The 231,432-nt window shown below is 38.9% G+C and overlaps 2 protein-coding genes and 1 long non-coding RNA gene across 3 annotated transcripts; 1 reads left to right on the top strand and 2 right to left on the bottom strand.

The window, feature by feature from the left end:
- Nucleotides 1-626: 626 nt before the first annotated feature.
- Nucleotides 627-24,829, bottom strand: LOC139742337 (rab GDP dissociation inhibitor beta-like). Its single transcript, XM_071652914.1, has 9 exons — nucleotides 24,661-24,829; nucleotides 19,845-19,952; nucleotides 15,314-15,416; nucleotides 13,217-13,354; nucleotides 11,148-11,346; nucleotides 9,405-9,536; nucleotides 7,788-8,062; nucleotides 3,776-3,975; nucleotides 627-2,534 (listed from the first exon to the last, which is right to left on the bottom strand). The coding sequence occupies exons 1-9, from the start codon at nucleotides 24,703-24,705 to the stop codon at nucleotides 2,388-2,390; spliced, it is 1,347 nt and encodes a 448-aa protein (XP_071509015.1). The 5' UTR covers nucleotides 24,706-24,829; the 3' UTR covers nucleotides 627-2,387.
- A 4,198-nt stretch (nucleotides 24,830-29,027) lies between these two features.
- LOC139742338 (uncharacterized) lies at nucleotides 29,028-172,299 on the top strand. The gene is made up of 22 exons (XM_071652915.1): nucleotides 29,028-29,261; nucleotides 30,827-31,090; nucleotides 58,065-58,172; nucleotides 85,472-85,723; nucleotides 87,675-87,782; nucleotides 101,231-102,704; nucleotides 146,192-146,377; nucleotides 147,860-147,959; nucleotides 148,659-148,809; nucleotides 149,790-150,011; nucleotides 157,093-157,210; nucleotides 160,221-160,414; nucleotides 161,439-161,553; nucleotides 163,114-163,283; nucleotides 163,679-163,765; nucleotides 164,618-164,717; nucleotides 165,122-165,353; nucleotides 166,432-166,725; nucleotides 167,969-168,144; nucleotides 169,056-169,229; nucleotides 169,719-169,815; nucleotides 170,220-172,299. Exons 2-22 carry the CDS (start codon nucleotides 30,959-30,961, stop codon nucleotides 170,599-170,601), a joined length of 4,872 nt encoding a protein of 1,623 aa, XP_071509016.1. The 5' UTR covers nucleotides 29,028-29,261; nucleotides 30,827-30,958; the 3' UTR covers nucleotides 170,602-172,299.
- Nucleotides 172,300-183,873: 11,574 nt separating this feature from the next.
- Nucleotides 183,874-217,253, bottom strand: LOC139742395 (uncharacterized). The gene is made up of 3 exons (XR_011711674.1): nucleotides 216,942-217,253; nucleotides 187,269-187,437; nucleotides 183,874-184,034 (listed from the first exon to the last, which is right to left on the bottom strand). It is a non-coding gene; the product is annotated as an uncharacterized lncRNA (long non-coding RNA).
- Nucleotides 217,254-231,432: the final 14,179 nt, after the last annotated feature.

The following is a 231,432-nucleotide window of genomic DNA, read 5'->3' on the forward strand; positions in this document are numbered from 1 at the left end:
GTCCAAAGAAAACATACATTCAAGCATTCTGCTGTCCTAGCTTCTAAACTTTGAAGCGCTAAATGACTGCCAGATGAACTCGAGTTACACGCTATCAGTCGATTCACTAACAAGCCGATCCATCCAGTGTGATACTTCTACCCATTAGTACGGGGACACCATGGAGTTGGAATGATGGCTAGTGTGGATATATCTAAAAATCCCTGTAACAAATTGGGGACAGCTTTATCACTGATCTCTAGGTAAGCACTCACACAGGTGAACAATTTGGATTGGAGTCCACCGTTACCGATAAGCTTACACTTCGATGACTATATTTGCAGACACATGGCTGACAAATGCTATCTGTGGTTTTTGAATGCCCCCAGTGGGCAACAAATTCAATCAGACCACCAATGATTCCCCAGGCTACCAGGGCATTAAAATCATTGGTGTGAGACTGTGGACAGACTCATACATTCTTTCAATCTGCAAAGGCTGTACTGGTCATCGCTTGCTGTCCACTTCCCAACTACCACCATTTAGTTAGAGCAGGCTCTATGCAGAGTCCACTTTCTAACAAGGATGATTCACCCAAGGATTTCATCTACAGAATGGCTGACACTGTGATATGTGACAAAACTCTGAAGACCAATGAACAGTACGTGATATGGCAAACATTAAGTGGCAAAAACGCACTAGATTTCCAAGGTTTTATCTGAACTTCTTCTCTTTAAGTTTTCAATTACTACCTTCCCAAGACTACTCAGAAACACCACCACAAATCTACTTTGTGTTGAAACCATAACCAACAGGGAAATACACAATATGTGATCTCGTAGTCTCAGATCAAGATATTTCAACTTTGCTTCTTGACCAAATTGCAAAAGGTAAACACTCCACATGACATGTACCTGCAGAATTTGGTTGAGAATTCTTCACCCAAACTCTATATATAATCCCACACTTTTCTTTCTTCTTGCCAAAGTCACTGAGCACTCTTCGGTTTAAAAAGAGAATATATCTGAAGTGTAATGTTTCTTCCTTTCCGTGACTATCAGGGCATTCACACATACCAAGATTGCTTAACTTGAAACATGATTGTAATTAAGCAAACCAGAATCATGTTTCAAAAATTATGCAAACTTGTGGTGTGACTGCAAACTAGAATCGCGGAGGGTGATTGAAACTTAATTACGATCGTGTTTCAAATGACAGTAAAGAGGCGTTTTTCATTCACGTTTCGCCAGAATTAAGCAACGACACAAGCGTGTGAACAAAACTTAACTCCAATCGGTTTTGGGAGGCGGAGATTATGATGACTTTCCAATCACTCCTGCAGAAAGATGGCTCAAGAGTGACTGATTGGAACTTGGCAAGAAGCCAAACCTCCCCTCCTTGCTCTGACATTGAAAACCACAGAATCCATGAAGCCTTCCTCTCGTCATGTGAATGGACGACGATTTAAATCTTAATTGCAATCGTGTTTGTAATTGTGTTTCAAATTAAGCAAACTCGGCATGTGTAAAAATGTCATGAAACAAAGGAAATAATGATTCCTCCCCTCACATTGCATCTTCTGTGTACACTGTGGTCTTATGAAAAAAATAAAAAAATGATTGTCTACAAAGGATTCTGCAAAGGATACAAAAGAGATGAAATCTTTCAAGATTACGATACTTGCAGTATGCCACTCTCTTGGAAATCTTGAGTTCTTGAGTGGCAGGAATTGCATTACACTTGCCACAAGTGATCTCATTTGCACTTCAAATATGATGCAAGACTTGTTTTGTCGCATGATAAGGTCAGAAAATGAACATGATCAGAATGTAACAAACAGAGCTAAATATACTTTACTAATTGCAGTACCAGGGTGATCTTAAAGCCTCACATTACCTTATTAGTAGAAATATGACTATGCTACATTCTAATAGGACAAAGATAGAGTACATGTTACATAGAAATGAAATTAAGAGACATGTAAGCATTACATAAGGACCAGAGAGAATGTAGTTGCAAAATGTTAAGATATTCTTCAATTCTACTGTCTACAGACTTGCAAAAGAAGATTCAGTTGATCTTTCACTACACAGATCCAAAAGTTAAGGTTAAAAAAAAAGTCACACTTTTGGGGAGGTACAGTCTAGAAGCAGGCGGCGGTGTTATCGGTCCATTAGGATCTGTATCGGATTAGGAGGAACCCTAATAGTCATGACTAAATATACTATAACAAAGATTATATACACTTCACATTTGATACATGTAAACCTGAAGATGACCACAAGGGTCCTGAAGCTATGAATTTAACAGGGGTCCAGGGAGATGGATTGGATTTGGGAGGGGGAGACTATGGGATAGGGATAAGGGTGGAAAGCAGAGAAAGAGGGGGTGGGGAGGGGGGGGCAAGCTTATTGCTCCTGCTGGGCAGCCGCCAAGTCCTGCTGCACCTGACTGAAGTCAAACTCTTCTCCAGTCGCCCGCTTGTAGAGCTCCAGGATATCGTCGCACGTCGTCTCAAAGTGGGTCGTGGGATCATAAGATTTGGTGATGAAAACCTGCCAGAGGGATAAAACAAGCAAAAATAACAAAACGAAACCATTTTTAGAAATGGGCACGCCTTAGAACTTTGTGCATCCTTGCACCGATGTTCAACATTCGGCAAGTCCACAATGACAGAATAATTTGGCAGGCACCAACGATAATACGGTTTCCTCAACGCAGTCTTTCTCAAACCTAAAACCTTTGCAGAGCATGTAAGGGTACCCACTTCAAACCTTACAATACTTGCTCCACATTCACACGATATACCGGCTCCTAGATTAAACACAAAAGTGAGGAACTGCCTTCATTTTTAGTTTGCACAAGGAGAGTGGGGGCAGTTCCAGTAATATGAGCAAACTTCAGGCAAAAACTACATTCATATTTTTGAAATTCAAAAGTATTATTTCCTGACTACTCCAACATATTCAAAATCTTTGTTTGCAAGCTAACTTCCCTGTCTCTACCATACCTCTCACGACAAAGCAAGCACTGCTACTAATGACTCATTAATTCAACAATAGTAAGTTGCAACCCTTACATATTCCGTACACTACAGACAGGTTGAATGCCAGTCGTGCGAACAAAGTTATACAAATGCTATGATAGGACCAAAGCACTACACCAGGGTCCCATTTGATAAAAGATCTCAGAATGGCAATTCTTGCTAGATTAGCAGCTTCCCATAGCAACAGCCAATCAGCAAGCTGGATTTTTGTCATTACCAAGACACTTGCCATTCCAGCAAGAGTTGCTATCATAGCAACACTTCAAGAAATGGGGCCCTGGTGTCAGTGCTGCTGAATCTCTGATAGAAATATGTGAACCCACAACATTCCTTCTCCCATGAGCTATGTCTGTTACACTAGTGAGGTCTGCTCCATAGGGCTGGACACTGTGTGAATGCAGTACTGTAAAAGCTGTTATTTTTGCGAGGGTTTAATTTTTGTGAATTTTGTGAATCACTTTTGGGCCGCGAATTGACAACACCCAAAAATACCGCCACATCCTATGGTATGTGCTGTTATCTTTGTGCATTCAGTCGTATAGTAAGTGCATTTAGGGCCTACTGTAAAGTAGCGGAGCGAACAAACAGGCATTAAAAATGGTGCACTTACAATAGCCTTGGCGTCAAATCGCAAAAGTAATATCTCACGAAAATGTCTGTAACCTCCCCATTTGTGAAAATATCTACATGCAAATATAACAGCTTTTACAGTATTGGAAAGAAACTTGTACAAAAGCTGATTCAGGCTACCTTGCTAGTGCTCCCGTCATCTGTGGGTACCATGATATCAGAAACCTCCACAAATTTCTTGTGGATGGGACCAAGGAGTTCCAGGCCGGGCTTGAGCTCCTCCTCAGGGTTACTTGTCTCAACCGTGGTGGCAACGAGGGCGATGTACCAGTCCTTGGCAGCAACATTGTGGGTGTATGACACACAGAGGACATAGATGTCTGCAAAGGAATGCAGAATGTGTGGACAACATATAGGTTAAAGTGTTGGGACTACACCGCAACATCATTTCTCTCTACGTTTGCTTTTGTGTGTGTGTGTGTACTAGCTCTATTGGATAAAGAATCAAGTGGCAGCATTTGGATATTAAGTGTGCAATACAAACTGAAGGTCGTTGAACTCCCGTGCAGATCTTTGTCAAGCACAGAACTTCAAGATCACCTCAGGAGAAACTTCTTTTAACTCTTTATGTGCCACGTTCGCGAGGCCGACTCAATCGACGGCGCGTCAACTTTGCATATTCTGCTTTAACGCTCAAACCCGATCGATAAATCGCCCAATGCCATAGTACAATGAAAGCGTTTCTCGCGATTCCGAACTTCTCACATACCACTGAACTTTAAGTTGTGATTGACTAGAAAGCGGTGTTCCCTACTGGATTCGCGAGTAAATTTTAAGTTTCTATCACCGATTTGTGTGCAAAAGTCATGCCTTTACAGTAATGTAGCTACTGGGCATTTGAAAGAAAAATAATCATATATAGATTTGTCATACAATTTACATCAAAGCAAAGCTTGGCATTTCCTCTACGACTTTGCTCACTGCATGTCTAATTCAACAGAAATTTATAAAAGTTACACAGATTTGAAAAACAGAATTTTTTCTCAAAGCATGATTACGTTGGTGTCTCAGAATGATGTGGCACACAGGGGGTTTCCACCATGGCACATAAAGAGTTAGTAGAGAATGCATGCACTTGTGAAACGGAAAATTTCAATTAGCACTCAGGGTGGACATATGTCCAGTCTAAAACCAAATTAGAACTAATGAATGAACAACTACTGTATACTCCATATATTTAGCGAGTCTAATTTTTCACGAATCGGACTTCATGACAATTTCGCGACTGGTTAAATTTGCGATTGTGGAGTCCAGTACTGAACAGAGAAATGTATGCCTGCACGTCATATTCATGTCGGGAAAATAAAAACCTTGCGAAATATTTGGTGTATGCAGTACATATCTCAGAGTATACTGATACTTCCCTTCCTTTCTCTTTATTGCCACTCAGTGAGTGGTGACTTGTATATTATATTCTTACAATGTCGTATTGTTTAGACAATCATTTCTGAGGCCCTTGTCCTTGTCAAGCGTTTGGTTATGATGATGGTCTCCTGAATTTCTGTACATCAAGAGTTGCCTAATTTGTCTTTGAACAATAGATATACTGCAACTTATGTTTGTATAAATGTATGCATAAAATTATTTGTGTATTTTCATTTTGTATTGTGTCAGAAAAATAAGGTTGGATATTTGAATTAATCATTTATTTGTTTTAACTGTCAGACTCAAATCATACAGTGCTCAATTAGTTTGTTCAATTGACCTTGTATTTCATTTATGTATGAAAAAGAAATTCAGAAATAAAATCAATCAATCAATCAATCAATCAATCGACCGATCGATCGATCGATCGATCGATCGATCGATCGATCGATCGATCAATCAATCAATCAATCAATCAATCAATCAATCAATCAATCAATCAATCAATCAATCAATCAATCAATCAATCAATCAATCAATCAATCAATCAATCAATCAATCAATCAATCAATCAATCAATCAAAATTCTTTTGTCATGATGCATATCATTCTAAAATATAGAAGTCAAAAGATAATTTGTCTGAATGGGTCTAGGGCAATTACCCCCTGGGCAATTTCCCTGGACCTTTCCCCTGGCCCTAATCCTAATCCTGAACCTAATCTGAACCCTAACCCAAACTCCTAACCCTAAACCTAACCCTAACCCTAATCTTTACTCTAATATTACCACTAACCAGTATTTAGCCGGGGGGTAATTGGCCTCTTGGGATAATTGCCCGGATACGGTCTGAATGAGAATGCTGTAGTTTTACAGGTATTATGTTCAACATATTTCTGAAATATGAGGATCAGAAGAATAAATTGTCTCGCACGAGTATTCAGTAAATGTTCGCGCAATATCTAATGGGTTGTTCTAATACCAGTCAGCATCTGGATAAACATGATCAAATTGCAGTAGAGAAATTGCAATAGACAAATTGGAACGGTGGATTTTCAGTACCTTGCGTTCTAAAAGTGATATATTTTTTGACATTATAAGAAAGAGCATCTTCCGCAGAAGACAATGATACCAAAATCATTAAATTTGGTGCAGAACTTTTTATTCCACAGCCAATTCTGTAAATGCAGTCATTTTCAAATTTCGAATTCAAATGAGCGAAGGATTTGGGTGCGACACGCGTTCCATACGGTGTATTGTGTAAGCCCGTTGATCCGTGTCAACAACAGATACAGCTTTCACATTGGGCACGCACACACACACACACACACACACTGTTTTTTCCTGGCCCGCGCCCAATGTGAAAGCTGTATCTTTTGTTGACATGGACCAACGGGCTTACACAATACACCGTATATGGAACGCGTGTCGTACCCAAATCCTTCGCTCATACGTCGCAAAAATCCAGCGAAATTTGAAAATGACTGCATTTACAGAATTTGGCGTAGAATAAACAGCTCTGAACCAAATTTAATGATTTTGGTACCATTGTCTTCTGCGGAAGATGCTCTGTCTAATGATGTTATAAAACATATCACTTTTAGAACGCAAGGTACTGAAAATCCACCGTTCCGCTTTTTTTGGGACACCCGGTATAATGTGGGTTGGTCACATAACAGGTACGGACTAGATAAACATGATTACATGAAAGAACATGATTTGAAAGGGTTTCCCAAGGCCAGTACATGCTGGGATGTTCTTCCATGGGGTAACATTTCCATGTAAACAAATAGCAAAAGATAAATGATCATAGAATGATCTCTTGGGCAATCAATGGAGTCTGTTTGTGCATACCATACAGTGCTCAAAAACTGAGCAGCTGCTACTTTGCAGCAGTTATAGAAATGTGATTATGGAAAGCAGTGCTTAAAGAATTGGGTGGGCAATGCATGCACAATGCACAAAAAGATGTGCTGTGCATGCTGTAGGCTTGGTAGTGATGATGCAAAAATGGCTACCACAGAAAATTCAAATTGAAGATCTACATTCTCAAAGAACTTTGACTACGGTAACACATATATGTATAATATAACAGGTGACTTTTTGTTGTTGGGAATATACAAACTGTTGTCATCTCGGGGACTGGAATGCACTATTCTTTCTTTTTTTCTTTCTAAACTATTCATTCTCTTTTTCTTTCTTTTTTCATTTTTCTTTCTAAACTATTTAATTCTAAACTATGTATGTGAGCTCACAGGGAAGTTTGTTTGTTTCGAATGAGTACTCTGTAAACTCAAAAGTGTCATGTCAGACATTACGTACCAAATACAAAGCATCCAAAGAGAATTTGTCTCAGAAGAGCTTACTGTGGATTCATGTGCATCACACCCTGGCTCAAACACCAGGGGCCCGTTGCATAAAAGTTACAATTATGGTAACTTTGCCATCCAATGGTAACTACCATGGCAACAATACTCAACAGCCAATCACGATTAAGAATTCCATGGAAGTTACCATTGGATGGCAAAGTTACCATAATAGTAACTTTTATTCAACGGGCCCCTGCGGGGCTCCATTGCATAAAACTATGGTATCTTTTCAATCTATGGTAACTCTACACTGCATGGAGATCATTAGTGATTTTTCTTGGCTTTAATTGGCTGCGGAACAGTGTTGCCATGGTGGCTACCATTGATTGCAGAGTTACCATTCCTTGTAGAGTTACTATAGTTTTTATGCAACGGGGCTCTGATGTGACTGCCCCCTCACCTGACTTGCGTCCAATCTGGTTCTGGGGGATGATGATCTGGCAGGAGGTGGCGTTGTTCACATTGGGGATGGGCTGCTTCAGGAGGCAGATGGCCCGCACCACCTGACCATCCTTCCTCACCTTGTCGGGGAAGTAGGAGGGGTCGGCAATCACCATCTTGCAGCGGGCCGTCTCCCCTTGCGACGTGACGCCGCACACAGCACCATTCTCGTCGTACTCGATCTTCTCGATGGGCTTGTCCAGCATGTAGGTGCCGCCGTATATAGCCGACAACCTGTTATGAAGTATTTGATATTGTATATTAATATGTTTCAGTATCAGATGCACTTTGTAATATGTCTTTGGGTGTACTAGTAATGTACTCTTTGTATATTTGTTGTAACATCCAATGCACGCAGAATTTTCTTTGCAGATAATGAAGTAATCAATCAAAACATCGGCACATTAGAGAGCTGTGTAATACCCAGGGAGGAATGGAGAAAATGAAGCTTGCAGAGGAAAGGTGAAAACATAGCAGAGCACTTGACTGAGATCATTTTAAGCGTCATGAGAGAAACAGCAGTTTACAGGTCTGTGCTGAATCCCACTGTGGCAGTGTTTACCACACTCTAGCAGGGGAAGAAATATGATCAGGGCCCCGTTTCATAAAACTTGTTATCATGACAAGTTGTCATAGTTGTGACAAGCTACTGAAATCCTTGCATCTGATTGGCTGAGAGCAAATTTGTCATAGATATGTGGCAGTTGTCACTGATAACAAGTTTTATGAAATGGGGCCCAGGCTGAGGTGAGGGAGAACTAGTGACAGAAAAATCCAATTGATTGGCTTTGATGCCTGTCTTCATAACTGAAGAGACAGATGGTCATGTTGAAGGCAGACAGTTGAATATAATCAGATTGAAATTAAGAGAGACAGGAGGAGCGGTCAGACTGGCAAAAGATCGAGAAGTTAAAGATCGCGAGGTCTTCTCGATCTTTTGTCGTGCGGTCAAACTGGCAGCCAAACTTCTCCATCTCTGGATCGAGAAGTTTGGGTCATCAGTGCACATGTGCAAAAAAAAAGAAGAAGAAAGAGCACGACTTCCGATGGCTAGTGATTGTGACGTAACAATGCACACCTGTACATGACAATGGCCTCATGCTTCAGAGACACTGCCCGCAAGCAGGTGGTTGACTGCTCACGTGAAATTGCGAAGTTTGAGTTTCTCGCGGTCACACTGGCAAAAGATCAAGAGTTTGGAGGGGGTGGGGGAAGAATCCCTAGTTGATGTAGGAAGTTTTTTGAGCTTGGCAGGATGCTAAAAATGAAGTTTGTGTGCTTTTATTTCCGCAGAATGAAGACAGTAATCAGTGGAACATATGACAAGCAAAATTATTTGCTTGCTTCTATTTAGACGTTAGTTTCTGGTCACACAAAAATTTTCACACTGCAAAAATTTCCACTTTTTACAGTAATCTAATTACTGCAGTCAATGGAATTGTATTGCACTTTAAAAGGTTGTTTTTGAATTTGATGTTGTCATTTTTGTTTTGTTTGATTTGTCTTTTTTTTTTTGGGGGGGGGGGGGGGGAGGGAGAGAGTATTTTTGTAACCAACCCAGGCAAGGGAGACTCACCTGGCAAATCCCTGGGGGAGTTCTCCGAGACCGTAGAGTGGGTACAGGTAGGGAGAAGTTCCATAGGTGCTCAGGGATTCGAAGTAGAGACGGCACCGCTTGATGAAGTCCAAGCATGGTTGCTTCAAGTATCTGACAAGTGAGCAAGAAAAAAAGTGTAGTAGAACACCACCATTGCAACGTCCACATAATGAATAATTTTGTCATGAATATGCATATTTCCAAGACAGTAACGTAAACCGACAAACTGAAAATCAAATATAGCATGATCATAAATATGAAGGGTACAGCATTTAAAATGTAAATATTACATCTAATACTATACAAAGTGGGAACCTTTACTATCAACTTTCTGGTCATCTCTGCGAGTCAAGGAATGCATTACATAAAACAGATGAAAGTAGTAGAATAAAACCAAATGAGGGATTCTAACCCTTTGATCGGGGGGGGGGGGGGGGGGGTCGACAACTGCTATTATTAAGCAAAACTACACAGTAGCGATCATAGAAGGACTGATGACAAGAGGATACGTGTATGCGACATCTGTACCTTTTTTTTTTCTTTTTTCTTTTTTTCTTTTTTAGGAAAGTTGATGTTGAGTTATCAACTAACTTTTGCAGGAAGCAAATTTGTTCGACTTTGCCTAAATAACTATTTCATTGGTGAGTCTACACTTTTGATGGAGAAAGCAGGAATGTTGACCTTTTGAATGACATTGTAGTATTCTGAGGGCTAAAAAAAAGCATATCTCTATAAGAAAAATAGTATTTTTACCTTTCATGTGATGGACATGTGTGGTAATACAATTTGGGGAAAACAATAGTTTCCATGAAATCTGCAGTATTTCTGGTGAAAAAAAAAATTACAGTTGGCATTTCTATGTCACATTGTGGTGTGTTTACTTTATTTGCTTCTGTATAGAGCTTGTTCCAAATGAGTTTGAATTTGAAAAATGGTTCATTTGCAGGGCAACTGCAGAAGAAATGAAATGATGGTAAGCATGCACCCACAAAACTACAGGTATTTCCTCTGAGGAACTTCCCAATAAGGATTATATGCACTGACTGAAGTAAAGACACTACCACTGCTGCCTATGGGTTCAAATCAGGCACCCCAGGATTGTGTCTACAACCCCAAAGTTGAGCCAAATCTGCTCCTCTGAACCATTTTGTACTTAACTAAACATTTTTGTACGTTAAATAATTGTGCCGCCAGCACACTGATGATTGCTGATATGCCAGTACACCTCAACCCACAAGACGAAGTGCGCGATAACATGTTTACCAGTGTGAGGCAACGTGCGGCCAATAAAAATCAACACACAGCTCTCGACCAATGAGCTCGCAGGATTTTCGCTACCCATTCTATAATCATCGATAGCATGTGTAAAATGCAATTAATATCGGCCTGAGGGTCAACATGTGTATAAATATGTCCACTGCATGCATGCAGTACAACACTGCATGATCGTCAAACATGCAACCAAATGACAAACAACAAACAACAGAGCTAGAGGAATATTCATGTAGGTAAAAACATCTTGTAATTATTTCCAAAAGATGTGTTCGAGGATATAAAACAATCATATCATGCACTATATCGAGCCTCTGGTAAAATTATGGATTTATTATTGCACTATATTCTTCAGGGCTGCGCCCCTCAGAAAATAGTGCTATTCCTGTCACCTCGGAATCCACAACTTTAACTAGGGGCTCTCAGTGCATGGCAAATTAGGCTGCTTACTCGTCATCCCTATAGAGTGCTATTGCGTGGCCAGCGAAGTCTTGTGTGTTACTATCCAGATTATACTTGGCAAAGACCTCCGTCATGGTAGTCTTGTTGGGATCTATGCCACTCCAGGTCTTTGGGTTCCCTTCCTCAAAGTTATTCATGAAGCTGAGGAAGCTTTTGAAGCGTCTCTTTTCAAATATGCCCATGAGTGCTGCAGTTGAGAAAGTCAGAGAGATTGATGAACAGTTTTGCTAAAAAGCAAAAAAAAGCAAAACAAAACAAAACAAAACAAAACAAAAACGTGAAGTATTGGGCCAGATGCATAAACGCTAGCAATTGCTTGTGCTAGCCTTTTACTCGAATCCGTATGCATAAAAACAAGCAATTGCTTGCGAGCAGAAGCTTTTGCTAGCAAGCACAAGCAATTGCTTGCTGCTCACACAAAACTAATTTTTAACACAAAGGAATGCCACTTTTCACTTCTGAAAGAAAGCCGTAAAATGCTGAATTTAGATGAAACTACAAATAATGATATGAACATTGAACCAACACAGTTTGACATCAATGCTGGATAACAGAGAGCTTTGTGGTCACAGGTAAAGTGTTGAGAATCCAAAATTGTCAGGAGTTCCTGAGATATATAACATCCCAGGTTTTGCTACATATTGAAGTCACACAAGAGCTACTGTATAAGTGGAAATTTTTGCGGTGTTGAAATTTTCACGCATTTCATGCAACCAGAAACTAGTGCGAAAATAAAAGCATGGGAATATTTTTGCTTGCCATAGGTTCCTGTACTTTACTGTCTTGCTTCCGCGGAATTAAAAATACATGAAACTCTCATTGGGTCGAGCGCAAAAAATAAGTCATGCGAAAATATCCACTTTTAGAGTATCATCTGGATACCAGCCATTCACTTTTTCTTTCCCAGTTGTACTTGATGTGTAATGGTATTGTATGTTAAAAACTACATGTGTGCATGAAGAAGTACTTGTGATATTTCTAGCAAGAAATTTAGACACTCAATGTTAACCTGTTAATTAACAGACATTTCAAGATTGGTTGAATTTTATGAAAATCAACATTATCTATCGCAATGAGAAATTAACGGTACATTCAAACTTTGGTCTTCCTCTTCAACAAAACAAAAATAAATCCTTCAATTGGGGCATATCTGCTCAGTCATACACATCATGAGATTCAGTGAGACATGTGGAGGCATTCAAGATATGGATCAGACAGTAAGGGTCATCGTAAGTGACCTTTGGACTCTCTCTCCTCTCTATCTACATTGGTCATAAAATCACATCAGTAACATGTCATGCACACAATTATGATGAAAATTGAGTTGGGGACTCCTAAAGTTGCTATGATTACCAGGTAGGTGGACAATTGGACAGTGGGACAACCCATAAACTAATTGCTTAATCTAACCTACAGACCCAAAACAGAAAAAAAAACCTTTCTGAAACTATATTGCACAGGAAGTGTAGAGACTAGAGTGAACTATAATTTTTCTCCTTTTTTTCCCCGACTGAACTCCTGTATACCTACTTTTGAGTGAATTTACACAATGTCTTTAAATTTTGAATTCAGACTAACACAAACTAATAATAAATGTTGGTGCAATGTGTCCTCCAGTATTTCTGTAAAACTTGAGTTCTGAAGTGCTGTGGCATCTTCACTGCGTAACACTGTCAACAGAGTGACCATAAGAGGATTAGCAACAACAACAACAACAACAAAACTCAGGACAATCTGGAGACTATCACTGACAGCATTGATGGTTCTCACAGACAAACTTGTGACTCAATGCTCACATGGCTTGGATAATTGATGACCACTTATTAGGGAGCTTTAGATTTTAGATGCGCGGACGTTCAAAGGGAAAAAACATGCTCTGAGCTTGCGCAGTAGCGCACGTCAAGCTACAGCGCACGCTCAGACCATGTTTTTTTCCCTTTGAACGTCCGCACGTCTAAAATCTAAAGCTCCCTATTATCAAAATCAGTCTACTACAAGGACAGTGAGAGAGAAAACGCATTACTCAAAATGGAGATGTATGGAAACAGTATACTCACAAGTGGCGAGGGCCTCCTTCTCCGAAGCGGGCACCTTGTGTATCTTCCCTCCCTTCTTGTACACATAGCTGCCAGCCACGGACTTGAATTCCAGGTAGCGGGTGACCCCAGAATGAATCAGGAGTTTGACCAGTTGACCTGAGGGATGAAAAGTGACATAGCAGCAAAATAAAACTTGTCCGCATAGGCATCCATGAATCAAACATTATAATTCCCCCAAAAGGAAAGCATGTGCTCAAGACCTTACACATGGTAGCTACCTACATATAAAGGTATGTATAATTTCATCTCACTGACAGTACTGTATGCACCACATACATCTATTTTGTAAGTATAGTATTTTGCCATATAGGATTAGTAAGAATATTTTGCGAGTCCTTGAATTCAAAATCGAGAACCACAGCTACTGCAATAAGAAATATGCACCATCCTTTGTATGAAGTAAAATTTAGTGATTTCTCACCTTGGAGAAAGCATACAGTATACATAAGTGTTACATCTCGCTGAATTTGTTTTTTGTATTCTTTTTTGGGGGGGAGGGGTAGTAGGTTATTGTAGTTTCGCAAATATCAGTAAACTCACAAAATTTGTGAAAAGAAAAGAATTATGAAATATATTGCATATACAGTACTTCACTGTGTGAAGCAGCCAAAGGCTGTCAACTTAACTCTAAAGTAGTTGGCATGTTTCTGCGAGAGTTTTGGTCAACATAAACCTTCTCTCTTTCATAGGATACACATTGCCCTTGAAAGTGCACTTCGCAGTTTTGTTGGTACATTGTTATATTCTACACTACACTGCTTTATACTCTGCGTCCTAATAAAGTTTGTGCAAAGTACAGATCTGTACATACTTCTCCACTACATGTACAAGTATACCACAGTAGAACTGAATGAGACATACAGTATCTATAGTCCTTCACTTCACTATAGATCCATATCCAAAGCACTTGATTCACACTTGATTAAAGAGGCTGTAATTGCGGACCACTCATTGTTGCAGATACATGTAACATGAGAAGGCTGCTGTATTAAAAATGAGGGATGCGTATCACAGAATCAATCTTAGATGCATAATGTGCAACTTTGTGCAGCTTTTGTACAGGTGTGTGAGAATGCCCCTGCACGATGGATTCTGTAGCTACACCACATTTTTGCTTTGCTATCACTTGTGTGACTTTCCTCACCTCTGGAATTGTCATTTTGCAATTACGGCACACATTACACATACTCGCGCTTCTACAGTGTGGCAAAGAAAGTGATCCCGAGATGGCTGAGACATTTCACACATGAACTACCTGTGGCAAACTTTCCACTTAAGTCTCAGCACTTGCATGTATTTGCAGTCAGACTGCCCCAAACAGGCATCAGTACAGAGATCTATTAACGGCTTATTAGCACTGACACAAGAATGCAAGGCATACCTGATCTTCATACGTCATTTACACACTTTGCCTGAATGTCAACATCTCACAGTTTCACTTTTGATGTCATTCATCTTGAGAGCAGTGGCAGGTATATAGGGCATTTCAAAATAACAGAACTTCAGGTAATTACAGTTTGGCGAGTGTAGTGCATTACCACTAGTTTACAATATCCTAAATCAGATACAATGTATAGTATGAGCTTCCATATTGATTGCAGATATGAATTGTGATGGATGACAGTGAGATCATGCTTCTGCAGGGCCTATTAAATATGAGTAGGCTCAATTCTTTAATTCGATTCCAACTATTCCACTTATGTCAACAAACAATTTATCTATGTGATACACTCTCCAAACTAAAAAACTACAAAGAGTTGCTACAAAACAGCATGAAAATTGATTACAAAATGTTATAATCTTCCCATAAAGGGGGGGGGGGGGGCGATGGTTACGACTGTGAATACCTACATGTAGTCTCACATATTTTTTTCTAATGGTTTGCTTGTTTTCAACGCCTGCCTCTACAGTTTGTTTTCCCACTTTATCTTTTCGTGGCACACGGAATTGTTGTAAATTTATAGTGTATCTGCTTCATGGCACGTTTTGTTGAGAAGCTTTTTCAAATTAGTCAGCATGAAGAGGTACAGAAGACACCTGGTAGACAATAATTACCTGAGGCCATCAGAAACTTGGGGCACAGATCCACATTCCAGTCCCGACCCCTGCCGTAGATTTTTTCGTCTGCTTCCCCACCGTCCTTGAACTTTGAAAACAACTGCAAACGCAACATGCACAGACCACAATTTCAAGCTCAAAATGTGTGGAACCCTTGCATAGCTCTGGAAGTCCACCAGAAGACACAGGAAGGCTACAAAGCATAATGCGCACTCATTTGACAATAAAATGAATAAATAGGCACGTTTTGTTTTCTTTTTTCAAAAACGAACTATTAGACACATACATACAGTGTACACAAGACCAACAACGGATTATGATACTGTATCCTGATATTACCATTTGACAGATTAAGCGGGGTTCCCACTATCACGATTGGCGCCACGATTGAAATCGTGGTCTTAATCGTGCAGCAAGCGTGATGGTCTTATCAGATTGTATCAGATCTTAAGGTCAATCGTGGCAATCGCGTTAATCGTAGAAAAATTTTGGACGGTTCAAAAATTTTCTACGATTAACACGATTAGTTTTTGATCGTGATCATCGCATCAGATCGTCTAGGATCGTATCCAAACGCAGCAAATCTCTTCTAATCGTGCTTCTTGATCGTGTTGATCGGGATCAACTTTTTCACTTCACTTCCGCTTATTATTATTATTATTTTTTGCCCATTTGCCCTTATTTTACTCATATATTGATGTATTTTGTATTTTGATAGGTGGTAGCCTGCATCTTTAGATTATTATTTGCAAACGGTAAATAGTATGACGGTGTGGGGTTTAATTGTCGTAATTTTTAAGGTACATTATCAAAATCATTTTTTTTTAATGATTTCATAAAATGAAAATTGTAGATTTTTAGATGTTTTCAAACATTATGTTAATGATGTTTTCATTAATGAGTTGCTATTACCATTATACAGACACACAAAACAGGATATGGGATAACTTTTTTAACGAAAACAAAAAATGAGCAAAAATAAAATGGCAATTGTATGTCTGCACGTATTGACTAACGTCAGTACAAAGGTGAGAATAATTTGATGAATCGTGCTTGAATGGGTACATATCAAAGGCAAATGGTTAATTTTTAAAAGTATATTACAGAGTATTTTTTTTTGGGGGGGGGGGGGTGCAGTATCCTGCTGTTTGTGTATTGTACATAGTAATTAGGAGTTGTTTCATCAGCCATCGTTTGACCCCATTACATCTATTTTGACACTTTTCAGTGTCTTTTTTTGCATGTTTGGTAGAGCATGATTTTAGAGGAAAATGGTTATTTTCAAATCTCGTTATTACTGCAAATGTAAAAGTGACCATTGTCGTGGATGTGAGATCACCCGTATGATTATGACAATGAAGATCACTCTTATTATTTTTCACAGTTAGTTATTCAATAAGTGTAGCAATATACCCCTGCGAAATAATTTTGCGTAAAACCTCCTTTTTTGTTAAAAAGTGACATCATTTTGATTAGGGAGTCACTTTTCTGTTATGTGTGTGTATCAGTTATGTTAAACATTGTTAAGTAAAACACTAAATCAAGCCGAATAAACCAAACTTTTAATAACCCATGAGATAACGACATTTTGAAATAAAAAGGCATATGATACATACACTCTGCGAATATGAAATCGAACACATGAGCAATACTATCCATTCGGCCAACTTTCGTATATCGAGCGTATATAACACATAATACTATGTTACATAACATTCAAAATGATCAAATCCTCTTTCTTAGCTTCCATTTCATCATATAATTATTTCCTTCATGTATTGGAGAGAAAGATCATTTTGTATTGCTGGTTTTTTTTTTTCTGGGGAAGAGGGGCAATCATCTGATCTTATGTATTTGGGTTCGTTATTTCATTTTTTTTTTTGTGAGGGGGGAGGGTGAGCATGTCGATTTAATAATCTATTAATTTCTTTACGTTTAATATTAGACGAGGGAATATCTGAGGTTATGTCTGGCCTGGGTGCTGATTTCTCTCTGATAACATAATCGTCATTAGCAATACTGCAAAGGTTACGTTGTCATCATCGTCAACCTGTCAAGCCTTGCCATCATCAATGGTTGTGGATAAAATTAATAGGCCTAATCACTCTGCATAATTTAAGGGAAACAATGAAATCCATCGTCAGCCGGACTATAATATTCCCATTCGGGTCCAATCGCGCCTCAAATGGGGGTCGCTTCTGATCCCGATCGTAAAAAATATCGTATCATATCTCAGCAGCCCGTAGTGGTTCGCGGTATTCGTATTGGAACGTATCAGTACGTTGCTGCACGTACCAGATCGGGGATCCTGATCGTAATGGTCATGTTAGATCGGTACCAATCGTGAACTCAATCAGGACAATCCTGTCGGATCGTATTTGAACGGCAGACCAGATCGTGACAGATCGTATCGCTTGAAATAGACCAATCGTGACCATATCGCGTCCAAGCGTACCAACACGTATTGACTCGCATAACCTCGTATCCAAAAGTGAAATTTCAGACGAGTTCAACAAATTTTCCACGATTAGTTACGAATGTCCAATCGTGGCGTTCGCAATGGATCGCACGATAGTGGGAACCCCGCTTTAACTAACTAACCCCACTATCCATTCATACACTCGTACATTTTTGCTGAAATATTTGTAGCACTTTTTTCATATTTGCTCCATCTATACTATCCAACATTCAAAGATTAGTGCAATCTGGAAGGAAGCACAAAATTTCTCTAAAGATTGTTTCCTTCAAATTGTGTTTCATCAGCAAAGCATTCATTGTGTTGAAAGAGAGGGGAACAATATTTACTCGAAATTGACAAGAAATGTTAAAGGTCATGCAGGACCCCACTGTTACATGTGACCTGCAGCCAAAGTACGGAAATGAATCTGATCAAATCGAAGACTACAACTGAAGGATCTGACAGAAGTCTGTGACAAATATCATATAATCAAACAATCATCCAATTATCAGTCTCATTTTGCTAAAGGAAGCTTCATTATTTGTGCATTCATGTACAAATAGTTACACTTGGTTTTTTCACATACATTGTAACAGAACATTTGCTAATTGTTGCAGCTAAAGATCAGATGTAAAGATACTGACCATAAGCAATGATCTATTCAAGCAACTATATCACTGCTTTGGGCCTTTGTAAATTATTTTCAAAATCCAATGAGCACTGTGGAACAAAATTATGTCTAACAATATTCTTTGATACACACCCAAAAGACATTCAAAGAGTTGAAAAACATTACTATGTAACAATAAGGATTTCTGTGAGATAGCCCGTTAACAGGCATGGTACTGTAAAACGAGAAATGTTCGCGTGCATTGAAATTAAAATGCATGCGAAAAGTACTTGTCTACACTCTATGCATTGAATGCCTGTGGCAGTTTGTGAAAATTAAATGCCACGAAAAAAGCTGTCAGCTCCAATTCGCGAAAATTCCATGCCGCAAATATATCATGTTTTACAGTACTACATAAAGACATATACTCCCTCTCTAACTAGTGACAAGAATGAAAAACTGTGCTGTTCATCGGAAAGTTGTAAATCACCTGACTTACTAGGGTGTGCAAGGTGCTTGTCTTGACATTACATGTATTGTTCATACAATGCTTCTTGTGTACATGATTTACAGTGGCCATGAATGGATTGATGGCAAAAGGGTGCTCCGTCTAACACAATAGGCCATCTAACTTGGGTGTTGATCTACATGTACGATCTGGTAATAACCTTTAGGTAATCCAAAAATAGAACTACAACAATTTAGATTAAAAAGACATTCCTAAAAGACAGCTCTAGCATCAGCTGTCTTGACATTGCTGGCTTTCAATTCACATTAGAGATCTGTGCATGCAATACGTCCAAAATATGATCTGTTTTTCATAGACTGACAAAATGTCAAACAATTTTCTCTGCTCTGGAAGATGAATAGCGATCAAATGCAATACCGGTACTACACAACACTGCAGCAGAGTTATGAAAAATTGGAGTCCTTCACCAGAAACAGGAAATTTTCAGCCATTTGCATAAAATAGATGATTATGACATCACAGACTTCAAAGTCATGTGACCCTCATAAAGATGTCACATGCCAAAACCTTTCGATATCTACTACATTTCCCTCAACTTTCCACTTCTCTCTTGCTTCAAATTAACCCTCCATTAATTTCTCAGGGTGCAAATATACATTTAACTCTCTTATGGCCATCAGCAAACTGCTTGTGTGCATAGCAAATGGTATTCTGAGGTGGCGGGGCTGAAAGGGTTAAAACATCTTGACATACAACCCATGTACTGTAAAGCAAGATATATTCGCGGCATGAAAATTGTTATGAATTGGAGCTGATGGCCTTTTTTGGTGCATGAAAATTTTGCGAATTGCCACTGCCATTCAATGCATTTAGTGTAGACAAGAACTTCTGCCTGCATTTCGCTTTTGCTAATCTTGGCTCTCACGAAATTTGCGAAATTAAAATGCACACAAACACTTCTGGTTTTACAGTACCTGGAAAGGATACTCACTTCTGATAGGGGAGTCATTGAAGCGCTGGCACCTCCGTAGTACTTCTCTCGATCCATGTGCAACACCTTCCTCTTGGACACCGAGAGAACGCCGCTCAGGACGCATTCCTAAATAGAAGTAACCAACAAAATATGTGACCCGCGACAACGGTTTCAGACAAAAGTCGCAAGAGCAAATTCCCTCCTAGGCGAGGTACAAAGATTTTGACCATTATTTTTGTGGATTTAGGTTTTTTGCAGAAATCGAATCTTTGATATGTTTTCTACATCCACACTAAATTTCATAGCATAATACTAAGTTTTTCCTATCGAAAATGGAATTTTAAGCAACCTATGTTGGATCGCACTCGTCAGTTTCAAGCTTCTTTCGAACGCCGCGCCAATATCCACAGTGTTGCTACGGCGCAGGGTCTCGCATGTGATTGGCTGGTGCGTTGCATACATTTACATAATTCAGCTTTCGGAGACACCAGTTACAGCGTTTGGGGAATGCTTTGTCCACGCGTGCACGACTACATGCTCCATTGTTCTTGCTATAGTGGTTTACATACGCTCGCTCTGGAGTGCGTGCTCTTCGTTTGGCTTTCTATCCAAACTATTCTACCGCAATGTTCGACAACGGAAGTGAAACAAAAATCATGTAGCATGACATTATCGTGTGAAAAGAAAACTAGATATTCTCAAATTTGTCTACTTGTACAAGTAGTAAAAATTATGTTGGCAGACTGACTCAATGGAAGGTAGATGGGAGGAAAGGAGCGGTCACATGTGACTAATTATATTCAAATACTACACGTCAAGATCACACCAAACTAACAAGTCATGTTTGTTTGTTTATTTGTTTTAATTTAATTAGCACCACCGAATAAAGCAACATATGCATGTCTTGTAAAAGCAAAACAAACAGGAAGCGTGACCCTTGCCCAGCACTAGCAATTTTCTGCCTTCAAAAGGGTCGCCAATGATAAAGACAAATCAACCACCATGAAAATGCGATTTGTAAATGTGTGGATTCGCCACCGCTCCTGTTACATGTATACTGTCATGGTGCGTGGATGCCATTACGTAATGCGTGCACCATACACACGTACATGTCCACCATACGTGCAATTATCGTATTCGCCATCTTGAAAAACGTACTGTAAAACAAACCCGAGCGAAACACATTGTTTTTCGGCTCCATACGCTGAGCTCCGAGGAAGGTGCCCGGGAAATTTGACTCTCTCAGTGAGCCAATCAGAAGGCGATGTGGTTGCTAGAGGCGGAGCTTAACATCGATTGGCACCATCGTACGGAAGGGTGATTCTCCCCTCGCATCGCCGCTCGGACATTGTCTTTGAGAAAGAGGTAAATCTTCAAAGCCTGTTTTCTCTCAATTTTGTCAGGCTAACAACTTAAAAAGTGCATTTCATTTCTCTTTCTATGCCCACTTATGGTGCCGAAGAATACAAGTGTTTTATAACAATGCAAAGCTTATGAAATGGGCAATGTGATTCAGTGAAAAAATGAATTTTCAAAATTCCTGACTTTTGCCTGAAACCGTTGTCGACGGTCACATACATAATAACAATAAAACTCATTACAATGATAAGTATATGAATGACGACTTTGATGAGGACAGTGATGATGATGAAAATCATAGTAGCGATAAAAGTAAAAAAAGAATATGAAACACATTGCTCTTTATGGGAATATCAAATAAATCAGACCTGTTTCATTATCATCATTATTATTACTATTATTACTACTACTACGATGACGACAGCAACAACTACAGAAAAGTTGTCAGCTTTTTTCAAGGGGACGCATTTTGACTCTGATGCAACGTGCAAGGGAGCGAAGTGACCGAACGAGTGAGCAGATAGGGTCTGGGAGGGGGTTGTTCCCCCTCCGAGACTATGGAGATTTTTTTTGTTTTGGGATGTGAAATTGTGCGATCTGGTGCATACTTGATAGAGTATTTTAACATTACCCTAAGAAGACATTAGTTTGTATTTAATTTAGTATTGGGTACTAATTGTAACAGGAAGTTTACATGTGCTTAATGTATGGTACTGAAAATTAGCCATGGTTTAATTAAACACACACAGCAACAAAAACTTCTGCAGCTCATCTTGCTCTGCGTCTTGCAAGACTGCTGAAAGACTTTCTCTGCAGCATCCATTGCCATTCAGTAGCCAAGTGAAACATGGCATACAAAATACCAGTATGCAGCGGCATCGATCTGTTTTCATGATTGGGGGTTCGCCAAAATTTGGAGTTGGAATATCTGTGCGAGGGAGTGGAGCGACTAAGCGGGGAGAGGGTGTGAGAGGGGGTATCCCCCATCCGTTATACCCCCCTCAGACACCAGGGAGATTTTGCAGTTTCAGACCTGAAATTCAGCGTTCTGGTGCAAACTTTGGGGCAAAATTTTTGTCTTTTTTTCCTATCAAAAAAAGTAGGAAAAAGAGATATTAACAGATTTATACTAATTGACTAACTCGCAGCATCTCAGCTCTTGTTCCGCATGTGCGACATCACTGTGTTGGCCTATAGAGATACATGGAAGTTGACAGGGGAGGGTGTGGGAATGGGTAGCCCCCCCCCCCCCCCCCACACACACACACGGAGCTTTTACATTTTCAAGAATTTAAATAGAACGATCCGATGCCCACTTGTGTGAGATATTCAGAAAATCTGTCAGTTCCCAAATGTGCCAAATCTAATTCTGTGGATAGGAACCGAGCGGGAGAAAGGTAAATCAGAGTACATGTATGAGGGAACTTTTGAATATATCTGAATTGAAGTGACATATTTCATGCAAACTTTTTGATGAAATATTCTGAAATTTGTCAATCCCCCAGTGTGCTAAGTGTATGGAAGGGGGCTTAACAGGGGAGGGTGTATCACCCTCCCACATGACAGAGATTTTGCATTTTCAGAATTGAAATTCAACAATACGTTGCACAATGGGTAAAACATTTGGAGTTTTCTATCAACAAGGCAAGAAAGTTGTTCCTATTTGGGGAATTATTGGGGAACAAAATCACGTTTGCCCCATTGTCCTCCAGGATTGATGCCCCTGCATACGAGGGAGCTTTAAATAGCATTTTAAGAATTCAAATGAAAATATCTCGTAAACACATTTTTTATGGAATTTGTGAAGCTGTCAATCCCCCAAGACTTTTAAGCCCGAATTCACAAAGATGGTACCATTAAAACCATGGTTTAAACCATGGACAATTTGCATGGAGCACCAAGTGTCACATGGCTTATTTTGTTACGAAATCAGTCATTTCGTCGACAAAAACGAAATGAACATTTCGCCAACAAAATGACTGATTTCATAACGAAACAGGCCATGCGACACTTGGCGCTCCATACAAATTGTCCATGGTTTAAACCATGGTTTCAATTGCACCACGACACCTTCGTGAATTCAGGCCTTAGTGTACTAATAGTATCAAGGGAAACCAAGCAGGGAAAGGGTTAACTGAAAGGAGATGATTATCCCCCCTCCCGTACATCCAACGGAACTTTTGCTTTTTTTTTTTTTTTGAAGTGAAGTGACATATCTGGTACACACTTTAACTATGATGGGGATTGAAACATTTATAAATCTGCCAATCTTAAAGTGTCTCAAGTCTATGGAAAAAGAATCAAATGGCAGAAGGTGTGGGAGGGGGTATTCCCTTCTCATGGTAGAGAGATTTTGCATTTTTAGAATTGAAATTCATCAATCTGGTGGACACTTTGGGTGAAATATTAGTAGTTTTCTATCAAAAAAGCAAAAAAATCTTCTCATATCAAGAATTATGGGGGGGGGCAAAATGTTTGCCCCCCCCCCCTATATTTTCATGGGGGAGGGGGAAACTGCCCCCCTTCTGCGGATCAAGCCGCAGAAAAAAGCACCGAAAATTTCGAGTCGGATCAGGCGGACAGGTGTGGCAGCTGTGCATTGAACGAACCCGCTAGCATCCGTGATTCAGTGGGTCAGTGCACATCAGTTGATTAAAACTTGAATTTCGTCAAAACAAATTGATTTTTTCTTCTTCTCATCTTGGAGAGTGGACATGTGTGTGTCACAAAAAATCACAGTACAAACTTGCGACCATATCAGATGTGAGATGGATAAGAAGTGAAGAGGAGGCCTCATGAGCTGAGCACTGCAGGGAGGGGGCCCCTGGAGGACCCAAGAGGTGCTCATGAGGGGGAAGGTGCCTCATGAGAATGCCTCAAGAGCGGATTTACAAAGATACACAATACATCTAACATTAGGATCTAATTTCCTGAGCTCCATGGATCTCGGGACTACTACCCGACTTAAGTAGAAGCGTAAAAAAGCCGAAAAAGTCAAGTTAGAGGTCTAATTTAAATCCCTAAGATGGTCTCTCTTGGCATTTACTTAAAAGAATTGAAGGTTGTCTTTTTATTCATTCACAATGCAGAGCAGTGACAATGTAAATTTAACTTTGTTCTTTTTCTATTTCATTTTGCTTATGAACTGAAATACCACTCTCTGAACTCCAACCAGAAGAGTCTGGATACATTTCATTATATTTTCGCACAAGAGCAGTAAGTATCTGACCAGTGATTCCGCTCAGAAATAACACCAAACATACGTAAAACACACAGCTGCAACGTTACATGTTGCCGTTGGCACAATACTAATTATAAAGTAAAACACTACAGTACTTGCAGAAGCGCATTCATTCATTAGGCAGATAGTCACATTGCATCGACACGGCCATTTGGATCAGCATTGAATATCCGCCCATCTCAGGTAGTTGTCACGTTACAACCTGTTAAAATTAGATCGTTAGGGTAAAAGTACCTTCAGACCGGTTCCTAAAATGATAACATCGTATTCTTCATCCATAGTGGCGATGAAACGTAGATAAGCACGATGAAATCAGAACAAATTCAAGCGATATTTGACTCTTCTCTGGCTCTGTTCGGTGTGCCGTATTGTTTCGACAGGTCTCGAGATTTCGGAGAGATGGTAGCAGTGCGACAAACGGGGTACGTTTGTGTACGCAGTTATGTACTGTAGCGTACACACAGTGCAGATACGGACGTAGACATGGTGAATGGATCGTGAAAATCCTATTCATTCTACGATACTACACTAACCTTTGACCATTGTGATGCCGCCACCTCTCGACTCAAATTATACATGGTCTTTTTATCGCGACATAAAAAACACATATCAAATTTCACAATTATTATCATTATTTTATTTTCACTTTAGCGTTTCATCCTGTTATCATTACCAGCACAATCCACGGATATTTTGAAGACAATTTCTGCATTACATTTTATGGAATAAACTGTACAAAAGTTTCGTCATATTTATTTCATGTGTAGAGTCAGTTTCTTACAAGAAACTTAAACTTGGGGAAATGATTTTTGTCACGGTACACCAGCAACACCATTAACAATCTAGACCTTGAGCCTTATCTATCAACGTACAATAATTACAAAGTACAATGCAAATTGTCAGCTGGTGAAAACCGGAAAATGACAGACAAAAATGACAGAATCTGCACATGGTACCTTTCTCAAGCTTTTTCGTCAATACATCTCAGTCACCCTTAGGCAAAGATGGGCAGCATACCTGACCTAACATTTTGGATGTTTCACGAACGACAATGATATCAATTTTGATCAGACATGATGTCAGAGGAATTCTCTAAATTATTCCTTCTTCTACTAGATAGTGTATTGAATGTGTCGACATCATACACTTACTATAAAGATGTGAATAACTTACAGATACATTTTGCTCTCCTTCAATCATACAGTATGCCCCCCCCCCCAAAAAAAAACAAACAAACAAACAAATAAACAAACAATACAATAGGATTTCCGCTTGATAACTTTAAAGATGATTAAACAATCTGAAAGCTATCTAATGGAATGAAAGTATAACTTCTTACCTACATTTGCAGAAAGCCCCATTCAATTTGGTTCAGTGGTCACAGAAAATGTGGATCATTGTAAAAGAATGTCAGGTCCGTTTCTTCCAAGTTCAGCACTTAGATGCTCTTGGAACTGTGAACACAATGAACTAAACTTTTATGGGGGGGGGGGAAGGGATGACAGGCTCTACACAGATCCTCATTTCTCTTTGACCATATTGCACTGAAGCAAATCGGATGGGGTTTTCTGTAAGATGTATAGGTAATAAGTTACAGTTTAATACTTTGAAATTGCATTTGGATTCCACTTTTTTTAAAGTTATTATTGCGGAAAGTCTGGTTGTATTTTTAGGACATACGGTAATGTTGATGATCTCATTATTTTAGAACTTATTCCATTCGGTATGACTGTCTCCTTATTTTAAACGAGAACTATCGCCATAGTTCTCTGTGGAGATGTTCCCTCTCTTTCCGTCTCTCTCCCTCCCTCTCAGGACATCTGTCTTTTCTCATAAATGCATTTTTTCCATTTATTTCCCATTTTCAAGAAAGAGTGTCAGTGTACACAATACATACATCGAAATATAATATTTTTAATAATTTAATAATAATTTTTACTCCGCTTAAGATCTCATGAATTACAATTTAATATAGACAAAGAAAAGAAAAGGTTGAAAGAAAATAAAATCATATACCTATATAAAAACTACACATATAACAAATGATAATTGTATATGCCATGTGCATATGCACACAGACACACCCGGAAGGGAATGTTAAGAATGCTCAAACAATAACAAAGCAAAAGCCTGAGAAAAAAAAAAACAATCATGCTATAAACATATTATAGATAACTATAATACACACATATCTTACAGACACTCCCGGAGGGGAAAAATCAAACACATTATATCCGAAAGAAAGAAAGAAAGAAAGAAAGAAAGAAAGAAAGAATAGAGCAGATCGATCGAGGAAAGGGAAGAGAGAGGGAGAAGGAGAGAGGAAAGAATGGGAGAACTAATCATACAAGGGGTATACAGACAGTCTAGTTGGAGGCACGGTCGCTGCGCAGCGGTCTGTTGAGCACTGAATTATCACTTGGCTGTATATGAATGACCATCAAAAATCGTCAGATAATTCAGCCATATAATGGCGTCATGTTCAGCTGCTGCAACCTCCGATATAATAAAAATAAGTTTTGCTTTGTTTACATTTTGATAAAGTTCCGTTATCATCCTTGTAACTGAATCATTTCAACAGATTTATCAAGAAATTATAAATCATTTTAAGCATATTAAGGGGCGAAAAACTCGAAATGCAGATCTTAAGTTGAACCGCCAAGATGTATATATTTCCATATGTGTCAATTTGATTTTCGTCCAGCTATAATATATTATATATATATATATATGAAGGGTTTGTTTGCAAAAACCGATAAGTCCATTTTTGAAGATTTTGAAGTATACGATCTCTGTCATAAAGTACAAAATAATACCTTTTAAAATGATATATTGGGCACTACATATAAAGGTATATTTTTAAAGTTATGGTCGAAAGAAGCATAAAAATTTTATTATTCTTTTTATTTTTCTTGACCTTTATTCGCAATTATCTCCATTTGACAAATATGGACTTATCGGTTTTTGCAAACAAACTCTTCATATACATATATATAGTTTGTTTGCTAGAGTACATGGAACTGAGTACCCTTCTGGAACCCTGCACGGTTGCGGGATGGATTATCTGTATATCATATACTAACACGGAGTTTATAGCTCATATACGCGCATGCCTATAGAAGTCTCTATGATTATTTGACAAATCAATGTTTGCACCAAATCAATATGAAATCAATTCTTTAATCATCAAGACACTATTTTGAAGTGAGGTGGTTATGAGATATATTAGTTTGGTAATGATAGATTTTATTAGGTCGGCACTTATACGACATATTAATAGTCACAATTGAATACGAAGAGACGAAACAGATTTAGATTAAATATAATATAGTTGTAATATAGTAGTACATATACATCAAGATAAAAAGATGAAATTAATTTACTCTTTCTTTTTTTTAATAATTCATGGAGCCAAAATTTCAAATGTAAGATATTAGATTAGTGTGGGACTCTCAATGAATATAATTATGACAAAAAGCAGTTGGCCAAATAGAGCAAGAGTGTGGAACACCATATAAAATTGTTTTTGTTTAGTAATGCACAAGATTTGTTGTCAATTATGCAGGTATCTGTTACGCCATTTTAAAGCAGTTCATTTGATTTTATGATTTGAAAGTTCATACGAAAGGATTTCATGATTAATGGCTCCAAACACGAACACAATCTAATAACATTTTATTTGTAGGCCCTACTGTTGTATTTTCTCTAATTTTATTTTGTTGTTTTGTTGGAAAAAGAAAAATGAAAATAAGAATGAATTGAATTGAATTGAACTGAATGCTCCGAGTGTTCAGTTGCACAGACTAAAGAATAGTTTATCAAACAAATATGATTGCATGCGTACGTAATAATCACCTAAGTAGATCTTCCTCTCTATAAAGATTTTTGCTATTGATCCGTGGAACTCTGCTACTTACACGTTGACAACCCCAATAATAATTTTCTTCAAACAGATGTGCCCATTACTTTTTTTTTGCTTCTAAGATTCCTAACTATATCACATATCTTTGCTCCAATGAAAACAAAGAAATCGATTTTCGATTGTTTAGTAAATCATGATTCTGTATTTCAACAGAGCATAGAGCTGGGAACGTTTTCAGCTACAGTAAATTCTGTCCAGTATTGACAAAATAATCCCCAATTTTGTCTGATATCGCTGATCATAATCCATCGGACATTATGCTAAAGGTCTGTGTCGTAATAATCTTAATGATAATGCTTCGTTGATTTTAGCATGCTTGTGAAATCCTTTTGGAGGATAACTTTTTGTATTACTAGTACAATAACAGATCTTCCAGGGTGTACTATAATGTCACGAGTTAGCTCGGCTGGAAAGCAGTTTTTATTTTGTGTACAGCGTCTCTTGTGAACAGCGCCAGCTTCTGATCATGTATGTGGAGGCTGTAGCTACTCGAGCACTAGTGGCATAACAATGCATTGATTGCTTGCTTGATGTCCACCTGCGACTTCTTACTGCATCTTATGCTGGCACTGGACCTTGATCATGTCGTGTGCTGTGTATGAAGTACCTCTCAGCGAAACTGCGTGCAAGTAACACCACACGTTCATTGATGAATGGTGTCTGTAGGGCCCCTACTGGATCCTCTTCTTCGTCCGTGCTGCTGCCGCTAGGAGCTGTCTGCCGCGATATATAAGTCTGTGTCTCTTCTCACGATTGAATGAGTGATATTTATGCTTGCTTATGATTCACGCAAAAACCACCAAAACAATATCGCAAGAACTTTGAAGTGTCCTGTCAGAACGGATGTAGGCCTAGATCTATACCCATGGCCGTGGAGTTTCAGAGAAAAGAACTGGGCGATAGTTGATGAAGGGTATGTAGTAGCGTCATGTATCTTTCGTGAGATCTGTTGTGATATGCGCTGATTGTGTTGGTGCCCACCATTTATCAGCGAAGTGTAACACATATTACTAATTAGAACCTCAAACATGTTAATTAAGTGTCTTAAACACGTTAGTAGTAGTTAGCATTGCTAGGCAACTAGTGAAACAGTTTTAGAAGTTCAAAATGCACTTGCAGTACCTTGATATTGAAGTTGAATCTTGAACCTTGTCCTTGAACTGCAACTTTTAATGTTTGAAAGTTTCAGCATGTTCAGTCACTTAAAAAGTGATTGATGTAAGCAACTTTACTAGCTAACGTCAAGGCATTAAATCGCCATTAATCAAACATTAAAGGTAAAACTGATAGGTCATCCTTCAAACGTCCTTTGATGATCTCGTCATATGAAAATCAAAATTCTCACCTTTCTCTTCTGTGCTGTTTGTGATGAAAACAACTCATAAATTTATGGGGAAAAATTAACATACGTTTTTGGTATTTTCCATCTGGCGACCCGACAAGAGTACTACGGTACTGAGTGAAGAGTCGCTAATGTGCAGCTTGTTAATGCACCTGCATCAGACCCAAAATATAACGGCCGTGCGCAATTTTTAATAAAGATTATCGAACATATAAACAGGTAAAACCGGTATGTCATCCTTTGATTTAATCTCATCATGTGAAAAGTAAAATTCTCACCTTTCTTTTCTATGCAGTTTGTAATGAAAACAACTCATATAAATTTATGGGGAAAAACACATGTTTTTGGTATTTTCCATCTGGCGACCCGACGAGATTAGACCATCTACTATAGCGATGAGTCGCCAGCATGCAGCTTGCATGTGTTACAGGACAGTGCACTCTGTATCAGATCAGACCTTCATGAACGACCGTGCTTGCGTGCCCTCTACTCAGGTTCTCAATCCAGCAACCATGAACACACAACACATGCAGTATGCAATTCGCCATTTGCCAGTAGTGTTGTCTACTCTCATGGGCTCGCCATCGTGCCCGACTTGTCACATTGGCATATATTCCTGTACAAGTAGTTTGTGTGTGTCAAACGTTGTACCGAATTCAAACACACATGTATATTCATAAAATTCTTGCTGGCCACGCAGAGATTTTTCACTTTGATGGAATGACATTTTTTTACTTTTCACTCGATGTAAAAATGAGTCATATAGGCCTACATGAAATAAAGTATGATAAGGACAAGCAGTGACAGGTGCATGAATGAGTGGCGTCTTCATGGTAATGGCGACTCAATGGTAGGGGGTTCTTACCTTAGCGTGAAAGTATTGTAAAATTGATTGAAGAATGAGAACGAAGAGAACATTTAGAAACATACATTATATCTCCTATGCAGAATATAGGCCTATTTGTAATTAATTTGTTATATGTAAAGTCCCAAGATAGCATTAAATGGGAAATTGCAAATGAGAAATACATACTGTTTTTGCAGAAATGAATGATATTTTACACATAGAAGACTTTTGTAGAGTATTTATCATATTGTATTCATATTTCACTCCTCACTGGTTCTTATGTTTACAGATGCATGGATGCATATCACTGATCCTTGGCTGTGCCTGCTGCTCTTAGCCAAAGTGCTCTGCTTCACATAGCATTCCGCTCGTAAAAGGTCTCTTCTGCTGATGATCATCTTTGGGATTGGACCATTTCACCATGCTGGATTCACCCAATGCTAGCAGTCCTATTCCACAAGCCAAGAATATGAGTGGATTCAGCAGCAAGTCCAAGAATTATGCAGCGGAATCCCCCGCTAGTATCCTCAAGGCAAATCGCTCTCTTGCTCAGGTGAGTCTTTGGAGATTTAGAGCTACAAATTGTATTATTATGATCCTCAGCTCTGCCCCTAGCTATGTTGACAGTATATAAAAATCTTTGAATAAGGCAGAAGTACTTGTTCTGAAATTATTATCATGGTGCCAAAACAATGATACCAGAAGTATTTGCATACATAATGGTTGCCTGTTTTGTGTTTTTATAATGATAACAAAGATTAATATTTTAGGTTCAATTAACTGTTAATCAAAAGACCAGCAATGTTTTAAAGTTGGATGCAGGTCCTACAGTTGAAAAATTAGAATATTGATAAGGTATCCCCCCCCCAAAAAAAACCAACAAAAAACAAAAAACAAAACCCAAAACAACAACAACAACAACAACAACAACAACAACAACAACAACAACAACAACAACAACAACAACAACAACAACAACAACAACAACAACACACCAATTAAAAATGACAACAACCAAACAACAAAGTTTGATTTCATTCTGTTGTTTTGACTCATCAATACAAATGTAGTCTCTTTGGATCGCATATATTGCCGTGGTAATAAATACCACGGTAATTCACGTGGTACCATTCTCATTCGCAAAATACTATGATATTTTTTGTAAGCATGGCACATGCCCATATCCCCAAAAAGAAAAGACACAAAGAGTTCCGGTTAATGTGACAATCATGCTGCTGTATGATCAGTGGTATTTTGTGACATGCTTTAAAGGGGATGGCTAGTAACCGATCAGTGGGAATCAGTGGGAATGCTGGGGGATGATTGTTCCAATCCTTGTGGGATTCATTTAAGAGTACATTATATATCTACTGATGTGTGAAAATTATTTGCTTCAGAACGGTCTCATATTCAAGTAATGTGCAGATTGATGCCCCGTCACTGACCAGGGACGCTAACCTGGAAACATTAAACTGCACATTACTTGAATGTGGGACCATTCTGAAGCAAATAATTTTCACACAACAATAGATATATATTGTACTCTTAAATGAATCCCACAAGGATTAGAACAATCATCCTCTAGCATTCCCACTGATTCCCACTGATCAGTTACTAGCCATCCCCTTTAAACTCAGATCTTGCATGCTTATTTCATGCAAACTTTGAATTAACTAGTCTACCCTAAATACCACGGTATCTCACAATGTACATGTAGTTTGCCGTGTCTTTTGCATTCACATTGCGAATTGCTGCCTGAAATATCGTGGTATTTCACCATCAATGTGAATACACCCATTGTCAGTCTGTATCAGAGAACATTGCCCCCCTGGAAAGTCAGATGGGGTACAATGATATAAGGGGAGTTAGGGAGAGAAACGGTGTTATCAGATCTTCAGTCTAGCAGGAGGGATCAAGGCGGAAGGAAGTGAGAGTATCAAGTGTTTCACCTTCGTTACTTGCTTCTGACCCTCCCCTCCTTGGACTGGCCCACTAGGCGTGTCTTCATCAGCCCGAAGTTCAAACTAGCGGGACATTTTGCGGTCTTAGAAAATAGCCCGATACAGCGAATATGCGTCTTCATCAGCTCGAACAGCCTGCTTCGGGAAATTAGTCCGAAAATTGACGCATGCGCACTTTGCAATATTACTCTGCCTGGCTCGCGGTTCGAAAGTGGATTTCCCCGCTCAAAATCTCCTGTATCACCGTATGTACGATTCTACAACCAGGGAGGTGAGCAGTACAGCAAATTCTCTCCAAAGGGATATATTAATAACGCTGCTCTTTCTTCCGTCCAGTGAGGCATCTTATATGAAATTAACGAATTGCAATGTTTAAACAAATCCAAAATGCACACAATCTGCGAGAATCTTCAGCTAAGGTAGAGTGGACCAGAAGAAGAAGTTTACAAAAGAATAGCTAGCATGCACGGCACTGAGTTTTAATAGGGAGGTGAGAGAAATCACCTCCCTGGTTTTAAAGATGACAACAACAGTAGGCCTATAGTACACACATGTGATCCTTGAATACACCGTGCGTGTAATGTACTAGCTGCTTGTACATGCGCTTTCCATTGCCAGCTGGCTAACCAGAAGCGTGGAGGGATAAAGAAAATTTCGGGCTGATGGAGACGCACCCAAGATAGCGCGCTATTTCACGAATTAGCGCTCTAGTTGACGAACTAGACCAAGATTTTGGGGGAAATTTTCCCGATCAAATAGCGCGCTATCTGCGTCTTCACTACACAGATAGCGCGCTATTTTGACATCGGACTAGTTTGGTAACCGCAAGATAGCGCGCTATTTTGAAACTTCGGGCTGATGAAGACACGCCTACTGTAATGTAGGGCTGCTGGGATGGTCTTGCTTCTGCTGTAGACTGACAGTTGATTTCTACCCAGATTAATATTATTTGAGTACAGGTACATGTATAGTTCATATCAAGTCGGATAGTCAGTGAGTTGTTTGTACAGAGTATAGCCATTTGTGTATTATGATGTAGTAGGCTGCAACTTCCCTACTAGAGAGAAAAATCCAATTGGAGGGAACTGCAGTTGTGTGTTTTAGCGATTATTTTGAGGTGGAAAACGAATGGTAGGCCCTATGCAACAAACTTTTGATATTAGAGACGGCAATAGAGCACAACTGAGTGTTTTTTTTTTCTTTCCGAAAAATGAAATTGTTATTTAAAAGTAAAAGAATGTGATATAAGAAGTCTGAGAAATGAATATTTGAATGGGCAAAACTTTCACTCTATTCCGATTGATGTTACACCTTGCAGATTGTGATGTGTTTTACATTGTAGTCTTACCATTACCATATGGTGTGGGAAAACCCCTTGCCTTCTAAATTGCCCACCCCATTGTTGTAACTTGGCTATTTGTTACTGTGTGTGTTAATGCTTTCTACAGAATTCAGATGAATACCTTGAAGAGATGATACATGGCACAGTGGGTGTTGTGAACCAAATTTAGCATAATAGAAAGGCTTGTGTTGATAGAAGGTTGCTTGTGTGTTTGCAGAATAGCCTTCTCCTATTTTGAAGGGTGAGGAAGTGTGCATATTGATCCCCTGGATTAGGTGTCATAGGTCAGTGGGCATAAACACCCAAGCCTACAGTGAGGAGAGCAGATTAGTACTAAATCTCTTTCGTCAATGAGGCATGTTTCCACTGTCATTGTCATTTCAACAATGCACTAATCCAGGAGTGCTAACTTGTACAATGTACACTAGGGCAGTGATGCAGGACCAAACATGTGGCAGGGTATGAACATCTCCCTGTTATCCTGGAAAGAGGAAGAAAGTTGAGAGAAACAATAGTAGTCAATTAGAAAAGAGAACAGAACAGCAGAATATAAAAAAAAGGACATGAGAAAGTATAAAATCTCAGGAAAACTCGTATAATATGATCCAAATAAATCTGATGATATATGAACTCTCATTGGCAGCTAGAAAAGAAAAAAATACCTCATTTTGATCATACCTTAGATGTACTGTAAATGTCCTTCTTATACAATAGGATGATGATATGTATAGTGTTATCACTGCCACTTGTAAGTATGTACTGCTATTTACTGCAATAACACAACCAAGATGCATACAAAAATGTAATGCCAGTCCTATGCCTACTACAAGACAGTGCCTTGAAAATTAAAGTCAGTATGGGATAATAAGGCCACTAATGACGTCAAGGAACCTACAGTGGAAGTACCGGTACACAGTGTACTTTGCTAGATCATCTTTTTTTTTTTTTCAGTTGATATCAATGATCCCTGTGAATAGAAGATGTTTACATAATTACTCTTCACCTGCTCATCAGACCATACACTGTATACAGCGCTGTGATAAAGCAAAATCACTCCACTGAATAATCCTTTACGTGTGCAGTCAGATTTTAATGGCTACCACCTACAGTATGAAGAAAAAGAGATATACATCTGTACTCCTGTTTTTCTACCTTGATATTGCATGATTTTGTGAGTGTGTGTATGACAGTAAATAGTGTAGTTGTACAGTACACTGTAAGCTCTGTTAAGAAGAAAATTATTCAAACATTTCCTCAAACCATCTTCTGAGACCACATGCAAGACATCTTGAAAATGTTGATTTCCCTGTTTGATAGTGAATCTTGGCTTTCTATCCAGCACTGGTATCAGGCAAGCGTCATCCTGTCTGCAATGATCACCCAGTAGCTCATTGTGATTATTGGTAAATCTCGGGATAAGGCACTTACACTCTAGGTTTATTTAGCACCTGACATTGAACTCATGCCAATTTCAATGTTGATGTCTGTTCCTTATTGACCTACAGTGTGTGATTTGGCGCAGGTCATATTCCAAAATGTCGCATATCATTGATTTGCCCATGGGGCTGTGGATTGTGTGGGTGTGGGAATTGTGCTTGGTACATATCATGGATTGCTGTGCATTTATTTGCCACAGTGACAAAAGCAGCGAAAGACACTGCCTGAATTTTGTGCAATTGCACAGCGGTTTTACGTGCAATGTACTATGCTTGGCATAGTGTTGCCTTGTAAATTTATACAATCAGCAACATGCAAATGTACCAAGCATTTGCCTTTTTAATCTGGACAGTATTGGTAAACACATGCTGCTCTTTCCATATGGACACCTTCTTGGCAAGCAGATTTTGCAAAAATAAAATGACTGTTTCTGCCTTTTATTTCTCCTGCTCAGCAGAAATAACACAAATTGTACCTTCAGTGTATGTGATTGCTTAGGGTGCCTGCATTAATTTGGCATCATGTTACTGCTTGAGTATACAAAGGAAAGAAGTATTGAAGGAAGCTGCAGACTTAATGTGCAACTGGGTACCAACTGGCAGGAGTACTCCCCCACTGTGCTTGTACTAGTACTATGCAACATTCCATGCTGTGTCTCCTTTTAAACCCACAATGTATATTTCTGTCTGTTTTTTTTTTTTTTTAACATATGTTTGTCTCTCTTTCAGTCTGCATAAAATGCATGGATTTCATGGGTGTGTGTACTTGGGGGAAAGAAAGGAGAGAAATAAGGGGAAAGTGGGAGGAAGAGGCAGAGTAAATCTTGAGATTTCATGAATTAGGCCTACACTTTTCTTGTTCAGATGACAATACACTACCTCAACATACTCTACATGATTTTTGGTCAATCTCAAACAATACATTTAATTTCATTAAAAATTTCAGTTTTCTACCCATTAAAGTGGGATTAATTCATTTGTTGTTGTTCAAATCATCCCTGGTTTTAAACGGTGTACCATTAAGGAATTGTCACATGAAGTTGTACATCTGTATGCATTATTAAATCAACAAATACCATACCGTTATATTTGCAATGTGATGTTCATTCATTTGTGAAGGTTGTAATTTTTAATTCCGTTCCAGGGTACCATTTCAAACATGCAGTGTAGGCCTACACGGTAATACTGTGCAATATTATACTACATGTAGGCCTACTTGACTGACACAATGTGTACATGTGTACAGATGTCAAGGATTCTCAGCATTAGGACATGCTTTATTACTCATGCATGTTATTATTGTCGGAGCGAGCATGTCAGAGAAAAATAGGTAATAAACAAGAGCTACAGTATCAGACCTTTGTCTTAGTCTTCTTTATGTACATATTATGTACGTGGTCCCTCCAGTCACTGATTTTACTGTATTTTCACTCAGTGTGTTTAAGATAAAACATCTTTAGAAACTTACAAAATCTTCAGCATGTGCAGTGTTAACATTGGCAATGTCTGTTCATCACATGTCTGATTAGGCTGAAGGTTTCTAGAGGCTTGACAGGAGATTGTTTCGTTCAAACCCTGCAGAGATGGAAACTGTTTACCAGGGTACTGTATATTATGTTGAAAGCTCATGGCAGGGTGGGAGTGCATCAACCATGACCCCTGAAAGGACCAGAAAGGTCAATTGCTGAGGAGTGGAGTGCACATGTTTGAGCACTCTCTCATCATAAACAGTCTCACATTTCCTCATTATCAGTGGGAGTGCCCCAATCCCCCAAACTGAAGTCATCTCCTTATAGCACCTAATGAGGTATTATGATATATGATGTTTGAAAGAAAAAGACCCCTCCCTGTGTTGTGCAGTCTGTTTCCACTGATCACTCTGTCATCAAGGAAGTCGCTTTACACATCTGGTGCAGCATCTGGGACGAATTTTCTGTTTGGATGGTAGAAACTTTTCTTTTTTCATTTTATGTCCAAAAACCCCCAGAGAACATATTATTCTCAAGAGAATAAAAGAGCAGTATCATACCAATAGCAGAATCATGAAGAGGGTAGAAAAGCTTGTTGAAATCCTCCAATCCTGTGATGATCAATATGGTATGAAAGCGATACAGAAGCATGTAATTGATTGTTCAGCTTTGTTTGCAGGAAGGTACCGGTAGTCAAAAAAGGGGAGAAGATGCTAAAAGTTTTACTAGGTCTTGTAATACTGCATAGTCGTCATAGTATTGCATGATGGCAATGTTGATTATACAGTCTACACGTGTACAATGTATTATCAAAGTACATATTGTAGAAAAGCACTCTGAGAGCGCAGACCTCTGCCAAGCATGCAAATCATTTTCACCACTGATCTTGTTCTTCCGTAGAGATATCAGTGATTTCCACCCATACGTACTTATATAGCATTGTGTGCTGAAAGTTGCCAGATTTCCCAATATAGAAGAAGCCTTTGTTACGTAATAAACACTCAGCTGCATGGCGCGCCTCACCCCAGCAGAAACTAGAGCACGCATTTTAGTGCGCGTAGGCAAACCTCAAATACGCGCAGCCTGAACTCTCATGTTTATTGACCATACCTGCCAAAATGTCAAAAATCCTTCATAAATTCCCCCAAAATTCTCGGATCACTACCAAAAGTTAATCGTTTGGTACATGTACTTGTGTCATTCTCAACCTTTCCTGCAATATTCATCCCAATCCGTTAACTACTTTATGAGTTATTTTGCACACGGACAAACTAACTAACGAACTAACGAACAAACCAATGGTAACGAAAACGTAACCTCCTCCCTTGGCGGAGGTAATTATACCCCGCCAAACGAAGTTTGAAGGGGGTATATAGGAATCAGCGGACGGTCGGTCGGGCGGTCGGTCGGGCGGTCGGTCGGTCGGGCGGTCGGGCGGTCGGTCGGTCGGGCGGTCGGTCCGTTGCAAATCTTGCGTCGCAAACTACTTCCTCAGTTTTCAACCGATTCCCATAAAACTTGGCACAGATGTGTGCCTTGGGTTGTAGATGTGCAAGACGTATTTTTTGACAGTACCCAAAAGTACGTTGCCATGTTAACGGCATATTATGGGCAAAAATGGGTACAAATCTTGCGTCGCGAACTCCTCCCACAGTTTTTGATCAATTTTTATGAAATTAGGTACAGATGTTCATCTGAATATGTTAATGTGCAAGACACATATTTCCGCAGTGGCAAAAAGTGCGTTGCCATGGTAACGGCATGTTATTGGTAAAATATAGGGCAAAATGCTTCATGGCAAAACTACTTCATCAGTGTTCTTCCAATTCTCATGGAATTCATATTGAATGTTTGTCTTAGGATATAGGTCAGCATGACACATTTCTTGACAGTGATAAAAAGTATGTTGCCATGGTAACATCCCACATATTATGAGCCAAAATGATGGAAAATTTTGTGTTGCAAACTACTTCCTCAGTTTTTGCCCAATTTCCATGAAACTTGGTACAGATGTGTGCCTTTGGTTGTAGATGTGCAAGACGCATTTTTCGACAGTACCCGAAAGTATGTTGCCATGGTAACGGCATATTAATGGCAGAAGATCAAGGAAAGATCTTGCGGATTTAACTACTTCCTCAGTTTTTTGACCAAAGCTTATGAAATGTTGTTTTGACCAAAGCTTATGAAATGTTGTTTGGCGGGGGTATAACCAGTCGCTGTAGCGACATTTCTAGTTAGTTCTGCATACTGCTGAGTTCCAAGATTTGTGCATTTAGTGTACAGTGTGTTATAGGCCTATCACAATCAAAAGTTTATTCATACGGTACATCTGTTTTGTATGACTGATCTCAATATCTAATTCAGCAGCTAGTTTTGTTATTGTTACTGTAGAAGTGCAACATTTAATGATATATATTACTACTGTAAAGCATTGTCAAATGCTGCGAATGTGTCTCATCAATCAAGTTTTGTACATTTTCATGATACATCTACCAAAGGATGCCAACAGCATTACTACAGTATTGTTTTCTCTAAGAAAGAAAATGCACACAACATGCGTATTAGAAACTCAATTGTTTGTTTGTTTGTTTGTTTGTTTGTTTTTTTCAAATTGAGTGCACTTTCTGCATTATGATCATTTACAATTTTCATTAATCAATTGTGATTTTGATACTGGTAGAGAATGCGTGCACTTGGTATTTTAATAAAGTTAAGTTTATTGTATTAGTGTGGCATTGAAGCATAAATAATCCTAATCCTGGGATCATATTTCTTTTTCCCTGATTTGTGATACACATACATGCCATATCGTGTTTGTTCATTGGTTTTGTTTTTCCCATCTGTATCTAATGTAGCTGCAATTTAATGGCTCTTGTTATTACATGTATGCTGATGCAAATCTTCTCTAGAGGAAATTTTGAAAGCACCATAGACAGGAGTACAGCATGCTTTGATCCTAAAGTGATGTAAAATGTTAGACTAAAAGCTGACAGTGTGCATTTCAGGTCACAGACGATGTGTCTGAACTGTAGTGTTCGTACATTCTATCCCCAGTTATTTGAAAGAAATATTCACTCAATTCTCTCAGTACTGATCAAATGTCAGTCTGGTCGCTTTCCTGTAGATTGGATTTTGGGCATACTCTGTGTGTTAGGCAGACTTTGGAGTTGATATTCCATGTTTTGTTTGAAAGTTTTATTTTTTATGCATAAATGTAAAAAAAAAAAAATGGGCATGTGTTGACAAAGCCAAGCCCAGCATTACCAAGACTCACTATTGAATAGTACAAACAAACTCACCTTCCACTATATTACTCTAACTACTGGATTGATCTTTCAGCAGCCTTAACGGACGTGCAATGACTTCCCTTTTACAGTACCTGATCATTGCTGTAATTGTTCCCTTTAAATTTTTGGCACAGACCCATTGTGCTTCCAGGGCTTCAGAAATGCCAAGGTATAATCCACTTCCCCCCCCCCCCAACCAATGGTGATCAGTTCATTGACATGAAGAGGTTTTAAGATGACAAAGGAGAACTGTGTAGAGAGCCATGGATAAATGGACAGATACATGACAGTCTGGAAGTACAGTGTATTTGAATGCATACAGTGTAAACTGTACAGATGTGGCAAAATGGATACTGTAAAACACAATATTTTCACGGCATGAAATTTTCACGAATTAGAGCCGACGGCCTTTTTTGCGGCATGAAATTTTCGCGAGTTGCTTTAAAGGGACTGTACAGTACTGGTTGAGGTGAGGATTCAGCTTGTAACGTTTTGCGAGATATTTAGAAACCACTCTATGAAATGTTAAAGAGCATACAATTCTGAGGGGAATCAAAAGTTTATTGATGAAAATCGGTTTTGAAATGACCGAGATATCTAAAAACAAGGTAAAACAAAAAGATCCTAATAAAAGTCATGGACTGTCAATTATATTAGGATCGCTTTTTTGGATCTCGGCCATTTCAAGGCCAATTTTCAGCAAATATTGATAAATGTTGAATCCTTTTTGAAATTACATGCTCTTTCATATTTCATTAGACTGAGATTTCTTATCATCTCACGAAAAAATGTTACAATCCTGAATCCTCACCTCAACCAGTACTGTACAGTCCCTTTAATATCCAATGCATATATATAGTGTAGACAAGAACTTTCGCATGCATTTTAATTTCGCGAATCTTGGCTCTCACGAAATTTGCGAAATTAAAATGCACACGAACATTCCTTGTTTTACAGTAGATAGTAAAATGACTTGACTGATGGATAGATGTGTGGATGAACTGAAGGATTGGTCAAGATAGACATACAGAGGTGGAGACATAAGATGTTATCTTTGATTCAGGCATTTAAAGGGGAATGAAACGCAAATATAACATGTGGATTGAGTGAATTCAGCAATATTAGTAGAATACATACGTGAAAATTTGAGGAGAGTCGTAATTCATTGAAAAGTTATGAATTTGTAAGGTTTCAGTGCAGCCATTGCTGGATGAACAGACTACAGTTTGTGATGTCTCATAGGGAAAATAATATAAAGAAAATATATGTATAGGCCTGGAAAGTTCCATAAAATTTCATTTTGCATGAAAAGTACACATTACCTCAACTTGTTACTGACATGTAAAAGCAGCACTGATGATTTTCTCTGGTAGCTTGTTCATGGTATTAAAATCTTTGAATTTGACATTTTGGTTGCCCGAAAAAGAAATGCATTGACCTGAAATATAAAGGAAATTTACAATTTCATTCTGAATTTTCGCTGCCCGTTTAGACCATCAAAAGATTTGTAACCGTTTTGGAATTTTGGTGGCCAGACTTCAATTTTAAGTGGCCCAGGCCACCAGGCCACTGCTTAAATGTTGAGCCGTGGTTGTGGGTAATATTATTTCCCTAGCTTTCTGAAAGAGATAAGTCAGATGCTCTTTCATTATGCTAGAAAAGTGAAAATATGTAGAATTTCCTTTATAGTTTTATATGTATTATTTTCCATATGACGTCACAAAGTGTTGTTGTCTTCTCATCCAGCGGTGGCTGCACCAAAACTTTAATAAAAAAAATTCATAACTATTTAAAAAAAAACAAACAGATTGTCTGCCCTCCTCTTGACCCATGGAAGTGAAATGAAAATATCATCTCAGAGACCAAATATTTGCTTTCTGCTTGATGATGTTGTTGCAATTAAAGAGATATTGAAAATAATGATAAAAAAAGAGTGATAACTTTATACTCCTCCCACGCACAGATAAAATTGCTGAGATATCAACCTGGTGCAAGTTGAACATCAATCTTGGTTTTCCTTACAGAAATGCAAATGCAAAATGAATGAAATAAACTGCAAATTGCAACCAACATGCAGGGAAGTCTTTTGCTTCTTGCATAAATTTATGCAATACTCACTGTGTGCATACAATACTGTATTAGTCCATAGTACAATATATGTGTAGGTATTCTCTTCAGTATTAATGCATGTCATGTGTGTACACATATTTACTCTCATTTTTTTTTCTTGTTGAAAAATCATGTTTATAGCATTTTTATTCAACCCGAATATGTACAGCAAAAGAATATTAATCATTTTGTATCTGTCTTCTTAATAGTTTGCTATATTCATACAACTGTAAATGTTCTTTAACAATATCATCATTTTTATACATCTTTATTTTTTCGCTCTCTTCTTTTTTAAACACTGATAAGCACACTGTATTGCCACATTGTAGTGTCACTGTATAATTTTCAAGTTCTCTCAAAAATGAATTTAAAAATATAGCTCTATGTCGTTAAGTGTACTGCCAGTGATACAAAATAAAGTTAAACATCTTATGAAATCTGCAGAAAGGCTGTGTAGTACCAGGGCAGTGAGTATTTTTGTTAGTGTAGAATGTCTAGGTGAGCTCTTTGAACGCATCCATCCCGTTGTTCCACGAAAGACAAAAGTGAGAGTAATGCCATGAATTCAAGACCACATCGCGATGAGTCAAGCAGTTCGAGGCAAATCCAGGCATGGCCAAGTCTCACACCCACATTGTGATCGTCATGGCAACTAATCGCCTGCCCATTTATTGTGAACCGGTGCAGTGGGGATGTAGGGGTTGATGATTAAATGGCAACAATAGTTTGACTCCGTGGTGTCACCTTTGTCGCAATTAATTTTAGGTGTGAGACGTGACAGTGACAGTATTTCAGGCAGCATTAATTGCACTAGGGCAGAGATGATGGTTGTTACACAGCATCCAATATTTGATTGCTACTGTGAGTTAGAAAGATATCATTGGAATCAAAGAAAAACAAAAAAAAAATCAAAAATAAGGGGGGGGGGGAGAAGGGGTATTTTTTGACAAGTGCTTCCTTCACCATTATGGATACACCATGCAACAGTGATATTATTGTATCTTGGGAGAAAAGGCATTGTAAATGCACAAAACATGTATGTTTTCTCAAGTCTAAGTCTAAGTCTCAATGGAAAACTGAGGTGATGACATTATCAGATCACTCATTTGCATATTCATATCACCTGTACTAGATAGAACTGTTCTGCAGACAAATTAGCGAAAAACTTCACAATTTCAAAACTTCCCTAATTTTCATCCAATTTTGATCAAATTTTAACTGTTGTACTCATAAGATTTCATACTTTCTTCTCAGACTAACTTAAAATTGAACAACTGGACTGGAATTCCTCTTTAATTTGGAGGTTGAACTGCAGAGATATTGCATTTGAAGTTTAGCAATAATGTAGATAGTAAAACAAATTCAATTTGTCTTAGAACTGGTGCTTTGAGTGAATTGAATGAGCAGTTTTCATCACAGGTTGAAAAGAAAGACAGGATAAAATGTAGAAAAGCTACAGTTGTCAAGCTGCTGAAGCCATCCATGTTTGGCCCCTGTAGGGGCAATTGACATGCACAACAAGGTGGCCAAATTTGTAAGATGCTGGTCAGACATCTGGATCACTGTGTCCGGTCGGCTCTCTGTCGGGTCAGGCTTGACCAGTCATGCCCATCCAATTAGGAGTCCACGTTATGCCACAGCAAGCACAACGCAAAGGTGGTGATTCATACTCGTTGATCAGTTGTCACAAGAGCCACGCTATCAAGTACTAGTAGTATGTGCCTGAAATATTTGTTACTTTACATACAAGAAGAGACTCCATTCAAGAAAATACTTTTTATTTTCATTGATTGGCCTAAGTGTATAGGTAATTGTTTCAGTTATTGTGTCAGTTATCACTGAGACAGATAATAGCAACATTCTATTGTCCATACCATGTTGTGATTTTCATATTGCTATTTTTTTACAGTTTTTTTTTTTTTTTTGCTGTGGAAAACAAGTAATACATGTAACTCACTCAAGAATTGGTGAAAATATCTTGGGAATTGATGTCATGAGTTTGGCATTCCCGATAGATTACATCATAGTGAGATACACTGTATGGTGGGAAAACAAAGAAATATCAGAGTTAACATTTGTTCTTTTTTATTTTGGGTGGTTTTAAGGCAAGTTTTATACAACTGAAATATAAGATTTTTGTCATTTGTGTGTGTACAAAGTGTATGAAATGAATAAGAAATTGTGAGAGCATGACATCATCAACTTGATGATTTGAAGTCAAGAAGTGTTTTCCGAAAAAAAAAAAAAATTTCAAAATGTTATAACTTCCTTATTTTTTATCTGATTTTGATCATTTTTGCTCTATTCTGCAGGGATTTTTTTTTTCTTTTTCTTACGAAATTGATAAAATTTGGGAGTGGATTTCTTCATTAATAGCAATGAGACCAAATGAATGTGACAAGTCTAAGAGCATGAATCCCAACATTTGCTACTGTACCTCTGTCCTGGCACAAATCCAGTGCATGCCTGGTCAGAGGCCAGTATGTGTAAATTCATAATTGTTGTTTCAATAGTGATTCAATACAACAAAACAAAACAAAACAAAATAAAACAAACAAAAAACAAACAAAACAGTCAAATTAATGAATAAAGAAATGAATAATAATGAATAATAAAATACAGTGTACCAACTAAATAAAATAAAAATTGCCTTGTCTGAAAGAGGAATAAAGTGAGAACGATAAAGTTGTCATAATAGTGTGATTTTTTTAAAGGAAATTATTCTGTGAGATTTTAAACAAGATTTGTGTGTTGAATTTTGGAAGTGTGAAGATTTATTGGACACTCTATGGATACTGTAATACCAGAAATATTGGTTTATATGCATTTTGATTTCGGGAATTTCGCGAGAGCCAAGAGTTGTGAAAGTACGCAAGAGTTCTTGTCTACACTGTATGCATCGAATGCCAATGGCAGTTCATGAAAATTTCATGCACTGTGAAAAAGGCTGTCAGCTCTAAATCGCAAAAATTACATGTAATACAAAAATATCTTTCTTTACAATATGGATGCTGGGAAGCAGAATTCTCTTTCCATTCACAAGTGCTCTAGATACTGTATTTCTTATGATTTGAAATGTAAGAGATATGACTCTTCATTATTCAACTGATACCATTTCATCATGGTGAACCATCTTACAATCATTCAAATTGGTTTTTGAGAGTAACTAATTCAAGAAAAACAAAGATGGTAATGTCGCTCAAGCAACTTGAATAGTAAATTGTACTACTGGCGTCCTATTCTATCACAGAGAAACTTTCAATTTCATACAGTGTATATTTGTTGAGTGTCAGAATGCATACAGGGAAGCTGTAGATAATACACATGGAAATTTGTGAAATGCATATCATGATGATGTGATGTGCAGTGTATCCGTTACTCAGTTTTGACACATTCTGTGAAATCAAAAACAATTGTCACCGTCAGATTATCAAGACAGACCTGGGCCCCATTTTATCAAAAGATAAAATCGATTTTAAATTTCCTTACCACACAGTCTGCCATAGACTTACAGTTGAAATCAACTTTATAATCAATTTCAACTCTTTATAAAACAGGGTCCTGTTAGCATCCGTGCCTATATGTGATGGCTCTGTAAGTGTGAGTGGATCTTTGGTTTTGGTTTCAGGCAGCATCTTGAAGGACTGCTGCTTTGGCACCACCTGCACCTTTTCATTTGCAGTACAAACATTTGCCGAACAGTTTCATATTCATCGTGGGCGGATAATCGCTGTCAAGGGAGTTGCAGATCAAAGGGAATGAGAGAAAAGAATGTTAGTCTATGGTTTCAGACATTAATCTTCCTGCAGTGTAGCACTGTGATAATTTGTTCGGAGAGGGTGTGCTGCCAAACTTTAATTTGACAAAATGATTGACTCTGAATCAATAGTTATTATCTTAGTTTCTTACCTTTCAAAAGGAAAACAAGTCTTTTTTTCGAGACCCATGTTTCATGTCAAATTTGTCCTTTTATCACTTCAGTCAGTTACACAGTGCAGTATTTTGCTCTGCATAATAATAGTGCTGGTACGATTTTGTACTTGTTGTAATAAGAATGAATTAGCCCAGGATGATGAAATTGAGTGCAGGGGTGTGTACAAAGTATGTGTGTTCCTTGATCATCAGATTAATCCTCTGGCTGTGTGAACTATCTTTTGGGATGAGTACCTGGTAAAACAAATATGAACCCAGATCCTGATCACGTCAATCGTTGGCAGAGATTCCGGCGATCCGTAACTTCCTTGGCTACTGGCTGTCGTCTCGAGTGGCAGGGATTGACGGTTTGCCCTTTCGGGAAGGGCATACAGTATGTGCATTTGGCCTGGGGAGGTTGTGAAAGGTAGGTATGCTTCAACCAGCTCTCCTGCTGTAGTCACACAGTGCTGGAGATTGCAGTGAGGGGGCCGACTGGCCAGCCCTGTGCAGGGAGTACTGTGCAGTTTTCAGGCTCAGAAGTCATGCCATCTTGACTTGCCTGTGTAGTCAGAGGGAGGGCTGGATTGACACAGTGAACTGCATATATGCGAGTGGTGGTGCATTTGCCGTGAGATAGCCCTGCATGTGATGTCTGCCCTTATGGTCAGTTGGATTAGCATCGTCACATATCGAGATGGACATGTGGTGTGATTGATAAAATGCCGCTGTTATAAGACTCTGGTGGACTGTCCATCCAGAGGTCAGTGTGGAATTTAGGTAGCGATCTTATGGCAGTAAATTGCCTCCATCTTTCATGCATGTGCCACAACATGAAAAGTAAACACAGGGAAAGTTGTTGTCCAGATCGTGCTGCACTGAATGGGCTTCATCCCGATGGAGATGCCTCTTTCTTTAGGCTGGTGATAGTCTGATGGCATGGAAGCGAGTAAAAAATAACAACATGACAATTGGAAAGTGATGTGTGATTGTGATCCAGGGATAATTTAGCCAAGTGTGACTGACTTTGACATTGGCCACCATGAGTCTGTCTTCTGGAAGCAGGAGTCGGAAGAATTACGGCAGCTACAGCAAGTATGGGGCGAGTCGAGGGGCATCGTGGTTGCCACGGGAAACCTCGTCCCTGCCGTCTCCATCGGTGAGTGTGGAGTGCCGTAACTCTACTGTTACCTCTGGCAACTATGCTGTGTGAGATGTCATGACATCTCACATGGGTGGTCCTGAAAGTCTTGAAGCCATTTGGGAGCAGTGATTAAAAAATGTTTGAGATGCGACGGTGGAAGCATATATATACGTATACTTCAGTTGCATCTCAAAACATCCTACCATATCACAATAAAGCCACAAATATCAGGAGATATCACTAATTTTCTTGATAAGCCATAACTGTAGCCAGTTTTTCTTCAAATGATTTCAGTAAAACTATTGCTCACATTTTTTATCTTCAAAAATATATAACATTGATTATACTGATTAACATTCTAACATTGGTTGTTTCTATCCGTAACTCACATTGTAGAACTATTTGGAAGAACTAAAGCTGTTTTGTCTTTCATCTGCAAATGATAAATAGTGGCTTTAACCTTCTCTTTTAGATGGCTGTGAGTACACAGAATCTTTCTATAATGTCAAGCAATACCTGTAATGGTACTCTCAATGGATGTGTTCACCTGTGCATATCTGTAGAGATGAGTTACGTATTGGGATAGTAGCCCGTTTGTCTCCTTCGGAAGTAATAGTAGACGTGAAATACGTCAATGATTGTAGAGAGTCTCATACCTTTTTTCACTATGGTGAATACAAAAATAATGGTCAATGTATCGAGAAATAATGGAAGAACAGTGTTTGTGAATTTGTGAAACTATAACTGTCTGCTCTGCACAAAGTGCACAGAAAAAATGCAATGTAATATTTAAAAAAAATACATGTAATGTATTCTTATTCCTTTTTGCACCGTTCTTTTGATTGAGTGTGAAGTTATCTTGCATTTCATAAGGCCGAATCAAATAGAAAGATTCTTTTTTCAGCCATCAAGGGTAGAGCTGAGATATCAAGGTACAAATATAGCATGTCTGCAAGGACGTGTTGATCTGAGGATGTAGAAAGGGTGTATACCATGACAACTGACTTTTTTTTAATAGTTTGTCATCCATGGAGCCAGAAATAGCAGTGAAGGCTGAACCTCGGACATCCAAGTTCTTTCCCTTACTTGACTTTCCCCTTCCTTCATCAAAAAAAAAGAAAAAGAAAAAAAGAAAGACACCGCATATGAATGTGGTCTTAGACCCTGACTTGGTAGGTGACATAATGAAGAGATACATTAGGACCTGATTTATATATTTTATCATCTTCCTCTGAAAGTGAGGTAGTAAAATTCATTTTATTGTGCTTTATTGATAGTCAACAAGTGCTCAGAACTGTTAAAAGTCACTGTTAAATAGTGACTGCTGGTGAATCTATTTTCATATTTTAATGACAATTTGTGAGTTTCCCTGATGGGAGGGTTTGCACAATGGCTTTTGTCAACTAAATGATGTGTGAATACAGTTGAGTCCAAGTTATTCAAGGTGAAAGAAATGTCCAGAGGTTATTAAACTGTAGTCCAGACTTTGCATCGAGCATTGCTCCTCTTGAGCTTGATAGCAAGTATCCATAGTGCAACATTCTATGTGATTTCCTGTTAGGGGTGACAAGTTATCATGATCATGTCATACTGTTGCTCATGATCATGTCAGGATCGCTCATTGGTACGTAGAATGAACACATTTCCATGAGCTAATCCCGCTCACAGGGAAGCTCGAGGGTTTCTCTCAGACAACAGGCATTCTCCAAGCTTGGTCGAAAGTGGGAGGAGGGAGCGCAGCTGTGGAGACGCTTGCTCTCGAAGCAGACCATGTGACTGGTATGAGCATCAGGCTGTCGTGTGACTCATCATTAGCTGCCAACCTCTTTCTCCATGTTTAGCTATTAGTCCAGGGCTCGTGATTACATAACCAGCCCCCCTATGAATCACTAATCTACCCTCGCCCTCCCTACAGTGCACAGTGTACCCCAACAGTGTGATGACATTCATGGAACGTGGAAGTACGGTAAAGTTTTGAAAGAAATCACCCTAATGATTAGTCAGCACTGTATGCCATCCAATGCATATGAACTTGATGGACAAAAATCTCCAGAATATTGTAATGCCTTCTCTGCAGATGGGTAGATGATTATCTAAATACAGCACACTATATTGGTATTCAAGCATGGACACATGGACTTTGCTATGTGTGATATGTACAGTGTACTTTGTTTGCAAAAAGGAATGCAGTAATAATTTCTTCATTAGCATACCTCAGGGCAGAATAATTTTGAATGTTTGTAAACACTGAATTAGACACTGTATAGGCCTACTGATTTGTTTTCATTCTTTTGTTATGCTGATTCAAAATCTGAACCCTTTCTATTGTGCTGAAGATAATGGAGTGTGTTCTGAATATAATCATTAAAAGATTATTTTTTTCTTTTGCATTGTGTATCATAGTTGTCTTATTACATTTTTATGTCAATGTGGACATTGTGTGCTGTATTCAATAGTGCAGGAATTACAACCTGAAATGGGTAAACCCTCTTTTTTTGTTTTAGACAACATACGTGTTTTCAAGTAATGAATATGTGTATTTTGTTTTCATCTCATAGTGCCCTGTCTCACCAAGAAACTTAAACTACTTGAAAGTGGTACCAACTGCAACTACTGCTGCAACAACTAAAATGCTTACAGTCATTTCCTTGATGTTGCTGTTTTATTGTAGTTTTATGACTTGCAAGTTGATGGAAGCAAATTTTTCCAAGCAAGAGCGAGCTCTTCCAAAGCAGTCCTTTCCATATTCTCTGGTGAACATCATCACAGTGGACGAAGGATTTATTTCTGGATCAGTGCCGACTCATTCACAGAATTTCTTTCCTTTTGCAACTTGTCGTGACGTCAGCCCTTCCCCCAGAATCGCAAGCGTTAATGGGGGCTCATCAGCGCATCGATAAGCTATATTCATACAGCCTTGTTGTATCGCAGACTTGCATCTTGAACGTGTTTGGGGGGGGGGGGGGTGATTGGAGGGCATGTTTGGAGGAGCTGCAGAACAGTGAGTCTCAGTTTTCTTGTTGTCTCAGCGGCTGAACCGTGCAGGGAGTGTGTGATTTCAAATATCATGCTGAACGGGAATAGCTGTCATCTGGCGCGATCGGTTATTTAAAGCTCCAAGAACGAGGGGACAGAGTCCAACAGAGGGATCTAATGTCAAGTACGGATTTGAGAAGGATCGGGATAACATCAATTGCAGATGATACTTGAAGACAAGGCAAAGACTTGATGTGTCATAGATGCCAACTTGAAAATGCGGGAGCACACACACACACACCCACACACCCACACACATGCATGAAATATTACAGGATGTACAATACATGGATATCAGTATTATAAGCAACTGAGTTGAGCTAACACAAATTTGTAAAAACAATGATACAGCAGCATGGAGCATTTGGAGGTTTCAACATGAAAAGATGCACAACTTTTAAATAATCATGCCTTTTAAAGGAAACCAAAACCCAAAGAGCAATGTGGATTGGGTGAAAACAGCAACATTAGTAGAACACATCGGCGAAAATTTGAGGAAAAATCGAACAATCGATTCAAAAGTTATTAATTTTTACAGTTTTAGTGTTATAATGACTGGATAAGAAGACTACTAGAATTCATGATGTCATGTGTGGACAACAATATAAAGAAAATATAAAGAGAATTCCACAAAAATTCATTTTTCATGAAAATTGCACATCCCGTCAACTTGATATTGACACATGTATAAGGGTAGAAATCATTCCCCCTGCTTTCTAAAAGTGGTTAGTCAAGTGATCTTTCGTTACGCTAGAAAAGTGAAAGCGTGTTGAATTTTCTTTATTATTTTCTTTATATTACTGTCCACGCATGATGTCATAAACTCAAGTAGTCTCGTTATCCAGTGGTTCCAACACCAAAAGTTTTAAAAATTCATAACTTTTGCATTGATTGTCGGATTTTCTTCAAACTTTCACTGACAACAGATGTGTTCTACTAATGTTGCTGCTTTCACTCAATCCACATTTCTCTTTGGGGTCTGGTTTCCTTTTGAGATCCGGTAGCATGGAAATTCATGGGTGGCCTGTTTGTATCGATCTTCAATCGCTGCCCAACGGGGTACATTCGGAAAGTATGGGTAGCACCCATCAGATTTTTTGGCTGTGTGTATACTTTAACAGATAGCAGTAATAATTCAACCTTACAACACAATTCTTCACAGTGATTCTCAAATATACTCAAACTTGGACAGCCTTCCTGCCCCATAGTGTCCCCATACTACCGTGTTTTTAAGATGGTTTTAACGGTAAGAGGGTTGTTTAGAAAGAGAAGTCCACAAATTCATACCTTATGTTTTTGTGTTTCATGCATAGTCATGAGATAAAGCCTGTATGTTCATGTAGGCAATGAGTACATGAGAGTATACTATTGTAATATCAGCTTGAAGTGTGCTCAAACCATCATGTACCACATACCACTGTTGAAGGCAGCTAAATGTGTCTGTATATTTTCAGTAGATATATATGTGTACCTTTTCTTGGGGCACAGGCTACAATTGTCACATCAGTGAATGAAATGCTTGTACAACATCCTCAGAGCTCTACCTGCACTGGTGCTGATGGTGGGGATGGGGTGTGGGGGAAGAAAATTGCAAGAATTTTAGGAATGCTTGCCTGTAGCTGCACAGCTTGGCATTTGCACAGAGGGTCTGCAGCAGATCAGACCCTGTGTATATCACAAAACACTCTCCTACCTCATACTTGGCAAATATTGAAAGCATATTTCAAGTTATGTTTACATTGGGACAGGGTAATATACCGAAAGTGCTCTTAATATGTGTGGAAATTCATATGAATTATTTGTTTGACATTAAGAGACAATTCCAGTGCCTGTTGGTATCAAGTTATGATGTATAGAGGTGAATCTTTGCACAGTTAGCTTTTCTCTGGCCCTTTTAGTAATATTGTGTTCACATCCACAGAGAAGAGTAGCTATTAAAGAGAGTTCGTAAGTTCATGTAATCGCACACAGTGTATACAATTTTGAATTCAGAGTGGGTAGCATCATAGAATCTTGTGTAGAATTGCGTTTTACTTATTTTATTGTTATGTTATATTATGTTAAAGCATGGTGGTATTGCGTACTGAGAGCTGAGAATCTGTTGTGGAAGAGACTAGAGATTTACACTTTGTATACTATTTGGTAGTGAAAGCTGTGTTCATGACAACTTGCAGAAATCTTGAATGAATGTTTACTGTTACCAAGCTACAGTGTAGGAAATTCTTTGAACTTGCTTGTTTAATTAAGGTTTATGCAACAGGACGTAAATAATCATTGATGCAAATGAATTTTCTACAGTAATAATGGAAATTATGATATCATCGCATATAGAGTCAAACTTGTGTTCTTCACATGTCAGACAAAATTTGTTATTTGTGCATACAAAAGTTGGCCCTGCCTTGAGACTTCATACAAACAGCAACTCAAAATGTCAACAGAAGTAGTTCCTCACTTTTAGGAAGAGAAGTACAGTATGATATAGTTTCAATTTTAGTTGAAGAAAATAAATCAAACTGATTGCTTTGAATTTTCCTATTGTACGTTTTCTGAACAAAGCATGCAAGCAGCGCTAGAACGGTGATTTGCCCACCATCATCAATCAAGCACCTGACCCACACAACCCCCCCCCCCCTTCCAGCCAGAACACAATAGAAAAATTTATACTTTCAGAACTGGTTGAGGCCATGTTTCATTCATGCTGGTGTTCCACCCACTCCGTTTCCCCAGCTCCCTGCAAGTGGGGAATGGAGAAATCCCCATCCATGTTATTTTGGAATTATTTAAGGAGAAGGCAAATTTACATGCTCCTGTGACTCATTCAGAGAATGCCAAGGAGCTCCGCGGGGCAGTGTTTATCCGCAGTGTATTGTGTCAAGGAGCGCAGACTGCAATATGGGCTGCAAGTTGCCATAAATGGAGAGGACTCTATTCAGGGTGCCCCCCTGGAGGATAATACACAACTGAGAGATGAAAACAACAACAACAGCCCCCCAAAAGTCTTGGAGTCCAATTTGTATTATTCAGTGGGAGCAGCCAGACTGCGCATTCTCTCCTATTTTATTTTGTTTCAATGTTTTATTAGGTTTGGCGACGGGGCAGAATTTGGGGGATTCTATTTTAGTGTGTAGAGGGGAAGGCATGACGGGATGTGAATGTGTGCTGAATATCAGATATTTTCATTGTATCTATGCATGTTGCACCTGTGGAACTGCAAAGAGTCATTCTTCCTCTGTGTGATGACATGCCATAGCCATCTTAGCTGGAAGAAGTGAAGAGAGGCTGATCCGTTGCACACTTGGCACACACACAGACTCAGACACACATACCAATATAGACATGCACATATTATGTCAGAGAGTATGTACAATGCTGCCAATCAATATGTAAACCTTATTTTGTTGCTGAAATATCAAAACCATACAAAGTACATGTACGGCATGAGAAATTACATAACTGATCGATAATCAGGGCTGGAAAATAATTTTTATCTTATCAGTTTTTGTTTTCATGAATGCCCAACTCCACATTTTTAGAAGCTACTCTGAAGGTTGTCAAATACCAAACAAATAAAAGAAATGAGGAAGGTTTTACACTTTGAAATCGGCATCAAACAAATGTACACAAGATAAAGAAATAATACAAGTAACTGCTTCACGAGGTTTATATTTTTTTTTTCAGTTTTACTGTTAGTCAATACATTTACAATGTATTTATTAATACATCAAATATCAAGCTACACATCATTACAAGGGCATTTCCTCCTAACCACAATGCACGTGTTAGCCTTGCCCAACATAGCAAGAAGAAATGTTTGCTGGATTCCAAGTATAGGCCTATGATGTATGCATGTAAGTACTCAGTGGGAACAGATTTGATTGACTGCTACTCATTACTAGGCTCTGGGAGGGGGCGATACCCAAGACTCTGAATGTTTTTAGTAAACTACCTCTTTTTGCTTCTTGTTCTGGTTGCGTGCATAGAGCAATCTGTTTCATTTCTAGAGAAGGCCTAGGCCAAGGCCAAGAAACCCTCTTCTCAGTGTGCTCAATCAGGTTCATTAATTAGCCCAGATGTGTCGAGCGACCCGCCCGATCGATGTGCTTAAGGGTCTAATTCTGGAACTCATACCGGCAAAGTATTTCTCTCAGCTCCCAATCTCTCCTGCTTTACCTTATATGGCTCTTTCCCTACATCTGTTCAGCTCCTGAATGGCTCTTCTGGAAGAAGGCCCAGGAATGATCTTGATGCATATTTTTTTATGATGCAAGATTATGACATTGAGCAATTCTTCTTTAGAGAAAAGAGAAGATTGTAAACCCTTTAAACTTGCTCTAATGAACAGCTTTTGTTTAATGATAGTCATTATTCTAAAGTATTAGAAACTACAATTTCGTTACTCTGCATGAAAAAAAAATACAACAAACAAACACCCAAAGAGCTATCAACTTGGATAAAGATACCTACCAAAGCCCTGCCATTCATATTGCATCCTTAACTTAATGTCATAGTTGCACTTGACATACAATGGATACATACAATATGTTTTCGTCATACATTATTGGAAGAAGTATTTTTCTCGTGCATCTTTTCTACTGATTGGAAAGTAAGCAGTAAGAGCTATGTTTGCTTTTCTCCCCCTCTCCGTCTCTGTCTCTCCCCATCCCATACACTCATCTTTAGCAAAGAAGATTATCTGCAAGGGATTAAGAACAGGAATCATGTAGGCACCAGGCAACATCTTAGAACCGAGCTGGCATACATTAAAAAATGTTATGTAACCCCATAGTTTGTGATGTAATGGGCATCACCATGACAATGAGAAGGAAAAATGATGTTTGCAGAGTCAAGTGAGTCATGGCCTGATTCTCTTGTCCTGGATCAGAGTTAATTAATGGGGGAAGATGGTCCACATGAAAGAGCCTGATATACAATGAGGCATTAAGACAACCGGTCTATTGACGGGGGAAATGCGCACGTGCCAATTTCATCACCAGAAAGGTGGGAAGAATGCCCCATCGTTTTACCACTGTGTATCAAGATACCGACGGAGCAGGTGGATGGGGTGTTGAGCGTTGCAGTATAATCCAGTTGGTCATGCAGTGTTCTCCCTTCTGGTATGTGATGTGATAGTAAGGTGTGCCCATTCATAAAATTTGCCTCATTGTCTTTCACCCATGCCAGTATCTCGCCCCCCCCCCCCCCCCCCCCCGAAATGGAATTTCTCTTGGCAGTATCTTAATGCAACATGCCCAGATAAGTCGGCTGTGATTTTATCCCATTTAATCACAATCGTTAGGTGCACTGCCCATCCAATGTAGGAGATACAGTTATCATACAGAAAGCTGTTCAGCATAAAGTTTTTGAAGAAATGTCTGCAATGTGAACAAGACTCATCTTGGTTTGCCCAATAGCAAAGCACAGGTTATTAACAGTTGTTGAATAGCAGTGATGCAGCAATGGTAATGGGATTTAACCAATTTGGTTGGATTCTCGGCAGTCGTTGCCCCACATTTCTCTGCGTGGCATCATCTGTTTCCACGGCGAGAGGAGGAAGACCGGTTGATTTGGGATGCAGCTCACTTCCCGTGACCAATGATGCTCATCGCCTCGGCCATCCATCCTCCTAGAAGCTGGGAGCCACGCTTCATCAGTGTTCTCTGATGAGATTTATAAGGGCATCTGGTCTTCGGCTGCTGCTCCCCAGCGATGGTGGTGGGGGGTGTTTCGAGATGGAGAGAATGACTCACTTTGGCGTCGCTCTTTTGGGAGAAAGATGACTAAAGCATAGCTATGCCCCATGCCCCTTAATGCCTGCTCCCTTGGCCACATGAATCAGCCTTGTGCGGGCATCTCTTCAGTTTCCTGATTTGAAAATTCATATGAAATGTTGGTAAATCACTGCCAAAAGGCTGGAGACTCTCTTCTGCAGTCACTTAATAAGCTCATGTGAGAAATGTTTGGATACCAGTAAGGGCATGTTAAACTGTAGGTCATGTATCAAAGTGAACCGACACAGCAGAGAAAGTATGACAATATTTTTTTTTCTAAGTGTATTTCAGAAGAAAATCTTGACAAGTGAAGATTGAAAATAAATCATATGAGATTGCTTGGATCCCTAAATATCATGGCTGCAGTCAAGTGGTTTGTCTTTGACTGTGCGGTATAGCAAGTAAGTATCGGTCAAAGGAAAGGGGGAGATACTGAACTGAATGGCCGTAGGATAATCCCCCTTTTCAGACGCATGCCATTTTATACCAAAACTCGATAACGAAACGACGTTTAAAGAATCATCATATAGCGGACAGACCGTTCAGACACTGATTTGACCGTTCTGGTAAACCTCGTATAGATGTGCAGTTTCTCACTGCGTATGCTGTTATAGTCATGAGTGACAGCTGTGGGGTCTCCTATCACACGCGGTCCCATTAAGCCCCGCCCAGTTATACCGTTCTATGGTCGCCGTACGTTCAGACGCACAGGGAATGCTGATTCGTTATCTAGTTCTAGTTCGAAACGATGCTCTGACCGTCGTTTCGCTATACGTCGTTTCGTTATACGTCATTTTGTTAGTCAGCGTTCAGACGTATAAATTCATCGTATAGCTATACCGTGTTGGTATAGCTATACCGTTCTAGTATAAATTTTTTGCGTCTGAATGCCCTGATAGATCCAAGTTTGACCAATGAAACCCCTGCCACAGCTGGTGCTTACTTGACTCACTGATTGTATATTCGGTCACTCACAGAAAAAAAAAAAATAGAAGCCAAAACAAAACAGCCATCCATCCTTGATGGTTGTTTACACCATCTATAAGCACTGGCTTCTTACAGTCTATTTGGGTTGTTTACAGTTGGAACATTGGAAACTGTGATGCATTCTAAGTACAGGATACATACATTTGTTGACAAATTCTTGATTGATCCCATGGAATGGGATGAGCTGTTATTCATTAATACTTCGCTCTCTTCAGCCAACCAAATCGGAGCAGATCCATTATGGATGAGTCACTTTCTGTACTAGTATTAATGGGAGGAGAGTTAGGAGATACAATAAGATTGGCAAAGGAGATGTCACATCGTGTTTCTTCCTATTACTGTATAGGTCCTACGCCAAATATTTCGAGAGGTTTTTATTTTCATGAATTTCGCAAGTCGGGTGCTATTTGCGAAATTAAAGATACACGAAAATATTGACTCTGATTCCGATGTGGATGTGACGTACGCATGTACATTTCTCCATTCAGTACTGGACTCCACAATCGCCAATTTAACCACTCATGAAATCGTTTGGAATTCCCAATTCCCGAAAATTTAGACTCTTGAAATATATGGCGTATACAGTAATCATAGCTTCGGTAATGATTTTTGTTTGAGCCTCACCATTGCCTGCACCCTCGTTGTCAATTGTCAAGTCGAGAAGCACTGCATATAAAATGGTATGGTATGATGTGATCTACACTCCATCAAAGCCAAGGTGATTCTGTATCATATCATGGCATTTGTTGTAATTGCTTTTAACATGTGTGCTACAGTGTTCCGGTAATGCTGAAGCAATGCATTGGTCATAGAACATTCACATTATACATAACATACACAGTGCTTTTTGTTCATTCGTTAATTTTTTGTGAATGCCCAAGGGACTTTAATTAGTATAAAAAAATAAAAAAATAAAAAAACAACTAGTTATCTAATTTGTTAATTATAAGACTTTTGTGTGTTCTATGGTGGTGAATAATATACATGTGCATGCATTTCTTGTGGAATTGTTATTGGAACCTGCTTTTACCAATGATGGGGTTTCCTCTTGTCCACACACTTTTCAATATATACAGAAGCAAGGCAAGGGATTGATGGAATTCTCCAAGTCGGATCTGATGCGATTTCTTGGACTCCTAGAGGCGGAGCTCCAGGCAAGAGATCTGGTCATCAACAGCCTCAAGGTAAGCTAACATCTTTGTGCAAGGCAACTATCCACTCATGTTAAGTATCTATCTCACTCAGCAAGAAATGCAGTGTGTGGGACTGGGCAGGGCTGGCATGCTATGTATTCTAATGAATCTGGTACAAGAGTCCATTCTATCCTTGCCCACAAACGCTCTGATGTGAAGTTGGCACAATATTGCTAAAGTTTTGTATTGAATTACTGAGGTAGTGAGTGAAAGGCCTTTTAATTCTCTGTAATTTCATGTTGTTGTTGTTGTTGTGGGGAATCGTGTATGTTTGTTATTGTGAATCAGGTGGTCCTACCATACATGGTCATGAATAACTCTAATATATTGCATCACAATCCAGAGAGAAGTGCAGAGTGTATGAATGGTGCTGTTAAGTAACTTGTTAAGCGTGCAGAATATATCCCACACTTAGCAGAATTTTGTTTGTGATGAATATCGCAAGATGATGAAGGATAAATGAAAACAACCTACGAAAAACATCGGAGAGCAAAGTTTGCAGATGGGTGCCTTTGAAATACGGCTTTGATATTTCTGGCCTCGCAGCTATTCATACATGCTGTCATGGGACGGCAAGGCCCAAGCAAGCGTAACAGCATTCTGAAGGATTCACGACCCCGGAGGATTAATGCCAAGTGTCAATTGCAATAAGAACCCAGCAGCTGTGTTTGGGAAACCCGAAACTCTTTTCCTCCGCAGTTGTGTCGTTGGCACCTTGATCGCAAAACAAATACAAGTATGCCATTCCCCGCTTGCCCCGTGTAGACCGCGCCATGTGTCCAGCATGTTCCCGTAGAATTGTGCTGTGCTAATTAGGCAAGTGATTGTTTACGGGTAATCATCGTGCATGTGCGGCTGCTTTGCTGGACTTGATGTGGGTGCGAAACTGAAGGTGCTAGAGCAGATTATGTGGCTTCCTGATCAACAACCAATTAGGCAACCTTTCCATGGAGTCATATAAAAATGGTTTTGCTGCAGGCTACTACAAATGAAAAGTTCCAAGATATTTCTAGTAGACAGATGCTAAGACAGTCGGCTAAGACTTACTTTTCATGCCATCACCGATAGACCTTCTCTGTTTTATTTTTCCATTCCTTTGCCAAGGCTTAACACTCCTAACTTTTTCCTCTAGTGGCCCATTCAAGCCACTCGAGTCTTGAAATCTGAAATTTTGGTGGTCTATTAAAGATATGTGGTGGCCCGAAACAAAAAAAGAAAAAAGATATAATGATCCATTTTGAATCTTGGCTTGACATCAATTTATGGTGGCCCTGGGCCACCACTGATGTTGAGCCATGCCTTTGCAGTGTTAAAAGTAGTAGCAACAATAGAGACCCCGCCCCCAGAACACCTTCAGGATTCAAAACTGGCCAAATTGATGAGGTCCTGTTTCTTCAAACATGTTCATGTACAGGCCCAATTGATAAAAATTGTGAGCAGCTGTAAACTGGCTAGAGAGGAAGCGGTACAAATTTACATTTGACAAAACGTGGTATTAAGCCCATGGAAAGGGCGTAGATATTCTTGTCCATGTGGCCTTGGACCTTCAGGAATTTCATTTTGACTAGAGGGAAAGATGAAATTGATTCCACAATCCTTGGAAATGGAAGCAAAGCCTTGTAAAGTGACCCCTTTTGACTGATGTGGTTAATAGCTAATACGTTAATCAGTGCCCACTTGCATGGCCTCACCACTTAGCTGAAGTCTCAATTGCAAGTGTGATTTACCCTTATGAAGTGTGAGCTCTCCTTAATATCAAGTCAGTTCATATCCATTTTTGAAGTTAAAAAAAAAAACACAATTTTTTTTTTTTTCTGGAGAGCTTGTCTCCCTTTCCTGATTAACACCATTTTACGATTAATCATTCGATTAGAACTCCCCTAAATATTTTAATACTCTTGTAGGGGTATATTTTGGCCAATTTGCTTTTCTGAATGATTTTCAAATCGTTTTGTCAATGACATACGCAGTGCAGTCATACTCAGCTGGAGAATATTTGTTATTTGTACATTTTTAGAATGCCAAATCATGAAACACCTTCGTTCTTTGCTGTACTCCTTATCTGGATACTCTAATTTCAACAGTGCTGTACACAGCAGGGTACTTTGCCCAAATTTGTATGTCACTCTCATCAAGTACTCACTGCTAAAATATTTTTTTAAATTTTTTTAATATATTACTTACAATCTAATAATCATTCGAATAACATTGTAACCATACTTGTTGTAGTTGTATAGTACCTTGCTGTAGTGATAAAAAATCAATACCTGTAGGCTTTCTGAATGGACGGAAATCATGTATAAATGTGTTTAAAACTACTTAGAAAGTTATAAATCTAAATGAGATTTTGATTTTTTAAATACATTTTGAAGCAAAAATAGATGTTTCATTTATCATGTTTAGCACATGATATCTTTGATAGTCCAGTGTTTTTCTTTCTTTTTTTTTTTTGCTAATCAACTTTCATTTGTTTCTGTTTGTGTGCTTGTTGTCTTTATGGCTTTACATCTAAAAGAAATTTTAGCTAACCTTAAATAATATTCACATGGACAAGCTATGTTCTTTTCACTTGATACGTATACACAGTGCATGCATGCATTTAAGATACATACACATATTTTAGCATGCATTTGTATTAAAAATTCTGCAAGTTTTGCTGCAAAGCCCATCATAGAATTCATGGCATGTTATTTTATTGAATATCAGTTTTGTGTTTCTGTTTGTGCAGACACATTTCGCAGCATCTCGTATGCTTGTAACTCAAAATCAGATTATGAAAGTGTGATCACTCATGAGATTACTTTGCTGTGTGAAAGCGTCCAAGTGCCAAGTATGACACTGTGTGAAAGTCGTGTTGTGCGAAAGGAGCCACTGTAGTCTGTGGAGAGTAATTACTTCCATGTCATTCACCTGCCTTATGGATCCCCCTTGTCCCCCTCACGCTCTGTAACCATGCCAAATGCTATTGAATAGATCTAATTAGCAAGAAACGTGCGCTTGGCCGGCTAATTAGTGGACCAGCTAATTATGCCGCGTGAATGGCTCCTGTGTTTGCCTTCTACGAATATTGGGCAAATATGAGTTACGTTGTCGTGCCTTTCAGGTTCTTTTTTTTAATTTTTTTTTTTCTTGACCAGGATGTCTGCCAGTGCATTTACAAATTTGTGGACTGGGGAGAAATAAATGACAGAGATTAATTCATGGATTGAGTGCTGAGTTCGATGGGTTTATTTAGGAATACAAATTAAGCTGAATCTTGTAGAGGGTTGGAGCTTTAACATGGTATGCATAATGCAGTGTTTACATTAGCAGAGCCATGATCTGATTGAGTGCTAATTAGAAAATAGTCTATACCATGTTATTTCATCGTAATAGCTTACATTTCATGATATGGATAAGAATATGGAAACTTATTGGAAGAATCAGGAAAAAAAAACACAAAGTGCATTGAAGCCAACAAACAGGGTAGCCTATATCTACCAAGTGCTCGTGTATTACAATAAGAAAGTCTTCAGAGGTTTGTTTGTAATGAAGATATGTTTCAGAACTTGTCTACCAGAAAATTAATTTGAATCATGAAATTAAATTTAATTGAATTGATTTTTTGATTTTTTTCTTTTCGCGTAGCTTCTATGAAAGCACGGAATGCTTGTGAGAGAGCAACCACTAGACGGACAACTTTTTAAGTCTTTTCTGAAAGACTATTTATGATTATACATCATTTTCTTTTGCCTCTATATCGATGGCACTTATGGAAGAAACAATGAATTTTGTGAATGTTGTGACATGTCTAGTTTGAGTAAATGTCAATAGGAAATTAGAGCTCTCTGCTGTAAAAGTTTGCCCGCGCAGATAACAAATTTGAGCAGATCCGTGATGCGCAGGAGGCAAAAACCGAGGCAGCTGGCTACTCATTCAGCGACACAGCTGTTTCGGAGATTCAGGGGTCGCGACGCTGCGCCAACAACCCTGCTGCATCTCCCCCGAAAGCGTGGACTCGACAGCTGACGAGGATGGCAGTTAAAGGAAAAAGAACTCCCGAGACCTTGCGCTCTAGAAAAAAAAAAGTGACAGTAATGCCCGAAGAAGGAAATTGAGCGACGAGAGATATATCCGTCAGTGAAATTGAATAGAGACCTTTAAATCGCACCCAATGAAGAGTCCTCATTGGTCTTTTTTAATGATTCTCGCTAGTCCTCCTTCTGAGTCTACCTCCCAACTAAAAAATGAATAAAATTTCACCTAATTTAATACGTTGCCATAGCGAGGACTTTTCATGCTACCTCTTGATATAGGTGCAGATTTCAGTGCCGTTACCAATGGGTTTGATATTGTTTAGTTAATAGTAATTGCTTTCTCAGTGCAAGATACATTGTGAACAAAGGTTATACATTGAAATTGATCAGGGCCCTGTTTTATGAAGAGTTAAAATTGATTATATAGTTGATTTCAACTGTAAGCCTATGGCAGCCTGTGTAGTAAGGAAATTTAAAATCGATTTTATCTTTTGATAAAACGGGGCCCAGGTATAGATGTCTTATATCATCAGTTACCATGGGGAAACACCAGAAAGTGTTTCTGTTGATCCTATGTTGAGGTGTATGTTTGTTCATGTCTTTTGTGTGGCTGTCATGTCATGATGCAAGGGAATCGTGTGAGTCATGTATGATAATCTGACTTTACTTGCCAGCGAGGGCAGTATCTTTGAATCTCTGATTCACAGTTCAAGGGTGTGAGCAAAAATTGAGTTCAAAAAAAGTATCTTTGAACATTTGGAAAACCTGTAAACTCTTCATGTAGTTGTATGTAACCAGAAATGCATCTGGCCTACTAGTATATCGGAAAAAAAAAAAATTATAAGCATGTATGCGTGTGTGTTGGCACATATGTGTGTGTGTGTGTGTGTGTGTGTGTGAACATTCAGAAACCCTGCCAGGGAATATTCAGAAAGTCAATGTAAACAAGTACAAGACCATTTTGAATTCATTTTGCACAACTGCAATGTATACATAGTAGATTTTTAAACTGCTTTTGGCAGTTGGACCGTGTATGATAATCTATAAACTATCCTTTTAGAATGAACTGTGTGAGTCTCAAAAGCTCACTTGTGTCCTGATCCTAATCTTTAGTGTTATTGTCCTACGAGACCATTGAGCTAACATTTTCAAACATTATGCATCTATATCTTTTGTTATTGAGGTTATTATTTCTGGCAACCTGAAAGCTTCCTCTAGGCTCACATGACAAAGCAAGATAAACAACTATATGTGCAAAGCGGATTCCAGATATTGAAATATGCAAAAAGAACAGGTGAAATAGATATCTAGCCAACAGGTCCTCGGGGAAATACATGTATCTATCCATGAATCTATAAGTATAATACACACCTGGAGGAACAATCTTGTTTACTGTAAAACGAGGAATGTTTGCGTGCATTTTAATTTCGCGAATTTCGCGAGAGCCAAGATTTGTGAAATTAAAATGCATATGAAATTTCTTGTCTACACTATACGCATTGAATGCCTGTGGCAACCCGCGAAAATTTCATGCCGCGAAGAAGGCTGTCAGCTCCAATTCGTGAAAATATTGTGTTATACAGTAAACAGTAAAAAGGAAATACCTTAAAATATCAGGAGACACGTTTTGGCATGTGAACAGTCAACCAAGAATAGCACTTAGCTCCAGCAGTATAAAAATGCATCATATTCACACTTGTACACTGACTGTGAAGTGCATACGTCCCCTATACACAAAGATACAGCACATTTTAATATTGAATATGGTCTTTGTGCAGTGTTTGCGACAAGGGAAAACTTAAACTAGTCAAAGAATGATCTTTAATATGTGTCTTGTTCTTCAGCAATGACTTATTGAGCACAATGTCTAGCCTCATGAAATGTATTAAGTGTATCTAATTACTTTTAAATCATTTATTCCTTTATTGCTGTAATTAAGATCAAATAATGGTATAAACAAATTTATATGGTGTTAAAGGGAACCATCTGTGAAGATCTACGTAGGATAACTCTGGAATGCACTGGAGGACAAAGTTACAAATTAACGTAATGAATACAATCCCTCTTGTCCCACATGGGGGGAAATTCAGGCCACGATTGCCAATTTTAAGAAGTTCCTGTTTTGGGCAGGGTCAGCAGTTGGCCACGAGCGCAATTTCTTCTCGCTGAGAACTTTTAATTAGCACACATGATACTTTTGATGTGATCTACAATTGTAGCACAATAGTGTCTTATGAGTGAATCTTGATGCACTGAGTCTTTCGTCACTAGCACGTTATAATTTAGAATTAATCACACGACTTTGCTTTTGCTGTAAACTGCTTTATAAATATGTATCCTGGGACAAATAACATTACGCATGTTGTTTACGTTTCAGAGACATAGAGTGGGAAGGAAAGATAACTTCATTATTCATCAGGGGAAGGAAAGAAGCTTGTAACTAAATCTGTGATCGCTTCTGGTGTGTTCTTGGAAGGTCATGTGTTGTGTAGTGCTGATAGCCAATCACAGGCAGGTTGTTGCCCCCTTGTTGTGATGAAATTAGAGGATATGTGGTAGAGAATTAGGTCTTCTCCTATGTAAGTTACAACATTATGGATAAAATAAACCAAAACAAACATTGAAACTTTTTGGATACAAGTAGACAATTTCTGAGGAAAGGACTTGTTTTCATGACCACATCTTTGAACAACTAGGTCTTTCCCCGAAATGCTCAGTGCTGGTGGCTTTCCAATTTAACAAAACTTGCTGTAACTCAAGCGGTGCAGGCGTGGTTACGTGAGACGAATGGCAAAGAGATGGACAAGGAAAACTGATGAAAAACATGCAAGAGGAAGATTTTTCTACAATTTGTTGTTTTACTTCCAAGGGAGAGGTGATAGTGCTTCATAGAAGCCACTATATTATATATAGCTGTCGTTTATGTTGTGTTCTCTTTTCAGGAGGCCCATTCACACACAAGTTATTGGTTTTGCATAGCGAGGCAAAAATTCATTTTGTGTGCCACCATAATCATGTGGCAAAGAAAAAAAAAAGAAAAGAAAAGGAGCTTTCAGCTGCAAGTGAAGCACTTTAAATCTCTAAATCTCTCAACTACTCGCAGGGTTTTTTTTTTTTTTTAATTTATTACATGTATGATTAAAAATGTACTGTAGATTTGAAAACCATTAAATTTTTGGTGTGTGTGAACAGGCTAGGGTACAGTACAACCTTGAGCATGGAAGGTGACCTCCTCAGAATTTTCCACAGGTGCATCAAATCATTTGTATGCACCTGCTAGTTTGATTTACCCTGTTGAGATATGAAGCCATTTCCTATTAAAGCTGTTCCTGTGTGATAAAGCAAAGATTGACAGCAATCTTGAAATGGAGGACTGGGATTAATTCTTGTATGATGTTAAGAGCAGCCAAGAAATTTGATATGTAGTAAAAAGATACTCTGCTTTCTTTGTCCATTGAAGTTACCATTAGATGGAAGCTGTTTCTGATGAAAGTCATTACTAGTACTACCAAGAATTGTGGAAATTAACCCCGCGTTCACATTGGTCCCCGCGACGCGGGGAAAGTCCCGAGCTGTGGGACTTTCTCCTCCAAAACTATAATGTGAACGCTCACTGGGACTTGTCCCCCCCCCCCCCCCCCCCCCCCCTGTCCCCGCCAAGCAAGTCGGTACGGGGACAAGTTTTGGAGGGGAGAGTGACCTTGGGGCGAAATTGATAGCGTCCAGCTGTGGTCATCAAATGTGCGCATGCGCTATGCCTGGCAGAGCTCGCCCCAAGCCCCAATTGCCCCCACAGCTCGGGGACAGATGAGATACCAATGTGAACGGTCAGTCGTAAAAAAGATAAGATCTCTTATGGCTGTCCCCGCGTCGCGGGGACCAATGTGACCGCGGGGTTGATTACACATGTAACTCAGACAATGAATTAAGGTCAGACTTGTTGAATATATTACGCTGCTAAATGAATACTTATTCAAAGAATGAGCAGACACATAATTCTTCAGTTTGCTGCTATCAGTACAATTAGTTATCAGAATGCTGACATTAATTTCCATTATTACATTGTCATGATTTTAACCATTATTTTTGATATTGTCGTTGTTGTTTCAATCTTTGATACCATCACCATTCCCATTGTGTCTAGTTTCCCATTTTCATGTATGTTGGGATCATGAATGTTGTACGAATGTACTTGATACTTTCTTGGTCATTACTTGCACTTTTTAATTCATGGCCCATCCAAGTAAAGCAAGCAGATGGATCTATAGAAGAATTCGTGTGACAGGCAGTCATGTAGCAGTTATGGCATGCATCCCAAGATTGATAATCACACCTTTAACCCTGAACTTTTCAAGGTGCTGTCACAGGCATAACACCTGCTGGGTTGGGGGAGGTACAGAGAAGTTAAAGGAAGGAGAAGAAAAAACATAAAGAAAGTGTAAATGCCAGCGATATGTTTCATGAGTTAAAATTCCTCGCCAGGAAATTGTTGAAGGAGTTCCCATCACCACCCAAGGGCCTGTGAGTTAGATAGAGCTGCCCGGGCTAAACATCGATAATTGAGACATGCAAGGGGACTGGTAACGTGGATCTTGTAAACCACTGTAATTAGATTGGAGTACAATATCCTTTTTCCCCCGCACTCTGTTTGAAATATTGTTATGAAGAAGCCATTACAGAAAAAATTACGAGAAATTTTGAAAGAAAGAAGTGGCACATGAACAAGCTTGCAGTGAACGCTAATGCAATTAAACAAATTAAATTGTTGTGCAACACTGGTGAAATCCCAATTCAGTGTCCCACGGATACGTCTTCATAACCTCTATAAGTGGTCACGTGAACGATGTTGCTGGCAATGTACATTTTTTTTTTTTTGCATTGTGATTGAGATGTCAAATTACCATCATAATTTTATTGCAAAATTGGTAGGAAACAGACAATTAGCAATAGAGAGAAATTCAACGTACACATGGCAAAAGTTGCAGCGTTGTACATAAAACAAAGGGAGATACAAGAGAATGGTGAAAAATGTTGTAAGCATTTGGGCCAGGACTCACAAGAGGGAGTATACTGCCCTCTGCACTTTGCTCAATGTGATTTGTATTATATCTTGAACATTGTGATCTGACACATCTTTGGGGATGGATGAAGTCAGCATTTTTATGCAAATTGAAGAACACTGGTGATAGGCTTACAACCTTGGTAATGTTGTTTTGAAAGAAAATTATGAAATCACTAATCCAACACAATGGGTTTCACTTGCCCATGGTACTTAGATGTGATGATGGGAATATGTTCATCGTCATTTGACTGTCTATTAGATATATTGCTTTTTTAGACTTTAAAAAATAATGCAACAAAACAATTAACCAGATATGATGTCCCCATGCTGCAGTTGGTTATATAGACATAATTTGTGATTACTTTTGTTTTTCGTATTCAAATACTTTTATGGATATGTTTATACATATGTAACAGGACACAAGCGGGGGGGGGGGGGGGGGGGGTTCCATGTATATGAACAAACAAGATTCTTAGTCAGAATCAAGGGTGATTAATGATTTTATCTTTGGGTTCATATGCATATGAGATCATAATTTATAGGAAACATAGCAGCACTAGGTTTGTTTTGAGCATGTATCTGGATGATGTTCCTTGAGTCGAGATCTGTCAGGATTACTTGTCTTGGCCTAGACCAGTTGTTCTGAATACACAGTTGCATATATTCCAGTGCTCTCGTATGTGAAGATCATAACCCTGTTTGTCAGGTCATGCAAAAGGTCACTCGACAATACCACTAGAAGTCCGTGAAGACGGGATGTGGCTGCAGTGAAGGGACAAAAATCAATAGCCCCTCCATTCTCTTAATACGTCGTTAGCAGAGCTGATCAAACGGAACGGCCGCCGCACAGTAGCATCTCTGGAGAAACAAACAAGCGGCGGGTGAGGCTACCGCGTGTCAATTATTGATATGTGATGACTACTGTGCGCTCCCTACCCGCGCTTAATGTTATTTTCAGGTACACACATGTTCGTTGGTGGGCAGGGCAATTGTTGGGTATGTGTTATAAAGGCCACGCAGGTCAGGCATCTCTGGTATGTGCCTTTACATCATGTAGGTTACAGACCTCTTGACACCCAGTGTAGACCTTTCCTTTCATCTCTGTACTTGACTGAAATTATTTAGTCATTGATTTTATTGATCAATCTTCAGATACTCATGAATATAATAATTCAAATTAGTTTTTTATAGCCAGTAATGGGCAATGATGTGTTTTCCACAGCCAAACTTACATACACACGTACCTACTTCTTTTGGAAACTAGTATGGATGATATTTTTAAAAATAATATATTTGGCAAAATATGATTTCAAGAGAAAGTTGCATAGGTTTGGCAGAAATGGAGCACTTGACAAATCACATTTATATTCCTGAGTTTTTGTCATCACAGAATTTACAATTTTATAAAATCATGTAGACTTTGATCCAATGAAAGAAATATTAGTTTTGTATTACTAGATTTTTTTGTTTTGTTTTGTTTTTGGCTATTGTGAAATGCAGTTGAAGAAGAAAACACCAAGCTGAAGTCTGAGGGCTCAGGCTACAACAGAGCAAAGAACAGAGATAGAGAAAGAAAGATATATAGAGAAGAAAGAGAGAGAAAGGTTAATACTAGCATTGGTAATGAGTAACCTGCAAGGGTTTGGTTTTCAAAGCAGATTCCACAATGATGGATTTTTTTGAAGAAGATTAGTCGTACAATGATTTACAAGCATCTTCCTGAAATCAAATCAATTTTAAAATATAGTGCGCGCATCACAAAGTCCTCATTGCCCTGAAAGGGGAAAGCTTAAAGGACAAGTTCACCTTCATATACATGTCGATTGAGTGAAGGCAACAACAGTAGAACACATCAGTGAAAGTTTGGGGAAAATCCGACAATCTGTTCAAAAGTTATGAATTTTTAAAATATCTGTGCAATCACTGCTGGAGGAGAAGACTACTACAGTGTATGATGTCACATGCGTACAACGATATAAGGAAAATAAAAAGAGAATTTCACAAAACTTGACTTTTTGAATAAAGTGCACATTTCTTCGACTTGTTACTGACTTATGCTAGGGGTAATATTATTCCCCCTGACTTCTGAAAGAGAGAAGTCAAGTGTTCTTTTATTATGTGAGAAAAGTGAGAATATCTTGAATTTTCTTTATACTTTCTTTATATTGTTGTACTTATATGACATCACAAGCTATAGTAGTCTTCTCATCCAGCCGTGACTGGGCAGAAACTTCAAAAATTCATAACTTTTGAACGGATTGTCCGATTTTCCTCAAACTCTCAATGATGTGTTCTACTAATATTGCTGCATTCACTCAACCCGCATGTCTATGAAGGTGAACTTGTCCTTTAATACTGATTCTACTGATTCTCTTTGTGTAAACCTTGATTTGCACATGACCCAGAAACTCTTATTAATCCGAACACATTCAGCTCAAAAGATGTTAAGTTTGTATATGATTGTGCCCAGGTGCAGCTTTCTCATTGCTATGTGAGGTGTGCATCATGCTGTTTCAACATTGTCAGTAATGCGGAAAGTCAATATTTTATGTGCGAGCAGAGTGCACAATGTAGTGCACGGGGTGTATCGGCAAACTTCACTAATCTTTATCGTCATTATGGGGATCATGGAGATACATCTACAAAGTTTGACTTCTGAGATATCTTATGATTTCTGAACATCAACTTATCATCTCATATTTTTGTCTTTTTTTTCCCAGTAGACTTATATATCAAAGTCTAGATGCTAACAAGTGATTGATTCCTATCCTGTAAATTTTCTGATATATTTTAAGTATTTTGGTCATTGAAAAGATCTCACAGCATGTTTCTAGCATAAATTTAGTTGCATGAGAAGTCTTCAACATGGCCATCTGCAAAGCAAGTTTTTGATTCTTTTACTGTAGGCCCTATTTTATTAGGTGATCCGAGTATCCTCTCGGATCACCTTCTGTATCTGTACGGATTCTTTGTTGGGTGTTCTTCTTCTTCTTTCTTTATTTCTGGACAAAATTTGTGTATCGATTAGCTCAGAAATCGTTCATCCTATCAATTTCAAACTTATACCATATATGTATCATGTCCCAAAGACGACGGGTCTAATAAAATCATAGTGATCAGTCGACCGTGACGTCACTATGACGTCATTATATGAAAACACATTCTCAAACATATCTCATTAATAGAATAGAATTCTTCAATGAAATTTACGTCACATATATTTTAAGTCAAGCGGATTCTACTCATATTTTCAAAATTCATATTTATCGTAGAACGCGCGCGTACGCGCGCGTTGAAATATTTGTATGCTCAAATCGAGCTCAAATTTTTTTTGCATACGTTTTAGACCATTTGGAGCATTTTTTGAAAAATTAAAAAAAATGGACGGACGCGTACGCGCGCGCACATATACGCACGCACAGCTCATATGCAATAGAAATTTCCCGTTTTTTTACACTTATCGGATGCCTGAAATGTCAACGAATATTTCTACCAAGTTTCAAGTCAATCCGACTCAATATGACGTCATACGGGCCCGTCAAAGTTGAAATTCCGCGCGCGCGTCAATGGCGAAATACAGTGCAACAATGCCAAAAAACCGCCAATTTTAAATCCGATATTACTCGTCAGGATGGACGGTGACCCTCCATTTTCTTTTTATATTCTGAAAGCTGATGAGTTGTACATATCATTTCATGGGTTGGCGATGCTGAAAAAATGATGAAAAGATATCAAATTTCTTAATAAAGTAAAAAAAGTAAATTTTCAAAATGACGTCATCAAATTTCAAGTTCATTCGAGCGTATGTCACTAGTCCTTTGTCAATTTTCACCCAGATTTCAGTATGATGTAGCTTATTTAATGTTCTTTCAAACATAAAATTACAATATTTTGATTGGATAACGGTATCACCTCGTAAAAATGGATTAAAAGTAATCTTGTCAAATTTGACCAGTTTACGTGTTATCTCTATGGGAGTGCAGTTTTTCTGGAAATGAAAATTGACATGACTATCTTTATCGAGCACTAGCTCACTTAAGCTTCGGTAAATTTCTCCCAGATTTTAATATGTTGTAGCTGAGACTTTACGCTACCGTAAGTGTGCCCTTTGTTTTTTCATACGATGTCGGAATCACGTCAAAAAATTGGGTTGAAATTCAGGCTTATCTTCGATGTATTGAGATATTTCTTTCTTTCTGCAACTTTCTTTGCAATAACTCAAGAAAAACGGCCTCTATCACTTCCATATTTTGCACAGGTTTAGTTCATGTCACGTACATTATTTCATAAAATAACAACTACTTGATCGGACACCATCTTGGGTATGTAAAGTAGGGTCAAAGGTCATAAGTGTTTCACCCTGTATCTTAGTGAATACATGTCCTTTCTTTCCCATATTTTGCACACGCAAAGACCATGTTACAAGAATTATTTCACAAAATAACCACTTTTTACTCAGATGCCATCTTGTCGTTGCAAATTGAGGTCAAAGGTCATATGTACTTCTTTTTGTATCTTCGTTATGACGTGTTATCTCTATGGGAGGGAATTTTCTTTAATGTGAAAATTGACATGATTGTCTTTATCGAGCACTAGCTCACTTACCCTTCGGTGAATTTCTCCCAGATTTTAATATGTTGTAGCTGAGACTTTGCGCTATCGTTTTATTTCATTTGTTTTTTCATACGATGTCGGGATTACGATAAAAAATTGGTTGAAATTAAAGCTTATCTTCTATGTATTGAGATATTTCTTTCTTTCTGCAACTCTCTTTGCAATAACTCAAGAAAAACACGCCCTATCACCCCCATATTTTGCACATGTTTAGTTCATGTCTCGTACATTATTTCATAAAATAACAACTACTAGATCAGACAACATCTTGGGTATGTAAATTAGGGTCAAAGGTCATAAATGTTTCATCTTGTATCTTAGTGAATACCTGTCCTATCTTTCCCATATTTTCCACACGTATAGACGATGTCGCGAGAATCATTTCACAAAATAACCACTATTTCATCAGATGCAATCTTGCGAGTGTAAAGGTGGGTCAAAGGTCATATGTATTTGTTGTATCTTCGTTACCTAGTGTATACGGAATTTGGTACCAAAGATGGCAGATATGACTCCCTTTTCTAAACGAGAATTCAAACATCACACGGCCAACGTTTTTAACAACAGACGAAACCTGTATGGTCATGCCTATTGCGATCAGGACTGGAATCATTGATGAAAAAAAAAAATCGGATCACCTTAATTTGTCAGTAATGACAAATTACAATCTCTAGTGTTAAACTTCCCGTTGTCACAAAAAAAAGTTCTTTCTCCTCAAATGTTGTGTAGAGGTTAGCTCAGAAAGTCCTCATCTTATCAATCTCAAAATTACACCATATATGTATCATGTCCCAAAGACGACATATCTAATAAAATCATAGTGATCAGTCGAAAGTGACGTCCCTATGACGTCATTATATGAAAACACATTGTCATTCATATCTCATTAATGGAATGGAATTTTTCTATGAAATTTACCTCACATATAGTTCGAATCAAGTTGATTCTACTCATGTTCTCAAAATTCATCTGTATTCTTTAAACGTGCGCGTACGTGCGCGTTGAAATATTTGTATGCTCCAATCGAGCTCAAAATTTTTTTGCACACGTTTCAGACCATTTGGAGCATTTTTTGAAAAATTGAAAAAATTGGACGGACGCGTACGCGCGCGCACATATACGCACGCACAGCTAATATGAAATAGAAATTTTCAATTTTTTCACACGGATCGGATGTCCGAAATTTCAAGGAATATTTCTACCAAGTTTCAAGTCGATCCGACTCAATATGACGTCATACGGGCCCGTCAAATTCAAAATTCCGCGCGTGCGTCAATGGGGATACACAGTGCAACTATGCCAAAAAACTGCCAATTTTAAATCGGATTTTACTCGTCAGGATGGACGGTGACCCCCCATTTTCTTTACATATTCTGAAAGGTGATGAGTTGTACATGTCATTTCATGGGCTGGCTATGCTGATAACATGATTAAAAGATATCAAATTTCTTAATAAAGTAAAAAAAAGTAAATTTTCAAAATGACGTCATCAAATTTCAAGTTTACTCGAGCGTATCTCACTAATCCTTTGCCAATTTTCACCCAAATTTCAATATGTTGTAGCTTATGAAATGCTCTTTCATAAATGTAATAAAACAATTTTGATTTGATGACGACATTACCTCAAAAAAATGGATTGAAGGTAACCTTGTCAAATTTGATCAGTTTACGTGTAATCTCTATGGGAGTGCAATTTTTATGGAAATGAAAATTGACATGACTATCTTTATCGAGCACTAGCTCACTTATGCTTCAGTGAATTTCTCTAAGATTTTAATATGTTGTAGCTGAGATGTAGGGCTATCGTGAATGTGCCCTTCGTTTTTTCATACGTTGTCGGGATCACGTGAATAAACTTGGTTGAAATTAAAGTTTATCTTCGATGTATTGAAATATTTCTTTCTTTTTGCAACTTTCTTTGCAATAACTCAAGAAAAACAGCCCCTATCACCTTAATATTTTGCACATGTTTAGTTCATGTCACGAAAATTATTTCATAAAATCACAACTACTTGATCAGACGCCATCTTGGGTATGTAAATTAGGGTCAAAGGTCATAGATGTTTCATCCTGTATCTTAGTGAATACATGTCCTATCTTTCCCATATTTTGCACACGTAAAGACCATGTTACAGGAATCATTTCATAAAATAACCACTTTTTGCTCAGATGCCATCTTGTCTGTGCAAAGTGGGGTCAAAGGTCATATGTACTTCTTTTTCTATCTTTGCTATGACGTGTTATCTCTATGGGAGGGAATTTTTTAGATGTGAAAATTGACATGACTCTCTATCGAGCACTATCTTACTTATGCTTCGGTGAATTTCTCTCAGATTTTAATATGTTGTAGCTGAGACTTTGCAGTATCAGGACTCGAATCATTGATTTAAAAAAAAAGATCGGATCACCTTAATTTGTCAGTGATGACAAATTACAATCTCTAGTTCTTTGTTCCCATTGTAAATATGTCCTGATGGGCCAAAGCCATAGCGGTGGTTCATTCTCTGCATCAGTTAAAGAAAGAAAGAAAAAAATCTTTCTGTCTACATTGCCATTTCAAACATTTCTGTGAAGATTAAGAAAGAAATAATCGATTGAATAGTTGGAAAAATGAACAAATTTTGCGATTTAATTTCTAAAAGTAATGTGAGGGTATGTTGTGTAGCACATCTGCTACTTCTGAGGCTGTGATGAAATTAGAAATTGCTAAGACTTTGTTTGTTAAAAGCACTTCAATAGGCATTCCACACATTACTTGAAGCCCTGTTAATACAGCCAGGTGGCACAGTGTCCAAGGTTAATGGTTATAATGACCATCATGGTATGTAACACCCTGTTTATTATCAGATATTATCATCTCTGCATATATAGTTAGTTTTGACATTGTGTTCAGCAGGTCTGTTGGCTAGGGGACCTTGCACTTAAGAGGACTTTCACACTCGAAAAGAATCCCCCTTTGTAAATACAGGGAGGTGGTCTCACCTCCCTGGCAAACACTAGTCTAAGCATGTTTCATGTTTCTTTTTTTGTTTTGATTGTGATCGTTCTTCGTCCGTCGTCCGTAAACTTTTTACATTTTCATCTTCTTCTTGAAAACCCCATGACCGATTTTCACCAAACTTGGCAGGAAGCATCCCTAGAGGGTTAGGATTTCAATTTGTTAAAATGGGCACCATGCCCCACCCAAGGGGCAAAAATAAGGAATCTTTACAAATCTTCTTCTCTAGAACCAGAAGTGATAGAGCTAAGTTAATACTATGAATTGCTACATTAATAATTGTAGCTCCAGGTTTGTTCATGCCAGATCCAGGGGTGTCCCCCTTGGGGTCCAAATAGGGTCCAAATTTCATCTTCTTCTTGAAATCCACATGATGGATGTTTACAAAACTTGACAGATAGCATCCCTAGGGGATTATAGGATCTCAATTTGTTAAAATGGGCACCATGCTCCACCCAGGGGGCCCCAGCCCCCCCCCCCCCTATCCCCCTAAATTAAGGATTCTGAAAGAAAAAGTGTTCTTCTCTAGAACCAGAAGTGATAGAACAAAAATTGATACTATGATTGGGGGGGGGGGGGGGGGGTCCGAATTTGGACCCTAATTGTACATTTTCATCTTCTACTTGAGAATGCCTGTTCAAATTTTGGTAGAGCTGTGTGTAATTTAGATTAGTGACTGCGTGAAAGGTGAACTTGCGATACTCGGGTGAGCGCTAGACCCGCGGGTCTCTTGTTTTTTTAAGTCTGAAGACTCTCAAATCATATTCAGCCAGTGTTGGTGTAGGTGATTGAGCTTTGCTCTGTTCTGGGTGTACATACATGTAGGCCTACAACTGCATGTGATTTGAAGAATTTGTACTTACACATACATATACCAGAATAGTTAGGGCATCAATAATTCTGTTCCAGTGTTTGAGACACAGGTCCTGTAAAACCCAGAACATTTGAGGCATGGAATTTTTGTGAGTGGAGCAGACGGCCTCTTTTCACTGCACAAAACTTTCCGAATTGCCTCTGGCATTCAATGCATTGTGTAGACAATTTTTTTTTTTTTTTTTTTTGCATACCAAGTACTTTCGCAAATCTTGGCTCAAAAAATTCATGAAAATTGTATCCATGCAAAAATTTGTGGTTTTACAGTATATCATAAAAGTATAATACTGTAGTGTAATTTGTTATTGGCAGTTTTTGAGGAATGTTACTTGTATTTGTTTGAAAACTCTTTACTGTGCCACTGCTAAACACTGCAAAACCCATTATAGAATAGAAATGTGCCCTCTTACTGTTTTCACCATAATGTTTACTCTTGGCTGTGTTTCCTTTCAATAGTTGGGTTGTTCTCTAGGAGCTGTTCTTTGTAACATCTGACACAAACAAAATGTGGGTAGTAGTAATGGATAGACACAGGCAGAGTTGTACTTTAATCAGGTGTACATGTGGTACCTAAATCAGCCAAAAGCAGTCACTGAGATCATTGGATTGGGGACAATATTGAACCCCAAATAATTCCTTTTCTCTTGATATTGACTAAATTTGTGAGTCAAGTCTAGGGTGAGATGTGAATTTCAAGAGCCTTATGTGTTAGCTTCCCAACAAGTCTACTTGTGTTCATTGAGAATGAATAAGGTCATCATCAACAGAGCATGTACCACTACCAGAGGTCAATGAAAGAGGAAGCAACGGCCTGCTATTCTCTGTGACAGAGAAGACAAGAATTTATCCTTACCTTTTGCTATGCTAGCTCTTCCAAGATGCTGCTGATACTGGTTGTCGGGTAGGACAAAATAGATCACACACTTTTTCAGTCAAAATTCTCTTATGCTGGCAGGTGAAATTACAAATATGACATGATGATCAAAAAAAGGAACACAGAGATAGAAACAAAAGCAAAATAACAATTGTTCTAAAGTTGGTATATGACAGCTCGTATTGCACACATTTTGTATGTCATATACATTTGTACATAATTTTACAGCAGTACATCTATATCCATTCATCCATCTCACTAATTCTATCAACAATGTATATACATCTTCCTGTCTGCCTACCTACTTTATCTATCCATCCATCTATCCATTCATCTATCTATCTATCTGTCTATCTATCTATCTATCTATCTATCTATCTATCTATCTATCTATCTATCTATCCATTACTGTCTGTCTGCCTATAGTTGTAGGGCCTACATCTTTTCCAAAATGAATATCAATACTTAACATGTGTACACGTGCTGTTGTGTGTGAATTCATTTTTTCTTTCTAGACCAAAGTTGCATTGTTTTCGATGATACCTGGGTGTCTGCCTCTGGTGATGGACAATGATGCAGATATGGTCACCAAGTAAAACAAGTAAAGGAATGTCTGGCTGCTTTCTTCCAGTCTTGGTCTGTTGAGTCTGGGTGACTCACACCGTGGCCCTGTATGACTAATGCCGTGTACATGGCCAGCATCTTGTCTCCGGCTGGAATAAATATTTTCTCTAATTTCACTTGCACAAGGGCTTTTCCATCGGAGAGTGATTCAGGGGGATGGTACCGGCGGACCATTGTTCGTCCGATCAGTGGCGTGATGTGCATCTTTCTCATGCTTAATAGTTCATAATCCGACCGAATTGGTTTGATCGAGTGAATCACCTCGGAGCGCACATCCTACCATTGTCATTCTCGATCACATCTTTACCCATTGAGATGGTGACCACCCATAAGCTTTCGTGATTAAACTATAGGCGAGTGACTTGATGGTATAATTAACCATTTGCTGGGATGGGGGGGGGGGGAGGGAGGGGGGATAGGGAGGAGGAGATGAAATTACTCAATGAAAGAATCTATAAAGGACTATTTAGATACCCATCCCACGAGGCATGCAAGGGCAATTCAATCGTTCATAGATGATTTTTTGATAGTGAAGTGTACAATGCTTGCCGTGATTCGGACACGTTGGACAGAGCAACTCAAAGAATGAACAGGTATGCACCAGTCTGTCTGAGGTTAATGTGTCTTTTTTTTTTGGGGGGGGGGGGGAGTTGTAGACTCTTGTTTGTTTTAATTTATAATGGTCTGTTGGTATGTCAATATATACATTGTATATACAAGAAGGTAATGATCTGGAGTGTAAGCCATAAACTAAGTAAAGTATTTAAGGATATTATATGTGTACATACTGACCTTTGTCTCCCTGTAACTTTTTTTTTTGAAGGGGGGGGGGGGTGTAATGGAAGGGAGCAGGAAACACAGTCACTACCTGACACAATCGTCTAATTGAATTTTCCAGTTGACTGGTCTGCCGATGACAGAAATCAAGATATGATTTGAGGACTGGAATCATAGAAATTCTAGAATGTCTGTCACCAATGGTGCTGCTGAGAGTGTGCTGTTCCAGTTGTAGAGTTTGAAGTACTGTGGATGTTTGTCTGCAGGTCCAACAATGCACAGTTATGTGGTGATGAAATATGTGAAACAAGTTGTGAGGGCAGTCGGCGCAGTGTTTCTTTGGTTTTTTGGCACGGAACATTTCTCAAGTGGTGCTTCTTGACCCCATAACCTTTTCTGCATTATTGATATCTTCCTCTTTCAGACCCAATTTTTCTCCCTCTTTTTCTCCCCCTCTCTCTCATGTAATCCTATCTCTGTTTGAATCATGACTAACTTTTTTTCTCGTCTTATAGCATTTACAAGACACTTTAATCGTGGTTGTTTATGGATTGATTGCTGTGTGTATCTTTTTGAAGGAAAAGTGTATCAGAAGAGAAAGCCATTATGGATGAATGCGCCAAATCACAAGCAACAGATCATTAGAGATTTGAATGAATCCAGGTGTTTTTTTTTCTTTAATGAAACATAATTATGATAACCAATGGATTGCTTTAAAATCTTTTGATATTTTTTTCTTATGGCAATCCCACGAGGTATCTTCTATCACTGGCCTTGGCTACAAGCAACATGTGCAAGACATTAAATTTGATGCTCATTTTCAGCTCTGCAGATGTAACATGCCACATTGTTTTTAACATGGAATAATGCCACGTTTCATGAACCATCAATGGGTTTAAAAATTCCAGACATGCAGATATGCAGGCATCCCTATTTTATGAACCTGTGTCATTCATTAGGATATTGTAGAATCTTCGATGTGTAGATGAGTAGGCTCTCTCTCTGGAAAAGTAAACAGGAAGCTCATAAAATTTTCCACAGGTACCTTAAAGTTATGCTTTCAAATTTGATGTGAAACTGAACTTTTGGAATGTGAATGTTAATGTACACTCCCCAAATAATCAAAATTGATAGGTTGTATTTTTGTTGGATTAAGTAAGTTCTTGGATTAAAGTATTTGTATGTACTGTGAAATACAAGTGAATTAATATGCTTCCCATAGGAAAGTTTGCACAGCAATAGCAATTTAAACATGATGATTAAAATGATATTGAGATAAAATAGCTTTTTTTTTGTATGCAAAAAGACGATACACTGTAGATTTTCCCAGAAAGAAAGATATATTATGTAGAGGAGCTCTGACAGAAGAAAAATTAAGGCCCATTACTTTTTCTCCCCATATTGTGCACCTAATCAGTGTGCAGGATGCATATTTATGATGATTACTTTCTGGGTCCATCAATCTTAGTCACCCAACAGATATAATTTGATGTCACTGTCATTATGGGAGCAAGGAGGACAAAGTGGTAGCTGGATACTCTTGATTCGGGCAGGCTCTCATTTTCTTTTTTTCATATCATGATTCATTTTTTGTTATATTTCTGTGTTTATTCATATTTATTTTGAAATCAATTATTTATTAATTCATTTATTTTTGTCAAGCTCTTTATTCTTATTCTATCTTTTTATGTTTTGATTTGTTGTTGGTATTCATACATGTACATATTCAATTTCATGTTTAGCTATTCATTTATTTGTCAAAGAGGGATTATCAACTTATAATTTTTTCAATGGTAATCAATATATCTTTAGACCGATAATATTTTCCCTTTCGTACACATTATCAGCTTTTTTGTGAGCACATGTATCCATTTGTTTTCCTTTCAATGATGTTGGTCTCAAACCTGTTTGTACTATATTTGTATCCATATGTCAGGTCTGTATTTTCCTCTTTTTTTTGCTTTAAATGTCAAGTCCCAATAACGCACGTAGCCCCTGAGTTTGGAGTATGTGGGTATGGTTTTGAATGAGAGAAGGTGGCTAGTATTTCTTTACCTAATGTTGTTATTTTTTTAGGGGGGGGGCAAAAGAAAAAAAGGGCTAGGTGAGATTTCTCCGTCAATAGGACCCAATCTCCTCTAGTCGGGAGGCAAGATATTTCACAGGAAGTGGTCAAGAAAGCGTGTTCTCTAGGCACACTTCCTGGTAATTTAACTCCAGATCTCGCATGGCTGCTTCCCATCACGCATGGCAGAGGTGTGTCCCCCGTACACCCATCACAATATTTGAGCTCTGTAAACATGAGTTCTGCCTCCAGTGCCGACATGTATGATCTGAAAGAAAAACACTGACAATGTCATTCAACAGTAGCTGCTTTTCTAATACAGGTTATTGGTAGTTGATTAGATATGTGAACAGATTGCTAAGCAAATCAGCTCCATGTTTAATTGATTTCTAACAGGCATTTCACTTTGGCTTTTTCTTTTGTATACAGTTTTATCTATTGATTTACTGAGCAATGATATTGGTAAATGTATTTCATCTGGATCTTTTGAAGGAGGAAAAAAGGGAGTGGTGTTAGTGGCATCATGATAAAATCTACAGTGAGATAATTATGCTGGCAATTATTACCAAGCTTGCCATGCAACATGTAGATGGATTGTACAAGGTGAATGTATTGTATCTTGTACTAACTTCCACAAGTTTTAACTGTAGTGGGTATTTTTGAAAGAAAAATCTCACGTTATGTGATGTGATGTGTGTAAGGCCGTCTCTTTCGTCATTAGTAATGCGGACAAAGACAGGTTGAGTGGGTGTTCGAAGCCTTCTCTTTGTTTGACAAACACAAATGACTGAAACCTTGTACTTTGTTCATTGGGTATTCATTTTTATATAATATCTGACTTGACTTGAGTGACAGCTGGTGTTGTGTAAAGTCTGGCCATCAGGTTGTCAATAAAAAAGAAAAGAAAAAAAAAAGAAACTTTTCTCAGTCAAAGCTTCTGCATAGTTAGTCTTTACTTCTGAGCTCTCCAGATCAGTGTGGTTGGATCTTACAAAATGAATCGTGACAGTATATCGTCGCTGGGGTGATTTAGACCTTGTATCTGCAATTTTGGTGAAAATGAGTTTTTTGGATTAATGGTCAAATAATGGGTTAAGTGATGTCCTGTCCAAATCCCAATTGTCTTATTCCAAAAATGAAGCCACCACGGCATGTCAAAGGAAAGGCTATCCCATTCGCCACAGTGCTTTGGCCGCCATGTTTTTTGGCTCTCCTGAACATTTGACATTTTGTAGATACGACGTCTTATCGCCCCAGCGACAATATAGGCTTGTGAGCATGCTGGTGGGCCAGACTGGTGCCAGATTTTGGTTTGAAACCATTGCCAAGACTTTGTGTAAGACTAATGATGTTTTTTAACCCTTTCTGTGCCGGATACTTTGGACAGTGTGTAATAACTAGGTGGTTTTCTGTGCCAGTCAGTACTCAAAGCACACAGAGGAGTAGCACTGATTGTGGGGACATTCGGCCAGTACTATTTTTATAGGCAACCGTGTTGCACACATTCATCAGTTTTTGTGGGGTTTTTTTTATTACCAGAGATAATTTGTTGGATTTTTCAGCGTGCATTTTTGTGCATTTGAATGTAGAACAGCATACATGTATAAATGTCTTCAGTTGTGTGATATTACCCTGAAATTGAAGTAATGAAAAAAGTGAAATTCACTTTTGAAATTACAGTCTTGTGATGTGAATGAACTACACGTGTAGCAGATGAAAGGTTGTGGTTTTGAATCAATACATACATAGTTTGTGTTAGCCTTTAAAAAAAAAAACTTCTTCATTTCCATCATGTATTTCTTTCCAGGTAACATTGTTTTTGGTTAAGGAATGATAGGTTCATTGTTTGTGCGTGAGCACAGGATATCTACATATCTAGAATGGTCTATTTAGAATATGATAGAAGAGTTACTTAGAAAAAATTCAGGTTGAGAGAATTATTTGGAGTATGAACAACAAGATGTCAGTCAACCTGGCTTGAGGCAGTCAAACAAATACAACAGTTTATGATCTGCAAATTTTCACAAGACAGCAGATCTGGCATAAAAGTGAAATCTGTAGAGTGTGATTTTTTGAAAAGACTGTCAGAGAATCTCGTATTGAAGAGCATGCCATCAATTCGTCAAACTTCATCTGAAGTTTAGAGTGGAAATAAACCCTCCGCTGGATACTGTAGTTGGCATCATCGTGAATTCTTCCCTGGTCTGGTACCTCCCAGGGGTGCTCTTCCAGGTACAATGATTCCTTGATGTGAAAAACGTGACCACCGCGGTCACATCTTCATCAGACTGAAGTGCGAAGTAGCACACTTTTCCCATCCCCCTCCTCTCCCCCCCCCCCCCCCATCGGCAGATTGGCTCGTTCATGAAATAGCCTACTATTGGCCAACTTCTCTGCGTGATTACACTGCCATCCTCTGCTGATCGTCCTTTTCTGTCCCCCCCCCCCCTCCCCCGAATAAGAAAGAGAAGACACTGAACATAAAAATGAAGGAAGCTCCAGACAGATCAAGATTAATCGCAAGATTAGTAGAGCTTCCTGTGTACTGCCATTTTTTTTTTCCTTTTTGATATGTAATAATAATAATACTACATTTATAAAGCGCGTAATAAGCACATGTTTCTCTATGCGCTGTACAATTCAGATACAACATACAAACAAATGACTAACAAATGTAACACTCAACATAATAAATACAATAATTAACAAAAAAATGTGTAGAGATCACCAGAATCATTCAGGGTGAAAAACATGGGTCATGATGCAAGCGATGTCTCATTTCGGTGATTTTTAAAAAATTTTTAATCTGGCATTTTATATAGAAGTAGATTTGCTAAATGTTGATCATCAAAACACATAGACTCTGCCATCGGTGTTAAATAGCAACTTGATACCATTTGACTTTTGCGTCTTAAAGGACAAGTCCACCTTCATAGACATTGAGTGAATGCAGCAATATTGAATTGAATTGAACTGAATTGAATTGAATTGAATTGAAAAACTGAATATCAATAGAATGCAGCAGTGAGATTTTGAGGAAAATCAGACAATCTATTCAAAAGTTATTAATTTTTAAAGTTTCTGCTCAGTCACTGCTGGATGAGAAGACTACTGCAGCTTGTGATGTCACATGTGTACAACAATATAAAGAAAACAAAGAAAATTCAACATATTCTCACTTTTCATGCATAATAAAAGAAGGCTTGACTTGCCTCTTTCAGAAGGCAGGGGGAATAATATTACCCTTAACATACATCAGTGACAAGTCGAGGAAATGTGCACTTTTTTCAAAAAATGAAAATACAGCTTCTGTACGTGAAATTCTCTTTTTCCTTTGTTGTACGCATGTGACATCATACACTGTAGTAGTCTTCTCATCCAGCAGAGACTGTGCAGACACTTTAGAAATTCATAACTTGTGAACGGATTGTCTGATTTTCCCCAAACTTTTACTGGTGTGTTCTACCAATATTGCTGCATTCACTCAATCCACATGTATATGAAGATGAACTTGTCCTTTAAATTTATCATTTATTTTTAGAGCCCAATTTTGATCCTCTTTAATCACTTTAATCCAGTTGGGACGGACTGACTTTGCTAAAACACGCATTTCCCATAGACACCTGCCCGAGTATACTTGGGACTCGTCTTTAATGGGTTAAAAATGCATTTCATTTATCTAGTGTCTTTCTGGCATTGAATTTGCCAGGCATGTGAATGTGTACTCTGAACTCAATCATTGAATAAGGGCTTAAATAAGTGTGCATGCTATACATGTGTAGTTGTATATATGTCCATTATGATATTTTACCCCTTGAGAATGAACCTGCTGCATTTCCAAGATGATAGCATGGTGAATCTGTCACAATTCTGAGTGTTTTATTTCCTCCAGTGTCTTCTCTTTCTGTTTTTTTTTTCTTGATTTTTTTTTTAAGGCAGCAATACAAAACTGTTAGTCCAGAAGGTTTGACAGTGCCATGATATCACTAGCATTTTCTTTGTGAAATTGACAATCTGGATCACTTCAGAGCCTCAATCAAGACTCAAATTTTTCACCGACATTCAATTGCTAACTCTCTTGGAGGAGTCTGCACCTTTGAATATTTCTATGACAGATATATGGCGCTATACAAATGCTGTGGTGGATCATCATCATCATCATCATCATCATCATCATCATCATCATCATCATCATCATCATCATCATCATCTTCCTGTATGAATAGCAAAGATCCGAAGTCTTAATTATACCGCTGCTGTCTACATTTAGATTGTCTTGTGATTTGAAACTGATATGTGCCGATGATGAAATATTTTTTTCCCATGCAATTCAACTTCATAGTAGTTGCAATATTATCCTTCCTGTCTCTGTCACATTTTGTTTGTAAGCCTGTTTATGAAGGATAATATTCTGCATACTCATTCTACCAGTATCATTACCCTGTTATGAAGTCCCATGAGCTCTTTTCAGCATTCTTTACATTCTTATAATCATGTAAAGAGTGTTCAAAGGATGTCTGACATTTCAATGCCCAGGAGCGGTAGGTTGTTGGCAAGAAACAGAAGATGCAGCATACCTTTATGAGCTACTTGTGTAGAGTGGAGAACATGAAAATCCTTTAATCATGGCAGGTTCAATATCTGATTGCAAGAAGTGGTGCAACTGGAGGCAACTACTCTTGCCCACGTTAATGCAAACCTCCCCCGCAAGCAAGTGCTGTGAGTTGGACGGCATTGACATGGGCCAAACTGCCACAGACTCGTAATATGCCATTTGTTGCAAAGCGAGTCAGAATGCCGCCATCATTTTTCGTCCAAGGCATCTTCCAGATGTCCAAGGGGGCAAAGAAGGGGGTTAACTGCTGATAAACTTGTGACAAGTAATGGCTGCTTGAAGCGGTTGACTGTGAACTGTAGATGTGATTGATTGTCTTCCTACATAGCTTCTGTGTGAGGCTGCCTGTGACATAATACTGCATAAGAGATTATGAACAGTAGTGATTGATGATAGCAAAGAAGTATGTGTGCTTTTCCTGTTACAGTAAGTAATGGTAACACTTAAAGGCACATCGCAAATATCACCAAATAAGAATGAGAAATTATTTGTCTCTATATGTAACAGTTGCTGGTGGGTGTTTCTATTCTGTAATAGTAGAAAACACCAAGCAACAAAAAGAAGAGTAGTTTCCTGTTTATATGATTTAAGAGCATATGATTATGATTTTAACGACTGCCAGCATCATTTCAATATTTCGTGCATATTTCATGCATAATGATACCTATAGAAAGTGCAAATATCATTAAAAAGATAACAGATCTAATAAGACCATATTTTAATAGTGTGATTGAACATTCCTGTTTTGTTTATATGCTTTTTCTGCGTGTAGAATGAGCGAGCCAAAATACTCAGGCCCTCCAAGAACCAGCACCGGCAGTACACCCTGACCAGCCCCTTCTCCGCCCTGCAGCGGGACAGCGAGAAGGCGGGAGGGGGGCGGGGCGAGTCTGAGGAGGAGAAGAAGAAGGGGATGGACACCAAGGATGTGGTGGCGTCGCTCCACGCCGTCATCGAGCAGCATCGGAAGGCAGAGGAGAGGATGAAGGCCCAGCTGGAGGCCCTCAAGGCCAGCCACACCAAGGTGAGGAAGGGGGCATCCTCTATCCCATTCACCATCATCACTGGTAGACAGTGGGTGTGGTCATTCTTGATCACCATGGTAGACGGCGGGTGGGGTCGGGGCTTGTTTGAGCAACATCCACCGGCAGGGTTTGTACAGCATTGACCCGTGCTTATTGTTACTGTTTCATGTTACTGAGATATGTTTCTTTTAGTGTTCCTGATGTTGAGCATTGAAAAATTCAACACCCCACCCCCCCCCCCAAAAAAAAAAGAAAAAGAAAAGAAAAGCGAAAGCAAAAACAAAAACAAATGCACAAAAACAGAATGTCAGAAAAATATGTGTTTCTGTATGGAGGAGTCATCTCCTTACAGGCATTGGATAGATTTTACAAAGCATCATAGAACATGTCCATTTAAGAAATTGTGGAATTAGTGACATAATGGATAAAATTACAGGGTACATCAACCACAAACATGCTTTCAGTCCATGCAGAAAGCATTACCTCAATTACATGGATTGATCTGTGTATTCAGGGGCGGAGGGGTGAGGCGGCATGTTGGATGACTCCATTCATTGAGGTGGCTACAACTTCTTCATCGTCATATTTTGCTGAAATTCTTAATTGATCCGTTGCTGTTTATCGTTACTTTCATCTAAAGTAAATTTGCCCATGGCACACAATATCTCTGTGGTCTGTTTTTTCTTTCCTCTCCTGTGGGTAGCAATCTTTCTAGGGTAATGTCTCTCCAGGGTATGTTATCTTCCAAATAACATTCTCCTTGAAAGAAAGGCCCCATGAGCATTGATGGAATCTGTCGTGCACAGTTTTTGCTGCCTTTAGATTGCCGCGATTGGCGTAAGGCGTCTCCTTTTATCTGGGACTAAGTGAGCATTTTAGATTTGCTTCTTGCAAGTGGTACTTGTGTTAGAACATACTCAAGACACTGTAAATAGAGCATGACATTGCACCCTTAATGTCAAATTCGCATTTGTGTATGTGTGTGTGACATGCATATACTGCTCATGTCACTTATTGCATCTAAGCCTTCTGGAGGATAGCCTCTCTCTTCAGGAGTCATTCCCAAAACCTGCTGAAAATTTACGAGAAGATGATTCTATGTTTTGAACCTGAGCAACGAGCGTCAAAGTTTGCCTCAAGGTTGCCAGCTATGATAAATGAAAGGAAACCTTGAAATTCATTTCTCATTTTTTTTTCAAGAACACACAGTATCTTTCAGCTGCTGTGTCTTAAAGAGAATATCCATTGACATGTGATGACATCTGATTCATTGTCTGCAGATATGAAATGGAGACCACTGATTTACTATACATCGTTCTTATGTCACAGTATATGAAAGAGGCCACATGTGACCACTCATAAACCAGTTTACAGTAACAGTTTGAGCATGTCCAGATAAAGGTTAATGCAGACCTTCTCTTGAACTTGAATTGTTGCCAAGGTACCGAGTTTGAAACTCTGGATAGATCTTGATGAAAACTTTGTTATAGATGTTGATTTGTAAACTAGCTGCATACAGCCAGTGGGAATGTTCAGGTGAATACTGTGAAGCAAGGAATTTTTTATGACAGTTTTGCAAATTGTTGCTGGCATTCAATGATATAGTGTAGACAAAAAAAAAATTGCATGCGTCTTAGTTTTGCAAATCTGGGCTCTCACAAAATTTGTGAAATTAAAATGCACATGAACATTTCTGGTTTTACAGTCTGTTTTTTTAAAACCAAATCAACAAAAGGCATTCATGCAGCACTTCCACATTAATTGCCATTTTCTACTTGGCTTTTTTCAACTGTTCATCAAATGAAAAACGTGATCCATGTCTTCGAAAGTCTGTGATGCAGAGGTCAGTGTAGACCATTGCCATGATTGTGAACTGGCTTATGCAGAAGAGACATTACGTATACCATGGGGACATGTTTAACGTGAAGTGTATTCTCCTCCCTGTAACAGGCCGTGACCGAACTGGAGGACGAGAAGAGGAAACACGCCCAGGACACGGCCCAGGGCGACGACGTGACGTACATGCTGGAGAAGGAGCGGGAACGACTGATGCAGCAGGTAAGGATTGCAGAGACCGAACTCTCTGCCGTGGAGATGGTGAACTAGAGGGATCGTATAGTTTCGGTTGAGACTTAACTTCAGGTTTCTAACATTTTTTGGTGAGGTAATGAGAAACCTCTCATGAAATATGAAAGAGCATGTAAATCAGAGAGGAATTCAACATTTATTTGATGAAAATTGGTTTTGAAATGACTGAAATATCCAAAAAGAGAGCGATCCCAATAAAATGTGGGACCCACCTTTTATTAGGATTGCTTTGTTTTTACCTTGTTTTTGGATGTCTCAGCCGTTCCAAAACCCATTTTCATCTAATATTCATCTTAGGATGGTATGCACTGTATTATTTCATAAGTGGTTCCTTGGTATCTCGCGAAAAGTTAAAAGCCCAATCTTCATCTACACCAATACTGTACTGTCCCTTTAAGAAAAAGCAGTGATTGCAATGTACACCAAGTAGTCGTAGCCACCTTTTGAAAGCCATAGGTACAATGTATTTCAGAAAATCCAGGATGGCAGAGGGCGTTAAGGTAGCATGATGGATTTTCCGATGTGGACAAGCCTTTCATCATAATCATTGTGTAATACTGTATGCGCCATATATTCAGCGAGTGTAATTTTACGCGAATCGGGACTTACTGACAGTTTTGTGAGTTGTTAAATTTGCCTTCGGGTAGTACAGTAATGAACGGAGAAATATATGCATTCATTTGCATTCATGTTGTAATCAGAGTTGATATTTTGCATGTTGTTAAATTTGTGAATAGCACACAAAATTTGTGAAACTAAAACCCTTGCAAAATATATGGTTTATGGTGTACTAATTTTTTTAAAACCCAGTATCACATGACCCTTATATCAGCAATGGAATATATCTATGTGTTAGCATTGGTGTTTTTCCGCATTTGTGGATGTATATGTGTGTATGTGCGAGTATGTGTGCAACACATGATCTGCAAAATCCAGATGAATTCCACACACTATCTTATGAATTGTATGGTGAGAATGTTCTTCTTCATGCCAAGAAACTGTTGGTTCATGTGAGACAGAGGACACCCCTCCCAGAGTCTGTTGATAAGCATCAAAGCATCTGATGTGTGAAAGAAAATCTTGAATTTCAATCTCCCATATAGACAGCAGGGATGCTCCTTGGTTTGCTGACAGATGTGCAGTTGAATTAGAAAAGACAGTACGGCTGGTGATGGAGAAGGGGGCCCCGGGTTTTGAAAAAGACAACAAAAAGAAAAGGCTTTGAGAGAAATGCATGTTATGTCATGCCATGCAAATTTTTGCTGTGCATCTTAAGGTGCAATGCGATATTGCGTACACATTGAGTGTTGTGTCTGATGGTGTTGGCGAAAAATGAGAAGAGAATGGGGTGGGGGGGGGGGAAGAACAGGCAAGCGTAAGAAGGAGAGAATGGATTGACAGGCTCACTTTGAGAATGGAAATAATCCATCAAAGAAAGAGGGGATTATTGAGGGGTTTTCAGAGGGGTAATGGATTTGTTTGAAGTGGGTTTTCTTACATGGAAGTTTCACAGGCAGGGAAGAAAAGAATGAAAAGATTTGTAGGATTGTGTCTTGCAACTTATCAGCTTTGAGGAAACAAAATAAGGAGCAGTGAAGCATTGTGAAGGTGTGAAGGATAAATGATTTCTTCATTCATTCGTTTGATTCCGTTGAAAAACACAGGTTAGTCGTACTTATGAACAAGAAAGTCATGCAGTGCAGAAGAGAGACAGATGCTGTTGCTCAATCATGCGACGTTGCATCATATGGGGCCCCTCTCAGGAACTGTTTTGTCACCAATTTTTGCACTCTCTCAAGAAAACATGTCCCAGTGATTCTGTGCAAGAAAACTCAAGAACATCACATGACATTGCAACTGATTACAAATTGCCCTACATTGATGCATTAAAATAAGCAAGTGTTTCAGTAGTAGCAGTGATAAAAAAAAAATCATGCACATACTGTACACACTCCGGCTGGATTTGAACCAATGACCTCCTGATCACCGGACAGGCATCTTATCCCCTTGACCACAGAGCTTCTGCCCGACAACCAGGGCTGGTTCTAATCCTTATTGATAAATCCGACTTCAGAGCACTGTAACTTTTGGCGACCATAACTGGGGTGCTTCCAAAGAAAATAAAAAACACTTTCAATGGGTTATGAAATGAGCCAGGTGCATTGCTACAAACGTCAGTGCATATATTATCATTTGTTAGGCATACTTGAAGCCCCCCCCCCCCCCCCCCCCCCCCCGTTAGAAATTACCATAAAACCAGTACCCAAACCAAATTTGTCTTTAGCATGCAGCGGATACTCCATATCTATTCAAATTAATTGCAGTTAAATGCATTTAATTGCATCACTTGACATTCCTGCATATTCTCAACAGCGAAGGAAAACAAACTGTATGGAGTATTTCATTATTCATTTTAAAATAGCCCATGGGATGTCATGGTAGATGATTGCCATTTAAATGAGTCTATCCCCTTTTGCGGAAATTTGTGTGGTTTCACTCAGTATTTAACTGACCTATAGCTTTGTTTCTCACTATTTTTTTTTCTCCACAAAACAGCTTTATCCTTGGACACAATTCATGAATATGATTTAGTCCCTTTAAGCAGGGATGTTCTCCCTCATTTATAAGTGAGTGGATTTGATGGGGGGGGGGGGGGGGGCAAGGAAATGACTGGATGGGACGATTTCAAGTATTGACTTGTGAGAGCGTACAGGTTGAGGAGGATGTACGGAGTCCATAGGGCAGAATCCTGAGAGTGCTTCTGTGTACAATGAATGATGAATGCAGGCACCGAAATTTGTGTGGTTGCTTGGAGGAGGGAGGTTCATGAGGTTCAGCTCCTTTGTGGATCTGAACTCTGGGTCCATAGGACTGGGAGGTCAGAGGTCGGCGGTGTATAAAGGATGAAATTATTGCTCTTGCTTGGGGCATCTTTTTTTGCCTCGTTTCAAGGAACCCTGCTACTGACTCACTGTTCTGTGGATATGAAGAAAGTTGAGGTTGAAAAGTGCAGCTAACTTCGGCAGCCTTAGGCTTTGTTGTCGGAGGGCAGTGAATGGTTTGTGTCTGTGATTTCACCATTGGATGTGGTCTAATAGGTTGCGTTTGTAAGCAATAAAATTGTAGAATTGGGTACATTGTTCAACCGCAATGGCTGCGGACCCAATCGCATGAATGGGGTGAAAAGATTTTTCCTGCTCAAAAGATGGCAAATTCTTACCCATACATTGTGTTTTCCCTGTCCAGGATTAAGGTTCTCTGAGCCTTGTCAACAGCCTATGGGCAGCCTTCCAAGTGGAACAGCCATCTAATTTTTGTCAAATTTTGTACATTCATCATGATCACTTTTTTTCTTTTTCTATTTTTTTTGGTGGTATTTTGTCAGTTTCTGGCAAGTGCCTGTATCATATTGACATGTTTTCTCAAAATTGTAATACTGCTTACATGTACACTTCACAGTTGACCTTGACATTACAGGTTGAGAACATGAGTCATATATGATGTTAGATTGTTCTTTTGTGTTCATTAACTAGGGAAGAAACCTCAATGTCTGAAATTTGAATGTGCCGCGGTCATCGAATCACCATCATTGCATTCTACATCAATCCACATTACACAGTAATTTGTCTTGATGTAAATCCCTTGAGAAGTTGCTTACAGACACAACAGCTGAATTGAATGGTTGATGTAGGAAAAGGTACACACTAGATTTGATTTGAATCCAGTTCAATGAGATCAGATTGGATAGACATGGGCAAATAATTGTGTGACACAGGCAGTGTTTGATCGTGCAAGAGATGCACGCTTTCACCCTAGATTGATGGAGGAGGTTCACTTAGAATCGAATCAAGTAGAATTCGAAACCTTCAGAAGAAGGCCAGTGACTCGAGCCATTCAATCTGAGCTGCAAATATTCACGCAGGTCCACCAGCACATTACCATAAGCACGTAGGAAGGTGAGGGTTATTGGCATGAGGCGTGGGCGTCATAACAAGGAATCGGTGCTCTGGGACTAAAGCCAATGGGGGGGGGGGGGAACAGGGAGAAGAGGTTGGGAGGAGGTTGGGATGGGCTGCTATCAGTACCTGCCCACAGGCCATTATTTGTCGCCGTCCAGCTCTCCCTGTGACTGGGACCAATTCGGGGCTTGATTAAATCAGACAGAGAGAATCTCCTAGACAGTCGTGCTCAAACATCCCGTACCGTCAGCATATGGATTTTCTTCTACCTGTTTTTTTTTTTTTCTTAGTCCGTTTGTGCGTTCAGCCTCTTGGCGTGCTGATGGGCTGCCTCGTTGGAGAGGGCAGCTGAATGAGTCTTGGCAGAATTGGTTCACTTATGCTGGAGAAATCATCTTGGAATTACTCTGCATCCTTCATGTCTGTAGTCGCCTTCACACTGGTGGTGGTGAAATACCATGATATTTCACATGGTATACTTTATACGCCGAACATTTCGCGAGGTTTTTCTTTTTTCACGAATTTCGCGAGTCAGGTGCTGTTCACGAATTTAAACACACGCAAAAATATTAACTCTGCTCCCAACATGAACAGGGCTCGTACGCGTCATGGAATTTCTGGAAAGTCAGGGAATTTCAAAATACTTTTTCCAGAAGCAAAAAGTCAGGGAAAGTCAGGGAATCCATCTATTTCTTCTGGAAAGTCAGGGAAAATCATTTTTTCAAGATATTTGTTAAAATGATATTTGATTTCTCGTATCAACAAAGGAAGAATAGTTTGTCAAATTTGTGGTTTCTCGTATTGAGACCGTTTTCGTAACAAACTCCACGCACATTGGTGTCTAATTGCGTCTTTCATGGGCATGTGCACGTGTACTTGTGTGTATGACTATCGACTGGCAGTGATGTAAGGTGCCGTGGTGCCTTTGTGTACACATATGTACATACGTGACATGAGCGCTGCTGATGATGCGATTGGCATTATTTTAAATTGCGTGCATGATCGAAGCGTCAGTCATCTAATACAGGGCTCGACACTAGGGTGGGATTTCACGGAGCACGCGAACGATTTGCGAAGGACGCAAAATGGCAAAATCCAGCATTCGCATTTTGGTCTGCAAAAGATCGCCAAACGAACGTGAGGGTTCGGAAGCGTCGTCAATTGTTCGCGAATGTCGTTTTTACTTCGGCGAGAATTTCAAAAAAGTTTGAAATTTTCTGCGAACCTTTTCCGCACACTTGGTCGTGATTTGCTCGTGAATTGTTCTCGAAAGTGTCTTTAAAGCCTCGTCATATGCGCAAGACCTTCGCAAGACATGCGCGATGTTCGCAAAATGTTCGTGAAACCCCAAACAGACTCCGAAACTTTGGAGAATGTCTCGCGTATGTTACGCGAAGTTTTTCCGATCATTTTACGACGTAATCGCAAACTGTTCGCGTACCTTTTGAGACATTCTCGCGAACGTTTAGCGCACGTTTGGGGGATGTATGACCTCTACGTTTTCTACAAATAAAAATCGTAGCATATAATACACCTAAACATCAAACAATTATTAACAACTATAGTAACAAAAGAAATTAAAGACTAGCAAAGAGAAAGAAATGTTTGATATACACAAAAAATCGCAGAATACAGTTAAAATTAATCTAAAGTATGTAAAATTTCATTTGAAGTATAAAGATTATGTGTTGGAGGAACTGCAAAAAAAAAAAAAAAAGATCATATGCTTTACTAGTGGAGATAAGTCCTAGGGGAAAAAAATGTAGGCAAGCACACAATAGAAAAATGAGAGAAAAAGAAAGGAGAAATAGAGGAAAGAAAAAAAAATTCAACTCAAGACAGCTTCCACCTTTCCTTGGGTACATTTTCTCCCATGATTATTTAAAATTTTTCGTTGTTCGCATTTCCGTCGCGTGTTCTTCGTGTACGTAATATGCTGTACTTTAGCAATGATACACACGACATTCGCACATACGTCGCGGAAACTTCGCACAAATTGCGCAAGAATAGTTTTCGGCTTCATTGTCGGAAAACATTCGGAGAAAAACTTTTCCGAATGTTGGATTTTGTCATTCGCGTCCTTCGCAAATCGTTCGCGTGCTCCGTGAAATCCCACCCTAAGAGTGGGATTTCACGGAGCACGCGAACGATTTGCGAAGGACGCGAATGGCAAAATCCAGCATTCGTATTTTAGTCTGCAAAAGATCGCCAAACGAACGTGAGGGTTCGGAAGCGTCGTCAATTGTTCGCGAATGTCGTTTTTACTTCGGCGAGAATTTCAAAAAAGTTTGACATTTTTGGCGAACCTTTTCCACACACTTGGTCGTGATTTGCTCGTGAATTGTTCTCGAAAGTGTCTTTAAAGCCTCGTCATATGCGCAAGATCTTCGCAAGACACGCGCGATGTTCGCAAAATGTTCGTGAAACCCCAAACAGACTCCGAAACTTTGGAGAATGTCTCGCGTATGTTACGCGAAATCTGCGAAGTTTTTCCGATCATTTTACGACGTAATCGCAAACTGTTCGCATACCTTTTGAGATATTCTCGCGAACGTTTAGCGCACGTTTGGGGGATGTATTACCTATACGTTTTCTACAAATAAAAGTCGTAGCATACATCTAAACATCAAACAATTATTAACAACTACAGTAACAAAAGAAATTAAAGACTAGCAAAGAGAAAGAAATGTTTGATATACAAAAAAAAAATCGCAGAATACACTTAATATTAATCTAAAGTATGCAAAATTTCCTTTAAACTATAGAGATTATGTGTTGGAGGAATTGCTAAAAAAAAATCAAATGCTTTACTACTTGTAGTGGAGATAGGTCCTAGGGGAAAAAAAAAATGTAGGCAAGCACAGGATAGAAAAATGAGAGAAAAAGAAAGGAGAAATAGAGGAAAGAAATCAACTCAAGACAGCTTCCACCTCTCCTTGGGTACATTTCCTCCCATGATTATTGAAAAATTTTCGTTGTTCGCATTGCCGTCGCGTGTTCTTCGTGAACGTAACATGCTGTACTTAAGCAATGATACACACGACATTCGCACAAACGTCGTGGAAACTTCGCACAAATTGCGCAAGAATAGTTTTCGGCTTCATTGTCGGAACGCATTCGGAGAAAAACTTTTCCGAATGTTGGATTTTGTCATTCGCGTCGTTCGCAAATCGTTCGCGTGCTCCGTGAAATCCCACCCTAACGGTGGCCCGGTAGCCCGTGGCCACAAAAAAAAAAAAAGTTGGAGGATTGCCTTTACTTTTGGAAATGGACAGCGGTAACAATCGGCTCCGTAAGATGCTAAAATAAATGTCAGATGTTTGCTTTTAATTTTGGAAATGAATAACGGTAACATTCGACTCGGTATGATACTTAAATAAACGTCAGATGTCTGCTTATACTTTTGGAAATGAATAACGGAAATATTCAGCTCCGTAGGGAGCTAAAATTAATGTCAGATATTTGATTTTGCGTTCGGAAATGAATACGGATAACATTCGGCTCCGGAAGATGCTGAAATAAATGTCGAATGTTTGCTTTGACGTTCGGAAATGAATACTAATAATATTCAACTCCGTACGATGATAGAATAAATGCCGGATGTTTGCTTTTACGTTCGAAAGTAAATAGCAATAACATTCAGCTCCGGAAGATGCTAAAGTAAATGTCGAATGATCCCTTTGACGTTCGGAAATGAATAACAATAATATTCAACTCCGTACGATGATTAAATAAATGTTGGATGTTTGCTTTTACTTTCAAAAGTAAATAGCAATAACATTCGGCTCCGGAAGATGCTAAAATAACTGTCAGATGATTGTTTTTACGTTCGGAAGTGAATAGCAGTAATATTCTGCTTCATACGATGATTAAATAAATGTCGGATATTTGCTATTATATTTCGAAATTAATAACAGTAATATTCAGCTGCGTTTGATGGTAAAGTAAATGTCTGATGTCTGCCTTGACGTTCAAAAATGAAAAACAGTAACATTCGGCTCCGTACGATGCTGAAATTATTGTCAGATGATTCATTTCACTTTCGGAAGTGGACAGCAATAACATTCGGCTCCGTACGATAATAAAATAAATGTCAGATGTTTGCTTTCAAATTTGGAAATGAATAACGGTAATATTCTGCTCCGTACGATGCTAAAATAAATAATAGATTGTTGCTTTTACATTTGGAAATGATTAACGGTATCAATCGGCTCAGTTAGATGCTAGAATGAATAGCGGATGCTTGCTTTCACGTTCGGAAATGAATAAGGATAACATTCAGCTCCGTAAGCTGCTAAAATGAATGTCAGTTGTTTGCTTTTAATTTTGGAAATTAATAACGGTAATATTCGACTCCGTATGATACTTAAATAAACGTCGGATGTCTGCTTATACTTTTGGAAATGAATAACGGTAATATTCAGCTCCGTATGGGGAGCTAAAATTAATGTCAGATATTTGATTTTGCGTTCGGAAATGGATAAGGATAACATTCGGCTCCGGAAGATGCTGAAATAAATGTCGAATGTTTGCTTTGACGTTCGGAAATGAATACTAATAATATTCAACTCCGTACGATGATAAAATAAATGCCGGATGTTTGCTTTTGCGTTCGAAAGTAAATAGCACTGAAATTCAGCTCCGGAAGATGCTAAAGTAATTGTCGAATGATCCCTTTGACGTTCGGAAACGAATAACAATAATATTCAACTCCGTACAATGATTATGTCTGATGTTTGCTTTTATAATGTTCGAATGTAAATAGCAATAACATTCAGCTCCGGAAGATGCTGAAATAAATGTCGGATATTTGCTTTGACGTTCGGAAATGAATTAAAATAATATTCAACTCCGTACGATGGTAAATAAATGCCGGATGTTCGCTTTCATGTTCGAAAGTAAATAGCAATAACATTCAGTTCCGGAAGATGCTAAAATAAATGTCGAATGATCCCTTTGACATTCGGAAATGAATAACGATAATATTCAACTCCGTACGATGATTAAATAAATGTCGGATGTTTGCTTTTACGTTCGAAAGTAAATAGCAATAGAATTCAGCTCCGGAAGATGCTAAAGTAAATGTCGAATGATCCCTTTGACGTTCGGAAATGAATAACAATAATATTCAACTCCCTACGATGATTAAATAAATGTCGGATGTTTGCTTTTACTTTCAAAAGTAAATAGCAATAACATTCGGCTCCGGAAGATGCTAAAATAACTGTCAGATGATTGCTTTTACGTTCGGAAGTGAATAGCAGTAATATTCTGCTTCATACGATGCTAAAATAAATGTCGGATATTTGCTATTATATTTCGAAATTGATAACAGTAACTTTCATCTGCGTTTGATGGTAAAGTAAATGTCTGATGTCTGCCTTGACGTTCAAAAATGAAAAACAGTAACATTCGGCTCCGTACGATGCTAAAATAATTGTCAGATGATTCATTTCACTTTCGGAAGTGGGCAGCAATAACATTCGGCTCCGTGCGATAATAAAATAAATGTCGGATGTTTGCTTTTAAATTTGGAAATGAATAACGGTAATATCCTGCTCCGTACGATGCTAAAATAAATAACAGATTGTTGCTTTTACATTTGGAAATGATTAACGGTATCAATCGGCTCAGTTAGATGCTAGAATAGATAGCGGATGCTTGCTTTTACTTTTGAAAATGAATAAGGATAACATTCAGCTCCGTAAGATGCTAAAATACTAGTAAATGTTGAATGATTGCTTTCACAATCAGAAATGAATAACGGTAACTTTCGGCTCTTTACAATGCCAAAACAAATGTCGGATGTTTACAAATGTCTGTAAATGCTCCCACTTTATCATTTCAAACGTAAGTTTTGACCACCTACATGTAAATAGGCATCAACTTTTATGATAACTCTATTCATTTATTTTAGACATGGGTACCTATATCACGTCAGTAATACTTAATATTTATTTTTCTATGTTTAGTAGGACCGATTTAGTTTTTCTTGTGTTTTTCTTGTTTTTTTTGGGGGGGCCACCAGATTTTACTTTCGGGCCACCAAAAAATAGAAATCAATGATTTCGGTGGCCGGATCGGGCCACCAAAAATAGAAGTTAGTGTGGCGCCCTGTCTAGTAACACGAATGTATGATTACTTTTGGATTAAGATAGTGCTTTGATTTTGATATAGAATTTGAATTAAAGCATTTTACCACAGAATATTGACAACACAATCATTTCAATGTAAATAATAATCATCTTCCCTCTCCTTTATACTTGAGGATGTTAAGGCTTAGATAATTGTGCGTACATTTATTATTGAACTTGATCAACTGCATTATCGATATCCAAGAAAAAAACTAGAATTGTGAAATTCTATGTACAAATTCAAAGGAGAGTTGTCCTCTTGTGATATCACATATTCTGGCATAGTTCTGTCCAAAGAGGGCAACATACACACTTTTGCATAATTCTTGTTAACAGGTTATCCAAATTTGCTCAACATTTTACTGTTGGGTTTCTAAAATTGTTTTCTACTCACCTAATCCACGTTGTTGTTTGGGGAAAATTCCCCTTTAAGGTGCTTCCTTCAGAACAAAGCATAAGTGTGTATAACCGAATATACACACTTGTTTTGTGTTTTGCTTCCTAGTATTATGATGATGTATTTTTACACACTTTAGAATAAGATGTGTACATCGTGTAAAATAGTCATGGAAATTTACATTTTCTGCTCTGGAAAGTCATGGAAAGTCAGGGAATTTTGAAAATGTGGAAGCGTATGAACCCTGATGAATGTAATGTGCATGCATACATTTCTCTGTTCGGTATTGTGCTCCACAGTTGTGAATGTAACCACTCGCGAAATTGTCGGGAAGTCCCAATTCGCAAAAAATTAGACTCTAAAAATATGTGGTGTATGCAAAATGCAACGCAATGCGCCACGAAATACAGTTTGTCCATGGGGGAATATTGTGGTATTTAGGGTGGTAATTCAAAACTTTGCATGAAATACATATAGGAGATTTGAGTGTGACTCCTGTGACAAAATATACCATTGATCATACAGTGGTGTATTTTGCGTGTGACTTGACACATGTCCCGTCTTTTCCGTGTAGTGAATTAAAGATTCTTGGAGAAATCAACAAAGAAAATAGATCACATCAAATCACAGTATTATTTTGTGCACTGCAGCATGCAATGTACTTATATTGTATTCCTTTAATGATAGTTTCCAGAAGTACATGTATTCTGTGTGTATGGAGCAGCCTGGTGTTCCCATTTCATATCCGTCAAATGCTATTGCATTTTTGGTAGAATTCCCATGATTGAGGAAGCTATAGAGAGAGGTAATAAAGGGGGTATCTCACTGGGCAGTAAACATTTGCGAATGTTTTTCTTGTTGAATTCAAAATTTCTTTGCAACAAGAAAAACTGTAAGCGATAATGAAAACTGCTTGCGAATTTGATTGCAACTTTTAACAGACTTGATTGTATGTTCAAAGTTTCTTTGCGACAAGAAAAACTGTTTGCGACAATTAAACTGCAAATTTGATCGCAACTGCTTATGAACCCTGATGAAACCTAGAATTTGCTATGTTCGCAAACATTTGCCATTGAGTTACAGTGTATATATACCCCTAAGAAAGGGAGAGAGAGAGAGAGAGAAAGTGGGAGAGAAAAAAAAATGAGCCCTACAAGATTTTCTTGTGAGTGTGAGCAGTGCTGGAAAGCATTTGAAGAGTAAGTTGAATTAAATGGGACTAGACAATACAAAATTGCTTGTTGTGTACAATGCTAGTGAAATCTAACATTTGGTTTTATTGGGATATCTCAAGGCCACCTTGGTCGTATCATCTTTCGTGTATGCCACTGTGGTTACTTGGATACAGAATGACCACAGATGTAGATGTGTCTTTTAGACGTATGGGACTTCAAGTGACTCCTATTGCTTTAGGGAACGTGTAAGAACATGAGGTGATAAAATCTGGATCAGTTTCATGGAGAACATTGCCAACCAAAAATATATACTTAATGACATAGAAATATTCTCTTTCAAAAATAAGGAATTCACTGGCCATTTGTTTCAGACTAAAGTAACAGAAGTAATTGTATTTAGATGGCTGTCGGATACCATTGCTAGATGCCTTTTTGATGTTCACATGCACAAAATGTAAGTCTCTGCAACCCTGTTAACTTTCATTTGAAAAAAAAATGAATAGAGAGTTGCAGCTCGCTGTAATCTTTATCTTTAAATCCCAGATGAATTTTTGGCCATGATTATGTTCTCCTTTAAATTTTGCTATCAGTCCTGCCACCATGGCTGAGGTGGCAGGGGCTGAGTGACTCATGCTAGAAGATTCAGGCTTGGACAGCCCATGCCAGCTGGATGGCTGGCTGGCTGACAACAAGCTGGCTGCTGTAGGGCAACAAATTATGATAATTACAGATTAGTTTCCTCCTATTTGCATATAGGTGAGAAAAAAAAAGAATAGGAGGGGGGAGGAGGAGGAGGAGGATGGTGGTGTTACAAATGTAAAAGAGAGAGAGGAAGATGAATGGTTAGCAAAGGAAGGGATAGGGTTGGATGAGGGTGGCTGCAGCATTTGTATTTAAGAATTAATGAGATGCATTGCAAACAGGCAGGGTCGGAGGATTGAATCATTTGCCACCCCCTCCCCCCCCCTCAGAAAAAGAGAAAAATATATGTGATGTTGATATGCGTGATGCCCAAGTTATGCTGTGTGTATACATGGGAAATTTTGGAACAGCTTTTAAATTTTTTATCAACTGGAGAGGCATTTTTTTTTAATATTACAAACATTGATGAAATTTATTAAACTAAATCAAGATTTACAAAAACAGAATAGAGCTATTAAAACAAAGAAGACAAAACAAAAAAGAAAAGTAGCCAAACAGCTTCCAGGAGCCAAGCTCACTGGAGAGGTGTGAGGTGATAGCATCACAACCCTAGTACTAATATCTGATCCATCCTAAGTGACTGTGACCAGTTAAGTGTCACTGTCCCCAATATCACTGTTTTATGGAAGCAGGTGAAGTGACGAGATTCTATGTTTTTATGATTTTGATGAAACTTGCACTGCTCTACTTGCTCAAAACAAACTTGAACTTGTGTTCCTCTAAACTGTTTAAATCATTGAGCAACATTAGCACTCAAGTTGGATCAGTACCCATACTTCGCATTTTAGCAGAACAGTGACACACAAATAGAGATCTGTAGTGAGAGATAACAGCAGCGGTATAACGAAGAATATGAATCAGTTTTTGCTACACTTTTGTAGTGGAAGATAGAACTGTCATCATATTTTCAGTGGTGTTCCTTCAAGACATCATCATCCTCATGCATTGATACAAGCATGTAGTACAACAATACAGCCTTTCATGTCATTTTTGTGCAGTTCTTGATTATTGCCCTATGACCAACAATTTGTTTCTGTTTTGTATATTGCAGGTTGATTTTGAGAAGGCCCAACAGCGCAAGTTGGAGAGGGAGTGCAAGCGTGCCCAGGGACGGATGATTCAGGAGCGCAAGAAGCATGCGGAGATCTTCAAGCTGATATTGGACAAGCAAGTCCAGCAGCTGACTGAAGCCCAGCAGCAGGCTGTGGAGTGGGAGACCCAGGCCCAGGCAATGCGGGCTGAGACCCTCAACGCCTCAAAGCTGGCTCTAGAGGAGCGGAACAAGAGCGTCAAGATGGAGGCTGAGATGGAGAAAAAGTTGTCGGAGTTTGACATCGAGCGGGAGCAGTTGTTGGGACGGTTGCACAGAGAGGAAATGAGGACTAGAGAGCTCAAGGAAGAGCTAGAAGTGCTGAAAAAAGCGATGCAAAAGTCCCCTGACTTGGTGAATGGACAGATTGAGGCTGGGAGTGAGCTTAATAGCAATGCCAAAGGCAGTTCAACAAAAGGAGTGTCCAGTAACCTTGACAGTAAAGTAGCGAGAAGTAAAGATCCGCCCGGATCTGCACGTAAACCAGCTGTGTCCAAGCCAAAAGCGTCCGCAAAGATTTATGGTGCCAAAGGATATAAATCTCCCCAGCGATCAGACAAGTCTGAAGGCTCGTCATCATCATCCTCAGAGGACCTCAATGCAGCAGTACCTGCCAGCAGGATCAGGTCTGTAAGTCCTGCTGTTCCAAACCCCAAGACCAGTGTGCCTGATGGCAAGAAACCCACTGTGACCTCAAAACCAAAGCCGAGCACTGCAAGTTTTACGAAGGGTGCTGGCAGGGAACACCGGCCTCTCAGTCCTGCCTCCAGCCTGGATAAACTTTCAGGGAAAGGAGCTTCCAGCTCGCCATCTTCCTCTCTAGCTTCCCAGAAGGGGACCAAGATTCCCAGCAGTAGCGCCATGTTTGCCAACTCCTCGCAGCTTAGGAAGAGCTCGCCAACAGTAGCTGTTGTTGCACCACAGCCCAGCAAGTTCTCAAGTGTGCTCCCAGACACTGCAAAGCAGCAGCAGGCTGCCAAGAAAGCTGTAGACATCACAGACTCACCAAAACCTGATAAAGCAGAGCCAGCTGCTAGAGGCAATCAGGTGTCCAGACCCACTGCCTTAACATCTGGAGAAGGTGCATCAAAGTTCAGGGAAGCAGTAGGAAAGGCTGCCCAGTTACGTAACGCTCTGACCTCGCCCAAGGAGCATGAACCAAGGGACAAGTCACCATCGCGAGGTTTCGGTGGTGTCAATGTTCGGGCAGCGGCGGCACAACTTACTAGCCCCGTTGGAAAGAAACTTTTCAACCCTCCAGGGAACACCCCAAACAAACTTAATTCTTCCACGCACTCAGAGCCCAGTGGTACCAGCCAAACCAAAGAGGCACCCACTGGTGGTGGCAACACCACCACAGCCACTGACAAAGCCAAGCCCGCAGTGACCTCCCCTTCGTCCATGGCGCCGGGCAAGCGCAATGTGTCACCAAGAGGTACTCCCCCTCCTATTCCACCTAATAAACCCACTCTTATACCTCACAAATCACAATCTTCTACTTCATCTACTCCTTCTTCTTCTTCTTCTTCTACTACCACCTCATCTTCGTGCTCAGTTGCCTCTCCAACCAATGCTTTGCCCCATTCAACAGCAACACCATCACCACCGTCATCGACTGGCTCCAAGGTGGAGCCCTCCGGTCCCAAGAGTTTCCCCACTTCCAGCCCCTTGCCCACTTCCAGGAAATCTGACTCGCTGGTCGAGGCCCGCAAGCAGCTTTTCGCCAATAAGCTTGGCAGTGGTGTGGGTATCAGCGCCACTAACCTGCGTCCGCCCTTTGAAAGCAACAACCCCATGCTCATGGTCAATAACTCCAACTCCAATAGCCTGGAGTCCCTTACAGAAAAGGCCTCGTCGCCCCTAGCAGCTGGAGGGGCCATGCAGGGCAAGGCTGCCGCCCAGGTGGGTCATGTGACTAGCAAAGTGAGCATGCCCAGACCGGTCCCATTGGTAGTCAGTGCACTGCCGTGACTTGTTTTTCTCATGCAGGTAACGCTAACCCCCCTGCCCTCTTCCCTTCAGATGCTTCTTGCCTTTGCTCTTTTTTTTTCTCCCTTGGTTGATGTTGGTAACATCTTTTGCGCTTTTCTGTTTTTGTCGTTGTTATGGTTTGTGTTGTTGTTTTTTTCAACAAATATCCTTTGAAGAACCCAAACTAATCCAAAACTAAAAAGCACTCCATTGGCGCTGGCTTGCATTGCACCTTGATGAATTCCATCTCATGAGTACAGATGTTAGCTGTAGCTATTTAGGTCTCCTACTAACATGACAAAAGTGCGACTGAGACACAAGCTCTCTCCAGTGGAGTGATTGAAAAACTACATCAAGACACGTTGTGCCCTCAAGGATGGTGCCAGTGGTAGGTAAGTGCATCACGAGTCCATGGCGATGTGCTGTTTCCTTCGCCTTACTGAGAGAAACTCCTCAGCTGTTGCCCTTGCTGTTCTTCAGGACCTGTTTCCTGACCTTGAGACAAGTAACCAGAAGCTAGGTCATTGGTAATGGTAATGGTCACCTCAAGAGTTTTGATAAGTTCTCCTGTACTCTACTTGCCCTATGGCTTGTAGCAAGTTGTGACATTGATCCAATGTCATGGCCTTACAAAGACAATAAAATGCCAAAGACAACCGGCCCAAATCATGAAGCACTTGGTGTTTGAAAATGTTAAACCAAAGCAAAATTTCAGCCAATAAGTCAGGGAACCTCATCGTCCCCCCCCCCCCAAAAAAAGGAGAAAATCCTATGTTATTCCTTATCTTCTGATAAAAACAACAAACAAACAAAATGTTGAAGACATGATACATTTCCAGCCAGACGATCAGAGCTGTTTTTGAAGACATATGTTTACCCATGAACTTCCTCTTAAGGCCATTTTATTTGTGTAGATCTTGATAGGGTTCATTCACCAAAAGGAACATACATTGGAACGTATTGTAGATCCCTGCAGCAATTTGAATGCTAGGAAGGTTATGTTTCTTATTGATCCAATGTCATGGCCTTACAAAGACAATAAAATGCCTAAGGCAGCTGGTAAAGCATTTTGGAAATGCTGCTTCCTCCTGAGCGCTAGTGAATCAAATAAAGATGGCCATCAGAAAACAATGTCATTAGGTCTAACATTCCATCATCGCAATGTTCCCCTTTGACACAGATGTTATACATTGCAGTATCTTTCTTTTTATGATTTGTGTCCTATTTTTTCTTCAATATATTGGCATTTTGTTGGTAACACGTCTGTAGTGGCAATATTTCAGTGGTGGTCAGTGTTGCCTTTACTCTGTTGGAAATCCCTCCTTTCCTGTCTAGGGCAGTGGAGAAATTAGTGAAGGTCAGTGGTTGACCAACTGTTCTTGACCGCTGAATTTTTCGCATAATTATTGATGCTGGCACAGACTGCAATGTGGCCGTTTTTTCTCTTTCTTCTTCAGAGATGCCTTTAGGTAGGAAACCATGTTTATCTGGAGAAAATACAAAGTTTTTGAATTATTCATTGTGAAGGAAAGTGCTTAGAAAGAAAACATGAGAGATGCACCAAACAAGGAAACAACCTGAATTTAGCCCCCTGTGATGAATATCATATCACCAAAAATTTTCATCTATAACTTGATGCCTGTAGTGTTCCTTTTTAGAAATGATAAAATATTACAATAATAGAAATAAGACATACACCACAATTACTGTAATGAAACACTTTACTGTTTTTCTTTTGATTAAATGCCTTTAATATTTTGATGGCTGCATCTCATGGGATGAAAGGATTATGTTACTACCCTGGAGAATAAACACATGTTGCTTAGCTGATTTCCAGACATGTGTTTAGAAATGTAACATCCAACCACAGGAGCTTGTTTAGAAGAGCACACAAATCGTCACAGTCCAAATTCCGATGAGCATTATGATTTTGCCAGGTGGTGTTTTTGAGCAGTGTGAGATGAAGCGATTTACACTTGTTTCAAGAAAAGAAATCACATCAGAATTGCTGTCACATGATCACATTTATGTAGTTTTTCTCTATTTCCATCCAACAAAACATGATAAATAATACAAAGCACACATTTGACGAATTATGTTGTTTTAACAATACATATGAAGTGCAAAGTCATAAAGTATAATACAAATTGTATGTAGAAATGTATGTATAATGAGTGAAACCATGCATATTTTGCAAGGATGTCATTTATAGCCATTGAAAAGTCACAAGAGGCACATCATTTTTAAACTCAACAGTAGTCCAGGACTCATTGAAGTTTGCCCTCTCTCTTTAAAAGAAAAAAGAAAAAAAAAAGAAAAAAAAGAAAAAGAAAAGAAATGATCAAGAAGAAAGAATACACAGCAATTTACAAACCGAACAGATACATTCCGCAGCAACAGAGTGGTAAATTGCCAAAATATGAGACCCTTGAAAAAAAAACATGACCTGGAGATGACGGCTTTCTTATCCCTTTGATTTTTTTTTCTTTTTAATTCTTGTTATTTTGCCACTCAAAATGTTAGAGAGGATAACATGAAGATATTTTGATGCCTTCTGAAGTTTCTTGACTCTCCTACCCTCCTTATCACTCGACGCACAAATCATTCCCTGATCCCATCTCATCGACGTTGCTCCCTCGTAAAATTCCTTCTGAAATATCTCGGCTCAAAACGGCCGTTTTTTCAGCACGCTGTCATCGCCACATCTGAAGTTCGTGCCCACTGACTGTCAAAAGCAATGAAGATGTAAATGTAAAGCTGAGCATGATATGATGAGCATAAAAGGAAAATGTGTTGGCAGCAAAGCCAGAAAAAGAAGCGGGGGAAAAAAAAAACTGAGACCAGTCAAAGATCAAAAGTCACATAACTTTCTCCTGGCATATTTCACAGGCAGTTTTGCAAAATAACAGGACATAGTGATACTTACAGATGTAGCAAAATGTAGCAGAGTTTTTTGTCTGTTTTACAAATATGATTGCCCCTCCCCCCCCCCCCCCCATTGGAGTCCTGCCTGTACCAGCCAAGAGAAGCACCCCAGCACTGATTGAAACTTTGCCATTTGTCCTACAAAGCAAGATTTGAGCAAGTTAGCTAACTAGGACCAAAGTTACTTTGATTTCATTATAGATGACACATAATAATTGCCTCTCTCTTTGTTTACTACGATGACATCCTCTTGGTGCATTTGCTAATGATATGTCCAATTGGAAGTGCTCACTACAGAATATTTATTGAAAATTCTCGGAGGAAATAACAACATTTAAATCCAAGTGAGTGATAGAATTTAATTTCTGATTGATCAAGGATATACATTTGAAATCACAGGCAGATAACATTGACAGTTATGATCAAGATAAATGAAAACTTCAAAGAAATAATGATATGACAACCTATAAGAGAAATTACTCACCACCTATGAGATTTGAGAGGAAATTTCAGCTTTATCTAAATCCCAAGCGAAGGATAAAAGAAACAACAAATAAATGATCGAATTGATTAAGGATATTTATTTAGAAATACACTAGGTCAAACTGCATTGACAATAATGAATACTTATTATCATTTTGTCATTCTGGATTCTCTACTGTGAATTCAGCCACTTGCGATTTTGTCTTGCAATACAAGTCTTGACTGGCAAAGTGCATGTTGCCCTCACAAAGTGAACGGGGCATAGGCCTACAGTATTTCCCAGATTCTTCTTAGTAGGTATACTCTGTGGATATCACAGGTGACACATACTCTCCTTAGAACTGTCGGCCATATTTTCTCGACCTACCACATTTTTCTGCATTATCACATAAGCATGTACCACATTTTTCTGCATAATCACATAAACATACGGCTGAGCCAAGCTTCAGTTTTATGTGTGCATAGAACACAAGCGCTGTCTGCAGATGCTTTTCATAGTATACAGATTTACCCCCTGTACACACAAAGCAGCCTGATACCTAGTACCGCACACTCTCTTTCTATTTCCCCGTCATGTTTGGCAGATTCAACAATTTGAAGAACCTTAATGCATGTGGTGGAAAACTCAACCAGTCTAATTGACTTGAAATAAAAACCTGTCTGGGGGAAAAAAAACAGCAACAAAAAGTCAGGTACCAGTAGCACCTGCCTTGCACACAAAGTTTACAGATAAAACAGTACAAAACAATGCAACACGTCAAGCAACTCTTCGTTACTGGATTAAACCTCCCATCTCCACCTCAAAATCCCTCGGATGTCCTGCTGCACCTGAACTTAATGCAAAGTAGACACATTATTGCTGTACTTTGTTTTATTTTAAGTTTCTCTCTATTATTTCTTATGATTTCTTTTTTTGTTGTTCCAACTACAGCAACGTTTATTTCATGTGCGCAAAATGGAAAAATAAAAAAACCACTTCTGCTTGTTTCTGTTGGAAATGTGCAATGGAGAACTTCTTCACAGATTTCTGTTCTTATGAGTTTCAAATAACGTTTGCACCCTCTGATCCATATTGTGAATTCTTGCTTGAAATGACTGCATGCAGTTTTTTTCCACAGCCTGAGCAGAGAGTTTTAGTCACTCCTCATTTGTCATTGTTGTTGGAATGTCATTGCATGAGCAGAATGTTGCATATGATTTCTTTTGGTATGAAGCATGAGGTCACTCTTTGTCATCAAGCACATTGGTCATCGTTCTGAATTTGAAAAGCAAATGGTGTCGAAGTACGGATGCTTCTCTACCCAGATTTGGAATGATATGAAATATCCAGAATTACTCCTTTTTAGAACACATATTTCAAGACATGGCTGGTTTTGTTGGACCACCAGAACAAATATGGGAATAGATAACTTGAAATAACCCTAAACATATTCAGATAATGTGTTTTTCATGTGAAAATATCATTCTAGTTTGGAACTCAAATTGGAGCATTCGTAGTTCAGACACATGCTGCCTGCTGTTCATTGGCTGTATATTATCCAATGGGTCGGTCTATGTGCGAGAATTTCGTGTTGTATTGTTGGATTATTTTGAGTATCTCTCTCTCTTCTTTTTTAAGCTCTGTCTTGTCAATGTTAAGATTAAGATGATGCAATGCCACATAATGTCAGTAACTGTCACAGTACTTTTGTCTTTTCCACTTTTACTGTATTTCTAGTGTTGTTTCAGCTTTTGTTAGTTATCGTTGAATGTGGGCTTTGTGTATTTGCGTATACACTGCAATACATTCAGCTGCTTTTTTTTTTTTATTTACTAGCAGGCATACTGATGTAGATAGGCGTGTAGTTGATTAAATTTGGCCAAGATTTTGCACATTCTGCAAAATCAGTTATTATTTTCTTACTTTGTAGGCATGTGCAATTTATTTAGAGCTCAGCACGATTAAACAATCAAATTTTAATTCATGAAATGACTGATGGTTTTACTAAAGTTTGACAGACACACAGGCCATAGAAAAGCAATATCCACTTTCAGTTTGTTTTAAACTACACTGTAAGTATGGCAATTATGGCAGGGAAGCTAAATGCTTCTAAATCATTAGTCGCATTCACACTGACAAAATAGCGTGATAACGATGGCGATCTAGATCTCGAGATTTTTCGTGCCAGTACAGATGGACAGAAGTATCCCTTGAATTGCCGATCGCAATAATTTGTTGACAAAACTGCGCAAGCCCAAAATCTACTGAAACTTACTGGTGACCCTTGCCCTTGCATTTGTGCTCTGTTCAATCACACATGTTTTGAATGACGAGACAAAAGATCTCAAGATTTTTGCTCTGGCATTCACACGTATGCTGCGGTGGAAATTATTGTGATAATTCCAAAATAATCTAAAGATTTCTTGGGATATGGATCGCCATGCTTATCGTGCTATTTATTGGGATTTTTATGTCCACACTGGTAAAAATCTTGAGATTTGAATTGTGATGCAAATCTCAGGCCCACTATTGATATTGATGTACACTACCTTGAATCACTTCAAGTGATGGTTGGATAGACCAGATAATTTTGATCACACCTTAACCCCCCTCCATTAAGACCTATAATTTAAACATGCTGGATAGTGATGGGACTTTCTTAAGTTCATAGTTTATATTGAACAAATGAAATCACATACCAGCAATTCATTGTGTCAGGCTCATGGATGATCAAGGGAAGAATTAGAGAGATGAGAGTGTTATTGATTCATCCAAAAGGCGATTGGGTGTACTATCAAGGTAACAGTCATTAGGCAGTTCATTCAACCTGCTTTACGTAATGGCCTAATCTCTGAGACGGCTTGACCTCTGTCACCTTTTTGTGTTTCTAGTGCTCACGTTAATCTGTGTGTAATCTTGACGCATCACTTAGCATCATCCAGTCTTTTTATATCTCGATTCCCCCCCTCCCCCCAACACCTTGTCTAAGGCTTTGACATGCCAGTGTATGAATGGCACATACAGATTACTGTGGAGCTCTACTAGGTATAAGCAGGGAGGTGGAAGACTCCACCTCCCTGGTATAAGTTTGTGCATTGCATACTAGTGAATGTTCAAATCAATTCAATTCAATTCAATTCAATTCAATTCAAAGTTTATTTCATTTTTCGACAAAACATATATGTGTTTTTTTTTTCGACAAAACATATATGTGCTAGTTTTAGAGGTTTTACCCACCCCAGGTCATAGAACAGCTCTTTATTTTGTTCCATTTGTAGACTGAAGAAAACTCACAAACTGTTTTTTTTTCATCGAAAACAAATATTCTTTTGAAGAACAAGAACTTCTGCATTGCGATACTAGTATATATTATGGTATCAGAGCCTCTGATGAAAGGGAAGAGGTTGTGTTTGGAAGTGTATTAATGTAACCTATGTCTACTTTAAAAATGTGGGTCATCTTTCCTCAATCCTAGAATACCTTGCCTCCACCCCCTCAGTTTCCTTCTGCTGCTTACGGAAAGTACGATAATATGTATATTAGATTGTCCTGTGATGTGTTCCCTGGTAACATTATCCGTAGTGATACGAACAATTCGTTTTGCTATGTCCTGTGCTGTAAGATTTGGAGATTAGATGATACGAATGCACAGTAATGCCCCATGCTTTAGTTCATTCCTTCTTCATCGTCTTCGGATTGAAAAGATGAAATGTTTTCAAGTGGGAGAAGGGTTTCCAGTGAGTTGTGTGTTCATCTGTTGCAAGATGAAGTTGTGGGAATGAGTTCATATAAATGCACAGTAAGTGTCTGTCTCCCCCTCCCCTCCTACTGTTCTGTATTGATTATAGCCAACATTTCCCCAACATAGAATAGTTGGTTACTTTTTGTTACCATTAATGGTAAGATTTGGGAGTGGATGAGTATAATGCACCTTGTTCTACCCTTTTCTTTTCCCTCATCTGTTGATGATTGATATAGCAAATGTGTGAAACTATACTTGGAAATGTGTTTCCTCCAGTAGATGAGTAGATTTGTTTCATCAAAAGATAAAGATTTGAGAATGAGAACATTTATACAGAGTGTGCACAGTGCTATGCACCCCTTCCTTTTTTATAGGATGAACGCAACAAGTATTTTCCAATTGTTATTTCTTACTCCTTTGCACTTGCTACTCCTATTCCTGACTCCATTACTTTTGTAATCATTAAATGTGCCATAGCATGTAATTCGTAGGAACTGAATTTGTTTGATGTCATTTGTTCAGGAAATACACTCACACACTCACACACATAAGATTACCTCAATATGCCTCAATTTCTTAAAAATCTGGGGCTGGTTTGGTTGGTCATTTTGATTAACTTAGGTGTCTGGTTGATAATGTTGATAACTTAGGTGTCTGGTATGGTGAAATGAGATATTAATGCATTATATATGATAGACATAAAGTGAATATTAGTTGTCTGCTTAGATTTTTTCAACCCCATTCAGAGATGAAAAGTACTCCACAGGAATGTGCAACTTTACATTGAAATACACCAAATATGAAGACCACTAATAGTTACAATCCCTTAAAGACCAATTTATATAAGTCATTCATCTCTCCTGTTGTTTCATTTTATATCCTTTACTGACAAAACACCAAGGTTTCTCTATGGCAGTTCCAAGAAGGCAATGACACTACCAATCACAAAAAGTGGAAAAACAACAACAACAACAACAAAACGAATCCAGTCATATAGCTTTATATGGCACAAACGGCACAATGCAATTCAATTAACGTTAGCCCCTGGGATTTGGTCCAATGGTAACATTATTGACGTCTGTGAAGCTGTGGAGTAGTCGGAGGATTGTTGGCGACAAATAACAAGTTGGCTTGATTGATTTTTAGCTCGTTTGGCCATCTGCTGAAATATCAGTGATTATGTGTAATTCATGCCGCTCACATGCAGATGTGAGGGGAAATTGTTTTTAATAAATGTTGAATTAGAAATACCATAACCATACGCAGATGCTAGGTGTATTTTTTTTTTATCGTGGTATCATTAGCATGAAAGCTAGCATTTTGTTTTAATCCTATGTTGTTGTTGTTTTAAAGAACGAAAGAAGAGAGAGAGAGAAAATGGGGCCCTATACAATTAATTTGCCCCATTAATCCTATTTTTGTGTTTTTTGTTCTTGGGCTATCATCTGCTGGAAATATCATAGTATTATGCTTGGCCCAGTGTACTGTAGAGTGACAATTAGTCGTCATTGTGGCTCAATGTCCAGCACGCCATTGAGTTTCAAATTGATCTTGCAGTTGACTTCAACTTTTGACACAGGTGGCCCTGATGTGAACCCATTGCAGCACTTTGAATGCAGGGGATGAGGTGTGTCATGCGCAAAATGGTGATGTCAATGAACAGCTGATCATTGCGATGATTTTCCTTCAAGTTAAATCCAAACATCGCAAATTGAATTGTGCCCATCAGCAAATATGTACGTTGAAGCCTATGCTAAGTGGTAATGGTCAACTCCAGATGAGATTCTATGGGTGTATTTGTAAGCTTTCATAGCGATAAGTAATAAAGCTGTACATGATTTGCAACAAGGATTCTCAAATAGGCCTATATCCAAGCTGGGCCAGCCTACCCACTTCATGGTATCCCCATGCTAGTGGGTATGAATCCGATTGGTATTTTGGGATATGATTGTTCATAATGTCAAAAAATGATGCATCTGGTTTGCTTTGTTTGTTTGTTTATTAATAGGTGGCTACTTATTACTTTTAATGTTGTCTTTTTATTTCGATATGGGAGAATGTTGAGAGATTTTGCAGGAGAGGGGCATTTTCTTTTTAAATATGAACATCAGCATTACTCATCTTAAGGTATGCCAACAGGAGCTGAAACACAGCAAGTAAAAGATTTCTTTTCACTTTGCCAAGTCGTAGTTGAACAAGACACTTTCCTCACCTCTGCCAACTGGAGAGAGGTCGTTGATAATCCTCCTGTCTCCCTGGCATAACATAACAGGTGTTCTCCAGACGAAGGGGGGGGGGGGGGATGAAGGACCTCAAACAATAACTGCTGGTGGTATTCCAAAAGCCATTCACATTGACATTTCAAGGATACATTGGGTGATGAGACAGAGGCTAAGAGAGTTGGCTGACTCTGATCATGAACTAGCAATTTTCAGATGAGTTTCTTTTCTTTTTTATTAGTGGCTAAATCCCCCCCCCTTTAAAGTTAAAGGTACAGTAACTTTGTTGGGTTTTTTTCTCCAGTTACAAAGTCCCGCTGTGAAAGGTACAGCAATTTTTCCCTCATATTAAAGTCGCTAGTGAAGGCCTTGAAATTATTTCAAGTGACCCAGCAGATATGGAAATATGGACCCATGTGGTGATGAAACCCATTAAAAGGACTGATGTTTTTTAAATTGTAGGTATACAAGTTAGTGAGACTTGAGGAGATTGGAATGTTCATGAAAAGGTTCCTTTCCAATGCTAATCCATGTAGTGGCTGTGAAAACTTTTTCAATTATGTCATCATATAACTTCATGGTTTTCACCTTTGCTTAAACCATGTTGCAAGTTGTCATCTCTTGCCACAGTAAACCACCTTTCACTATGACCCACCCCCACAATATATATATGAGAAGTGATGGCTACCAGCTTTTTACAGGTTCAAGTGTTCAAGGTAGCATCAATGTGACAAGGCCAGAAGAGGTGTGCCTAGGAGCCTCAGGTGGGGCTGTTTGGGAGGGATGAAGGGGCCGCTGGAGGCCCTGATCAAAGCCAACATATGGAGCTTAGCTTGTTTGATTATTTATGCCATAAATCTGTGTACACCTAGCAGGGAACCACATTCATGGCACTGAAGATAGATTTGTGGAAGGATAAAATTTTACTCTTTTTTTTGGGGGGGGGGGGAACACACCTAGCCTGTGCTATTCTGCCTTTCATTGGTTAAAGTTATTAGATATTTAAGCTTTCAATGAAATATGTATTGATGCTTATTTTGTCATCAGTTTTTAATATTTTGTGTCTTTTACTGTGTTTGTTTTTCACTCAGAAAAGAGACTTATTGCACACATCTTAAGGGAGGAAAGTTTAAAATTTTTGCTGAATTGTGATTAAGTCATCAACAATTTTGAAAATTTCTAGGGTATCAAATCATCTACTCATCGGAGTGACTATGGATAGAAGGATGTTGTGAGGAATCGTTCTAAAGCTCTTGCATTTGAGGTACATTGGATAAGCTGTTCTTTCAAATGTGAAATGTGATGGAGTGTACATGAGACGTTGGGAGACTGTTGTGATTGTAGCGTTACTCTGAAGATCTTGAAGAGCACTGATTTGATCAACATCTTTCCTGTACCGAGGTTGACTGTTTATTTACAGTATTTGAATGGCCTGTTTTGGTGTTTACATGACACAGTGAGAACCCTACCAGTGAACTTTATAAATATTTATCATTTAGATGGAGACATAATGTATTTCCTCTAGGTCACCCAAACTAGGAACACCAAGTCGCCCAGAAATAAAGTCTTACACGATGTACAGTAGGAATTTGAATTTAGCAGGATGATGAATTTCAGTCACATTATTTATGGAGATGTTGTTCTGCTGATATGCTGCATATTAGTGAAATACCTTTGCATTTTGTTTTGAAGGTTCTGAGACTCGTATCATGAAGCACGTATTACCTTTATGGATTGCAGAGATGGTAGCAGCAGCTACATCTGTGAACAGCCAGTTTTGATGATTTGAGCTGTTGCTGTCCTAACTGCAGTTATTGTCACTTTCAGTAATTGTAACTTGAAAACTAGCTTTGCTATTTCTCAGTTGAATAGAGCCTTGGAGTTTATTTCTTATTTATTTTTTGTAACATCACGCGTCATTAGTTAGCATCCGAATGTTTGTCGTCTGCTTGTGCTCTGCTTTGTTTATTTTTTTTAATTTTTTTTTGTTCAAGCAGGAAATCGAGTGCAGTTGTCAGAATTTCTGCTGCATTCACCAAAGCATGTTTTTTGCATTGCAGTAGGGAACACCATGTTCGCAGGCGGAAACTTCAAAGCGGAGCCGCACCATATGGTACCATTCACTTGACATCATTGCTCCTATGTGTTTTGTGACTTCTCGGAAGAGACAGGTTGGTGTCCTGAGGGGGGAACGGACGAAACCCTCCTGATGTTTGTGCCCTCGTCTGTCAGAAAGGATACTTTCCATACTGCCTTCTTTTGTAGGACACTTTGACTGTGTTTTAGGAAAGGGATGAAGAGACAGGGAGAGGTAACATATATTATATGAAGGTAGATAGATAGATAGGAAGATAGATAGATAGATAGATGGATAGATAGGAAGATAGAAAGAGAGAGGAGAGAGTAGAGAGTGGGGAGAAGGAGAAAAATTACTAGTTTCCAATGTTCCTGTAACTCGATGACTGCTGAGATGTGGTACAGAAATTGGTCAGTGTTTTGACACAAATTCGTTCTTGCTAAAGTGCTACTGTATCTCCGTGGCCGTAACCTGTGAGCACCCTGTTAAAGGGAGAACATTGTGTTGGTGACACTGGTAATATAACACATAATATTGCCAGCTTCCCTTGAAGGTGGTTTAATAGCTTGCGATGAGGTTTAATAGCATCTTGACCGTGGCAATGATAAACACACATAATGCTGGACAAATGGTAATTTCTTCTTCACATTTCCACTGTTTCTATTTCAAAATATTCATACTACAAAGAAATGCTTGTACCATTAACGTATTTGCAGTCAACTTTGTACATTGATAGGTATATTTATCTTTTTGCAGAATGCATAAAGAATTTATCATATTAAATGTAGAATGGATATTGCTTTAGAGGTAGGAACACTTTGGCACATTGTTATATCTTCTGATTAAAAAAAAAAAAATCCTCTGTTTATCGCGAAAAGAGGATTGTACCTTTAAGATATGTGCTCTTGGCAAAAATATTACTGCTATTTGCAGGACACCATGAATAGGGCCCTATATGTTAAAAGAAATACACATGAAATGCAGTCTGGGTAGTGCTCTAAATGAACCAATACTTTGGCACCTCCCTTGATTTTGTTATTTATTATAATGTCATTTTCTCTCTAAGAATTACGACAAAGAAACGTACTGTACATGTAGCAGGTGTGTATTTTGAAGCTCAGAACAGATGGTTCTTTTGATTCGTCACTTTGATTATGTGTAATGATAGATTTTCCAACTCCCCCTTTGCCATATGCTGAAGGAAATAAAATCATTTAAAATCAATTTTGCAGAATGTTGCAAATGATCATTTAAAATCAATTTTGTAGAATGTTGCAAATGCTCATAGTGACAATGTTGACACACATGTACATATTCCAGTGAACAATGATATTATTGTTTTTTTTTTTTTTGGGGGGGGGGTTTCCTCTAGACATTCGTTTTATCATTTTGATACTTCAGTGATTGTATAATAAGTATACTGCCTTGTCCCCCTGTATTGAGAGAATGGTGAAAATGAACAAATGGTAGGAGGCCTGCAATATCAAACTTCATATATCTCTGACCTTTGATTGATGGGTCTGGTCTCCAGAGGTACTGTAAAAAATAATATATTCGCGGCACAAAATTTTCGCGAATTGGAGCCGACGGCCTTTTCCGTGGCAAGAAATTTTCACGAATTGCCACTTGCGTTCAATGCATATAGTGTAGATAAGAAATTTCGCGTGCATTTTAATTTCGCGAATCTTGGCGCTCGCGAAATTCGCGAAATTAGAATGCACGCGAACATTCCTCGTTTCACAGTACTTTAATGTATGCTGGTCTTCTATGACTCCAAAGATCGCTCGTTGCGCTCTCATCAGTGGTTTGCAACAAATGTTTCTTTAATACCAATTGGTTTATCATCAACTGTATGAATGAGTCTGTCTTCACACACTGCAAAACCATAAGCATTCATGGCATAAAACATGCGTGAATTGCTACTGGCATTCACTGTGTTGTGTAGACAAGAACTTCCATGAATCGTGGCTCCTCATGCATTTCGCGGAAGTTTGCATGCGAACATTTCTTGTTATACAGTAGATCTGCAGATTATTGTTCTGTAAAGAGTTTGTAACAAAAGACCTAAAGGGCATGATGTTATGACTTGTGATACATGAAAGAAATAGAGTAATATTAAAGTCTTGGGTGAAGACTAGAACCATCCAGACTCCGTGGACCCCTAATGACAACTGTGTCCTGGAGCCCCCCCCCCCCCCCCCCATCCTCTTCCCTATCAGGGCATCCAGTCTGTCTCACACCAAGGGGGGTGTCGGCAGAAACAGATCAAACGTGTAGGAGGGGATTTGATGCACCATTGGAGTTGAGACAGGGTGAAGGTCCAAGACCCTACTTACCCCCCTAATAAAGAAGGTTTTAATGAACAGGATCTGGCTACCATAAAGGTCTGACTATATGTAGTACAAGAGCTGGTCTCCTAGGGGGTATTATGGAGAGTGTTCTAGCTCATGGAGTTATTGTATTTTCTTCTTTGATAATATACGTTTGACAGCCGAAACTCATAGCAGCATGTAGAGTCAAAGGTGACCTTTTTCAGAGGCCCCCTTTGTGTTAGCTCTGACAGACAGGGTGCAGTAAGTTGTAACAAGTGCATCAACGCGCAAGGTTTTTTTTTAGATGTGTGAATGTAATTACTATGAATTTATATATGGGAAAAAGCTTAACCCACCCCAATTCCCACTGAATAATGCAGTCACTAAATAATGCAGGTAGTCACTCTGACAATGAACTTGTTTGATTTGCCCATAGACTATCATTGTGCACAAACTTCTTCAAATAGAGCTTTGTTGTTTGGGTATGATTTTTACTTCTGAAGGCTGGTAGCAAATTTTTGTAATTCACAATAGTTCAAGAACTGTTTTGTAAAAATTACAAAAAAAAACTTCACAATTTTATAACTTCCGTTTTAAATTTGTATCAGATTTTGATCAAATTTTCTCTATTACACTTGTAAAATGTTACTCTCTCTTGTCAGACTAACTTTAAACTGTTCACGAATTCCCTTGTAATAGAACAAGTTACAGCTTTGTATTTAACTTGATAGATATTCTGCTGATGATAAATGTTGTTTGATTGAATCAACATGATGGGAAAGTTAATCTGATTTTGTACTGTGGCTCTTTTCAATTCACTTATGTTATGATCTAGGGCCTACATCTAGCCATCCCACCCTGCCCCCCTCCCCCCCCCCCCCCAAAAAAAAAAAGAAGAATGCAGAAATATGACAATTTAACTGTCATTATCTTTTGTGAAAAAGTGGCTTTTTTGAGTTGACATTAGTACCAATAATGATGTTTCAGTCAATATTGAGATAGGAAGAGAGTGTGTGTGAGTGTGTGTGTTTTAAGTGAGTTAAGAATGGAGGCAGAGACGCACATGTAGAATACAGTTGCTAGGATGTTAAGTGACAGTGTCCATGGTGCAGATGGAACGGTCATTCCTCGTGCTGGTTCATGAGTGAGTCTCCATGGCAACCAATGACCCTTCAAGTGATGAGTTTATGTCAGCATTGTATCATCCCCTCAATTGTGTCTTGGTGACGAGGATCTCTGGTGAAGTCAATCATTGATGGAGTGCCAGGGATGCGTGCCTCTGTTTCATGGTCGCAGGATGACAGTCCCTCTGGCAGGGAAAGAAAGGAACCAAATAGTGGCATTCACACTGACAGTAATCAGCAGGATCCCAATCTCAAGATTTGCATTGCGATCCATGTCTTAAGATTTTTGCCAGTGTGGACATAAAATTCTCTTTTGAATGTAGTGCGATCAGCATATATAGTTATCCAAATCTCAAGAAATTGTGTATTCATTTGAGAATTATTGTTGTTATTTGAGAAATAGCACCATAATTTGCACATTGCGATCGTCTTTATAAACACTGGAGCACATAATCTAAAAAATGTTTATCGCATCTCTAAAAACACACATCACAATATTACACAAACACAAGGGCAAGGGTCACCTTGTTGGTAGATCTCAGGCATATGCAGTTAGGTCGACAAATTATCTTGAACCGCATTTAGAAAGAAATTTCAGTCTATTTGCATGGGCACACAATAAAAAAAAGAAGAATGAAGAATCTTGATATTTGGATCAGCAATGATATCACTACCAACACTATTCGCGATGCTTTGACAGTGAAAATGCCGTCCTTTACTTGTGGTTTCGTTGTGATTTAGTCGTGCAAAAGTCGTGCTTTTGCACTTACATATTGTCCCCGTGGTTTTGCCGTGATTGCGTTGTGATTAGGTGGTGAACGAGTTGTGAAAATGTGCTGGAATCGATGTGATATTACCGTGGATTAGTAGTTGTTACGTCGTGAAAAAGTCGTGCTTTTCGGGCAGAACAATCACCGACATCCTGCCTCGCCCCCTCGCCGGCTAGAGTGACTCTTTTGTTATGCAGCGTGAAAATCGAACAAAAGACACATGCTATTCATGGTGATAATCCGCCGATTGTTACATCGGCTTTTGTCCGCAGCTCTTGGGCTCCAAAACCACGACTTTTTCACTACTAGTTCACGGCCGAAGAACGATCAAATCATGCTGTTTCAGTGCTTCTGGAGCGTTGCAAAGTTTGATAATCCGCTGATAATCTTGGTTCCAGCACCTTGTTTATCCATTTCGATACAACAAACGAAGCTCCACTTGCATTGTTCATGTCGTTTGTAACAGTATAGTATGGTTTCGTCGATCGACGCAAGCACCTAGAATAGCATGAAAAGACATGCAACGAAGCATGTGTATTCGTCTTCGTAAATCCCTGTGTTCGTCTTCGTAAATCCCTGCGTTCGCCACCACATTAATTACGACAAATCGCATGCGTGTTTATGTACGTTACCATGCAGGTTCTTCAATGCGTTATATCGCGGCAGGCGCGTACCACGTGTCGTGTTTACCAAGACCATAAATTAAAGAAGTGCAAGATGCCTGAGCGGGACGTGAGACATGTCATTTAATATTCATTCAGCTTCTAATTTATCGTATCGTCCTTATTTCTACATCGGTATTGAAAGCCTAAAACAAACAAAATTGTATTAAAAGCAATCATCCAATTTTACTATTATTTAAGCACCTTACGGAGCCGAATGTTGCCGTTAATCATTTTCAAATGTAAAAGCAAAGAACCGACATTCATTTTAGCATCTTACGGAGCTGAATATTATCCTTAGGCCCTATTCATTTCCGAATGTGAAAGTAAACATCCGCTATTTATGTTAGCACCTAACTGAGCCGATAGATACCGTTAATCATTTCCAAATGTAAAAACAACAATGTGTTATTTATTTTAGCATCGTACGGAGCAGAATATTACCATTATTCATTTCAACATCCAACATTTATTTCATTATCGCATGGAGCCGAATGCTATTGCTGTCCACTTCCGAAAGTGAAATGAATAATCTGACAATTGTTTAGCATCGTATATACGGAGTCGAATGTTACTGTTTTCATTTTTGAACGTCAAAGCAGACATCAGACATTATTTTCCCATGCAACGCAACTGAATGTTATTGTTATTCATTTCGAAATGCTATAGCAAAATACTGACATTTATTTTAGCATCGTATGTTGCAGAATGTTACTGCTATTCACTTCCAAACGAATGTAGGCCTAAAAGCAATCATCTGATATTTATTTTGGCATCTTCCGGAGCGAAGTTATTGCTCTTTACTTTCGAAAGTAAAAGCAAACACCCGACATTTGTTTAATCATTGTACGGAGTTGAATATTATTGGTATGCATTTCCGAACGTTAAAGGGATCTTTCGATATCTATTCTAGCATCTTCCGGAGCTGAATGTTATTGCTATTTACTTTCGAACGTAGAAGCAAGCATCCGGCATTTATTTTATCATCATACGGAGTTTAATATTATTGTTATTCATTTCCGAACGTCAAAGGGATCATTCGACATTTACTTTAGCTTCTTCCGGAGCTGAATGTTATTGCTATATTTACTTTCGAACGTATAAAAGCAAACATCCGGCATCTATTTCATCATCGTATCCGGAGTTGAATATCATTCTTATTTATTTCCGAACGGCAACGCAAACATTCGACATTTATTTCAGCATCTTCCGAAGCCGAATGTTAAGAATCCTTTTCATTTCCGAACGCAAAATCAAATATCTGACATTAATGTTAGCACCGTATGGGGCCGAATCTTACCGTTATTCATTTCAAAAAGTATAAGCAAACATCCAACATTTGTTTTAGTATCATACGGAGTCGAATATTCCCGTTATTCATTTCCAAAGTTAAAAGCAAACATCTGACATTTTTTTTTTAGCATCTTACGGAGCTGATTGTTACCGCTGTTCATTTTCAAAAGTATAGGCAAACATCCGACTTTTTTTAGTGGCCCGATCGGGCCACCAAAATCTTAATTTCTGAAATTTTAGGGGCCCGACGTGTTTTTTTGGTGGCCCCGGGCCACCGTTAGTGTCGAGCCCTATGACGTTGAAAATTTTTTTTAATGCTTTTGATGATGATAATGATGGATCGAGGGCGCTTGTGATAATGATGAAGACGAGGTGTTACGATAATGACAGTGATATATTCGGCCCCTGACAGCGTGCAAATGCGGACGAAACTTCCACGCAGAGCAGTGGCAAACTGAAAGTCTCTTGCAGTTTCTCTTTCAGATATAGAACCTTGTTGATAACACAGCCTACAGACAGAACAATTTCCGTAGTTTAAATCATGAAGCTTAAAACGCTGATATGGATATTCTCTTAAAGAAAATTATATATCTGCTCAAGAATCAGAAGTGCTAAGAAGTTGCCGCTCATTTCATCCAATCATTTTATCGAGCGGGATATCGTGAACTATGTCATAATTATGTACAGTATAATACGCAGGGCGAGTGATTGTGTCTTGGCCCGTTCAAAATATGACGGAGTATTGTTACAAACAACATATACGACATATACTGCACGCGGAAATAACTAAGCGGCACTCGTTATTCTGATTATAGCAACATTCCGTATCATTAACAGCAATATTACGATTCAGTGCAAGGTAAATTATCGTAATTACGGCATCATGAATTCCGTTATCAACAATAATGCAATTCTGTCCTTAACAAAATTTGATAGAATTAATACGGGATAATCTTCACGTATATTCTTTGTGGATAGATCAGATTTTAAGTGCTCATGCATGTCCAGTCAAGTAATTTTCATTTGTATTCACGAATTCACAGTTTACGTCGATATAAAACAAATTTTCAATCGGTTGTAATGAAAACAATACGAGGCAAGAATTTCATTTATTGATATTTTCGAGTAATATAAACAACATGATCATGACAATGCAAAACCCATACGATCTCACGTTTTACCGAATTGCATGTAATAAACTGCTTACGAGATTAAAGGGAGTTAAATTTTGAACTGTGAAATTACTCTGAATACTACTTCGAGGATTTGGTGATCAACAGTAAATAACTGTTAGTCGTTTTCTGACGACGAAGTGCACTATAATGTCCATGTTACCTTCTACATCGAACCAGGGAGGTGGAAAAGATCCATCTCCAAACCGACCCATTATATCGGCACAGCTCGGTCATCGTTTGTCATGCATGCGCAGCTCAGCGACTCAATGCCGTTCCACCTTTTGATATCATCATCAAGCACAAAAGCTTCCAGCCGCAAGGAGTTAATGAATATCCGGGTCATTGTTAAACAACCTACGATGGGGCAGGGAGCACCTTGGCTTTTATGTCAAGAAACAATTTGTATATACGTTTGTAAGATTAAATGCAAACAAAATAGAAAAAAACAACATCAGGCTTTACAAATCGGGGTTGGCCCCTATATGATTATCTATGAACAGTTCTTTTTATTAGTGACCCGACTGATGTGACCTCTATGGTAAGAGCTTAATTTAAGAGAGTACCTATGGTAATTGTTACTTATCTACGCGGTTTTTTATTCATATAGCGTAAGCAACATCTGGCGGAAACTCCATGTAACGATTGCATTTTTTTTTTTTTTTTTGGGGGGGGGGGAGGGGTTAATCATACCCTCGTATGGAACAGTGTCCAAAGATACATGTAACAGGTATAGGCACTATATCCATATTTACGTGTGCGGGAGGGGAAGAGCATGTAATCAAGGGAGAGCTGGAGCATAATAGAGAGCACAGAGCTTGTGACAGACCATCGCGGGTGCATTTGTATTTTTAGATATGATATTCAACACCATTTTTATGGAATTCATCATGTGTACATTTTTTTTAAAGAAAATGTAAGAAATTTAATACTCTGGGACAGTGGGCATGGCTATAAAATCGTGATTTTTCTGTCACCTCGTGAGTCCCGTGCGCGTCTGTCACTGTGTAAGAACTTTATAAATGATGATTAAAGGTGCGAGGAAAGTTTGTATCGAGATCTGAATTTCAACGATCTAATTCACACTTTGTTACAATATTTTTATTCTTTTTCAACAAAAAAAAACAAGAAAAAGAAAATGTGTACTGATCGATCGGGGAACAATGAGAATGGCTACAACCATCTTCTGATGGACGTGTGCGTCTTTCACTGTAACCAACTTTATATGAGTGAAGAGAAGTCTATACTAGTAATGTGTGGAGAAGGGGGTGTCCCCCTCTCACACGGGGGAGCTTTTGCATTTTTAGAACTGAAATACAACAATCTGGTATAGACACTTGGTGGAATATTTGAAATATTTTCTAACGATGTTTAATATCCTGAAGAGGTTGGCAGGAAGCCTACAATGTCTTCTTATACACGCATACAAATTAGCAGGTTACAAAACTCGGGAGATTTGTAATCCGCTAGCAAACTTTTTCGCACGTAAGAAAGACACAAGACACAAATATTGGCGCGAACAGCATGCTAAACTTGTGAACGGTCGACCAAACTGCGTTCTTGTTTTTTATTCCATCATTAAAAAGAACGTTTCAACGGCATACGCTCCACACCACTGTGAGCACAAGAACGATAGTTTTAACTTTATCGATTTATCGATAAGCAATTAGCAGGTTACATTTGTTCTTATTAATGGTTTTAAAAAAGAAATATTACTCAGTTACCTTGGAAATTCCCGAAATTATTGTCTGAGTATAGAGCAAGTTCGAAGGTTCACGACGAACGAACGCTCTCAGGCATGCATGCATCATGATTAACATGTGAAGCACATGAAATAAACCTACTCGACGGTTATTACATTTCAGACTTCGAAGAAAGAAATGGCAGAAGAATACACGCCCTGTCTAGTAGTATGCGCGCATTCCTTACGTGCCAAACATGATAAACAAGACACACCGCAAGTTCATGAACTTTAGTTTCTGAGGGCCGTGGGAAAGGCAATGAATTAATATTCGAAAAATTATAGCTTCAAGTTAAGAATGTACTAAACTATAATGTACATGTATTAAACTAACGCTAACAGTATTCTGATTGTTTGTTTCCCACCCCCTCTCTCTCCCTCTTTCTCTTTGTGCCTGACAAGAGAAACGAATACATGTAAGTTTGTACCAGTATTCCATCGACTCATGAGAGAAAGTATACTTCGGAAATATATAGGCCTACAGACCCCATACTGGAAGTGAATAAAAAGGCTGTGCTGAAATTCTTATCCATGCAGGCATAATCAGTGTGAATACTAGTCATCTTTTAATTGATTTGTGATCGACACTTGTACCCGTCGCGTCGATCTTGTCCGGTCTTCTCATCCATGTGGAAGGAGTTTAAGGTTCACGCCAGTGCCGTATATAAAGAGAGTCTGGCCAACTGCTAATTTTTGGACGCCATGTCGTTACCGCGCGTATTACACGTAACAGGGTTAGCGTGTACGCTCAGACGTAACAAAATAACCAAGCCAAAGGGGTCGTAAACACAGAGTTCTGTGGTCGTAAACAGTGGGCACTGCATTATGAGCGCACTTTAGTAACGACATGGCGCCTGTAGATCATGGGACCAGCTTTTGACCAATCACAGGCTTCAAAACACATAAGCCAAAAAGCGAGATGGCCACTCTCTTTATACGGCCCTGCATGGTTCACGCCAGAGTATCAGGTGCACGTATCACTTTGTACAAGTGCTCTGCGCACCTGCACTGACCGCTCACTGGTAGTGCGGACGCACGTGGATGCATGGCAACGCATTACTCTCATGGACTCGTGTTAGCTACAATGTATGTAGTGTGGCGTGGTAATAAGGTACATTGATAGAGGTTTACTCGAATGTAGTTTGTGACAGTCATTCGGATTCCGCCACACGGCATGGGAGAAATGAGATGTTTATCTGAATTTTAAATACCCTCATGACAAAATACGAACGATCACGCTTCCTACATAATCTAAATGTTGATAACTCTCGCTGTACATCAACATTTATCAAGTGGCATAACTATACACAGCCCAGTCGTAGTAAAAATCACATTCGTGCGCTTCTATACTCTTTAAAAAAAACACGGCGTCCGATCGGGCTAACATGCCAATGACCTTGATCAGGGCTCCACACTAACTTTCTGGTGGCCCGAAAAAAAAATCAAGAAAAACTTAAGAAAAACTACATCGGTCCTACTACAAAGGAAAACAAATATCAAATATTACTGAAGTGCGTCATGTTGAAAATAAATGAATAGAACATTCAATCATCTTACTGTTATTCTGAGTTCTAAGATTTAGCAAATAGGCTTATAGATTATTATGAATGTTATTGCAATTTACTTTCGAACATAAAAGCAAACATCAGACATTTAGTTTATGGGTGCTGTTCGTTATTCCGATGGTTTGCTATTCCGAAGGTTCGTTAATCCAAAACACACAAAGTCTCCCTAGGATGATACCTAGAGGTTCGTTAATCCAAAAATGAAAACGGGTTCTTTAATCTGGACATTAATTGTGGCGTTATTCCGAAGGTTCGTTATTCCGAAGAATAGTCAATCAGAAAATGAAATTCGGAACAACGCCGGGAACCTTGGGAATAACGAATCTTCATACCGAAGAGCCTTCAACGAACCTTCGGGATAACGAGCTGTAATCTATTTAATCATCGTACGGAGTTGAATATTGTTGTTATTCATTTCCAAACGTCAAAGGGATCATTCGACATTTCTTTTAGCATCTTCCGGAGCTGAATGTTATTGCTATTTAATTTCGAACGGGAAAGCAAACATCCGGCATATATTTCATCATCGTACGGAGTTGAATACTATATTGTTATTCATTCCGTACGTCAAAGCAATTAAACATGAAACATTAATATTACCATCGAATGCATCTAAATGTTACTGTTATTCATTTCGAAATTTAAAAGCAAACATCCGAAAGTTATCTTAGCTTCGTACGGAGCAGAATATTACTGCTATTCACTTTCCAACGTAAAAGCAATCATCATGACATTATTTCTATTTTAACATCTTCCGGAGCCGAATGCTATTGCTATCTACTTTCGAAAGTAAAAGCAAGCATCCGACATTTTAATCATCGTACGGAGTTGAATATTATTGTTTTTCATCTCCGAACGGGAAAGTAATCATTCGACATTTACTTTAGCATCATCAGGAGCTGAATGTTATTGTTATTTACTTTCGAACGTAAAGGTAAATATTATATCCGACATTTATTTTATCATCGTACGGAGTTGAAAGTTATCATTATCCCTTACCGAAAGTCAAAGCAACCATTCGACATTATTTTATTTCAGCATCTTCCGGAGCCGAATGTTATCCTTATTCATTTCCGAACGCAAAATCAAATACTAGTATCTGACATTAATTTCAGCACCGTACGGAGCTGAATCTTACCGTTATTCATTTTCAAAAGTATGAGCAAAGATCCTACATTCATTTTTGTATCATACGGAGTCGAATATTACCGTTATTCATTGCCAAAATTGAAAGCAAACATCTGACATTTATTTCAGCATCTTCCGGAGCTGAATGTTATTGTTATTGACTTTCGAACGTAAAAGCAAATATCCGGCATTTATTTTGTCATCGTACGGAGTTGAAAATTATTGTTATTTATTTCCGAAAGTCAAAGCAAATATTCGACATTATTTTATTTCAGCATCTTCCGGAGCCGAATGTTATCTTTATTCATTTCCGAACGCAAAATCAAATACTAGTATCTGACGTTAATTTCAGCACCGTACGGAGCTGAATCTTACCGTTATTCATTTCCAAAAGTACAATGTATGAGCAAAGATCCGACATTCATTATTGTATCATACGGAGTCGAATATTACCGTTAATCATTGCCAAAAATAAAGCAAACATCTGACATTAATTTTAGCATCTTACGGAGCCGATTGTTACCGCTGTTCATTTCCAAAAGTAAAGGCAAACATCCGACCTTTTTTGGTGGCCCGATCGGGCCATCAAAATCTTCATTTCTGAAATTTTGGACCACCGGGCCACCGTTAGTGTCGAGCCCTGCCTTTGATACATCGGAATATTCGGAAAGTCATTTTCAGTACCATTGATGTTCTAGACATTTTCGTTACGGCGACAGGAACGGATTACAAACTCCATCGAAGTGAAATTTGGAGTGGAAATCGATGCAGATTAAGGGAGGGTATACAGATGTTTTGAGTGAGGCAGGGTGTTTACTGTTTCTCCGATTTTACTGAGTTCACGCTTTACGTTGACATTACGTTCACGGAGGTCTTATAAAACGTTTTTACGTAAAATACAAATGATTTTGTTGCACATTTTACCATGTAATTTGCGACGGAAAATAAGCGATCGATTAGATGCATGTTTTCAGAATATACCTAGAGTCTGATCATGCACTTTCGCTAAAGTTTATATCTTTTTTTTTTCCGTCCTCACTGTGTGCACTTCGCAGTCGAAGCGATTATCGTGTGCCCGGGCGGCAAAGCGCGATGAACTGAGGGAATTCAAACAATGTAGTAATCTAACGGTAAGCCATGGTAGTAATCTAATCCACGCGACTATAGAAATTTGCGGACGGCTTGCTGCGCTATAACAAAAGCTTTCGAGAGTCCGATCAAGACACCCTCGCCAGAACTGTGCTTTTGTTCCGATTGTTACATTTTCTAAAGAGGGCGAACAAAGATCTATTAACATCACAAAGGGGCTACCTCATTATCTACCTCATCGATTTCACAGCGATATCACAATAAAACCACGACTTTTTCACGACGAAAGCACAACCATAGGACGACTAAATCACGGTGTAAGGACGGCGTTTTCACTGTCAAAGCATCGCGAATAGTGTTGGTAGTGTATCCCCACTATTTTGTCTGTGTGATGGTGAAAGTAGTGCCCCACCCCTTCCCCACCTGTTCCAGTGGTAGCTTCTGGAGGGGTAGGGATGCCAAGAGACACCACACGCTTGCATAGGGGGAGGGGGGGGGGGGAGGAGGCTGGATGGCCAGGAGTGACCTTCTTGTGTTCCCCTTCTTCCTCCTACCCTTTAGGGCAGGTGTGCTTCTCTTGAGTCTCCCTTGTTTTGAAGGGTGTGTTTTTGATTGACACCTGCCACTTCAGAGGAAATACTTACTGCTCCTAGTCTCTCTTCAAGGCTGAAAGTTTTTTTTTTCCTCCTGCCTCATACCTTTAAAGGTATGGTTTCATGACATTGCAGTGTGATAAAGATTTTATCAGTTGATCTTTGAAAAATAAGAAATGATGAAATTCTTGGCTGTTTGCTAAAATACAGCAGTGGATGCCAATATTGTACATTGTAAATAGGTCTCTAAAATATTCTTGCCCACCATTAATAACTTTACATAACATGGATTTCTTTAGGATTGGAATTGAAATGGATATGTGACCACCACTTGACGTTATTTTCCTTGCATATAGAACGAATATTTCGAGCTGGTGCTGTCTTTACCTTGCTGGCATAGCTACATGTACGTAACAATGCTTCAAGACTTCGATGAAGCATTCATAACCCATCTTCACTTTCACCTGTGTCAGACAACCTTTATCCTTTCTTTTTTTGAGGGTTGCACATGTTTTGCGGTCCTCTTTCAGCCATGGTCTGCTGACTTGCTGATGTTGTTATGACGATGGCTGCCTGGCGAAGCGATCATCTCGCGAGGCCCCCGTTTGGCTGGCAAACTGCCCCAAATTCAGGTTGTAACGTGCCAAATGGCAGCGTTTTTGGCCGTGTAATGAAGATGACGTCTGTCGCAACAGCGATCCACGAGCGTGTGGTTGCATGGATGACGTCTGTCGTCAAGGGTTTTCGATGGGCTGGATATGTCATTTTGATGGTTTAGTTTGGCGTGACTGGTAGAGGAAAAATGATTCAAAATGTGGGCTTTATCCTCTCAGCTCTTTCATATTTGATACCCACGAGCATCAACAAGATAGGTTGCTGACATTTATTTTTGGGTAGAAGATCTTCCTCAAAGTGGCTTTTGTGGTGACTTGAGTGTCACATATTCATTGCAGAGTGTCTATCAAACTTTACTCCTCCTGTGCCATAGCAATGATGCTGCTGTATCTGCGCATCATGCCATAATTTGTTTGTTTTTATCTTCCATGAAACATGCTTCTATGCCTAGCAAATACAGAACATTCTTTGATGCCAGATGCATGTCCTACAACTGAAATGCAGAATGTAGGTGATGTCATAACCAATAACCTTCATAATCTATAAGGAGGTAGATTCATATGCTGTTGAGAATAATTCCTATGGATTTTGTTACCCAATATGCAAAAATTATGAAGTTTGACAGACTTTCCTCAAAACTGGTTCAAAAAACTGTCACGATGCCAGAATGTAAGAGCAAGTATCATTTCAGATGACTCTGCAGCATTTAGACATATTATGAACTCACTTCTGGAATGGAATAATGACCAGTATTTCTTCAGAAGTGAGGAACTGTATTATTTGGAATAACACTTTTCAGGAAAGAAATGTAACAGAAAACATGCTGTATTGTTTGTCATGCTTATCACTTTATATGTACCAGGCCTTCCTTTCAATGGTAGAATCAGAATAGAAGCAGTGTTCTCATTATGACACCAAATGCATCTCCTTTCTTACTTTATCTCTTTTTCAGGTAGCTAAAGAATCCAAAGAGTTGCTTAGGCATTGTAAGAGTAATATTTCAAAACTTTGCAAAGCAATATGACAGTTTTCCAGTCATCAGAACAATGGGCTGGGGTCTATAAAATTTCAGAGTGGAAATCACATGTGATCTGACTTTTTTCCCCCTGTTTTTTGTGTGATATTTTGTCTTTTTTGCTGTCAGAAGGACATAAAAGTCAAGTTCTGTAGGGTTTTTATGATGTGAAGGGTCCTTAGGAAGAAGACAATATCACCATAAAATGTGCATAGAGACAGTAAATGTTTGAGATAGGAAACCTGCACGTAGGAATGGCTTCAAGTGCAGATACAAACCTGCATACATTAGGCCCATTCAGAAACACACTTGAAGATAGCAGATTTAATCATGCGTTTTTGAAATGTGATGCAAAAATATTTAATTCTTGTATGATGGACTCCCCCCCCCCAAAAAAAAAAATAAATAAAAAAATATATAGATATAAAGAAAATGAATGTAGATATCAAGATTTGCAGCATGATGCAAAAAAAAAAAAAAAAAAATCAGTCCAATTTGATTTTATTTCCCATAAAACCTTGATGATTTGCTTTGCACCGCAGTCCAAAGATGGGTAATTCTCTTGTGTGTATGAGCCTATTGTATGTAGAGAGTAGAAGTGTCATGGCTAGTTGGTGTTAGGAAGTATCATTCAGGAATCTATTTGTTTGTTTTGTTATTGTTTTCTTTTTGGTGATCTGAACATAGGAAGTTGAAACTACTTCCTGTAGCGTACTGATTAGGAGAACATCTCTAGTCTAAGCAGTCCGATCATGACCTTGCCAGTACCAGATGTTCATGCTTGATGGAGCTGCTAGTGTTATGACTGTTCAAAATCATCACCTTGCGCTGCAGCTGATTTCTGCCTGTGTTTTAGCATGAGAGATCAGATGCTCTGACATAAGTTGTTCTGTCATCACACTGTTTTGGGTGTTCTAATCATGATGGCTTAAATGTGCGTGTAAGTGCATGGTTTGAATTTGAAAGGGATTTGGGCTGAAAAAGCAAGTTTGTGGCTGATGTCAGAAGTTAATTATGGTATGTTGTGAGTCTGACATAGGATGTAGACACAGCACTCTGTACATACTATAATTGTGGCATTCGCCATGATAAATGTTGAGTTTTATTGCATTTGATGGCATGGACTTTAATCATGCTCTCTCTCGTGCTTTTAATTTTAGACTCAGCCACCCAAGATGTGGGAAAATGTTTGTGATTTAAATCATGTAGAACACCCAGACGTTAGTAGATGGGATCAGTTTGACTAGGAAATTTGATCGAGGATGAGTTCACACTCTGTGAAAGCTTGTTGGGGGTGGACGATATTGTGGTGTAGTCCTGCAATATGGATGTGGATGATGCTGTACGTCAACATGTGGCGGTGTAGGCAGACATCTCCAGACATGCATAGAGCTGTTCATTTGCAAGTCTGAAGTGTCAGTTGGGGCGAAAAATCCGGCATTAAAGTCACTCGAGCCTGTGCAAATCTGGCGCATCTCTTTGCGTGGGCACGTGTTTTCGAAAACACCCAAGAGATGGGGAGTTGTGGGGAGCGAAGTGTGAGTGTGTGTGAATGTCAGAAGTGTGTGAGACTTCCCCGTGCCATTATTGGGTGTATCGTCGAGATTCTCAATCTAATGTGGTTGCTAAATGCGGCTCGTATGACGGCGTATTACACCTGACTAGCTGGTTTCACACGTTTAGCATTCAGCGATTGGGATCTTGTGGGACTGTGAAGAGAAAGGAAGAATACTGGCATGGATGCAGCAGGACAAGTATGGAATTAGTTATCACAGAAAGACACAGATGTGTTATCAGATAGATAGAGATAGGTTGGGGGGGGGATACCAAGAGATGGCATTGTAGACAGACAGACTTCCAGACTTCCAGACACAGACAGACAGAAGTAAAGAGGTGACAAGAAATTTAAGTTTTGAATAGCTGATTGAATGTTATCAGAAGAGAGAAACATGTGAAGAATGGTACAGAAACTATTTTAAGATTAAAGTCACAAGAAATTTCAAAGAAAGTTGTGTACTGTACATGACTAACATAAAGTATTCAAAGAAAGTATATGAAACAAGGTTATGGAAAAGAAGTAATTCATGTTTCCAACATTTTCCAACATTAGAATGGAAGAATCATTAGGGTGATGTAGCGAACTGTCCTTTATCCGCGATGAATACAGTTTAAAAATTGATGATATAATTTTATACTTTATTAATAAACACTGTTAGAATTTGACATTTTACAGGTTAAATGCCCTTATGACTTCCTGAATAGTTGTTACAAATGGTTGGATAAAGTAATGCACTGATGAATGCATCCACCTATTAAATGTGTAAACAAATAATAGGAGAATGAAAGCAATGGGAGAGAAAGAGAATAGCAAAGGGAAAATGTCGGTAAATCAGAAGTGCTGCAGGCGCGGTGATGCAAAAGAGACCGAACTCCTGTTTTGATTTGAAAAGGTCACAGGGTAAAGCATGGCTGGGACTAGGGAGGAGGAGGATAGATGCATTGTAGCTGAAAACAATCATGGGGGAGGGTTGGGATTGGGATTGATTTGCAGGGCTGTATTTTCCTTTGGAAAGGTTACACGCTTGTCTACATGATAAAGAGATAGGATGAGAGATGGGCGGGGGAGAGGCGAGAGATGCTGAGGCCAGCGATTAGGTATGAGCAATGACGTAAATTTTAGGAAAGAGAGAGATATAGATGGAGAGATGAGAGAGAGGGGGGGGGGAGATAGAGAGTGGATGGAGGGAAGAGAGATTATACCTGCAGATCAAATGTAAAGGGATGATGACATTTGTCACAGAGATGAGCAAAGACTTCTGTATCATGGTTACACATCAGTGTGTTCATGAACTTCCTATTCGACACAATGCCATATTTCATCGGCTTGAAGAATTTTTGTAAACACCCTTAAAAAAGCAACAACAACAAAACAACCCTAAGCTTAGCTTTGATTCAAATTCAAATTCAAATTTTTTCAGAGTCTCTGCATTAAACATCTCGCAAATGAAATACAGTCATTTTTTTCCCCATTTTTTTCAGTAACAATAAGATGTAAATTGGTACTTTAAAATAGAATTATAACTTCATGGGAAAATGTCTTCAAACAGAATGGAAAGATATGTTGATTTTGAACTATTGAAGATGAAGGAATAAACAATGATCTGACTGAATTATGGTAGAATGCATTGAGAGGATGAGAATGCTGTCGTTAAATGATTTAGGTAGATGTGTTCCCTTTGCCTTACTAGTGAATGTATGCCAATAGTCACAACAGTTTCTTATGTCAGAGCATCCCTATTTAAGCACTGTCTAACCATAACGATTTTCATGTTTGAAAGTTTCATTGCCTTGGCAAACGGTCTGTAACATTCTTTCAAGTATGTTAAAGGCATTACTTACCATTTGCAGATGAAACAAAAACCCAGTTTTAATGCTTCAAAATAGTTCATAACTGTGAGTTAGGAATATTGAACAACCAATGTAAAAATGTTAATCAGTATAATCAATGTTGTAAAATGTGAACAATAGTGATAATAAGATTGTTTCTAGAATAAACTGTCTACAGTTATGTTTTATTGAGAAAAATAGTGTTATCTTCTTATGTTTTAGGCTTTATTGCAAAATTTTTATATGGTAGGATGTTTTGTGATGCAACTGACCTACACATTCGGATCAGATGTGATAAGTCCAGCATTTTTTCAAATCACTGCTACTAATGGTAAACAGTACCTTTAAGAGTTTTTGAAGAAGTTGTGCTCACCAAAGGATATTAATGCCCTTCAGTGAATGTTGTGGTTGTGAGAATGTATGGTTTAGGTTCATCGTGTGCCATGATTTAAAAAAAAAAAATAGAAGTTTAAACCTTAGAGCATTTGGAAGTGATCAGCCACATATAATAGGTAACACTCAAAGACAAACCACACTCAATATGATGTGGAGAAACATTCAAACTGAAAGTTACCCAAGAATATTGAGAACCTTGACTTCTATATGGAATTGATAATGTCTGCTCAATACTAAATGTGTCTACTAGAACTGGTACAGCAAGTTTAATGAAACTTCGAATGTTCAGTCCAAGCTTGAGTTTGGCTGGGACCGGAGAAGGAGGACACATTCTCCTTGACTGTTTGATATTTGACATGTTTTTTTTTGCCAAAGGTTGGTCCCCTCTCAGTTTGAGCAAACAGTGACAAGTATCATATAGGCATGTAGGGGGATATGTGCCCTTCTTGCACAAACAATTAATTGGCTGCTGGTACATAATAGCTTTTTTCCAGTCACACTGAAATATATGTACATGTTTGTATGTGTGATAAATGTGTAATGATTTTCTGCGCCAACTTGTCTGACAGGTGCATTTGTAGCTGAAAATGGTGGCATGAGTTCAACTGGGAAAATGAGCTGGCTTATCGATGTTTTTCTCAGAAATTTCTTGTACCCAGCTGCAGACATCGCAAAACTTTGTTAAGAGTAATTAATAAATGAAGTTTCCCTTCTGTACAGTCATTTGGCCTCAGGGGGGAACCAAATGAAGTTTGGGAGTCAAAGCTTGTTTCCAACATTTACTTACCTCCCTTTTCAATCGTCCTCCCTTTTCAATCTTCAAAGCCAGGGATGTTTGAGTCCCTCCCTCCCTTCGAGGCTACTTCCTAAAGAGATATTTGATTTGTTGTTCCTTTGGAAATTGAATTGATCTAATCTTGAGGTTTGGGGGACCGGTAGGGATGCTGACTTGGAAGTGAATGAATTTTGTTCCGAGGCCCAGATAGAAAGCTCCTTGCATTCTTGTTTTTATGTTTGTTTATGTTTTTGTTTTTCAAAATGCGGAAACGAGTTACTGTCCAAAGTTGCTTGATTGTGGTGAGTAGTTTGTGTTTTAGTGATGTTTCTTTGTGTGAGGAGGGTGAAATGATGAAGATGAAAAAGGGAAATGGCCAAGGACAAAATAGGAGGAGAAGGAAGAAAGAAAGAAGAAGTGGATGAAAGGTAGAGTGAGAAACAAGTAAACAAGGAAATAAAATCAATAGAATTAGCGAGAAAAATCAAGTCTTTCTGTCGGTTTGCTACTTTAAAGAATGCCCCTGCAGAGTGATGCATGTGCTCATCATCTTGATCGAAATATATCATTATCAAGCTCCTGACCAGACTGTCCTTTCCTACTCATGAAGAGGAAAGGGGAATGGGGTGGGGGGGGGGGGGGTAGGGCTTCCTCAGGCCACCTGCCTGCCTGGCTTCCTTCTCTGGTTTCTCCCCTCCGGTCAGTTCCTAATCTGCCGTCCTTTCCTTCTCATGATCCTTCTCCCTTTCACCTGTTTACTCTATCTCCTCTACCTCACATTCCTTCACTCCCTCCTTCTCCTCTTCCCCCTCTCTCTCCTTCAATTTTGCCTTGTTTCTCTCTCTCTCATTTTCTTTGTTTTATCCATATTTTCCTCTGTTTTGCTTTGTCTCTTTGTAAAGAGGCCATAGAATTATGTGGTAATAAACATGGAACAAGATTACAGTGGGATATTAATGTGATGAAATCAAAACATCCTGATTAGTTTAACAGAAGTAGGTCTGGAAATGACTGTCATGCTTGTGTTGTCTTCGAAAGATTTTTGTGGAAAAAAAAATTACTTTCTGCTGCAGCAAATAATGCAGTGTTTATGAATGTTTGGAGCAAAGCTTTTTGAAAAGATTAAATAATCTGATTCTTTTGTTGCAGTTTATTTATAATATTTGAAATACAATATGGAACTCGTACTTCGTCATCTGATATACATTATATGCTAGATCACTGTGTACTTTGTAGTGATGGATAAAACCCCTCCCTTAAAATAAAGTAATGGAGCACCTACTTGTGGTTTTTGTTTTGTTCCTTGTTTTGTGCTTATTTGTGCTCTATATTCAAAGTGTCAGGCAACATGTTTGTTTTTCTGTTGATTTTATTATAACTGTAGCTTGCATATATACAGTTATTTTGTTGTCAATTATTATTATTTTTTGGCGGGTGGGGTGGGGGAGATGGGAAGAGCAGGGGATGGGAAGGCATAGGGTCAGGTTGAAAGAAGTTAAACCATTGATGAGGAGCAACCCTGATTGAAAGTAAATGTCCTCCATGGGCAAAGGGATGCCTGTTTACATTTGAAGTCTAATTACCTCTGTAACTGGTACTTACATCTGTAAGGACATCCATCTGTAAGGAACTTATGAGGGGGAGGGGGAGCAGCAAATGGCTGACTATTCGGTGGAGGGTCTGATTGAAATGATGTCTTGATTCAGATCCATGCCATCCTTTGCAATGGATAGTGTCATCCACTACAAATCTCCTGCACTCCCCCTTGCCTGACTTGCCTGGGGAAACTAAAACACACTTTCTGACAAGTAAAATCAATGTCCTGTTACTTATCAAAAGCATTGGACCTTTGCCCTAATGCATTTGAATTGAATTAAATAATGCTCATTCAAATTAACAGTTTGATTTTGCTAAGTGCAAGTGATATCTTTTCTAATGTCCTGTCTTTATGGGTGGAATTTGGCCATATACCTGTATCCTAGGATTTGTGGGAAAAATAGAAAGATAGTTAAGAAAATCCAAATCATTTTGTTTTTAACCCCTCAAGCAGTACAAACACATGAATAGTATATCTTCCTATGAGAAGATTATTACTTGGTTGCTCACACAAGATCTGTGTGCAAGTGAAGATGCTGCTATGAGCTTGGCTGAGTTGAACGTGTTCTGTGCAGTGCATTAATCCAAGTGTAAATCTAACAGCTGCTTCACTGATGGGCCGCGTCGCCACCGATGGACAAGGCAATACAGCAAGGACATGATAGAGAGTCATCCGTGAAATTTAAGTCTGGCGTGAGGCAGCTGACATTTGAAAAATAACTTACCTCAAGTCATTTGACTCTCTTTCTCTGTCAATCTTTGTTTTGTTTTTTTCAACTTGTCTCTCTCTAGCTCTCGCTTTCTCTCTTTCCATCTTTCTTCTCTCTATCTCTATCTCCCCTTTTCTTTGCCCTTTTCCGGGCCTCGTACCTCTTCTTTGTAGTGTTTGTCAGCCTATATATAAAGTCTGTCTGCAATTTACTGCTAATTTTCCCTTTAATCTCTTCCCAATATGTTACAAGGTATATCTTAATCCTTATTTTTGCTCCTCTGCCCTTGTTTACTGTAGGTTCTACTAATTATCACATCATTCACACCATTTATTAATATTGTTTTGTTAAAGATAGCGTACTGTAAAAGCTGTTATTTTCAAGAGGATTTAATTTTTGCGAATTTCGCAAATCACTGTTGGGCCACAAACTTAACAACATGCAAAAATATCACCACTTGCTTGGGTACAAATGTGTACGTACAGCATCTTTGTGCACTTTACGATGCGCTAGGTGTCAATCGCAATGACAACATCTTGCAAAAATACCTTTGATGTCCTTATGAGTGAAAATATTTGTAGGCGAATATAACAGCTTTTAAAGTAACTTGATTTGTTTGAATGGCAGACTGTGTGCATGAGAAAGTTTGCCAGTGTTCTTGGTTCTTGTGAATCCAAACTTGTCCCATTTCTGATAGATCCCTTGTAATCTCGACTTCCTGTCCCTGATGCATGTGAAGTGGTGACTTCAGTCTCAGTCAATCCTCTTCTGTGTATGATGCCTTTCCGATCTGCTCTTGATTGTGCTTTTGTAGTCAGAGATCGGTGGTGGGAACGGTCAGTCTGTCGATGGTCAGTCCACTTGAGTTGCATAAATGACCATCAGAATTGTGAGACATGTCTGTCCATGATGAGATTGCTCGAAAGTTTGTATTATGTGACCTGACTAATGTTTACTTTTAGTTAACAAGTGGCCATGTCTTCAGGCCAAGCCCAACGCTGTTTTGAATGTGTAGGACTACACTGTGCGCCATTTTACATTAAAGGACAAGTTCACCTTCACAGACATGTGAGTTGAGTGAATGCAGCAATATTAGTAGAACACATAAGTGAGAGTTTGAGGAAAATCGGACAATCCGTTCTAAAGTTATGCATTTTTGAAGCTTCTTCTCAGTCAAGGCTGGATGAAAAGACTACTATAGCTTGTGATGTCACATGTGTACAACGATATAAAGAAAGAATAAAGAAAATTCAACATATTTCAATGTTACTCGCATAACAAAAAAAAAATTGACTTCTCTCTTTCAGAAGTCAGGGGGAATAATATTACCCTTAATATACATCAGTAACAAGTCGAATAAATGTGCACTTTATTCAAAGAGTAAAGTTTTGTGAAATTCTCTTTTTATTTTCCTTATATCGTTCTACGCATGTGACATCATACACCGTAGTAGTCTTCTCATCCAGCAGTGACTGCACAGATACTTTAAAAATTCATAACTTTTGAACAGATTGTCTGATTTTCCTCAAACTTTCACTGATGTGTTCTGCTAATATTGCTGCATTCTCTCAATCCTTATGTATATGAAGGTAGACTTGTCCTTTAACAGCAGCATGCAAAAGATGTAAAAGTCTAGATGACAGGTTGATATGGGAGATATCCATTATGATAAAGAAATACAGTTCTGGAGGATGCGTCCATAGTGGTATCCATAAGGTTATCCATTGTATAGTAATTTCAAAGTCTATTATACTACTTATATAGCCAGGGCCCCATTTTATCAAAAGATATAATCATTTTTAAATTTCCTTACCACAAAGGCTACAAAAGTCTTACCATAGAAATCAACTTTATAACCAATTTTAAATCTTCATAAAACAGGGCCCGGGACAGACATTTTGTTAGCCTCTCAGTCAGTCATAGATTTGAAACCCTTTCACCTCCATGTGCTAATTTCTTTTGTTTCTCATATCATTTTTCTCTCTTTCTCATTTTCTTTGCTTTGCCTGTCATTATCATGGCAGCGAATCTATCATTAGGAGATACCTCAGTGAAAGTTGGGTCATCTCTAAAATCAAAGTATGAGAATGAAACAACTCCATGAGCTCTCTGATATAATATGAGGATGAGTAAGTGTAGCAAACATTTGCAATCCGCATCACCCATCTTCCTCACATTAGTCCTTTTCATTTCCGTTTCTTCTTTTCATAAAGTCCCCTGCCAAATGTCCCTGTTCATCATTCATCTCAATTTCTACATCATCACCCATCTCCTTGATCTGCATTTGTGTGTCCCCCCCCCCCCTTTCAAATTTTTGCAGTAGAAAAGATTCCCCAGTCAGGTGTCCACAGGGGGTTTCACACAGAAAATTAAGTTGTTTATAATCATGGTTTAGAACAGGGTTCAAGGTAACTACAAAGTCAACCTATAGGTACCACCTAAGCTGTGTTTTGCAGGTCAAAATATTTCCATTACAAATAAAAAACCCACTGTTGAGCAAAACTGAATTGAAAGATACATGCAGACCAGAGTTGGTCTGGAGGCTTTGAAAACATGTCCTTTAGAAATGTGATTCAAATTTGCATTCAGACTTTGTTCGAATATGAAAAGAAGAAAAAATGAGAAATATCGAATAGCAAGAACTGTGTTTCTGAACAAGTTTAGAGACAGGTCTGAAAGCCCTAGAAATCTGCAATCATGAGTAAAGCTTCTGGAAGCACCCCAGAGGGCCAAGGCAAATACTGTAGTGAGCCATCAGCTTCATGTCGTTTATTGGAGGCACAGCTCTGGACTTCAGTTGAGCCATGCATATTTCACTTCATTTTTGAGGGAGCAGTATGCAGCGATTGTCGTTTGACCAACCAGATGAGGTTTATTAGTAGGCTGAGTATCTCAAATTGCACTTGAGAAGTGAAGACCCAAATTTTGGTGGATGTCTCGCTGCCTGTGATGATTTGGGTCGTGCAGCTGGTCAGTATGATATAGGGATGAGGGAACGCTATTCCCTCGTATGGTCACTTATTGTCATCAGACCATATTTACCCAGAGTAATTGATATGGCACGGCATATTGAATTCTTAGCCCCGGTCTGGACGTCATTGATTTTACGGGTCAATCCCAATGAAAGAGAAGACAGAGGGTACTATAACTGAGTGAATTAAATCAAATGGACTTAAGTGAATATATGGAGATGTGATATGCTTACAGAAAAACAACAAGCCAACTTGTTCATATTTGAAGTGGGATAAACTGTACCTTTTGCTTATCTGCAGTTGATGAAGGCGTCATTTGGGATGTAAAAATTGTTTGTCAGGATGTTTGTATGGCTTTACGATATGCATAATTTGTTATTTCACTAAGTCATCATATTTCAGTGATTGCCATCTTCATTAATCAGTTGTATTGTAACTATTTCAGGCTTCAGACCACTCCCAAGACAATATGTCTTGCTCAATTGTGTTGCCTTCACTTCCTCTTGGCTTGCTTTGCTTCCAGTTACTTCAATAGTCATTCTTTGTGAAAATCTGTGCGTTTGTGTGTGTGTTTTCAGTCACCTTTTCAAATGAGCCCCTGAATCTATGCAGAGCATGTTTTTATTAGAAGTACAGTGTAAAGGTGAAGGAGTCACATTGCTGTCATTGATCTGACAATTAATGCTAGAGTCTGCAACAGCAGTGTGTTTTTGAAGACTCGTGAGTGCATGACAGTGCAAGTGATGTGCTTGTCTGATAGAAATCATGTATTAAAGCCAGCTGTGTATCCCGACCTGCAGCACACACCTAGAGGATCCTTCTCTGCTTCACTGGGAGGAAACTGTTGCCATGGAAACATTCACCTCCACAGCCAGCAGGAAGAGGTGGAAATCTGTGGTATCTCTCAGCCAGCTATGATGAGGGGAAAGGACCGGAATGTGGGATCAGTTCCTTGCACTCAGGCGGACACAACTTCATCCTGGGGGGAAAATTGTAAAGAAAAAGAAGAATTGCATGGAATTTTTTTTTCTGTGGAGCCGAAATAATTCATAAGCACAACTTTGGCTGAGCCTGATCTTGCTGAAATGGAAGCCCTTTACGCCTTTGTAGCTGGATTATTACGATTGAAGATGCTGGACTTTGTGTTGAAGGAAGTGTGAGGTTATTTTGAAATGAGTGTAAACCTTCAGGGTTTGTCTGCAACACTAGAGCTTTCCTGCTGAGGTTATCCAAGTCCTCAATTTTAATTGAATACTTGTCATGAGATTTGTTGTTTCAAAGAGAGAGAGAGAGAGCAAGCAAAAATAGCATATGAATAAATCCATCTTGAATTTGTTAGTCAAGATGGAATTTACGTTCCAGATGACTTCCAGAGAGCTCATTAGTTTTCAGTAAATCCTACCTCCTCGAAAATTTCCTTGACATTTTTTTTTCTTCAAGAGGTTGAAGAGCCTCTCTCCTCGTTTCTTGTGGCCTACCTCCTGTAGACATCTTGGCAGACAATGAAAACTGAGACTACAGCTAAGATAAGTGAGGGGGAAGTAGTGACGTATGACCCGATTTGTTTAGGTAATATTTAGCAAATTAATCACAACAGTGAAGACAGAAATACGGCAGCCATATCTCGCGGCGAGAAGAAAACGTGTTGCTCCTCCGTTGATTGCTCTTGTTCCATGTACCTTTGGAGCTCCGGATGTCAGACTCGAGAGAAATCGTGGGCAAGGATCACGCTTGAAGACTATCAATCTCACGGCAAGTTGATTGTGACGTCAGAGTCTCCATCGCTGCATGAAACAATGGTAGCTTTTCACATCTCTGATATTCTCTCTCTCTCTACAGTCTGTATCTCAAAGAACCGACGACCAATTAAATCCCCCGCTGATGCTTATCGTAGAAATCCCTGAATATCGGGTCATGCGTTGATCGTGACATTTCCAGAACAATAGGAGTTCATGTCACAGGGAAATGTGCCAAGTTGAAATCCAGCACCCCCTCCTCTCCACAAACCTGTCTGTAAGATTTTTGTATTCAGAGCTGATATTATGAATCACAATAGTGTGACTTATTGCCCTTTGGCAGAAAATCAGATCAGCATACAGGTAACATGAATACAACATACCGAGAAATAGTCTCCCAAAGAGCAATAGCAACACTGAGTGATACAGAGATTTTGTATTGTATGAAAACAAATTTACCTTCACTTAGAAGCATTACAACCAGAGTAACACTTTAATGAATTTGTATAGAAAGATAGAGTGGAAGAACCATGGAGAAAGCTATGCTTGTGACTTCATGAATTTTAAGGATAAGTAAATTATGTACCATTTTGAATACTGTCAAAGGAACTTTTAGGAATTTTATATCTGGCAGTAAAGATGGATCTGTCTTCTTTCAATCCGTGAATTCCTGCTTCAAAACTTAATGTTACAAGTATCAAATAGTTGATCTTTTCAAAAACATTTAAAACCACTGCATGGTAATTATTGCCACATTCAGGATTCCTTCATATTTCAAGTCAGCCACATGTGGCTCATCTGCCTGCTCAGAAATAATTTCTACGAATTTGCTCTGTGTCAAAAATATTGATTTGCACTTAAGCCCTCATCCAGTGGTTGCAGCCCTATCCCACCAGTATCTAGTAATGCCATCACTGACAACTTCAGCACTATTGATCGGTTTGCGGAGAAAAATGATCATGACTACTGCCTGCAATTATCATCACGCGAGTCGGCAACCTTTGGCATGCTTTGATTTCCTTGCTGTGTTTGCTTTTGTTTGTTTTTTCTGTTTATTGTTGTTAGACATAGAACTCCATCTTATTTGAGGCACTTTTTTAGGGAGTATGTAGAGGGGCCTTCTTGGCTTGGGATGGTGCTCATTCTTCGGAGTCTCCCTCATTCAGACAAATTGATGTTCTCTCTTGATTTCTTTCATTTGTCTCATCCACAAAGCTTTGATGAAAGTCTGAACATCATTTCTGGAGATATTGGGTAAGGGGGGGGGGGGGCAGGGTGTGTTATGGAAGGCAATTTCATCTCTGAAGTAGACGCCAGCGTGCTTACCCCATCTCGCAGATTGGCATAACGGTCAATTTAGTTCCCCCAGATATGGTCGCATCGTCCGTTTATCAGCGATGCATGTGCGTGATGAATGTGGAAGCAGTCTGTATACATTTGGAAACTTTCACGTGGCGTGTGCATGGTGCAGCTCCATGTGATGCAATAACCCAAGGCAATGGAGGGGATAGACAAGGTTAGTTGGAGTCCTTTGGATGAATTACCTCCATACACCCTCAGATAGGACTTGTGTCAAGATGTCACAGACTGATGATTCGAAGCCCCCCCCCCCCACCGTCAGTCTATCTCCCTTGCTCTCTCATCTTCCTCCCCCCCTTTCCTAAGGAGGTTTGCATTTGCAGACTAGCCACAAACTGCACTGAATTGATTTGTTGATTCTATCTGGAGTAGATGAGGGGCTGTATATCGGGAGGTAAATTCGGTTGATGAATATATTCGTGTCCTCTCGTGGAGTGGAGAGTAATCTCCATATACGTTGTACTGTCCATTACCCAGCAATACAGAAACTGCTCCGCCTGCTCCATCTTCCATTGGAGTAAATATGACTGTAAGATAGATTACAAGAAGCTAAAAGGGCAAATTGAACACTAAATAGAAGCTTTGTCTTTGTGTTGTCACTCCTTCAAATCATTTAAAGTTGGTAGGTGAAAGTGAAAGTCTATGTTTTATTCAATGTTTCCTCAGCATTACATCAGGGGGGCGTTTCATGAACGAGTTCGTTGGAGGTTTTCACCGACAAATTTGCTATCAGCCAATCAGACGCAAGGATTTCAGTAGCTTTTAACAGTTGTCAGTGTAAATCACTGACAAAAAGTTTCATGAAACGGTCCCCAGGTTTTAACTAATAAAAGCAATCATTCAAATTACTTTCAAATGGACTTTAAATGTATCCTGGCCACATATATGGACTCCTATCTGAGGAGGATTAATATTATTATTATTTTTTTAGGTTTTTCTTATTAAACCACAATGAAAATAATGACCTGCTTTTATGTCTTCCTTACACTAACCTGCATACTGGAGGACTGGAATATGAGGCACAGTGTTGTCATCACCACATAATAAGGAGGCATAGCTCTATATCTGTGAAGTAAAAATATACAGACATACACACACATGCTCACATTTCCTTATGCCAAAATATTCTCTTCCTGCCAACTATCAGCAGTCAAAATAAGCACAAAAAAAAAGGGACTGGTTGGTGTTATGGGATGTGAATCACCTCATCATCCCACCCTGCCATGTTCTTCCTCCATCTGGTTTTCTACCTTACCGTTGTGCGTGTTGTGTGTTCTCTCAAACGGCTTCAATCGGGGATATTGCACCGTCTCACTCTAGGCAACCGGGGATACATTTCACACCGGGTATATGCCCGTTTGCTCAGAGTACTGTATATGCCATATATTTGGCGAGTCTAAATTTTCACGAATTGGGACTCCCCAACGATTTCGCAAGTGGTTAAAGATTTGTGATCGTGGAGTACAGTCAGAATGGAGAAATATATACGTGCTTGTCACATTCATATTGGGATCAGAGTCAATAATTTTGTGTGTCTTTAAATTAGCGAATAACACCTGACTCGCGAAATTTGCGAAAATAATAACCTCACATAATATTCGGCGTAAACAGTATTTAAAACCAATGAAAAGGCACCCTCTCAAAACCCTAGGGGTACCTTAGGGCTATATAATGCAACTGCCCGATGTGCATACATGTGTATTTATTACCTGTAAGTAGGGGAATAGTTTTCACAGTTTTCAGATAGGGGAATTTGAGAATTTTTACATGTATCCTCAATTGTTGTGTATGCACCTACATGTAATGTATACTCTACATGAAGCCTGATTTTATATTTTCCAAGCTTAATTTTTAAATATTTTATTTTTGTTTTCAATTTGAATTAGTCAATTTATTGGAAACAAGAAAAATACTTTCCTTTTTTTCAGAAAAAGAGAAAAAAAAGTGGAATATGCCCAGTCACTTTTAGCAAACTATCATATCCCCGGTTGAAGCATCTTACAAGCATGTGTGTGTGTGTGTGTATGTATGTGTGTGTGTTATTCCATTTCACTTGGTCTTCCTGCTCTCCCTGTTTCACAAGATGTTTCATGCAATTTTGAAGATGAATTAGACAACTTATCAGTGAGTCATCTTTTCTGGGTAACTTTAAGGGGTTCATTACGTGGCAGATACAATGTACATGTACATGAGAAATCATAGGTGTCTGTCATATTATACCCCAGTGATTACTCCATTCAAACATGATATAAGCTGTTTTTTTTTCATGCACAAATATTTTTGCAAATGAGGGGGTCACAGACATATTTGCAAGATGATTTTTTTTTTTTTGTGAATTGACTCCGAGGCTGTCATAAGTTCAATATTACCCCAGTGCATGACGACGTTTTCATGTGTTGTTAAATTGCAGACCAACAGTAATTTTCGAAATTCAAGAAAAATAAACCCTCATGAAAATAACAGCTTATATAGTACTCAGGAGACAAAAAAAAAATAAATGAATAAAGAAGAGAGGAAATAGCATAAGTACTTGGATGTGTCATTACCAAGCTAATGATGGACATCAACAGATGCCGTCTTTATTTTCAGACTTCGAATGAACTTGATGATTCTGCAGGATCTGTAGTTTGATCGTTGGAAAACAAAGGGATCTTCTTCTTACCAAGTGTAGCCAGAAACTGTTGCATTGCAAATACCATGAAGTTGCAGAACTGGATGTACTTCTATTCAGTTGTTACTGGAGGTGATGGTTTCTGTGCAGTTTGTAGAGTGTGTGCCTACATGTATTATTTTCCGTCAGTGAGATGTGTGGTAAACCAAATCCAGGCCAGCTGCAGCTGATATGACCACATGAGCCCTGCATGGATTTTGATTTGAAAAGAGCGCATCAGCGATGTGACCTCCCTCTTATTTTCACATCTCGGCAGTTGGGTATCGACGTCTTGTCTGTGGACCGATGGTGTAGACAACATTGATTGAGCAGATTATATGCAAAGGACACAGTGAAAGCGCCTCAGCCTACACTGAATCCCACTTCTATCCTTTAGTCTCTTTCTCTATAGTATTCTTTGATGTTATATTATCAGTATTTTTTTTTCTTGTTGCTCTGTGGAGTTTTGCTCATACCTCTCTTGAAAGTTCTGTAGGACTTAAAGTTGCAATAATGAATGTATAAGTTATTTCAAAGATGAGAAAATGTGGAAATTGTGGGAAAACTTGTTGATTTAAGGACTTATTAATGCATCTCAAAGATGTATTATTAAAGACTGTTGACAGCCTTTTCTGTGTTTGTTGTTCATTTCCTATTTTTTGTATATATGTGTGTGTGTGTGTGTTAGTATACCTTGCATATCTGTACATTCATGGTATAAAGAGAAAGCAAATTAAAGGAGTCTTGTACACAACAGCAGAATAGAAAAGTTACACTTAGATAAATGTTCTTTGCTAGTTATGATTTTTATTTTCTAATCATTCTATTCCCCTCCCGTTCCCCCCTTATCTCTCCCCCCATGCAGGCAGTCCCCCTGCTCTGACGCGCCCCACCCTCTGCACCTCGGCCTGGGAATCCCCTCTCCACCAGGCCGCCCGCAAGGGGGACACGGCCACCCTCTGCCGACTCATAGAGGAGCAGCACGACCGGACCTCACCAGAGAAAGATGGCTCCACTCTCATCCACGCCGCCGCCTATGGCGGACATGTAGGTCAGTGTCACCATCTCTTCCTCGGTTTTCTGAGATGAAAACATAGTGGGAGGGAATTGTCACAGAAATCTAAGATATTGTGGTACACTATTACTTCCTGAAAACAAGTTTTTGAGTGTTACCCTGCGTAAATCCTGCAACAACAACCTGTGTGACGCACTGTATGTGACCTTTATAGATCGTCATTTGCCAGTGCCCACGATGAAAAGTGTTGCTGCTTTGATTGAATTAGATATTTTAGTCTCTTCTTTTTCCATCAAATTCATGAGCAAGACATCAGTGGACATTGACCTATAAAATTTGTCAGCTACCATATGTGAGAGGTTCTGACGGTAATCCTTGAACATGGCACCTACATGGTAGGAAATTAATTGGACTGCTCCTGCGACAGACCAGAATTTGTTGGAAGTACGGTGATTCACCCTATGCGGATCTTTGATAAGTAGTACAACTATTAAAGCCGACTGACTCCCTAGTCACTGTCTGAGGTGTCAGTAGGGCAGTGACCGATGCAACAGCCAGGGAGAGATCATTAGCGGAGAGTGAGGCGAGCGCAGTACGGTGGGCTATCTTGACGAAATCAGCGGTTCCTTATCGCTTCATCTCTTCATGGTTACTCATGTTCCTCCCTCCCCTGCAGGCAGCCACATTCCTGACACTCTCGGTGCTGAATATCACATGTGTGTCGGGGAAAAAACAAATACTGCAGAATGACATGACCAAGAACATGGAGACACACACTTTCAGACACAGACACAGACAGACACAAACACATACTGTACATTGTTTCAGACACACGCTCACAGACAGACATAATGTTAGGCACACACACACACACACATACATACATACATCTAGACATTTCAAATGCACCCATATTGTACAAACACAAAGGGCCACAGACATAATTTCACACACAGACACATGCACACACACACATGCAGACACAAACAAACACAGACAGAAATAGCAGTAACACACACATACAATGTGTATTCAGGCACATAGTCACCAACGTACTCTCAAACAAAGGCATAAGGAAGAGATGCCACTCTCTGTTCTTTGAAAGTGACTTGAGTCAGGCACAGTATGAGTTAGTCATCTTAGTCTTTGATAATCCACTGCCAAACACTTGTAATGAATTGCCAAACTTTTGTAATTAACTCATTCAACAGATGTCAGTCCTGGAAATTTTCCAGTGGGATTATGTCAACAAACTTAATTTCATTGATATGTGTCATCACACGTCGCTGAAAAATATGACTGGCATGAACTCAACAAACCCACGGACTGTATTTTCTGTGGGTTTGAATCTTCAGATAAATCTGGTATTAAGAATATCAACCTTTTGTTTCCAGTATTGATAAATCATGATTTTCCTACTTGATATATTTTGTGTACATGCATTTGTGTATAATGATTGAGAGATTTTTACAACTGTATAATTGATGATCATCTTCCTGTGCTCTTGTATCTTCACAGATAGTTTAGATTTATTAGTTACCCTAGGAGAAGACCCCAACACAGCTCAAGCAGAAGGGCTCACCCCCCTCCATGTAGCAGCCGGAGAGGGGCATGAAGGGTAAGTTGCCCCACCCCACCCTTACCTCATCAGCCCTCCTATTGTCTGATACCCATACCCCTCTTTGTATGCAGAATGAATCTTTGTCAGCAAAAGTCACAGATTCACAGGGGAAAAAAAGATATCTGACATGCTCCAAATGTCAACAGATGCTGTTCCATCCTTCCTCTCCCCCTTATTAAAAGATAAAGAGCTTTCAAACTCCACTCACAGTATTAGCATCAGGTACCCAGATACTTTATCAATGTACACGTGTATGTCACTCATTAGATTATAGATGAGATACCTATTGGCAGTGTGCATGTGATGCATAGCTGGCAAGTTTTCCCAACAAAATCAAAAAATCTTTTTGCATTGTGACAAAAAGAAAGGTATTAAGAGCCTCCCCGAATTGACGACTTTTGACCACCCATTGAGATGCTAGTAACACACAAGTAATTCCTGAGATTTTTGAAAACCTGTGTGATTTTGATATGTGTATTTTGGAAGCCCTGGCAATGGAAATTGTGAATTCTTCAGGTGATTCCATTTGAATTTAAATGAACTGAAATTATTTCTTGTATTTCAAATAGCAGCAAAGTACAATACATATCACTGGACAGAGCAATATCAAAATCATTAAAATATCATAATATCATTGAAATCAATGTTGATGTTAATCTCATCCTTTTGGTCTCTCTTGCATTTATTGACCTCCAGGTGCGTGAGGTTTCTGCTTGAGCATGGTTCCACCCCCCTGTGCAGCGACTCACAGGGGTGGCAGCCCATCCACTGGGCAGCGGCCAGTGGCCACACCTCCTGTGTCAGAACCCTACTGGACAACGGTGCCACTCGAGACTGCATCACAAACGTAAGACACCAGGAGAGCAAACCAAGATCTCACCTGAACAACACTGGCCTTTATATAGTGACTGTCCTGAGCAAAAAACAAAACAAAACAAAAACAAAAACAAACAAACAAACAGACAAAAACAAGAAAAATAAAATTTTACTGTCTTGGGTTGCAGCTCACTTAAAACACACAATTGATGATTATCACCATGTCTGCGCTGTTATGCATTTTGCATAAAGAGAGAGCAGTGCCTATGACTTATAATCTTTGTAGGGTAGATTCAGTAAATGACATTAGAGTGGTTTGTTAGAAATGCGAACAGATTTATCCCAAAAGAGAGCATTCCCTGTCACTGTCAAGATAGTGTAATATTTAGGGTAAGCATAGTATGCCATGTCTTGATTATGCGCTAATTTTTAGTCCCCACTTTCATGTCATTTGTCAGAATTTTGTAATATCTTTCTAAATCTGTAGCTGTCACATTTGAGTTTCTGTTCAGAGCAACTTTTACTTTGGTCAAATTTTAAAATCAAGGTTTTATTGTACACACCTCGCACTAGCTCTCTTTCTCAGCGATTTCGCATACTTTCAGGATTTTGCGACTGTTAGACTTAAAATTCATGCTTTCTGTAATTGTCAGTCAATGTTTCATTTAGTAGCAATGGAGACAGTTTTTTTTTTATACTGTAAGTTATCTACCTGTTAGCTGAAGATGATTGATTAATTGTTGTGTTTTCTTCCAATTCCATCTAAAAGGAAAAGCTGCACAGAGTTGGGTAGGTGTTGTTAATGCAATTGCACGTTTGTAGTAGGTCAGGTCTTAAATCAAGACAGAATGCGAATGCAACAATTGTGTCTTGCGTGTTGTTAGAAAATAATGGATGGCCTCAAAACCAAAAGAAGAATGAAAAAAAAAGAGAGAGAGAGAGAAGAAAGAGTGGGAATTGAAGCTGTATAGACTGACAGCAATCTTGACTGTATTTCCTCTGCCTGTGCAGATTGGCTGGACGCCGTTCCACGCGGCGGCCCGCTACGGCCAGATGAGCTGTCTGCACACGCTGCTGATCCACCTGCCGAGCAGCGAGCAGACAGACATCCAGATGCTATCCCAGATCAACCAGGAGACGACCCACCAGCCTCCCGTCTCCTCAGACCTCCTCAATGCCATGGATCACGACGGGTGGACCCTGGCTCACATCCTGGCATCCACCGGACAGAAGGTGGGGCACCCCTTCCCCCTTGGGGTGGAACTCGTTGATCTTTGTGTATCCTAGTTTGGCAACATCTAAAAGTCACATGCCATAGTCATCTATGAAGGAAATTTTTATGCAGCGGAGAAGTAGCAAGGAGGATAAGAAACTTACTGAAACTGGAAAAAAAAAAAAACTTGTTGTGAAACTCGCAAAATGTGCAGGTGGATGTATAAGGGAATATGGTATTTTTGCTGCTTTTGATACAAAGGGATCTCCAGACCCAGAGCTGCCAACTCATGTGTTTTTATGATTTACCCTGTACTGTATATACAGTATGGTGGATTTTTTTTTTTCTACATCAGAAATAAAGATATGTGGGTTTGAGATAAACACAAGATTTTTTCAGACATTTGATTTAGCATGCTAAATAAGTTACCCGTTTTTCGATCCTCAGATTGATTATTGCCTTCTGAATATGTTTTGAAGTGTACATCAGTATGTATCTGATTTGCAGTGGTTTGACGTCCTGTAAATATTGCTCTTACACCAGATGCTCCTTCGTAGCATTGACGCATGAAAGCAAGTTTTTTAGCATGCATTTCAATTCATGGCAGCTTAATTAAAAGCTGAATAAAAGTCTTGTTTACAACATAATTCCCCCAAATTTACAATGCAAGTGAGAAGTAAAACAGTGTCCTATCTGTTTGTTTGTCACAGTGACAAGGAAGAAATCCAAAGTAAATACCACACTTGTGCAAGCTATTGTAATCCAAGAGTACATATGTGCAAGAACAGGGGTAGGTCATAACCCCTCCAATCATTTGTGGGATTTACAATGTTTAAGGCTACCTCCAAAGAATCAATCCTTGGTCTCTGTTCCAAGTCGTGCTTCTCCAAGACTCTGGGAATTTGCTTGAGTCGAGCAGTTTCTCCTCTGTGCCAAATGGAGGATGCGTGTTTGATGCGTATGAGAAGTACTTGAGCCGAAAGCATTTATGGTGTTATATTTAGCAAGTCTTAGCCGGGCTCCGGTGCGCGAGCATCTCCAATGACAGGCATGATTTTCTATCAATTAGGACTCTTCCTGCCCCCGAATCTGGCTCTTCCTGCTATGAAGCTGTCTCCCCGTGGTTCCTGGATGCTCGGAATATCCAGCTGGCTTCTCGTTGTCTTGTCAACGGCTTGGCCACTGAAACCCCCCACCCCCTTTTCATCCTTCACTGCTATCCAGCCTTCCACAGTCTAAGTAGTTAGCATTAATCAGATCTTGCTGTCTCACTGCACAATCCCAGTTTTCTTGAATCGACTATCTCAGTCGTAAAATGCTCCTGCAATATCTTTGAACTCCAAGACATGTAGTCAAATCTTGGGCAGATGGCTGTAAAAGCTGCAGGAATTTACCCCCAATACTCTAGATGTTCAAGAGTTGACTATGCTCCGTTTATTCCACCTTCGAAACAGAACAACGTCTTGTCAACAGAACGATGCCTCACATATTTGCCCCATTGATATCCATCCCCTCCAAATCAAATTGTCAATCTTCAAATTTGTCTCCCAAATATTTGCTCCCCCTCCTCTTCTTTTTTTTCTCCGCTCCACCCCCGTAATTTCATTGCCAAATTTGTCTCCAAATTCTCCCCCTCAACCCTGATCCATGACCTGCAGTAGCTCGCTACAGAGGACCCTCAGGGATGGATTTGAGGGTTGATGCAGCCCGAAAGGTATAAACAACATGTCATCAACTTCAATCCAACATCCATTAACTCGGCCCCAATGCCTACTGTGTGTGCTTGGTTTCATTCCAGAAAGGATAGTTTGATACTGACACTTGGCATAGGGCTGAGACAGAGTCCGTTAGTTCAGTGGGAGGAGGAAAAGATACCACGTGACAAGTTCTGTGCAGGCAGATAAAGTGAACATGACAGCTAGCTATGCAAGCAAGGGGAAATGAAGCCGTACGAGACCTAATTTGAAAATTCCTGCCAGTTTTTGATTTATACGTAGAGATTTTTGCACTCAATTCCATATCATAAATGATGGTGAATTCTTGCTGATGCTACATGTTAGCAAGTGCTGTGATACATTGCCATCATTAAATTGTCAGTTTGTAATGGATGCAGCATATTTTTTCTTGTCAGTGGAAAAAAGGTATCAAAAGTTGTCATCACTGTTATGATTGCAGTAATAAACTGTATATAGATCCCTTTATTGTGAAAGTGGTAGTTCATGTATTTAGGAATTTCTGTTTCATTGATTCAGCAAGTTTCATTCATGTCATTCTAGATTGACCGGAGAAGTACCATTAACACTTCTGCTGTGTCTAACTTGCTGTTCCTGTCAATGAGAGCATTTGATGTACACATGTATACACATGTATACTGGTGTGCGCCTCCATAGGTAGCCCCACTCATTTAGGGCTCTGATTATATTGTCTCTTTTACCTGGTTTTTGCTGCATTTTTGCAGTATGGTTGTTCATATTGTATTCTGTTTGTGTCAAGGATCTTGCTAGACCATTTCCAGTCAATTTGTTGGTAAGTTAGCTGTATATTTAAGCAGATGAATTTTGTATCTTGATACTGTTGCCTACTCTGTATTGCCATTTTCAGTGTCCAGCCCAGTGTTGCACACTTGCTTCATGCATATTGTGTGTGTACTTGCTTTGTACTTTCAATAGCACCTTTTGTTGTCACACCGTTCACATGTGTATGTCAATAGCATCACCTCCACAGCAATGGAGGGGATTAAGATCTGGCGTCTCTGGCATCTCTTCTTTTGTATACCTCTGATTGTATCTCTCTTGAACGTGAACCATGTATTCATGCTGCCAACTGATGCTTGTAACTGTAATCACAGTCTACTTTCTCCTGTTCACAGGCTTGTCAGACACTGTGGTAAACCTGTTGCATACTATAGCAACACATGTGCATGTTTTCAGTTAGCCATCCTACTGTCCGGTGACATTCAAACAAACCCAGGTCCATGTACTGAAGTCGATGTAATGCAACATGCTAATGAGTATTGCAGTAGTTTTCAACCGAATCGTATTACATATGATGTACATGCCCTCCATCAGTTTAATGGGAAGCCCAGTCATCTACTTCCTTTGACTGTTTGGAGAAGGGTATGTGATCTTGGGATTGCGCAGCAGCGGCGTACTCACAGGGGACGCCGTAGGCGAAGGATTCCAAGGTCACAGTCCCTTTGTGATGCTTCCAGTGGGTCTCAATTTGGTTTATGGAACGCAAGATCCTTGACGAATAAAGTCGATGCAGTGTCAACTCTGATCATAGATAATGATATTGATGTGTTAGTCATCACTGAGTCATGGCTTTCAGGTGACCAGAGGGATGAGCCTACCCTTGCTGAATTGAAATTATCCCTTCCAAATTTCAATATTATCAATCATCCCAGAAAGACATCTAGAGGAGGTGGTATCTGCGTCCTGTATAGGTCTGCTGCGCGTTGTGTTGTCAATGACACACACAAATTTATGTCTTTTGAACTGCTAGATTTCACGATTCATCTCACTTCTTCATCTACTGTTCGGGTTTATTGCATTTATCGCCCACCCCATTCCTCTCGTCACACCTTTACCAGCAACGACTTTCTTGATGAGTTTTTAACTCTCCTCGAGAGTGCTGCTGTTGATGCTCATCCAACCATTCTTCTTGGTGACTTTAATATACATGTAGATGATTCTGCCGATAGTTTCGCTCAGTCTTTTCTCAATGCCGTCGAAGCCTTTGGGTTTCATCAACATGTTAAGGGTGCCACTCACCAAGCAGGCCACACACTTGATTTAGTCTTTAGTAGGAAATCTGAAGATATTATTTCCCATATCACTGTATTGCCATCTTTGCCATCTGATCACTCCGCCATTCTTTCCGCCATTAATCTTAAAGGCCCACCAAATCCTAGAAGGAAAGTAAGCTTTAGAAAGCTTCGCAATATTGACACCAACTCTTTCCGCCAGGATATTAAACAGGCTTTGTTGACTTCCCAATGTACATCTTGTCCTACAGAAGCAATTTCAATGTATAATGACATGCTGAGTAATCTGTTGGACAAGCATGCCCCTGTTAAAACTGTGACTGTGACAATTAGACCCAATGCCCCTTGGTTCTCTGATGAGGTTAGGGAGGCCAGGAGGCGTCGGCGTCGTGCTGAACGTCGCATGTTGAAGTCCGGCATGCAGACTGACATGGACCTGTATCGTCAAGAATGTGAGCTGTACTACAGTCTGATTACTGATGCAAAGTCCCAGTACCTGAGAAAAGAGATCCCCAATGCTGACTCGAAACGACTATTCAACTTCGTGAAGAAACTGTCCACCCCTTCTGACTCTGCTATTTATCCTGAACACTCATCTGACTCAGAACTGGCGCACAGGTTCAGTATATTCTTCATGAAGAAAATTGATGATATTGTGTCTTCCTTTGTATCTGACGTGAACCCTTTGGAGTTATCCGTCCAGGCTCCTGAGAACTCTTTGAACTGCAACCTGAGCGAGTTTAATCCAGTCACTGATGAACAGCTTCGACGTCTCATCATGCTATCTCCACCAAAATCTTGCAGTCTGGACCCTCTTCCAACTTGGCTGCTCAAAGAGTGCCTTGATGAGCTGCTTCCGGTTCTAAAAAACATCATTAACACATCATTGTCATCGGGTATAGTTCCAATACCTTTCAAGACATCTCTTGTTTCCCCTCTGTTGAAGAAACCGAACCTAGATCCCGATGTCCTGAGCAATTACCGACCAATTGCCAATCTGCCATTTGTGAGTAAGCTTCTTGAAAGGATTGTGTCTACACAGTTAATGTCTTATGTTGACAGTAATCATCTGCTTCCTACAAACCAGTCAGCATACCGCAACCTCCACTCAACAGAAACTGCCTTGTTGAAAGTGCTCAACGATCTCCTTCTTGCTGTCGACAAGGGCAATGAGGCTGCTCTTCTTCTTCTTGACTATTCGGCTGCGTTTGACACGCTCGACCACACGTTGCTACTACAACGACTTAGTAATGACTATTCCATCACAGGCACTGCCATCCAATGGATCAAGTCATATCTTCAAGATCGCAGACAGAGGGTGATAATCAATGGGACCTGGTCACGTCCTAGTCCTATCAGCTGCGGAGTTCCGCAAGGATCCGTTGCCGGCCCCCTTCTTTTTCTCCTCTATACAGGTCCACTCACCAGAATCATCAATTGTCATCATGGAGTCAACTACGCTATGTATGCTGACGACACTCAAATTTACATAACTATGTCACCTGGCGATAGGATTGCTGCTGTTAATTCACTGAGAGAATGTCTCAACGACATCAAAACCTGGTCCACTGCCAACAGACTCCGTCTGAACGAAGACAAGTCTGAACTCATCCATTTCTCTTCACAGTTTAGGAGCACAGTTCCTCTACCAGATCTAACTACTCGGGATGGGATTATTAAGGTCTCTGACTGTGTTAGAGACCTTGGCTTTACTTTGGACAAACACTTAACTCTTAAACACCATATCACAAACATTTGTAAGTCTGCATCATGGGGTATTTTCAAAATAGGGAAGATCAGGCGTCTGCTTGATCAATCATCAGCTGAGCGGCTCGTCCATGCCTTCGTCTCCTCCTATCTGGACTACTGCAACTCCCTCCTTGCCGGCCTCCCTCTTTCTCACATATCCCCTCTCCAACGTATCCAAAATTCAGCCGCTAGATTAGTCTCCCTTAGTAGGAGACATGACCATATATCTCCTGTTCTCCGCTCACTCCATTGGCTTCCAGTACATTCCCGTATTACTTTCAAGATCCTACTTCTGACGTACAAAATCACACGTAATCTTGCACCCATATATCTTCAAAACCTAGTCTCTCTCCGCTCCTCCTCTTCTGCCAGACCCCTCCGTTCATCTTCCTCTCTCCAATTACTTCATGGCCCACGTACAAAAACCCGTTATGGTGACCGAGCCTTCTCTTCCATTGCTCCCACTCTTTGGAACAAACTTCCTCTCTATATTCAGAATGCCTCATCTGTCGAATCATTTAAAATTCTTCTTAAAACTCATCTGTTTAATCAGCTGTAATTTTTTTTTTTTTCTGGAGGCGCACACAGTTATCAATTATTGTACCATTGTATCACATGTATTTTTCTTTTCTTTTCTTTCTTCTTCTTTTGTTACTGTTAACGTTAATTTTGTTAACGTTATTGTGTTTTCTAGTCTATTTGTATGAGTAGCAAAGTGCGCTTAGAAACGTCAGTATGAAGCGCCATATAAATGCAATTATTATTATTATTATTATTATTAAGGCTCTGGACCATTACATAGGAGATCTTAGATTCGATTCCCTGCAAGCTGGTACAGCTGTTAACCTTTTGTCAGGCTTCGTGGCTAAGGTGTATATCTTCCATTCTTGCCAACTTACTCAAGATAGTCCATTACCATGGAGAAAGGTGAGGCAAGGGGTGAATGTGTGATCGTCTAGTGTCAGCCGCTTTACCTTTTCAGAAATGGATCTGCCTCTTCATGCTGAAGCACGCATTGATGAATAATTCTCAAGGCATACATATTTACATCATTCGTGTTTGGTATGGTACTTGACCAGCTGTGTATCGATTGACCAGTCTGAACTAACAGATTGTCACGGCATCTTCCATTATTATTTAGTTGCACTTAGTTGCACAGAGGTACTTATTTTCTTTCATAAAAGGAGATTCTGCATTGTGAACTAAGATAATCACTTGCATAAGATCGGCATGCCAAGTGAAGCCTGAGTAAATGATTAGCTTGCTGATTCGCTGCTACTACCCGAGAGTGAAATTGAGATGAAACATAAGTTAACAGAGGAAATTTCAAACCAAAGTCTGTAAAAGGCTCTGTGGCAGGTACAGCTCTCTCATGCTTATACCTCTCCAACAGTACAATCTCACACAAGATGGCATCAATATCCTTTGATACCCTGGTGTATACAAGTGTAAACCTAGTAATGCTGGGGTAATGGCAATGGCAGGGGCCAGGGATAGAACAGTGGGTTCTTTGAAGAGACTACCCTGGGCGAATAAAACCATTTACTTACATTTCATCATGTTATTACTGTTTTGTTTGTTGACAGGAGATGCTCGTAGCCCTCTATCAGTACGGCGGAGTCCACCTGACTGTGCCGGACAGACGAGGGCGCACTCCTCACAACGTTGCGACTGACTCGTGCAAAGAATACCTCAGCAGTATCAGTAAGTATTGTTTCTTTGTTATGTCACAATGAGATTGTGGGCTGTGTTTATGAATTTGCTGAAAATGAAAGCCTCACATATCAGGCAAATTACAGGCAGTGCAGTATCAATCTCGTAGGAAATTATGAAGAGCTCTTCAACCCAGAACACTTACATCAGAATTTGGAACATCTTAATGGCATTTCATTTATTTTTGGTCCTGCAGAAAATTATGTTCTTTTTCCTTGTGAACATGCACAAATGATTTGTCTTGGCCTGAAGAAAAGAATGCTCATGAATAATATAATATGTTTAAATGATCAATATTGTACATGATTGAATTCCTAGACTAAAATACAGCTCAACCCAAAAGAGACTTGATACATGTATGTAAGGAAACAAAAGTTATATCACAGAATGTTAAGTTTTCAATATTTCAGAGGTATATCCGAGATATAACTTTAGCACTGCTTGTACCCTCATCCCCTCCACCTTTTCCAGGTGAAGCTCAGTGTCCTCTTCATAGCTAATAATCACCCTGATTTTTTTTTTTTTTAACAACGTTATTAGCACTGGATTTCAGCCGTGAAGGCTGGACTTTAGGGCTTAGTAAGTGGGAAGGAAACTAGCAATAGGATGAGCTCCATATACATTCTTGCAGTCTCGTGCAGCTGGGGGGATAGAGGGCAGATGTCCACTAAGGGAGGGGGGAGTCCATGTGAGCACAGAAGTGTCAGGCTGATAATCCGAGTGATCTCTCGTCGATCGCAAAGATATTTTGTGACAATCCACAAATATGCCGTGACTTTGTGCTGGTGCCACAACTGCCCGTCAGTGACCCGCTAGATGTCCCTGCACTGGTCTGGTGTGGGAGGTTGCGTGATGTTTCCTTTAAACCCCGGCTCACCAAATTGTCGCTGTCAATTTCCTCCCTGTTAATCCCCCCATTGGCTGCTGATACTGCCTGGTCACTGATACCTACTCTTCTAATTATCCACATTCATATTGTTTCTGTTTTTTCCTCTTTCCATAAACAATTACTTTGTAATTAGTTAAACAGCTGATAAACTTACTGAGGTTTTGTTTTGTTTTGGTGTCTCACTTGCGAATGCACGTTTCTACAGATAATAATGACACTATTAAAGAGGAGATATCATAATGAATTCAAGCTATTTTTAAACATTCCAACTATGAAAACATTTGCCACAGTGTGTGTAGTATGTCTCTATGTACATGTATGTACAAGAGGGTGAGAGTGTAAAGTCTTGATTGCATGCTTCCAGTATTGAATACAAATATATGTCATGCAGCTGTATGGCAGGTGTGCATTTACAAGTGTGAACGTCTTTCTCACAAGTGGATGTGGGGTGTTAATTATCTTGCCCTCGTTCACACATACTTCCATTATAAGTTATTCTGTATTCACTGGTGTGTTAACTGCACCTTTTAGCTGAGGGGAATAGCCTTGATATAAGGGATGCAGTTTGATACACATAACAGCCAAATGTACACTCACAAAGACAGTCTGTGTGTACTGGAGCTCATCCTGATAGTGTTTATTGTCAGAAGTGCACAAGGTAATAGTTTAGAGTGTATTGGGGCAGTGCATGTCAAATGGTAGCCCTAGAATTTAGGGCAGCAGAGTGGCAAGCTGCTTTTCAGTTTCCATTTTCTCCTAGACACTGCATGGCATCCATATTCATGGCCATAGTAACTAACACTTGACTAACTCCAAACTGATACTAGATGTATTGAAAAGATCTGACATGCAGGTGTATTCAAAGTTGTCACAAGTCCCAGTGTTGTCATGCTTTTGTGGATAAACTGGCGAGAACTATGGGGGTGCAGTTCATACACAGGTATAGTTAAAGCACAGATGAAAACGGTGATAAGATGATATATCATTGTCATATGATGCAATCCGTAGCATTTGGCGTCAAAAGAAATGTCATATTTTGGATTCTGTGTTACACATATTTTCTTAACGCGGTCACACCGTTTTGTGTTTGTATGCAGTGAATATGTGGATAAGATGTTAATGTGATGAGTTTCTCTCACTAATTTCATTTGATGTCCTATACCTAAAAGAGTTGTTTTGGTATGATATGCTGTTTTAGGGACTGAGGTAGGATGGAACTTGTATTGATAGCGGTTTGAAAAAATAAAGATGGTGGATAGTCACCAACAGCAAAGCCTCACTTATATATTGCAACAAATTCTGTCAAGCAATGTCATGGTAGTTGATGGATCTCATCAAGGCACTTCTATAACCCATCCTTCAATTTTGCCCTGTGGTGATGGCATTGACAGAGGAAGAAGATAGAGCAATATCTGTCAAATTGAAGGGAGGGGGTTTGGGGTTGGGGTGTGAAGACGATGTCTCACAAACCTGGGGCATGTAGCAGCAGAGTCTGTGTCAGAGAGAATCCTGTGGTTTCCAGTGATCTCAGCAATCCTAATTGATGATTTCTTGTTGGGGGGATTTTCAAAATGCCATCCCGGATGCGTTGGAGGTAGTGCCTTCCCCACATGATGCATCGGAACCGGGGGATACAGGTACATCCTGAAGGGATACGGATATATCCCAGCTCTGTTCTAGGAGCGGGGCTTTATGCTGACTTCAGCTCAACATTGAGTCAATTCAGCGTGATCCACAAAATCTGAAGTGCAGAGATTAGATTAGGCGTATTGTGGTGATTTGGAGGAAAGAATTTGAAGTATGTGTCAGACGATTTTTGTTGTTGTTGTTGTATCCAAAAGTAAGTGTCAAAATTGATATCCACATGCCACTTAATAACAAAATGAACCTCATCTTTTTCATGTTGCAAACATTGCGGAGTATGGTCTGGCATTAACCACTGTGGTGTATTGCTTGCTTGGATGTGTGTAAAGCTGGATTGTACCCTGTCCTTATGAGTTCAACACCGAAGTTTTCCTGAGTACACAAGGTATTGATATCACCAGCTACTGTACCAATGATTATTAATTTTTTTTTTTCTTTTCATCTGTTTCCTATGCATCCTCTGCACAGCTGAAGGGAAGACGATCCGTGTTATCCTAGACGCCAGCAAGAGTTCAACGCCTTCCAATGACCTCTCGCCTCACCTGCTGGGTCAGAAGGACCAGTCCAACCAGTTTGTGATTGGTCAGCTCTCTGTCCTGGCGGGGATGACATGGGCAGCTTTTGACCAGTCCATTGGCTCATTGTTAGCCAATAGCTGTAAGGTATGACTCTGACCTGACTTGTTATCAATTTATTGTCGCTCTGCTATAGAATTATATTTGGATGATCTTTGCTGCTGTTCATCTTCCGTTTATATTTCAAAAAGCACTTCAATATTTTTTAAGATCATTATTGTTAAAGACATGAGAATACGTGTGCGCATGCTTGTGTGTGTGTGTGTGTGTGTGTGTGTGTGTGTGCGTGTGTGTGTGTACTTTTTAAGAACTGTTGCATGTACATGTGACTAAAAGCATTTTTTACATATTCAACAAAGACAATTGATGCACATTAGCAGTTAATGTGATGAACACTTGTAGATTTTGCAAGACTGCTTTTTTTTTTGTCATCTGTTATGTATCACCAAAACAAATCTCTTACACAAACAGTTGTGGATCTTTGAAAGTCATAACTTCTGATCTGATATCAATAGTACAGTGGCCCCCAGTGAATTGAGAGTAGTTGAAAAACAATTTTTTTCTCTAGTTAAAGGTATTAGCCCACATTTGTAAACCTGCAGCAATTGGTCTCATAGTTAGCATGGAGTTTGGGTATGATTGCAGTAACACCTGTGCAAAATTTCGTTCCAATTAGTCCATTACTTTCATAAAAATAAATGAAAATGCACCGTATGCATGCGTATAACGCTCGCTAGCTCCGGTCCACGTACGTACTACATGCATGCGATACATGTGTAAGTTACATGTATGTAGCTAGCCCGCGCTCGTAATTCGATTTTGGGTCGGGTTGACCCGGTTTGAAAATTGATTTTAAAAAGATGATTTTCTCTCTTTTATCGAATGGTATAGACAAAGAGCAACAGGTGAGGTATGTTACTGTTATAACTTGTACTTGAAGTCATATTGGACCTGTTTTATGCAGTTTTGATTTTTGTGGGTTTGCAAATGTGGGCTAATACCTTTAAAGCTAGGCTCCCACTGTAGTGGTTCCCGATTATTGCATGAGCACTGTATCCATCTTGCAGAAGGTTTGAGTTTGATGTAGTCTGTCAACCTCACTCTTTTTCAGATGCCAGAAGTTGACGAGGACCTCCCGAGCCCCAACGGAGACAGGTTGTCAGATGAGGGCCCTGACAGCTTTAGCCTTGGGCTAGGAGTCCACAGTATACAGAGCTACGTGGCAGGTATGTTGCTTTACACTCCTTGCTGTTATCATGCATACCCTGGTCACTGAAAGGCTAAGCTTGAACCCGTGTACAAATATCTCATTTGATGGATTCAAGTCCAGCTGGATATTGTCAAAATTACCTTTAAAGCCTCATCTTTCTTTCAGCAGGATAAATTGAGATGATTTAAACTGTTGGCTCTTTTTCTGGTAGCAGTGACACGGTGGTCATTAACTCAATTTCTGTATGAGAATTTGATTGTGTTCTGCCAACCATGTGACAAATTATGGCTCTCTACTTTTTTGACAGACTGGAGTGATGAATGTTATTTGTATATTGATAACTCTTTGTTGTTCCTCTTGCTCATGGGGCTCCAAGAAGCCTTTTTTTAAAGTCCTCAGAATTACTATAACTCACAGCACAGCAGCTTTAGGTTTTTTCTGAAAGAATGCAGAAATTGTGAACTTCTGCTTCTGTACAAGCACAACAAACTTAAAGTCATTATTCACTGCTGCAGTTAAATGCTAGGAGTAACTGTTACAGCACATCTTAAAAAGCAAGTGCAATGATGATGCCATGTACGAGAAGTTTATGAAGATTTCAGTTGTATGGAAGCCAGGTGCATGTCACATGCCTTTACAGTCTCCCATATTTTTTGACCCAGATTCAAGCAATTGCAGGTCATAGTACTCCTGCGAGAGACCAAAATTGAAAACAGTTTGCATCTGTCCTATTATGACTGATGTTTTCTTATATCATCCCACTGTTGTAGTAGTTGGGGATGAGCTATTGCTCTACTTGTTTGAATCAAGATTTTAAAGAATGAAGGAGATCATGAGTAGATGTGACATGTTTTTGGCTTTCATACAGAGGATATCTTCAAGAACTGTATTTGACACCCCAAGGGCACTAGTATCTGTCAGATATCCTGTCCAAGTCACTTCTCTTCCACTTGTTTTTTTGGCGAAGTGTGCCTTTCTGAGGCTGTGTGTCTTGAAGAAGTAGCATGTAAACCCTTTATTTTGTTTTTACTAAAGAATTGTTAATGTCCAGAAGACAACTGGCATTTGTTTAGGAACTCATTGTTCATTAGGAAACAACTCTTCTTCATTGTTCACCTAAGCGTAATGTCATTGTTGAATCATAAAGTTGATGTCACTGCATGTTGTGAAATTCGATGTCCCACTGTGGTAGGTAATAAGTTAGTAGGAAATACATGTGCTTCTGTTCAGTAATCATACTCTTGTGCAATATTTTGTGGATCACATTCTTTGAAATCATGAGATCTGATGGCTGTGACTGCAGCAATGACAATTATGATGATGTTGTTCATGATGATGATGATGATGATGATGATGATGATGGTGAAAATGGTGGTGATGAGAATGGTGATGTTGATATCAAATTGATTACTGTGTCAGTGACTATGATGATCATGTCAGATGTCTGTGGAAGTGATTGCTGTGATGGTGATCAGTGATGATGATGATGATGCCCATGGCAACGAAGTTAGTGGTAATGATGATAGTGATGATGATAAAGATGTTAATCTCTCCTTGATTCTGTTCACCTATGTAGGCAATCTACACTGGTCTGTGGGTGAGAACCCCTCCATGGCTCCTCATGAACTCTTCAATCTGACCTCTGACATTGTCCTCAAGCTCCATGGCAACCAAAATGGCCGTCTTGACCAGCTGGCCTTTGAGTCCTTCTTGCCTGTACAGATGCTCCAGAATTACGTCAGAATTGTAAGTTTCTGTTGAAATTGGCTACAGAGAGCTGTTCAAGATTGATTTAGAAAAACAAACCCTAATCCTGCATGTATCATGTGGTGCTTTTTTCAAAAATATTTAAATACATTATTGAGCTTCCTACCTACATGTAAATGTGCAGAATATTTATATTTATTCTTATTTTGCCACTTGTGATGATATTGTTTAGAAAGTTACTAGATATTTGTTGAAATTCAATAATTTTTACCATCTGTGACCTGATTTTAATGTAATGAATTAGTTTTACCCTTTATATGAACGTCACCTTAATCATAGATTGGACTGTCACTTTAAGGACTGGCAACCAAGATTCATCTCATTTGATTTCTATATGGCATCCTGCTTCATTTTGTTTTCACACCCTTTCACAGATTGAACAGTACAAGAGTGTTCTCTTCTATGGAGCTCCTGGCTCGGGCAAGTCGAGACTTGCCGTCAAACTTGCAGAATTCATCCAGGTAAGCTGGAGATGAAAACAATCAAAAAAATCCATGAGCTAGTTGTTAAGGTGTAACAGATGAACAACAAGACTTAAACTGTATTTGTTGCGATTACTGCAAAATCCTGAAAATTGATGTGGAAGAGAAGACGTATTGTGAGAAGAGATGTATATTTTGTTTGAACGTGGTGTTTAGAATGTGTGCGTTTTTTCCTGATCTCTGAAAAATTATGACCTTATTAGGTCGCAATTCAAGTCAGAAGAAAAGTAGAGAACATGTTCAAGTTTTGATATATATGTTTCTGTTTCAGTCTTTGTCTTTGTGATTATTCTCTACTGCTCATTTAGTATTTTGTTTCTTCTGAATTAATTCTCTTCTGTGTTTTCTATTCTATGCCAATTTTCAGTAATTTCTACAAAGTGTCACCTTGTTAAAACTCCTGTAATCATTGTGCAGTTACCAATGAGCCATGTGAATGCACAATCGTAACAGCCTTCTGTTCTGATTGTATAGATTCCAGCGTATATTCGTGAATCCTGCATAGTCAGCAAATAGTAATATGAACAAGTTTATGGCAGCAGCTTTTAGACAATGATCCAGTGTTATACTTGTATAAGTGAATATCTGTGATGACTTGGGAATGGTCATGATTATGAAGCTGAAGATGATTATGATGATTGTGATGATCATGTATGACATACTTTTATCTTCTTTTCAATGGGCACCACAAGCTGGGGTTGTTGGTGGTACTGGATGTTTGCCAAGTCTCAAACTATGCGAGGGTGTATTGAGTATCACAGAATATTCTGCGCTGTCATCGTGATGAAGTTAATTGTGACTCGCTGCCTCGTATTCTCTCACATTCGGCAGGCCAAGAACAAGTACCATCAAATGGAATCAGACAGGTCTTACGTGTCCCTCAATGCCGCGTTCACTCACCAGGATCTGTGCGAGCTCCTTCTCACCAAAGGTAAGTCGGCATCAATCTCTCCAGTCTCTCGTCTCTCACAGAGACTCAAAGCCAGTGCTAGTCCGATGGGGATCCGTCATGGTATGATTCAACTCTGATAGTATGAGGAGAAAGTGCGATGTACTTAGTGAATGGGAAGATGGGAAACTGTTTCTGAGAATTGAGAGGGAGGAAAGATCTGCAATAAATCTCATCGAATGACTCAGTGTGTGCCTAAGTGCAGTCGTCTAAAAAAAGATATGTGTCTGCAGACAATCTTAAAGTGTTCAATATCAATTACTACTGTCATGGATTGTCATACTTTTTATCTTGTATTCTGCTGTTATCATTGTTATTGTTAAATAATGTAGATATTCTCACAATGGTGTTGATAGACTTAGTTATATATCATGTGTGTTTTGCAGGATTCCTGATCCAAACAATAGCAGGCAGGCTCCCAGCTGCCTTAGGCAAGGCAGTGCACATCCTGGTGATAGACGGGGTGGATCGGGTGGGTGTGGCTGCCCTCTTTGGCGACCTCCTACCCTTGCTGGAGACGCGATCCAATCAGCGTGCCGCAAGGCTGCTGGCACTAAACAGCGCCACCTTCTGTCTGCAAGAGAACTGCATTATCATTGGCACGGTAGACGGAGTCGGGTGAGAATTTATTGCTATCCTGTCCTGTTCCATGAAGGCTGTATGGCCCTGCTGTAATAAGATACAGTTGTGCTCTGACATTGAGCTAAAAGCACAGTCTCACAAAGTATTCATGATGTAGACGCAGTGTAAGTTTCAGGGAGATTTTATTGGGAGCTTGTTCTCGTCACTACAATGTAGCTCCAACTATCCAAATCCTCCCCCCCCCCCCTTACATGACTGATATAGAAGACTGGGTGAGTCACCAACTCATGAGCAATAAACTAAAGACTACAAAGGTGTAGACATGCCAATTCAACTACAAAGACACAAGACATACAACGGCTATACAAATCAGTACATTTGAAGTCTTGGGATAAATCTCAATAGTTTCAGATTTACTTACCCAAATATGCTGGTAGTTTGTTTAGAGAATTAACTGTGCCTATTAGAAGTCTGAGGATTAAACTTAATACGTAACTTTGCCTACTTATGCTGGTAGTTTTATAGGGAAATAAACTACATGTACACCAAAGCTTTCATAACTTGCAGTAGTGTTTCACCTAACTCTGATTCCAGCTCTATGTGTAAGCTGTCATTTCACAGCGAGAAGGTAGTAAGTGCTACAGTGCATGTACTGCACACCCCTGTACTTCCGATGTGCCATGTGTGTTTTTGATGCCCTTTGCAGCCATCTGCTTAACTGTCCATCAAATATGACATGATTGTCAGTAGGCCTGTATATCTCTGATTTTTTTAAAAATTAATTACTTGAAGGGTCTTTCTGTGCTTGGGATTGGGGTGTGTTTTGGGAATCTGCCTAAAATTATAAGTTAGGAAAATTGTTCTGAACTTTTTCACAATATGCATCACAATAAACTTCTCACTAGTGATCTACTTTTGTCCAGCTTTTGTTTAGGTTTTTATGAGTGGATGATAGCGTCATCTATGATCATTTAGTGCTTTGTATCCATTGGAAAAGGCACTCTAAAAATATCAATGATTATTATTAGCTATTGATATTAACATTATCATAATGATTAGTAGCATAAAGACCCTTCTAACTGTAGTAATAAATCTTGTGCTTTATTGCCCGCAGTCCTGGCACAGACCTGACGGTCCAGCAGCACTTCCGTTGGATCCGGGTTGGCTGGGACCAGGAGCCGTTCCGCAGCATCCTCCAGAGAGTTGTCCTCCGTCGGCTGGTCCACGAACGGGACGGTGTGGCGCCCTCTCCTGACAGCAGCGCGCTGCGGGTGCTGGTGTGGATGTGCGGCATCTGGCGTAGACTCAACGAGGCGCTGGCCAAGCTGTCGATGCCGGAGTTTGCCACGGGACCCAAGCAGTTCTTTGCCTGTCCTGTGGATGGAGATGCCCCTGCATCTGTGCTGAGGTAGACTTCCCCCCCCACCACCAACCACTCAACTCACACACACACACACACACACACACACACACACACACACACACACACACACACACGCTCACATATACTACTGTCACATGAAATACTAAATATGCCATACATTTCGTAGGAATTTAACACACAAGAAAAATATTAGCATTGATCCAGACATGATTGTGATATGAATGTGTATGTTTCTCCATTCATTACTGTACTCCATGATCCCAAATTTGACTGCTCATTAAATTGTCAGGAAGTCCCGATTCATGAAAAATTAGACTTACTAAATATATGGCATATATAGCAGACATTTATGCGACTTTTCCTGGAGCAGATCACTAAACGTATCTATGTTTTCTGTTTCATACAGGCGAGAAGCATGAATTACTTTATACAAGTAGACCTCTGTTTTGGATTTTATTTGTACACATGGAAGGAAGAGTATAGGATATGTAGGTTTTCCGTGTTTTTAGAGTTTGTGTCTAAGGGAACAATTAATGGAATTAGCATGTGTGTCAGCTTTCCTTTTAAAGTTTTCAAACCATGTTAGTGTGTGTATTATTGAACTATTACAACTCTAAGATTGGTGCAAAAGATAGAAATTTGCCTGCATTCTGAAACTTGGCTTCAAAAACTAACCAGTCTTTTCTTTTTTTTTTAGTAGTAAATGGCACAACAGTAAAGTGCACAGTTAGTGATGCTCATTGTCTAAGCTCATGGATGGCCTGATGGAGATTAGCAGGATTATTAGCAGGATTACTTAATCATTCTTATTGTCAATAAGTACAAGTTCAATTTTGATGTCATCAAATCTTGTAAAGCATAAGACACATGTTGGATACGAATGAAACATAGAGGTTTGGTGTACACATGCATAAGTATTTTAGCATCCATCAGAGTGAAGACTTGAAACATGAGAGGAAAAAATGAAAAGAAGAAAGATGGTGTTCTGACTAGCAGGAGTTAGTAAGTTGATGAGCTGAATGAATGGCAAACTGAATGTTTCTCAGATATAGTACCATTGCAGCACTACCCACCCCTACCCCCTACCCCCCAAAAGGAAAATACACAGGATAAACAGAATTCAGAAGAAACAGAAGAAAAAATAATGAATTGTTATATTAATTGGGAAGCTTTATCAACTGATCCACACACACACACACACAAAAAAAAAAAACATATCAAACTTTAGGAAGAGTAAAGCTAAATTTCCCCATGTGACTTGTTTCAGGTGGCTGTGCCTTCTGTGGAACTACAGTCTGGCGCCCCACATAGAGGACACCTTCCACCGGACCAGCCCCTCTGCCTCGCCCTCACTCATCCAGCAGCAGAACATGGCAGCGAGCACTGCCCTCTATGTCCTCCTCCACAGAGCTTTCCTCCCCGGCTGTCCGCTCAGTGATGAAGGTCTGTTGGTTTGTATGATTTAGAGATGATTTACAAGTGTAGAGTGATAGTTCTGTTTTCAAAATCAGAGTACTGTGAAACCAAAAATTGTTGTGAGTGTGAGACTTTCGCGAATTTTACAAGGAGCCAAGATTCATGAAAGTAAAATGCACACGAAAGTTTCTGTCGACACACTGCATCAAATGCCAGTGGCAATACATAAAAGTTTCATGTAGCGAAAAAGGCTATCTGCTCCAATTTGCGAAAGTTTATGCTGCAAATGTGTCTGGTTTTACAGTATTGATGTTGGCAATATTTTTCGTAATTTTTCGTAATTTTTGTTTTGTTTTTTCGTTTTTGGTCATCTCTTGGTGTTGAGTAGCATATATTGGCATTTCAGAGCTTGTCTTATGTGCATGTGATTGGGAAAAAGTTTATGAAATCTACTTCACCTTGAAGCGATTGTTGTGTAGGCACTAGTGACAGATCGTGAGGGATGCTTAGCTATTGCAGGAAAATCTCGTGTGAGTTTAGATGAGATGAAATGAAATGACAATGAAATGGCAATGAAAGTACTAGAATTACTATTACATATGATGCTGCGATCTTATCTTTGGAGCCCTTTAGGATGAGGTTCTGACATATATGACACCATATAAGAAAGCTAGTTGAGTAAAGAAGGGACTGCCAAACTATTCCAAATTCATCAATCATAATGACAATGTTAATAGTGTTAATCTTAATAAAATGGTCTTCTTCATCCAGGGTAGCCTTTTCAGTGTTGACACTTTTCTACCAGAGAGCCCTGCCATCATATTACTGTAGCATTACCAGGTACACTTGGGACGAGAGAGACATGGTAAGTACTGGACAATTAGATTGACAATTAGATTGACATTTACCTAAAATCCTATTTTCTATTTCTGACACAGAAGCCGAAGAGTACTTCTCTGGTTTCCGAGGCATCAGTGCCCCTGCCATAGAGGGCGACAAACCGAACAACGTGAAGAAGCACCGTAGGAGCAAGAGTTTGGACCGGAGCAAGACCAGCAACAAGGCAGCAGCTCTGGCTCGCAACCAGGCCCACATGGACCTCATAAGTCCAGGTACCGGACTACATCTTCGATTGAGACAAGCAGTGATAGCTCACTTGCTCCAACCCCCTCTCCAAATTTCTTTCTTGAGGAATAGCAGAAAATATAGATGTGATTGATTATTATCTTATCTTATCTTCTGTAAAGTTATTTTGTCTGATTACATCTTGACAAATGGAGTGACAGAAACATTGATTTTATCAAGTATTACAACTAAAAGTTTGTAAAGTTGTCTTGCAGTGGATAACGACAGGAATAACTATCTGATTTTTTGTACCAGCAGACATACAAAACAAAGGGCCTGCTTGATGTTTTCAGTGTTATTTCTGTGTAAATTGCTATGTTTATTCTATATTGATGTCTCAGAAGATTGGGTGAGTTGTAAACTCACCTGTATTTTGTTTCAAATGAATTGTCTATATTCAAAGTAAGTGGTAAAAAAAAAGAAGCAATAGCAACATGAACATCTCAAAAATATTTGTGCTTTTCTTGTGTGACCAGATTCACAGCGAAATGGCCGATCGATGATCCCACGCCGCATAACACCCAAGTCCAGCAAGCCTTCAAAGCAATCTCAGCTGACCAGCACCACTTCCAGGTAGGCAGGCATGAGGTACTGAACGGAGAAATGTATACGTGTACGTGTGTTTGCGTCACATTCATATCGGGATCAGAGTCATAATTTTCGTGTGTCTTTAATTTCGTGAACTCTAGCACCTGACTCGCGAAATTCACGAAAATAAAAACCTCGCGAAATGTTTGGCATATACATCATGCTTCATCTTAAGTTTGACAGCAGTTTGTAATAAGGAGCTAGACAGAGTGTGCATGAAAATGATGGTTTTGTATTCCGTGCACACAAATTTCCTCTTCACTGCATATTTTAAGATTGTACTGATTTCTTTTTTTTTTTCCGGTGCATTTAAAAGAAAGAAGTTCACACAAATACTGCTATTATTTAATACATATAACAACTAGATTTGCCTCTTTCCTTGCACACAGCTCGACTCACGAGAGCAGCATCTCCCACCAGCGTAGCCCCACCTTGCCCGCATCACCCGTGGATGATGCTGATCTCCTGGAGTCCCTGCTCAGTCACCATGGCAACATCGAGCAGCTCATTGAGCTTCAGAACACCTTGTTTGGGATTGGAGGAGGGATGAGCGAAGGAGGAGTCAGAGGAGGAGGAGGAGGAGGAGTTGGCAGCGGCGGCGGAGGAGAGGAAAAACTGAAGACATCCAGGTCCAATAGGCAGCTGATGGGTATAGGTGGTCAGAAGTTACTGCGCCGTTCCAGCGATGGAGCGCCTGTGACTACCGGACTCTCAAGGACAAAGACCAAAGATGAGGATGGAGTGTGGAGTGTGTGGGAGGAGACGGTGTGATTTTGGACCAGACGCCGGTCCCATGACAACCATTCCAGTATTCATCCATCCAACAAGCCTCTCTAACTTCCTCACAAGCTGCCTGCTGAATGAATGAAAAAAATGCCAAAGGGATAAGTCAGTTGTGAAAGAAGGGGAAAAGCTTTCAATTATCAGCCTGGTTGCATCACCCTAGAAGTTTAGTTGAGCGTAAAGATAAGTTCTTGATGGTCGTTCTGAAATGTTTGTGGTTATAAGACCATCAAGCCCCTGGACATGATGGCTGTCTCGTCTTTAGCCAGATTCCAAGGGGTTTATGCATTTCCTGAAAATGTAGCCTTATTCCAGTTGGGTTTGGCTGAGTGTGCAGGTGTCTAGAGCAAGGCGTATGTGTTGCTGCGTGATGTCATCTTGGCTGAGACAATCAGGAATGGTACGTCCATTTGTGCCACACTTGAGGAACTTTCAGAATGCAGCTTCAAGATGCGATGTCTCTTCTTCCATCCATCTACATCCATAAAAATGTGGGAATGAGACAAAATCTTGTATCATTACAACTAAAAAAAAATGTGTCCCACATTTCTGTATCCCTTTGGTTGTCACCTGGCTTAATTTGAACAGAGAAGACCTTGCTATTGAATAGGCTGAGTATCTAGGATGGGGAGTGGAAACAAGATCGTTGCAACCTCTGAGACGGTGACAGAGTTGAGTGGGCAACAAGATCCAAGGGCATAACCTAGAGCCGTCTGTGCTTATCACTCTGAATGCAGTAAGTAGTTGGCTGTAACTGGAAATGAAAACATGCAAAACCTTGACTCTGTCAGAGAGTGAGCTATCAAATTCTCTTCACTCCATCTGCACAATGGACCTCGCCACAGACGATCCTTTAGATCACAGAGGCACGGGTGTGAGATGATGTAATGGAAGAGTTTATCACGCCATTACCAGAGTATATTTGCTCTGTGCATTCGTCACTTTTTACCATGATTGCCAAAACGTGGGGGGTTTTGGAACATATCATGCGTGCATTGGCTGGACAGCTTTTGAACCCTATATCAAAACAGCACATACTGGTCGAAGGTGGGATATGAAATTCGCAGAATGTTGGCATATCTGCAACACCAGCATTCATCATCAATAGGAGATTAGCAAACTTGACCAGAGAAACGGGCAGTAGGTTTCAAGGGAGACATCATACATGATATACAAAGGGCTTATCCAAAATGTGAGGAATCCATCGGTTATGTTCAATTCTCATTCAGTCAATTCAGTGCATCATGATTTTGTTCTCTTTTTTAAATTGGGACTTATATCTCACTTGTAAAAAGATACAGAAGAGGAGGTAAATTTCACAGTCCTTAATATCAATGAAGAATTACCCATGAGAAGACTAGTGCATGACTTGGCATGAGATCAAATTTTACTCTGGTTTCTTAAATTGGATTGTCATGTCCTTGTTTGAACTGCTGTGTCGGTGTTCAGACAGTGTGAATATATTGCCCTTTCTGCTGAAACTTGAGTAATCGAAATTTGATCCCTTGGCTTAAAGGAGCATACTAATTTGCTGGAGAATCCACCCATTAAAGACATTTTTCAATGTCTTCAATGTCTTCAATGGATTTGTTTCAAGGTTACTAGCATTTCCTCAAATTTCAGGAGGGAAAAGGTGACATTTTTAGAAATTGTGGGCACACTGTCTATCTCTCAGAGAAACAGCACAAGACAAAACAGATACATTGCCTCTCGGCTGGGGATAGAAACAAAGGGCAGAATCTGTAAGGAAACCAAAACTATCACCGGCAAAGACAAACGCCTAATGGAGACAAAAGAATATACTCATGTGAGCCGGGAGTAGTTTCATAGCTGGCTCTCTTGTATATGTGGAAAATTTCCATGAACCAAAGCACTCACTACAATCAATGTGTCAACAATGATAAACCCATATGCAGACCTTTGATAAGGCAAGATTTTAGCAGAAGAAATGAGGTGATTGATGTCATTTTCTTCCAATTTTGCCATTAATTCCTAACTGTCCCAAACGCTTGTTTCAAGATCTGAATGTAAATGAGAATCACATGGTTGTCATAGGACAAAATAATGAGAAAAGAAATTTTGTTGACTCATTTCATGTTTTGTGCTCTTGTGGCACAATGACTGTTAAAGTAGATATCATGATTACATCCAAACTGATTTTAAGTGGAGCAAAATATTTGAGATCATGAGTTAATTGAGTCAAATGTTGACAATGTGCAGTACCATTGCACCAGACAACACATGGATGGAGACTATCTTCCAAAACTGTTTCATTCAGGCCTGCTCTCATGAGAGGCTGAAACAATTTCTATCACTCTCGGCAACTTTGTGGCTGCATTAGTGTCATTCAAAGTTGATCTTTTGTCAACCACCAGTTGTAGCAGTCATTGAGAAAATGCAATTTATGCTAACCCTGTGTGAAATTCATGAAACAGCAAGCTTTATTTGACTAAGTCTGAGCAGGCAGGTATTGATCCGGTAGGGTAGACCAAGAGAGGGTGCAGGAAAGGCCCCCCTCAGTGCCCCTATACCCTGCCCCTCCCCCCCTTGCCTCCCAACAAACTTTGTATGTTTTGGGAGTTGTTTTTTTTCTTCCCCCTGCGGTGTTCACAAAAAGTGATCTCAAACATTTGCTAGCAAAATCACTTTTCATTGCAAGTTCTGCATGCACATTTTGAGTGATGTGTTACACAGCACAAGGTGTGGGATTCCCGCATGTGTCTGCGTGTGAAACTTTTCCACAGTCTGATATTGAATTGATGTGAGTTTGATGCACCAGCGCAGGAAAGAAAGAAAGATTAAAAAAAAAAAAATGTTTTCTGGATGTCTTCGTCGTGAAACTTAAGGGAGGTTTTCGATGAATATGAGTTCAATTCCCATCCTTCTAATTTTTTTTTTTTTTATTTGCACCTCCTATGCCCAGAGTTTTGTATACCTCAAAACTCTTGCTTTGGTGCATTCAGTTGTCAACCAGACAGTGATTGTGGTCTTTTGAGTTGATATCCAGTTTTCTCCCGTGTGCTTTTTGTTGTGCCGGAACGGTTTTGCATGATGTCAACATCCCCACTGCCAGCTCTGTTGCATTTTACAGGATGCATGATCGACATGTCCATCTCTGGTTACTTTCATGAAATGCACACCAAAGGGACCTGGTGTCAGTCCACATGCCAGTCTCACGATTCCTCGAAATGACTGCTGAGATTCGGGTTGGAAACAAAAACAAAGCAGGGGGATAATGTTACATTTTTCTTTTAAACTGATCAGATGAAAAATGAAAGATGCTGTTTTATAATGGGTGGGATAGGGGGTAGAGAATACTCTGTAAGAAATTGTGCTGCTGTTAGATTCACACAGATTTTTACTTGCGGCTGTCTTTTTTATTTGTATCATTTTTAAATGAACGGGAAGCCTTCTGAGGATTGTTTCTCCAAAAAAAGGACTGAGATCATGAGACTATCCCCACAGGATTTGCTGCTGTGAGTGCCTTGTTAATGCCAGAAGTTGGGGATCTATTAGTCTCGTTGCAAGCTGCCTGCCACCGAATCCCATGTGCACGTGCCTGAGAAACAACCCACACTCAAGTTTAGCCAGCTGTTGTTGCATTATTGTGAGGATTTCAACATGTTCATGATTTTTTTTTTTTTAACCCAGTACTTTACTAGATATTACTACTTCACACCTATGCATGAGCTTTCTTTTATCTCTCTTTTGTTTCCAATTTAGGCACCTAATAACCTAGATTTTATAATAGAATTGGACACTGAATCAGTGCTTTTCATCAGTCATATTGTTCAAGCATGCTTTGCATACCATAATGTGGGACTGATGAAGCAGACTGTTCTTTCGAACAGACACTTCATCTGGGGTCTAAGCTTTGTAGTTGTTACTTTGTAGACTGTGTTTCATTATGTGCTTGATAAAGGTTTGGATTTTGGCCACTTTGTTTGATGTCTTGATAGGACACTGGCTGATGTTTTAAAGAGAGATATATGACAATATATATTCTGTCAAATATATTTTAGTAGAGTGTAGTTCTGGCTTGAACAAAGTGGAATATATATTTAAAATCGATAGATTAGGTGTAAGACGGTCTGTCCTTTGCAGATGTCAGAAATGCCTTTGTTCTTAAGTGTGGAACTGATCTTTTTTAGAGCAGGTTTTTTATAGTGAATGATGACGTTGCAGTGGAGTTTGAGGTCACATTAGTACTATGTGTGCCAGTTCTAGCACTGGTAGAGCCCCATCTTGTAAATACATATAAATGTGAAATATGAACTTTATGACAGGGCGGAATCATTTGTGATGCTATCGAGCCATCTTTCTCTGGTGATCTTTGTACATAGAAGGCTTTGCCCCCTTGAGGATGCGGACGTTGACAGGGATGTTGAAAGAAACATTTACAGAAAAAAAAGAAGAAAAAGAATCTGACTTTGTATGTTAAATTGTATGGAATTTTAGTCTGGGAATACTCTGATGTATCTTTGAGTATCATACATATTATATATCATCACTAGTGTATGTAACATAATGTCATGTGTGTAAATATATATATAAATGAAGAATATTAATGAATCGTTTTGACAAATGCCAGAATATTGACATGGGATTCGTTTTGTGATTGTTTGCATACTTCTCATGTTTTGACGACTTTACCTCCATCGAAGAAACAGACTGAAAGAAGTGCACAACTAAAATCTCACATGATAACCTTGAGAAGATTGTTAACATATTTTCTACAAATTGTACTCGCAGGTGCATCAGGCCATGGAATCTTGAAAATGCGCATCTCAGCTCTTCATTTTTACACAGATGTATCCAAACTATGTGCTCATTGTGTATTCATTTCTCTGTCTCTCTTTTTTTTTTTAATAACAGGGAGCATTGCAAATTAAATTGTGTCAGAAATCATGTGCAGATCCAGCGTTACAATGAATTTTATGCAAGTTTGACTTGAGATATTTGCTGTATTCCCCACCAAAGTTGTCTGAACAAAACAATGGACTGTGCACTCATAGCTGAGAATGCTCGCTGTGATCCTTGAAGAGAGTGTGAAATTTGAGTGTACTGTAGGAGTTCACAGCGAAGAGTGCTTGTCTATAGATTTCCCTAATTGGCTTTTTTTTTCTCTTGACAGGGATACATGTCTGTATTTCAGAATGTTGTACATGCTGTAGTTGAGTGTATATTTAGTTCAGGTGATGTTTAATCTCCATTGTGAATTTGAAACAAACCATTTTTTTTTCTAATTCTATATTTTGGCGTCTAATGATATTTGTTTCCTAAGATCTCAGAGTTTGCTTTTCTGGGAGTATACTTTCAGATGTATGTTATAAAATTTTCTTTATCAAGAAAACAGCAAAACCACCAAAAAAAAAAGCAAAAAAGAAACAGGAGTCAAAAGGACCATCTACATCGAGTATGTATGCACTGTAGCTTTCAATTATTTGATTGATTTGTGGTTATAGAAAAAAAGAAATTAGGGATGAAATATCATGTTTCATGCAGAATACTGTTCGTACTATTTAAAGATAATCCATCAAGTGCAGATAATTCACTTGAGTAGGTTTAATTTATAGTACCCCGTTTGGTGAAATATGGCTGAAGATGTACATGAAACCGAACAGCACTTGGAAATTACATCAATGGATTTTAGAATTGAAAAGGTAGAATTCCAATATATAATTTTATTTTATAATAGAGAATGGAATTTCTTCCAATTAGGTATTTTGAAATTCAACAACTGTCTATTGAAGCAAAAAAAAAAAAAAATGTGTGTTATGGACTATACTCTCTTTGTATTATGGATTTAGAGGGAATGTCCTCTTTGCACATTTTCACTGCCAGAAACATCCTGTGTATTCCTTTCTTCTTCTTTTATTAAAATCTGCAATGGAAACCGAGCATCAGCCAACATGCACTGTGCAAGAATCTCATATGTGGCCGGAGTGGAGACTATCTCTCATTTGTTGTCATGGAGAGAGAGAGAGAGAGACATAATTTGATGGGATCTGTTATGCAATATATCATGCCATGGAGAACAGGTGTAATCACACACCCAACTACTGCTCACTGAGGGTAAAGGGGGTAGGTGTGAGTGTATCCTTGGTGTTCATCAATACCATTTGTCCAAAGAGTAAACGAGTTTAGACTCGAGTGATTAATGCTATGTCGTTGGTACCATTTAAATTAAATTTCTGTATATGCCATATATTTTGTGGGTTTTTTATTTTTTGCAAATTTCGCGAGTTGGGTACTATTCCAAATTGAACAACACATGAAAATATTAACTGTGATCCTGACATGAATGTGACATACATGTATACACTTCTCCATTCATTGCTGTACTCCACAATTGCAAATCTAACCACTCGCGAAAATGTCGGAAAGTCCCGCTTTGTGAAAATTTAGACTTGCTAAATATATGGCTTATCAAGTATTGGAGTTTCGATTGTGTGTGATGTCAAACGATTAATTCTGCCAGATTGATAATTCTGTGTACTTGCCCTCTAAAACTGCCAAGCTACTGCCATAATTAGTTAACATGTACTTCATCATGATGTAATATCTTCCCTGTATTCATGTAATGATGAAATTCACATCACAGATTTATCCATCCCAATGAAATGCAGTAAGATGTTAAGAGGAGCACTCATTTGAAATTCAATGATGTAAAGAAAAAATTGATGTTTGTTCCAATGATAGGCTACTTGAGTTCAGTTTGCTTATATTAAAAGTGAAGCGACACATACACAAAATATTATGACCCTTGAAGTTTTACTTTTTAACAGTAATTGAGACAGTAGAGTCTTTTCATATGCTCTCCAAGGAAAATACATGTATTGATGTTTGCCTTCTGTGTGAAGTTGCAGGAGCAGATATGAAATGAAGAACTCTGCAGAAACTTTTTGGAGTTTGAGTTTGAGCTCACAAGGTTTGAGAAGTGTTGTAACTTCATGTAGTCTTTGCAATGGAGTCAAAGAAAAAGGAGAATACAGCGACAAGAAGCAAGGATGTTAAGATAGATGCCCAATCAAATTGAAATACAGCACATTATGTAGGGAGGTCTAGTCGAATACTGTGGGTCCAGAAACATTTGCACTGTGAAACTTTTGCGAATTTGAGCCAGCGGTCTTTTTCACAGCATCAAACTGTTGTGAATTGCCACTGGCATTCAATGCATTGTGTAGACAAAAGCTTTCGTGTGCGTGCTACTTTTGTGAATCTTGGCTCCTCACAAAATTTGCAAAGGTTTCACGTACAGGAATATTTCTGGATTTTACACAGTTCCATTGTATTCTAAGTGTTTTAGCAGGAAACTCATTGGAGCTGAGAAGGCACACTTGAAAAAGAATTTACACACACACACACACACACACACACACACACACACACATACACACACACACACACACACACACATACATCCTCTGCACTGCACTTGAGGTAACCAACTGCAAGTGTGCTGTGCATTCAGTTATTGCAGGATGTACACTGTGCTTCCTCTTCCTTTCTATGATTTGTAGAAATGATTGAATTGTAAAAATGATGGGCAAGATTGATTGTGTATTGCCTCTGTGTAGTACTTCTTCATTCAATACATAGACATAGCGACATATCCAAGTTGAATTATTGAATCTTTTCTTTTCAAAGAAAATATTGTTATTCTAATGTATGAAAATTTAATGTACATGTATCATTTCATCCTTTTTTTTTCTTTTTGGTTTTTGCATAGAGTGTAGAAGTTCATTTTACCATACTCGGTGGCCTGTACTCTAATTTTATGACATGACTCAGTTCTTGGTGTTATCTTTTTAAGTTCTGTATGATATCCTTATGCAACAAGATAATTCATTGAAAGTGTCAAAGAGTACACACTTGATCACTGTCAGGCATTTTGACTTCATTAGTCTGTGCGATGAACAACTTAAGTAGCAATCACATACATTGAGATCAGTCACGTAGAATATGAGTGTAAAAAGAAAATTATTTGGCTTTCAATACCTACACATGAGCTATGTGACACCTGAGCTGTAGAATGAATGGCTTAACATTTTAAGCTTTTAATACATTTCATCAATTTTCAGATTGTAGACCATCTGATTTGATGTTTCTTTGAATCCTTTAAAACAGGCAAATCCGACGCAAACTGCTTGCATTTTCTCTGTTGTTCAGACTTTTTTTTTTTTTTACAGAGCTTGGCAATGGTGTGTATTCTCATTCGATACTGTCCAAAAAATGATATACTTCCATTTTATTTTGGGATTGTGTTATACTTATGGAGTAAATGTTGTACAGATTGAGGGGAAACAAAATACAGCGAGTGCCATGGCGATTTAAGACAAATGACTTCATGTGTTATCCTTTGTTATGGAGTGTTGTTGTGTGTGTGTTCATGTTCTATACATACATGTATCTATTGACACACACACACATACACACACACATAATAAATAAATATATATATATATATATATATATATATATATATATATATGTGATATGTCTATAAATATGTATATATATGTGTATATATAAATAAATGCACACACATACTTTGTATACACGCACACATATACATACACAGACAAGGAAGAGAGAGAGAGAGGGAGAGAGATTGACCTGATATGTGTGTGTACTTGTCTTGACCTAGTCCACGTTTACACAAATGTATGTATGACTGAAATTATTTAAATAGGAATCAATTCAGGTATGAGGCTGGAAATGGTGTGCCACAGGACATTGTTGACCCGTTTGCACCTAGACCTTTCCGATGCCGTTAACCTCTGCTTTCTGAAGCAGTGTATTTCACATTATATACAGCACTCATTTTAACTCCTCGATTCTGATTGGTCAAAGTCGAGTCACTAGTTTTCACTCTATTGCCCAGCAGTCATATCTTGGTTTTTGAAGATGCACGCAGATATATCTTGTGCATTGTGAAGATATACCTTCTTCTGTAATTTCTCTGACCGGTAGCATGACAACTACGCATAACGTCGCTGGGGCAACAAGACCTCGTATCTACAAAATGTCAAATGTTCTGGAGAGCCAAAAAACATGGCGGCCAAAGCGCTGTGGCGAATGGGATAGCCTTTCCTTTGGCATGCCGTGACGGCTTCATTTTTGGAGTAGGACAGTTGGGATTTGGACAGGACATCACTTAACCCATTATTTGACCATCAATCGAAAAAAGTCATTTTCACCAAAATTGCAGATACAAGGTCTTGTCACCCCAGCGACAAGTGGGATGCCGTTTATAAAACAAATATTGACTGCTTCTTTTTTGGGTCACGGTTAAAACCATTTACTCTAGCTGATTTCTGAACAGAGCTACACCCCAAGACAAAGTTGAGGGACATAGCATTGTTCAGAAATCACCTCTGGGCAAATAGTTTTAACCATGCGCCTCAGAGCAGTCAATATTTGTTTACTATTTTGCATCTCTTCAGACAGATAGGTTCTATCCCTAGTTAATCCCATTCCCTTCTTGTCCTTACAATCCCACCCATGCTCACTTTTGCATAAATCATGTCTCATATCACCCTTCTGTCTATTCCCTCCATTTTCTCCTCATCCTTCATGGGTCTGGATGTTTTCATCCTTTCACATCATCATCATCTCATTCTATTTTCATTCCCCACGTTTAATTCTCAATGATGAAACCATCTGGCTCTCTAACATTTCCTGTCGTGATTTTATTACAATCATTCAAATTATACATCTCCATTCTTAGATAATCTGGCAGCCATCAACTTTCAACAAAATATATGGTAGAAATTCAACAGTGAAAACAATACAATTTACATAAACTTCTTGAAACAAAAATGGAAAAAATAAGGAAATTTCACATTGAATCAATCAATAAAATGACTTTGCAATGAAATCATCTACGTGCAGCACATGACAAATAATACAATATACATTGCATCGAACATTTTCATGCAATCATCACACTCTTGTGTTCTGTTACCAGGGGGGAAGCCATTCCACCTTTGGGTCAAAAGTAAACCCTGTGGAACAACTGAATGTGATTTTACTCCGCACAGTCACACCCATTTCTTGAAGGTGACATCAATATGATTTGTGCAAGTTGTTGGGGGACTATGGACTCCACTGCTTGCCATACGACATTATAGAACCCTACACAATGCACATGCACACTCACTCACACACACACACACACACACACACACACACACACACACAAATGCTGACCCTACACAATAAGCACATGCACACTCACACACACACACAAATGCTGAGCACGGTTCAACAGAGCCCTATGTCATACATGTGGAAATCACAACATTTGGCACTTTCCAACTTTAAAAATGTCAGAAAAACAGACAAGCAGGTGTGCAACAGTCCTTTCTACAGTAGTTCACCGACTTCAAGTTTGTGAAGTTCGTTATTCTGAAGGTTCATTCATCCAAAAAAAAGGATGGACAGTTTGTTACTTTAATCTGAAGATTTGTAACTCTGATACACACAAATTTCCTATATAGTGTACTAAGATGTCCATTCACGCAAAAATGAAATAGGGTTAAATTCGAACATTTGTGGCACTATTCCTATGGTTGATTATTCTTAAGGTTCATTAATCTGAAAATGATATGAGGTCTGTTACTCCCAAGGTTTCAATCGCCTGAGAATGAAATAAGGTTTGCCATGCTGAAGGTTTGTTAATCTGTAAATGAAGTAAGGTATGCTTATCCAAAAATGAAAAGAACTTTCAGAATTAGGAACCTTTTATTTCATTTTCGCATTTACGAACCTTCGGAACGACTAAACTATGGAATAACTAACCTTATTTCATTTTAAGAGTAACGAAACTTCGGCATAACGAGCTGTAACCCGCAAATCACAATCACTTCCAAAAATCTGATGACTGTTATTCAGTGCATTTCTATGATGGCCTAAAATCCAATGGTATATTGAATGTTCATTCTTCTGTCCAACCATTACTACTGATTAAAAGTTAGTAAAGGACTGTTGGCTCTTTCGTGATTTTGCGGAATTGTGCGAACTAAACTTGCATCAAGAGGTGGGATAAGATTTGTACAACAGAATGTTTGATGATTGAAAGTGCATTACGAAAAAGAAAAAAAAAAGCATCCTGAACATAATTTTTTATCTTTTTTTTCTTTTACAAGCTAGTCGCAGCATTTCCAAAATAAAAATCTTTCAGCAGTATTTAGAACTATATGATCATGTCCTACATAAGACTATACAAGAATATACATCATAATTGTGCAATATATTTTTCATGACTCATTCTAGAGCTGAAATATGACAAGTCTTGAAAGATGATATAACCTATCATTCATACACTACTCAATTTGCCTTGGCACTTTGCATTTCCACCCCCTGCTCTCCCTCCCCCTTCCCCCCCCCCCCCCAAAAAAAAAGAAAACAAAACAATAACAGCAATGATAACAACAAAATACCCCACAAACAGGGAGAACTTGAGTTGAGACAATAAAGAAATTGTCCTCTTACATTAAAAAAAAAAGTCTGGGTATATATATAAATATTTTTCTCTCTTAAAGGGGAAGGCTAGTAACTGATCAGTGGGAATCAGTGGAAATGCTGGGAGATGATTGTTCCAATCCTTATGGGATTCATTCAAGAGTTCATTGTATATCTATTGTTATGTGAAAATGATTTGCTTCAGAACGGTCTCATATTCAAGTAATGTGCAGATTAATGCTCCGTCACTGACCAGGGATGCTAACCTGGAAGCATTAAACTGCACATTACTTGAATATGAGACCATTCTGAAGCAAATCATTTTCACACAACAATAAATATACAATGAACTCTTGAATGAATCCCATAAGGATTGGAACAATCATCTCCCAGCATTTCCACTGATTCCCACTGATCAGTTACTAGCCTTCCCCTTTAAGGTATTTGCGCAACCTGACAGAAAGTTAACTTATGAACAACATAAATGATACAAAATAACTTGTCAAAGAGAATACTGTTTAATACAACAGTGGTGTGGCTTATGTACCCATGATACATCATGCTAAACATCATCACATCAGTGGAATACCTAGATATGAAGAGGATCACTGTGTGAGTGAAACCGATCTGAATAGCCTGAGATAACTGCACCAAGTAATACATAAAAACTTATCAGCTACGATGCAGCAATGGGGTGACTGAATCTGTTGGCAAAACCCTTAATAAAACTGCCAGCATGGCATAGGTGGGGAAAAGTAATGCAGCAAGGATTAAATCCCATCACACAGGGGAACTTTGCCATAGCAAGGACCTAAACACCATGTCAATCACCTCGTTATACTTGTTTTCTCACAACATTGTATATATCGGGTACAAAATAACACAAAAAATACGATGAGTTGGGACCGGCACAACTTTTATACATGGATGTCTGAGGGATTTCTTATACCTGACCACTTTATAACCGGGTTCCATGGTATCACAGTGCATTTTGATTAATACACTTTTGTCATTTAGTGAGGGTAACATTCTAATGTCCTTTGTATGGACCCTATTCCTTTGTTTGAATAAGTCATCATATTGGAGTTGGGGAAAGGTACCCAATAATGTGGTGTAGATACAACTGTAAAGTCCCATTATATTACATTTTGTGGATCAGTTTCTTGTGAGGATGATCTTTGTGTTAGTCTCCGTGGACCCTGTGTTCATGCATATATTTGTGCCTTCTAGTATCTTTGCACATTCATGTGTGTTCTTTACTTGATTGTGCATGTCGGGTTTACGTGTATGTGTGTATGCCAGTGCGTCTTTGAGAGGGTATGTTTGCATTTCATGTGCTTCAAGTGCTATCAAAATAGACAACCTTAAAACCAATATATATTATTCACAGATTAAGTATAAATATTTACAGTAATTTCAATAGCAGCTATAAAATTCTTTAAAAAGCATTGCTTCCACACTTGTATCATTACAAAAACAAAAAAAAATCCATATCAACTACAAAACACCACACAAAAATATTAATTTGCCCTATTTTGGAATATCATATGTATTTTTAGTAGCATTGCTTTGATACCTACATGTACAAAGGCTTCACAAAAGAAGCACTTTAACACTCCTTTTATATATTTCAAGCGAGCAGAGTTGTTAAGTTTCCAAAATTTTCAATCAGCCTTTTCATGATGATTTTGCAATATTTTTTTTTTTGATTAAAAGAAATTTATTTACAATGCCAAATTTCCCCCGCCTCTCTTCATGTCTTCCTCACACTTGCCCTTCCCTCATCCCCCATGCATTTTTTTTCGGCTAGTACTTAAAGAATGACTCTGTTGGATGATGACCGTCAAAGCCTGGGTGTCCAGCGACGGTGACTCAGTGTCCTTCTCTCGGACATTTGCATCTCTCAGCCTCTGGCACATCCTTCATGACCTGCTCCTTGTGGTTGCCGCAGCCTTTAACAAAATTGAACAAAGACAAGAAAACAACAACAAAAAAAATGAGATAAAATACAACATCAAGAGCCTATACTTTACAGTTTGTAACTTTAGTACACTACATCTTCACACACACACACACAGACCAGAGTACAACTGGTCACTCAGACACTCGGTCACTCGGGGGCAACATACAGACTTGGCAAGGTGGCAAATCTGTGGTTGTACTATTAATCAGGAATCATTATCACTGTAGACTGACCGAGTAACACAGATCCTAACAGCAACAGTTGGCTGGTTGCATGGAACAGGTGACCATTCAGCGAGAGGCCTGAAACAGAGAATGCCCATTGCTGGCAGGCAGTATCATTTATTACTCATTCTTTTTGTTTCTTTTTCTTTATAGGAAGAAGATATTCAAAATGCTCTGACACTGTAGCACAGAAGCTTCAGTGGTGTAATTTGAAACCAAGGACTCGCTTTCATGAATCATAATGCAGGGACACCAGTATCTGGATTTTGTTCTGTGAGAGCCAAGCGCAATCACTGCATGCTACCATGACTGCAGTCACCATGGCAAAGACCGAAAAATGCTGGCCATGGGTAGGACGTGGTGCGTCACCGACATGGTGATGACAATCATCATATGTTGCAAATTGTCATACGGTGTCTTTGGAATAAATGACATGTGGGCCAAATTTTGCAGCATGTGAGGGTTAGAAGAAATTTCATCTGTAATGCCTACCGAGCATCTACACATACGCCAAACTTCTGGGATGTGATGATAATAATAACTAATAATAGCAACAGTGATAATAATAATGATAATAATAATAATAACAATAATAATAATAATAATAATAATAAGAAGAAGAAGACTAAGAATAATAATAATTACAATAATGATGATGATGATAACAATAATAATAATAATAATAATAATAATAATAATAATAATAATAATAATAATAATAATAATAATAATAATAATAATAACGATAATAATAATGATAATTACAACATTTGTTTCATTCTGTGAGACAGAGACGTTTACAATGCTTCATTAATCTTCGCATATTTATGTCTGCTGTGTAAGAATGACCCCATGTTTTTCTGGTAGAGCAAAGGCATGCACACAGATAATTCTGAATTCTCCAAAATTACCAAAGCATCATTAATACCAGGTATCCTGTATGCGTAATGGATTATGATACCTCCCTTCGCATGTAATAAGAACAGCTTGATAAGTGTTCCTTGCGAGCCACTCCCCAATAAACCTTATCACTGACTGATTTTTGCATCACACTCTTTGAATGTATTTCATGAATTTGGCACACAACCTAATGAGATGTTGAAGTGTATGAGCATTCATGTGTATAGACTTCATGCATAATGTTCCTTTGGCATGAAAGTGTAACGGTGTTCACATATTGGAATACACGACATCACCTTTTAAGGATCAACAGCAGTCCCCTTTATCATTTCTCGTTTTCACATTGTGAAGCCATATGATATACGGTGTGACAGCTAACAATCTTGTGGTTGGAACGTAGTGGTCTCAGGTGGGTTAATGAAAGGTGCATATTATACCTGTGCATGTACAGAGAGTTGCCCTGTAGTGCCAGCATTTTCATGGGGGGGGGGGGGGGGGGGAGGAGGGGGAACTTTCTTTGTTATGACGGTATCCGTTTGCGCTTGCAGGAGTGATGGGTTTACTACCACAGGTTGACAAGGTAGAATTTTCGCATTCTTCCCAAAGTTCTTGTTTCTTCACATACATATAAAGTAAAGCAGATGCATCTGTCATTGCTGATGGGGGAGCTGTACATAGTAAACCCCGAGACATAACATCCATCAAAGTTGCCCTATGATACCAGCTGGAGGGCAGCATTTTCACTTTAATATCAGAGATGAAAGAGGAACTGGCCTTGAAATGTGGGTAACACTGGCGACCACTGACACAAAACCAACACTTCTCTTTACAGTAATTATCTCTATCAATATCATCAATAGGTAACCAGTTTGTATGTTCATGTTGGTGGTAGTTTGTCACAACGGTTTGAAGAGGGTTAATGGCCACTGAAAGGGGGGGGGGGTGGGGAAGTAAGGGAATGTTCAGTGATGGGGTGATGATGATTCAACCAGGCAGCCTTGGATGTCTGGCCAGTGTCCTACGCCTCACATACCACGCGACATACACAGAACATCTCTTAAAACCTCCAAGCTTGTCACTTCCCTCCCAAACGAATTCATTCACCACCAAAAGAGCAACATTCCCCGCAGCTGGCGCTTTTTTGAGACAGCACTGAGTAATGCCAGTCACTGACAGAGCGACGACTCGTGATGCAGTTGAAGGTTAGGTTGTGGTGGGGGAAAAGAGTCTACGTGACTTTTTTTAAAGGGGGGGGGGGGAGATGGGGCAATCGTAGACTTCAACCTATAACAAAACTACATTGAACACATTCTTACACGCTTCACTAGAATTTGACGGGGTATACTATCCTATCAACCTGTCACAGGTTAATCCCACTGTCATGTAAACAAAGATACAGAATGGGGGTGGTATTCTAAGATGATACTTGATTCATCAGAACATCACAAAAGGCATGACCCCGCGTAACACTTAACCTCATGTTTTCGAGTGGAAGTATGTTTTGTACAGATTTGGTGAAATTCACTGTCAGATTATGAGAGGCTGTACCATTTAATGGAGAGCTTTTCGGGAGATCAAGCTCGGAAAACCTCTGGCATAACTTCATCAAAAAGAAAGGGGGGAAAAAATGTCAGAGGAAATGAGGGGATTCTCATCGATTACGTTCATTTCCTCCTCAATTAGAATCACCGCGGCACTTCACACAGGCCCAGGCCCAACAGCTGGCCGACACGTCGTGACCACCAGTGAACCCGGAGAAGCGCAGCTTGAGGTGAGGAGAGTGCCACATCTTTTTGTCAGGTTCTCTGCTTCTTGCCTTCTGACTCTCCCAATGACCTTGTCTGACTTTGAAGAAGAGTGCGAGACCTTGCTTCTCACTTTGAATTTCGTATTGCGGCGCCATTGATGAGGTAACGGAGAACAATGTGTCACCCTGTCGTACCCTTCTACCAGACAATGCGATCCGTATTCGAGCTTTACCTACCGTACAATTGTATGTAGGGTGAGGTTACGTATATCTATAAAGAACTTAACATCATAAAATCACGAGATCATGAAATCACACAGATTTAAATAACTGATAACAAAGAAGCTGTCACCTTTCCACGTCTGCTTGTGGCACTTTTCACAGACGACTCTGAAGCACATCGTGGGATTTGGGTAGATGGCGGTGGGTAGCAGTCTGCAGGAGATGTGGTGATGGACGTCAAACACTGCCTTCCCTGTCTTGGGGCTGCGTCTTGATTACTCCAGCTTCAGCGCTTGACACTGAAAAGAGATAAGCAGAAATACAAAAACACCTCCGTGTTATCCAAACATAGAACAGCACTACAGTAAAACACAGTAATGATCATGCAGCGTTGAGAAGAAAACTTCTGCCAAATTGATTTACATATTTTGCATTAATATACAAACTTGTATTTTGTATTACTGTCATCTCATGCATCTCATCTCTACACTCCCTTTAATAGATATTTAGTCTCTGTTCAGCAGTATCTGTCTCTAGAAGTCCCTCTGCTTTCCTTTGATCTTTCACCTTTATATTAAAGCCAAGCATTTAAAGTGAGAGTCTGATCATGTATATGATGTGCAGGGGCGGATCCAGGAATTCCGTAAAGAGGAAGCGCGTTTACAAAATTAAAGGGGGGGGGGGCACGCACCCCTCCCCCCATTTTTTTCTTTTTATTTCTTTTGTTTCAACAAAAAAATAAAGGGGGGGGGTATGCGCCAGTTGTGGTCCTCCCTGGATCCACCACTGATGTGTATTTTGATGATACTGGAGAGATTTTAGCACAGCAGATTGAAATGTCGTATTTCAATTGTTTAGATTGCAAGTGAGGTATTTTTAAAAAATCTTTTGCATTTAGGATACAAAATGGTAATCACTCAGCAGGGACAAAACTTCAATTATTTTTGCTGCTTTAGTACACTATCTACAGTAAAAATTATCCATTTTGGACTTCAAAATTGTGACATACACTTCATACATGCAGAAAGAAGCCAGTTTGTGCACTTCTGTCAAATAAATACCCACAACCTGTTTGTATAATTTTCAGACTAGATTCCTTGCAAAACATGTGCTTTGCAGTGAATATCAAAAATTCTCCTGAAAATATTAATTAGAGTGCATTTTATACATAGCTCATTCTCCTATGAGCATAACTTACATTGAAGGGATGGATGGTATAGTATTGGTGGAGATGAGGATTGAGCTCTTAACGTTTTGCGTGATACCAAGAGACAACGTGTGAACTAGTACAAAGCACACCATTCTAAGAGGAATTTAAAGTTTATTTGATGAAAATTGGTTTTGGAATGGCTGAGACATCCAAAAACAAAGTAAAAGAAAGTGATCATAATAGAAGGATGAGTCCCACCTTTTATTACAATCAGTCTGTTTTGGATATCTCAGCCATTTCAAAACCAATTTTCATCAAATAAATGTTTGATTCCTTTTGGAATTACATGCTCTTTCATATTTCATTAAAAAAAAATGTTACAAAAAAAAAATGTTACAAAAAAGAAGTTAGGTCTCAACCAAAACTATACGATCCCTTTAATCTTGGTGTACATCTTTTCTTTTTAAGTAATAAATGTTACATGATGGGTTTGGATCAAAGCCTTTAAAAATGAGATATGAGGATGGAAACTTCTCCGGTTTAAAGAACTTTATGCATACTGACAGCACACCAAAAAATTAAAAAAAAATTACCAAATCAATTAATTAATTAAAAAAATATAGCCCAAACAGCAGAATTGGCACTGTGCCAGGTACTGAAATGTGTTTGAAACTTCATAAATCATCTCTTACAATCTAACAGAGCTCCACAAAAGATTAAGGAAATATTTTTTCAGTCCATTTGGGTTTTTTTTTTCCATGTGAAATTAATATTTCAACACTATGTCACACTTCCATTCATCAATACAGTCAAAGTGTTCATATAAGTTCAGTTTAAACAGTGGACAGGTTCAAGATGGAAGCGACCCTCAAAAAGATCCTTGCCCTTGAAGCAGGGGAATTTTTTTTTTTTTTAATGAAAGGCTGAAATTCATCAAGTCAATATTGTGATATAACGATTGGTGGTGATGTACTGTGATATGTATGACCACATATAGCTGTCTGACCAAGCCACACTGTACCTTGCTCCTATGCTTCTGCATCACCATCTGAATTAATCCGTTGAGGACGAGTCCCGAGTATATTCTCGGGCAGGTGTCTATGGAAATTATGCATGTTGTAGGAAGATCATCCCATCCTCAACGGGTTAATTTGGATGTTACATGATTATAACAACCTGCCAATTTTGAATCACAGATGCTGAAGGTGGCTATTCAGATATTGTATCAAACTACAACAGACTCTTTCCACTTGCTTTCCATCTAGTTACTTATCAATCAATCGATAATCACTTTCAATTCTTGCTTGATATAGACAATCATGATAGAGCACTCGTCTCAGATTTAAATGACTGCATCTACAGATGGCTTTCTCTGCCTTGATTTACAAAAAAAAAAATGCATTACGTTTATAAACAAGAAAATACACAAATCAACAAATAGTGATGCACAAATTTGTAGTTGATAATAACTTTGTACATGTAATAACAAATGATGAATAAATATTGATGTAATTGACATTAAACTTGTCTCTTTCAAATAGTTAAGGGGAGGGTTTCTTTCTCACTAGTACTTTGCAATACATCAGGAATAAAGTTGAAGTTTGGTTCTGGATTCTCGTTTTGAAACTAGGAAGCAGCTTGAGCTTTGTTCTGAGGAGCTACATTTGATGTTGTATGCCGCTTGAAATCTAATAAAGTCTGATGAATATATGGGCATCTTCCAATCAAAACGATATATTTGAAAACAAAAACAAAGTAAAGTGTCTTCTGTGATTAATGGACACCAATTCAATTCAGAATTCCCCCTGAACTTTACAGCATCCATGATATAAATTTCTTTAGGGAGATTTAGTAGATATTTAAGTTTTTTTTTAGCCATCTCATGGTACAAGGTGTATGAAGCATGCTCCTACCCCTGAAACTCTCTCTCTCTCTCTTTCACACACACACACACACACACACACACACACACACTATATTCTCTCATTAAAACAACCCTAAATATTGTACCAACATGATGAGCTTTACTCAGCTGCTATGAAGATATACTCATGGTTACAACTGTATTTTTCATAACATTTGCTCTACACTCACATCTTGTCATATGTTGGCAAGAGTATCATTGAAGACTCTTATGTTAGACAGATTTATATCTCGTTTATCAACAGCTTCCTCGGATCTATGTACCATTTAATGTTGTCCATGATGCCATAAAACCAACTCTTCTGATCATTCAAATCTTAAAGTGGCTGGCTACAGTGAAATTTGTGGGGAAAAAAAAAACAAAAGGAAAAAAAACCTTGTAAGTCATTCAAGCTCATCCTAGCAACAGGAAGAATTTGGATTGCATTAAAAAAAAAGAACCTTGCTTTCTATATCTTCAAAAAACACATCTATAAATAACAAAATGTAGCAACTGGAATGTGGCATGTATTGTGAACCATGCTCGTGGTATTTTGTAGGCTTTGCTACCAGCCACTGTTCTATCTCATATGTTCATTTCTTTTCTTTTCATTTCATTTCATTTCATTACATTACATTATGTTACATTTATTCAAATTCACTTTCAACAATGAATATATATTATGTATACTTTAAAATCACATTATTCCAATTCTAAGACTCTGATACAATAGATGAGCTCACTAGAGTTAAGAAACTGATTGCAATCTAATCCCCATTAAATCGATGTTGTACAATGTTTCTACCTGAGCAGGCAAGCAATAATGAACAATTTCCTCATGACAAAATCTTGGCACCCTTCAAGGGGGTGGGAAGGAAATATAGGTTAAAAAATGGAGATTGTCTAAAACCATGCCCACACCCTACAGAGTTCTCATCAATGGAAAAGTTTAGAATGAAACACAATTTAGATAAACGCAAAGCATCAAAACTCCTACACGACCTTGGAACATTTATAATCTCAGTCAAACACAATACCAAAAATATGTGTGGGGAATACAACATTTCTGTTTTGTTCTCTACTTCCTTCTCTCTCTCTGTTCTACAAAACACAACAGGGACTGTACTGATTTCTTTTTCTTTGAATCGATATATCATCTTTTCTTTTTCTTTCAAGCTGTGACTGAGTTGAAAAAGTTTACTACACATCTATTCAGTTTGTTTTGTGTACAGTCACTGCAACTCTGGCAGGCTTGCCTGTGTGTGTGTGTGTGTGTGTGTGAGAGAGAGAGAGAGAGAGAGAGAGAGAGAGAGAGAGAGAGGGGGAAAAGGTGTGCAGGGAAGCCAAGGATGTTTGTAAACAAAACGCACATGATGCTCGATACGCATGCCAGCGCAATAATTAGCTGCAGGGCCATGAATTGGCTGACCTCCGACGACATTGCAGCGACTCAAGCGTAATGCACCATTTGCTCCCAGTCACGTTCTGTTCTTAACAGAGCACTAGAGAGGGTGGAGATCAACATATTTAATAGGTGGCACTGATTTCATTGTGTAAGAAACTTATGTCTTCCAAAATCTCCACAAGTAAAGGAACTTTACTACATGTATATCCTAACTAGGTAGCCACAACTTTTATGTCATATATAACAAGAATGTCAATACCTGTTGAGGATCTACATAAATAAATTCCCCATAACTTTTAAAATTGATAACCAGTCACGTACAAATGTGAAAATAGTCAGAGCAGGTTCTTTTTTTGATATAAAAAAGATCAGAAAAACTTATTTCTTTTCCAAAGTCTCCACAAATAAGGGAATTATATCCTAACTAGGTAGCCACAACATTTTTGTCATATATAACAAGAATGTCAATACCTGTTGAGGATCTACATAAATAAATTCCCCATAACTTTTAAAATTGATAACCAGTCACATACAAATGTGAAAATAGTCAGAGCAGGTTCTCTCTTTGATATAAAAAAGATCAGAAAAAACTTATTTCTTTTCCAAAGTCTCCACAAATAAGGGAATTATATCCTAACTAGGTAGCCACAACATTTTTGTCATATATAACAAGAATGTCAATACCTGTTGAGGATCTACATAAATAAATTCCCCATAACTTTTAGAATTGATAACCAGTCACATACAAATGTGAAAATAGTCAGAGCAGGTTCTTTCTTTGATGTAAAAGAGATCGGAAAATTTACTTCTTTTTTAAAATCTCCACAAGTAAAGGCACTATATCCTGATAAGGTAGCCACAACATTTATGTTATCATATATATGTAATGTCAATACCTTTTGGGAATCTACATAAATTAATTCCTCATAACTCTTAAAATTGATAGCCAGTCACATACACATTGACTGTTTTGATTTGATTTAGACATTATTTCCACTTTTTGTTCACAAAAGTATGAAACAAACATAACTGAGTTATGATGATCATTACAATTATTGTCAAGATAGTCAGAGCAGGTTCTTTCTGTCATATCAAAAAGATCAGAAAAATTACTTATTTACATTTTGACTAGATTAGAGTCTCAGATGTGCCCATATTGAAAGCCTCTCCCTTATAAAACAAATTTTGAACAGATAACACTATAAAATATAATTTCCAAACATCAGTTTGAGTAGAATTTGAACATTGACTACTCACAGATGTAGCGACCAAGTAAGAATGTATTCCTTGTAGCTCCCTTAAATCTCTTCCAAAATGTTTTACACGTTCATTATACCAGCCAGCAACATGTCTGTTACATGCAACACTGTAAGTTATATTTGAGATGGAAGTAAAGAAAGTGCTAAGATGTGCCCGTCACATTAGGATGTGAAGTATTATCTGTACGTGTAGAATATCATGATATGAAAATGAATTACATGTCACAATATGTGATGACCACGTAAAGTGGTCATTTACAACATATACAATGTATTATCAACTACAGGAAACTCATTTCCAAATGAGACTCAAAACAAAACAAAATGTTTCTTTCTATATACAGTTCGACCTTGATTATCCAGCCTCCTTTTATCTGGAATTCTCTATTATCCGGACGCGTTCACGCAGTGAAGGTCTTTTTTTTTTCATCCAAAAATTGAGAAAAAACAGTGACTTTAACATCTTTTCATGGATCTATTTCACTAATTGCATAAGATGTGCATGATAGGTTTTTCAATATCTAATGAGGTAAAACATGTATGATTTTCACATAAAGATATACTTTATTTTTGTGAAGAAGGGACTACAATTTTGCGCAGGCTAGCAAAGATTACACCTCCGTTGCGGGGTACGCTACCTGCCTAGCTGCCAGTGCACTGGGACGGCAGCTTGGACGGCAGCTACATACATTAACATTGTGTCTCCCATATCCGGCCAATTCGCTTATCCGGACGAGCGCCGGTCCCGACATGGCCGGATAATTGAGGTCGAACTGTATGAGGTACTTGTTTCAAACTTTTCTTTGCAGTGCCACGAGTACCAGATGCCGACAAAAAAAAAAGAAAAAAAAAGATTGCATTCTCATTTCTCACTCACAGTCAGCTTTGTTAAAGATTTGACATTGATGTGTTTTGATTTACTGATACCATGTTTCAGAAGAAGTTACTAACTTTCTAGATGAGTATTCATGTGACATGATAGCAAATATATTCATTAACTTTCAACATCACCAGCCAAACTTCCTTAATGAATTATGAATAAAAGCACATGTAAAGACGTTCTTTAACCATCCACAAACATTTTATGCCACATCAAGAATGCAATGTTCCATTTCACATTGATTGGTACACTGAAGACCTGGAGTCTATCTGCTCTGTCATTAGTGAGTAGTAAACGACGTAATGTGAGTCGGCTTCACAATGAGTCAAAGGGAATGGGAGATTTACTGGCTTTTGAATCATGGGAACATTACAAGGCAAATGAGAATTGTTGTTTTCCATATGTTCTTGGAATCATTACTGCTTTCTTGGAATTTCAAAGCAAGGTGACCTCATCACATATTGAAATCCAAAAAAGAAAAAAATATCGCAGACGGAGGGAACAGGTGCTGCAGGTCTCAATATTGTCATAGACAAGGTCTGTGCTTCGAAAGCAAGATTGGTAAACCTTTTGTCGGGTTCTGTGATGAGGGTCAGTAAACCATCACAAAACAAGTTTTAGATGACAACAAAGTGATCACTGAAACACAATAAAATATATCCAACTGGACTACTATTCAGCTATAACAAAAGAGTCAATAACTAATGATATCTTAAAGAAGAAAGAAAAAAATCTATAGAGTGGGGAACTGTATGCATCCGTGTCTCCTGGCAAATAAAAAATGTAACTAATTGTAAACACTCATGCTTAAGGCACACCTTTTTGTCCTGAAAAATATTGGAAGTTGGGGGTGCACAAATGCAAGTACTTGTGTCTGTGTGTTTTGCTTTATTTCCCCCTATGTCCAAAGTTCAGGTGCACCTTTTACATTAGGGTTCACAGTAAACAGAATGAAATACTTCCAATGATTAGCATATAACATGACAATACCATGGCTACTGTTTAACAGATAAAAGAACACTATATCAGTTGTATTCTAGGTTAAGATTTTTACGTTCATTACATTCTTACTCACCAATTCGAAAAGATGAGTGCGTCTAGTTTTCCAAAGTCAGTTGCTCCCATGCACTCAAAAAATTATCTCTTCTTATTTGTACTTCTGGATAGATATGTATGCCTTGGAAAACAGCAGTGAACAGCATGTTCCTTCCCCTATCACTGACTGATCCACCAGTCAAAAAGTAGACTCACATATATTAAATAGGAGGCATCCTTAACTCTGCTTCCCTTGATAATCATGGCCTTGCAGACACAATCAGGCAAAGGCACAAACACAAAGCGAGGGAGACACGCACACGCACCCAAAACAACTCTTGCGACCAATGTTTTGGTTCCGACAAATCCAACGTGTTACTCTATTCCCACAGTTCTTGCAATCCAATACCCCTCAACCCCCCCTTTTCCTTTTCTTTTTCTGCAAGTCTTTTTAGTCGTCGTTCATGGCATGCCCCACCGGCAGTGAAGCGCAGCGCTTCCCTGGGACCACGCTTCGCGCCTGCGCGGGGCCTTACTACGTGACTTCCGACTCCCATACACGTCGTGCTCAATGAGGCTGCCTTCACGGTGAGGAGCCCTTGGAGTGGCAATTAATTACCCCACCGTCCTTCACCTTACCCAGTCCTGCCCCATACCCTGGGGGTACCTGTTGGCCTGCCAGTGGCTGCTTCAGAGAGGGGTAAATTGGTACTGGGCAAGTGGTACCTTGTCCCACATCAAATACATAAAACTATGACAAAAAGCAAACAAAACAAAATAAACACAGAAAATAACACTAAACAAACAAATTAGGCCCTAAAACTTCTACATCAAGATAGATTTTGTCCTATGCTATGCCATTATGTAGCTTAACGAATGACCATCATTCAGGATCATTGTTCAAGCCTACAGGTGACTAAAACTGAATATTTTTCAACATGTTGTGCTACTAATACTATTCAATGTTCATATTGGCTGTCTTGTCTTATTTGGCATACTTCTGGCCCATGAGCAATGTAGGTGTAGTAATTAGGAAAGAGTCTGTGCATTCATGAATGTGGAAGCTTTGCACTATGACCTCTTCATCTAATGAGGCCATTTCATTTTCTAGGAACTCAGCACAGAAATCGTGAGCTGTTAAAATTTCATGGAATTGCCTTTCAAGTCGCATCATTGAGCTCTGGGGCACCTAATCACAACAATAATTACCGGAGATAAACTGTATCGTCCTTGTCCAGGGGTACTGAGCAGAGATTGGATGTGAATAACCTATTCATGTCTTCCTTACTTGGTGCCAAACTCACAGCTGGAAAAGTCAGAACGCTTCACAGGACAATGACCTGTCACGGGTTTTAATACTGACACACAAACTGCATTTGATACCAGGCCCCAACCATAAATTAACATACATGTAGTGGAATTGTTTGAATGCAGGTGCGCATGAAAATCAACATTTAAGATGTTTCAGTATCTTTATCTCCATGGCAATCAAACTGATGCAAAATAATCACCAGAAAAACAACAATGCAGGATCAGACAAAATGAGGAAGGGAGGTGCAGGGCATCAGACTCTTTATATTCAGTAAGCTTTGGCTGATAGTGTGCGCTCTATCAATGTGACTTAAGATCAGTTTATCTCATTTAATCATCTTTAAAATTCATTCATACTTTTCTTCTTGACTTTACTTGTGGCAGATATGTACATGTACTCTGACAGCTAGTGGTTGTGCCCACGGTTGGCCCAACCCAGCTGTGACTTCATGCAAGCAAAACATACATCACACATTGAACCCACATCAAGGGAAGCAGGCTTTAGGAATACCGTAGCTCATCATTAAACATTTCAGATACCCACACCCACAGATTTGATTGCATTAATAAAAGTCTATGAAGAAGGTCACACAAATTATTGAATATTTATACATCACCAAATTGGACACTTCCACATGTATTTTCCTGGCGCATCATTCTGCATCAGGTCATAAAGTACTTTTTTCACTTTTTAGACTTCTTCACCATGCACACACAAAAAGGGATGAAGTTCACAAACTGACAAGCCATCTACACCGAAATTATTCTTGAAATCTTGTTTGACATATTTCTGCAGAAGCCGTGACACAAGGTGCACTAACTCTAACTCCAAAAGAAAATAGAAACAACACCAACAGCAAGGATAAGCACCTATATTTTAAGGGATGACTCAAGGACAAGGGTGTGAGTACAGGGTACCCTTTATATAAAACCTAGATAAAATAGTGGAGATTCTAAGGGCAGTGCCCTCTGGCAAGGGTTCAGAAATTACACCTTATTTTGGCCTAGCAAGACTTCTAACACAGGGAATAGTTTTTCTGGCATTGCATTGCAATTTACTATGTATTTTTAACACAACTGCTACACAAACTACACAAATCTTTTCACACTCTTGAGCAAAAGCAGAGTGAATTTTAATTTTGACCTTTGAATTTCATTACTATTAAGTCATACATGTAAATAACTGAATATACTTATTTCTACTCTCCCTCATATTTCCATTGAATATTTCAAGCTGAAATTATAGCTAAAAGAAATACTATTTTTGACAAAATATTTGCTTTTGTCTAGAGTCTAATCAGGGCATTTACACTTACTGTATGCAGCATACCTGGCCAAGGTACCAATTCAGTCTGCTGAAAATATCTGTCATATTGTGGTAAAGATATCTGAAATAGATAGATGGATGAACAACTTAGAAATATATCTAATGCTTTGGACATCCCTTAGGGTGAAGGCAGACCCACACACGAAGGGGTTCTTCAGGTGAGCTTTGGTTGGTCTCCTGTAGGTGATGCGAGATTGAATAATGTCTTTTACCTATTCAATTATCTCAATGTAACCTAATGACCTGGGGAAAAACATCTGATGTCTACAATGTGCCACACAGTTTGATTGTGTTTTTTTTCTTTTGTTGTTGTTGTTGTTGTTGTGTGTGTGTGTGTGTGTGTGTGTGTGTGTGTGTGTTTGCTAAACAAGCAGTTTCTCACCTCCAAAGAAGAGCATGTAACAATGGGTTTTGCAGCAAAAGTAAATACAAAGAGCAAAAATTTCAATGGAATTACGCCATGCAATTTGTGAATGTATAAAACAACAATGCTACCTAATGACCCAGTCGACCTGATAATGGTTTCCGAAATCATTGAAACGGTCAAGATGTGTTATTATGGTCCCTAACCGCATACCACAAGTGGACTGGACATTCTTTGATTCCTCATGTCGCAAACAATCAAAGAAAGCATGTAAGTACACCAGAAAAGGGGAGAAAACATCTGGCCAAAGGATTAAATGACCACAGGGGGTCACTTCTTCACTTTTGTGTCATGTTTCCGGAAACTCTCTTCAAGAAAAAGACCTTGCGGGCAGAGGTTATTTAAGGTATGGATTCAAAGACGCAAAACTTTGGCTCTAAAGGGTTACATAAGCTTGGTATATAAAACCCTGGGAAGAAAATGCGTCTGTTACATAATTGTTAGCATTACAAAGGTGAAAACGTCACATGCTACCATAAGCTAATTTCAGGAAAAGTCACATAATCATGCTTTCTTCTTTTTTTTAATCTTGCTTTTTCTCTTTTTTTAATTTTTTATTTATTCATTTATTTTTTATTTCCTTTTATTTATCTATTTATTCATTTATTTATTTATTATTATCATTATTATGATTTTTTATTTTATTACATTTTTTTTTTTTTTTGGGGGGGGGGGAAGGGGTTATATATCTTCATCTTTTCTCTGACAGGGACAATGGATGCTATGGCATTTTCTGCACTACCAAAGAGACAAAGGACATACACTGTACACTGTATGTGGAGCCGGATAGTTATCAGTGTGCAACCTATTTCGATTGAACTTGCTTTTCCTGGATTCCTACTTTTATATTGCTTGACATAGATGCCTCCCCCACATTAATCAGATACCAGTATTCTAAACTAGCATTCTTCTTGCACTTTTTTTTAATTTAAAGTATGCATATAGTATACTCTGGAAACACTAGAAAAACAACCCAAAATCCACTTAAACTTACCATTCTTTACTTGCTGATCATGAAGATCACTTTTTTGTCATTGTCCATCATATACCATATGGCATTCACTGGGATTTGGTGTAGTTCATCGGTTTTATATGATGGTTTGAATGTGAATATGTTTTGTGCGTGTGATATATTTGTAGAAGAGTGATTCAACCAGACCACTCATGTTTTCCCAACACTACCTGGCCTCTGCACGTCCAAACAACTTTGTGAGGTTTTTTTTTCTGTTTTCTTTTTAAATACTAAAATCCATGTATAATTAGGAACTTAGTTCCTTGCAGTAAACTGCTTTTATTTTTTAACATCACTGCCAATATCTGCCAACCTCTGCAGATCATAGGCATACTGATTCTACGTAAAAAGAGATAGATATAAGTATTGAATAATATAATAATTATGATAATGATGATAATAGCAATAATAATAGCAATAATAATAATAATAATAATAATAACAATAATAATAACAACAACAACAACAACAACAACAATAAAAATAAAAATACATACTGGTAGATCATAAATATTGAAAGCAAAACCTAAAAATCATACTTTGGTTGAAAGATCGGAATATTGCACATACTGAGCAAGCTACATCGAGTTACATAAAAAACTTTTCTAAATCAAATACAACTTCTTTTTTTTCAAAATTCAAACCCTCCTCTCCAACATTCAGAGGTATTGCAAAAACTAAACCTAGTTGGCAGTCCTACATAATAGCTACCAGTAAGCCAAATGCTCTGCTACTGTCATCAGCTATCTGGGGCAAAGAGATAAAAAATCTCTTAACACTTGCTTTGTATCCACGGAAACTCTTGTGTTTGGCTCGTTTTGTGCGTTGTAGGAGGTAGAGACGTGAAAAGGGATAGCTGTATTGTATCACAGAATTGAATGAAGTTGAACTTGAGCTTTGAACTCAATATTTGCATTGTCCCCCTGACACTGGCGACTGTCTGCATAGCTCTAGGTGTGCACAGACAACAAAAATCATGGTACTCACTGAAAAACCTGTCCATAGATGTACAATATGTGTCATGCACGAATACCATATAACGACATCCCAGACTGAAGACAAACTTGATTTGTTCATTGGTGATGATCACATGCATAGAATAATGAATTTTTTTGACGAGATGTATAAAAGCGGAATGCTGATTTCTAAATGTCATGTCTGTTTGTCAGAACTCTACAAAAGCACAGATCTCAAACTTCACACAGACCCAAAAGCAACCAGAGTTTAGAAGGAAGAGACAGAACTAGTTCCAAAATAAAAGAGTCATATGATATGCCTTTAAAAGTATATCTAAAGAAAAAAAAAGGGTTCAAACATATCAGATACTAAGTTTTGTTGAATGAGATACCCTCAGGTTTAGGGGGGCATTAATCACATTCAATGATAGTTCTAGTTTTATTATTTGTATCTGAAGTGAATATTTCTTTTGTGTAATACTGTATTATTTGACATTGTTTGTTATTGTTTTGCATTGATACAGCTGATTCCGGGTGCATGCATTGGTTGGGGAGGAAGGCCTCGAGCCTTGGTGATTAAGTTTGCCTTTTCCTCCCCTGACAACCAGTGGTAAGCATCTAGAATCACCACAATATTCATATCATGTAATATGATTTTCTGTTTGTATCTATGTTGAAATGCCAAGTAAATAAAGAAATGAATGAATAAATTAATTAATTGATTGATGAATTAGAATGATAATGATAATAATAATAATAATAATAATAATAATAATAATAATAATAATAATTATAATTATAATAAAACCATGATGATCTTGAAGAGGTCTGCTGTACAAGATTAGGCTTAAACACACACACACACACACACACACACAAATAAATATCCCTAGCATTGACAAAACTAGAGGGCCTAAGATAAATTGTTTATCAATGTACATTTTGTGCCTCTCCAGAGTTTCTAAATGTCTCTCATTTGCATCGCAATTAAAAGCTGTTGGCAGAATAATAATTGAATACAATGCATACTATCTACTATCATCACAAAGCATGGTAAACATACCATGCTGGCTTTAATAGCTTTCATATCGTATCATTTTTTGCAACAAACACACACTCAACTGTTCCTGAGCTTGCACGATTACTATACAGAACACAATGCACAAAGGTTTCATTCCTTGTACATAATGTTTGTTTATAACACAGTAATCTTGATATCAAGTTATCAGAGGAGGGGGCAAAAATCTTAACAAAATGTTATTGCCTCTTTGGGGAGGTGCAAGGGGTTACAGTTTACTGTGTATTTACAAATTAATGGCAGGGCCCACTGGTACAGCAGCGACAACACTGAAGAGACTATCCTGGAAAAATAAGACCTTATCATTATTACCAGGGAGGTGAGACAAAAAGGAGTGGGCACTCTGCCCTGAGGGTTTTCCCTATCACTCAACACAGGATTACAAGGGATCAGTGCCCCAACGAACAAGTAAACGACCTCTTACGTAACGAGGTCAGTCTGATCGTTATCACTGCTGTTTGATGTTCGATCCTCGGGGCCGCGGTGATTTGGCCCTCTATCGTTAGGAGTATGGACAGGCCAGTTGACTTGTGTCTGTTCACAAGGACGTGTATGAGGGTTTTACATTCTTTATGCAGGCTCACAGGGCATATACTCTTGGGACCTGCTAGTCTAAGAATTCAGCTCTCGATAGATACAAAAATTTTGAAAATCGGCCAAGAAGAAGTTGAGTTTTGACAATGTAACTGTTTAACAATAGCCATTGTTTTGTTCTTGTCTTAATCAAATTACGACGCAATGTCAAGTGTAAATCCTGACTAGTGCTGACGAAATTCACCTGTAGATCAGCAGATGTTGGGGTTTTTCTTTAGTCTGATGTATCACTTCATTGTTCGCTCGTGTTGGTTCTCTTGTCATATTTTTTGGGAAACTTGCGTACATCCGCCAAGACACCCTAACAAAAAAGTCCTGTGGTACTCCCTGTGGTACTTGTCGGTACCACACAATGTACCACACACTTGTAATGTTACCACAGGAACTGTGTGGTACTGTACCACAGGCTTGTAGGGTACTCCCTGTAGTACTTGTCAGTACCACACAATGTACCACATAAATAAATGTTACCACAGGAACTGTGTGGTACTGTTTTACAGGCTCATGTGGTACTCCCTGTGGTACTGGTTGGTACCACACAATGTACCACACAAATATATGTTAACACAGGAACTGTGTGGTACTGTGTCACAGGATCGTGTGGTACTCTGGGATGTACCACAGGGCAGTACCACAGGACATTACCACAGGAAAGTACCACAGAACAGTACCACAAGACAGTATACACACAAATTGTCGTGTGGTATTTTGGGATGTATACCACACAACAGTACCACAGGACAGTACCACATGAATTGTCCTGTGGTATTTTGGGACGTACCACAGGAGAGTACAACAGGAAAGTACCACAGGATAGTACCACAGGACAGTACCACACGACTTGTTCTGTGGTATTTTAGGACGTACCACAGGACAGTACCACAGGGCAGTTCCACAGGAAAGTACCACAGGATAGTACCACAGGACAGTACCACAGGACAGTACCACAGGAATTGTCCTGTGGTATTTTGGGACGTACCACAGGACAGTACCACAGGATAGTACCACAGGACAGTACCACAGGAAAGTACAACAGGATAGTACCACAGGACAGTACCACACGACTTGTCCTGTGGTATTTTAGGACGTACCACAGGACAGTACCACAGGGCAGTACCACAGGACAGTACCACAGGATAGTACCACAGGATAGTACCACAGGACAGTACCACACGACTTGTCCTGTGGTATTTTGGGACGTACCACAGGGCAGTACCACAGGACAGTACCACAGGAAAGTACCACAGGATAGTACCACAGGACAGTACCACACGACTCGTCCTGTGGTATTTTAGGACGTACCACAGGACAGTACCACAGGGCAGTACCACAGGAAAGTACCACAGGGCAGTACCACAGGAAAGTACCACAGGACAGTACCACACGACTTGTCCTGTGGTATTTTGGGACATACCACAGGACAGTACCACAGGAATTGTCCTGTGGTATTTTGGGACATACCACAGGACAGTACCTCACGACTTGTCCTGTGGTATTTTGGGACGTACCACAGGACAGTACCACAGGGCAGTACCACAGGACAATACCACAGGGCAGTACCACAGGAAAGTACCACAGGATAGTACCACAGGACAGTACCACACGACTTGTCCTGTGGTATTTTGGGACGTACCACAGGGCAGTACCACAGGACAGTACCACAGGATAGTACCACACGACTTGTCCTGTGGTATTTTGGGACGTACCACAGGACAGTACCACAGGATAGTACCACAGGACAGTACCACACGACTTGTCCTGTGGTATTTTGGGACGTACCACAGGACAATACCACAGGAAAGTACCACAGGATAGTACCACAGGACAGTACCACACGACTTGTCCTGTGGTATTTTGGGACGTACCACAGGACAATACCACAGGAAAGTACCACAGGATAGTACCACAGGACAGTACCACATGACTTGTCCTGTGGTATTTTGGGACGTACCACAGGACAGTACCACACGAATTGTCCTGTGGAATTTTGGGACGTACCACAGGACAGTACGACAGGAATTCCTGTGGTAATTTTCGATGTATACCACAGGAGAGTACCACAGGAACTGTCCAAAATCCCACAGGAAAATCATAATATGGTGCTATTCCACACAGAAGTACCACACAGCAAATTAAATTCGTAAGTACCACAGAAAAATGCTACAGGATATTCTTTTTTTTCTTAACATTTTATACCAGAGGACTATCACATCAGGAGAATATCAAACAGCAGTACCACACAGGAGTACCACACAGGAAAATTGTAAGGCAGAATCAACTGAAATTTATAACAAAAATACAAACAAAAAAGCACATATTAATATTCCTCAATCAATTGATAGATGAGTTATGCTGTGAATTATAACAATTGATTTGCCATTACTTATCCTGTCCTATACTCCTACAGTATTACCTATTTAGTGAAAGTGCTGATGTAAAGCATGAGAAATTTCATAAGGACTTCTGTGGTACTCCTGTGGTACTCCTGTGGTACTCCTGTGGTACAAATTTTTACATAGCTCATGAATATTCATAAAAAGCACTCTAGATTTTAGAAAATACATACATGACTTAAAAAGTCAAAGTATTAATGATGGAACTTACTTTGAACTTTATGAAAGATTGTCTAATTATGTTATGTTATTCCCAATATCATAGATATTGTTATGAAAGTGTAATTTCATATCTTGATAATAAAGTATAATCGAGTTAGTAACCATGCCTTAATGCTTTATGGATAGACGGCCATATATATATGTACTGAGAGGGTCGATGGCTACCTAGGAATAGAATATGACTATATAGATCTATATAGGACTAGATTGGCACTTGGCCATTAGACTCTCGTTTGAGGTTATATGTTAGGAGTAGGACAGGTTATTAAGTAGGGCCATGTTTGTCCTAAAATCCATCACTCACCTATCAGAAATATTCCTTGAAATGTGGCTAAAAGTCTCCCAGATTTTTTTTTTTTCGATCTATCCTGTGTGGTACTCTCCTGTGGTACCATGGAAATGCTGTGTGGTACTGCCCTGTGGTAATGCTGTGTGGTAATGATCGACCTGTGGTACTGTTCTGTGGTACTGTCCCAAAATACCACAGGACAGTTCCTGTGGTACTGTTCTGTGGTACTAGTCCTGTGGTACTGCCCTATGGTACGTCCCAAAATACCACAGGAATTCCTGTGGTACTGCCCTGTGGTACGTCCCAAAATACCACAGGAATTCCTGTGGTACTGTCCTGTGGTACTGTTCTGTGGTACCGGTCCTGTGGTAATTTCCTGTGGTACTGCCCTGTGGTACGTCCCAAAATACCACAGGAATTCCTGTGGTACTGTCCTGTGGTATGTCCCAAAATACCACAGGGCAATTCCTGTGGTACTGTCCTGTGGTACTTTCCTGTGGTACTGTCCTGTGGTACCGTCCTGTGGTAATTACCACAGGAGTACCACAGGACTTTTTCGTAAGGGCATGTTTTTTCTGGTCCCACTAACATATTTTTGTGAGCAATTTTAATTCTCCAGGGGATGAAAACACTATTTGAATGTTTTTTTGTTGTATGCTGGGGATATATTGAGGCAGGAGGGCTCGAATCTACAACAGAGTGGTCATGATGGAGACTACTATAGGACCTAATCTTGGTGAAATAACTTGCCTCCTTGCCTGGTGTATGGTGAAAACATGTGAGAGTTCAGTGAGAGCTGAACTATCTCACATGTCCTGTATCACTGTATGCCTGATAAGATATTCACCATGGCGCTTTTTTTGTCTGTCTCTCTGTTTTTGTTTTATTCTTATTTGAAAGCTGAATGGGTATTTTTATGATGGTTGTTGCTGTTGTGGTTGGTATTTTCTGTGCTAGCTTGGTATTAAAATTATTATTATCATCAGACATTATTAGGGCCTGTGTTCCACTACTCAGCTGTTCATGTTTCCTTCATATTCTTACAATCAGTATATCATTATTGGTGCTGCTAATCATTATCATTAAATGTTTTTAAGTCTGTGTTAATTTGTTTCCATTTCATGTAAAAGTTATTTCACCATAATAGCATGCAAAGTACATTTGTTCCCAAGAAATCTTATAGTACATGGACATGTAAATGCACATTATAATACCTTGAATACTAGCTGCAAAATTCAATATGTGACCATGCAACCAGTTCACTGCACATCACAATGCACCAGTGTTGTTTGCAGCAGGGAGGTGAGAGGAAAACCTCCCTGTTTGCAGGCACAGCAATGGGTAATGCACTAGTAATGCACCAGTATACACCACCCATCCAGTACCACGTGGAGTAATCCAGGTTCTGGCCAGGGAGGGGTGAGACCCACCAGCCTGTTGACAAGGATTGCGCATGTGCACTGTGCGGCCAAGCGGCAGTAATCTAGTTAGTGGAGTGGTCTCTTGGGGAGTGCGGCTCCGAGGATGGTTCAAAAGACACTAATCCAGTGCCCACTCCTTTTCCTCTCACCTCCCTGTTATTACACTGGTCCTTGGAAATTACATGTATACTTGCTAACACTGAAACATAAAAACAGCCTTGCATGATTTCAATACTGGACATGATTTAGCAGTGGAACTCACTGACTTCTGGTTTGGTATGTTTCATGTCACCTGATCAGCTGAGAAAGAGTTACAGGATATACACTTCCGTCAGAGACGGATTAATGTTCAGAGCGTACTTGTGGAACTGGATTTGGGCAGTGCTTTCAAGGTACATGTAAGACTGTAGGATGCATGAAATCTACTGATCCTGGAGAGAGTGCAAGAGAATCTATCGGTCAGCTGTCTATGCTTCATTGTATTAGTTTTCAAATTTTGCAACCACTACTCTGACCAAGTACAGCGACTCTGCTCAATTGTGGTGTGGGCTACTTGACATTGGTTATTTCACTCCGACTATTCAAATTCTTGATCAGATGGCTCTATTTCTAATGAAAAAGCTTTAGCAGTGATTTCATTTACATCATATATGGCCTTTTTTACGATCAGTGGTGTAACTTTTGTACTCGGAGGGTCAAAATTTCAAACAAAACATTTTTTCATTATTCTGTTTGATTCCTGTTTGAAAGTATTCAAATTTTTGAAAAAATAACATTTCAGACCTTAAAGCTGAAGGGTTATTCGTGTAATTTAAGGAAAACCCTGGCACCTGAAGTAAATTTAAGCAAAATTTTGCTTTCATGAATTGCACCATATTGACAAAACTCTGTAGTCAAACTTCACCATGCAAAGTTTATATTGTTAACAACAATATATAGTTTGTGAATCAAAACTATTTGGGGGTTGAATATAAAGTGAATTAAAAAAAAAATACATGAGATTTATAAATTTTTGCTAAAAATACCAATTGACATGTAATTTTTAAGATTTTAACTATTTATTGGAGGGCAGGCCTGGTCAAACTCTTACTATAACAAGTCTTTAAGAAGGGCTACCTTCCTATTTAGGTTAAATGAAATTCCAATCATTTCTTTAAAACTTGGATTTTTCACACATGGATGTTTCGGAGGTGACAGTTAACATATTAGAATGTTTCGGAGGTGACATTAATATTAACACTCACTTTTTTTGAGAATAAGTGACTATAACACAAAAACTTCTTCTTTTTATCAATGTTTATAATAATTATAACTCGAGAACAAGAAATTAACTCCTGTTTCAAGCAGATAAACCACACAGAACAAGTGTTTTTTTACACTTCATTAATTAGCATGGGTACCGGTAGTGTGCCTTCCATTTGGACGAAGGATGTAAGCTAAATGTTGTAATCTGAAGAAACAATGCATTCCATTTTCTACCTTAACTTGAGATGAGGGTGTGAGATCATTTTAGTAATGTTTCTTTGCTCTCTGAACATTTTATTCCACAACACCAGGGAAGAATCACTTCGTTTCGGAGTTGACATTCAATGTTAACATTGTGTTAAAATATTAATTTACAGTAAGAATATGATGGACATAAGCTAGATATTGTAACCTGAAGAAACATGGCATTCCATTTTCTACCTTAAATTGAAATGAGGGTGTAAGATCATTTCAGTAATGTTTCTTTACTCTCAGAATATTTTATTCCACAACACCAGGGAAGAATAACTTTGTTTCGGAGGTGACATTCAATGTTAACATTGTGCTCATGTATTCATATACTATGTCCCCCCAAAAAAAAATTTACAATTAGACTTTTGCATTGATAGCACCCAATATGATTAAATCAACTAAATTCTACTTTGGGGTCTTAAATTATAACATCTTAGCTCTATTTTGCAGAAAGCCCCAGTCAATTTGGTTAAGTGATCTCAAAGAAATGTGGATTGTTATAAAGGATGTCAGGAGTCTGATTCTTCCAAGTTCAGCACTTGGATGCTCTTGGAACTGCATATTAATGTGTAAACATGCAGAATTTGGAGGGAAGGGACTCCTCACATGCTCTACAAAAATCCTCAATTCTCTTTGACCTCTGAAGCAAATTGAATGGGGTTTTCTGTAAGGCGTGGGCAATGAGTTATAGTTTCAATCCCTTACATTGTATTTTAGATTGATTCACTACAGTTTAAAGTTATCGTTGCGGAGGGTACCACTGTAATTTTTTGGCGGGGACATACGGTATGAATACCAAAAGCAAAAATTCTTATTTGACTTGTGTACGTTTTTGTTTGCACGTAGTTAATATAATATAAATAGATTGATATAAATAGATTAATTCAAGGATGTTCATGAATTCTGCATCATCCTTGATAGCCACCATACAAATGATATACAATGTACTTGTAATACTGGTGAAAGGTGTTTGGTTCATCTGGGATAAATTTTCTATACACCAGATTCATTTAAACTGTTGACATTACTAAAATATATTTTACATATTTTGAATTGATTGAAAATTACCTGCAAATCATGCATATTTAACAGTCACTTTTGAGAGTAAGAAGTATATGATAAGAAAAAACATTTTATTGTTTTTGAGGTGACACAACACAGAGACAACCCAACTTCTCAGGTGTTAACTATTTAGTGAACATTCATGTCTTTCCTCATAGCTTTAATTTTCAAATATAAGCTCTTTCTTTCAGTTCTCACTTGTTATTTTGTTTGGTTATTCTCTTTCATGATAATGGATACCAGCTCATATTTTCTTTGAGATTGTAAATCATACTAATCTTTAACAGGTTTTTACAGTCTGGTTAAGACAACAGTTTGTGTTTCCCAGCTGAAGAGAGCAGCATAATGCTTTTCTGTGAACTTGAGGGGAAATTTTGTTTTTGTTCAGTAATTTTCCCCATCAACTTCACAGAAGGTCCCGGACACAAACTGGTCTCAAATAAACCTATAAGGGACCGAAACTGGAAAAGGACAAGTTCACCTCAATAGACATAAGGGTTGAGTAAATATAGCAATATTAGTAAAACACATCAGTGAGAGTTTGAGGAAAGTAAGGCAATCCGTTCCAGAGTTATGGATTTTTAAAGTTTCTGCTCAGTCAAAGCTGAATGAGAAGACTTCTATAGCTTGTGATGTCACATGTGTACAAGGATATAGAGAAAGTATCAAGAAAATTCAACATTCTGTATTTTCACTTTTCTTGCATAACAAAAGAACACATGACTTCTCTCTTTTGGAAGGCAGGATGAATAATATTGCCCTAAAATACATCAGAAGCAAGTTGAAGAAATGTGCACTTTTTTCAAAAAGTAAAGTTTTTGTGAAATTCACTTATATTTCCCTTATATCGTTGTATGCATGTGACATCATACACTGTCGTAGTCGTCTCATCCAGCAGTGATTGCGCAGATACTTAAAAAACCCATAACTTTTGAATGGATTGTCCAATTTCCCCCCAAACTTCCAATGATATGTTTTACTGTTGAACATTTGCATTCACTCAATCCACATGTATATGAAAGTGGACTTGTCCTTTAAAAAACCATTTTCTTTTCCTTGAAATTCCAGTACTTAGAGCCAAATTCTAAGATAAAACATAATAACAAAACAAGGTAAACACCTCATCAAAAGTACTGAAATAGAACTACAAATTTTGTTGTTTTTTTTTTATCTTTCCCTTTCCAGTCCTGGGGACTTGTTCCTCTGTTCACTTTAGTTGTCACATAACTTCAATAATCTTAAAAAATACAATGTCATAAACAGTTGGTTCAACTTGGAAAATGTAATAATTATTGTCATATTAAAAAAAAAAAATCACATAATTTTGTTTATGATTACCACATTGTACATGGAAAAACAACAACTATGAATTCAAGAACAAGTTGTGCACCAGCTATAGGCATGTGGCCTTTTTGTGGAGTTTGATTGTTTGATGATTTTTTTTTTTACATTCTTTTTCTTTTTAAAGATTGTGGACTAGGGCATGCATGAACTGCCACATGTATTACTTTGGTATCAAGGGAATTCTGGTGAGCTATGTATACAAAAGTCACTTCTGTTGTGATGATTTTGTAGATATTAAATGTATTAGAAAATATTAATAGATAGTGAAAAGGAACTGAAGTCTTGCCTTTCACTATCACATAACAATATGGTGTTAACAAACAATGTCACCTCCGAAACACAAGAAAAAGCAACCTACAAGGAAAGCTGTGATTGGTAAATTTTCACAACTAAATTGCTTGTTGGAAATCAAGCTTCTAAGATGAAAGCATCTATATGTTTACTTAACTAAAGCAGGAGAAATGATCTTGATTACAATATTATATATACAACATATGGATGTATTTTGTGCATTCTCATCGTTAAAAAAAGTGAAAAAATGTAAATTTGCCCTTAAACGTACAGTCTAGTACCGGTAATAAAAAAAAAGAGTGAGAGTGTGGTAGTTGATTTCTCCACTTTCAGACTTATGTTACTAAAATAAATGAAACCATTGGTGTACATGATATGGTTTCTCTTAAACAGAAATGAACAAAAAATCTTGTTAACAGTGTTTTGTCACCTCCGAAACAGTAATTTTTAGTTTTTATTGAATCTTTTATTAATCCCTCAAAAATTCTCACTTCCTGTTGCCATATTACTATTGTCATCCAAAAGAGATTCCTGTCAATTGGACAGAATCAAACAAAATTGCTTTGTGTTCGAGAAATTATCAAATATAATATGCCTGTTGTTTCGGAGGTGACAATTGTTTCGGAGGTGACAAGTGTTAACGGAAAATTGTAAATTGCTCCGAAATGAAAACAACAGGCTATATTTCTACTACCTTCCTTCAGAGATAATGTGAGGGGATATGTTACATTTTTGCAAATGTAATGTATAACTGATGTCAAGAATAAAAAAATTAAATACATAAATCTGTTGTCTCGGAGGTGACAGAAATGTTAACGGAAAAGTTACATAAATTTATAAACGCTCACCAAAAAATGATAAGTTATTTGAATTAAATAATCTTTGGATCAAAGTTAAGTCAGATTGATTACTATTCTGTTTTGATGGAAATTAGCAAAGTTGAATTTTATAATTGTGAACAAGAGCTAACTCAAAAGAGGGGTTAATTGTTAACGGAAAATGTCACCTCCGAAACATAAAGTTTGGACAATTTCAGTATTTAAAGAAGACAAAGCAGAACCTGGTAAACATAATAGTTCTTAATGTTGGATACCTGTCTATCACAACAGCAGCAATAACAATGAAAAGGAATAAACAATTTAATATGCTAGCTCTGACAAAAATACTATGTCAGAGTGAGTACACCAAAAGTGTTGGATTTCAAGCATGTAAGTGCCTGCCACATCTGAAAGAAAAAGAGAGGAAAGTTCATTAAGGTACCCAAGGTAGACACTGTGGGTGGTAAGTTTATGAGAAAAAATAATGCATATCTGTCGGTGTATAAGAAAGTTATACACCAATTAGTGCCAATACTGCATTTTACACCACTGATTGTAAAAATGGCCATATCTCCCTGATGTTAGAAAAGCTTTGTTTCATTTTGTCATGAAATAGTTTTCATTAACTAACTACAGTGTGAAACATCATAGTTCCTATCACGTTGATGATATCATTATATACCTCATTTACTTAACCCCCTCAGGACCATCATCTCAAAATGCCATTAACATTGGGCATGGACACTGCGCTAATGGCACCAACAGGGCTAGTCTGCATGAACTTGCAAACTCTATCTGGCATTTAAAAAAAAAAAGAGAATGGCTATAAACTGAAGTGATGCACTGTCATGAACACATGTTAAATCCATCAAATATTGTGGTTTATTTACCTCTACCTCTGTTTACAATCCAACACTACATCCTACCAGGAAGCATCTTTTGTTGTTGTTGTTGCTCATTTGCAACAAGATTTGCATTGCATCATGATGCAGCTTCCACATGCACTGTAGGGCTCACACCCATAAATATTTCCCCATAGGGATGTGTGTTAAAAATCAAATTTCAAAAAATTCTGTAAAACAGCTGGGAGAAATGAGGTGTTTCAGCTTCACTAACCTGGATAAGTTAGATATACCCTTTCATCCATCAAATTCTCAGGGTGGATAATTCAGTTCAAATTCTGTCCAGGGGTCCGCAAAGCCAGACTACGAGTTCTTATCACTCAAAAAATCACCCATTTTCCGTACACGTACCCAATGAAATATAGTCCCCTCAAATTCCACCAGAAAAGCTTTCATCTTCCAACCAAAATGCAACTTGTAGAGGAATTCATACTCAATATCTACAGCTATTCAGTTTTTTGCCAAACTACATCATTGATTTTTAATCATTTTTTTTCTTCATTTATTTTGGTATCTTTGGTACGAATTTGTGAAGGGGCCTGGGGCATTCCCTTGTATTTACGGGTGTGAGCCCTGTACAGGCCTTCTGTATTGGTGCACATGTGTGTGACTGGCTAGCAGCTCTGTACATAGGGGTCCTATATCCATAGCCCACTTCCAAGATGAACATGCCACAATAGTTTAGGTCTCAAAGACCTAGCTAATAAATATAGAGAAGAAAAAATGTTACAAGCTAATATTTGACACTTGCTCCTATATGCACAAAGCTGAATTTCTGGGTTTACCAGTTAATAGGGAGAAGTGGAGGAGGGTAGAATAATCTTGCAAATTTGAAACTGTTGTAACATCTTTTGATGTCAGCATATCATGTCATTCTTAACCATTTGTGCACCTTGCTGTTTAGCTATAACTTGCTTAAAAGCTTTCTCATTTATTAGCTTTTAGTTAATCCCAAAAAACTGGACCTACTTGTCAAAACTTTGTAAGTTGGACAGCCCACTCAGGTATCATGGAAACTGCATTCACACTACAACAACAACAACAACAAACTAGAACCGGAATTTGTCAACACTGACAAATTAGGTGATCCGATTTTTTTTTTAATCAATGATTCGAGTCCTGATAGTGTAAAGTCTCAGCTACAACATGTTAAAATCTGAGAGAAATTCACCGAAGCATAAGTAAGATAGTGCTCGATAAAGAGAGTCATGTCAATTTTCACATCTAAAAAATTCCCTCCCATAGAGATAACACGTCATAACGAAGATAGAAAAAGAAGTACATGTTTGACCTTTGACCCCACTTTGCACAGACAAGATGGCATCTGAGCAAAATGTGGTTATTTTATGAAATGATCCCTGTAACATGGTCTTTACGTGTGCAAAATATGGGAAAGATAGGACATGTATTCACCAAGATACAAGATGAAACATTTATGACCTTTGACCCCAATTTACATACCCAAGATGGTGTCTGATCAAGTAGTTGTTATCTTATGAAATAATGTACGTGACATGAACTAAACATGTGCAAAATATTATGCTGATAGAGCGTGTTTTTCTTGAGTTATTGCAAAGAAAGTTGGAAAAAGAAAGGAATATCTCAATACATCGAAGATAAGCTTTAATTTCAACCAAGTTTTTGGACGTGATCCCGACATCAAATGAAAAAATGAGGGCACATTTACGATAGCCCAAAGTCTCAGCTACAACATATTAAAATCTGGGAGAAATTCACGGAAGCATAAGGGAGCTAGTGCTCGATAAAGATAGTCATGTCAATTTTCATTTCCAGAAAAAACTGCACTCCTATAGAGATAACACGTAAACTGGTCAAATTTGACAAGATTACATTTAATCTATTTTTACGAGGTGATGCCGTCATGCAATCAAAATGTTGTTATTACATTAATGAAAGAGTATTTAATAAGCTACATCATACTGAAATCTGGGTGAAAATTTGCAAAGGATTAGTGCGATACGCTCGAGTGAACTTGAAACTTGATGACGTCATTTTGAAAATTTACTTTTTTTAATTTATTAAGAAATTTGATATCTTTTAATCATTTTTTCAGCATCGCCAACCCATGAAATGACATGTACAACTCATCAGCTTTCAGAATATAAAAAGAAAATGGAGGGTCACCGTCCATCCTGACGAGTAATATCGGATTTAAAATTGGCGGTTTTTTGGCATTGTTGCACTGTATATCGCCATTGACGGGCGCGCGGAACTTCAACTTTGACGGGCCCGTATGACGTCATATTGAGTCGGATTGACTTGAAACTTGGTAGAAATATTCCTTTACATTTCAGGCATCCGATAAGTGTAAAAAAACGGGAAATTTCTATTGCATATGAGCTGTGCGTGCGTATATGTGCGCGCGCGTACGCGTCCGTCCATTTTTTTTAATTTTTCAAAAAATGCTCCAAATGGTCTGAAACGTATGCAAAAAAATTTTGAGTTCGATTGGAGCATACAAATATTTCAACGCGCGCGTACGCGCACGTTTTAACGATGCAATGAATTTTGAAAACATGAGTAGAATTCCCTTGAATTGAAATTTATGTGACGCAAATTTCATTGAAAAATTCCATTCCATTAATGAGATATGATTGAAAATGTGTTTTCATATAATGACGTCATAGTGACGTCACGGTCGACTGGTCACTACGATTTTACTTGACCCGTCGTCTTTGGGACATGATACATATATGGTATAATTTTGACATTGATAGGAAGAGGACTTTCTGAGCTAACCGATACACAAATTTTGTCCAGAAATAAAGAAGAAGAAGAAGAAGGAAAACAAAGAATCAGTACAGATACAGAAGGTGATCCGAGAGGATACTCGGATCACCTAATTATGTGCTTGCAAACCAATTTCTAAAAGAAACAAAATGTGAAAACTGTCAATTCTTGTGTAGGGACACTAGGCACACACATAAAATTGCAAACCTCTCGCAAAATGCATCACAATGCAAAAATGGGTTCTGATTATTATTTTTTTTAATCTCTCAGAATAATTTGCCTTTGATAGGTGACATGTGTGAATGGTAAATGAAAGAAAACATCAATTTCTTTTCATCCCATGTGGGAATGGGAGCAAATAGAATTGATTTTTGCATCCCAATGCAAACAACAATAACTCCTGGGTGTGAATACATGTGTACAGCTCATGCCTATCAATCCAACAGGAAGGCTATGGTGACACAATAGGGATTAGGGAGATTAGGATTAGGGAGATTAGGAAACCTCTATTCATTGGCAGTTATAAATTGACAGCTCTTCCAATAGGCCAAGAAAGCAATCCAGTTGATCAATAAAAATCAGGGCATAAGTAGAGAAGGGTTCAGAAAATACACCATCTTCAGTTTAATGTTTGGAAGATCACTATACATGTATGAAACCCATTAAAGAATTAGGACAATAATTACCTTCTGGAGTCCATTCCATGAAGCAGGTTTGCAATAATGACAGTTTACAAGGCACAGAAGGCAATGCTGATTGGCTGCTGCCATAGTAAATTGTTACTATGACAGCAGCCAATCAGCTTTGTTCGGTCAATTTCTGTTGACAGAACTGGAATGAAAACACCTTGAGGACCATTAGGTCATTTCTAGACTTACACTTTTGTAATAGATAAATTTGTTCATCATGTGGCTGCTATAGACTCTGACCAGTGTCAACTGAAAATAAAATCTACAGAAGAAATTCAAAGTAGGAAATCATCTTTGATTTCCCGTCTTTTTTCCCCAAACCAACCTTTCAATGTCATCGCAGGCATTGCAGAAAAGACTAAAAAAATCAGATCAGACATGCCAAGAAGCTGGCAGACTCATCATTCATTTTTTAAACTAAAATCAGATTCGATGCTTCAATGTTCTGCCTGGCAAGATATGAAAAAAAAAATTATAAAAGGATGCATAACCCTCAGATGGGATGGTTGAATCAAGCTAAAGATCAACTGCTTCAAAAGTGACAGGGTCTCTTGCACATTGTCCCTACTCCTTCATTCAATGCACAGACAACATATGAAATTATTTTCAGATCAGCTACTCTATTTGAGCAACAGGATCAGTGTAGGCCCTATACCTCAATAGACAGTCAAGCTCTCCGGTCAGTCCATCCCATTACCAGTGAAATTTTGATGATTATTTCACACACTGTTATTCTCTTGCAATGCCGAGTGTAATTAGAATTAATGAATTCACAAAGCAAACATTTTAATATGTTCCATTTGATACACATATTCATTATTGTAAATATGTTCATCTTCATACACTTATTCATTATTGTAAATATGTTCATTTTCATACACTTATTCATTATGTATTTGTTGAGACTCTCATACGTACCCCCAATGGGGGGTACATAGAGTTTATTAAAATCTTACGATAAAAGTCCAGTTTCCCACAGCAGTCACTTTCAATCTAGTATTTTCACATTCACATTTTGCAAAGAAACACTAGCAAAGACTAAAACTTAAATCATGCTTGCATAAACCTACCATGTACAGTAGCTATGAAATAGACTACAGTCACTCGTCAAATGAATTATTATCAGCTATGATGAGCATGTGTAACACGCCCATATCACTGACCATACATTTAAAAAGACACCAATGACCAAGAAATAGATTTATTGGTCTAGGAGTAGGAAATAGAATGGACAGAGCAAATTTACAAACTGTGCGAGCATCTTGCTACATGGTCAGTCACATGGTTAGTAATCATGTGTTGTCTTTTAATGTCAGATTATCAGCATTTTATTCCTTTATCTCCAGAAAGAAAACAACAACAAAATATTTCTTCCACATGATTGAACGCACAATGAAATACATGTTTCTTATGACCGTTTCTGTATTGCCATTCATAATACCTGCATTCAACGGGTCTACAAATCCCTGCCATGTCCATGGCCATGTTCATGTCCATGGCACCGCTCGCTCACGACATGACAACGCGCGGCTGCGTTGAATTGTGGCCAAGGGCTGCGGGATGCGGAGGGGGCGACGCGAAGCGATGCGCTGGCTAGCTGGGTATGCTGCAAAAATGATGCGATCATTTCGATCTTCTCTCCTCGCGCCGATTATCTTCATACCGTATACTATTTAACTAATCGGCCATAATCATCGCTAACTACACATTATTGTTGTCTTATTGGACGTCATATCCAGGTAGCAAAATCAAGCACAACATTTACAATACGTTTAAGAGTCCGATCTCACCACCCAAAGACGCTCCGAGTTCTCTGACTAAATCGACCTGCTGGCTTTGAGAGAAGTCTTTCTAGATCTCGATTGCACCAGCTCAGGCTCAGCAGAACTTTGTACAGTAGCTTTGGCGATAGGGAGCGTCTTGTAGTTGTAGTGTTTACCAGCTGATCAAACTCACAGTAGACCCGACAACTTGCCTAGTTTTAAAAGTGGAAACAGAAAGCAAGTGCATGCGATTGCACAGTCTAGTTTTATAATTGTTGACAACAAATGCGATCGTTGGACCATATATCTCGTCATATCATGTGTGTGATTCTACCTCCTCGTTACTGTAAAACCAAAACATAGTAGCTGATGTAAAAGAAATCCTGCGGACGTCGTCGGTCGGATTGGATGTACAGATCAATTATTTGCCTACGTCCCCAGCTGCGCTGGCGCTCGCTGCGCGCTGCTATTCGAAAGTTATGGCGCCTCTGACAGTCAATACATTATTGTGCACGCGGAAAATTCACAGAAAGATGGATGATAGAGTTGAAATCAGTTGTATCATCCGCATCAAACTACTGTTAACATCATTATTGTAATCAGCTAATCTTCGTATTACCGGTACCGAGTATTATCATTGTTATTACTATATCATCAGGGCCGGCGCGGTGTTTTCAAAAGTGTGGGGGCCCACTTCCGGGTTTCATGAGCTAGGTCCTCAGCTCATTTCTCCACGTCCACTTCCGGGTTTCTTCATCTGAGAAGCAAAAGAAAAAAAACAAAAGAAAAAAAAACACGAAACAACAACAACAAAAAAGGTCCTCAGCTCTACATCTCTGCTCATCTCTTCCCGTCCACTTCAGGGTTTCTTCAGCTGACAAGCAAAAAAAAAAAAAAAAAAAAAAAAAAAGGTCCTCAGCTCATTCTCTCCCCTCCCATTTCCGGGTGTTATCAATAAAGGTCTTCAGAGAAAACACATAACCTTTCCGCCGCCATACTTCAAGATCTCTGTCTGTTTCTATTTTAGTGCCACTTACGTACTTCCGGGTTGAAAAATGTGTGGGGGCCCAAAGTGATGACACCTTATGTATTCCTTTGTATGGTGCACAAAAAGTGTGGGGGCCCGAGCCCCCACGGCCCCCACGGCTGCGCCGGCCCTGATCATCATCATCATCATCATGCATCATCATCCTCGTCGTCGTTACTATATAAAGGCATTATCATTTGCACATTCACACCCGTCACGCCATTTCTTTTCGTGATCCCGAGGTTATTGTTTACTTTCATTCCCTTAAAATGGACTTGTATGAAGACGTACATTGACTATGATACATTGAAACGTCCTGTGTAGTCAGAAGCAGCGGTATGATTGCAAGTTATTGTAAATAATAACGTTTCACTCCATGATAAGTCGACGGTTGGCACTCATACTATAATGAAAGGAGATTTTTTTTTTTTTTTTTTTAATAACAAGGGTACCTCCTGTTTACCTTTGGGAACAGTGATTTAAGAAAAATATCAAGATATGACGTACATTTAATGCATATGTGTATAGGTCTGTTGTACCACAAAACATCCTATCATATAATATTTTTTTTTTTGCGATAAAGCCTAAATATAAGGAGATATAAGGATAAGGATCTGTATTTTTCTCAATAAACCGTAACTGTAGACGTTTTAGTCTTGAAACATTTTTATCACAACTGTTATTGTTCACAGTTCACACTTTGCACTGCAAAAAGTCCGATGGTAAATATGAAACACCGAGCTGTTGTTAAATTTCCGGTGCTCATTTGCGGTGTTCGATTAACACCTCCGGGTGTCCCGCTTCAAATTATAAATTTTCTTTTGAATAGTTTCTTAGTTATTGTTCTGCTTGTTGATTTTGAACTTCAACAAAACGATCAAGAATTTTCCGATAGGCCTTCCCAAAGTACTTGTTTAAAAAAAAAAGAAAAAAAAATGGTGTGAACACATTTACACCACAGTAACACCAGTTGATGTGGTCTCTTGAAGCTGAACGGGGGTGTTATACCATTGATATTAACACCAGCAATATCAAATCAACACCAAGCGGTGTCATTGTTGAGTTAACACCAGCGCAGTGTCAATGAAAATACCACCAGCTATATGGTGTCAAATTAACACCATGAAGTGGTGTGAATGTTTTAACACCCATATGGTGTTAAATCTAACACCGATGTTTTTGAAGTGTGTATATTTAACTATACGTAACATCTATTTTACCGATTTAAAATTTTACAGTGGTTGTTTCTATCCCTAACTCACATTTTAGAACTATTTTAAAGCACTAAAACTAAGTTTTTGTTTCATCTGCAAATGATAAATTATGCCTTTAAGATACTCTCTAAAAAAAAATCGAGTGAAAATTTTCACTCTAAAAAGAGTGAATACAAAAAAGAGAGAATTTCGAGTGAAATTGGAGTGAATTTTGAGTGAAAATGTTCATTTTCACTCATTTAGGAGTGACGTCAGGGATCACTCGAAGATTTTGGAGTGATCCCTGACGTCACTCCAAAATGAGTGAAAATGAACATTTTCACTCAAAATTCACTCCAATTTCACTCGAAATTCACTCTTTTTTGTATTCACTCTTTTAAGAGTGAATATTTTCACTCGATTTTTTTAAGAGAGTAAAGCATTCCTCGGAACAAAAAGTTTCGATATATCAGACAAACAAATATGCGATGTCATCACTCCATACTGTAATTCACAACTCTCCCTTTGATTCCGCTTGCAAAATGAACCAGTGGCGGATCCAGAGGGGGCGCACCGGCCGCCCGCCAAAAAAATAAGAAAAAAAAAGGGGGGGGGGGCGTGTGCCCCCATCCCCTTTTGTAAAGGCGCCTCCCCTTAACGGAATTCCTGGATCCGACCCTGTGAACTGACTTCACTGAAAGAAGAAGAAAATTCATAATGAAATCAACACACATTCTCTGTCAACTATTCCGAACTATATATAGGCACATTATGCATGCTCGATGAGATAATTTGCTGAGAAGGAAATATTTGACGGGGAGTTATGAATTTAGATAGAAAGTTGATTATGTGGATATCTAAGTGCAAGGTAATTAATTATAACTAAGAGTACGTGACACCCAGATTATACCTCGTGAAGAGTCTTATGGCAAATGAGTCAACTCCGACCTTGACAATTTGTATATTTGAAAGTAACCTGCTACAAAAAGAAAGAAAAATGATGGATAAATAAAACAACAACGGCGAAAAAAATATGAGATATACTTTTATCGTGTAAAACAAGATTTTTCCTTATTATGCAACACGTACGGTATTACAGTTTATATATAAAAGGTTTATTGTATCCGTGCTCCATCTGATTATGGACTTTATACCTTTTTTTTTAGGCGCTTACCCCATATTGATTAAACCGTGGCTTCATGTTAATTGAATAACTATTATGTTTTCACCTGAATTCATCAGGAAAAATACATAGAATAAAGATACTAATGAATACATGTCTCATCTTGAAGGTCAAGTCGAACATGCAATGGGGTTTCACTTCCGATTTGTTGATTATTGTCATCATAATTCATGATTGATTTACATGTGACGTTTGCTAAACTATGACTGTTTTAGTATTCCCGCCAATTCTCGCACCACCTATTAGGCCTATTTTGTACACAATGAACCATGTTATTGTATTGATTGATTGTTTCGTGTTCGTTTGTGTTTTGTGTCTCTTTTGTATGACATTATATATTCATAAGACCAACTTGTATACTTCTATAATAGTAAAATAATGACCAACGTTTCTTTTTGTTTTCCTGCTCAAGCTTCGCTCACGAGCAGACTACTACTTCCTATACTTAAGGTTTCACAAAATAAAAACTTCTCTTTATATTATATTACTTTGTACTACTTTATAATTATGTAGGCCCTTTCAATGAAATCATTTGAATTTGAATTTGAATTTGAAGGCTCTTCGCGTCGCAACGAGGAAAGAAAGGTGATGCAACGCTTGAAAAATTGGCGACCAGCAGTGAAAGAAAAGATATTCGCACTCTTAATCACACTGTATAAGAGAAACCCGTAGAGGCGTGGTGGTGTTTGATCAATGATTTAACGTTACAACTTTGTAAACGAACAAAAACTAAAGCCGAAGCTGTTGATAAAGCCAACGATCCGCAGAATGACAGTATTTCTGTGGTTTATGCTCTCTATTGATTTAATACGCTTGACTTAGGCTGTCATCGATGAATTTCAAGAAGACGAAACTAAGCCGCAATCTAATTACAGGTAAAACCCGAAAGTATAAAAGGGGCAGGCCTACCTTCAAGGAAAACTCGTGGACCTTGCAAACAGCTTGATGGGGATAACTTATAATACCAGCTGTGAGATGGCAGTCATCTTCGCTTGACCCATGCAGAAAACCTACATCTATAGCACATCTTGCAACTCAGCGATTACCGCGCGGTATAGCACTCAATGTAACTTAATCGTAAAGAAATGTTTTGAATATAAAGTTATTCGTAACTGTATCATTCAGCTTCGGAAAGCTGATACGTATGTCCTGTATGAATTTAATATAATGTCCGTGAATCATAGGAAAATATAAAATTTTTAGTGATTTTATGTGAATCAATAAACACAAGGTGCTTCCGTCATGACATACACATTCAACATGCCTCAATAAGCAAGTTCCACATATAGAAATGATAAAAGTTTGTATAGTGAATTGATACGCGGGGTAAAATAAAAATAAACACGACACATACATGTAATCGCACGAACAATGATTCTCCATCAGCCCTCTATAAATAGTCGATTACAACAGATACGACAACATGGGTGATTTGCGATTATCACATTTTCATTTTACTTTTCATGTAGGATGTAAACGAGACAGGGAGTGATACATAAGAAAACCAGACTCAACTTTGCACCTTTACCAGTGTCACAATGGAGGCACTATAAAGATGCAACTTTGCACCTTTCTGAACTGAAAGATGTAGAGAAGCACCCGTAAAGGTGCTCCAAATGCGACACTAAAGGTGCCAAGTCGTATAACCTATTTTTCTTTTCTTAATTTTATAGGTAAGTATACTATACGTGTATACGGTTGCAAGATACGACCAAAAAAAAAAAAAAAAAAGGCAACTGATGCGAATCTTACATTTTGTTGTATGTATTGACTGCGTCACACATAATTTTTATGGCTTCATCAATACAAGTGTTGTAAGCCGGCTCAATGATGACGCTGACAGTCTCCAGTTGGCGTTGCATAGATTTTATTTGGAAACCAAAACAGCCCCTATAAAGGGTAAACAAACATAAATAATTGTCAAACTTTACAATTATTTATAACAGTGACTATTTCACAAATGAAATGATTTCAACCAGTCTCTCACTTTGCAATAAATATAAATTTCATATATCATTAGCTCAATATTTTGATTTCATACAATAATTCACGTTTAACAGCAATTCCAGTTTGACTTAGTAAAGAAGTAGTAGTAGAAGAAGAAAAAGGAGAAGGAGAAAAAGAAGAAGAATCATAATAATATTATATCGAAAGGGTTTTACTCACCAGTCTGTCGATATAATGATTATGTTACCAGTAAACTCCGGGTTCCCGCAGCTATCGTGTACGTAGTGCTTGTATCACAAAATATGTACCGAGACGCTCACAAGAAGTATATACATCTAAATGTCTCTGAAATAAAAATGAATTGAATCTGCGTCTCTGTGACCTTGTGTATTCTCATTAAAAATAAAAGTTGCGTTGTGCCCATGCCAACGACGCCAACCGCACACAGCTGCGTCATTGGCATGGTCACAACGCGCCCTAACGCACTGACGCAACAATAGCGCATTGTCCCGTTTACCACAAACTTCCCCGCGATTATATAACACAACCCATGTGTTATATAATCTCGATCACGTCATATCATTTTCATATCATACATAATAATACATAACAAAAAAAATTCCCCGCTCTTAATGTCAAGTCATTAGAGCAATTCCATATAGAGCAGAACAGTGAATGATTACAAAAATAATATATTCCAGAAAAGTGTGTGTTCCCCGCTTTTCCGGCCAAATATATACAAACGAGGGAATACAACAAAATTCAGTTTATAAGAAGTCTGCCAAAAGCTGCAACTTTGGAACCTCTTACAAATTAATAGTATTTAAATCATTAACACTTAACACTCATATTTGGATACTTTGTACAAAAGTGAGGTCAAATTTGTCAGAATAAACAAAACACACGCAAGTGCCATATAAGTTCCGTGCCAAAAGAATAATACATCAATATATTACAATTTTCTTCAGTTCGACTTACAATGTAAAGCTCAGTCATTCTACATTGTCAGTTATATACAGATTCTCCGAGAAAATGATGCATAAAAGCCCAGAATGACGTCAACCATGCCTTAACAGAACAACATAACATGTTCTGCGTCGTATATAAAACCATGTATCAATGTCTATGTGAGTAATTCGAATTTATATCGAAACACAATATACAGAGTCTAATATACATGCCTATCATAAATAATTTCATGAAAACTATTGTATAATGGCAACCACAGCTATGTTTACATCTATGTGTCTTATACATCAAACTTCGGCATATTATACAGACATGGTATAATATATGCAAACAAAAATGATAAAGTATACATCGACGGCAGTGAGACTGCAATCCAAATCCGAAATTCCAAGTTATGAATAATACATTCATGTATATTGATGATATATTATATTCATATAACCACCACCTTCCCCGCTATTTTCATTACACGACTCGTGTAATGTAAAAATCTCATAACTGAAATTTAACTCCGATGACTGCTAACTTAGAAAATAGAATATACAGTCATAAAATATAGCCCACAATAACCAACAAAAATGATAATGTGGACATACAGCCACTTCATTCATAACATAGCTATATACACGAATTCATTGTGTGATCTCCTTATGAAGGCTGCACTGATCTGGGGAGATGGAATGGGTTTCTGTGTTTACCCTTGGTGGATCTATTTGATCTGCGCAAGGGAATAGTTTGATCATTTCCATTTTGGGTTATCCAGTACCATAGGTCATGAGTGTCAGAAGTATCATCACTACTTCCCTCTCCACAAGCTTCTACAGTGACATCTCCCTCGTATGTTGACATTGCTTCATTCTCTTCAATTTGGGGTAGTCCTTCTCTTGGATCCTCAATGAGTAATTTTCTGTTCACCCATTTTGTAGGTCCACCAAGTAAGGGTCGAATAGCGTACACGTCTTGGTGTGCATTAACGTCCATTACTATGAAAGGAGATCGATGGAATTTGTCTTCCAATTTGTGTCGGCCATCAAAGGCGCATCGTTTGAGTAATACTCTGGAACCGACTGTCAGTGATTTACTGATTGTTTGGACATTATTCCTCTCTTTCTGCCTTTGTTGTGATTGTTCGATGTGCTTCTTTGCACACTCGTGGGCACATTTCAGAGCTTTAGCCTGCTGAGCTACGAAGTCTTCATCCCAAGTAAGTTCTACATTAGACAGGAGTTGGTCCAGGGGGGTGTATGGTTCTCTACCAAAGAGAAGCTTGTATGGCGACATCCCAGTAACTCGATGCGGTGTACTGTTGTACAGAAACACTATGTTACTGATGAGTTCAGGCCATTTTCTTCGATCGGAAGGAGCAAGAGACCTAATCATGGTACACAATGTTCGGTTGAACCGTTCTGTCTGTCCGTTTCCTTCAGGATGATATGGGGATGTTCGTGACTTTTCAATGTTGTACAGATGACACAGCTCTCGAATCAAAGAACTTTCAAAGTTCTTTCCTTGGTCGGAATGTATTCGGAGAGGAACGCCATAGTGCACGAACCATGTTTCATGAAGTACACGAGCTACCACTGGTGCTGTCTGATTCCTGCAAGGTACCGCCTGGGCGTATTTCGTGAAGGCATCTGTCATAACAAGTACATCTTCATAGCCCCCTTTACCTCGGTCTAGTTTCAGGAAATCAATGGCAAGTAGTTCCATTGGTTGGAAAGCAATGAGATGTCTCCTGGGAGTGTGAACCGCTGGGGTTGGTGTTTTCGTCACCGCACATGAGAAACACTTCTTTACATATGCTTTCACATCTTGCTGTAATGCAGGCCAGAAGCATCTTGTCTTGAGTATACCTGTGGTTCGATTGACTCCTTGATGTCCCCACTGGTCATGTGCATGTTCCAACATCTTCGAACGCAGACACTTTGGGATAAGTAGCTGTCTGTAAGGACCTGTATCTTGATCTGTCACTTGACGATACAGTACTCCTTGGTGTGCAGTTAGCTTGTGGAACTGTTTCAACCATCCCTTTACTTCTGTGGATGGGGATGGTATTGCGTCACCTGGTTTCCAACCAGTCTCCCAGCATTTCCAAACAATTCCAAGGCACTCATCCTCTCTCTGCATAGTAGCTAACTGTTCATGTGTGTATGAGGGAAACACGGCCGAAGGAGTTGAGGGGGGTTCGATTGGTGCATCATCTAGGCCATTGATCTGGAGTTCAGCGGGAAGGATGCTACAATTCACTACAGCTCCTATAGATGCTTTGACCTCATCGTCATTCGCTGGACATCGACTTAATGCATCTGCACAGGTGTTGAGTCGACCTGGTTTGTACTGAATCCGGATATTGAATGGTGCTAATTGTGCTACCCATCTCTGTTCAGTTGCTCCAAGTTGTGCGGTCTGTAAGTGTACCAAGGGATTGTTATCAGTCAAGACTGTGCACTTAGCGTATTGAAGATATCCTTTGAACTTTTCTGTCACTGCCCACTTCAGTGCTAGGAGTTCAATCTTGAAGCTTGAAAAGTCAGGATACCTCCGTTCTGCACCGCGTAAACCTCTGCTAGCGTATGCGACTGGATGCAACTTTCCATCCTCGTCGGATTGTAAGAGGCATGCTCCGAGTCCTTTGAGTGACGCATCCACTTCTACAAAGAACTCTTTGTCGAACTGTGGGTAAACAAGTACAGGTGGGGAAGACAACGCGTCTTTCAGGGCTTGAAAGGAACGTTCGGCTTCATCTGTCCATTGGAAAGTGGTAGCCAGCGGTGCCTCACCAAGGTCAGGAGCTTGCCTTTTGTTGATTTTACGTCGAGATGTCTGTTTCCCCACACACTGATGAAGTGGTGCTGCTATCTCTGCAAAACGAGGTACAAATCGCCTGTAATATGAAGCAAGTCCTAGAAATGAACTAAGCTCGTTACTTGACTTTGGTGTTGGCCAACTCTTGACACGTGCGATTTTGTCAGGATTAGCTGCTATGCCGTCAGCACTCACTATGTGGCCAAGGTGTTCAACTTCTGACTGGAGCAACTTGCACTTCTTTCCCTTCAGCTTGAGCCCGTGTTTGATCAAACGCTGGAATACTTCATTCAGTGTGGCAACATGTTCTTCTAGTGTCTTGGAGAACACCAAAACATCATCCAAATACAAGATTAATCGTTGTAGATTCATGTCACCAAATATCTGTTCCATGACGCGTTGGAATGTTCCTGGACTGTTACACAATCCTTGTGGGAGGCGTAGAAACTCGTAGAGTCCCCACGGGACACGGAAAGCTGTGAAAGGGATTGACTCTTCTTTCATTGCCAGCTGGAAGTAACCATGTGATAAGTCCATGGATGTGAAATACTTGGCTCCTGACATGGCTTCCAGACTCTCTTCAATCTTGGGGAGGGGAAATGAGTCCTTGATCGTGATGGCATTCAGTTGTCTATAGTCAATACATAATCTGAGTGCTCCTGTTTTCTTCCGTACTAGCACGACCGGGCTAGCATATGGACTGGCTGATGGGCGAATTATTTTCCTGTCCAGTAGATCTTGTAAGAGGGTTTTTACCTCTTCCATCTGGTGAGGATGTATTCTCCTATATGGCAGTCTGATATTCTTACCATCAGTTACCTTGATTTCATGCGGTATCAGATCGCAGTATCCCAAGTCATAGTCATCAGAAGAAAAAGCTTCTCTATTGTTATGCAACATTTCCGCCACCATACATGCTTCATCATACTTCAATGAATCCAGACAGACTCCATCTGGCAAATCTATAGTCGAACCATCAGCAAATGCAAACTTCCCCGCATGGCTTTCCTTTCCCTCACCAGGTGTAGGTGGCAAATTTTTGTCTCTTCCATGTTCAAAGACAACTTCTTCTGAAGTATCACGTGATTCCATGTCATTTTCCACAAAGACTTCGGATACATTTACTTCAATAGTCTCATCGTTTGAACGAGTGATTACCTCTTCTTTTGCATCAAGTTCTATGGCGGTTGACAGGATGGTATGTGGCTCAAGTATTACCTCATTTTCCTCATTGTTAACTACCAGTATGTCCATGGGCAGTTTTCCCGATACACATCCTTCGACAGTCTGTAGAGATGGATGCTTACAGTGTTCCGAAGATCCCACCAACCACAATTTATCCGGTTCAACTTCCGAGTTACTACGAAGACAGCATCGCAGGGTCCTAATTGACATGGGAGGAAAAACCTCTAGTGTTTCTCCAGTAACAACATCCATCCTTTTTGTTCCATTTTGAGTCCCTCTTTTATTCTTCTGTGGCATCATCAGGCTCTGAATGGTTATGCTCAAATCGTCATCTCTGTCTTCTTTACCAAGAAGTACTCGAAGAGCGTTACATCCTAATAAAATAGGATAATCTTCCTGTCTTGTTCCGGTTATGATCTGTTGATCTACAATGAGAAATCCAACCATGGCTTTATGTTCTCCAACTTTCACCGGGGCCTTGACGTATCCTTCAACTGGAATTCCACGTCCTTCCACGCCAATAATCTTAACGGAGGACTCTAACTTTCCAATTGGTCCTAACGTCTCCAGCCTCGACTGATAGATCTGCATTGGAATAAGGGAAGCCTCTGCGCCTGTGTCCAGTATGCAACCAATACTTACATCACCTATCTCCGCCACTGTCCTTGGACTTGGAGATATCAACAATTCTTGTAAAGTATTGGGCCTGTGTTCATCTTGGCGACTCAAATCAATGTTCCCTGTATCAACATGTACATTGTTCATATTTGCCATGGGCCTTGCGTCAGCACTCTCTGTCGTTTTGCCCGCAACGACAGAGAAATCTAGTTTCCCGAAGTATATCTTGCACCCGGAGCAGAAGACCCTGATTCTGACTGATTTGCCATTTCAGGACACGAACTCTTGTAGTGGCCAGTCTGTTTACACTTATAACAGACCACCTCAGACAATGGTTTGCGTCTTGGTCTGTTTGACTTCAAGCCTTGTACCATAGAGCGGAGTCCCGACATTTCATCTCTCATGTGGGTAACTTCTTGGATAAGATGTCGTTGCTGGTCTAACACGTCAGACAACTTTGGAAGCGATGAAACGGCACATTCCTCGACGACTGTCTCTCTTACACGAACTCGTCTGGCTTCCGGTTCCTGTCTTTCTTGGAAAAGGAGCAGAGCCTCTCTTCTCATGTCATCGAAGGTCGCTCTCTCGTTCGCAAGGTATATTCGACGGAGTTCTCGCCTCACCCACACCTCTTTTGCTCCTTGAACGAATTGTTCACAGAGAGATTTATCTCTCAGCTGTTTGAGCGCAACTGATTCTTCCTGCGTTACCGCTGCGTTCTCCATCCTCGAGTACAGCTTCTTGAGTGCGCGACTGAAATCTGCCAACGTTTCCGCTTCCTGTTGTGTACGACTATGAAAGATAGTACTGAGGGAGTGTGAGCTTTCCTGATGGCCGAAACACAACCGCAGAGCCTCTTTCATCTCCTTGATTTTCCCTTTTGCGCTTTCCGGCAGACATGCGATCTCCTCTTTTGCCGCGCCAGTCAAATGATCGACGAATACTTTCGCTTTCTCCCCTTCACTTAAGCCCAAACCACTCGTTGCGTCATCAAATTCCTCTAGCCATTCATTGAGAGAGATATCACCGTTTCTTTGTGAGTTCCCCTTGAATTTTGCCAAACGACCAGGTGGCAGAATACCCCCGAAACCCATGGCTCTCTTAAAAACTCGAGCCATCATCTCCACATTAGCAGAACTAGTGTCACCTTCGCCTTGACTCATGATTTCTACTTATTATAGAGAACACACAACTGCAGTGCTATGGATATACGTTATTCACAAAAATATACCAGAACGTGCCTTGGCAACCATAAATATATGATAAGCAGTACGGTACATTGACACTAAATCAAAAACAGCCGAAATGATCTAAAATATTACACGTACTTAAATACTGGCAGTATCATACGATGGCGTAATCAAAATAAATAGTCGACAAAGTCCACGGCACAGTTCTTACTTCCGTACACGTCGATTCTCATGCAGTCAGATCAGTCAATCAGTCGACTCGGCGAAGAAGTAGCGTTGACTTCTGACTCCTCGGAACGTAATCTCCCGTCAGACTCGAGGCTGTCATCCCTCAGGGTTCCTCGGCTCCTCAACTAGATGAAGTGGATCACTCCGTCAGGCTGTCATCAGATCCCACTCCTGACACCATTTGTTGTAAGCCGGCTCAATGATGACGCTGACAGTCTCCAGTTGGCGTTGCATAGATTTTATTTGGAAACCAAAACAGCCCCTATAAAGGGTAAACAAACATAAATAATTGTCAAACTTTACAATTATTTATAACAGTGACTATTTCACAAATGAAATGATTTCAACCAGTCTCTCACTTTGCAATAAATATAAATTTCATATATCATTAGCTCAATATTTTGATTTCATACAATAATTCACGTTTAACAGCAATTCCAGTTTGACTTAGTAAAGAAGTAGTAGTAGAAGAAGAAAAAGGAGAAGGAGAAAAAGAAGAAGAATCATAATAATATTATATCGAAAGGGTTTTACTCACCAGTCTGTCGATATAATGATTATGTTACCAGTAAACTCCGGGTTCCCGCAGCTATCGTGTACGTAGTGCTTGTATCACAAAATATGTACCGAGACGCTCACAAGAAGTATATACATCTAAATGTCTCTGAAATAAAAATGAATTGAATCTGCGTCTCTGTGACCTTGTGTATTCTCATTAAAAATAAAAGTTGCGTTGTGCCCATGCCAACGACGCCAACCGCACACAGCTGCGTCATTGGCATGGTCACAACGCGCCCTAACGCACTGACGCAACAATAGCGCATTGTCCCGTTTACCACAAACGCAAACACGCCCACACACACTAACACACCGATATACACTCAAAATCAGTGGAAAATGCGCTAGTGCAAGTAGTGTCATAGCATCGGTATATTTTCTACACGCGTTGAGAACAATTTTTAAGTTTTTTTTTGTTTTTTTTTCAAGGCGAGGCGCAGAAATAGTTTTCCCCGACAACGTCTCCTCTGGGACTCGCCATATCTAAACATATTAATATATCGTAAACTACAGACTTCCAGAAAAGTAGAGTAAATGTTTCATTTCGAAAGATTGATCAATCACAAGATACTTTCACAACAATCCTTCTATGACGACCCCAAAGCTTGTGCGGGGATTGCCCGACATAGCAATATCTGATATCATTATACAAAGTGCACGCTAATTAACTTGGACAAGATAAATTCCATTGCAAGGAAGAGTGAGAAAACAGTGACATGCAACGTTGTCGGAGCTTCAAACATTCATGCACTGTTTTGTTACTTGATGGCACGTTTATTACGAAACTCGCATATTAATAATAGGCCTACCTACCCTCTGAAATTCTTGCGCGTATTACGTCTCCCGCCGGAATGCACTCACAGGTCTCGGTCACGTCTACCGCGCAGGGATGCCAGTGTAGAAATGGTTGCAGGTGAACGAACTCATGGGTCTGCCTGCATGCTGCGCAACTTCTCCCACACGCTCGGTGGTCATCTTTATTCACGTCTGCGCAGCAGCTGCAACGATATGTCCCTAGATAATAAAAACCACTGTGAATATGAAGTTGACACAATGCTGGGCACCGAGCCAATCCTTGCAAACTTTTCTTTTTTCCTTTTCTGTCCTCAGAGCTTCATGGTCAAACCAGGGAGGTGAGTCCCTCCCTGGTCAAACTGAGTATAATGGCAATGTTCTGTCCATACAGTGCAATGTATAACAACTCTTCGAATGAAAAGAGGAATATATATATATATATATATATATATATATATATATATATATATATGTGTGTGTGTGTGTGTGTGTGTGTGTGTGTGTGTGTGTGTGTGTGTGTGTTCAAAGCGGAAAAGTATAAGGGAGGAGATAGAAGAAGATGATAATGATGAAGTATATGACAACAAACATAATTACAGATAGATGATAATATTGATAGTCTTAAAAAAGAAATCCACTCCAAATGTTATCAATTTCATAAGAAAGAGGAAGAGATTCCCTGCAAAACAGTGCAAATATAACATTTTGAAATTTCACAATTTCTCAGAAAACTAGTCGTTATGAATATTCAAAGCATCAAGTTGATGATATGCTCTCACAATTTCTTTTTACTTTCATCCTATACAGAAATGACAAAAAT

Source organism: Diadema antillarum, unplaced genomic scaffold (assembly GCF_040938485.1).
Source record: "Diadema antillarum isolate AM-2024a unplaced genomic scaffold, OU_Dant_1.0 seq00000998_RagTag, whole genome shotgun sequence".
NCBI classification, from domain to species: domain Eukaryota; kingdom Metazoa; phylum Echinodermata; class Echinoidea; order Diadematoida; family Diadematidae; genus Diadema; species Diadema antillarum.

Coding starts and splice junctions, on each gene's coding strand:
- LOC139742337 (XM_071652914.1), bottom strand. CDS start 24,705: ATGGATGAAGAATACGATGTTATCATTTTAGGAACCGGTCTGAAG. Junction 19,953..24,660: donor TTTTAGGAACCGGTCTGAAG/GTACTTTTACCC, acceptor ACTTCTATTTAG/GAATGCGTCCTGAGCGGCGT. Junction 9,537..11,147: donor GCACTCTATAGGGATGACGA/GTAAGCAGCCTA, acceptor CTCACTTGTCAG/ATACTTGAAGCAACCATGCT.
- LOC139742338 (XM_071652915.1), top strand. CDS start 30,959: ATGCTGGATTCACCCAATGCTAGCAGTCCTATTCCACAAGCCAAGAAT. Junction 31,091..58,064: donor CAAATCGCTCTCTTGCTCAG/GTGAGTCTTTGG, acceptor CAATATATACAG/AAGCAAGGCAAGGGATTGAT. Junction 85,724..87,674: donor TCAAGGCCAGCCACACCAAG/GTGAGGAAGGGG, acceptor TCCCTGTAACAG/GCCGTGACCGAACTGGAGGA.